Source organism: Chiloscyllium punctatum, chromosome 38, assembly GCF_047496795.1.
Source record: "Chiloscyllium punctatum isolate Juve2018m chromosome 38, sChiPun1.3, whole genome shotgun sequence".
Lineage (NCBI taxonomy): Eukaryota > Metazoa > Chordata > Chondrichthyes > Orectolobiformes > Hemiscylliidae > Chiloscyllium > Chiloscyllium punctatum.
In genome coordinates, this window is record NC_092776.1 from 28,084,369 (window position 1) to 28,328,161 (window position 243,793).

A 243,793-nucleotide genomic window follows, 5' to 3' on the forward strand; every position below is an offset into this window, starting at 1 on the left:
CAACACATAACACTTTTTAAGAAAATGTCGAGCATCTCTCCAAGATGAATATCTGTGAAGAATGGCATTAACAGATATACAAAATACTTTGAAATATTTGGGTAAAAAACAGAGAAATTATTTCCATAAACTTTGAATAATGATATTTTCATAGTTAAAAATCACACAACACAGGTTATAGTCCAACAGGTTTAATTGGAAGCACGCTAGCTTTCAGAGCGTCGCTCCTTCATCAGGTGATAGTGGAGGGCTCAATCCTAACGCACAGACAAAAAATTACAGTGTGATGTAACTGAAATTATACATTAAAAATTTGATTGTCTGTTAAGTCTTTCATGTTTGAATACCATGAAGTTTCACTTCTTTCCTAGTTGCATGAACGTAAAGCTTGCCATTAAGTCAGTGAAATTATACTCATTAAAGTATTAGTAGGGAGTAAATCTTTTAGGTTTTGTACAGACATGCACAAAACATTCACACTGTATTAATGCTCTTCCAGCAATGGTGTTATGTTTACTTTGGCAATTTGTTTTCAAAATTTGTGTCATCAGCACAAACTTGAACTATAAACCTCTGTGTTTGTCTGGGTTCAGGCTATTTCAAGAGAGACAAATCCTAGACACAACGTGGGACAAATTGTTAAACTTTGCCAAAATAACAAACCGTTTATGTGATATTGTGAAAGTTAGTATTTTAAAAATCTAAAATGAGAAAAGTCACAATCTAAAATTACTGTGAGGAAGTACAATTCTTCATAATCAATCAAAGCAATCAAAAATTGAGATAGCACTTTGATTTCACAACATCAACAAATAAATCCTCTGGGCGAGATGGTCATAACTAGGGCAACAGTTGGAGAGGATATCAGGCAAATTTTCTACTACTGATTATGATCCAGAATTGCTTGATAATCCCTGCTTGAAATAATACAGCTAGGGTGTTTTTTTTTCAGGGGGGGGAGGTACGGGCACACGATGGAGCATAATGGGAGATGGAATGACTGAAATTGGGTAGGATAAGAGAAGTAGCATGCCCATTGCATTCCTGCTGCTATTTTCCCAGCCATATAGAAGGTGATGGACAGCTCTTAAGGGACTAATAAAGGGCCAAATTTCCCTTCTATGGATGATATGGCACCAGCAGCACGTGGATACTTTATGACTCAAATGGGTTTTGGAGGGAGGAAGATCATCACATCCCCATACAAGTCCAAAATTTAAATGTCAGCAATGAGTAAAAAGTGAAGTACATCTGGCTGTAATACTTGTCATGTCAAATAGCCTGTTGATGTGTACTGTCTGCTGGTTATCACAGAAGAATGACAGGTTAATGAAAGTGATGACAAGTGTCAGCCAACTTGAAGTGCAAAAATGAAGAAAAGGTTTCTTGGCAAGCAGAGATGAACAAATACCAGGTTAACATGGGAACACTTGCTGGACGTTTGAAAGCTAGTTACTTGTTGTTTATTATATAAAGAATAGGAAATGCCATTGTAGTTGTCCATCAAAACACTTTCAGATGGACTGACAGTAGACAGTGTGAATGTTTTGAAAGACATACATGAAAGCTGTTAGAATCCACTGAACATTCTACTGTTTTAAAGCAAGAGGAATATTTGATGCCACAATCAGTTAAATATTTCGAAATGGATTTGATCCATTTTCACTTAACCACAAACATCAAAGAATTTCACTTCAAATGGATCTAACAGATACCCAGCAATTCATAAAAGTATTTAAACACACCAAAAAGAAAAAAATGTAGATGTGTGACATTAATACCCATTTATAATCAGAGAAACATTATGTCATTGCTAGGAAAGGTTTTGGAACTCAGAAATAAAGCTTAATCCTACTTGAAAACAGAAATACATTACAAGTTTCAAACAATTTTAAGAGGCAAACATTCATATTATTTGTTTATTTAGGTTATTTCCAAAATCTTTCCCCAATTTTAATAGAGAAGGATCAACATTTTGATCGCCTGTCATTGCTGCCATTTAGTTGCTGGAAGATACTTAGAAGTTTGCACATCCTCCAATTTTTCTTTTTTTTTATGCACTTCCATCTCTTCATTCAACTATGATTTCGACTCAACATGAGAAACTTATAGACATAATGCTCATATCACAATATATTAATAAATGCATTTAGCTACACTACCAGGCTGTCCATCTCATCCTATTGACCTGCATAATTGCTGCCTTACAATAGCTTTGAATATGTAATATGATGTTAATACAATTTCAGATAATGGTGATATTGATAAGTTCCCTGTCTGCTGCATCTTAGTAAAACAAAAGCACATAAATTGGAAGCAAAGATTTGCAACAAACTTTTCTTTCACATATCATTGTATCATATTGAACACTGCACAAATAAAATCTAATTTAAAATCAAGAATATTGGTGATTAAAGTGAGGGAAAATAATTACACAGGAAAAAATAATAGGAATTGCAAATATTTAAGAACCAGTCATAAATACTAAACTAATAAATATTCAGTTTAAAATAAATCCTTACATTTAGTAAAATAAAAAACCTTGAAACTAAATTAAAATGTAACTCTGAGTAATTACATCCTAAAACATGACTATTGTCTGCTCATAAGGTGGATCAATCTCATCAAAAAAGTAATTTAAAGTTCATTTTTGAGATGTACTTTAAATTGCCAAAGTTCAGGTAGGAAATCCTTGGAATTCAAAGTAAAAAGACAATTTGGAATTAAAATATTGTTGCTATGGAAACATATTTTGAAGGCTGAATATTGTGAATAGTTACATGTCTCTACATGTGAAGATCATCATGTAAGGAATCTCTCAGTTGAGTGTTGATGAAATAGGATTTGGAAGGCATTCAAACACAATCAACTGTGATAATAAAAATACAGATGTGTGTGTTTGACAATGTGAAAAGGCTGGGTGTTCGACTCAAATATATTGCACCAGAAAATGATAGCATGCTGGTTTGGGTGCACAGTTCTCTATTTGGTACATCCTAATCTTGGTATGAACCCCTATGCATTTCCAAATAAAGGGTTTCACACCTGTTGAGGTATATCTCATACCTATTGAGGCATCTCATATCTTGTTGCATAACTGCTGGAGTTAGGCTGGTTGCAATCTGGAAAATCAGGTTAATTTGCAGCTTAACAAACAGCTCTAAAAGAGAACTCTGCAGGTGTTAATAAACACTGAAAAGATAGCACATTGATAGCCCTCAGCCTAGTGACCCTGAACTAGTCAGAAGTTTGGCGCTTGATTTGGTATTTGAGAGTAGAAGGATGGTGCCACCAATCTTCTTTATTTTGACTATGTCTAAGGGCCCAATTAGTTTATACTGGTAGAGCATCAAACACTGGATTAAAGAGGTAAACACGTGGCTGAAGGATTGCTGTGGGAAAAATGAGTTCCAATTCATTGGACAATGGTATCAGGTCTGGGGTAGGCAAGAGCTGTTCCATTGGGAAGAGCTCCATCTGAGTCATGCTGAGATGAGAGTCCTGGTAAATTGAAGAACTGCATAACTAGGGCTGTAGATAGGACCTTAAACTGAATGGGGGTGGGGTGGGCAGTTATTTAAAGACGGGCCTGATTATTACCAGTAAATAAAAGGAAGGGATGGAATGTGTAAATGTATCAAGGAGCCAAAGAAATATATGAAAATGTGATAATAGAAAAAAACTTAGGTTTTGTATCTTAATGCAATTGGAGGTGTAGTGGACAGCAAAGAGGGTTACCTGAGATTACAACAGGATCTGGACCAGATGGGCCAATGGGCTGAGAAATGGCAGATGGAGTTTAATTCAGATAAATGTGAGGTGCTGCATTTTGGGAAAGCAAATCTTAGCAGGACTTATACACTTAACAGTAAGGTCCTAGGGTGTGTTGCTGAACAAAGAAATCTTGGAGTGCAGGTTCATAGCTTCTTGAAAGTGGAGTCGCAGGTAGATAGGATAGTGAAGAAGGCGTTTGGTATGCTTTCCTTTATTGGTCAGAGTATTGAGTACAGGAGTTGGGAGGTCATGTTGCGGCTGTACAGGACATTGGTTAGGCCACTGTTGGAATACTGCGTGCAATTCTGGTCTCCTTCTTATCGGAAAGATGTTGTGAAACTTGAAAGGGTTCAGAAAAGATTTACAAGGATGTTGCCAGGGTTGGAGGATCTGAGCTACAGGGTGGGGCTGTTTTCCCTGGAGCGTCAGAAGCTGAGGAGTGACCTTTTAGAGGTTTACAAAATTATGAGGGGCATGGATAGGATAAATAGACAAAGTCTTTTCCCTGGGATCGGGGAGTCCAGAACTAGAGGGCATAGGGTTAGGGTGAGAGGGGAAAGATATAAAAGAGACCTAAGGGGCAACTTTTTCACACAGAGGGTTGGACGTGTATGGAATAAGCTGCTGAGGATGTGGTGGAGGTTGGTACAATTGCAACATTTAAGAGGCATTTGGATGGGTATATGAATAGGAAGGGTTTGGAGGGATATGGGCCGGATGCTGGCAGGTGGGACTAGATTGGGTTGGGATATCTGACCGGCATGGACGGGTTGGACCGAAGGGTTTGTTTCCATGCTATACATCTCTATGACTCTAACAAGGTACACAAGCTGATGGTGCAAGTTGAAGTAAATAAATATTTGATTTGATTTATTATTGTAACATGGACAGTGAAAAGTTTTATTTCGAAATGTCCAGTCAGAAGTTTAATAACAGTGAGAAAGAAGCTGTTCTTGAACCTGTTAGTATGTGTATTTAAGCTTTTGATTCTTCTGCCTAGCAGAATAGGTTAGAGAATGTGAGGACGGCAGATGCTGGAGATAACAGTCAAAACGTGTGGTGCTGAAAAAGCACAGCCAGTCAGGCAGCATCCGAGAAGCAGGAGAGTTGACATTTTGAGCATAAGCTCTTCAGCAGGAATTCCTCAGATGCTGCCAGAATAGGCTGGAAGAGATTATAACCTTTGATGATGTTGGCTGCCTTTCCAAGGCATTGGGAGGTGCAGACAGAGTCAATGGATGGAAGGTGATGGTCTGGTCTGTGTTCTCATGTGATCTTATAGATATTATGGAAAGATGGTTACAAGGAGATATCATTCAGGAATATTTGACTTTTTGGAAAGACAGTAGAGATAGAAAAGTTGGGGGAATAGCACTGTTAATGAGGAAATGAGGACAAATGCAAGAGATGATTTGGCTCGGATGATATAGAGGCCATTTAGGGTGAGGTAGAAAACAGGGAAAGAAGTCTTTAATAGTAGTGAACAGACCCCCAAATAGTAGCATCTGTGTAGGAAAGGCTATAAATCAACAAATGACAAAATCATGTAAGAAGAATTCAGTGATAATCATAAGTGTCTTTAATCTTCATGTTGTTTGGGTTAATCAAATTGAAAAAGGTAGACAAACAATAAATTTATGGAGTGCAATTGGCACAGTTTCCTATAGCAAGATGTCATGGAGGTGACCAGGGTGCAGACTATCTTGCATCTGATAATGGGTAACAAGGCAGGTATATCAGACAGGTTTATCATTCTATCAGACATGATAGAATTTAACATTCATTTGAACCTAAGAAACTTGGGTTGGAAACAACTGTGGTTAACTTAAATAAGGAAACCTACAATGAAATGAATATAGAGTTTGTTAAAGTGAACTGGGCAGATGGAGTATTAGGAATGACAGTAAGCAAGTAATGTCAGACATTTAGGAAGAAATCTCAGCAAAAATACATCTCAGTAAGGAGGGAAGATTCCAACAGAGAAATAGACCAACCATGGCTAACAATAGGAAAAGAGTATTAAGTTGAAAGAAAACATATATAATGAGACCCAAAGTCAGTGATAGCCCTGAAGATTGAGAGGAGGACTAAAAAGATAAGGAAGACAGAGAAAATGCCATACAAAGGCAATATGAGTGAGGAATATAAAGGTTGACAATAAGACCTTCTTTAAATGTATAAAAATAGAGAGGCTGAAGTCAATATAGACCCCTTAGAAAATGGAGCTATGGAGCTAGTTATAGAGAACCAAGGAAATGACAGAGGAGTTAAACGGATATTTTGGGGGATCCAAGATGGCAGCGACCCAGCAAGTCTGAGTCTATAGTGCTCCTCCCAAGACTTGGGTAAAGTGGGTCACCCACCCCCACCACACACACCAAATCATTTATAATAGCTGTTTAATTTAATTAGTTGCTTAGTATTAAATTTAAACAATCTAATATTTAGTAAAAATGACCAAAGGGAAGGAAGCCCGCAGCTTTCAGCAAGCAGGAACCCCTCCCCCACCCTCTCCAGCTGCAGCTGAGGCATCCACAGCTGCCCCGGGGGACTTACCTACAGTGACAAGCCTTGTGGAAATGATCTCCAAACTGGATACGAAGATAGACGCTTTTATCGAAGAATCCCTAAATCGATGGGCTGCACTGCAGAAGCACGACCGAGACATCCAGAAAATTGAGCGCCGAGTTGGAGGGGCGCAGTTAAAGGCCGCGACCTCCGAAACTACAGCACAATCGGCCGTGAGTCCAGCGAGTCCAGACCTTAGAGAATTACATTGACGACCTCGATAATTGAGGTCATCGAAAAAATATTCGTTCGCTGGGCCTTCCCAAACAGGAAGAGGAAGGCTAGCTTACAGCATTCCTTAAGCAGTGGCTACCACAGCTTTTAAATTTGGAAGCTGGATCAGGCCAGGGAAGGGTAGAATGGGCCTACCGGGTCGCAATACGCGGGCCCAGCTCGAACCAGCGCCCACGCCCGATCCTGTTCCGGCTGCAGAGCTATAGGGAGAGGCAGATACTCCTAGAAGCTTCTAGAAATCTTGGAAAAGACCCCTAAGCTATGATCTATAAAGGATCCAAGATCACGTTAGTCCAGCACTTTTCCCCAGTTCTGGTCCAAAAGAGGAAGGCATTCGACGAGGCGAAGAAGCGTTTAAGGGACTTAAATATTCAGTACTCCTTATGCTACCCAGCGACGCTACGCTTTAACCATGCAGGATCCGTGTATAACTTCAGATCGCCAGAAAAGGCTAAGGAATCATTAGACTCTCTTAGATAAACTGTAAGAGATAATGGATGTTGGTTTGCCTTTCCCCCGCTTTGGTTTATATCCCCTCCCTTTGTTTTCTTTTTTCTTACCTTACTGTTTAATATTATCATGGGGGGGTGGGGAGAGGGATTTGATTTTCTCCCCCCCCTTGGGGTTGTTTTCTTTTATTATTTTATGCATATATGTGGGTATATACGTATGTATGTATATATATAAGCCGGGGGGTTTGGTTAATGTTGGTGGGGGGAATTGATTACCTTATTCTATTTTACCTCTGTCTTTAGGAGCGGGGTTGTTTTTCCCTTGTTATTTTGTATTATTGTATTTAATTATTATTTGTTGAGGTTGTAATTTTATAGTTATATGTTTATATATGGTGTTAACATTACCAAATATATCCAGGTGTTGGGGTATGTGGGGGTAGGGTGCTCACTGTTAACTCTAGCTTTGTATTATATCTGAATTCTCCTCATTTTATTGAGGAGCACCTGGGTTAAGGGTGGGGCATTGGTTGCGAGAGGATATGATGGACTTTTGGAAAGGAAGTGACACCCCCTGGGAACAAGGGGGAAAATCTCCACTTAAATACGTTTTTTTTAATTAGTTAGAAATAGTTTTTTATTATACTGTTGTTAGTATATTAGAGAGCCTTTATTTTTGTAAATTTTATATGCTCTATGCTCGGGATGTTCTGGATAGGGTTTCCCCTCGTGAGGGGTCTCGGATTTGCCCGGATGATTATGGTTGATCAGTCGGTTAAGTGCTGCACCTGGAATGTCAAGGGGAGTAATTCGCCAATCAAAAGGAAGAAAATATTATCAAAACTTAAGAAAGAAAGAGTTGATATAGCTCTCCTACAGGAGACACACCTGTCGGATAAAGAACACTTGAAACTACGACAGGGTGGATTTGATCAGGCCTTTTTTTCTTCTTTTAGCTCAAAAAGCAGGTGAGTTGTTATTCTTGTTTGGAAGAATTTCCCTTTCAAAATCCTAAATCAGATAAAAGACGATATATTTTGATTAAAGCCCTGATAAATGGAGAGGAATATGGGATTTTAAATTTGTACTGCCCCCTGGCACACCCCTTTAAATTTGTAACGGAAGCCCTTTCAAAGTTGATGATTTTTGGTGCCCATCATACAATTATAGGGGGAGACTTTAATTGTATTATGGATCCGGAAATAGATAGGATTCCCAAGAGTACTGCAGGAGTAGCTCCCAGATCTAGACAATTGGTGGATCTGAACAAAGAATTAGGATTAGCAGATGTATGGAGATGTCTTCATCCACAGGGCAGAGATTTTTCTTTCTACTCCAATCCACATAAATGTCATATGAGATTTTTTAAAATTCCATAACATCCTGTAAAATAGGTAGTATAGCAATTTCCGACCATGCTGCGGTATATATGGAAACTAAGGCGAGGAACAATGGGACATCCCCTCGGCATTGGTGTATGGACCCCTTCCTAATGAAAGATAGTAAATTTGTAAAGTACTTCTCTCAAGAATTTAAAACTTTTTTAGTAATTAATTCAGGTACGGCTAGCAACCCATCAATGATGTGGGAGACCATCAAAGCTTACACGCGAGGTTTGATCATCTCCTACTCAGCGACCCAGAAAAAATTGAAGGGAGAACAACAGCGTCTGCTTGAAGCTCGCTTAAAAGCAGCTGAAACAGCATACGCTGATAGACCTATTATTAAATTGCAAAGGATTACGGCTCTTAGGACAGCTCTAAACACTACGCTTACTCAAATGGCTAAGAGGGAAATACCGGGTAGATACTTAGCATTTCTTGCAAAGAACAAAAAGGCCCCTCAGATTATTACGTCTATCAAGGAAAGTACAGGTATTTTGAAACATGATCATAAAAAGATTAATGCGATCTTTAGAGAATTTTATTCCGAGTTAATTGCAGGATTGTGAAGATAGGACTAGGAGGATGCAGTCATTTTAAAAAAATTTGACCTTTCCGGGCTTAACTCCGGAACAGGTATCGGTCCTAAATGCTCCTCTAACAGTCCAAGAAATACTTGATGCAATTAGGCAACTTCAGAGTGGCAAGGCACCTGGCCCAGATAGTTTTCAAGCTGAATTCTAAAAAGAATTTACAGAAATATTGGCTGGTCCACTTATGGACATGTATAACTATGCATATAGTCAGGGCTGTCTCCCGCCTTCGCTGAAAGAGGCAAATATCTCTCTTATCCTTAAAAAAGGAAAGGATCCAGAAGATTGTACGCCATACAGACCAATATCCTTGCTAAATGTAGATTTTAAAATTCTTTCTAAAACGTTAGCATTGAGACTAGAAAGGGTACTGCCACATATTATAAAGGAGGATCAGAGGGGATTTATTAAGGGCCGTAGATCATCCAATAATATTAGAAGGGTTTTGAATACGATTCAAGCCTGTCATCAGGGAAAGATACCAGGAGTAGTAGTTTCATTAGACGCGGAAAAGGCATTTGATAGGGTTGAATGGTCATATTTGTTTTACACATTGGAAAGGTTTGGCGTTGGAAAGATGTTTACCAAATGGGTCTCAACATTGTATAGTGATCCCAAAACAGTTGTGGTTACCAATGGATTAGGTTCGGATAACTTCAGTGTGGGTAGGATCTGCCGTCAGGGATGTCCTCTCTCGCCATTGTTATTTACGCTAATAATTGAACCACTAGCAGAAGCCATACGGGCTGACCCTAATATAACGGCCCCAAGGATTGGTACAGGTAAACATAAAATTACCCTGTATGCAGATGATGTTCTTCTATTCCTCAGTAATCCTCTGATGTCCGTACTTCACCTAATCCAAGCTTTTAATACATTTAGTGCATTCTCAGGCTATAAATTAATTTTTCGAAATCGGAGGCTATGCCAATGGGTGGCCTTGCTATGATACCCCACTTAGTGGACGGATCCCTTTTTCCCTTTCGTTGGTCCCTGGAGGGCTTCTTATATTTAGGCATTTTCATTTCCCCAGTATTTGGTCAGTTGTATAAGGCTAATTTTGTGCATTTACTGGAGAAGATAAGGCAGGACCTCCAGCGATGGGGAGACCTTCCAATTTCCTGGCTGGGTAGAATAGCACTAATTAAAATGAATGGCCTGCCCCGTCTCCTATATCCATTGAGAATGCTTCCGGTGATGCTGCCGAGGATGACTCTATGTAAATTATATGGCTGGCTGGGTTCCTTTATCTGGAATCATAGACAGCCCCTCATTAAGCTGAAGAAGCTACAGCTTCCACAGGCAAAGAGAGGATTGGACTTCCCAGATTTTAGGAAATATCAGTTAAGTTCCCTATTAAGTTACATAGTTGATTGGGTCTTGTCTGATCCACAATCAATCTCAAGTAAAATGCCCACTTTTATTTTCAGGCAAGAGGAAAATCATTACAGATCACTGTAAAAACCCTATAATACTAAACACAATTAAGGCTTGGAATATAATGCGGCAAAATGAGGGTAATTCACATAAAACATCCCCCTATGCGCCGATAGTGGGAGCATGGGGATTCTAACCGGGGTTTACAGATGCCACTTTTAAACTCTGGAGATCCAGGGGTATCTCATGTCTAGGGGACCTATTTAAGGATGGGGTCCTGATGACTTTTGAACAGCTGCGTCAGAAATTCGGATTACCTAATGGAGACCTCTTTCAATACTTCCAAATTCGAGACTATATTCAGAAGAAGACTACGTTATTAGATAGTCTTTATAAATCAGATAGAGAATGTAGTGTCCTACGATCAGTGGGGGTATCTTCCGTCAGTACTATTTATCATTTACTACATGATGAAGTATCGGGAGACATGGATAATCTGCTTAAAACATGGGATCAGGATTTGGGACTAGAAATCTCTATAGAAACGTGGAATGATATTTGGGAAAACGCCAGAAGAATTACTATCTGTAACAGAACCCAGGCTATCCAGCTGAAGATACTTCATAGGGCCCATATAGCACCGGTTCGATTGGCAAAATTTAAGGCAGGAGCATCTCCAATATGTCCCAAATGTAAAATAGAGGTGGGCACTCTTGTACATTGCCTATGGACCTGTCATAAGATCCGTAGATATTGGACTAAAGTAGCAAGTACCCTGACAGAAATTTTAGGAAAGGAAATTAAAGTGGACCCTGTATCTCTCCTTTTGGGCTTTTCAAACTCACGGTAAGAGACTATTTTCTATTCTCTCTTTCTGTGCAAGGAAAAATATTTTGCTGAACTGGGTGGCTGAGGGCCCCCCTGGACTTTCAAATTGGCACAGATTAATTATAGAATGTATTCCCCTTGACTTCCTTACAAATATAGTGCACCGAAAGACCGAATTATTTTATAAAATATGGCAGCCCTTCTTGGATTACATATATACAGATATTTCGGCTTTCCTAACAAGGGCTTTTATTTAATTCAGATTACAAACCTGGCTGGTCCGGGGCCCCTTAGCAGAGGAATCCTGCACGAAACGGGTTTTACTACATTTGATGTTAACACATTCCGAGCATGTAAGAGACTTAAATATACACTCTGTTTAGTTGTAGGTTAGATTAGTAGACAGTTGAGTTTTTTTTTCTTTTTCGGTATTTTTTTTGTTAAATTTTGGCTATTGTATATTTGATTTAATTGTAGATCAATGTTTGTATTTGAGAGTTTTGTTTATTTTTGCAAACTTGTAAAAATGTTAAATTTCTAAAAAAAAATCTATTAAAAAAACGGATATTTTATATCGGTCCTTATGGTGGAAAATACTTTGAACATACCATTCATACTACAAAGTACAGGGGAGGAAGTAAGTATCATTACCATTAGTAGAAAAGCATCTTTAGATAAACTAATGGGGCTAAAGGCAGTTAAGTCCCCTGGCCATGATGGCTTGCATCCTAGGGTCCTGAAAGAGATGGCTACAGAGATAGTAGACGCATTGATTCGAATTTTCCAAACTTCCTTGGGTTCTGGAAAAGTAGCACAGGATTGAAAACTGCTAATGCGACACCCCTATTCAAAAAGGGAGGGAGACAAAAAGCAGGTAAATATAGTGCGATTAGCCCAACATTTTTGTTGAAAAAATCAATTGTTCAGAAAATAATAGCAGAACATTTGGATAATCATAATTTAATCAAGCAGAGCGAGCATGGCTTCATGGAAGAAAAATGTGTCTAATTTATTAATTTTTTGAGGAAGTCTCAACCAGAGTGGATAGAGGGGGAACCAGATGACGTGTTGGATTTCAACTTCCAGAAGGTACCTCACAAAAGGTTAAGTCATAAGAATCCACAGTGTTGGATGTAGCATTTTGGCATGGATAAAGGGTTAACTAATAGACAGGAAACAGTAAGTGGGGATAAGTGGGGGATTTTAATCTACATGTCAATTGGTCAAACCAGCTCAGTCAGGATAGCCTTGAGGAGGAGTTCATTGAGTGTATCAGCGACGGTTTTCTTGAACAGTATATAATGGAACCGACAAGGGAGCAAGCTTTCTGAGATCTGGTCCTGTGTAATGAGACAGGAATAATTAATGACCTCATAGTTAGGGATCTTCTTGGAAGGAGTGATCACACTATGGTTGAAATTAGATTACAGATGGAGAATGTGAAGATAAAATCCAATACCAGGGTTCTGTGCTTAAACAAACGAGAAACAATTAGATGAGGGAGGATTTGGCTAAAGTAGACTGAAAACAAAGATTTTATGCTCGGACAGTTGACGAGCAGTGGAGGACTTTCAAAGCATTTTTCAAAATGTTCAGTGAAAGTATATTCCAATGTAAAGAAAAGGGGTAATCTGCCATGGGTGTCTCAGGAAATAAGGGAGGCCATCAAATTGAAAGTGAAGGCATAGAAAGTGGCCAAGACCAGCAGGAAACTCGAAGATTGGGAAAACATTAAAAGGTCAACACAGCCACAAAATGGCATAAGGAAAGGTAAGATAGAACATAAGAAAAAAATAGCACAGAAGATATAAAGACAGATCATAAAAGTCCCTATAAATATATAAAACAAAAAAAGAGTGGTTAAAGTAAACATTGGCCCCTTAGAGGATGAGAAGAGGGATTTAGTTATAGGATATGATTAAATGGCCGAGGCATTGAATAGGTATTTAGTGTTGGTCTCCATAGTGGAAGACACTTATAACATGTCAGTGATTGACAGAGACGAAGGTAGATGAGAACCTAGGAACAATCATTATTATGGAAGAGGTAGTGTTGGGCAAGCTAATGGAGCTAATGGACAAGTCTCCTGGACCTGATGGAATGCATCCCAGGGTACTAAACAAGATGGCAGAAGAAATAGCAAGTGCACTTGTGGTAATTTTCCAAAATTCATTGGACTCTGGGGCAGTTCCAGCAGATTGGAAAACAGCAAATGTTACGCCACTTCTTAAAAAGGTAGGTAGACAAAAGATGGAGAATTATAGACTGATTAGGTTAACTTCTGTAGTGGGGAAATTGCTGGAGTCTATTATCAAGGGAGAAATAGCAAGGCCTCACGGATCAGTGTTGGGGCTGCAATTATTCACAATGTATAGAGATGATTTGGAGTTGGGAACCCTATGTAGGGTGTCAATGTTTGCAGATGACACTAAGATGAGTGGCAGAGCAAAATGTGCAGAGGACTGTGAAACTTTCCAGAGGAAAATAGATACTTTAAACGAGTGGGCAAAGGTCTGGCAGATGGAATACAATGTTAATAAATGTGAGTCATCCACTTTGAAGAAAGTAACAGTCAAAAGGATTATCACTTGAATGGTAAATAGTTGAAGCATGCTGTCATGGAGAGGGTCCTGGGTGTGCTTGTGCATGAATCACAGAGTGTTGGTCTGCAGGTACAACAAGTAATTAGGAAGGCAAATGGAATTTTGTCCTTCATTGCTGAAAGGGTTGAGTTTAAAAGCAGAGAGGTTATGTTATAGCTGTACAGAGTACTGGTAAGGCCACACCTGGAGTACTGCAAGCAGTTTTAGTCTCCTTACTTGAGAAAAGATGTACTGGCACTGGAGGGGGTGTAGAGGAGGTTCATTAGGTTGATTCCAGCATTGAGGAATTTGGTTTAGGAGGACAGACTGAGTAGACTCAGATTATATTCATTGGAATTTAGAAGAACGAGGGGGGATCTTACAGAAACATATGAAATTATGAAGGGAATAGATAAGATAGAAATTGAGAGAATGTTTCCACTGACAGGTGAAACTAGGACAAGAAGGCATAACCTCAAAATTAGGGGGAGCAGATTTAAGACCAAATTAAGAAGGAACTTCTTCACCCAGAGGGTTGCATATTTATGGAATTCCCTGTTCAGGGAAGTAGTTGACGCTATTTCAGTAAACATTTTGAAAGCTAAAATAGATTTTATTTGAATAATAAAGGAATTAAAAGATACGGTGAGAGCGCGGGTAATTAGAGTGGAGTCCACGAAAAGATCAGCCACGATCTTATTGAATGGCAGAGCAGGTTCGAAGGACCAAATGACCTACTCCTGCTCTTAATGTTCTAATTTTCTTTTTTCAGGTTGGCAACCTGTGACCACTGGGATTCTCCAGGGATCACAATGGTTTACAATGTATATTAACGTCTTGGAAGAAGGAACTGAATGTACAGTTGCCAAATTTGCACATGACACAAAAATAGGTGGCAAGGCAGATTGTGAGAGGGATACAAACAATTTAGAGAGATATTGATGGGTTAAGTAAGTGGCCAAAAAGTTGACAAATGGACTATAATGTGGAAAATGTGAAGTTGTTCATTTTGAAAGGGAGAACAAAGAACAAAATGCAGAAAAGCTGCAGAAAGCCACAATATAAAAGGGGCTTGGGAGTACATGTACACAAAACACAAAAGAAATTGCAGTCAGATGCAACAGATAATCGGGAAGGTTAATGGAATGTTACCCTTATTTCAAGGGGGTTGCTGTATAACAGTGAAGAAGTCTTCTGTAACTCTACAGGGTGCTGGTGAGACCACATCGAGAGTATTGTGAGCAATTTTGTTCCCTTTATTTAAGAAAATACTCTTTTATTGAAAGCTGTTCAGACAAGATTAAAACCTGCACTGTTCTCTCCGCAACTACCTGGTCAGGTCCACACCCCCTAACAAGCCATTTCTCTCTTCCTGGCACCTTCCCCTCCACCGCAGGAATTGCAAAACCTGCGCCCACACCTCTGTCTAAGGCCCCCAAAGGAGCCTTCCATATCCATCAAAGTTTCACCTGCACTTCCACACATCCTTTATTGTATCCGTTGTTCCCGATGCAGTCTTCTTTACATTGGGGAGACTGGATGCCTTCTCACAGAGTGCTTTCGAGAACATCAACCCCATTGCCCCGTGGCAGAACATTTCAACTTCCCCCTCCCACTCTGCTGAGGACCTCCTCCATCGCCACTCCCTCACCATCTGACGCCTGGAGAAAGAACGCCTTATCTTCCACCTTGTGACCCTTCAACCCCAGGGCATCAATGAGGACTTCACCAGTTTCCTCATGTCCCCTCACCCCACCTTACCCCAGTTCCAACCTTCCAGCTCAGCAACCCCCCAACGACCTGTCCCACCTGTCAATCTTCCTTTCACCTATCCGCTCCACCCTCTTCTCCAAGCTAGAACCTTTACCCCCACCTCCATCCACCTACTGAACTCTCAGCTACCTTCTCCCCAGTCCCACCCCCCCTCCCATTTATTTCTCCACCCCCAAGGCTCCAAGCCTCATTCCTGATGAAGGGCTCCAGCCCGAAATGTTGATTTTCCTGCTCCTCGGATGCTGCCTGACTGCTTTTCCAGCAACACACTCTCAACTCTGATCTCCAGCATTTGCAGACCTCACTGTCTCTAGTTCACTAGGATGATCCCTAATATGGAGGGATTGTCTTATGAGCAAAGGCTAAATAAGTTGGGACTCGACTCATCAGAATTTAGAAGAATGAGAGGTGACTTCATTGAAACATTAAGGGGCTTGATATGCTAAGTGCTGGGTGGATGCTTTCCCCTCATGAGAGAGTCTTGGACCAGTGATAATAAAGGGTCACCAATTGAAGACTGAGATGAGGAGGATTTTTTTCTTTCAGAGGGCTAAGTGTTTTTGGAACCTCTCACCACAGAAAGCTGTGGGAGCGAGTCATTGTGTATGTTTAAGGTTGAGATAGATAGGTGCTCGATCAATAGGGCAACCAAGGGTTACAGGGAAAAGGCAAGATAATGGACATGAGGCATGATGGATCAGCCATGATGGTTTTGAATGGCAATGTAGGTTTGAGGGGCTGAATGGCCTATTCCTGTTTCTTATGGTCTCACAATGGTCTTATCAAAAGGACACTCTTGACTTAACAGATACAGTTTATGTATAATAGCAATTAGGTACAAGTTACATTAGTTTCATAGTGCTCTTCTGATGCAATGGTAGTGCCCCTACCTCAGAGCCAGAAACCTGGGTTCAAGTTTCACTTGCTCCAGATATATGTACTAACATTGCTGAATAGGTTGATTAGGAAATATCTACATTAATTCATTAGATAGTTGTTCTAAGAGTAGGATGATACCTGGGCTGGGGTCTCATGGCAGTAGAAATAACCCTATGCTGGGATAGGCTAAAGTCCCACTTGCTCCAGATATTTGTCATAACAGTTTGAATAAAATATCTATGAGGAGACTAGGTCTGCAATCTGTGAGAACCTACAGGGTTCTATCTTATTGGCATTCGAACTTGCGTGACATCATCAAATTGGGTGAAGCTTAATGCAGTCTTCAACATTATTGTTTTTAGTGTCATTACTTTGTACAATACATAATTGTTATCCATGTCACTCACTAAAAACATACATACAGGACATTAAATAACCAATGGCCAGACCAGACTGTCATAAAGCACGGTTAAATATGCCAGAACATTCACTGCTCAAACTCACCATCTAGTTGAGTGAAGACTTCTCATTTAGGTGGTTATAAGACTGTAGGTGCCATAGGAAATCAAATGGCTTTTACCGTTTCTTTTTATGATTGTTGATGGCATACTTTCATATTCTATTTTTTCTTTGCCATGTTTTACTGAATTCTAAAATGATCCCAATCCTCATCCTAATCACATTTTTGGCACATTTATAAGTCTCTTCCTTCTATCTAATACATTCTTTAACTTCTCTTGTTAAAGTCAAAAGGTTTGGTGCTGGAAAAGCACAGCCAGTCAGACAGCATCTGAGGAGAAGGACAATAGATATTTCGAACATTAGCTCTTCATCAGCAATGTGGGGGAGGCCCAAGGGAGCTGAGAGATAAATGGGAAGTGGGGGTGGGGCTGGTAGCAAGGTAGCTGGTAATGCAATAGGTAGATTAAGTTGGAGGGTGCTGCTGAATGGTCAGAGCGGAGGGTGGAGCAGATAGGTGGGAAAGAAGATGGACAGGTAGGACATTAAAACAGGGTGGTGCTGAGTTGGAGGATTGGATCTAGGATGGTGCAGAGAAGGGAGATGATGAAACTGGTGAAATCAACATTGATCCTGCGTGGTTGGAGGGTTCCAAGGCAGAAGATGAGGTGTTCTTCCTCCAGGCATCAGGTGGCTAGAATCTGGTGGTGGAGAAGGCATAGGACTTGCATTTCCTTGGTGGAGTGGGAAAGGGAGTTAAGTGTTCGGCCACAGGTGATGGGGTTGTTTAGTGCATGTGTCCAAGAGATGTTCTCTGAAACATTCCGCAAGTTGGCATCCTGCCTGCCCACTGTAGAGAAGACCACAGCAGGAGCAATGGACACAGTATATGACATGGGTGGAGGTGCAGGAAAATCTCTGCCAGATGTGGAAGGATCATTTGGGGCTTTGGATGAAGGTGAGAGGGGAGGTGTGGGTGCAGGTTTTACATCTCTTGCAAGGGAAGTTGCTGGGAATGGAGGGTGAATTTGTGGGAGACACAGACCTAACAAGAGAGTCATGGAGGAAATGGTCTCTCTGGAACACAGATAGGGGTGGGGATGGAAATATTTCTCTAGTGCCGAGGTTTGTTTGTATGTGGCAGGAATGGCGGAGGATGATGTGTTGTATCTGGAGGTTGTTGGGAGTGGAAGGTGAGGACCGGGGGTGTCGACTCTCCTGGTCCTTGGATGCTGCCTGACTGGCTGTGCGTTTCCAGCACCACATGTTTTGACTCTGACCTTCAGCATCTGTAGTCCTCACTTTCTCTTAGTTGATTACTTCCCTTGGTAGCCGGGGTTGGATTTTTCCAGTAGTGAAGATTGATTGCTGGATGGAAGATTTGCGTTGCATAGTAATGCCAACAGTGTGAGTTTAATTTTTATACTGGCTGAGGTTACCATGAAGGACTCGTCTTCTCAACGTCTCCCCTTGCCTGAGATGTGGTGACCCTCAGGTTAAACCACCACCAGTTGTCCCTCTTTCTCCCCCATGGAGATCGTGAAGGGCACGAAATTAATTGGTGTCCACCTGGCGGAGAATCTCACCTGGACCCTCAACACCAGCTCCACAGCCAAGAAAGCCCAGCAGCCTCTCTACTTTCTGCATAGGTTGACGAAAGCCCACCTCCCACCCCCAATCCTTACCACATTCTACTGAGGATTCACTGAGAGTACTCTGAGCAGCTGCATCACTGCCTTGTTTGGGAATTGCACTGTCTTGGATTGTAAGATCCTACAAAGGATTGAGGACAGCTGAGAAGAGCATCGGCGTCTCTCTTCCCTCCATTAAGACATTTAAACAACACGTTGCATTTGTAAGGCTAACACCATTGTGTATGACCCCACACATCCTTTAGTCAAATTCTTCTCTCTCCTGCCATCTGGCAGAAGATACTGGAACATTTGATCTCTCACAGCCAGACTGTACAATTTTTCTCAGGCTCCTTAACACTGTATGATCACACTGTATTCCATTTGCAATTTTCAGATGACTTTTTGAATTGCTGTGAAAACAATGTTTTATTAATGATCATTCATTGTTACATTGTAATTTGTCCACCACTGTGCCTATTGTCTTGTCAGGAATTACTGCGCTGTCTTGCACATTTTTCTAAGCACTTTATGCTGCCCTGTGTATGACTGTACTCCCATGTAGTCTGTGTGTTCATATAGCACCTTGGTCCTGGAGAACGCTGTCTCTTTTTTTATTGCACCAGCTGTATATGTTAGAAACGACAAATAAAGTTACTCTACTCTACTGTAATGAGACAGTAGCCCTATGGTCTGGTAGGACTATGGGAACTCTATTTTTCCTGCTGGGTCTTTAAGCTTTAGGGAATGTAAACTTCTTGTAAATATGGAATCACACAACACCAGATTATAGTCCAACAGGCTTATTTTGAAGTATAGCTTTCAAAGTGCTGCTCTTCACAACCACCTGTTGAAGAAGCAGCGCTCTGAAAGCCTCGTGCTTCTAAATAAACCTGTTGGACTGTAACCTGGTTTTGTGTTATTTTTAACTTTCTTGTAAATGGGTAACACTATTGGTCCAATACTTCACCATTCGTGGCAAGGGGCACAAGGGGAACAAAAGGGAAAAGGGGCAACAAAAAATAAATCAACAAACTCAGGAGAATTGTTGTTATTGAAATTATGACCAATCTTTTACTGCGTGGTTTTGAGACTTCAACTTCAGTAGAAAATGGAGGAACTGAGCCCTTACATGCCTACATCAGGATCAGCTCAGCAATTTTACTGGAGGTGGCCTCCTAATAGATCACCTCCAGCCTTGACGTTCAATGAAGGAATGCAGGTGAGTTCCTGATATTGCCAGCATTACCCATTATCCATTCTTTGATGCATGGTGTTAGTAACTTTAGTACCCCCCTCTGCCACTCCCTCCTCCCCATTCAATGGTAGGAGAGATGCTATCACCATGAAGCTTATGGACTCCCCAGGTGCTGGTGGCAGGGGGTTGCTCTGCTGTCAATATAAAAGTAAATTTCATAGGATTCTTAACTACTTAAAATAGCTGCCTGCCTCCATTTGATAGACAGCCATCCTACTCCGGTACCACTGTTGGAAACCTTAATCATTGTCAGGATGAAGCAGTCTTGGTTTGGCTCCCAACTACTTCAATGGCTTCCTCACATACCCCCACAACCCCAACCCAACCCTATAGACCCAATATTTAACTGTTTTAAGACTCAGCAGATTATACACATCATTGCCAACCTTCTCATTTTAGATATGGTGAAGATTCAAATAAAGCTTGCTTAAAAGAAAACATTGGTCAGTGCTAAGTACTTTCATTTTATGGTAATCAATCATTTCTTTTCAAACTCCTTTCATTGAACAGCCGTTGGCAAACTACTCTTTAATAAGACTGAATGCTTTCAATTTATGTCAGTACTAAACTTCACTTAAATTTCTTTGAGAACAATTAAGTTTGGCATTTTTTTCTTGCAAATGCTAATCTGAGGTTAAGTTTTCACTGCAGAATAGATTAGTACACAGAAAATTTTGTGTGACAAAGATTTACTATACAAATAATGAACTCCATTGATCGAAGAAATTACATGTTGAGTGCTGAAGTTATATAGGCTATAAGTTAAAGTTTGCAAAGAAACAACAGAATTCTTGCCTGCTGGGTGATAAAGGACACAATAAGGAAATGAGGACATTAATCTTAAAGAATGTTTGACTGCAGTGGCCATCCAATAGCGTGTTCAGCAATAAACTTAAATTTTAAATTAGATTAGTGTTAGAATTCTTGGAACATCATCTAAAATCAGAATGAGAAATCGTTCTTTGTACTGGCATTATTCACAGGTCAAACAGACCAAAAAATGTACTTAAACACAACTGGTTTCAATGCAAGTTCAGTATTCAACAGGTTCAATCTAAAAGCCAACAATTCTGTGTTTACAATTGGCTCTGAAACGTTATACAGATTAACTCATTAATTCTAACAAACGTTCATTCTACATTTTAAGACTGGTCAGAAAGAGAAGACATGTCATGAACTAACTGCAAACATATGAAACCAGATGTTATAATTTTAAATCAAGTGAAAAACTGCCACAAAATGCTTCTTTCATTCAAATTTAATCCATTAGTATAGCTAACGTAGTGTTGGGTTTAAAAGCTAAGAGAAAATGTAGCTGTGAAAAGTTTACACACGCTAAATTTTAATATATAATGTAAAGTTAAATTTCATGTAGCAGCATTGAAAATGTTGCAATAGTATTGTTTCATGACTGATATCAAATGTATATGATTATTGTGAATTGTCAAAACTTTCTTTGTCATATATTTGTTCCACTGGGCTATGTTTCACAATAGTCCTGCATTTAGCTAGAATATACCAGCAGAACATAAATAATATGAAACTAGTACAAAATGCCAAGAGATAAAGCTGCAGCTTTATGAAAATTTTGACTGCAACAGGAGAAAAACTAAAATTTTTGTTGGCTTGAGCTAAGGTATATCTGTAAAATGGTCCCTTAGGTAATGAAAATGCAGTTGAAACTGTAGTTAAAAAAAACTTACTTCTTCGAACAAGGTTGGTTTCATTGAAACCATCTGGGTGAATACGCAATAAGCTTTTTTCAGAGGACCACGAGTTTAGGGAAGCTTTCGTACATAGCTCTCCAAAGTCCAAGTGCAGTTATTATATACCATTTATGACTTCATTAGGTTACTTAAGTCTCAGCCTATATCACATGCAAATATTATGTATTAAGTGGAACCTACCTGAGTTTGATCTTTTTCTGATTGGCTACCATGATAATTTAGGGAAGAAATCGTTATACTCCACAATGGAACAGCTAACTTTTCAGGGATTTGTATTTTCAAGCTTGGTTTATGATCAGATAATTTAATTAGTCATACCCAGATGCTGATGACCATGAGCATAAATTATGATGCATAATTAAGTATTTCCTATATAAAGCCCAGATCCAATTCATTGACCAAATTAAAGCAGAGAGTACGTTAATATGTCAAAAATGATTCTAAAGTAGGTCTCACTGATTTTTGGGATGAGTCATTTCTACACATTCTGATCAGTTAGATCACTCTAACTCAGATAAAGGTCAGATTCTTCTCATATTGCTTGAATCTTTGCACAGCATTACTGTCATGAAATGAACACTGGTTGGGCTTAGAATTTTCAAAAAAGAACATCTTTGTATATGCGGCAAACTTATCCAGTGCAATTTTAATATTTATTTGTCCATATTGCCTTTCTTACACTCAAACAGTAGACTTGAGCAACTTACGTTTGAACTGTTTGTGAAACTCTGAACCAATGGATTGTAATTCATGGGAAGACACTTGAAAAATCTGATAGCTATCAACTCGGAACCTGACATAATTCCTAAGAAAATACTCAAGACCCAGGCCTGAATAGACATTGCATCAGAGAAATTTTCTCAGCCACATAAAAAAAATGCAAACATGACTGGTATTATCAACATAAACGAACTGTATGCAGTGACTGTAATGAAGTCAGCCAAGGGAATATGAGTTCCCTGATTGGGTCTGTTAATCTGGTTGGTTTATGATCAGGGAGCCATGGTTGACAGATATAAACAGGAGTGTCAGAGGTTCTGTTGACTCTGACAGCGGTCTTTGAGGGAGCTGGATCAGTGTCAAGGACTCTCCATGTGTAAATAAAGGGTGGCTTGTTGATGGAATACTGGCCTCTATGGAGTTATTTCACTTTACAATGCACAGAGTAAAACTTCATTTGATCTTCCCTACATTCAAAGACCAACATGGTATTTAGGGGAACAGCAAAAAGGAAGCATTGGCAACACTGAGACAAGGTAACCTGAGAACCATGCCATTAATGTTTAATTTTTTAAAAAATCTGTCGACCTCTTTGAGCAAGCCTCAACAGAAGGGCTAGAGCTCCCACTCTAAATAGCCTTACTAAAGAACTCAGTTGCTACACTGGCATAACCAACAGAAATATCTCAGGTAAATGTAAGAGGTTCCCCAGGCCCAGCAAAATCTAACCTTCAGCTCGCAGTTATTTGATGTCATTTGAAACTTTTGGATTTCCAACTTGGCTAAGTGGAGGATCACTGATTCTTCAATTTCTTCCCACCATACACTATTGATAAACAGCATTCACTAAGCGCTGGGTGCTTGTCAAAATGATAGAGATGTGTAGATATGGCTTGCAGCTCTCACTATGAAATATAGGCAGGTAGTCTGGTTGCACTGGTGATTGCTAATATATTTGTTCAATTTGGAAACTTGCTCCACTGAACACAGAAGGTGTTCAAAGATTCTTTCATTTTCTTACTTGGCTACACTCACCATAGTATCCTGCCTCAGCCAGGAAGTTATCATTGTCTCGTTAACCAATGTTATCCACGTTCACTGCCAGTTTAGTTCTATAATCATCTATCACGAGGATGCAAACTTCACTGCCCATCAGACAGAACTCATTGTCTATGTTCAACATTTAAACAGATTTATCAGAACCCAGTAGATTTATCCAAATAACTAAATTCAAATGAAATAAAGAACTCTTTGTCACCAACAATTAGCCTTTATAATGATCACCTACTGCTCAGGCTGCTGTCAGAGAGTATAAGCTTTTAATAGTCAATTGCTACATGTCACATTTAATAAATAATTGAACTCAACAGTACTTTTAAAGTAATGACATCTCATCCAGTAACACAATCTCATCCAGTAACACACTTCCTGAACAATGCCAAATGATTAATGAAATGACTTGCATTAAATGTTTTAATTTAACATAAGAACATATTCAATTCATATCAATAAACTGAAACATAGCGGTTAATGAATATTTAACACTCATAATTATATGTACCCATAATAGTACTTGGTTTAGAATTATTATTCACAATAAAGTCATGTAATGTCAAAAATGCAGTGCATAAGTGAATCACCTGGATTTAAGGTGTTAGCAGGAATATATTTTATTTGAACCAGCGTGCTATATATCAATTTTAGGTATAAACACATTGCATATTTCCCCTTTCATGAGATAAATAATTTAAAAATAACCATTTGTAGAAGGCACTTGTAAAACAAACGTAAGGGAATAGAAGACACTTTTGTATGATATACAATCAATTCCTCGATCATGTATTCAAACATAATTCCAATATCTGAAAATGTAGCATAATGATCTAGAAAGGGGTAAACTCAGATGAAGGATTATGAATTGCTGATTTTTAGGCACAATATCAAGCCCCGATTGTATGAAGAATCATTCAAGAATGTACTCTCATCTGACCAACTGGTTATTAATGGAAAACCACCTCCAAACTGATGACCAGAGAGTTTGGAAACTACCAGTTAGTCTCTGAAAGAAACCACAACTTCTTATTATTCATTCCAAGAAGGGGAGAATGGTAATTACAGTTAAGTAAGGAATCAGATTGCTCGAGGCTGACTGTTTTAAACCTGAATTCTGGACTGAACAAGTAGAATGTCTGATATGCTTACAGAACCATGGAATAAAGTGGTAGCTTTAAACACAATTTTACCTTAAGATAATGCAACAATTTAAAAGTATTGGTACATCTCAGTATTTGGACAGATGTTTTTCATCCATTTATCACACACCATGTTAAATTTTCACATTCAGTTTGCTGCACCAGTTTTATGACAGGCAGCAATAAGTTAATGCATGGAGAGTTTTTTAAAAATAAATTGAAAACCCATACTGGAAGCAAACCTCAGAACTGTGCTTAACAAAATGTTGTATGAAGTCTCTTTACACCTTAATTATCTAATATCACAAAGGTCTCCTGCTTCACATTCCTGTCACCATGACTACAAGTCTTAGACTGCCAGACATGTACATCCATCATCTATATCACTGACAGAACCACCATTAACCCTGCTCTGTAGCAAATACAATGTTGGTTTGACATTGGCATTTACAAAGTCCTACAGGATTCTACTCCTCTCATATTTCTAATCAAAACAAATGAACTTTTTGTTCTTTACTGGCAACACTATTCTAGTGAAGTAATGTGCAAGCACACCACATTAGCACAGAAGACTTGTATCACTTTTGGTGATACCAATCTATTTAAAATCCAGGTTAAAAATTCTATCAGCCACAACCTCATTTCCCTCGCAAGCTAACCCAGTGGTCTGAATGAGTGTGGCAATGCAGGATCTAGGTTCAGAGTACCACATATCCTAAGACTTTTGCCCATTGGATTTGACCAGATTACATTTTACTCCTGGTTAAGTGGCTTTCAATGTCCTAATGCACAATTTCACACGTTCCCTTAACTGGATTATAAATACATATATGCGCTTCAAATTATTCGTACTTATGCCAATTTAGTCATTTTATTTGGTGCAATAACAGGTAAAATAAACAACTTGAAAATTATTTCTCTATTTCTATTTTCTTCGATCTAGACTGCCACAACGCAATTTAGATGGACATGCGTACCTATTTTTCCCATAATGAATTTGGGTACTTTGCAATATCATGCATTATGTATATCATGAGTGCACATAACCATTTTGAGAAATTTAGTTTGAACCATGCAGTCAAAAATTGCAAGGATCAACTGATAATCTGACACTTCAAAGCTAAATTAAATCTGTGTTATGCCTATTAAATGGTACTTTAAAACAGATTACTAAGCAACAGATTTAATATAACTCTCACTGGACAATATACCAGAATATATTTAATATAGATTTAGTCAGCTTGTACACAACCTCACACAGCACGTGAAGTCCCACATGCTCTTTAAAACAAAAAGGGCTATTGTAATACATAATCAGTTTTCAGCTTTGGCTCAGAGGTAATGTTCTTGCCCTTAAGTAAAATGCTACACTCTCCTGGATTTCATCACATTACAGCAGTGTGTACATTCAAGGTACTCTTTTCACCGTGAAGCTCTTTGAGATATCCTGAAGTGATCAAGATTTCATTACGACCAAAATATTGAACAAATGCAACACATGCAAATAATTACCATGACTGCAATTTTTTCTTCAAAATAAATAGGTGCTAACTCAAATGGGTACACACTCTTAAGTATATCCATCCTCTGATACCTACTTAAGTTGCAATTCCTCACATTTTGAGGCCAACAGGATATATTCTAGCTGTCTATTCTTCTATGGAAGGCTCCAAAATTGATTCAAACCTCTCAATGTCCAAAAATTTGCAATTTTTTGAATGGTTCATTGGAATTGATCAGGAGTGACAATTCTGATCAAAGTTTCCCCTTCCAAATGTACTATTACTAGTTGCTTATGGTTGCAAGGCTGTGTGCTCTTTCATCACCTAATTTTCTCTATTAGTCCAAAAATAATGATTTCATTTCTGAAGTTTTATGACCTATAAGGTCAAAAATGTAAAATTAAGCCACTGTCTAGGTCATATAATTACTGGCAGTTCTTCGACATTGCGATGGTTGCATTCTGAAAAATTGCGCTTTAGAAACAGTGCTTAAAGTGTTGGCAATGTAATTGTGTTACAGCCAACACCTGTTTCAAAAGTTTGGGCTTTAGAAACAGTGTCCCCTAGTCATCATTCACATTATAGCGAATTTGTGTTAACAAAACATGTGTTATAGAATGACCTGAACAGCATTTAAAAGACATTGGGATGGATACATGAATAGGAAAGGTTTGGAGGGATATGGGTCAGGAGCAGGCAGGTGTGAATAGTTTAGTTTGGGATTATGTTTGGCAAAAACTAGTTGGATCGAAGGGTCTGTTTCCATGCTGTATTACTCCATGAGTATGTAATTTTAGCTAGCACACAGTTGAAGGAAAAACTATATCGTTGGGAATGTCAATTTGGCAGTTAGATTTTAAGGATCATAGATCTATATAATTTTCCCAGGTATTTGATTTATATTCACAACCAACACAATATAAAATAGCGGTATCTCATTTATGGCCTGTTGTGTGATCAAAATGGCTACCACACTAGCTGGTTGACAGTCACTGGGCAGGTGAAGCGCTTCCAGTTTCAGGTGTCTTGAAAGATGTACCAGTAATGAGGTTTTATATCAATACAAGTTGGCACTTTTTCTCCATAGCTATCCAAAGTTATTCAATTTCTTCTTGGGGTCCATTAGTGGAAAGAGAATGAAAAGATATATGCTTTGCATGTTATGGAAAACAGTCATCTGTGTTCCATTGTTACACAGAAACAAATTGAAGTGCCAACCCCTACTGTTTCTATTTCATGCTATCAGTGAATTGCATAAACAGAACACATAAGTTGGACAACTTGATAGTCAGCTCATTCATTCTGCTCTTGGGAAAATTCTTCACAACCTGGTTGTGAAATAAAATAGAAAATCCATTTTTTCAGCTAAACTATTTCAACATAATCACTAACAGCTGCTTGGCTGCTCTTCATGATCATCAATCTACTCTCAGCCGAGCAATCAGATAAGTGAACAACAACACATTAATGACTAATACATTAGAATGATTTGGTTGAAATTGAACATGCGATTAAGTATCTATGTGCTGCGACTGTATATTTAACCAAGTCAAATTACATCCATTGTGACTGTGACAAAGACAGACTAGCCCTCCTCATCCTGCAGGACTAGTCAGCAACCTTCCACACTGTTGATTGCACCGTTCTCCTCCAATGTTTTTCCACTGTCATCTAACTGTCCTTGCATTTTAACATGCTTACCTAATTGCAATCATACAATTACCAACAATGGTTTGTGTTCCCATTCTCACAGAATAGTGATGTCTTCAAGATCTATCCTCTGTTTTCTCCTATCTCTTACCTACATGCTGCTGCTCATATGAAAAACAACAGGCTGACTTCATTTAGTGGTTCCCATGGTCCGTAATTTCTTGCCATTGGCTATCTGTAAGTGGCTGGCAGCTAACTAAAAGGCCCATGAAGACCACCCTCCATACAGTGCAATTTTCCAATTGGGGCGTATGGCCTGACAATCTGACTACTTTGATTCTTTTAAAATTTTGAGAGCGCTTTTCTGAGGGTCATCCTCTCATTCTGTTACTGACCTAGCAGCTTTCCACCTCAACTGATTTGACTGCTATGCTTTCTGGAAAGTCTCTTATTGATCTTCCAGCATCTGGTGACCACAGTCAGGAGTGGCAATATAGCATGGGCATGGGTTCCTGATCCACACTTCTCCAGATGGCAGAACTGTGGGGTCAACGAAATGAAAATCCCACTTAATATCCATTTCTACCTGTATGCTTATGACATCCAGCTTTACTTTAACACTTTTTTTCCACCCCCCCAAGGTCTTTGAATTGTCAGACTGCTTAGCTGAGACCCATTACTAGAAACCTTCTCCAATGAAGTATTGGGAAGAACTAAAGTCATTGGTTTTGATCACTGCCGCAAATGCATTCCACTCCTCTTCTTGGCAACTGTCTGTGGCTTAATCAGACTATTCAAAAACCCTGACTTATACCGAACTTGGAAATAAAATTCCAATCACATTCATACTGTCATTTCCACTATTGAATTTACCACCTACTCTGCCTGTGCTTTGTTGCCTCTAGACCTGAAAATTTAAACAAATTCCAGATCAACTGGTAATATTCTACCCTTCATAAACCTTTGAACATCCAAAGCCCCACTGTTTATGTTTTAATACACATCAAATTTCATTCACCCAATATCTTTATTCTTGCTGACCTGCAGAGGCCGCATGTTAAGCAATACATTGATTGTTAACATTCTCATTTTTGTTTTCAAAACCACCCATGGTCTGACTCTTTCTATCTCAGTAATCTCCTCCAACTCTACGATCTACTGCACTTCAATAATTCTGATTTCCTGAACACCCCAATTTTAATTGTTCACCTGTTGGTTGCATGCTTCGGTTGCTGAGACCGTAAGATTTGTTTCTTCTGATAAGGTTTTTAGTAATCTGCTCTATCCCCTAATGTGACTCAGGTGCATATTTTATTTAAATCACCTTTAGCATTTTATTACATCAAAGGTGCTATATTTATTTATTTTATTATTTAGGAAAGGATGTAAAATCATTGGAAGACGTTTAGAGACAGTTGACTAGAATAATATCTGGAATGGATGAATTGTTTTGTGAAGAATTGTTGGACAGGCTAATTTGTTGGAGTTCAGAACAGAAACAGGTGACTTGATTGAAACATACAACATCCTGAAGGACCTTTACAGGACAAAAATGGAAAGGAAGTTTCCTCTCATTAGAGAATTCAGGACCAGGGTTACCGTTTAATATTTAGGGGTTGCTCAGTTAAGACTCAGATGCCGAGAACGTTTTTCTAAGAGGTTCGGAAATATGTGGGACTGTCTTCTTTAAAAGATGGCGGAAGCAGAGTCTTTGAAAGCTTTAACATAGGGGTGGGCAGATTCTTGATAAGCAAGGCGGTGAAAAGGTACTGGGGACAGGTGGGAATGTGAAGTAATAAAATTAGCCAAAATCTTATTGAATGGCTCACAGGATCGAGGAGCCAAGTGGCCTAATTCTGCTCCTAACATGTATGTTCATATATAAAAACAAGTTGTTACCATAACAAAATTTCTTCAACAACCTTTTGGAATTGTGCAACTTCCCACTTTCTCCCCTTTTGTCCCCCTAATTCAAATACCTATGTCAATCTTAAAAGCACCATTCAAATAGTGTGTCACATGGTCTTGAGGGGAAATGTTTATTTTCCATTTGACATTGTTCTAAATATGTATCAGTCCAACATGTGCACCACCTCAAACAAATCTATATAGATATTTGGCAGGCTGAGAAATGTGCTGCACTCTGTCTAACAACATATGGTTTCTATCCATGCAGTTTCTGTCATCAGCTGTATACTCATGATCAATAGCTTCTCTTCTCAATGTACTTTGCGATCACTTGTTATGTCTATGTTGCAGCCAAGTGTGAAATGAGTTCACTGTGCCAGTGCAACCCTTCTAGATACGGAATTTTGGACCTGGATGCCACATCTGAATGGTTTATGGAGGTGAAAGATTTACACCGATAATGTGCCTAACTAAGGTGATAATCTATCAAATAGAATTCTATATAAGAAATCAAAATGAAAAGATTGATATTAACATTTACATTTATTTTAGAGTTATGTAAATACAGTATATGATGAAAGTTGTGTCAATTGTGTACATTGTGACAAATAATTGATTTTCTTCATCTTTATTGGTTCAGAATGTTTTTTTCTTTCCTAACTGCTCAATTTTAATATTATGCAAAATCTTTGCCCTAATTTTAATTTCCCTGAAATATTTGCTTGGCAGCAAAAAATCTGTCACAATATTTTCCCCCCTCCTGCACTATAGCTATTATACCTATTATGCATATCTCTTCTATTTAAAAAAACACAATTAGTTATCTTTTAGTATTCTTTGGCCTTTCCAGACAAGCATGGATCTATGTGCAGAATCATAAACTCAACCACAAACCTGGTTTTAATAACATTCCATCTCACCAGAATATCTTGGGGAGTCTGATAATTGTGGACTGTAGATATATGCATTTACCTCGTCTGAATTTAAACATTCTTACTCAATGAACTCACTCTTCCCCATCTTCAGAGTAAAGCCTGCGATATAAGCAAACAAAACATACATAGAAACAAAGACTACAACATCCAGCAATCAATATGTGCCAACCCTGTCTAGCACTCTAAGGTTGTTCAGCTGTTTACATACTGAAGATAAAAAGATCAAAAATGAAAATAAACTAAATCAAAGCAAATTTAAAGTAATATTAGGGAAAAGAACATCGATGGAAAAAATCAAAATTAAGAAAATTGAATGACAACATGGAAAGGATTATAGTAAAAGAAAAAAAAACTGAGCACTGTGGAAAGAGAAGGAAGAAAGAGAGAAACTAAAGCAAAAAAACAAGAGCACAGCTATCCTAACCTAGACGCTATGAGACTAAGACATTTTTGGTGAGATGTAGCCTAAAGAAAATTGAAATAAAATGGCATGGTTTGGAAAAAGTTCTATATTGGAAAGATTAAATGCTACAAAAAGAAAATGTTTACAACACACATATATTGAATGATTGGCTAGAGTTATTTAAAATTGGATTTTTGCATTGTGATATTGTTAAACAGCATAAATTTAGAAAACAGCATTTTCTTTTTTTATTCTCAACACATAAACCATGCTTTTAGCTTCGATAAAGCAGCATTCGCTCTGCACAGGTCTGTCCAACCAAGCTTGCATATTGCCTTACTGCTGCTTCATCATCGGCTCTTCCCTTCTTTCGTCTCTGATAGATGCTGTAAGGCATCACTGCATTTTTGTACAGTACAAGAACTCGACCAAGGTCTCGGAAGCTATTTTCATCTTCTGGAAAGATTAAAAACAATAGCTGCTCAATATTAATTGCAACACAGTAGGCATTCATTTTATTACTCAGTGAATAGCATTCTGCAGTCAATGACCAATTTCAAATAAAATTAATCAAAAATGCACAATTTTATACCTTAATTAACTTACATTACCAAAACCGTTTCTGTTAATCAGATTAATTTTTAAAAAATAGAATAACCACATGGAGATTTCAGGAAGTAAAGGATTAAACATTTGAAGTGTTCATCTTGATATTAATTTACATTAATTCACTTCATTCATATTTACAGGTATAAGATTTAGTAAACTCATCAGTTCTGAAGAGTTATAGTTTTTACCTAGAAGTTGAAGTTTTCTCTTTCTAGCCCTCCAATTCAGTCAGGTTTTTAAATAAATAATACACATTGGTCAACAGTAGTCTTGGGTAAACTGTGCACATGCCTTTGACCTAACAGTCTATTAATTTTGAATAAGCCTTTGTGAAACATTCTGGTATGTTTTTTTGTACCATAAATGATATACAAATGTTAGCTATAAGTAAGTATATCCCAATTTATACTTATGAAACTAACTTGGATGTGTAATTATTCAAACTGAGGGAGTGGAGGAAGACTTTTCTTAAAAACAAAACTGGAAGACAATATGGCCAATATATGGCTCTTATTAATGTGCATTGTTTTAATCTCAAATGAGTGAGGGTGAAGGCTACAACAGGCTAAAAACAGTTGTGGTTCTAACTCCCTTTTTGTAAATAAATAATAACTTTTAAAGAGTTTTTGCTTATTATTTAAGCAAAATATTGTTTTAACTTTCCAAAATTCAGAAAGGTTTTACCAGTATATTTAAAATGGATAAGTAACATATGTTCGTCATTCTAAAATGATGAAAGTTGAACCTAAATTTATATAACAATTCTCATGCCAGAACGAACTTTATAGCCAATAAATTACTTCTGAAATGATGTCATTTGTTTTATAGGTAAAAGTACTAGTCAATGATGTAGAACTTGTTGCTCATTCTAAAATGCCCAAAGGGCAGTTAAGAGTCTTCCACTCTGGAGTGACATCTAGGCCAGACAAGCTAAGCACAGCAGTTTCCTTCCCTAAAGGACATTCATGAACCAGATGGGCTTTTCTGACAATTAGCAATGCCTTCAAGGTCAACATTAGACTCTTAATTCCAGATTTTAAAAATTTAATTAAAATTCTACCATCTGTCTTGGTGTCATTCAAACCCAGGTTCCCAGAACATCATCCAGGTCTTTGGACTAGGTCACAACATTTGGAGAACTTTGGTTCTCTGGAACTTCATCGTAATTATTTGGCTAGTTACCCCTCATCCTTCACATTTTCTCCAACCCCTGTCCACTTCCCTATTCCAACCAAACCTAATGGCCCCTCACACCTTACATAATAGTTCCTTGTACTCTCCATGTCAACTCAGTCGACATCCTTTAACGCCATGACCCCTTGTAGATCCCAATGCCAACTCACCCATCATTCTGGGCACAGATCTTTCCTGTTAATTTTACTGCTCCACCAATTTGTTCCACAAATGGTATCTCATCCTTCATTTCACCAATATTTTGTAAAACTTGCTAGATTTGTTAGGGTAATGCAACGTATAAAATCATTCAAGGTTTGATCAACCAGACATAGAGAATTTTTCTACTTAAGGGAAAAACAAAAGTAGAGGTTCACAATACAAGATGGTCACCAAGAAGCCCAATAGAAAATCCAGTAAAATGCCTTTATCAAAAGGGGGTTGATAATCTGGAACTTGTTGTCACAGAGAATGCTTGAAGCAAGTGGTTCAGATGCATTTAAGCAGAAGCTTGATAAGTACAAAAGGGAGAAGGAAATGGGGGCTTATACTTATATATTTAGATAAGGAAGGATGGCTGAGAGGCATAAATATTAGCATGGATTCTCCAGGCCAGACTGCCTGTTTTAGTATACAGGTGTCCCCTGCTATCCGAAAGAAGAGCGTTTCTATGAAACAGTTCGTAAACCAAAATGGCATAAAGCAAAGCAGCAATTACAATCAATTTACATAGAAAATTTTTCAGCCTTGCCAGACCCAAAAAATAACCAACCAAATCACACCAAATAACACACAAAAACCTAAACCAACACTAACATCTAGTAAAGGCCGTCGGGGTTGGAGTGGTAGGAGGTACCGGAGATTGCGGTGTAAGAGAAAGAGGAAAAGGGTTATGCAAACAATATTCCTGGCTCAGCCCGTGTTGGGGACATGATCTAATGCAGTTTTAGCGATTTCCCAATATGGCAAGTGCTGCATTTTCACAAGGGAGTGAATCCAGGACCTCACACCGTCTGGGTGACTTCCACTCCAGCTAGTTGTGCGAGATTCGGTCTGGTCAATGTTAAAACGGTATTGTCTGTTGGGGCAGGCTGTGGATCGTGTTCTGACCTGGTTTCAGCCATTTCCCACAGTGGGAAGTGCTCCATTTTCTCAAGGGCGCGAATCTAGGACTTGACATCACCTGGGTGACTTCCATGCTGGCTAGTCTCACTAGATACAGTCAGGGTAGTGTACAAACGTTGTCCCCGGCTAGTCTGGAGTCTAGACTGTGTTCTGACCAGGCGTCAGCGATTTGCCACGGTGGGAAGTGACCAATTTGTACAAGGGGGTGATTCCGGGACCTCACACCGCCTGGGTGACTTCCAGGCTGGAATCAGTCCAGTCGATGTGCAAACAGTGTGCCTGGCTAGGCCAGGGTGCGGGCTGTGTTGTGACAGAGTTTCACCGATTTTCCACGGTGGTAAGTGCTTCATTTTCGCAAGGGTGCAAGAGTCTTAAGAGGTGAAGCTTAGGAAAAGTGCTCAATCATTTTCAAAATTGTCATGTCAGTAACCAAACAGACTTAGAATGATGTCATTATGCTAAGCATTGAACAGCCTTACAAGCTCTCTTTGGCTTTTCTGATACCTTAGGACACATCTTGATAACTGACGCACAAAATAAATCGAGATAAAGCACAGATGCTCACAAACACAGTTCAAAGCTATGGCGGCTTGATGCTGAGATGCTGAGTGTAGTTCCTGGGGAAGGTGCTTGGCGGCGCCACTCTCACTGCACACACTTTCTCGTAAAAGCGCAAATCCTCTTTCAGTTACTGAAAACAGGATGGAAGTATGTCCTTTGTAAAAGCAAATTGGTGTAAATTGAATGTTCAAAAAGTAGGGGGATACCTGTAGTTGCCAATAAATCGCCCTGGCCCAAAAAGGGAACAAGTTAAACTATTAAGTTTAATTTTGCATGCAATAAATTGTGATTATTAACAATTACATTTTTTAACATTCTTTCACTTTTCTTAGTCTGTTTTTTCACATTCAATCCAATCTTTTGTTAGTCATCTGTATTATACTTTGTGTCTCATTTGGCTCACAACCGCCCATGTTCCTTCTTCACAATTTGAGTATTTTTGTTAATCCTTAAATCTCATTGGTCAAGTAGATACAGTATTATCCCTGCAATTAGCTTATATTTGCATAACATTACCGCAGAAATAGTTTTTTAAAAAGTGCAGGAGAAAGTCTAACTAACTCCCTGCTCCAGCGGGATTAAGACCATGAGGCTTGAATTAGAATTAAATTTCACTAGAAATTGGTGGTGTTATTTTTGATAAGAGCCATAGAGAATTACTCTCTGTGACGCTTAGGGTGTTTTGTCATATTCTCTCTCTCCAAACTTGCCTCATTCACCACGCACTCAAGCTGTGCCACTTGTCTTATTCTTCCATTCACCACTGACAGAGGTACTGGCCAATACCAGGACCACCAGGGATTCCTGGTACTCGCACTATCTTTAAAGCTTAGACATACACCCAGTCAAGCGCTGGTGGTCTACAGCTTATCTGGATGGTTTGCTTAATTTGACCCAAACATTTTCAAAGACAGCAACTGGCCCTCTGCTTAGCCTACAGGGACCTGAAGGTGCTGCTGCATGCAAGGTGCTAGCAGTTGCTGCGCATGGACTGTGTGGGGGTGTCGAGAGTGTGGTGCTGGAAAAGCACAGCAGGCCAGGCATCATCCGAGGAGCAGAAGAATCGAAGTTTCGGGCATAAGCCCTTCATCAGGTACCTGACCTGCTGTGTTTTTCCAGCATCACACTCTCGACTCTGATTTCCAGCACCTGAGGCCTCACTTTCTGCTGTCTTGTAACTGATGGAGGTTTTGAGCAGCCAGCTGTGAGCCAGGTATTGTCTCTGTCTAGTTTGTATGCAGCAGCTGGAAGAATGGGAAACTGCATATTAATAAAACAAGATGGCATAATAATGAATATTTTAATACATGCTAATAGGCTTCTCACCACTCAGTACAAGAATCTTATATGCTGTCCAACAATTGGCTGGAAGATGGCATGCTTTGGGGCGATTGGCATGTTTTAGGAGGCTCATCACCTCCGAGCTCAAGCCATCTTGAGATCTCTGTCAACTTCCCCACCAATGCCCACATGTTCAGAGGCTAAGAGGATTCTGTCCACAGTATTTCTCTGCACATTATCTAAGGTAGCCCATACCTTACTGGAAATTGGTGGTGTTATTTTTGATAAGAGCCATAGAGAATTACTCTCTGTGACGCTTAGGGTGTTTTGTCATATTCTCTCTCTCCAAACTTGCCTCATTCACCACGCACTCAAGCTGTGCCACTTGTCTTATTCTTCCATTCACCACTGACAGAGGTACTGGCCAATACCAGGACCACCAGGGATTCCTGGTACTCGCACTATCTTTAAAGCTTAGACATACACCCAGTCAAGCGCTGGTGGTCTACAGCTTATCTGGATGGTTTGCTTAATTTGACCCAAACATTTTCAAAGACAGCAACTGGCCCTCTGCTTAGCCTACAGGGACCTGAAGGTGCTGCTGCATGCAAGGTGCTAGCAGTTGCTGCGCATGGACTGTGTGGGGGTGTCGAGAGTGTGGTGCTGGAAAAGCACAGCAGGCCAGGCATCATCCGAGGAGCAGAAGAATCGAAGTTTCGGGCATAAGCCCTTCATCAGGTACCTGACCTGCTGTGTTTTTCCAGCATCACACTCTCGACTCTGATTTCCAGCACCTGAGGCCTCACTTTCTGCTGTCTTGTAACTGATGGAGGTTTTGAGCAGCCAGCTGTGAGCCAGGTATTGTCTCTGTCTAGTTTGTATGCAGCAGCTGGAAGAATGGGAAACTGCATATTAATAAAACAAGATGGCATAATAATGAATATTTTAATACATGCTAATAGGCTTCTCACCACTCAGTACAAGAATCTTATATGCTGTCCAACAATTGGCTGGAAGATGGCATGCTTTGGGGCGATTGGCATGTTTTAGGAGGCTCATCACCTCCGAGCTCAAGCCATCTTGAGATCTCTGTCAACTTCCCCACCAATGCCCACATGTTCAGAGGCTAAGAGGATTCTGTCCACAGTATTTCTCTGCACATTATCTAAGGTAGCCCATACCTTACTGGAGTACGTTGCTTAAAAACTGATATGGGCAGGCACCGCAGGTACTGTACTGAAAGAAACTGTTCTATATCGTACTTAGTATGATGCTAAATTTGAACGGATATATCAGATACTTTTAGAAAATTTATGAAAATATTTTTGGAAAAGATTTGGACAAAAAAAACTTAAAAGATGCTCAAACATCATTGTTACACCAGACACTAAATTTACTAATATCATATGTATAGTGAATAAATGTTTTGCATAAATGCTTACACAATAGAAAAACAGTTCCTCTATATTTGAGATTTAGTATAACTCATACAGAGCATACTCTGTTCAAAATACAATAATGCAGGATTGTAGTTTATTTTGCTTAAACCATCTGTTTAATAGCTAGCATTATAACAAGATAATTAAATAGAAAAAGTATTTCATTCAGGTTTTCTTCAAATCAAAATGATCAACTCTTCGTTTCGACTTATTCAGAAAACATTATTCAATGCTGAACGCAGTTGCTCGAAAGTAATACAGCAAGTGCAGAGTATCACTATATATTATATTATATACTATAATTTAAAATGAAGAACTTGTTGAAACATGAAAGCAATTACACTGCATGAATACAGGTCACTTAATATTGTGAAACTAACAAATAATTAAAATAACTCACTCAAAGACAGATTCACTGTAGAACTTAGCACAGTTTCATGATTGCATAGCAACACATATATATAAATGAAATCAATTTCATTATTTTTAGCTCCCTTGCACATGTTCTTCTTTTCCTTGCATGATTTTTACAAGCTGCAGTACAGAATGGCTGCCATATCTGTCTATATAGTTGCTACCAAGTTCCAAGAAAAAAGAACAAGCAGTGAGATATTTCACCTTGATAAAGCAGGGTATAAATGTAAGGCAAATAGATAATATAAATCCAGATTATCTCATCGCAGTCTGTCAACAAAGACCAATTCTCAAAATAGAAATGAAAGTAAGCATATTTAGAATTCTTAAAGTAAACATTTCTTTATGGAGGATGACATTTTTGTTTATGTGCTCATGCGATGTGAGTGTTACTGGTAAGGCCAGCATTTAATGCCTGTCTTCAACTGCCCTTGATCTGAATGGTTTGCCTGGCCTTTTCAGAGGGAGGTTAAGAGTCATAGACATGAAAGGCCGAAGGGCCTGTTTCTATGCTGTATGTCTTTATGACATTACTGTGCACCTGGATTCATATGCAGGCCAGACCAGGTAAGGATGGTCAATTTCCTTCCCTACAGAACATTCAAAAAACTAGATTTTTTTTTAACAGCAATTGACAATAGTTACATGGTCACCATTAGGCCAGCTTTTAATTCGAAATTTCCGCTAATTTCAAATTTCACCCTCTCTCATGGTGGAACTTAGATCTATGCCCCTAAACATGAGCCTACATTTTGGGTTACTAGTCCAGTTACATTATCACCATGCCACTGCCTCCAGAAGAATGTGCCAGGCTAGGAAACAGGGAAAAACATTAAAACAAGTGTAATAATGGAAGAATTAAAGCAACTTTTTCCTTCCAGTGCTAAATTTTAGAAGGATAAGGGACACATTATAAAGGCAGACTGACATTCTCCACACATTGTGCTCCCTCCAATTTATCAGTGTGAGCTTTTTTTTGATGGGGTGTACTGGAGGAATCCATTTGCAAGTCAGGTTTGTACCCCATGTTCAAAATTGCATCTACAATAAAGTAATGACCTAGAACATCACTTGCCTTTTAAGGAAAATGGGTCTCCCTTGTCATAATACAGTCAACTGGGATCAAAACATAAATGAAAAATGCCATGAATGTAATTTTCTTTAATATAAAGAATGGGGTCAATTAGAAATTTCTACGAAGCTGACTTTTGTGCTGGTATGTATAGATTTGATTATGATACTATCACAAAGGCAGAGTTCTTCAGAAACTAGCATATGGCAACACACACCAAATTAATTTTTTGTACAATCAGAATCTGAAATTAACGGATTAAGCTTCTTCCTCTCTCCACTATATAAACATCTCAAAACCAATCTATTCAGTCAAGCTTCTGGTCATGCCTGTTGCCAGAGATCACTTTGCTTTCACTGAAGGCTTAATCAATTTAGTCAATTTCAGGGAGATTCATCAAGCCATACTCACCTTTCTTATGTAAATTTACGCTGCTTCCCTCAATTAAGTACAATGCTTGTATTGTGCCCTCTTATGCAATATTATGTACAGCAGCAACAGTTTGCTTGCTGGTGCCAGGACCTTAGAGTTCACACTGCACATTTCTAAACGTTAGCTGTAAACTATGCCAAGCCCTGCCAACATGCTCTGAAGTAGTCACCCAGGTCAATGTAATATCCATGACCCTTAGTAATGCACAGAAATGCTGTAAGATTAATAACCTTCTGTGCTCTGCTAGAGTAAATACTACCATCTTTTCCTTGCTACCTCACACCACTCTAAGTCTGCCACCGCAGCTACCTCCAATCAAGGCTCATGATTTATTACCCCTAAAATAGCATGCAAGGTCTACTTTCAAAGACTCTCAATCACCTCATCCCCCAAAACTACGAGCTACTCCTGTCCTCTGTGTTTCTTACACACTCACTTAGGATGCCTCATTACCTTTCCTGACTGATGAATTAGGCCCCTGATTGACCATAACCCTCCTGGACTGGATTGAGGACTGCTCGCCTTTGACTTTCAGGCATGGCCTTTGTGTGTTTGTCACTTAAGCTGCTGACACATGCTGAGGTATGACATTAATGTCCACCTTCTTGACTGCTCTTTGCTGGCACGCGTGAAAGCTGCCTGGTTTTCCGTCAGCACTAAAAGACAAGGTAGAGTTGTTGCGAGCATCCAAGGAAATGTAAAGTGAGTAAACACTAATAAAACAAGTTTAGAGCCTTAAGCTGCAGCCTGTTGCCATGAACGAGATTGGTGCTTGGCCCTGACCACAAAGCAGCCTGACAACAGTATTACAACGTAAGATGTCCATGAGCTCCAAAGTATTGTAAGATTGTATTATAAGTTAATTGGAGATACATGACGTGTTGAGGGTTGTGCTTTGTGAATGCCAATCTGCTTGTATGGAAAATGCAGGTGATTGTTGCCTATGGAGTGTGCCCTGAGATGATGGGGAATGCTTGCCAAGATGGATGCCCAGAGGAGATATTGGTGAATTCCGGCTAACAACTCAAGTTGGGAATTGGTAGCATCTAGTTTCTCTCTGGTACCCGAGAAGACAATAACGAGCAATAAGTGAGTCAAAATTAGCTAATAAGGAAATGTTAATGCATGCAAATAGGCCCCTCACCACTCACTGGTGAGATTCTCATTCAACTGCTGAAACATTAAGCAGACAATCAGGCATTTTCTTCTAGCCACTGAGAATCTCACATTGTCATTCTCACTGAATTTTCCCAATTGTTTCATCAGTGCTCATATCATTCAAAGGTTGGGAAAATTCCGCCCTTTAAAGGAATTTGGCAAAATCCTTCAAAATGATGCTAAAGATGCAACATGAAGGCAAACTACATACATTTTCCAGTAATCTTTCCTAAGTGTAATCAGTAACTGACATTACAACAAACATTCACAGAAAATCAACAGACTAAATAACATTGAATTGATTGCAATCCCCTAAACTGCTTCAATTCTAATAAATCCTAATGCAAATACCGTCTCTTCTGGGCACTGCGTGAATAAGAAAGCTTTCTGAATCAGAAAGTGGAAGCACTTATGTGGTAAACATCAATTTCAAGTAAATGGATTAACCATAATTAACATTAACGTTTTCGAATCACTCATCAATTGAGGCTAATTATAGGATTAGGAATGGACTAAAGTTGCATTCCTTTGGCAAATTACAGGTTTCGAAACAAAGGAGTTCAACCCTTTATATATAAAAAGGACAACCTCTTCCAGTTTCACCAAAGCGACCCATCAGCTATCACATTAATCTTGATTTTTAGTAAAGCATCACTATTAAAGATATTGAGAATGTTAATTGCTCAAAGTGGATTGTATTCTAGGAGCTTGGAAAGTATCATTACAAAAAGTAGGTAGGAAAGGATTAAGATCTTAATTGAGTTGATGTCAGAACATGTTTTCTATGTAATTCATTTAAAATAATACATGTTTACAAATAACTAAAAGACGACTAGAATTCTTGTCAATTGACTAATATGCTTCAAATATAGGAATTGCTGGAAACATTCTTGGGGAGAAAACAGAGTTAATGTTTCAAGTTAATTTAGTTATGATGAAGAGTCACCAGACATAAAACATTAAGATGGCTGATTTTCCAACCTCATCCTCTCCTTTGGTGGCAAGGCCCTTCAGCTTGCTTCAACCTTTAGTTCTGTAATAAATTCCCTTAGGTTCTAACACGGCCTCTCCTTGAACTCACTGCATTATTCTGTGTTATCAGAGGCATACTGACGATAACCAAGATTATCCTCTCCACCCTCTCAATATTGCACAGCTTCGATATTGTCAAACTGCTAGTCTGACATTCCATCTGTTGAACTGAACCTTCATCCAGCTAAGAAATGGAAATCTTGTTCTGGGCCCCACCAAAATCTTCATTACCCTCTCCACTTACTGCTCAGCAAAACTGTTTGTCAGCCTTTTATTTAACTTGAAATTGAGCTTCTGACAATTTTTTTCTCCATTGCTCCTATTTCCAACTTCCTAAGAACACCTTTGTCAGTACCTCAGACACTCTGCCAATGAAATCTTCATCGTACCCAGATTTAATTGTTCCAATGTTCTCCTGACGAGCCATCCATCGTCTCCACTCCATGAGGTCCAGCTCATTCGAAGTTCTGTTGCCTGTATCCTATTTTGCATCATGGTTTCTCACTTCTTACCATTCAATTTAACTGCTTATATTATCACATGAGCTCTCAACACCTCAAATTCAAAACTCACATCCTCATCTTTAATGGTGATATAATCTGAGCTCTATAACCTCCTTCAGATGACAAGTTCCTGTTCCACTGCCTCTTGTGCCTCCTTTTTCTCTAATATTAATGTGCAGTTGCCTAAGCTCCTATGCTCTGGAATATTGCACCATCAATCCTTTGTTTAAAGAAAAAAACACCTGTGAAAATCTTCAGTGCCCCCTCCTAACAGCATCCATTTCCTGGACAGTCTTTTTAAAATTTATTCTTTATGGATATTATTCGACAATGAAAACAAAAACATCTACTTTAAGGTTTTGTGAATTCTCCTCAATGCTTTGTTACAGTAAGGGTACGACTCAATGAAAGTTTTTGTGAAACACATTGGTGCAAGCTTGAAAGGCGTAATTAGGTGTTATATAAAAGTAAAATTTAGATCAAACATAAAAATTGGAATTCAGTGCTCAGACAAAACCTAATGTAGAGTATAACAGTTGGATAATCTGCTACTGGGGCCCCACCAGCATATAACAAGTAACTGATTTGTCCCTGCTAGAGTGTGCCTCAATCAAGTTAAATTCCATCCACAGTTGGTTGGGACCATGCTGTTCCCTGAAAGAACTTAATTTCTATTTCATGTCTGAGTTTCAACATAATTGCCGAATTTCTGATCATCCCCAAAACAATTCTCTACAAAAATGCAGTAACAATTTTCAAATTTGAAAACTAGTAACACTGGGTAGTCTCTGAACTGTGCACAAAGTACTTGCGTTCAATTATACAAAGTTGCTAAAACTGTCTGATGTAGTTTACATAAATTTAGTGCAGCACTTAGCAGGAATATCATCGAGAGCCAATCTGTCAAGATCAATCAGTTTAATTAATATTACTGGGTCAGTCAAGCTCAAATACTACCATTCTATCACACTACTGGACATCTATCCGATGATACCTTTGTCAAATTAGACTGAACTTGAACATGCATTTTTAACCCAGTATAATGGGTAAACTGTACAATTAAACATCTGTATTTTGTGAAATTGATCATTAGCTTTAAATGTTTAATCTGCTAAATGCTCCAAGGAGGACTGAAGTTTGTGATCTATTTTGACATTGATCAAGATTGTGAACAAGTGAACACCGCTTGTGACAAATAATCCATTTTTTCTCCTCCCACATTCCTTAAGATTATCTAGTCTTGACAGCACATTTTTCCAATATTTGTAACTATTTACAAGAGCTTTAACTTAAGCTCTGTATTTGGCCATTGTTTGCTATTTATGGCTCACCAAAACCTACTATGCATGGAGCAGTCTTTTAAAGAATATAGACATTCAAGAAATATCATTCATATTTAGGATTAATTGCCACCATGCTCATTTTTTATTCACTCATGGGTTGTGGGCATTGCTGGTTGGCTAGCATTTATTGCCCATCACTAGTTACCTTTGGGAAGGCGGCAGTAAACTGCCTTCTTGAATCGCTGCAGTCCACACAGAGTCATAGAGATGTACCCTTTGGTCCAACTTGTCCATGCTGACCAGATGTCCTAAATTAATCTAGGTCCATTTGCCAGCACTTGGTTCATATCCCTCGCTATTCATAAACCCCCCCAGATGTCTTTTAAATATTGTAATTGTACCAGCCTCCACCACTTCCTCTGGCATCTCATCCCACCACCCTTGGCATGAAAAATTTGCCCCACAGGTCCCTTTTACATCTTTCCCCTCTCACCCTAAACCTATGTTTTCTAGTTCTGCACTCCCCCAACTTAGGGAAAAGACCTTGTCTATTTAAGCTATTTGTGCCCCTCTCAATCTTATAAACCTCTCTAAGGTCACCTTTCAGCCTCTGATGCTCCAGGGAAAACATACCCAGACTATTCAGCCTCTCCCGATAGCTCAAACCCTCCAACCCATGTTGTAGGTTGAGAGTCCAGCTGAAGTAATTTTTCTCCCAGAATACTTGCAGCAGTATACAAGACAGTTGGGAACCTTACTCATATCTTGAGATATTGAAGAGCATTAATGTATGAACAAAAAAGAGCAAGGGTGTGACAAAGTTTACAAACTTCTGTACATTTTCTAGTTTCTGCCAATTAAAAACTTCAATATAAATATTAATGAATTTGGCAATATGCATTAATTTAAAGATGCAGCACACATCAGAAGATCTCTGCTCTTACTTTCTGACTGTGGTCACAATTTCCCTAAGAACAGATTCTCTCTCTGTTCATGTACTACAATTCCTAGCACATCACTATCTACAGCACAGAAGGAAGCCATTCTGCCTACATGTTTGTTCCAGCCAAGAAAGAACCGTGCAGCCTAACCTCACCTTATAGTTCTTGGTGTGTAGTCCACCACCCTTTCAAGATCACTAAGTGAAATTATTCTCCATTAAAGAGCTATTAATGATATCCTCTCCTCCAATATATGTCATTCTATATTAAAGGATCAGATAATACAAGTCGCTCTTGTTGAATTAACAGTCTGAATTTCTTTAGTAGACAAGATTCTCAAGAAGACAACAGCCAAAAACCTATCATGACTAGTGTAATAAAGCTACATAATTATCCAATTTACTATCTATTTTTAGAGTTTTTGACTAATGAATCTAATTATACCAAACTTATTGCCTCTTCATAGGCCTCTCATCGTTAATACATTGTTTAATGTCAATATTTGATCGCATTGTACCTAGGTCAGATACCATTCCAAGCCATTGATATTATTCCTGTTCCATTTAATTTTCACACTTGAATTTTTCATGTTTTGCTCCATGACAACCGTAAACCTAACGATATTGTATTCATTATTTCCTCAATGATACCTCACTGAAATATCTGTCATTTGTTCAAATTCATTCCCCAGAGAAAGGTCCAGCACTACCATTTTCCTGGTTGATTGCAAATATACTGAACAAGAATATTCTCATGTACACAGTTCAGAAATTCCTCTCAATTGTTGGGTGGAATTTTAAGGGAGCTAAGTGACATGGACTATACATACAAACAAGGAACAAGAGTAGGAGACACAGCTCTTTCAGCCTACTCCGCCATTCAATAAGATCATGGTTGATCTGATTTTAATCTCAAATCAATATTCCTGCTATGGTGAGATGTGTGGCAGAATTAGGCAACAAGTCCAGGAAGGCCCACATCAACATCAGGAACAACTCTCAACATTTCTATCTTTTATAAGCGGCATGGCAAATTTCACCCAAGACAATGGCCAGATGCCAACTGATAGGGATTGCTGTGGTTCTGTTTGCCGAGCTGGGAATTTGTGTTGCAGACGTTTCGTCCCCTGTCTAGGTGATATCCTCAGTGCTTGGGAACCTCCTGTGAAGCGCATCTGTGATCTTTCCTCCGGCGTTTGTAGTGGTTTTAATCTGCCGCTTCCGGTTGTCATAACCTCAACACCAAGGACAGGGAAGCACTGAAATCACGAAGAAACGATAAGAACATAATCATACTACCAGCAGACAAAGGCAGAATGACGGTCATCCTGGACAAAGCAGAGTACATGCAAAAAGCACAACAACTACTTGCAGATACCAACACCTACCAAAAGAGGGAGTTTGACCCCACCCCACAGCTCACCAATAGGATAAACAACACACTGAGGAATCTACAAAAAACCAGACAGATAATCAGGTTTGACCTACAAAGCATGAAACCTGAAAGCAACAACACCCCCAGATTCTATGGACTACCCAAAGTGCACAAACCAGACATCCCACTCAGACCTATAGTATCACTACCAGGGACACCATCACACAAACTGGCTAAAGGACTACAGCAGAAACTGAAACACCTGATCAGCAGATCCAGACACTCTATACAATCGACACAGGAATTCTTGGACATCATCAGAAATATACACATAGACAAGGAAGAAACCATCGTCTCATTCGATGTAACGGCACTGTTCACCTCTATCGACAAAACCCTAGCCACAGAAACAATAGCCAACCTGCTGGACATACAGAACAGACAACAGGACATTGAACCTATCAACAAAGACTGCATACTCAAACTACTGGACTTGTGCCTCACAACACACTTCACATTCAACAACCAAATATATGAACAAATCAAAGGAGCACCCATGGGTTCACCCATCTCTGGACTCATAGCAGAAGCGGTAATGCAAAGATTAGAACAAACACTCTTACCACAAATTCAACCCAAACTCTGGGTCAGATATGTGGATGACACCTTTGTAATCATTAAAAACACAGAAATAGAGAACACACACCAGATCATCAATGCCACACTCACAGGAATCTGATTCACTAGAGAGGAAGAAAAGAACAACCAACTCCCATTCCTAGACGTGATGGCACAAAGAACACCGAACGGAGAATTCATCACAAAGGTATACAGGAAAGCCACACACACAGACCAAGTCCTAAACTACGAAAGCAACCACCCCAACACACACAAAAGAAGTTGCATCGAGACACTATTCAAAAGGGCCACAACACAATGCAGTACACCAGAACTGCAAAAAGAGGAAGAAGAACACCTATACAATGTATTCGCCAAAAACAGATACCCCCGCAATTTCCATCAACAGATGCCTAAGGGAAAGACAACGGAACGAGGACATGCCGCAACCCAAAGGACTAGCCACACTACCATACATCAAGAGCATTTCCGAACTGACAACCAGACTACTGCGACCACTAGGACTCATAACAGCACAAAAACCAACAGCCACTCTCAGACAACAACTCACCAGAACGAAGGACCCAATACCCAGCATGAGCAAAACCAATGTAATATACAAAATCCCATGCAAGGACCGCACAAAACACTACATAGGACAAACAGGAAGACAGCTAACGATCCGCATCCATGAACACCAACTAGCCACGAAACGACACGACCAGCTATCCTTAGTAGCCACACACGCAGATGACAAGCAACATGAATTCAACTGGGACAACACTACTGTTATAGGACAAGCAAAACAGAGAACAGCCAGGGAAGTCCTAGAGATAAAAACAATGACTGCAGATGCTGGAAACCAGATTCTGGATTAGTGGTGCTAGAAGAGCACAGCAGTTCAGGCAGCATCCAAGGAGCTTCGAAATCGACGTTTCGGACAAAAGCCCTTCACGGAATTCCTAGAGGCATGGCACTCATCCACTGATTCAATCAATAAGCACATCGAGCTGGACCAATATGCTGACCACTGCAGCGGACAGCTGGAACTGACAACCGGAAGCGGCAGATTCAAGCCACTACAAATGCCGGAGGAAACATCACAGAAGCACTTCACAGGAGGCTCCCAAGCACTGAGGATGTCACCTAGACAGGGGACGAAACGTCTGCAACACAAATTCCCAGCTCGGTGAACAGAACCACAACAACGAGCACCCGAGCTACAAATCCTCTTAGAAACTTTGATAGGGATTATTGCTAGTTAAACGCCTTAATATCAGTCCAATTAATCGCATTATTATTCCATGTCCCATCTGCCCTCTGGTCCCTAGCCCTGGACCAGGAGGCCTGGGTTCAAGTCCCACCTATTCCAGAAATGTGATAACATTTCTGAACAGATTGATTACAAAAGAAAAGTTAATTAAAAGAAAAATCAACCACTCATCTTACCAAACTCGCTAAACATTTGAAAACTTAACAAGAAAACCAGCTTAAACACCTGGCATATTCAGCTTGTCACTTGCTCCAGATGGCCTCCACGTTGGAAACTGGGCACTAACATCTTGAAGCATACCACACAGGCGGCAGACACACACACACACACACCCCACATCCACAGACATTGGCATCAGCATGTGTCAGCCTCTGCAATGGTCATGGCACATCTATAATCCACTTACAGGATACTTCTGCACTTTAATGTTGAACCTCAGGCTCCAACAGCAACTATCATTGTAACACCTCAGCAAGGACAATATGCAGTTAGGGATAGGCAAACAGCTCTGGGAGTGGCAAAGCATGAGTCTTAGTGGGTGGTGTGTACAGTAGCAGAGATGTGAATGTAAGGTTTCAGACATAAGTTCTGTTGTGATTTTTAAGAATCCTTACAGTGTGGAAATGGGTCACTTGCCCCAAAGGATCCACACTGACTCCCGCACAGCATCCCACCTAGACTCATCCACCTACCCTATCTCTGTACCTGTACATTTACCATGGCTAATTCAACTAACCTATATATCCCTGGACATTATGGGACAATTTAGCATGGCCAATCCATCTAACTTGCACTATCTGGACTGTGGAAGGAAACCGGAGCACCCGGAAGAAACCCATGCAGGCACAAGAGAATGTGCAAACTCCATATAGACAGTCACCCAAGGCTGGAATTGAACCTAAATCCCTGGTGCTGTGAGGCAGCAGTGCTAAACACTGAACCACTGTGGAACTTACCCTGGCTTTGTGGAAAAGAATGACATTGACTTTCTTCCTACAGTACTGCGTATCCCTCCACATAAGTGAAAGTGCGTTCACCCAGGCAGGACCCTCAGACCCAGGTTGGCATGTTGGGAAAATGACTCAGTTCTAACACCTTGCTGCATTACATTCAAATTCATCCCTTTAAGAAAGCACATCTGCTTTTTTTTAAAACCTAGTTGTGCTTCTAAGACTCGGCTGCAGCAAATCACGACAATATCTTGGTCATATGGTCTGACTGCCATCAGTTCCAATCGTTTATGTTCCTGGCAGAGACCTAGATTTGATTGGTAGTTTGAAAATTTGATTTGTAATTTGAAATTTTTATGATGGGTTATCAGTCAAAGTTCAAGTAGCTGTTGAGTAAACCTGAGAAACCACACTTCCAGATATAGGTGCACATGGAAATGCTGAATACAGAGAAACACTGACTACAGAAGTACGTTGTGGAACCCCTGGTTGGTGAGAATAAGCTGATTACATTTTCCTTTGAAATCATATCTGACAATTAACATGTGGTATTCCTAATTGATGATATGGGGAAAAGTACAATTTAATCTCACAGCAGCAATTCAGTCCCATAGAAACACTGCTAACAAATCATGAACATTTTCAGAAAATGAAGTGAAATCTGTGGCATTACATAAACTATGAAATAATTTGGGGTTAATTGTCCATGTCCTCCAGCTGACAACCACAGAGTTTCATACAAGTTTCAGAAGGGTCACTGAGTCCAAAACATTAACTCTGTTGTCTTTCCATAGACGGTATCAGACCTGCTGAGTTTCTCCAGCAATTTCTGTTTTTATTTCAGGGTTCCACAGGTTTTGCTAATAAATTTTGGGAGTCATTAATGTGAGACCTCACTCGGCTAGATCTGAGGAAGAATCACTGATAGAAATATCTGAATATGAAAGCAAAATCTAAAGGAAAATTATCATGAACTTTGGACAGTGGCAAGAAAAGAAAATGAAAATAAATTAACAAAGGGAAAAGAAAATACAGATAATGAAAAACTATAACAATGTTCAGCCTTCAAAGGTTCACACATTTTGCAGTATTTTTAAATCGTTGTTGTTTACCGCTCACGTTTCTAACAACCTTTAAATATTTGCTATTTCATTAATTAACATAAGTGCACATACTACAAAATACAACCTCATGACATAACCACTTGTGATAGGTCGATCAATCCTTTGAGTGCTATCCCGATGTGAAAACAGAAAAGGATATTATGCAGTTTGTAGCAAAATATGATTTGCATTCAGAATGGATGACTGGATCTCATAATTAATTTTTCACTACCTGCTGTCTTCAACTTATAGATGCCAAAGGAAAAGTTTCAAGTTCTAGGAACAATAAATAATAATACATCCAATAAAGCTCTCTATTCAGTGTGTTTTTCCATTGTCTGGGGCTTTACTGCAGTTCATTATTTCAAGTCTATTTTCTCAGCTGAAATGCTCGTCTTCAGGTGGGGAAAACAAATAACGGTATCAGTTTGATGAATTGGAACCATACAGAGTAAATAAGAAGGACTTGATAGAAAGAAAAAGGCCATAGCTCAAGGGAGTCTGGACATGCGACTGTGAAAAACATTCAAGTTACAATATTTGCTTTGTTGAAAGAAATGATAAGTAAGAAGATCTACACCAACTGGATATTGAAACTACATCAAGTCATTCCACTACTGGTTAATATTTTATAAAATAGTTCAGGTGGTTTATATAGTCACTTCCATTCTCTGACTGTAGGCTATATTGATTATTTTAATGCTCATAAAACATATTTGATTGAATTAACTGATAAGAATCAGTTACTGACTGAGATTAACAGTTAATATGACTACCAATCTGGGATCAGCAAATCAGAAATAGCTTATGATCAGCAGCTCTTGAATTCAGAATTAAGTGTAGAGGCATGAGAACTCTATACCTGACCAATGCATTAGATGCTCTGAGAACCAGGCAGTTATTTTTGGAATCCCATTACACTATAAAAGTTCCACATACTTTTATACAATTTTCAAGAACTTAAATAGACCCATGAGTAACAGATGGCTTTCTCAAGAGGACCTCAATGTTTAAAACTAGCTGGGACCTGATTATATATTTCACCTTTATTTTTGCATGACTGCAATTTGTAATAAGTCCAGAAGTGTTTATGCAACTACATCTCTGGACTGTGCTTGGAGCTGGATATCACTGCAAAATTTTATTAGAACTGTGCTCAAAACGCAATATATATTTAATGGTCTCAGGTTTTCCTGTTAGTAATGAAAGAGCAGTGTTCATCATTCACCTTCATAACAGGTATTCACACAATTTTGACAGGTTTTAGATAGTATATTTTCCTGTCATCAAGTATTTGTTTCTGTATGGTGTCAACACTAGGGAATCTGTGAACAGCGTAAGGAACAGCAAGACTCTTCAAACAATCAGATTGAAGAACCTCCAATGAGGCACACAAAACATGAATCAGAATGCATAATAAATTGATCAGAAATTCCATGTACACCATGTAAAGAAGTGAAACAAACACTGGAGAACATAGCTACAATTATGAGATAATGGTAAAAGAGACTAAAAGATACAGTTAAAAAATTAAAACCTGCAAAGTTAATTTGCTTTCTAAAGGAATTAAACACCATGTTTAAAAGAAAGGTATTTTCAGTACCTAAAAGGTTGCTCAGAAATAACAACGTGGTTCAACAGTCAGAACTCTCTCACTTTTAGAAATAGCCAGCTCTATCAATATCTTAGTTTATACCATCACTGACATTGAATACTGCATTCAACAATGTACTCTGCGGAGGAGCAGCATATCTAACATATTTCATATGAATTTCTATATTTCATTCTAAATGCAGTTGCCAGAAATTGCTGACAGACTTCTAACAACAGCAAATGCTGTTAGGCTCATAGTTATTACTGCAACAAATTCTGGGCCTTTTGTCATTGCTTTTTGAAAGTAATGTGCAGAATTTGATTTCTAATTCAAACATTACTGCCAATGAAGTCAGTAACAATAAAGTAAATTAGAAAAATAGTGTTAGGCCACATAGTGTTACAGCATTTGGAAAACTGCATTCATTTTCTGTTAAAAACAGAAGCATTTGATTGTAAACTCAGAGTTTAATAATTACAAATCAAATTTCTTAATTCTTCTCACAAATCAAGTGAACAAATTGAAGGATATGAGGGGAACAAAATAAAAATTAATTCAACACACCTTTAACATCAAAGAATACAGAATGTTAAACTAGAGCCTATTCAGTCTAAAGTCTCTTTACTGCTTTTTAAGAGAGAGCCAATGATTTGGCTCTTTCAGAAAATTATGGTTTGGCACTTTTTTTGTAGGGCATTTCATGTTCGAACAATCCATTATAAAAGATGCTAAATTATTGTCCCATACAGTCTTGGTGATGGCATATTTATTGTAATTAATAATTACTCTCTAGTGAACATAGGCTTTTCATTATTGCATCTAATTCAAAATTTTAAATAGCTTCTATAGGTCCCTCTGGTTTTTGTTATTTTTGCACTAAGATTGCCAGGTCACGTGCATATGTGCATCTTAAGGGAACCATTTGTTCGCTGTGCTGTACATTACATTTGCTGAATTGAGCAATGATCGGGTATGCTCTTAATCTTCTCTATTCCAACAAAAGGCCATCAGCATGACAACTATCTAATTAGCTCCATGTAGCTGAACAGCTCGACGGTGTGAATAATACTGGCAGAAGCTTTTGGACTGCAGAGAGAGGTAAATGGTATGCCTTTCTCTACTCGAGAAGCCTGAAGAAAGCCAATTTCCGTTGCCTCACTAGTTGCTGTTACTGTGACCTTTAATCAGTAACTAAGAGACTTTACAGGGACTGTACCAATTGCTGGTGACTTGTAGGAATGAGTGTAGTGAACCTGAAGAGAGATTTAAAAACAGAATATCCTGGCAAGCAAAACAATCATCTCAACAAAACCTGTGGCCTGGGGCCATTGAATTACTTTGCCAGTTTTTACCCTTCCACGCTTAACATTGTGTGTCTGTGTGTGTGACTGAGTGAATGAGAGAGTATGCGTGAGTGTGAGAGTGTGTGTGTGCACGTGTTGCATGCATGGATATGCGTGTATCCGTGCGTTCCGGGGGATAGAGCTTTAACCAGTATGTTATATATTTTACCTCTGGTCAGAATATGTTTATTTGTAAAAATTGCAGTTCTTGTTAATTCCAGAAATGAGGTCCTTTTTCTTCTTGTTAGCCTGGGTCTACCTAACAGATAAATTGGGGAATGTATGTACTTTGATAACATTTTTAACTTTTATGACAACTCTGGGAATAGGACTTGATTTCCAACATGCCACCCCAGTGAAGTGTGACAGTTAAACAAAGCTTTTTGTTTAAAACACAATCTTATGCATAGTTCTTCCTGTAATTGCTGAGAGTTTCAATTTCTTCACACTGTTACTGGTCTCTCTAGAGGCAGACATAAAATAGTCCATGTCACTATTTCAAAGACGTGCAAGGGAATTATCCCTAGTGTACTGGACAATGTTTATCTTTCAATCAGAGTTGCATAAACAGATCACCTGGTCATCGCCACATGACTGTTTGGAGCAGTATGCAGTGAACAAATTGAGTGTCGTATTTTACATATCGAAATAGCAGTCATTTCAGAGTTACTTAATTGGCTATAGTGCTTTAGAATATCTTGAGGACACAAATTATACCAAATAAATATCCGTCTTTCTTTTATTTCTCCAGTTGTCTTTAGTAACACCATTTGTGGGGCTTTCTGCACCATGGTCAATTTGTTATGCACTGCTCATTTTCATCCACCCATCCAGCAAGTATCTTGTAACCGCCAGATGTTGCCTCCGTCCACTACATCTTGGAGTCTGTTATCGTCACACACTCCTGCCCCTAAACACTGGCCATGTCTCTTTTTAACTTGTCACACATTCCTGCTCCTAAACATTGGCCACCTATAAAATAGTAGTTTACCTAAGCTGAAGTTTATTGCAGGCTTTGGGACACCAAAGTCAGAACCAGATGGAGTCATCCCAGCATTCTTTACAAAGAAGTCTCGCAATTGGTTGCCTCGATGTTCACGATTCAAGTAAAGCCAGTGGAGGGGATGTAAATGCTACTGGTCTAATCAGAGGGCCAGCAACTCTAAAGATGTAATGAGCCCACTAGGAACAGTAGGCACTGCAGATTCAAGTAGGGCATCTCCATTTTGAGGCCTCAGAAAAGCAAGCAAAAAAAATTGAAATCATAAGGATAATGTAAGCAAACCCCAGTGGGCAATCTAGTGGGGCTAAGGAGGACAAACCGCGCCCTCATTTCCCTCTGTCTCTAATAACCTGCAAGGCAGTCTTCATGAAGGTGACAGTCACCCTAAGTAGCAGTGACCATGCCACTGTCAGCAAACAATGTGCACATAGGAAAATAATGAATTATAGGGCATTAATTATCTGAAATATCTGCTCACTTGTCCTTCTGGTCATTTCATGATGAAATTTCACAGTAGCATAACTTAGGGAGCTGTCTCAACATAGCTCACTGCTATTCTCCCTGCCTGGAGGACAGAAAGACTCCTGTTCAGTGCCCAGATAACTCTCCCCGTCTCTGATGACTCACAGTGCTGGAATGTCTGCATCTCGGACTCCAGCCAAACAGGTTTGAGCCAAAGGTCCTTGAGCTGCAGACACTTAATGTTGATAGAGTTGGCACTGAGATGGATGATCAGCCATAATCATATTGAATGGTGGAGTAGGTTCCCAGGGTTGAATGATCTATTCTGGCCTATAGTTTTTAAGTCATTTCTATGGTTGTCCAGGAATTCCCACATACTTAAGCTATGACACCCCACCTGTTCTGCCCTATTCATCTCAGATGAAATGACACTATGTTATTTGATAAAGTGTATGAACTGTTATTTTCCAATGGAATTGCTAGACTTAAAACTAGATGGATTGTGGATTAATGAATGAAGAATAAACTCTATTCAATAAAGGTTCAATGGTTAGCACTGCTGCTTCACAGCGCCAGGGACCCAGGTTCGATTCCGGTCTGAGTTGATTGGAGTTTGCACATTCCCATGTCTGTGTGGGCTTCCTCCAGGTGCTTTGGATTACATCCACAGTCCAAAGGTGTGCAGGTTACGTGAGTTGCCCATAGCGTTCAGGGATGTGTAGCTTAGGTACACTAGTCAGGAGAAATGTAGAGTAATAGGGTAGGGGAATGGGGCTGGGTGGGTTACTCTTCGGAGGGTCGGTGTGGACTTGTTGGGCCTGTTTCCACACTGTAGGGATTCTATGAAGACTTCATTGCTATATCAAAGTGGGTGTAAATAAATCCACTATAAAATTATTTACAAAAATATTTATATGCAGACAAACAAAACAGAGATTTAAATTCCTTCATAAGTATTAATATTGCACTATTCATTTATTTGGTATGAGAACAGTGAAGTTAGTAAGAAGATAATACTCCATAGTAGCTTGATTTACCAATGCCACTAGGCTGTAACCTACCTGCATTTATGTCTTCATTGAGACGACTGTATTTAGACTGGTCTAACTTTGTCCAACACTTTTCAATAGGTACCCAGGCATACGTTTCTGGACACAGCAAATCAGATGGATGGTATTGACCCTAAGAAACAAAAGCAAAAAAAAACACTGGCCATAAGTTACACAATATTAAGAAGAAAAATCGATTTATCCCACTGTATGGAAAACATGCCCTGGATGAAAAATTACACAAAAACCAAGTGATTTTGAAAAACAAAATACAGTGAAGTATTACAAATAACTGAGAAAAAAAGCACTAAAACATACAAAAGCTATAGGTTGTAATAACTTGTACACAAGAGGATGAAACTAAAGCATCTTTAAACTGTAGCATTTTTATTAGTGTGGTGTTATTGTACATGATACCTTAACTTAAAGAAAAGATACTTTCTTTTAAACTTAAAGCTGCAAATAATTTACATACAAAGTTCACGACATTCCAGGTTCCCAAAACAAGTGGAGCTTTACGTGGTCAGCTAGGTCTTGCAAGGAATAAAGGAAAACCTGAACAAAGTCTCACCAACTTCTCTCTCAAATCTTACAGCATACACGTGAACAGCTGGAGGAATAAATTATTAGAAGCCAGTTCTTTGCCTGCCATCTCTGCCAGGAATGAGCACACGGTTGATAAATGAGGAGAAAGGAATGGGAAAAATAAAAGATCCAACAACAACTTTTTTTATATATAAATTGTTAGAAAGTTTCTTCCTACAATAGCACTCCTTTCTGTTGTAGCTACAGACTCAGTGTCTCAAATCTGGCTATCTGAAAACTATGCTGTATTGTTTTAAAATCATAGTGAGAATCCCAATTATCCAAGCTAATAGAGATCTCTGTTCTCTTGGATGGAAATTGGCACATAATTTGGAATTCTCAAATGTTCGCTTTATGCATGTGTTATAGAAATATGTCACATACTGGAATACAAATATACATAACTGTCAATGGGCACAAGATGAAATGTCAACAAATTTGCAAAGATTCATTCTGCAAGAATCAGATTGTTGATAATGGATGTTTCATGTTGTACATGGTGTAGATTTTGCTGTTTCACTTTCTTTGTTCAAATTGCTTTCTAATATTTAAATCACTTACAAATTTTAAAGGGTAAAATGTTCTCCTATTTAATGAAGTTTCATGATATTATTCTTCAGATATTTGGGTTCTAATGTGAACAGAACCATGTATAGCTTTATGCTTGATTTCTACATTATCTATGTTCAGATGGACATGGTTTAAGTTTCATTGTTGCATTCTGGAAGTGGCATTGGAACTATGTTTACATGCACTTAACTGATGGCTTTGAAAGAAAAACCTTGCTTTTAAAGCACTGATTTATTCACCTCAAAGAGTAGAAGACAGAAAATAACTGGGCTGCTGCCAAACAACAAAGTTTCCAACAAGACAGGGAGACAGATTGCAATAGTCCTTTTTTAGAAAGACAGGATCATCCATAAGGTTAATGATTATATAGGTTTCTTGCAGCTGGAAACCGGACCGTTAGGAAGAATAAGCCTGTAAGTGCAGTGATGCAGTTTAGCAGACTCCACAACAGTAATGGCAGGAGAAAAGAAATCCTGAGTGGTTTAATGCTAGTAAGATAAAGATCCAGAAACAGAAGGCTGTCGAAAGGGAGTGTGAAACAATCTATGTTAAGAGCAGTGTTAGTACCTTACTTAGGGGTTTCAAGCAGAGACATTCACTAAAACATCAAGTGAATGTGTAAGTTTGCCAAAAATAAACCAGCTACAACACTGCCACCAGCCAGACAGGTCTACAAGATTTTAAAAGCAAGTACAATATAAAATGAACTTTGAACTTAAAATAAATTATTTGATTGCAATTGAAATAAAAATATATTGTAAATGTTATTTGTTTATATTCATGCAAGAAGGAAAACTTTGTAAACTTTAATAATCTTGCTATTATACAGAATCAATTATATAATTCATACTTAAACATCAGTAATCATACCAAATACTGCCCAAAAATGCATTACAAAAACAGTGGATACACAGAAATATCTTCAAAGCTGTAATTTCCTTGGCAGAAGGTCAGATATAGTGCTTTGTGCCATCTGATCATATTACTGGCCTCGTATTTATTGTTCTGTATATAATTAAGAACTCAACAGGTAAATTTTGCAGCTGAAAAGTTCAGAATTTGAATCCTGAATGAACTAATAAAGTGTCTGTTCCAAACATAGCACAATCAAATTATTCACTATATATTGATTTACAATTTAATTTGAAAGAATTATATTTCACTACAAATGAATAAACCTGTTTTCAGTTAGGAGGTATTTCATGTTTTGCATCCAGTTTCTATTTTAACAGAAAGCAATGCAACATTTGACTCATCAAAGACAATAAAACAGTTTTATCAAACTTCCTTTAAGGTCTGCTTTGATCTTGAAATTCTTTTCTATGGATCTGCAATTTAGGTTACTCGCATTTTGAGAGGGGGAGAAAAGGCCACTTTATCTCCTTGGCGCCTAAAAGTTTATAGTTAGAAGACAGTGGCACACTGCCTAAAACAGTTACAACAGAACCACAGTGTTCAGTTTTCAGGTTGAATAACTGTATTCATGCTTAAACTCTTCTACAGGAATTAGTGTAATCCTCTGAAAACAGAGCAGGGTTCAGTACAAAGGTGGCCCTTTAATGTTGGTTATTCCTCAACTGCTGTTAAAAATACATCTTGTATGAGAAAGCAATTTTATTTCACTTTCAATTTGTTTCATATGTTTTATCCCAACATGATTCAATTTTCCTCAGATACACCTCAAAACCAAATGACTTCATGATAAAACTGAGTTAAGAGAATTAAGTCAGTCATCGCATGCGATGGCATTTTGATAAAAACACCACACTTTATAGGGAATTGTAAGTGCATTTGCCTCTTTGGGCAGAAAAATGTGCATGCACATTAATTTAATAATGGCTAAGGTAAACAACATAAACTTACAGTCACTGTGGAGGAGATGAAACCAGCCAGAAGAAAATTGGAATAATCAAGATTTGAGATGACAACGGCATAAATATAAATTTTAACATCAGATTAGTCAGCGGTGGAGGTGACAAAGTTAGAGTCATGGAAGTACACTTTCTTAATAATAAAGAAGACATGGGTTGGGAACTCAGCTCAAAATGAGCAGTCTGGTTGAGCCCGAAACAGTGGGTGGGACAGAGAATGGAATCAGAGGCTGAAAACAACGGTTTTAATTTTATTGGGAGCTGAAGGCAATAGTTTTAATTTTACCATTGCTCATCTGGAGGAAACTATGGATCATTCAAGAATTGATTTTGGATAAGTACCTGACAACAATACAAAATATTTTAATATAGTTATGATTGAATTTTTAAAATTTGAAAACAATCAATTTCTCTAACAAACACTGAAAGTTTGCTCGAGATAATCATTAAACACAATTCATGTCAAGAACATTCCACCCGCACCTGTGTCAGCTACCCAGATCTGAGGAAAGCCAAAATATGCAAAAAAGTATTTTTAGATTCTAGTCTTAGCATGTTTCTTTTCCAGATAGTCAACAGTGAAAATACAGAGAAATGCAATTCTATGAACAGAAGTTTTCTAGTCAGCCTTAATAAATGAGAATTAATAATAAGGAATGGCAACTACTGATTCAAACAAAATAGAAACCTATTGGAAAAACAGGCCCATTACAAAAACAGAAATATGAATAAGTGTTGCAAAAACTGAATTACTGTAAGTGGATTACATTGTATCACAGTCTTGTCACCAGATAGATTCTACGTCAGTTATTCTTGAAGAAATTTTTTTATTAAACTTAAATATAATACTTTCTCAATATGGTTTCCATTGGCTTGAACACATTGCAATATAAAGCAGAAGAATTTCATTAAACTCCAGCTGAATTCATCTTGAAGCAAGGCAGTGCCTCAATTTATTAAAATTCAGTCTTTTCTGTGAAAGAGGACACCAGTAGATTCTTTTTGATAAATGTAGTCAAGGACTTTGTGGCCCCATTCACTTATTTCATTACACTAATATAGATTGACTCAATTATATTCTGGTTGAATGCTTTGCCTCTTATAGTAAGTAACCCAAACCTGTCTATTTTGACTAACGCTGTTGGGAGTCAGGAACTGGACACAATGGCAACACAGGGTGAACAGTATAGATCACTAAATCCAATCTGGGCTGAGGCTGCAAATGCTTTCTTTTAAAGTTAACCATTATAAAATCAAGAGAAAGAAGTCAATTCAATTTAAGTTCCAAACAGCATATTTAGGATAGTGTTCATTAAGTTTAAGTTGTTATTAGTCCAGGGTTGGTGCTTGTTTGTGATGATTTCTGCTAATTGCAATGGTTTATTCAGACTTGTACAGTCTCTAGGTAAATTTCTTTGGCATCCAAAAAATAACTCTGATGAATCAATTCCCAGCATAACATTGATCTTATGATGCTGGTTACAGATAAATAAAATGATTTCAATATATTATTCCTAAAATCAAAAAAACCTATAAAGGTTGTGTAATTTGTCTAATAATAAAGGGACTTGTATTGCTGAGTGGGCCATACTAATTTTATGGTTTTTGGATAATGTAGATGCTCACAAGACTCTTTTTGTTTACAACTTTTTTAAAGCTTTCTGTTTCATTCAACGTATCTCCATTATCTAACCAAATCTCCTCTGTCCTTTGCTTGTGCCCAGTACCACAGCAGAACATCTATTTTACTTCTGAGTGGCTTCCCTTAATTTCTGTATTCAGAATATTTATTCTTCCAATTGTAGTTACTTGTATTATTTTAATACATATTTCTGAAAGCTTCTATGTTTAAAATGTTTGTGCGTACATTTCAAATTCTATTCAACTGTGATTAAACCATTTTTTAAAAACAACCAAGATACCTGATGGACGTCTTTTTCAAAAAGATGGAGTAGAATGGAACAGATGTTTTGGTGACAACTAGGCTGCAGAAGGGGGCAGATCTGCAGGGATATTTAAGCAGACAGAGAAAATACAAGTTGAAGACAAGGAGGATGCCTGGAAGGATAGTAAGGAGGAATGAACTGAAAGGTCTAAATAATAAATGGAAGTCATTCATGACTTACATTCATCCATAGACTTGCTATAGGCTTTGTACATAGAAAGCCTGGAGGAGCAAGGCAAGTCAGATAGCATGTTTCCTGATTTTCATGCTGTGTGGCTTCCGCAAGTTGTGCTCAATTTAATCTTTAGTAATCATGAGCATTGACAGGATACTTCCAAAATGACTGCTGGGCAGTTTATCCCTGGGGAGTTCCTTACTTTGCATCTATATCTTTGGCTTTCCACTGTCATCCTTTACTCTTCCTGCCCAGTCTCCTCTCTTCTAACTTAAATTTCATCCGGTTCTGACAATTAACATTTTAGCCTGAGTTACGAGTTAACCGCTAACTTTACCCATCACTGCTCACTTCTAGATCGTGCCTGCTCCTTGCTTTCTTTGCAGATCTTTTTCTCAAACTTTGTTTCAAAATTTCTGGTCTTATCTGGAGATCAAGACTACACACCCCCTAGTCTGGGCTACAGCATAAGACTCAGCTGCAACTCATCTCTGATCTGTTTCCTAAATTTTAAAGTGACTTTGGTTGACATTTAGCTTGGTTCTCCACCACTATTTCCTGCTAAGCCTCTGATTAGCCAACTTGCCTTCAGCCTCACTGACAATCTGGTTCCTGGCCCAAGATTCATGATCCTTAGCATACATTCTTTTCTTTGCTGCTTCTGGATCTTATGACAATTGCCAATGTTTCTGAGGAGTAACTGATTCTGCCCAATTCTGGATCTTCACTCCTATGAAAATACCATCACCAGTGCATCGTTGATGTGCTGTCTTTTATGTAGCTTCTGCACTTCATTTATCTATCATGCCTGTCTCTGAACTGGGGCAGCAGTTCATCAATATTGCAGAAAGAGTGCAATCCCAACTTTATGGACTCCCGTTTATTTCTTACATACAAGCAAAATCTCTCTTCTAATAAATGCTGCATAACCAACTCTGTGAAACTTGAGTTTTCCTCAAGTTTCATTTTTTCATCCCCCTTTTCAAACTTTCCTTTTAACTCCTCTGAGCCTCTCTCTTTTGTCATTCTGATTCCTTTCATTTCTCTCTTCTCCCAAATCCGGACATTAACAACTTATATAGCAACTTTAAAAAAAACTTTACTGGAGCATTGTACAACAATATAATAATGATACTGAGCCACATATGGAGATAGTAGGTCAGAAGAGGTAAAGTTTAAGAAACGTCTTAAGGTGGAAAGTGAAACAACAGGTGGAGAGATGTAAACCACATATCCATTGGCTTAAGGGTGTAGAAATGAGGACCATTCCAGTGGATTAGCTGGGGTGAGAAAGAGTAATGGATTTATCCCAATCATAAAACATTCCTTAACCTTAAGACTCCCATATCAGACTTGACATATCTAGCAGTTTCCCGTTGTGCTTCTTATGTGATCCTCCAAATGGCCCATTAAGACTTTCAAAACTGCCTCCATAGGAACGGATACTTGAACTGCCCTCTTATATTTTCTTCCTTACCAGTGCAACCTCTGGGAGCGAATCTTGATAACCTCTGCCCTGTTCACTCACAGTGTTGAGCCTATGGACACTGCTAGCAAATTAGTTACCATCATCTCCCTCAGGAATATCTAATCATGCGTGTTCAAGACTTTTGAAATCTATGAAAATTTTATGGACTACAGGATCAGTATCAAGGCCTCCACTGAAATTCCACTATGAAGCCTTCAAGAAAATCTCAAGATCATCCAATGCAAATTAAATTATTTAAATCTCCATTGCTTGGTGTAATATTTCTGCATACACATGATGGGCTGAATGTCCACAGTGCCATCACTTCATGGTTTGAATAACACTCCTGTAAAATGTCTTGAGACAGTCTACCATGTTAAAGGTACTGTAAAAACACAACAGTCTTATTTTTACTGCAAAATATGGGCCAAGAATAGAGACAGTAGTACCATTCAGCATTGAAGGGGAACAATCTAGTTAGACCGTAAGAAATAGGAAGAAGAGGAGGCCATACAGCCCCGAAAGCTTGCTCCGCTATTCAATAGGATCATGGTTGATCTGACTTCCTCAAGTCCACTTTCCTGCCCTTTCCCTGTAACCCTTGATTTCCCAACTGATCAAACATCTCAGCCTTAAATATACATATATTCTGCCCAGTTGTGGATAATGAAATTGAACTATGGTTACAGAAGGGCACAATTTCAGCAATTAAAGCTTAAAAGTTTGAGAATTCATTTCCTGTATGAATAGATCAATAGTTGGTATCATTTTGTAACATCACACTGAACTATTGACACTCATTGTGTTTCACATACAATGGTTATAAATGCTTAAACATTACGAACAAGTTGAGGACAGACATATTTGAGGTGCATTCTCCAATTAATAATTTTTTTTTGAATTCAACAAAAGTATTGCTTCAAAGCAATGAAACAAAAAACTAATGAAACAGATAATAAAAATGTTAATACAAAAACAAACTATATGCTATTACCACTGACTGCTGAATCCTTCAGAGGTGTTCAAGTCAGGATAGTCTTTTATCAATGAGGTTAGAACCTCATTATTTAAATAGAGTTACTTATAAGAAGAAGAAATAAAATCACTATACAATCCCATTTTGCAACTGGAACTTGTGATTAATCTAGATGCTCCTCCAAAATGGAGGAATAGAGCAAAACAGGAATGAAGTACTTACATATCCATCTTAATCCTTTGTTTGCACAAACTTTTCCATGAAAACTTACCAAGTCCACATTTACAATGGAAACAGTTTATGGAAATTATATTTACACACTTCCCTCCCCAACTCCATTCTCAAGGGAAATCAATGCACTATTATCATTGACTGGACACCATAATTACATGACAAGTATACATAAGTTATTTTCATTATAAAATGACAAAGGAATTCATGATGGAACCAGAAATGCTTGATTTTAAAACTGAGACCATTACTTCTGCACTCCCAGGTCCAATTATTCTCTGACTGAAAGTTCACACCTTTTACAGACCTTAGTAAATGCATCTTTATAATAATATGTTTGTGTATTAAGTCATTTATTTCTGACTGTAAAAGGCTCTTTGAGACTTGTTCTGGTTGAGTTTTCTATTTAGATTTCTTTCCTCACAGCAGCTGATCGGCTGGTGAATTACTAGTTGGTCTTCAAGTTGTATTGATAATATCCTAAAAAAAAGTCTCTTTTTGAATTTTTCCCTACTCCAGATGATCTTGGGTCCATTTCTTGATCTTCACTGCTGTCATGATCTTCCAGGCACCATATTTTATAATGCAATTTGATGCCACAGTTTGAGACAGACTTAGCAAAGAGAAAGCAAATTCAAGTAACATCCACAAGCTTTGAATTCAGAATCACACTTCATTATAAAGTTCATTAATAATAAATTCTATTATACATGGTAATCATATAAAATAGTTCTGACTTATTGTTTCTTCAGATAAGGATTAATCTATCTTCAAAGATGTGTAGCTCTGTGATATCCTCAGAAGTTGCACCAGGGTTTGGAAGGCCTTATGCCACACTATCTAATTGGTGAACTGACTCAGCAAATTCAAAAGACTCCCAATGATAGTTAAATTACATTGGATTACGAGATTTATTCTCCTACTAACTCAGGAAGATCCTAAGTCATGCAAAAGAACTGACATTGCTTTCGTATTTAAAGCAATAGCATAACAACAGCTCGAGATGAATCCAGAAAACAGGTCAGACAACATCTGAGGAGAGAAGTATTTTGCTTTTTATGACCACTTAGGATCATTGGGTATTGTCCAGTCAGCATTTTCAGTTCCTGAATACATCCATTCTAGATTTCCTTTATGTACAGTTTGAAGTGCTTTAAATGTAGGTTGATCTTTTTTGAAGATGTGCAGATATTTTAGTTACAACTACAAAGTACACTTAACATACCCTGCATATATTTTAAATATACATAAATATATACATATATACACACAGACATTTATCCAGCGGAGTTGGTGACTATAGTTTTAGTTCCAGTGGGAAACCAAACAGTGCTAATGCAAGACCATAAGTAATAAATACATTTGGATTAAATGTGGTCATTATTCTTGACTTCTTGATTCTAATTTCTGCTGACCTTTTTATATTAGTCAGCATGGCCATTTTTTTATCCATAAAGAGATTGTGTTGCAAGTTAATTGTCAAACATTAAATTGGTACACAAAATGACATTTGAAAAAGTATAAAGCTGATCCAGGAAACAGCCACAGACTGAACAGATAGCATTTCAGAAACATAGCTGTCAAAGCAGTTTCTCCTACCCACTACATTATATAAATCATAAAGACTCAATTTATTATTCACTAAAAACTCAATTTCAATTTGTCATACAATTTTAAAAGCAAACTTCCTGTTTCTTTACTCCACCTTCAACTCCCAACTTAACAAAATACATGAGGAGTGTCCTAGTACTTCATGGACAAACTAGCAAACATGGAACCTAATACCAGAGTTAAATAATCTCAGATCTCTATGCATGACGCAGCCTGCATCCCTTTGTATGCTCAAAGAACTCAACTGCATTGTGAGGCATTATAAATCAGCTAACTAGACAACAAACTCTCAAAAGCAATTATGTGGCCATATCCACAATTATTCTATTATTACCTCAAAAATGACATGACTGCCTGTTCTTAAGCTCATTTTTCACATTTATGGTAATTTGTTAATATTCTTTCCATGCCTATTTAATTTCCAATTGCTGTCATTCTCCCTCCTGAGGCAAATGCTCACCTTATTCTCCTTTAAAATTCTGAAACCTACTTAGCTCAGTTCCTTTGGTGTTTGCTCTCATCCCTTGCTCCAACCACTGCACATATGTTCTTCTCCAATCATATTCTTTTCTCAAAATAAGTATGTCATTTTTCGATAACTAAACTCAAAATGCCCTGAAATCACACTATGCAATACTAGTGTACAATCTTATGACATTTATTTAAAATTCTATACAATTGAGTAGATAAAATATTTTGCTAAGAATAAACTATTCTATTAAAATAAGGAGAAAAATAATGAATAAGTTATGATACCACTTCCCTGCAATGCAACTCCAGAGTTAAAGATATTTAGTTAGAACATATTTGAGGTTTTTTAAAAACCGAAAGAAAGCAAAACAATTAATTGGAATGATTAATAATCAACCAATATTTTATGTTTGTAATATTTTGGATTTTAGACCAACTGCTGCAGATTAGATGTTATCAAAAAAGCATGGTGAAAAATATTTTATATTTTACTAACAGATTCTAAGTCAAACTAAAATTACTAACAATATTATGCATATCGTCACATATTAATACTTATGTCTACACAATGAGCACAAATGACACCATCTTTTCAGAAAAGTTATAAAGTGATTTAACTGACAAAAGTTGAGAGTAGAAAATCAAATCCAGCCCACATGGAATTATAAATAACACAATTATTTAGTCTACTTGCATTCCCAGTTATGTTTTAAGGCCTGCAATCCAGCCAAGTGATGAAAAGCAGTGACAGGTTTATAGGAGCTGAAATACATTAGATTTTACTATTTGTTTACACTGAAATTTAAAGAATAACAGGCAACAGACTGTAAGGTATGAAAGTCACCATTCTCCCAAGTCAGGGAAAAAGTACTCCGTGACATCAGTGGTTCGGCAGCATACCGGTTTGACTAGAAGATATGTGAAGCACAAAAAGTAGAAAGATGGACTGTTATTTCTACACAGAAAGTAGAGAAATGGACTGCTGTTTCCACACAAAAGGTAGAGAAATGGACTGCTATCTCTAGAGTTTTGCATCAGTACCAATATCCGAGGATTCTAGACAAAATTTTTTTAAAATGCTCAAAGTGTTACTTTATGCAGTAGTTTGATCACAGGGAATATTCATTTCCTTCTGGTTAGCTAACAATATTTCAGCATTGTTCAGAAGATAATAAATACATCATTGGCACTACACATTACACTCCTGATTTTTTTTTTTAACTAGGAAGAATCCTGGCTCTTTCACCCTCACTTTAAAAATGACGAACCACTCTCTCCATTTGCAATTTAGGGGTGCAGGACTGGAGGTCCGGCCAGGTGACCTAGGACAAACTGAGGAGGATACCTGTTATAGAGTCAAATTCGTACAGCAGGGACAAAAAAACACCCTTCGATCCAACTAGTCTATAATGACCACATACCCAAACTAAAGTAGTTTCACTTGCCTGCGTTTCACCCATATCTCTCTAAACCTTTCTTATTCCAGCCCTATCCAAATGCCTTTTAGATGTTGTACCTGCATGTGCTTCTACCACTTCCTCTAGCAGTTCATACCACACAAGAACCATCCACTGTGTGAAAATGCTGCCCCTCAGATCCCTTTTAATCTTTCTCCTCCCACCTTAAAATATGTCCCCTTGCTTTGAACTCACCCACCCTAAGGAAAAGATCTTTGCTATTTACCTTATCTGTGCCTATCATGATGTTATAAATAACTATAAGGTTATCCCCCAACTTCCTGTGCTCCAGTGAAAGAAGTCCCAGCCTATCCTTATAACTCAAATTCTCCAGTTCTGGCAACATCCTGGTCAATCTTTTTTAAACCCTCTCCGATTTAATAATATCCTTCCAATAGCAGAGCGAACAGAACTGTATACAGTACTCCAAAAGTGGCCTCACCAAAGTCCTGTACAACTTTTACATGACATCCTATACTCCTATACTCAACAGTTTGAGAGATGAAGGCAGCAACTTTCAAAGGACTGTCTACCTGAACCCCTAGGTCTCTCTGTTTGACAACATTACACAAGGCCCTACCATCAATTGTGTAAATCCTGCCCTTGGTCGTTTTACCAAAATGCCATACCTCACATTTATATAAATTTAACTCCATTTGCCATTCCTCAGCCCATTGGCCTAATGATCTGAGGTGGACAGTGTGGACATCCCAGCATTTATCACTGAAAATTCTATTTTGCAGACTACATTCTGTTGAGAAAAACACTCTCATTTGTTTTTAAAAAAGACCTTGTCACATCCAAGGGGTCTTTGCACCTTTTATGCACAATTTTCTCCACAGTAAATAATCCCAAGGGGTACATGATTCATTCTTTCCCACATAAAGGATCCCTGAAACCACCCCAGAGGTGTCCTGGGACATATCCAGAATGGTACCTCAGCTCTTCCAAAGGGTTACCTTGGCTATCCAAAAGAAATGCACCAAGAACAAATCTGTTCTTATCTGGTCTATTCTCCACACTCTGGGTTCCACAGAATCTAAAATCTGATAAATGGTCAGTTGTCTTCATGAAATGCTCTTGCAAGAACAATGGACTCATCCCATCCCACCAAGGTGAAAAAGAGATATTCAGCCATGTTTGCCACAGGTGTCATGACAAAAACTTGGGCTTGTATTTGATAACTGCCAGCAAACTTCACTAATTAAAAAGAAAACCTAGTGAAGAACAAGGGGTGGCACGTGGCTCAGTGGTTAGAACTGCTGCCTCACAGCACCAGGGACCCAGGCTCGATTCCAGCCTCGGACGACTGTCTGTGTGGAGTTTGCACATTCTTCCCATATCTGCGTAGGTTTCCGCCGGGTGCTCTGGTTTCCTTCCACAGTCCAAAGATGTGCAGGCCTGGTGAATTGGCCATGCTAAATTGCCCATAGCATTAAGTGCTTTAGTCAGAGGGAAATGTTGTCAGTGTGGACTTGTTGGGCCGAAGAGCCTGTTTCCACACTGTAGGGAATGTAATCTAAGCAACAAGCATCTACACTGCCAATAGTTCCTTACAATTTTCTCTCCTTGAATGACAACCAGAGATGGGTTTCAGTTTCTCAAATCTATACTAACATCCCCAGTTGATCATGCTGTCTATTAATTTGGACAATAAATGTTGTTGAAATATTTCATTGAGATACTCAATTACAGCATAATATGGATGAATGCATACGTCATTAGTGCCAAATAACTCAAGCCTGCTGAATTTCTTTCTCTTTTTCTGGAAGAACTGGCTTACAATGTGGGCCATCTCAAACATCAAACACGACTTTCCTCCTGAGATATCAGGACTTAGCAGTTAGGTGGATCATACAGTTTGATCTTGAGACATAGATTAGAAATAAAAATGAGCATTACAACCAAGTGAGGGGGGGTAAATCAACTTTACTCTTTTCAACCTCCCATGTCAGCAGAAAAGGAGATGTTTTAAATTCTTCATAACATAAGCTGTACTTCAGTTCCATCAAAATGCAACAAACTACTTCACCAGAAACAATAAAGACCCAATTATAAGGTTTACTCAAGGAAGAGCAACTTTATTACTTGCTAATTCTGAAAAAAAAATTCAAAAACTTGAACTGATAGAACTGCAGATGCTGTAAGTCAGAAACAAAAACAAGTTACTGGAAAAACTCAACGGGTCTGGCAGCATCTGTGAAGAGAAATCAAAATTAACATTTCGAGTCCAGTGACCCTTCCACAGAATCCTGAAATGTTAACTTTGATTTCTCTTCACAGATGCTGCCACAACTGCTGAGCTTTTCTAATAAAACTTAGACATTGAATATACCAACACAAGTACGAAGTTAAAAGGGCCTAGTGTTCAGTACAAAAAGATTTTAAAAATGCAGTTTAAAGTCCTTTTACAGAATATGTTAGGTGTTAGGTTTTAATCTGAGACCATGGTCAGTTAAGATGTCCTGGATGATGGGCAACCAGGAAAATTGTAGATATGTTTACATTCTTGGCATTCGGACATTTCTTCAATTTGCTTTGTCACTGGATTTTGTTTTTGCTGAGGGACCAGAGATAGGAGTTTCTCCAGTTCGATTTACCCTGCTCTGCCAAACACAGCTTCATAAAATGCAGATGGTTTGTGCATTCTGCCAGCAAGTTTCCCTTCAAGTCACTCACCACCGTGACTTGGAAATGTATTGCCATTCCTTCACTGTCATTGGGTCAAAGGCCTGGAACTCAAGGCACTGTAGGTCTACCTACAGGACATGAACCCCAGCAGTTCAAGAAAGCAGCTCATCACCACCTTCTCAAGAGTAACTAGGGACAGACAATAAATACTGGACAGCCAGCGATGCCCAAGTACCATGAATAAATTTCAAAAAACTGTGTTTATGGTTTCCAAACTGGATAATTACAGATGGTGTTTTTCATTTTTAACATGTGAAGCTGATCATATAGATGGAAATCAAAAGATGAGTCCTCTTATGGAGCAGTATTAGCGTCTCTACTCTTGGTTCAAGTCCCACCTGCTCTATAGGTGTGTAATAACATTGTCTGAACAGATTGAGAAGAAAAACAGATCAAAAGAAGAGATATACATTTCTTCATGCCTCTCTGCCTTCAGTCTCTTTTGATAAAAATATTTCAGTTCAGACAAGCTTTTATTTATTGATAGTTTCATGCAATTTGGCTTAAATTGTGGTCAGATGACTACTGTAGCCATTTTAAATTGGCATTTTTTTCCTTTTCAAACTATTTCAGTTCATGAATGTCCCACCCTAGAAGGCAAGAGCAGCAGATGCATGGAAAAATCATCCCCTGAAATTTCCTCTCCAAGTCAGGTTTGTGGCATCACTGCACTCTACAAGTGGCTTAGCTGCAACATATATGTAAAATGTCTTTGAGGCATACAACCTTTTGTATGAGATCGATACTGGCTCCCTCTGTGATGTGCATTGCTCAGATTAGGGCAGATTACTGTAGCCAGATTGTTAATGAAACTTATTCTGTGTATTACTTTCTGATGCTACTAATACTAGACAACTTGCTTGGATGGTGGACTAACAGCAAAACAGACATATCAATTATTTCTTTTGCCCAAGTTTGAAGTCCCATCTTGGATTCTTGGACTGAGCTGATAGGTTCACAAGGATCGACAAACACGAGGATCAGGATTTGTGGTCAGCAGCAAAGGAGCAGTGTTTGTCCCGTTTAAAAAAAAGCCCTCAAAGATTTAGCAGGTGCTAGTGTCAATTTCCTCAAATTTGATGTTAGTTTTGTCTTTTGTTTATCTGTACTGTCCAGAAAGTGAAGTCATTGGGAAACCAATCAGACTGAAATATTCTCTCAAAGAGAAAGCAAGGAACAAGAAATGTGGATTACAATCCATCTTCTAATCACTTTTTTAAAAAATGAAAATACTAATTGTAACAGATATGGGATTAAGGTTGAACTTGATATGTCAATGAGATTAAAAAATAAAATATATGGAATATGTAATTTCTATTATGAGTGAATGACACACATGCTATTTTGACCACCAAAACAAATAAATGCATGGATATTACACAGCATTGGTGGGAGGTATGTACTAACTGACAAGATCAACTTGTTTCAGATGATAATTTAGTTTGTCACATATTACCTTGGCAATTTTTGCTGTGGGCACAGCTCAAGAACATACTGTGCAAATGTTGTTTCCATATATGTCTTTGAATTTCACCATAATGCATCAACCAAGTATTTCACCTTTTTGCTTCATCATTTTTCAGTCCAAAATAAGTAAATGTTGAGAATATTGCTATAACTTAGTCCTCATTGAAGAGATGCAACAATCGCTATTACTCACATTATTAACCGTCACAAGTATAAATGCATACAACTTGTTTCTTAACAGATTTCTTCAGTAAGAAGCCAGCCACATTTAAATTAGCTTAGTTCTTTAATGATAAAATACCAAGTTCAATTTACTTATTTTCTGTTTTTGATTTATAATTCACAATTGCTTCAATTTAAATAAGATATTCAAGGATGGATTGCATAGGCACTGCTTTATTAAGCCATTTATAATTCCAATGGGACAGTCAGCTGTGATTTACATTTTCCATAACAATCTTTCTTATTTGCTGTTGCTAATATATTCAGTTAAGACAATCAATTTCCAACAAACTTTCAATAGTGTTCAGAAGCTTAAATAAGAATCAGTGTGATTGTCTTCATATACCTGAACTTACTCCTACAAACGCTGCAGGCTCAAAGAATTAAACACTCATCATGAATTTATGACTATGCCTGGACAGCTACTTAAAATTGACATGAGCCATGGTACATTGTACAATCACAACAATCTTAAATTTACAAGTGAGCACTTTGGATGGATTTTGTACATTTCATAACAAAACTGAGGTTTCAAGAATGGGGGCATATTTTTAAGGTGACAGGAGAAAGATTTTAAAAAGATGAGGGGCAATTTTCTTTTTAAAATAAAGAGCATGGCTCATGTGTGGAATGAACTTCCAGAGGAAGTGGTGGATGTGGGTACAAGTTACAACAGTTAGAAGACATTTAGATATGTACATGAATAAGAAATCTTTGGAGTGTTATGGGCCAAGTGCAGGCAAGTGGGACTAGATTAGTTTGGGATCATGGTCGGCATGGACTGGTTGGACTGAAGGGTGTGCTTCCATGCAGTATGACTCTACGACTACAACTCTAAAAATGAAAATACCCTTGCTTAGATTATGTGCATCTTGATATTTGGTTCTAAATTTTGTTTTAATTTTCTAAACACTTAACTGTAAACCTTCAATGTAACTCCTGTAACATCAGACTACCAACTGCTATAAAATATTGAGTTGCACTTTAACGATTTTGTACAGTAGAAGAAATGAACATCTTCACCACACATCTCCAAGCTAAATCCGAGTAAACTGATATTTGCACTTATTTAACAGAATTCTGAAACATCAGAGTTGCTGCTAAGAACAGAATTTTGCAACCTTGTTAAAAAAGCCAAATTACAAATGTTAAGCACTTCTACAAATCACATGTTCTTTGGAATAATGATTTATTTGATAATTTTTTATAAAGCATTTCAGTGAATGTCATTTCGATTTAAAATAAAAAGAAATTTTAAGTAATATCAAAGATAATGCTATCAAGTAACAAACAACAAGTGAAGATGGAATTTAATTTCAATGTACAAATAATTTTGTACTTTCAGTTATAGAAACAGATTTTATCAAAGAACAGATATTCATATCAAACTATGCCCTTAGCTTGCTCAGTTACAGTTGTTGTTTTCCTGCATATAAATCCCATATGATTTCTTTCTCCATATATCCTTTTTATATTATTCAATGAATCATTAAGTATTTTTTGAGTGCTATAACCAATTCAGCATTAATGGCGAGACATTCAAAGTGGCAAAACTCTAAAAAGGAGTTTCCACTTATTTCTTGTACTTATGTTTGATATAATCTCATCCTTATTTACCTACCAACAGGAATAAAGCTATGGATCCCTGTTATCAGTTTGAATGTATCTATCATATCACCAACCTTTTCAACAGACAGAACGTAATTCTGGAACTTTTTGATATAATTCAAGTCTACTTTCAGTAGTCACCATATATGCCCTGTATTGCTCTTCATCCAAAGGCACAATGCACTACCAAAGTGAACAACTCAAACCTGTGCAAAGTATCCAAATGTAGCCTTACTAATAATCTTGCACAAAGTCATTATAACCATTTTCCCTCTAGTTAATCCCTCTTAATACAATCTAAAACTATATAAACTTGTCCATCCACCTTTCAGATTGTAGTTATGAATATAGTCCAGCCACTTTCTATTCAGTGTCCTAAACCTCAAATGCTTGCAGTATTTGTCAGCAAGATCAAAGATTTTTGTGAACAAAAATAATCTGAAGAGAAATTCAATAAACTTAAGCTCAGCTAAGTCAGCCTTAAACAATGAACATTCACTGACAAAGACAAAAATAAAATTCTCATATAGCATGCATTTTCCTATTGCTGCATACTCATGATGAGACACACCTCATTCAAAGCTTTCATAGAATCTCAAGAAAAATACACTTATCTGCAGCTTAAAACTTTGAGAAACATTGGAAGTATCTATTCAAACAAAAGTTTAAAAAAAAAATCAATGAGTTATGGAAATCTTGAGCCAAAGTTTCAGTGACTTATCAACCAGAGTGCTGATAACAGCGTGAACGAACTGTTGTAAATTACAATACAATTTATTCCAAGTACCAATGCTGGTAGCCAAAGTTTCATGAGAGGTTATACCAGATATAAAATTAAAAATAAATGAAAAAAATAAAATGAAAAAAAAGTTCTATAGCATAGACAGACCTCACACTGAGAACACAAACAAAATCTGTGTCAACTAACTGACAAAAAATAGAATACTAACAGTCCTAAGCAGTTAAAACTTTAAAACATATCAGATTTATGTAATTAAAGTTCCTTTTGACTGCAGAATGTGTGACAGTGAACATTTCCTCCAAGAAATAGAATAGACGGATATTTCATGTTCATCCATATTCTGGTTTATCACACATTTTATCTGCTTTTAAATGGGAGTATCTAATTAGAAGCTCAAACATATTGGCAAGTCTTTGCAATTCTATGCTGTTTATTTTCCTCAACTTCTTACAGCAAAGGTAAATTGATACATTAACCAGGCAGAAGGAATTAACTATGTTTTTAGTCAGAATGAAATGAAGCAAAGCAATTCGATGTGACTATATTTTTATAAGAAATTTAAAACGATTTTCCATATAAATGCTGATATAAGGATGTAACAGCAGAGCATTACAAAACATATTAAATCAAGCAGATTCAGCATGCCTTCAAGAAAAGAAATCGTATTTGATGAATTTATTTAAATTCTTTAAAGAAGTTCACAAGCAGAACAAATAAAAGGGGAACCAATAGATGTAATGTGGATTTCCAAAGTTTTCAATAAGGTACCTCCATAGGTTATTTAAGAAGATATGAATCCATGATAGTGGTATAGTACATTAACATGAATAGTGGATTGACCAGCTAATAGAAGTCAGGGAGTTGGGATAAGGGGTCATTTCAAAATGATAATCTGTAACCAGTGGAGTGCCAGAATGCTGGGCCACAATTATTTATAAGAGATATTCATGACTTGCATGGGGGAAGGGAATACAATTGTCAAATTTGCAGTTGGCACAAAAATAGGTGGGAAAGCAAGTGGTGAGAATGACAGAGATTATCTCACAAAAGGATGTAGACAGGATAAATGAGTGCACAAAAACTTGGCAGCTAGAATATAACATGGGAAAATGTGAGGCGATGCACTTTTCCAGAAATACTGGAAGAGGTGAATATTATTTAAATGGAAAAAAGATTGCAGAAAGTTGTAGCACAGAGGGATTTTGGAGTAAACATACACAAAACCACAAAAAGCTAGCAGAACAGTTATGAAGAGGGGCAAATGCAATAGTAGTTTGTATTTCAGAAGAAGTTGGCCCTAAAAATAACAAGGCAATAGTTGCACAACTGGAACACTGAACTGTTTTGGTTCCTGGATCTAAGGAAAGATTTAAAGGCATTGGAAGCAGTCCAGATTAGGTTCACTAGGTTAATCCCAGGTATGCAGGGATTTTCTTATAAAGAGAGATTGAGCACATACTCGTTGGAGTTTAGAAGAATGACATGTGACCTCATTCAAGATTCTTGACATTTGAAATTATTGATGAGCTTGACAAGGTGGGTGCTGAGAGAGGCTGTTTTCCCCTGTATGACAGCATAATCTCAAACTAAGAGGTCACTTATTTAAGACAGAGATGAGGAAGAATCTCTCTCTCAGAGGGGCGTGTATCTGTGGCATACATTACCGCAAAGAGTGCAGAGGCTGGGTCTTTAAGTATACTAAAGGCTGAGATAGACAAATGTTCAATCTGTAAGGGAATCAACAGTTGTGGGTAAAAGGTGAGAAAGTGGAGTTAAGGGTTACCAGATCAGCAAAGTTTTCATTGAATGACAGAGCAGGCTCAATAGGCAAATGGTCTATTTCTAATCCTACATTTTATGGAGCTATTCTGAATTTTGGATGAGTATGGACAGATTAGCAAGAATACAAGGTCTAATGCAAAATGTATATTGGCAATTGCTTTCATCAACCCCTTTATAAATTTTAAGTAGAGTTTAATATATACCAAATATTTTGTATTTTTACCGAAAGAAAAAAAATACAATTAAAACATGTATTCAAGACTTCTAATAACTACAGCAGACAACAAAATGGAAAGCTAAGCATTTTGTGTTATATACACAACATAATTACATGAGAATCAATATCTAACTTAAATCAATCAAGTTTTTATTTGGAAAGTCAACTTTAAAGACTCAGAAGTTGGAAGTCTTAACAGGCGTATTTGGCATAAGACCAGTATATACCCCAAATAGACAGGGCACCACTTGAAATGCTGAACAATCATGGCCAACAATAAGGTAAGACACTGTATCAGGCTAAGAGGCTTAGATAAATATATTTTTAAAAACTGGAAATCTAGCAGAGAGTTGTAAAAAGCAACGATAGAGAATAACAATAGACACAAAAAGAACATGGAATTAAACCTACAAGGGGTCAAAACTAACAGGAAGCTTTTAACTATGAAATAGAGATTGGGAAAGGTGAATGAGGACTGATTAAATGCAGTAAACTTACGACTATAACAGATAGTAAGGAAATAGGTAACATCTGTTTCTATTCTGGAATAAATGAAATAGATTGACTTTTGATGGGTAACAATATTGAGATGGTGGAACAAAGATGAAGAAATAGAGTTGAAATGCTAATCAAATTGAGTCACAGAACAGGCTCAAGGGGCTGACTGCCTTAATCCTGTCTTTTTGTTCCTAAATACAGCTATCAAAAAGGTGAAAATTCCCTGCAGCTAACCCACGTCCATCCTCAAAATACAATTATTGTCTGTGAGCTAATGCTTTGAGTTAATTATTAAACAATTTAAAATTGTGATTCAATTGGTCAGCCTCAAATCTACTCAAGGAATTTACTTCCTTTCCTTCAATAACCCATCAACAGACCAAAATAATGATTAGCTCTCTCAAGTGAGACTATCAAATGCTATGAATCAGTCCAAGTACACGCTTCTAAGTTCTTTGGGATCTTTATTTTAAGATGATCAGACTGCACATAGAAAAATCAAAATAACTAATATAATCAATCTCAACTATTACGAATTTTTAACATATTAATACAAAATTTATTCATCAGATAATTTTCTGCATATGGTTCACTTTGGTAATTTGTTCAGAAAGTGGTTTACTGAAAGTTTATCAAATCTAGTCTAAACACTTGACAAGTAAATAGTTTTACTTGTTGGAGATCAAAGCCATTTATGTTTTAAAAGGTTTTGTGGAGGAAAAGCATCATCCCAGTCAGTTTGACGATAAAGTTCTTGCAATCCATTTTTTTTTTACATTTCAACATCAATTATCATTTTATAGCAATGGTTTTCAAATAGTTAGATATCTGTGTAAGACTGTCTGACATATAAATTCACCATGCAAACTCTGGTAAAATCTCCAGCTACACTTTACTGAATGTACTGTTTGTTCCAGCAGCAAAGCTGACAGCAACTTTAATACAGGCACCTACGTGTTTTAAATCAGATTGTTATAAAAGCAAACTTCAGGGTTGGCTGTTCTCACTCCAACCATGAAACCACTCGTCACCAATAGATAATATGCCAGCATAACAGAAATTCAAAACACTGTGACGCTCCTGCTTCAATGATAATGTGATAAGATGGGACTCTGGCCAGTAATTGAGGTCAATAAAAGATCAGATCTCTGGGCATTTCTCAAACTCAGTCATTTCTGGACAATGCTTAAATTTAGCTGAGAATGCAATTCTTTAGAAACTTGCATATTTGATTATGTATTAACAATCACTTAACAAGAAATTATTTATCTCGTACAGACTTGAGATTTGCATGATAAGCATCCTTTACATACGATTGAGGGTTTAGCTTAGTGTGATAAGCTTCAGAAAACTACGTACTGAGTATATACATGCCTTTTGCATTACAGACAAATGATTTCACAAATTCAACACCATGCAAAGCGTAAAAGCATCTTTGCAGCACTTGCTTGGCTTCAAGCTAAACTACAGGTAATTACTTAACACTTATATTCCAAAAGGGCTGCAAGCTTTGAATTACTTGTAAAAGATAAGGTAAATGGAAGAATAACACAAATAAATTTCAAGACCAAGAGGACCAGGTGAGGTGAGAACCCCAAGATATGCAGTCAGCATCACATGGAGGATTAGGCAAAGTGAGAATCCTGTAACAGGTGGGCAAGTTTGCTGCAGAGTAGTAACACTGAGTTTGGTGCAAGGAGACATAAGAGTTCTAAATTTTAAGGTTTAATTTTGTGTAAAACCCTTAAATTCAGTATTTTATTTCAAAATACTATTATAAAGCACTTACATTCTGGGGCATAAGGAGTCGGACATGAACACAGATCTTTCTGGAGTTGCTTAGTCGAGTGTGAAAAACAGGACAGATTGACATCACAAAAGAGAGATTTTTGGTTATTGAGAAGCTGCTTTTCAACCCGAGCAATCTTTGAAAAGTGTGAATTTTCAAATTCGCACAAAAATAAATGAATTTAGGGGCTGATTCGTCAATAAGGTAAAAGAATTTCCATTTTCTACTAAGCAACATTTTAGTATCAATAGTGCAAAAACCTAAAATAATTTTCCCACTGGGCTTATATTTTGGTTAAGAGTAATTTAACTTACAGTATCAGTTGACATGTAGCTAGTTCTTTTTTGTAAATATATTTATTGACTTTACAAAAATATAAAGTTATTGAAAATATAACAAATATCAGTATAATAGAAAAAAATGCAAATTACGATACAACTACTATCTACTAACTACTAACCTAACTTATAGTACAAAACAAAAACCAAACACTGTGCAAAATAGCACCAATAAATAAGTAAGTGACTAATAAAACAAAAAAAACCAAAAAAACACACAAGAACATAAAATAACAATGTTGTGGTTCTGTTCGCCGAGCTGGGGATTTGTCTTGCAAATGTTTCGTCCCCTGTCTAGGTGACATCCTCAGTGCTTGGGAGCCTCCTGTGAAGTGCTTCTGTGCTGTTTCCTCCGGCATTTATAGTGGTCTGTCTCTGCCGCTTCCGGTTGTCAGCTCGAGTTGTCCGCTGTCGTGGCCGGTATATTGGGTCCAGGTCGATGTGTTTGTTGATAGAGTCTGTGGATGAGTGCCATGCCTCTAGGAATTCCCTGGCTGTTCTCTGTTTGGCTTGTCCTATAATGGTAGTGTTGTCCCAGTCGAATTCATGTTGCTTATCGTCTGTGTGTGTGGCTACTAAGGATAGCTGGTCGTGTCGTTTCGTGGCTAGTTGGTGTTCATGTATACGGATCATTAGCTGTCTTCCTGTTTGTCCGGTGTAGTGTTTTGTGCAGTCCTTGCATGGGATTTTGTACACCACATTAGTTTTGCACATGTTGGGTATCGGGTCCTTCGTTCTGGTGAGTTGTTGTCTGAGAGTGGCTGTTGGTTTGTGTGCTGTTATGAGTCCTAGTGGTCGCAGTAGTCTGGCTGTCAGTTCAGAAATGCTCCTGATGTATGGTAGTGTGGCTAGTCCTTTGGGTTGCGGAATGTGCTCGTTTCGTTGCCTCTCTCTTAGGCATCTGTTGATGAAATTGCGAGGGTATCCGTTTTTGGCGAATACCTTGCATAGGTGTTCCTCTTCCTCTTTTTGCAGTTCTGGTGTGCTGCAGTGTGTTGTGGCCCTTTTGAATAGTGTCCTGGTGCAACTTTGTTTGTGTGTGTTGGGGTGGTTGCTTTCATAGTTTAGGACTTGGTCTGTGTGTGTGGCTTTCCTGTAAACCTTTGTGGTGAATTCTCCGTTCGGTGTTCTCTGTACCATCACGTCTAGGAATGGGAGTTGGTTGTCCTTTTCTTCCTCTCTAGTGAATCGGATTCCTGTGAGTGTGGCGTTGATGATCTGGTGTGTGTTCTCTATTTGTGTTTTTAATTATTACAAAGGTGTAATCCACGTATCTGACCCAGAGTTTGGGTTGAATTTGTGGTAAGACTGTTTGTTCTAACCTTTGCATTACTGCTTCTGCTAGGAGTCCAGAGATTGGTGAGCCCGTGGGTGCTCCGTTGATTTGTTCGTATATTTGGTTGTTGAATGCGAAGTGTGTTATGAGGCACAAGTCCAGTAGTTTAAGTATGCCGTCTTTGTTGATAGGTTCAACGTCCTGTTGTCTGTTATGTCTGTCCAGCAGGTTGGCTATTGTTTCTTTGGCTAGGGTTTTGTCGATGGAGGTGAACAGTGCCGTTACATTGAATGAGACCATAGTTTCTTCCTTGTCTATGTGTATATTTCTGATGATGTCCAAGAATTCCTGTGTCAATTGTATAGATTGTCTGGATCCGCTGATCAGGTGTTTCAGTTTCTGCTGTAGTTCTTTGGCCTGTTTGTGTGATGGTGTCCCTGGTAGTGATACTATGGGTCTGAGTGGGATGTCTGGTTTGTGCACTTTGGGTAGTCCATAGAATCTGGGGGTGTTGTTGCTTTCAGGGTTCATTCTTTGTAGGTCAGACCTGGTTACCTGTCCATTTTTTTGTCGATTCCTAAGTGTGTTGTTTATCCTATTGGTGAGCTGTGGGGTGGGGTCAAACTCCCTCTTTTGGTAGGTGTTGGTATCTGCAAGTAGTTGTTGTGCTTTTTGCATGTTCTCTGCTTTGTCCAGGATGACCATCATTCTGCCTTTGTCTGCTGGTCCCCTAGACAGGGGACAAAACGTTTGCAAGACAAATTCCCAGCTCGGCGAACAGAACCACAACAACGAGCACCCGAGCTACAAATCTTCTCCCAAACTTTGAACACCTACGGGCGAGAGCCGCTAAGACAAGCCAGGAAATGGGAATCCTGTGCCAACCGCCTAAGCACCACATACGAACAACTACGGTTCCTACACGAATGCCGAAAGAATCGAATCCTTCCACCATGTGTCAGATACAGACCACCAGTCAACAATCCACAATCCCTATCTCTCCCGCCACAGCGCTCCAGTAAGCACGGAGCTTGTGGCATATCCAGAAGCAATGGGTAAGAATACGGACACTTATTTTACATTTGGAGTACATTGGACATGCCCCTTTTTAAACTTCGCCAGATCGTCCAGTGCCAAATGAACCCTGTGCAGAACTTTAACTGCGTAGCACATGTCCTATTACAAACTGAGATCTTTCGCACATTCTCCCATATGTCCTCCCACATTTCAGAAAAGATCTCCACTCCTAGATCTTGCTCCCAAACCTCACATTACCGGTTAATATCTTGCCAGGCCCTACCACCCAGCAGGTGATGGAGGGCACTAATTACGAAGGATGCTTGCAGTACATAGCAACAACCTCTCTGTATTGGGCTCATAGGGCTTAGTGAGAAGCGTAATCTTCTTCTGGATGAAATCCCTAACCTGAAAACAAAACAGAAAAGATTTCTGCTGGGCAGCCCATGTTTACGGCTCTGTTGTTCGAAAGACATCATAACCTCCCCCTCAAACAAGTCTCCCAAACTGGAAACTCCTCTCGCTGCCCAAAATTTGTATCTTGAGTCCACAATCCCTGTTCGGAACCCCGGCATACCAACTATGGGAGAGAATGTTGAAGTCTTGGATAAGCAACCCTCACTCTGACTCTCCAAGCCTTGACTATACTAATACCAATGGGGTTCTGGCAATGATCCATAACTGTCCTCATCTTATCCATGAGCAACAGCTTAATGAGAGAGCAATTTCAAGGGTGGCCTTGATGTCCAGCCATATTGAGCCAGGATCGTTACCTGCCCAATTACACAGAAAAGACACCATGGAACTCAACTAATACCTCCTGATGTCTGGGAAATCAACTCCTCCCCATCCTTGAGGCAACTGCAATTTAGTAAATTTGATGAGGGGCCACCCACGACGCCAGACAAAGGAACCAAACCATCTCATAAGTTTCCGCAACGTTGACCTGGGAAACATTATAGGAATAAAGCAAATAAGGGTGGACATTCATCTTAATAAGGGCTATTCGATTCAACCATGAAATTGTAAGAGCCTCCCATCTCTGAGATCCTGTCAAATATTGTTGAATGGGTGAACAAAATTAGTCCGAAATAACTGATCAAACATGGGAGCAATAAAAATACCTAGGTATCGGAAACTCACCCGTGACCACTTAAAGGGAAACCTAGGGCCACCTTCAACCACTGGCACTTCCTTGAGATCCCCCAAAGGCATAGCCTCCACTTTTGTTAAGTTGATCTTATGTCCTGAAATAGCCCCAAATGAATTGATACATTGTATCAGATGGAGTACGGAAGTCATCGTGTCCAATAAAAACAGAAGGACGTCATCCGCATATAGTGTAATCTTGTGTGCCCTCAATCCCACCTCTGGAGCGGATTATGTGGGCTTTCTGACGAATGACCTCTGCCAGCGGCTCTATCACCAACATAAACAACAACGGTGAGAGGGGGCAGCCTTGATGACTACAGCCAGAGTATAGCAATCTAAACCTCCAACCCCCTAGCAAAGACCCCACCCAACCCAAACCGCTCTAAGACGTAAAAGAGATACGGCCATTCCAGCCGGTCAAATGCTTTCTCTGAATCTATGAAAATCACTAACCCTGGACTGATCGTTGCTGACATGCTTGGATCATATTCAGCAACCTTCTAATATTATTAGAATACCTACGGCCAGTTATAAAACCTGCCTGGTCTTCTTTCACAATATAGGGCAACACCTTCTCCAATCTCAGGGCCACCCCACCCAATAATGTGCCATGTTCCAAAGGCACTCAACTTAGAAAAGTCACCAATCAAAAATTTAAGGGGATGCACTAGAGCACAATAGACAGCTAAACTACTATATTCCTCCCCTTAAGTATCATGAACTGCCTTTGCTCACCTTTCACCTTCTCTAATAATGTGAACAGAAGATTCCAGCCACTCCTCTACTTTTAGTAGTAAAGGATGAAAAGAATACCCGATCATAACCGCCCTGTTGTAACTTCAGGTGTTCCCCATCATCAAGATGGGTTTCCTGCAACAGGGCGATATCAACCCTTTCCCTCTTAAGGCTAGAAAGCACTTTTTTTCCTTTTAACAGGTGAATGACTTCCCTTGATGTTCCAGGTGCACCATTTAACAAGACACTTAGCCATACACCTTTCAGAGACCCTTGAACCCCTGGGAGGGAGAACCCTGCTTACAGTGCATCAAGCACAAGTGAATGGAGACTCAGAGTCGCAGAATTGTGTATATAAAAACTACTCTATCATAGTTACGAACAACTATTGCTACCAAAAAACTACAAAGAAAACCAACTATAAAACCTTGAACGGGAGACTCTTCCCCCTGCCCATTGGGAGCACTCACCCTACCCATCACCTCCTGCACAACTCTTTCAGCCCCAGACGGTGCCCCAGCCTTAGACAAAAAAAAGTAAATAAACGAGGAGATGATCCTTAAGTCAACAAAAGACGATAAAGTCAGGATAAGCACTCCGCCCATTCCAGCTCCATGCCACTTCTACTTGTGACTAAAAGAGAAAAAGAACGTAAGAAAAGGGGAAAACAGAGTACCCACAAAATTCCCCGTTATAAAATCCAGTTATAAAAATATAATAGGCACAACATATTTTTGATTTTTAAAAAAACATATTAGGTAAAGAGAGAGGAAAAATGGGAAAACGGAAAACACAGGGAAAGAAGGAAAAAGAGGATAAACATTAACCATACTCTTCAGACCAATCGGTCTATTTTTAAAAGTGTCTACAAAGTTCTTGGCTTTATCTGCCTCGTCAAATGTATAAACTGCGTCCCCGTGGCTGAAATGAGTGGTTATTGCCCATTCCTAGGAGAAGCTGGTGGTGGGATGATGATTAGATTATCTCTTGTTGGAGATGGTCATCACTCAGTTTTTGTACAAAACACAAAGCTTACTTGCTACTTATCAACCTTGACATGGTTAACAGCCCCACTTCTGAGAAGGTCATCGATGAAGGAGCTCAAGCTATTCAGGCCTAGGACAATACTCCAAGGGGATATGACAAATGATGTCCTGAGAGCGAAATGATTTACCTCCTACAACCATGACCATCTTCCTTTGTTTTAGGTTTGATTCTAACCGGCCAAGAGCTTGCCCAGATTTTCATTGACTCTAGGTTTTCCAGGGAACCCTTCATTCTCATTCAAAAGCTGCCTTAATACTAATGATGTAGAGGAGCCTGTGTTGGACTGGGTGGACAAAGTTAAAAATCACACAACACCAGGTTATACTCAAACAAGTTTATTTGGAAGCACTAGCTTTCTGAGAGCTGCTCCTTCATCAGGTAGCTGTGGAACAGGACCATAAGACACAGAATTTATAGCAAAAGATTACAGTGTCACGTAAATGAAAGGATATACTGAACAAACCTAGATTGCCGTTAAGTCTTTCATCTTTTAGAATGGGTTGCAGGTTTTGGTTCATTAATATATAAATCCCAGAAGTAGTTTTAAGTCAAATTCTCGAGATAACTTAAGGTTTTATTTTTAAAAAAGGTGACATCTCTGCTCAGACAATGCATTAAAGGTGCGATGCTAGAGTGTGTCTGTATCCTAACCTTGAGTCAGACTGGTTCTATTTCCAAAGTAAGAATTTATAAAATATTACATGGATTGACTGCCTACATTGACTGCCTCCAGTCTGAGTGCTTTTTAAGCAAAATAGAATACATCTGCAAATATAATTCTGCAAATGCAAATTAATCCCATAGATTTACGTATGTGCATGCATAAGACTGTGTGTGTCTGCATGCTTGGTAAAGTGTACGTGTGTGAGTGCGATGGAGTATAAGCCTGTGAGAGGGTGTGTGTATGGGTGATAGTGTAAGGGGTGTATGCATGTGTATATGAGAAAGGGTCTGCCTGAGTGTGGAGTACGTAAGAGAGAAAGTGAGAGTGTGTGTGTGTGTGTGTGTGTGTGTGTGTGTGTGTGTGTGTGCGCGTGCGCATGCGTATGTGTGTGAGAGAGAGAGAGTGTATAGTGTAGTGGGGTCATCTGTAGTGTGACATGACCCCAAAGTCCCAGTTGGGGCCATCCCCACGGGTACCAAACTTGGCTATCAGCCTCTGCTCTGCCACTGTGTTGTTGGGTATCCCAAAGTCCGCCTTGGAGGATGATCACCCGAAAATGTTGGCATATTGGGGTACAAATTTGGTCCCATGGCTGTTCTGTGCGTCTGGTCAAGAACTGGTTGTCAAAGGTGAAAATGTTCTGGTCAAGGATGAAGCAGATGAGTTGTAGGATGGTGCTCGGAGATTGGCAGTTGTTGGTATTGAGTACTGAGGCTGTCACACCAATGAAATCAGTGAGGAGGATGCTGGTGTAGAGTGCCGAAACGTCCATTGTGACGAGGAATGTTCCCGGTTTGATTAGCCCGTGGGTGTTTCTGTAAGAAATCTTTAGTGTCGCAACACAAGCATCCCCCACAATAACAGCATCGCTGCGACAGCCTCAGTACTCAAGACCAACAATTGCTAATCTCCGAGCACCATCCTACAACTCATCCACTTCATCCTCAACCACAATGTTTTCACCCTTGACAACCAATTCTTCATCCAGACACACAGAACAGCCATGGGGACCAAATTTACACCCCAATATGCCAATATTTCCATGCACAAGCTCAAACAAGACTTCTTTGCTACATAGGATCTCCAACCAGTAAATACATCAGATACATTGACAACATTTTCATCCTCTGAACCTATGGCGAGGAGTCACTGAAAGAACTACACAGTGATATCAATAAGTTTCATCCCACCATCAGACATACCATGGACTACTCTTTCACATCTGTCTCAATCTTGGAAATACGCATCTCCATCAAGGACAGGCACCTCACTCTATAGCAAACCCACGGACAATCTCACAATGCTGCATTTTGCTAGATTCTACCTTAAACATATTAAAATAGCCATACCCTACGGACAAGCCCTATGCATACACACATTCTAAAAGATGAAAGACTTAACAGCAATCTAGGTTTGTTTCATTCACTTACATGACACTGTTATCCTTTGCCATAAAGTCTGTGACTTATGGTCCTGTTCCACAGCTACCTGATGAAGGAGCTTTGCTCCGAAAGCTCATGCTTCCAAATAAACCTGCTGGACTATAACCTGGTGTTGTGTGATTTTTAACTTTGATAAGAATGGACAGTCACACTTCTCTCACCTCACAACAGCAGTACTTCCGTCCACGTTTGGACCAAGGCTGCAATGAGGTCAAGAGCGAAATGGCTCTAACAGAAACCAAACTGAGTATTAGTGGACAATACTCCTTTACAAGAGTATAATAGCACTATTGGCAACCCATAACATCACTTTGATCGAAGGCAGACTGATAGGGTGCCAACTGGCCAGGGTACACTTGCTCTTCCTTTTGTGAACAAAATATAACTGGGCAATTTTCTATATTAGATTCCCTACAGTTTGGAACCAGGCCTTTCGGCCCAACTAGTCCACACCGACCCTCCAAAGAGTAACCCACACAGACCCATTCCCCTAACTAATGCACCTAACTCTACAGGCAATTTAGCATGATCAATTCACCTAACCTGCACATCTTTGGACTTGATGCCAGTGTTGTAACTGTTTTGGCATAACTTGTTGACAGGCATGGCTAACTCTAAAGAACGTCTTCAGGACTATTCTAGAATGTTGCTAGCCTTTGGGATATTGTCAAAAAAAAGGGTCATCTATATATCAGATGGCCTTATACACTGTGAAATATGTTCTTAATGTGAACAAAATCCACTACAGCTGAAATACAGGCCCAGGTTATTCAGGCAAAAGTTAAAGATCTCATGGAACTCTTTGTGGATTTTTATTGATATCATAATGTTATATAGTTCCCTCAAATATCAAAGAGGGACATATTAATAAAGCATCTCAATGTCATTGGCAGGGTCTTGCCAAAACAAATTAAACTACCAAAATAAACTGCCAAACCTACTGATAATTAGTCATAGCAATTCAAAGTTATTCTTTGTTTGCTAAGGACTTTGCAATCAACTTGACCAAACAAATGCTACACAAACAGAGAAGCAGAGGCAAAATAAAAAGACAATGACCCAAATTTGTGCAGCTTCCAAAATGTTTGATGGTATCCAACTTTTGTCACAGGAAGAAGTTGGGTGGGGGTGCTGAGATTCACATGAGGGGGGGAAGCTCAACAGGGCCATCAGAACACAATCCTGAGTTCAAGCAGAACTCATTTTGGCTGATGTAAGGGACTTACCAAAGCTCCTTCAACAGCACCTCCCAAACTAACAACCACTAGAAGGACAAGGGCAGCAGATGCATGAGAACTATACCAACTGCAAGCCACACATCATGCTGACTTGGAATTATATCACCATTCCTTCAATGCCACTGGGTCAAAATTCTGAAACTTACACCCAGAGGTGCTGTTAGGGATCATCTACACCCCAAGGGTTCAAGGCGGCAGGTGACTATTACATTCTCAATTAGGGATAGAGAATAAATGCTGGTTTAGTCAGAGATGTCCACATCCCATGAATGAATTTTTAAAAATATGGAAGTCACAGATTATTGGAATAGATGTGAAGGATCTTGAAGGGTAAGTAATTATATGATTATTATTTATTTAAATCCCTAACCCATTAAAACTGAAAGAAAAATTGCACATGCCAATTAGGGTTTAAAAAAATTCTGTTCTTACACATTGGAAATTTGTTCACTAACCTTTTCTCCCCAAGGACTCGATCAAAATTTGCCTGACTGTCAAAAATTAAAATGATCTCAGCACAGGTGTTCAGGGTTCAGTTTGACTTATAGCTTTGAGAAGTTATTAAACGATTCGGTCTCCTCGACATGGTTTGTTTTTATGAGATATTAAGCAGGGTGATGGTGGTACAGTTGTAATAATCATTGGACTGATAATCCAAAGGTCCTGATTGGGGGCATGGTAGCTGTTGAAATTTGAATTCAATTAGCAATATGGAATTAAAAACAGATGTCAGTAATGGTGACTATTATCATCGAATGTTGCAAAAATCTATCTGTTCAATGATGTACTTTTGCAAAGGAAGCCAGTTATCTTTATCTGGTCTAGCCTTCATGAATTCCAGATCCACACTAATGTGATGATTCTTAACTGCCCTCTTAAATGGCCTTATTCAGAGACCAAAAAAATCTGCAGATGCTGGAATCCAAAGTAGACAAGCAGGAGGGTGGAAGAACACAGCAAGCCAGGCAGCATGGGGAGGTGGAAAAGTCAACATTTTGGGTATAACCGTTCTTCGGGAATGGAGGTAGGGGATAGGGGGAGCAGCAGATAAAGAGGGGCTAGGCTTTTGGGTGGGAAGTGTAGCGGAATGGTGGCGTAGTGATAGGTGAACACAGGTGGTGGGTACGAGTTGGTGGTCGATGGGAAGAATGAATCCGATTGGTTCCTGGAAGGAAGAGTCAGTAGGTGGAATAGAAGGGAGGTGGTGGGGCTGGAAAGAGAGTCAGGGGATGGATGGGAAGGTTATTTGAGAACTCAATATTGAGTCCTCCGGGCTGTAGGTTGCCGAGGCAGAGGATATGGTGTTGTTCTCCGATATGCAGTCTGATTCACTGTGGCAATGAAGGAGGCCAAAGATGGACATGTCAGAGAGGAAGAGGGAAGGGAAATTGAAATGGATGGTGACCGGGAGGTCAGGATGGCCTTTACAGGTCCAGCTGAGATGCTCAACAAAATGTTCCTTAAGTTTCCCGAGCCAATCAATTTAACGCCAATTAGGATTGGGCAACAAATGTTGGCCTTTCTAGCAATGTCTCCATTCCATAAAAGAATAAAGAAAAATAAATGAAATGTTAAGAAAAACTATGGGTTTTTTATGAATAGGTTTTATTTTAAACATAAATGTCACTATACAGGCCTAATATTAGATTTTTAAATTTTGTTTAACTCCCACATGGCTTTTGAGGTCTTCAAAGAATGGATATATGAGATGGCATGGCGTATCAGAAACATGGGGGTGGTAAAAGGCAACAGTGGATATGTGAGAATCTGAGGCATGGGTGTGGAAGTCATGAGTTAGCATGGGGTACTGGAATCATTGGAGTGGGTGTGGGGTATCAATTTGCATGGGGACATGGGAGTGGGTATGTGGGCATAAACTGGGAAGCATAGAAAATTGTTGATTTAACACACTTACTTATACAGGTGTAAATCAAAATAGAAGAGGATGGACTAGTTTCAGTGTCCTTTTATAAAAATGTTACTTTTGATGCAGATAATACTGCAAGTTGCTTTAAGAAACCTGACCAAACAAATGCTGTGGTGATTTTAAGTCAGCATTTTTCCTTTTTAAAACAATTTCAGTTCATTAAGGTTCCAGGTATTAAAATCATCTGATGGAATATGAAACTCAATAGTTTAATTCTTAACAGTATCATGGAAGACTTCTCTATCAATCATTCAGTTAAATCATGTTCATCTTTGTCTTAACTCGATCTATGCACCTGCTCTTCTATGTAATCCTAAATCTCCTTGCGTAATTAAACCTCTCTAAATGTTATTGTTGAAAATTTCAAGTATAATTTTTGGGGAAACACTTTTCCAGCTTTCCAGTACTTTTTTGTGTGAGGAACTGCTTTCTTCCAATGCCCCTAAAATGCAGAGTTTTATTTTGAGTTTAACTACCATTGCTCTGAAAAATTCCAAGAAAAAAAGCTTCTCTCTACCCAAATATCAAATCTGTTAATTTTCTTATGTACACTGATTAGATCACTCTTAATCCTTTTTAGTGAAGGAATAAAAGGCTAGTACATGCAACCTCTTGTGTTAATTATACCCTTCTGGCATTATGTTGAATCTACACTTTCTTCCCAGCTTGTTTTTCTTCTCTGGTGTGCAGTGCCCAGAACTGAATGCCAGTGAGACCTAACTAGAACTTTAAATATAAATTTCCATCCCTTTTAATTCCAACCTCCTGAAATCAAGTCCAACATTCCTTTAAGCTTTGTCATTATGTTTTAATACCTGTCCATTATCTGCGAGTGATTCCCATGTTTGGACCCTTAAATCCCTTATGATGCACTGTTCCTAGCTTCTCATCATTACCTCTGATCTTTTTTTCCCTCAGGTCCAAAGTAGATAACTGCAAGTTTTGCAATACAAAAGTCCATTTGCTACAGATGTACCCAATCACTTAATCTACCAACTTTCCCTTTGCAGCTTTCTACATGATTGACTGAAAAATTTAACTTAATATCGGCAGCAAACTGAGACTATGGTTCTCCATTCTTTCATTCAAATCATTAATAAGCACAGTGAAGAAAATTTGGCCCCTGTTGTAATCCCTGGGCTCACCATTAATCACATGCTCCCAGCTTGAATACATACCTATCATCCCCACCCAGTCTCCTAATTCCTAACAAATTCCGTATCCAAGCCAACAAGTCCAATTCCATGCATTTTCATTTTTTGTTGCAGTATCTTGCACAGAATGCGATTAAACTTTACATGAGTAACATCTACAGACATTCCAGATTAATTCCCTCCTCAAAGGTTACAACCAAATTCATTAGACATGACCTACCCTTTACAAATCATGTTTTCTTTCTCTGAGCAGTTTATATTTATCCAATATGCAGTTACTTTGCCTCTAATGACTTTTCCAGTAACTTTCTGCAACTGACGTCTGACAACTCAACCTATAACTTCCTTTGCCCTTCTGGTTTAAAACGTAGCTGGATTTTGAAAGATTGGTAAAAGCCATGAGCTCCTCTCAAGATGGTGTGATAAGTTGAACTGATTTCCTCACCTGTAATTACCTTCCTGAATTTTATAGAGGGGGATATGAGGGTGTCAAGTGGGAATTGAGGCAAAACTCAATTCTACTAATTATTTAAATCATATCATCACATTTCATTGTTTGGTTCACATTTCTTGCACCAATTACTAATTCACAATGAATACATGAAGATATGTAATTTCTTCCAGCAAGCACTGAAATCCCAACTGATTTTGGGGATTCTCCAGTTAACACAACACTTAAGACATTTTATTAAAATTTCAATTAAAATCTGATAGCTAGTGATGTGCTTAGTTCTTAAATCACAAACAACCTTTGAATTCGAAAACCTATCACATCAGAAAAAGGGGAACCTCAATCATTACAAAAATTAATCTTTGTTTCTTCTTATTCTGCTTAAAAATACTGCAGAAGAAACCAAGTGATTACGTAGTATATAGACCAAAATACTTTCCAGAGTAGTTTGATAAAAATGTTGACAGTTATGGATAGATTTTAACCATTAGCTATTACTAATTAAGTTTAGAAAAAGTTTTTAACATTACACTATATAAAGAATGATTTAATTTACACACTTCATTTAAGATGGTTAAAGGACTTGGGCTTGTTTGAAAAGCTCTAGTTAGAACACAGAACAATATTTTATATGGAGGCATTGTCTGTATGAAAACTGCCACTCACTTATCTTTCAAAGGCGATAAATGTTTAGAAAGTGTGCAGAGGGGAGAGTGAATATGTGATCCAGACATGTCTATGCACAGGGCAATGAAAACTAACCTGTGGAGATGGAGACATTCTGTCTACAAATCTATGTGCCCAACATTCCATGAGCACTAGCCAAACAAATCGTTAAAATCTACAACACAGTCGAAACTACAAAATAGAAACTTACAAGCAATACATGAAGGTTATTAACTCCTATGGGTTTTCTGTGTCTGTAAACGGCTGTCAAAGAAAAAAAGAAGCCTCAGGCAATAGTTCTCAAAAAGTACACTTAAAATTTCTGTTAAGTCTCCATTGGGATATCTGCTTCAATGTCCTCCTCTTTTTTCAGGCAAGTGTGTGAAGCCCCAGTTAGAGTAGGTCTTGCGTAGACATCAAAGGCAGCATAGACTGCCCACAGGTTTATCTTTTGTCGAGCGGTCCAAACTTACTCCCAAACTCCACACAGCGTTCTCCTATACTCTAAATATTTATGCAACTTTTAAATAATTTGCAACGTCCTTTGCTTCCAACTGGTTCTAATACATGGATTTCTATGCTCCAATGATCTATTGGCTAACGTTCTGCTCTCGTAACTACTCACTCTCTTAATGACAATTTTAAATTGGTGATTAATCATTACCGACACCCTGAGCAAATAAAATATTCTTTTCTAATTCACTAACAAAACCCTCAACCTTCTCTGTCACAACGTTATGCTGATTTAAACACTGACTGCTGTTTTTTTTGCATACATGGCAGGTTACTTATTGTGAAACAACAGAAAAATGCTGGAAATACTCATCAGGTCTGGCAGCATCTGTGGAAAGAGAAACAATTAACAGAGAAACAAGCTCTGACCTCTGAGCCAGAGGTGATGACAGGGTGGTCTTCACTGACTGAAATTAGAGGGGGAACATTGTCAGCATTTTTGTGGTTTGAATACTGTTGTGGAGGGTGGGCAGTGATATGCATTGTCAGGGGGGAATAGATGGTGAATAACCTTCTGACATGAATCACTGCACTATGGGAGGGTGGATGAGATAAACTGTCTGGGTAGGTACAGGATCACTGCATTGTGGGAGGTGGATGAGGTAAATGTCTGTGTAGGTATAGCGCATCTAGCCCAATACTCTGACATAAAGGTCAGTGCTAGAATTTTTTCAAATATTTAACATCAGTGTTGATGAGTTGGAGTTTGATCTGGGGACACTATGACAAATAAAGAAGAAGGACAAGTGGCTGAACATGGTGTCTGGAGATAGGCTTAAATTACCCAACTACAGATTAATTACATTAAATTTGGTTCACTGTCAGAGACAGGAGGATGAACTTGAGGCAAATGTGGGGAGCCAGATTATACTTTAGGAACAAAGCCCTTTTCTAATAGATACAAGGACCTTGCTCCCAGTGTGGATGAGGGGACAGACTACAGGGAGGGTGACTGAACTGACCACCACCCTGTAGTCAAGATTGCCATTTAAATGGGAGGAGAAAAGAGAAATGTAGTGGAAATAGGGAATAGCAGAGTTTGGGGAATAAATACTGCGCTGTGCAGCAAACACAAAAAATGCCAAAGGCTGTGTTATGGACCTGATGCCAAGCTTCAAGATAACTCTTCTGGGTTGGACAGGAACTTGTGAGTAGCAGGGGAAGCATCAGTTGTCATCTTCCACATAGATACCAAGGACATAGGTAGGACTAGGAAAGAGGTTCAAGTTGCAGTCGTGGTTTGGAGGAGGAAAAATGCACGAAATCCTCGCTATCCACAAGTGATAGAGCCATGGAGACCAAAAACCCTGGGTACCGCAAAGTCTACTCCTCCATGCACCCAATACAAGCCAAATGAAACAGAAACATGCCCTAAAAGATTTTTTTTTAAATTAAAAGATTTAAATAAACATGTTTAAATACAATAAGTTACCACGGTGGCACAGTGGTTAGCACTGCTGCCTCACAGCGCAAGAGACCCGGGTTCAATTCCCGCCTCAGGCGACTGACTGTGTGGAGTTTGCACGTTCTCCCCGTGTCTGCGTGGGTTTCCTCCGGGTGCTCCGGTTTCCTCCCACAGTCCAAAGATGTGCAGGTCAGGTGAATTGGCCATGCTAAATTGCCCATAGTGTTAGGTAAGGGGTAGATGTAGGGGTATGGGTGGGTTGCGCTTCGGTGGGGCGGTGTGGACTTGTTGGGCCGAAGGGCCTGTTTCCACACTGTAAGTAATCTAATCTAACCTAATCTAATCTAATCTAAAATGTTAGGGTTCAGAAAAGGCTCGAAGTATAAGGATAGGCTAGACTTTTTTCACATGAGTATAGGGGGTGACGCTTAATAGAGATTTACAAAATCATGAGGGGCATACAGAAGGTGAATAGCAAAGTTCTTTTCCCTAGGATGGGTTGAGTTCAAAACTAGGGGGCATATTTTTAAACTGAGTGGAAAAGGATTTACAAGGGACATGAGGGGTAAGGTTTTCACACACAGGGTGGTTCGCATGTGGAATAATCTGCCCGAGGAAATGGTAGGTGCAGGTACATGTACAAAATTTAAAAGGCATTTGGATAGGTGCATAAATAGGAAAGGTTTACGATGGATATGTGAAAATGCAGGGAAGTGACATTAGTTTTAGTTTCGGAAATTTGGTCAGCATGGACGAGTTGGACCCAAGGGTCTGTTTCCATGCTGTTTGACTCTACAAGAACAATACAAAAGATATACTGCACAGTATACATTACAGAAAGTAATCATAAACATACACAGAACCTTTAATAGAGCACCTAGTACAATAAGTCAATGAGATGAAAAGCATCATGGATAATATTTAAGAAACTTGGACCTAATCATGACCTGACAAATGGATCTTGTCAGTTATGAGCATCCACTCTTCGGAGGCATTCCAGTTCTTTAGCGCTGACTTTTCAAATAGACATCACAAGTACACCTATCTGCTACCACTCTTTGGGCTGACCTTGTAACCTATCAAGAGGACTATCATGAGTAAATGGGTGCACTCATAATAATCCTTAAATTCTGGAAAAATTCCACAGGATTGAAAAACTACCAATGCAACACCATTATTCAAATAGGGAGGGAGACAAGAAACAGATAAGCAAAGGCCAGTTAACTTAGCGTCTGTCATTAGCAAGATAATGTTTTATAATAGATTTAACAGCATAGTATTTAGAAATATATGATATAACTAAGCAGAGTCAACATAGCTTCATGAAGGGAAAATTATGTCTGGCAAATTTATTACAGTTCTTTGAGCTGGAAACAATAAGAATCAATAAAAGGGAACCAGTAGATTAATATACTTAGATTTCCAAACTGTTTTTTGTAAGTAGCCGACATAAGGCTACTTAATAATTTAATACACGATGTGATATCGAACAATTCTTCCGTCGCCTCCGCCTCCGAGCTTACTTTCACAATCAGGACTCCCGCCCACCTTCCGAGGACCCCTTCGCCCACCTCCAACACACTGCATCCACCTGGACACCCCGCGCTGGCCTATTACCTGCCCTCGACCTCTTCATTTCCAACTGCCGCCGGGACATTAACCGCCTCAACCTGTCGCCCCCCCTCCCCCACTCCAACCTCTCACCCTCACAACGCGCAGCCCTCCAATCCCTCTGCTCCAATCCCAACCTCACCATCAAGCCAGCGGATAAAGGGGGCGCAGTGGTAGTCTGGCGCACTGACCTCTACACCGCTGAAGCCAAACGCCAACTCGAGGACACCTCTTCCTACTGCTCCCTCGACCATGATCCCACCCCCCATCACCAAACCATCATCTCCCAGACCATACAGAACCTCATCACCTCAGGAGATCTCCCACCCACAGCTTCCATCCTCATAGTCCGGGAACCCCGCACTGCCCGGTTCTACCTCCTTCCCAAGATCCACAAGCCTGACCACCCTGGCCGACCCATTGTCTCAGCATGCTCCTGCCCCACTGAACTCATCTCTACCTACCTTGACACTGTCCTATCCCCCCTAGTCCAGGAACTCCCCACATACGTTCGAGACACCACCCACGCCCTCCACCTCCTCCAAGACTTCCGCTTCCCTGGCCCCCAACGCCTTATCTTCACCATGGATATCCAATCCCTCTACACCTCCATTCGCCATGACCAGGGCCTCCAAGCCCTCTGTTTTTTCCTCTCCAGACGTCCCCAACAGTACCCTTCCACTGACACTCTCATTCGTTTGGCTGAACTGGTCCTCACCCTTAACAATTTCTCCTTTGAATCCTCCCACTTCCTCCAGACCAAAGGTGTAGCCATGGGCACACGTATGGGCCCCAGCTATGCCTGTCTCTTTGTTGGCTATGTAGAACAGTTGATCTTCCGTAATTACACCGGCACCACTCCCCACCTCTTCCTCCGCTACATTGATGACTGCATTGGCGCCACCTCGTGCTCCCGTGAGGAGGTTGAGCAATTCATCAACTTCACCAATACATTCCACCCGGATCTTAAATTTACCTGGACTATCTCTGACACCTCGCTCCCCTTCCTGGACCTCTCCATCTCCATTAGTTACGACCGACTTGACACTGACATTTTTTTTACAAACCCACTGACTCCCATAGCTACCTGGATTATACCTCTTCCCACCCTATCTCTTGCAAAAATGCCATCCCGTATTCCCAATTTCTCCGCCTCCGCCGTATCTGCTCCCAGGAGGACAAGTTCCACCATAGGACACACCAGATGGCCTCCTTCTTTAGAGACCGCAATTTCCCTTCCCACGTGGTTAAAGATGCCCTCCAACGCATCTCGTCCACATCCCGCACCTCCGCCCTCAGACCCCACCCCTCCAACCGTAACAAGGACAGAACGCCCCTGGTGCTCACCTTCCACCCTACAAACCTTCGCATCAACCAAATCATCCACCGACATTTCCGCCACCTCCAAAAAGACCTCACCACCAGGGATATATTTCCCTCCCCACCCCTTTCCGCCTTCCGCAAAGACCGTTCCCTCCGTGACTACCTGGTCAGGTCCACAACCCCCTACGACCCACCCTCCCATTCTGGCACTTTCCCCTGCCACCGCAGGAACTGTAAAACCTGTGCCCACACCTCCTCCCTCACCTCTATCCAAGGCCCTAAAGGAGCCTTCCACATCCATCAAAGTTTCACCTGCACATCCACCAATATCATTTATTGTATCCGTTGCTCCCGATGTGGTCTCCTCTACATTGGGGAGACTGGGCGCCTCCTAGCAGAGCGCTTTAGGGAACATCTCCGAGACACCCGCACCAATCAACCAAACCGCCCCGTGGCCCAACATTTCAACTCCCCCTCCCACTCTGCCAAGGACATGGAGGTCCTGGGCTTCCTTCACCGCCGCTCCCTCACCACCCGACGCCTGGAGGAAGAACGCCTCATCTTCCGCCTCGGAACACTTCAACCCCAGGGCATCAATGTGGACTTCAACAGCTTCCTCATTTCCCCTTCCCCCACCTCATCCTAGTTTCAAACTTCCAGCTCAGTTACTGTCTCCTTGACTTGTCCGACCTGCCTATCTTCTTTTCCACCTATCCACTCCACCCTCTCCTCCTTGACCTATCACCTTCATCTCCTCCCCCACTCACCCATTGTACTCTATGCTACTCTCTCCCCACCCCCACCCTCCTCTAGCTTATCTCTCCATGCTTCAGGCTCACTGCCTTTATTCCTGATGAAGGGCTTTTGCCCGAAACGTTGATTTCGCTGCTCGTTGGATGCTGCCTGAACTGCTGTGCTCTTCCAGCACCACTAATCCAGTATTTGATTTTCAGCATCTGCAGTCATTGTTTTTACCTTGATTGATTTTGAGTTTGAGAGATTCTCTTTTGAGACGAGGTTGAGTAGGTTGGCATTGTACTCATCGGAACTTAGTAAAATAAGAGGAGAATATAAGGACATAAGAAGTAGGAGCATGATTGGCAATTCAGACCCGGAGCCTAATGAGATATAATTGGCACGTAAGATTGAGAGGGTAGATGTTTCCTTTTCTGGGAGAATCTCAGACCACAGGGCATAATCTCAGAGTAAGGGATTGCCTATTTAAGACAAAGATTGAGGATTTAGTAATATGTAATAAGGTAGGATTAATAAGAGAAGTGTAGTTAAGGATCATCTATGTTAAGGGATCACAAAATGTGCTAGTGTCATTGGAAGATCCAGGCCAACATTTCAATTAATGACCATTTAATCACAAGGGATAAAAGAAAGATAAAGATCTGAAATAATAATTCTCCATAGCTATTACCAGACCTGATCAGCATCATCTGCTTTTATTTCACATTTACGACACCCATAGTATTTTGCTTAAGGCTGATTATTGGGTATAATTCAAGTGTTTCAAAATTCTAATACATTTACACAAATGTAAAACATTAAAATGTATTTTATTATTACAATTGTTCAAAAGATACAAAATCAATTACATGCTAATTTTATGAGGAAACATGTTAAATCTTCCATAATTTAACTGGGCATTGTTTACTTATTTTTCATAAACTGTAAAAACCTTGGATTAAATTCCAGCATTGGTTTTTTTCAACATGAACCTGCTCAAAATTAATTCCCTTATAAAAAGTTATAAATTCACACATTTGTAAAGTGAAACAACTTGAGAATTTGATTGACAAAAAAAGTACAAATAAAATTTGTTCATGGAGGGTCACCATTTGCATTATGTATATCAAATGCATGAGGATATGCAATGGAAAAATAAACCCATTGTAGAAGGGATAATTAGTAGGCACTATATATTTATCCTTTGGCAAACTCTTTAACAACGTCATATAACTTATTAGCCCAAACGGCTTGAAGGCACTGAACTTATTGGTAGGGGGCAGACTTCTGGAGTGAATCAAAAGTTGGCTCAGTCAGAAGAAACAAAAAGAACTTTTATTGCATCAGACTGTAAGAAAATGATTAGTAGAGTATCATCATAAGTTACATTGTGTACAAATGATTTGAAATGGAAAAACAAAACTATAAACAATAACACAGCAGGAGTACAGCAAATTTCAGGAATAAACGTAATGGAGTAAATAGAGGGGATCAGAATCACTTAGCGAATGAACAGAAGGTCAGAAGAGGCTGTGCAAGGATATTGAGTAAGGCAATGAAGATTTTGTTCGGGGAACATAAGATGAGAATGATCAGAAACAATTTACAATCCTGTAAATTCCGATACAATCTCTTATAACACCAATCATAATAAATAAACAAATTGAGATCATCAACATTCTCAGGTTCACCACCAATCAGAAACTTAACTGTACCACCATCTAGAAATTTGCCGCAAAGTCAGATGAGTGTTGCAGAGCCAAAATCCTGGAATATTCTCCCTAACAGCATTTTCTAATAGGCATTCAAATTACTAATAGGAGTATTTTCAGCATATGGACAGAAATGGTTCAAATTATCAGCTCACTATCACCTTTTCAACAGTAGTTCGATATGGGCAAAAAACATTGCCCTTGCCAGTGACGCCGACTTTGTGAATGAAAGTCCAACTTCAGGTAAACACAGTATCTTAACTTCGCTTAATTGTGGCAAGGTAACACAAACTTCAACCCACAAAGGCAATTCTTTTGAATTTATCATAAGTCTGATAAATTACTAGCTTTTTATCTGAGCTATCTATACCTCTAAGAAAGGGCAATCAAATTTAATGTTCTTTTAATGCAAACATCTCTTTGCTCCTTCTGAATAACGTATCCTGTGTCTTGTTGCAATCAGAATGTCAATATTGAAGTTAAGTGTGCACCATCTTAGTTTCTCATTATTTTATGTAAAGTTGATTTAACATAATCATCTGTATGCTAGAATACTTCACTGAAGAACTTTTGTATTATTATTTTTTGTCAACTGTGACAAATGGAGACCACAAAAATGAATTTGCTGAATTTGAAGTGATCTACTTTTGCACCAATTCCATTGTTTCACAAAAAAAACCTAAATATTCCAGAAATCAATTGAAATAATATTATTGGGAACAAGGCAAAATCATGGTATGTTACATTATTTGACCCATTTAACTCGAAAGATCTGCACAATTCTACCTTCTATTTAGTGGGAGGTCGTCAAGCTAAAGCTTTAAAGTCTGTTTCTCACAACGTATCACTCCACATTTGCTGCCTGGCCTGTTGAGTGTTTACAGTATTTTTTTCTTTCTGTACCATTTCATTTAGAACTGCTCCATTATCAACACTAATCTAAGCAGTAAATCTAGAACGCAAAACCTCAAGATGATACTTCTTTTTGCTTCAAATTGTGATCAAAATATGTTTCAAAGACAAATCATTCTGAACACTGCAGCTTTTATGGATTTTACACAAACATTGCCTGCATCAGCTAAACAATGGAAAATATTGACCCCAGTTCTCCTGTTAAGTCATTTCACTGCAGTCCAAGCGACATTCTGCTTGGCTGCACTATCTGGAAAGTACATTGAGACATTGTTTCTTTTTGCCATAGATGACATTTCACCATATCAGACCTCACTGATTTTACAGTGCTAGTCTGTAAGCAATCACCTTATTAAAATAAAAGAGACTGTTTTGTTAGGTTTGATGTCAGTAGAAACTGCTCTTTTTTTTTATTATTCCCAAAGTTAATAGCCTTTTGGGCAGAGATTATTGCTTTTGTGTAGAGCCCTTAAAACAGTTCAAGGAACATTTCAGCTCTGTTATGTTTCCTCATGAAAGAGATACAAAGTAGATTTTTTTATAACATGGGTGAAAATAAATCTCATGCCTGACATTGTGCCAGCACATTAGTTTCTTCAGTGATAACATGCTTTTACAAACTTTTAAATTCGAGGCATATCCAAAGCAAACTGTGACTCATGACTTGATAGAACCACAATTTACAAATGATTAGTCTCTCTTGTGTAGAATTCATGGACTTGTTCCTCCTTAATAGAATCATTGAACAGCAAGAGCTGCAAAAGCAATAGGTCCCATTATCCTGTTGTATCCCAACAACCCTGCAATTATTTTCTCTTCATGTGCTTTTCCATTTATCTTTTGAAAACCATGACTGAAATTATCTCCACCATACGCAGGAAGCCCATTCCATATCCTGTGCAAAAAAAAATTTCTTCATGCCTCAGTTGGTTCTTCTGCCAAGTATTTTACATTGGTGTCAGAAATAACTCCACAAATCTGGTCGCCAAGTCATCCTTTATTTACATGAGTATATTATTTGACAGTGGTCTGGCTTCCTCAGAGCCAGCTCTCAGAGTGAACAGAATCCCTGACACTCCTGTTTCTATCCATTAGCCAGGGCTCCCTGATTGGACCAGGTTATCAGCCCCAATCAGGGAACTCCTATTCCACGAGGTCCACTACAAAAGGTGACAGGAGAAAGTTTAAAAAGGACATGACAGGCAACATTATTTTACACAGAGATTGGTTTGTATGTGGAATGAACTGTCAGAGAAAGTGGTGGATGCAGGTACAGTTACAATGTTTAAAGGACATTTGGATAGTTTCATGAATAGGAAAGATCTGGAGGAATATGGGCCAAACTGGTGACACTAAATGAATTTGGGAACATGGTCAGTGTGGACAGGTTCGACTGAAGGGTCTGTTTCCATACTGTGTTATTCTACTACACAACACAATGGTGGGAGACTTACATTGACATTCAGAGTAGGCAATTAATGCAAAAAAAAAGGCAAAAATGGATATTGAAAGTATCATGATAAAAGGAGACATATTGCAGAGGGTGGATATCTTTGGGAAAGGCATTCTTGAAATAATTGGATGGACTTCAAATACTTCTTGATGATTAAAGTCGATGAAACTTTCTTTCAAATGATTTGGTAATATTACATTATTTTTAACTGCAATTAGATCACGTGGGGAATAAGTGTTTGGAAGAATATCGTAATTTCATTATATTTACATGTGTCTGTTGTGGGTTGAGCAATTTAGTTCATGTCTTCCAGCATCTTAAAATCTAGATCTGAAGATCATAGTTTACCAAGAGCTACAATTGCAAATGGTATATCTCTGTATAGTCTAAAGGATTTTGGCGTTATTTTACATAATTTTGAAACAAGCCGTAGAATTAATTTTTATTTAAAATTTCAGATCATCACTGTTAGCTGTAACTTAGAAAGAACTGATGAATTCAAACTTGACTTTGAACTTTGATTAAAGTTTCACTTTGAATTCAGAAAGAGGTTAAAAGGTAGCGTCTACTTTTCTATAAGGCATTTTTAATCCAAATACTTCAACTGAGGGTAAAGTGGAAATTGTTATATGCAATTGTCAACAATAAACACTGACATATCCAGTATTAAGGTAGTAATGAGAGGTAGTAGACATTACTAAGAAGAATATCGAGGCCACATACTCCTCGTAAAGAGTGACATACATTCATAAATATAGGTTAGCGATATTTAAGATTTGTAGCTCAGTTTAATGATATGAATGTGAGTTAGCTCACTGAGCTGGAAGGTTTGGTTTTCAGACGTTTCACCATCATGACGAGGTAACATCATCAGTGAGAGCCTCCAATGAAGCACTTCACCAGAGGCTCTCACTGATGATGTTACCTTGTCAAGGTGACAAAACATCTGAAAACAAACCTTCCAGCTCAGTAAGCTAATCTAGATCCATAAGTATAGATTGTCCTACTATAACACATGTTTTGTTAATGTGAATTTGCTAAAACACAATTGGCGAATTAAGGACACTGTTTCTACAGCACAAACTTTTAAAGCATGTATTGGTTATATCACAATTCTGGCCCCATTAGTTTAAATAAGTGCTGCTATTATGCGATTTTCTTATAACATGGGTTTGCACAAGAATGGAATCATTGTGTTATAGCAGAACCAACTGTAATGAAAAGTATCAATGTAAGTTGGTCAGAGTATTGAGTACAGGAGTTGGGAGGTCATATTGCGGCTGTACAGGACATTGGTTCAGCCATTGTTGGAATATTGCATGCAACTCTGGTCTCCTTCCTATCGGAAAGATGTTGTGAAACTTGAAAGGGTTCAGAAAAGATTTATAAGGATGTTGCCAGGGTTGGAGGATCTGAGCTACAGGGAGAGGCTGAACAGTCTCGGGCTGTTTTCCCTGGAGCGTCAGAGGCTGAGGGGTGATCTTATAGAGGTTTACAAAATCATGAGGGGCTTGGATAGGATAAATAGGCAAAGTATTTTCCCTGGGGTTGGGGAGTCCAGAACTAGAGGGCATAGGTTTAGGGTGAGAGGGGAAAGATATAAAAGAGACCTAAGGGGTAACTTTTCCACGCAGAGGGTGGTAAGTGTATGGAATGAGCTGCCAGAGGATGTGGTGGAGGCTGGTACAATTGCAACATTTAAGAGGCATTTGGATGGGTATATGAATAGGAAGGGTTTGGAGGGATATGGGCCGGGTGCTGGCAGGTGGGACTAGATTGGGTTGGGATATCTGACCGGCATGGACGGGTTGGACCGAAAGGTCTGTCTCCATGCTGTACATCTCTATGACTCTAAGTTAGCAACAATGAGGAATACAACCAAATCGCTGGAGTTCATCTCCACCAGCACAGAATTGAAACATGAAGAAGTTATGGAAAACCTGTACAGAACATTGCTCAAGTCAACACAATGAATAATTAGTACTGGTTCCTAAATTTCAAAAAGCTACATGGACACTGTGAAAAATGCAAGGTTGAAAAAAGGACCAGGTACTTATTCTGATCAGGAAGAGGCTCAACAAGTTGAAGCAACTTTACAGAAGTTTTTAAATTCCAAATGGGTTGAAAAGAGTAGATGTTTCTATTTGTTTGGGAGGCAGACCCAAAACTAAGAGTCCTAATTACACAATGGTCATTAAAGAATTCAGGATAAATTTCTTTTTCTCGTCACTGGTTAGAAGGTGGAACTTGCCACATCATAGAGTAACTGAGAGAAGTGACATTGTTAAATCATGTGATAAATGCATAAAAAGAATATACCAGATAGGATAACACGTAAGGTGGAGGAGTTAGAGTGCTGTAAATCCTATATGACTCAAAGTAATATTTGTGAACAGGAAACACATCACCACAAAAAAAGGGTTAAAAACAGGATATTGAGAAGATTATTAGAACTAAAGCTGATAAGTCTCCAGGACCTGATGGACATTGTATTAGGGTTAAATGGTTGCTGAGGTAGATGCAATGGACTTTATTTTCCAAACTTTTGTAGAGTCTGGAAAGGTCCCCAAACAAAGCTGAAAATGTAACTCTTCTATTAATCACTTGGATGAAGTGCCTGAATGAATCATTGCCAAATTTGCTGATGGCACAAAAATAGGTAAGCAGCAGCGTAAGAATTTTACAAGGGATATAGATAGGTTAAGTGAGTGGACAACAAATTGGCTGACAGACAGACTAGACATGGGCAAATATGAACTTGTCCAATTTGGCATAGAGTAGAAAAAAAACATATTATTAAATGGAGCAAGACTGGAAATCTGTAGTAAAGAGAATTTGAAGTTTCCTAGCACACAAATACACTATGTCCAACAAGCCGGAATCTAACCATCATGTTCAGGAACATTACCATCTTGGAGTCCCCTATTATCAACATCCTGGAGACTACCATTGATCAAAAGCTTAACTGGATTAAACTGTGGCTACATTGGACACGTTCCTGAAAATAGCCACAGGAAAAGCTCTAGCATTTACCCTTTTCCTGGTCTCTTTCAACACATCATCCTGAGTTGGAGCTGCGTTGCCATTCTTGCACTGTCATTGTAGGGGTATTTGCACCAAGAAGTTCAAGAAGATGGTTCTCCACCATCTTTTTCAGGACAATTAGGGCGAAGCAACAAATGCTAATCTTACCGATGACATTCATGTCACAAATTATTTTTTTAAAAGTGTCTCTCTCAACCCCTACCCTCAAATGAACTATGGAGCTGATAATAACTTTCCTAGCTCCTGTTAAAATAATCAATTAAAATGGCATAATTTAAATTATTTTCACCTTTAAATCTGCCACTTGCTACTGGAAGTGGAAAATTTAGAATGGAACTATTGCCTCTTAAATGCATCAATATGCTACAATATCTGCCCATCTAATTCCCCAGTTTCCAGAACCATGAAGAGCAGATAGCAGCATTGGTCACTCGTAAGACACTCTCAAGTTGCTATATAAACACAGTTTAAAACACATGACTCCTTTCAGCATTAATGCTATTATTGTGCAATATGGTATTCAGAATATTAAAATTCAATTTTGGAAGAGTTCAGATTTTTACTTAAAGCATATAATTATTCAATGGTGCATCTCAACTGGTGTGTGTTTTCACTGTTTTTGTTTGCAACTCAAAACAATTGAAAAAATTTCCATGTTTGCTGGCTATATATTATTACATTCTCTAGAATGCATTTATGTCCTGAATAAAAGCTCAAGTCATAATGCCAATGCAGATGACACTACATATGGTACTGGAAGTCTGACAAAATATTGAAATATAACTTGATATGCCATTAGGTGTTTTCTTCTACAAGAAAAATCTGCAAAAGTAGAGGATAAAACATCCACTATGATACATAAATACTTTGGTACATACCATGTAATTAATATTTTAGAAATAAATAGCAAATGTTTAATTCAAGCCAAAGCAAGACTTAATTACTTAATGCATCTCATACCATACTGTACTATATGCATACAGCTAAGTGAATAAAATGTAAAACTGACTTTGTTCACATTGGATTAAAAAGTCTGAAAATAGACAAATTATCACCTCACATTTCTGTAATGGGATGGCACCTGGAAATGAGGTATAAAGTCTACTGAGTCAGTATGGGTGGAATTCAGACACAGGAAAGAAGCGATCACTTTGTTGGGAGTTTTCTATAGGCTTTCCCACTAGCAACAGAGATACGAAGGAGCAGATTGGGAGGTAGATTTTGGAAAGGTGCAGAAGTAACAGAGTTGTCACGGTTGACTTTAACTTCCCTAATATTGATTGGAAACTCCTTAGTTCAAACAATTTGGATACAGCAGCTTTTGTCAGGTGTGTCCAGGAAAGATTTCTGACGCAATGTGTAGATAGGCCAACTAGAAGGGAGGCCATATTGGATTTTGTGCTTGGCAACAAACCATGCCAAGTGTCAGATCTCTCGGTGATAGTGATCACAACTCCTGACCTTTACTATACTCATGAAGAGGGATAGGAGCAGACTGTATGGGAAAGTATTTAATTGGGGGAGGGTGAAATTACAATGCTATTAGGCAGAAACTGGGGCACCTAAATTGGGAACAGATGTTCTCAGTGAAATGCACGACACAAATGTGGAGGTTATTTAGGAAGCACTTGCTGATAGTGCTGGACAGGTTTGTCCCATTGAGGCAAGGAAGGAATGGTAGGTTGAAAAAACTTTGGGTGAATAGGGGTGTGGAACATCTAGTCAAGAGGAAGAAGGAAGGTTACATAAGGTTGAGAAGGCAAGGATCAGACAGGACTTTAGAGGGTTACAAGGTAGCCTGGATGGAACTGAAGAATGAACTTAGGACAACTAGAAGGGGGCATAAAAAAACTTTAGTGGGTAACATTAAGGAAAATCCTAAGGCGTTCTACACTTATGTGAGGAACAAGAGGATGGCCAGTGTGAGGATAGGGCTAATCAAGGATAGTGGAGGGAACTTGCGCCTGGTGTCGGAGGAAGTAGAGGAAGTCCTTAATGAATACTTTGCTTCAGTATTCATTACTGAGAGTGACCGTTACATTTCTTAGGACGATGTGAAATAGACTGATATGCTGGAACAGATTGATGTTAGGAAGGGGGATGTGCTGAAAATTTTGAAAAACATATGCATAGAGAAATCCCCTGGGCCAGATGGGATATACTCTAGGTCACTACAGGAAGCAAGGGAAGAAATTGCTGTGCATTTGACGATGACCTTCACGTCCTCATCGTCCACTGCAGTAGTTCCAGATGATTGGAGGGTGGAGAATCTTATCCCCTTGTTCAAGCAAAGAAATAGGAAGTAACCCTGGGGATTAGAGGCCAGTCAGGCAAAGCATCAGAGAGGATTCTGACAGACAGAATTTATGATTCCTCAGAAAAGCATAGCTTGATTCGGGATAGTCAGCATGGCTTTGTGAGAGGCAGGTCATGCCTCACAAAACCTTACTGAATTCTTTGAGGATGTGACAAAATACATTGAAGGTAGAGCAGTGGATATGGTGTACGTGGATTTTAGCAAGGCATTTGATAAGGCTGCCCTTGGTAGTCTCATTCAGCAAGTAAGGAGGCATGGGATACAAGGAAATCTGGCTGTCTGGATAGAGAATTGGCCAACCCATAGAAGACAGAGGGTGGTGGTAGATGGAAAGTATTCAGCCCGGAGCTCAGTGATCAGTGATATTCCACAGGGATCAGTTCTGGAACATCTGCACTTTGTGATCTTTATAAATGACTTGGATGAGGAAGGGGAAAGTTGGGTTAGTAAGTTTGCCGATGACATGAATGTTGGTGCAGTTGTGGATAGTGTGGAGGGTGTTGTAGGTTGCAACAGGACATTGACAAGATGCTTATAAGTGGCAAATAGAGTCCAACCTGGAAAAATATGAAATGATTTACTTTAGAAAGTCGAATTTGAATGTAGTTTACAGGATTAAAGGCAGGATTCTTGGCAGTGTGAAAAGAACATAGGGATCTTGGGGTCCATGTTACCACCCAAGTTGATAGGGTTGGTAAGAAGGCGTATGGTGTGTTTTCAATTAGCAGGGGGATTGGGTTTAAGAGCCAGAGGTTATGCTGCAGCTCTACAGAACCCTGGTTAGACCACACTTGGAATACTATGTTCGGTTCTGGTCGCCTCATTATAGGAAAGGTGTGTAAGCTTTAGAGAGGGTGCAGAGGAGATTTACCAGGATGCTGCCTGAACTGGAGGGCATGTCTTATGAAGAAAGATTAAGCGAGGTAGAGCTTTTCTCATTGGAGCAAAGGAGGATGAGAGGTGACTTAATAGAAGTACACAAGATGTTGACAGGCTTAGATAAAATGAATAGCTAGAGGCTTTCCCTAAGGGCAGAAATGGCTATCATGAGAGGGCATAACTTTAAGGTGATTGAAGAAAGGTTTAGCGGAGATATCAGAGGTAGGTTCTTTACACAGAGTGGTGGGTGTGTGGAATGCACTGCCACCAGTGGTAGTAGAGTCAGATACATTAGGGACATTTAAGTGACCCTTAGATAGGCAAATGGAAGATAGCACAATGGAGGGTATAAAGGTTAGTTTGACTTTAGAGTAGGATAAAAGGCCTGCACAATATTGAGGACCAAAGGACTGTATTGTGCTGTACTGTTCTATGTTTTAAAGTGCCTTCAGAGGCACTGAAAGGACACATTCTCAACCAGTGAATGAAAGAAAGCATTGTGTGCAAACAACCTTGTGTCAACAGCAAATAATTAAAAAGAAAATGAAAGGAAGAGAAATAAAGCAATTTGTTGAATCCTGTGGTTGACTGGTAGTATTGAACTGTGCTTCCCGACCTTTGTTTTTCTTTGTTTACTCTTAATATCCATGCCTTAAATTATTTTGCGTTTTTGTTTATTTGAAAAGGGGGAATTTAAGAGATAGAATTAAGTTTAAATTAGCAATACATCCTTCCTAATTGCCACTGGTTAATTTGATTGTAATAAATAATTATTTTCTTCTCACATTTACGATAAATCTAGGAATACTGGGATTTGATTTCTACAGCACTACCCAGTGCTAAGATGAAACAAACATCATTGCGTTAAGCAAAGTGTCTTTTCTACTATACCTATTTGTGAATTAACATTTATCACAACTCTCAGCGATGACTTACACCAAACATTCATTTATTTCACTTCACATAATTAGCAGCATAAAAAGTCCAACAACCTAATCTCTCACTTGGCACATTTGCCAGGTCTTCAACTAGGACAGCCACACAAACAAACATATTTCATAACATGCAATGGCTAACTTTCATATCTATTACAGAAAATGGTATACAATTGAATGCAACACGAGTCATCTGGAGAGAAAAGGCATACCTTCATGTTCTATTGCCCAAGGGAAAGATGGTGTAAACTGTATGATAGTTCTTTTGGGTTCAGGTAGGAAAATGCTTCCAGATTCATCATCCTATAAAAGTACTGTGGATGATGGTGGTTTGATATAAAAGTAATGCCCTGAGGAAACTCAGCAGATCTGCCAACATCTTTGGAGAGAAAACCCAAGTGAACATTTTGATTCCAATGCAACACTTGGAGGGGGACGTAGAACATTATAGTTTTATGCTGTTGACAAAGGGGGAAAAGGAGCAAGTAAAACAGATGGGGAGGTGCCCAGAGCAAAAATAAATGAAATTTTAGTGGTAGTTAGGAAGGAGGGACAGATTGAGATTAAGTGTTAATGGCGGGTGTGAATAAAAGATGGGTCATCACTACTGAGATCAAACCCACGTAAACAATTCATAGTAGGTGAGTGGGGAAGCAAATGGAAGACAATGTTCAGCTCCAAAGTTGCTGAACTCAATGTCAAGTACTGATGCCTGTAAAGTCCATAAGCAGAAAATTATGTGCCATTCCTCCAGCTTACATTGCGCTTCACTAGAACACCGCAGCAAATCTCAGACAGAAACATTAAAATGACAGTAAGTTGAAAGGGCAAGCAAGCAGAAAAGGCTGACATCATTCTCACAGACAGAGCAGAGGTCTTACACAACACTACCCTTTCTACCCTTGGCTCACTGGAGGACCAGCACATCATTCATCACTTAGAAAATTTATGGCCTTCAGGACTCAAGGTTGAGTTTCGCAGTTTCAGAACACGAGTACTGCCCTCCATTGTGATTACATTCCTTTCCTACCCAGTGTCTGCTTTGCATAGGTTTACTCTCAGCAGAGTTGACCTCTTTTCCACAAAATCATATCTACCTTTAACACCTATTCTGCATCAAAATTCTCTCCTACTGTCACTTACAGTCCTGTTGTCTTTTGATCTGCCACCTGTTCCACTCATTTTTCCTCCCCTTTTATTAACAGTATAAGGAACATAATTTCTCAGCCATTTCAACACTATAACGACCATAATCAATTCAAAGTTTTGTCTCTGGTTCTGCTTCCACAGATACTGCCAAACCTGCTGAATTTCCCACATTTTGTTTTTATTTCAGATCCATCCCCCAGATGATAATTTTCCTCTCCTCTTCTAGTAACTATTCTCTGGAAGTCTCTGCTTGTTCTTCTAGTCACGCTGATTCTAAAAGGAAAGCCTGTAAGGGCACCGTTGTCGACAGTCAGCAAAAGCTTGTTCAGAATGTGCTATACTGTGTCCTTATTAAATACCAAAACTATGGAAAGCAGAAAAATATTTGCTGAAGTAACCAGAAGAAATAATCAGCTCAGTTTGTAGCACTCTTGCCTCTGACTCAAAGTGCTGGGTCTTGTCCCATGCCAGGAATTAAGCACAAAAATCAATGCCACCACTCCAGCGCAGTACTGAGGGAGAATTGTAATATTGAACATAAGAGATTCCAAGAAAAACAGCATAGATATCCCGAAGGGCCCTGCCCAGTATTTATCAATGAATCATTATTACAAAAAAGATTAACAGGCCATTGTCACTGTACTATTACAAGAAGGTGGGTTGGCTGGACAGCAAGTTTACAACTTAAGAGTGATTGCATCAGCGCGGGTTCAATTCCTTCACCAGCTGAAGGACTCTCCTTCGCAACCTCTCCCTTGACCAGATATGCCTCTCTACCTAATGAGAATAGCACTACGGTCCTCTGGGACTACGGCGAATTCATCTAACTTTATGAGGTTGCTGTGTGCAAACTAGCTGCTTTCCAATTTTGCTTGAATTTCCAATATTACAGCTGCAGTTACACTTCAAAATATTTTGTTCATTGTTTTAATGAATCCAGCATTCATGAAAAGTGCTGGTCAGAACATGTAGTTCCAAAATGGTGCAGCAAATTAGTATTGCATGCTGTCTGACATCATGATCTACATAATCTACATGCCTACAGTTGATGCCAAATTGGCATGAGCAGTCTTTTACCAAGGTGGCATCTAATATGCTTAGCATCAAAAGTGTGCGTCCAGCAGATGCTACCACAAGACCCTAATACCACTGTGAACCCAAAATAGTGAGCACAGTCCAACTGCAGCTTACCTCATCCTCTAGATCACATAAGCATTTTCCTTCAAAATATCAGAAAGCCTTGGTTGAAATTGTAATTAATATTCTTAACCAGTATTTAGTGACTTACTGTTTTTGTATAGCTGGAGTATTGCCTGCCACATATCATGAAATACATGTTGCTGCAAAATATACTCCTATCTGTATAGTGTTGAATTCAAATAAAATATGCTTATTTATTTCTGAATAACAAGAATGAAATGACAAAACTTTAATTACCTTATACTTCATCTTAGGACATGAGTGGATGTAGAAGCCCATGTAGTAATAACGGATATTGGGAGCTGTTTTCTGTAGCTGGGTCGTAAAAGCAATTTCCCTAGAACAAACAACATGCAATACTAAAATTAAAATCACTAAAAACAGCATTACAGATATCTTTGGACATATTTCTTTGAGGCTCATCATTTTAAATCTCACCCATCCTCACAGTACAAGAAGAATGGCAAATAACAAGAATGTGCTAATTTAGAAAGGGCACAGCATTCAGAAAATCATGTCCAGCTAACACTTGAAGCCCCTATTCTGTCACCATCTCCTCTCTTCAAATGCCTGATCTGAAATTCAAACAGCCTGTGATTAAAGGCTCTATTTAGCAGTTTCTGGTTAATATTCATGTAAACTATTTTAAATAAAAAGAGAGATCAGTGCCTGCCATCATTACCAGCTGGGCAAAAGACAACAAAAAAAACAAGAATGAGAGCATTTTTCTCCTTTGGTTTCTAACAAGCAAACAAAGTAGTTTCTCAGACTGCAGAGGCAATTCATATGCAAATACACAACCTTCACAAGTAAAAGTACAAAGTTTCTTCTTTTAGCCAAGTCTTTGAATGCAGATTATGTACACAATTATACTGGGGGGCGGGGGGATGGGAAGAATGAAAAACAGTATTAATCAAGAATAATTAAGGTACAGGTAGAAAAAGACAAGGAGAATGCCAATGTCCTAAAACTTAATTTTGAACTGCTGCAATCTGTTTTTGAAGTTCATTCATGACACTATATTTTACGATAAACTAAAGGAAAACAATGCTCTCATAATACTTCAAAGTTGCCACGTCCTAAAAGCATTGAATAAAAGCATTGAGAATTTGAGTTAGAAAGGGTTAGTTCACAAGAGGTTTGGAGGGCCCAGGGAACTTCAGTATTTTCAAAACATTCAAATACATATTATGCTGTAATTCCTCTGGACAATCAGCTATGTAGAGTTTACAGAGCTATGACTTGGTTGATGAATTACACAAAGCTAAGTTTAATACCAAAAATCCTTATTTTTTTTTACACTTTCTATAACAATTACTAGGTGGAAAAGAATTGGAATGGAATCAGTCCTTCCATCAACATAACATTTATGTAAATGTGTTGAGTATTTCTCATAGTTTGGCTACCAGCTATTTCAAAAGGCCACTCTTGAGGAGGAGATCCAACACTAGATGAGCTGTGCCAACCCAGCCACTACAAACCAACGCAGCAAGTGTTTGACAACAAAGAGCTCTGCAAATCAATGAAAGGCCTCCCGTTTTGCACTGAGACCTCAACTGTGTAATAGCAGCTCATAAATGTGCTAGAGAAATTCCATTAGTGTGCCTACTTAATAAATCTCAGTTTCCATGAGAGGACAGTTGAATCCACACTAGCGTCTTTCTTCAAGGCAACTCTACAATACTAAGGCAAAATACTTGAAACATTAACTTTGAAGATCTGGACACAGTGTCGGGATGACTGAAAAGTATCTTCCTGTCTGGTCCTGTTTCATCAACTCTCAAATGATCCAGAGAGGACAGGGAGGAGAAAGAAAGCATGACAAAGACCCTCAAACTTTCCTTGAACAGAGACAGCATTGACATTGCTGATTGGGAGAAGCTTGCTTCCCAATCATTTAAAATGGCAACAATTTGTCCATCAAGCTGTTTGATACTTATGAGTTACAATGTCTAAATGATGGATGCAGAATGGTAGCAGTGAAGGAAAGTAAAGGAAACAAGTCCTACGTTCGAGATTCAACAACTTCATGTCCCTTGTGTCCAAGGATCTAGAAACCTGCAAATCCTGAGATGTCATCCTTTATAGAGGAGCGGTTGATGAGGACAATGTCATTTTTAAAATCTTTAAGAGACCCTATAGCACAGAAACAAATGATTCCGATCAACTGGTCTATGTGTGCATTTAGGCTCCACATGAGATTCCTTCTATTTCCCTTCCTTTAACCTCATCAGCATTATTCAATTCTCTTCCTCATATTTTCATTGAGTTTCACCTTAAATGATGTTGTGAAACTTAAAAGGGTTCAGAAAAGATTCACAGGAATGTTGCCAGGGTTGGCGGATTTGAGCTATAGGGAGAGGCTGAATAGTCTGGGGCTGTTTTCACTGAAGCATTGGAGACTGAGAGTGACCTTTTAGAGGTTTATAAAATCGTGAGGGGCATAGACAGGGTAAATAGACAAAGTCTTTTCCCCGTTGTGGGGGAGTCCAAAACTAGAGGGCATATGTTTAAGGTGAGAGGGGCGAAAATTTAAAAGGGACCTGAGGGGCAACTTTTTCACACAGAGGGTGGTGCATGCATGGAATGAGTTGCCAGAGAGAGTAGTAGAGGCTAATACAACTACAACATTTAAAAGGCATTTGGACGAGTATATGAATAGGAAGGGTTTAGGGGATTTGGGACAAATGGGACTTGGTTAATTTAAGATATTTGGTCAGCATGTATGAGTTGAACTGAAGAGTCTGTTTCCGTGTTGTACATCTCTATGACTCTAACTTCCACATTCTAATCAATATTTGAATAAAACTATTCCTGAATTCCCCACTGGATTTATTTGTCACTACTTTATATTTATGACCCCTAACTTTTTAACTCTCCTAAAGCTGAAGTCTTTTCTCTATATCTACAAACCCTTGACATTTTAAAAGGCCTTTATTGAGTGACCCTTCAGCTATCTCCTTTCTAGAAAAAAGACCATTTTCTTTTTCTCTGTTCCAAGCAAATCTGTTTTTCCCTCTTGTTCAAACTAGTCATGGGTTTAGTATCAGTACCTCTCATACAGTAGTTCTCAAACTGTAATGTGTAAACACTCTGAGGGTTCACAAGACCACATGAAAATACCAGCTGCCTTAACAGCAGTGTGACAGCTGTCTTAACTAGGACAGCAAGTCTAAAAGAATGTTCTCAGAACAGAGCAACAATAAAAGCCTACGTTTTATATACATTGCTAAGTGCTCTTTCTACACGTAACATGCACTCTGGAATATTACAGTATAGTCAGGGGAGTAGTATGACTATTAAATCATATGATAAGCTGTCCTTCAACCGAATAAGTTGTAGAATTAAAATACAAATGGCTGGAAAAGCTCAGCAGATCAGGCAGCATCTGTGGAGAGAAATCAGAGTTAACGTTTAGAGTCGAGTGACCCTTCCTCAGGACTATTTAAGTTTGAGACTTGCTGTACTCAAGCACATTCACCCTAACAAATAAATCATAACCATGACTAATAAAAAACTCAAAATTACATCATGCAATGCATGAAATATTAATGCTGAGAAATAGTTTCTTTTACTGGCAGATATCAAATTCTCAAAATAAAGAAGAAAAAGATGAACATAATAAGTGACAGTGAGTAAATATCTGCCTTCTAAACACAGAAATAAATTAGCTAGAAAATTAACTTGATTCCATAATGACAAGACTGTGATTGTCTCCAGGTTTGGAATTCTAAAGGTCAGGAATACAGAACGAATGGCACCAATAACAATTACTGCAACAGCTTCCAATCCAGTGAAATACTATTGCATATAAAGTATGGTAATAACATTGTTAATTTTCAACTGATACATAGAGTAAAATGTGTATCTGATCAAATTTCCTATCCAAGTAATGTTTAAGGCTGGTGAGCTTATAAACGATCAACTGTTTACTATTACAAAGATTAGACAGTGTTCAGTGAAACAAGGAATTCCTTTTAACCATTGGTTGATTGAGTTCAGGCCGCCTCCTTAAATTCTACGTAAAACATGTGTTAACACAACAAACTTTCTTGAGTTTAGTATCTAATTTAAGTTTTAGTCCTGCAAGGCCATATGGAGAAACTATAAAAATTGAGCAAATTGGCATTGCTCCCCAGTAGTGGTTTATTAATTCAAATCATTTAACGCAAGATAGCCTTTTTTCTTCAGGAAAGATTAGGCAGTGAAAAATTCCCAAGTGAGGAAAGTAGTTTGAATGTAGTTTCTGACAGTAACAATAGCACAAAGTCCACCACAAATAAAATAAATAGTGAAAGCAAGGACGTATATCAAACCTTCAAATAATATCAAATTCCAAATTAATTTTTGCAAACTAAAACATATTGAAGACTTTGAGAAAAACAGATAGCTTCTCGCAGCCTAATGTGCAAAAAGATAAATGCAACTAGAACATTTATAGGCTATTTCAAGAGGATTCTATGTTCTCCACAAAAAGTAATATTTAATCTTAACAAAATATCAAACTCAAATAGTATTTGTAATTTCATAATCTGCATTTGTTTTGGCATGCAGAGATTATGCATTTTACTAAACTGGAACGAACAAGATACTTATTTCATTGTGTTAATTTCAAAATACAAATATTCATTAGTCATACAGCAAAGAAACAGGCCCTTCAGCTCATCATAGCTGTGCTGACCAACAAACACCAAACTTCACTAATCTCACTTACCTACATTTGATCCACAGCCAACTATGTCCCAGCATTTCAAGTCCTTGATCAGAGGCTCTGAAATGTTGCGAGGTGACCTGCTTCAATCAACCTCTCAGGTAGCATGTTCCATATATCCATCATTCTATGGGTGAAAAATCTTTTTCTCTGATTTCCTCTGAGCCATTTACTCCTCACCTTAAACCTAAGCCCTCTGCTCTTAGACACATCAGCCATGGGGAAAGAGTTTTGTAAACCTCAATCAGAACTCCCCTCCCCTGCTCTGTGACAAGAAAAACCAACTCTATCCAGTCTCTCCTCATAACCGAGGCAATTCACCACTGCACCCTCTCCAGTGCTATCACGTCTTTCTGACAGTATGGTGGCCAAAACTGTACACCGTATTCTATCTGTGGCCTGACCAATGTTTTATAAAGTTGTAACAAAACTTCCTTGCTTTTATATTCTAAGCCCTGGCTAATGAGGCAATCGAAGGCTAATAAATAGTGCAAATCGAAAGGCACTACATTTTTAACAATAGAATTCTTGGCAGTATTTTTCAGTTTGGACTTTTCTGCATACTGGAAGAAATCAGTGAACAAAAGAAAGTGTACAGAAACTTATCTAAGTGGAAAAAGGAACAGAAGACGAACTGTTTCTCTACTATATAATAATCAATTGCAAAAATTATATCCAACAAGCATATGCAAAGGAATTGCATTATTTGGACAAACTTGCTAATTAAGGTGCAACATTTTTCTCAGGTTATATTATCTCTATTTATGTTCTCTTCAAGTTCATTTTGTCCATAAGATCTATCCCTGATCTTGACATTACTCCCATTAGATTACGAGTTAACTGACTTCACTTCCTGGCTGCCATGCTACTTACATTATAATATGGTTATTTAGTCTCCTTTCCTTTCAAATCTGTTGTCCTATTCCTTAAAAAAAAATCATTGACCTCTTCTTGTGACCCCTTCTTCATCTTTGCAAATATCCAATAGATCTTCAACATTAATTTCTATTCCAAACTCCATGAATACTTTAATCACCTCCCAAATCTGCACCCATCTTTCTGCCAGTTTCTTTTTCAAATCTTTTACATAAGATTCCAAAACACCTTCATCAAAATGGCAAACAGCATTCTATGTGACTATGATTATGTTGCATTATAAACTCTTTCTCAATCTACATTCCTTGATAGGTTAAGTAAGTGGGCAAAAAGTTGGCAGATGGAGTATAATGTATGAAAAAGTGAAGTTGTTCATTGTGGAAGGGAAAACCAAAAACAGAATATTATTTTAATGGATAAAAACTGCAGAAATCTGAAACTCAAAAGGACTATTGGTTAGGCTACTGTTGGAATATTTCGTGCAATTCTGGTCTCCTTCCAATTGGAAAGATGTTGTGAAACTTGAAAGGGTTCAGAAAAGAGTAACAAGGATGTTGCCAGGGTTGGTGGATCTGAGCTACAGGGAGAGGCTGAACAGGCTGGGGCTGTTTTCCCTGAGCATCAGAGGCTGAGGGGTGACCTTATAGAGGTTTACAAAATTATGAGGGGCATGGATAGGATAAATAGGCAAAGTCTTTTCCCTGGGGTTGGGGAGTCCAGAACTAGAGGGTCTAGATTTCGGGTGAGAGGGGAAAGATATAAAAGAGACCTAAGGGGCAACTTTTTCATGCAGAGGGTGGTACGTGTATGGAATGAGCTGCCAGAGGAAGTGGTGGAGGCTGGTACAATTGCAACATTTAAGAGGCATTTGGATAGGTATATGAATAGGAAGGGTCTGGAGGGATATGGGCTGGGTGCTGGCAGGTGGAACTAGATTGGGTTGGGATATCTGGTCGGCATGGACGGGTTGGACCGAAGGATCTGTTTCCATGCTGTACATCTCTATGACTGGGGTACTGTACAATGCAAAAAGCCAGCACACGCACACAGGTGCAGCAGGTAATCAGGAAGGCTAATGGAATATTGGCCCTTATTGCCAGGAAGTTAGCTTATAAGAGGAGGGAAGTCTTACTGCAACTGAGCTGGTGAGACCAAGTCTGGAGTACGACGAGCAGTTTTGGTTCCCTTATTTAAGGAAGCATATCATTTCGTTGGAAGCAGTTCAGAGAATGTTCACTAGGATCACCAGTCTAGAGGGATTGTCTTAAGAGCTAAGGCGAAACAGGTTGGGACTCTACTCACTGGAGTTGAGAAGATTGAGAGGTAATCTCATTGAAACATATAGGATTCTGAAAGGGCTTGACAGGTCAAATGCTGAGATGATGTTTTCTCTCAAGGGAGAGTTGAGGACCAGACGGCATAGTCTCAAAATAAAGAGGCCCTGATTCAAGACAGAGATTAAAAGGAATTTTTTTTCTCAGATGGTGGAGTGTCTATGCCAATCCTTGCCATAGAGAGATGTGAGTATAGTTAAAGCTGAGATAGACAGATCTTTGATCAGTCGGGGAATCAAGGGTTACAGGGAAAAGGGAGGAAAGTGATGTGAGAATGTCAGATCAAGCATGACCCTATTGAATAGGGGACAGGCTCGAGGGGCCAAACAGCTTGTTATGGTCTTACATGCAATTTTTGACAAAGTTGATCAGGTCACCCTTCTGTATTACCCATCTAAATAGGACTGCAGTTGACTGAGGCCAGTCATAGTCTGAGAATCGACTGCAAGTTTTTCTTCTCATTGCTTTACCCTAAGACTTGATCCTCTGCTTTCTGTATTTTGCATCTACGTGCTGGCTCTTAATAAAATAAATATGTATCATCATGTTCCATTGTATGGTGATAATAGCTAGCTGAAACTCACTACAAACTTGTTTTGACCGTTCAGCTGTGTTTAGTTGGTAGCATTGAGTTAGAAAGTTGGGGTTCAAGTCCTACCTCTGGATATTGCTCATCTTCAACTCAGTATAAACACTGCTGAAACTTCAACTTACATTTTTGTTTCCTCCAAACTTACTATTTAATGCTCCCTTGGCCAGTTTCCATAAACTAGAGCTCTTCCAATGCTTTGTTACTTGCATTCTAACTGCAACCAATGGATGATTATTAACGGACATTGGTTCCTGACCCAACAACACCTTTGATTTTTATTCTTCTTTAGAGAGATTTGAACACAAGAAAGTTTTGCTTCTCCCTATTTGAGTAAACTACTCAATCTTATAACAGATAGAAAAAAGGATGATATCAGGATTATGGATACATAAAGTCCAAGATGGTAAAATGTCAGTATATACAGGTATTTGATTAGAGTTGAAAAGCTGCAGAGTTCTCTTTTATAGGGAAAAGTGAAAAGACACCAGTGAAAATGGAGATAGCAGGCAAAAGTGAAACTGGTTGACCTAGGCATAATTGGATGATAGCTATTAAAGGAGGAGTGATTTCAGACAATCTACAGTGAATGTAAAACGACAGTGCAAATTATGTGACACATATGACAACAGATCTCCCGATAGAACAGCTACAGGCAGGAATAGCGAATTTCTCTCAACTGTCTAGCTCTCATGCTATTTGAATGTCTTTCTTCTAGTTTCTAGTAATAGTGAAAGTAGTCTGTGTCGATCAGCAAATTCCTGTATCATTCTAAACTGCTGGATTAAAATCACCTCTCAACCTCTGATTGTAAGGGACTAAACCTAAATTTTTCTAACCTGTGCTCATAATTTAAACTCCTAGCTTTACTTCACCGGAACCTTAATCTCTATCTCAATATTTAATCTGCAAACTTGGATTTACATTTTTCTATCTGTGATGAAAAGTGATGGTCCCAGTACAGATCTCCAAGGAACACAACTTGTCACATTTTGCAAATCAGAAAACAAATCCTTTATTCCTGCAAGATATGGACAACATCCAATAGCCACATCCATGATATAAGTGGTCACCATAAAAAAAAATTCTTCTAGATTGGTCAGACTTGACTTAGCCTTCACAAATTCACAAAGACTCTGTTTGGTCAGTTGATTCTCAACCAAGTGCAGAGACACGGTCTCTGATGATAGGTCCCAGTACATTTACACAAATGATATTAAATAGACTTATTATCTGTTTCATCCATTTTAAATAATAGTGTAGCATTTGCAATTTCCCGACTGAACAGTATACTTTCCAAACCTAGAAAACTTTGAAACATCATGAACTAGATTATCATATCAGCAAATGGGTGTGCACAATATTAGGGACACCATAATGTATTCTTGTTCATCTTAAATGTAAAACAATTGGTAAATTAACCAAAAACACAAATTACCATCATTTTACCTCTAAACAAATACACTAATTTCTCCAGTCCAGAAATCTCAGACTCAGACATTTACAGCACAGGAGGCCATTTAGTCTGCCATGTCAGCACCAGTCTTCAAAGATCTGTCTGCATTAATCCCAATCCTGCAGTCCTTTGGCACATCACCTGTGGCTAGTGGATTTGAAAATTACTGCCAGGGGTCTTAATATATATTTTTCCCTTGACTCCCCCAATATCCCTGCCTGGCATACATCTCTTCCTGGCCTGTCGTGTTATTCACTTTTAAGGCTGTTAACCCTGCTCGTATCTTCTCTGTGTAAATTTCTTCTAATATTTCAAAAAATATTGTCTTTACCTGCAATGACTTTTTCCATTGTGAAGACGATGCAAGCATTCATTGAGGACTGTGCCCAAGTCATTCAGGTTCACACACAGTTTATTTCTATGATCCCTAATGGGCTCTAACTCTACCCTGACTATCATCTTACTCTATATATCTAAAATCCTTTTGGACTGTCTTTTATTTTACCCACAAATACTTTCTCATGCAATCTCTTTGTTTTCCTAATTTCAAATTTTAAGCCCCCTCTCCACTAAACTGTAGAGATTCTGCCACATTGAGCACTCTAAATCTGCAATAAGCTTCACTTTTTAAAATTCAAACCTTTATATCCCTTGACAACCATGGTTCACCAGTCTTGGACCAAGACCTTTGCCTTAACGGGAATTTATTTCCCCTGTACTCTCGATTTTTCCTCCTCTAAGGCCTCCCACTGATCTGATCCTGTTTTATCTGCAAGTAGCTACCCCTGTTGTCTTAAGCCACATTATATCTTATCTTAGTAAAATAAGTCTTTCACCAGTTTAGAACTTTTATTCACGGCCCATTCTTAACTTTTTCCACAACCGAGTTACGATCACAATCTCCAAATTGTTCCCTTACTGATATACCTTCTGCCCGCCTGGACTAATTTCCAAATATTAAGTTCAGAACAGCCCCCCTCTCTTGTTGGGCTAAAAACTGGCCAAAAAAAGCTTCACAATTCCAATTTAAGATTTTTTTCCATCCTTACCTTGCACACTACAACTATTCCACTTAACATCAACGTAGTGAAAAGTCACCTATCAACTGCAAACATCAGGTGTCTGAACCCTTTCGTTTGAGCAGATCGAAGCATTTCTTTAACACCAGGGAATTATTTTAGTGCAACACTTTAGCAGCAGAAACCTGGATGATAAAGTATTTGGATAAGCAAAACAATTTATTTTTACACCGTTATAATGTTTTACATTAGAAGTAAATATTTAAATTTACAATCTCTTCGATTTCATGCATCGCAGTTAGGCATTCTAACATCATGCTATAATGAACAGAATTAGCTTGGTCTCGAGCATTCTGGACTGGAGATGTTACAGTATATTTGACCTGAGGAAGTCATACAAACTAATAAGATTAAGTGTACAAATGAAATGATATGAAAAAGCAAAATAAAAGCTCACTATACCTGAGTGCAGAATACACACCCAATGACAAGAATGCATAACCAGGATCGTAATAAAGGTACACAGAGGAGATGCAATGAGGAAGAATGTCAATTACTCCGACTGCAATAATCTTTCCATCTAACCAGTATTGCTGGTGAAATGATCCATAACCTGAAGGAGGCCCATCGGTTGGATTCTCTGCCTAAAAAAGGAAGAATAAATCATACTATAAGGCATCCCAGCAATTTGACCAAGTCAATGATAGAGAAATTAAACAGACTGAAGTTGAAAGTCTGATATCTTTTTAATTATATTTTTGTAATATCTCTAAGCTTAAAATTAAATTTTATGCGATCATGAATTGCAATTACATTACCAAGTATGCACCACTGTTATGATACACTGGAGTAGAGAGATGAAAATCAAGCCCTGCTGTCCCAGAAGCACCACAAAAGTTAAAGATTTTATCAAAGTACTCAAAATACCCCAATTCACTTGACATTTTAAACCAAAGTTGACAGAAAACACAGACCAGGTTTTTGTACAAGAATCACTATTTATTACAAATAAATGAATTTTAGCTACAGGTACACTATTATGAACAGTCAGTATAAAACTCTACTAGTTAATGCTCTTATTCCTGTAATAAAACTCCCCTTTTACACACACATACAAACCGACACAGGAGGTGAGACAAAAAACACTAAAGAACTGTGGATGTTGGAAATCACTAGGAAATCTCAGCAGGTGTGGCAACATTTGTGGAAAGAAGTCAGAATTAACATTTTGGGTCCAGTAACCCTTTAGAACAGAAACAGCATTGGTGTTATGGGTGGAGGGATGAACTGGGAAGGGCAGTTCAATGGCCCCAGTTCATAGGGTTTGCTGAGCTGCTGCATTTGGCTGGTCAGGACTTGCTTTTGTTGATCATTCTCTCTTCTCCATGTATTTACCAATTCCTTTGAGGAGAGACAGGCACAGCCCAACTAGTTCACGAATTATATCCTATATCCTACTGTCCATACCAAAAAGCTGTTCAGCTACCTTAGTGCAAATCACAACTGTGGACAGACAGAAGGCCTTTGTCATTGGTAACTGGTCAACACTCTCTAGACTAGCTGCTTGTTGTTGGCCAAATCTCCCTTTCACACACGTGTAGTTCCAAATCGTCTGCAGTAAACCTACCCCACTAGAGAACAAACAACAGTCTAAACTGCACTTACAATATGTGTTGTTAACTTCCTTTCACAAAGTGCAGCATGAAAAGAAGTCCTTCCCATTTCAGTCCACAAAAGCAGAAAACTAAAAAAGGTACATTGTTTACACAACTACTTATTATATTTAAAATTAGCATCATTGAGAAACAAGCACATGGAATTTCAAAAAGAAGAAGCACATAAGAACTAAGAGCAGTAGTCAATTCAGCCCCTTGAACTTGCTCTGCCATTTAATATGATCATAGCTGATCTCATCTCAGTCTCAACTCAACTTTCCTGCCCGCTGTCCATAACATTTCAACCCCTTACTAATTAAATGTGTGTCTATCTCCTCCTTAAATTTACTCAATATCCCAAAATTCACTGCATGCGAGGATAGTGAATTCCACAGATTCACAGCCCTTTGAAAGAAGTAATTTCTGGAATAGTGTGTGCAATTTTTTGGCCTCAATTTTGAAGGAAGAACACCTTTGCAATGGAAACACTGTAGTGAAGGATCATTTGATAAGAAAACCCTCTTACATATCACCAATGAGGAGAGGCTGCGCAAACTATATAAGCTAGAGTTAAGAAGAATGACAAGTGATCTCATTGAACCATCCAAAAGTCTATGGATTTACATGATTGATGGTGGTTGGAGAAGCTCGAAAAAGGAGCACAGTTTCAAGATAATAAGTTGATCATTTAGGACTGAGATGAAGAGCAAGTTGTGAATTCTTGGAATTCTCTACCCACAGGACTGTGGAATGCAACATCATTGAATATAATTTAGGCTGAGGTGACAGGTGTTCAGTCACTCAGGGAATTGAGGGGTATGGGGAATGGACAGGCAAGTTTAAGGAGTTGAAGTCCACGTTCATCACCATGCTGAATGGCACACTATTTCTTGTGTTCTTATTTTGTCTAGATATTTCTTGTTTCTGTACTTGCTCAATTACAATTCCCTGTGTGTTACATCTCTACATCATTCAATTTCTTATGCTTTACAGCCGAATAAAACTCTTCCTTTTATCTTCATTGTTTAAAATCTGTTATATCTCTAACTTTTCCCAATTCTGATGCAAGTTCATTGACCTGAAATACTAACTCATTTTCTCACCATGGATGCTACCTGACTCACTGAGTAATTCAGGTATTTTCTGCATTTATTCCAGATTTTCCAAGCAGTTTTGTTCAAAATCATATACTGCCTAATTTTTCAATTGTCTTGGTGAATCCTGATTAATTTTACAGGAACCTGTAGAAGGCCATAAAGCTACACAAATTGATAACGTGCTTTTCATGTGCAAAATCCCAGTCATAGGAAGTTATCCAAGGTTGACAAAGTTTCAGTCAGCAAAAATCATGTCTTTAATGCACAAACAACTCTTGCAATGGCTAGATTGCTACAGTCATTTTCAAGTAGATATATTCCATTTATCTGACAGCTGTCTTCAACCATTTTGAACAGATATCAGCACTTTATCATTATGTTATGTCTGACTGCCAGGATTATAAATTAGAATGAATAGCATGCAGGGTAAATGATGGGATAGAAGAAAACAATGAAGGACAGAACTGTAATAAAATGAGAATATTGGATACAAACAAATATGGTTAAAGAAACAGAGAACCTATTTATATTTTTGAATTTCACAATGGAGTGGCACATTAGCGATAAATAGAAAAGCTAAAATATTGTGCTAAAATAGTTTATGACAACTCTATATGAATGGTGCTTTGTATACATAATTTATGAATCATGCAGTCCTATGCACTTTCCTTAGATTAGTATTTTTGAATCACGTTTATTATTCGTTCAAGATGCACTTTCAAAATAATGTATACGGTTTTGAGGATTGAACTTTAATGCAGCAAACTGAATTTTTCAAGGATTCACTTCTTTTTGTCAAATACTTTCAAGCAACAGTTGAGAAGATTTATAGATGCAAGTTAAAATGTAAAGAGCATATACTAAATTAGAGTAAATTAATAAAACTTTCCAACTGCAATGCTCGAATTAACAATCACCAGTTAGTTACAAAGATGGTTTTGTGCCATCAGTCGAAACATTATCTTCCAGAGGTCTATCAAGAAGGAAGTAGCATTCACATAATACCCACTTTTCACTTACAAAGAAAAACTGATGGAATTGCAAATTGATCACCCTGAATTTTGAATCAGATAGCAGAGTTTCAGAAATTTTGCAACAGCAAGACCCAAAGATTTTGTCTTCAGCTGTAATTTCTTCTATAAAACCAAAATTATAACATTGACTGAATACTGATTGATAAGTAAATCTTGCATAACAGTTCCTGCTCCAGAGAGATTTCTATGTTTCAGGAATCATAATTAGAGTCCATGATTTTGCTTCTCTGCCTCCACTGAGTGCTTCAATCACTTTTTCTGCCCAATTACTCTTAGGGCAAATATTACTCAACTTAAAATATTTATTTATGCTACAGCTCTTTCTATTGCCAGAAGTCTTCTGCGTTGTTATTTATCAATGCTTTTGGAATGTTACAATGTCATGGGGTCTAGTGCCTATGACTATCTTAAGAAAATTAGAATATTGTTTCTAGTTATGTGGGTACTTGTGGTCTGTTTGGTAGTCTTCTGTGGACAATATACTTTTTTCCAACTTGTTCCAAACCACCATTTTTTCAACATCGTCTCTTTCTCAATGTTGCAGGACTTTTTGAACATTAAACAAACAGACTACAGTAACAAGGAATAGCTCAAAAATTGTCCTTAACTATACAGCATTCATTTTTAAGAGTCTCTTTTGCTCTGCAGTAGAAGCAAGGAAACAAACCCTGGAATAGCTGGCGCATATGTTAGAATCTAAAGCAGAACCTGATTTACTTATTCACATATTCAGAAGTGGGCATGACCATTCGGAATTAGCTTATTCAGAAAGTTGTGTACTTCTGGATGTAGGTTTGCTCACTGAGTTGGAAGGTTCAGTTTCAGACATTCCGTCACCGTACTAGGTAACATCTTCAGTGAACCTCCGGACGAAGCACTGCTGTTTCTTGCTTTCTATTTACATGCTTGGGTTTCCTTGGGTCAGTGATATAATTTCCTGCCATGTCATTTCCTGTCCTTTCTTTTCCAGGGGGTGGTAGATGGAGTCCAAGTCAATGTGTTTGTTGATAGAGTTCTGGTTGGAATGCTATGCTTCTAGGAATTCTCGAGCGTGTCTCTGTTTGGCTTGTCCTAGGATGGATGTGTTGTCCCAGTCGAAGTGGTGTCCTTCCTTATTTGTACGTAAGGTCACTAGTGAGAGAGGGTCATGTTCATGTTTCCTAGTGGCTGGTTTTCTGCCCATTTGTCCAATGTAGTGTTTGTTTTAGTTCTTGCAAGGTATGAACAGGAAATGACACCACTGACCCAAGGAAACCCAAACATGTAAACAAAAAGCAGGAAACATCAGCAGTGCTTCATCCGGAGGCTCACTGAAGATGTTACCTAGTATGGTGGTGAAACATCTAAAAATGAACCTTTCAGCTCAGCGAGCAAACCTACATCTAGAACCTCAACGTGAGCTACAAACATTTTCAGTGGTGTACTTCTTACAAGTTTTAAAAAAAGCTATCCTACCTAACAGGAAATGTGGCACAATAATCTTAGCAACTGTTTTCCATAGTAATTTTAATAACACTATTGAAAAATAATGAATACAGTAATCAGTTCAAACCCTACACAGTGAGTTGGGACTTCTGTTAAACATTAACATATGTACTTAAACTCAAGGGGCATTTGTACCATAATTACGAACTGGCTACCTTTCCTGTTAAATGTAAGAAAAGTACAAAACAAACCGTTTTCTCCAACGTTACTTCTTTTCAATTGGAATAGGATTTCATCGAAATGCTCCTCAATTCACCCGCTAACTTATAAAATGTGTTTCAGGACCAACACATCAAAGTTCACACATTACCAAACCCAAGGTACTTCAACCCTCTGAGATTGATCAAACTGAAGCTGTTACAGACAGAAGTATGGCATCTATCCATTGGACATTTATCAAAGCAGTGCAGAAAGCAAACTCATATTAAGGAGGCAAGTGACCTCTGAAATTGAAAATCAAGAAAAAGTGATGAAACTTCACAGAAATAATAACTTATGAAGCATGAAAAATACTAGTGTTTTTTATTGACCATTGATCACAAAGAAAAAAAAAATCCAATTACCTCATTTGTGCTCCACTATTCTGTCATTCCCTGTCTTGGTTAGCTGAAACAATTACATTTCACACATTTGATCTACACGATTCTCCCCAGATTGCCCTACCAGGAAGTATGGTTAAGCAAGGTAAGAAAAGGTTGTATTTGAATGGGGACCAAAAAGAAAACTACTCCTTTTAGGGAACACCAAATATAGCATAAATTCCCTTGTTATGTAAATGGATATATTTTGGGTGCATATCAAAGGCAAATCTGTGGCAAAGCTGCAGACTTGGGTTACTATTTAACTTCTGAACATACAATGCAACATCACGCAAGACACCGGCAGGACACTCTCAGAATAGACTAAGTTCACACTTGTGTGCCATACAACACCAGCTCCATTCCCTGTAACTTTTTTAATGATCTTTTTAATATTAATTTAATATTGATAGAAAATGGACATTTCTATCAGTTTCACAGCAAAAATAATTATCCACTAATGATGATGATGGACTTCTGTAATTGCATACAAACATATGCATGTAACACTTACATCGAGTTCCTGGGTACTGTCTCAAGTTAAATTGGGAAGCACAGACAACTTAACATGCAACTTATCCCCAAGCTAAGCTCCCTCTTTAATATCCAAATCATTAACAATATTACTTTCTGTAGTTTCAAGCCACTAACTGAACCTCTCCCCCACAATTCTCATCCTCCAACCTCTGCCATAGGGAAACAAAAATATTAGTCCCAAAAGAGATTCAACGTGCTTAATGTCATTTTTACAGCTCTCCACTCTTTGCAAATTAAGATTAATCTTGAACGGTGCTGCCCCTGTTCTCATTTAACACTCTTTGCCAAAATTTCTCCTAATCTTGCATTCAAATCTCTGCAAATCTTGTTTAACTCTTTCCTTACTTTCATTTTAACAACATTCTTTCCTTCAACTGTGTGTCCCCGTACTTGATTTGATTTATTATTCTGATATGTACCAAGATATTGTGAAAAGTATTGTTTTGTGTGTTACCTAGACAAATCATACCTTATGTAAGTACATCAGGCTAATAGAACACAAAGCAGAATATTGTATTACAGCCACAGATAAGGCGCAGAGAAAGATTATTTTTGATATATCAGAGGTCTGTTCCTTCATTGTTGTATTAAAATCCAGGAACTCCTAAAGAAACCTCTGAACAGCACTGTAAGTGCACTTACATGACTAGGATTGCAGCGTCTCAACACCAATTAAATGTGGAATGAATGCTGGTCTCAACAAAACGCCTGCGTAGGAATAAAGTTAAAAAACAGATAGACCAAACATCCTCATCCTTTGTTATAAATTTTCTACTGTTATATCACTGATATTTCTCTGGCCTATAAAGCATCCAAGCTAATTCCAGTACCTGAGGAATGCTAAACAATTCTTGGCTGTTGTTGATTTTGCTATGATCTACTTCTTGCACCATCAACCTGGCCTGCCTTTTGTGTACTACTCTCTTCAGATACTGTAAGAACAAAAGTCATTGAATAAAAGATGAGACTGTCGGTGGACTTACAGAATATTATGCCTCAAATACTGTAGGTTGCTCGATAGGCTCTTGACTTCATATTTTTAAGACTGTCCCCTTTAAAATGCTGTCTTTTATAAATATTCTGGGAAATACACAATTATTTTATTTTTACCCATTTGCATTTACTTCCTTTCCTCAAAAGGTTATCTCCATGTTAGGGCAGGGCTTCTGGATACTAAATCCATTCCTGATGAAGGGCTTTTGCCCAAAACGTCAATTTCGAAGCTACTTGGATGCTGCCTGAACTGCTGTGCTCTTCCAGCACCACTAATCCAGAATCTGGTTTCCAGCATCTGCAGTCATTGTTTTTACCTTCTGGATACTAAGCATGTTCTGATGCATGTATAATAACTATATGGAACAAAATAAGAGAGTCTTACCAAAGAATGTTGACTATGGCAACCATATCATCTTAGTCAGAGCTTAACAAACATCCATCCTTTTCGTATGAAGCTAATTATAGCCTCCTAATTGTTGCCCAGGTTGCAAACAACTCAAAATAATTTAAAAGTCAGAGACAGTCCTGGTCTATATGGCTACTGGATAATGGTCTACATTCTACAGAAGGATTCAGATCAGTACCTTGATAGAAAAATTCATTTTCATTATGGCAGTACTTTCAATCACACAATGATTGAATGCCATTAATGTTCTTTTGCTGTGCACCTACATGTTATCTCACTTTGAAATGATTATTTACAAATATACAGAGGGTTAAGTGTAAACTTGCTAAATTTCTCAATTAGATTTTGTTGTGGATACAAAACTATTGTGTAGTTGTTTTAAATAATATTAAAGCTGGGGACAAAGGGAATCAGAACGAGGGCAGTATTTCGTTAGCAAGATTAACAAGATTTATATGTCAAATGCATAAATTATCGAAGTTTAGAGACTTCATGTTTTGAAAATTTAAGTTGGCTTTAAAACACACTGATGCAATGGATTGTCCTGCTACATAGTTTAAATTACAGTCCATCTGGCTTTTCCATTCAATTACCCAGTGTTTGTAAAAAAGCATTAAGATGCTTGGCACATCAGGTGGACAAACCTGCCATTCTGGTACTCACGTTAGTGAACCTTTGGTGCACTCCCTTATGGCAAACATAACTTTTCTCAGGTAAGGAGACCAAAATTGCACACAATACTCCACGTATGGTCTCACCAGAGCACTGTTTGATGGGGTTGGAGGTGGGGGTGGTGTTGGTCGAGGGGGCGCGCGATATTGCACGGGTCTGGGGGTGGGGGTGCGGTGTGCAAGGAGTTTGGCGTTCGCTGTGTGCTGCTAGTCTCCGAAGCGAGGAGCAGACTTTAATAACTCTGAGCCCCAGAGGAAAGACATTTACTCGATTAACTGAATAATTGATTATCCGAACGAAATAGTGCCAGTCCATCAGGTTCGGATAATCAAGGTTCTCCTGTATCCCAACCTAATCTAGTCCCATTTGCCAGCATTCACCCCATATCCTTCCAAACCCTTCCTATTCATAGACCCATCCAGATGCCTTTTAAATGCTGTAATTATACCAGCCTCCACCACTTCCTCTGGCAGCTCATTCCATACACATACCACCCTCCGCATGAATATGTTGCCCCTTGGGTCTCTTTTATATCTTTCCCCTCTCACCCTAAAACTATGACCTCTAGTTCTGGACTCCCACACCTCAGCAAAAAAACCTTATCTATTTATTCCAACCATGCCCCTCATGATTTTATAAACCACTGTAAGGTCACCTCTCAGCCTCCGACACTCCAGGGAAAACAGCTCCAGCCTATTCAGTGTCTTCCTATAGCTCAAATCCTCCAGACCTGGCAACATCCTTGTAAATCTTTTCTGAACCCTTTCAAGTTTCACAACATGCTTCCAATAGGAAGGAGACCAGAATTGCACACAATATTCCAAAAGTGGCCTCACCAATGTCCTGTACAGCTGCAACAAGACCTCCCAACACCTATATTCAATGCTCTGACCAATAAAGGAAAGCACACCAACACTTTCTTCATTATCCTATCAACCTGCAACTCTCTACTTTCAAGGAAGTCCATATCGATCATGTCTACTGTTCTATCCTCATCAATCCTCTTTGTCACTTCTTCAAAAATCTCAATCGAGTTTGTGAGACATGATTTCCTATGCACAAAGCCATGTTGACTATCCCGAATCAGTCCTAGCCTTTCCAAATACATGTAAATCCTGTCCAATGCTGATGTCAGGCTCACTGGTCTATAGTTCCCTAACTTCTCCATACTACCTTTCTTAAATAGTGGCACCACATTAGCCACCCTCCAGTCTTCTGTTACCTCACGTGTGACTATCAAAGATACAAATACCTCAGCAAGGTGTTCAGCAATCACTTCCTTGCTTCCCACAGAGCTCGAGGGTACACCCGATTAGCTGTTGGGGATTTATCCACTTTTATGTTTTTCAAGACATCCAGCACCACCTCCTCTGTAACATGGACATTTTTCAAGATGTCACCATTTATTTCCCCACATTCTATATCTTCTATGTCCTTCTCCACAGTAAACACTGATGCAAAATACTCGTTTCGTATCTCCTTCATCTCCTGTGGCTCCACAGTAGTAGGCTGCCTTGCCGATATTTGAGGGGCCATATTCTCTCCCTAGTTACCTTTTTGTCCTTAATGTATTTATAAAATTCCTTCAGATTTTCCTTAACCCTATTTGCCAAAGCTATGTCCCCTTTTTGCCCTCCGGATGTCCCTCTTCAGTATTCTAAAGTCGTTCAATCATATCACAGTTGACTTGTATGCATTTTGAATTCCACATTCAAAATACTGTGTGAATCATGTTTGCATTAAGTGCTAAATTCAAACAGACCTCATTCATTGTAAGTAACTTAACAGACGTTGCACAGAATAGACGTAAACTTTGTTGGGGGCAGGAGAGGGAAGATGTCAACTGTATATACACTCGAGTATTAATTGATCTCATGTAAAAGCTGATCCCCTATTTTTGGAGAAAAAGTTTGGAATTTTCCATATATCTCGTGTACAGGTTGACCCTCATTCTTCACAGATAACAGATCAACATTTATGAGTCAGTCTGTCGGTTGTCCCACTCCACTCCGGGTCTTCCAGTCCACCAGCTATTGCGTTTCGCTCTGAGGTTTCAGAATCACCATAATTCACTGTGATTTTTTTCTTTATTCGTTTCTCTATCAATCGGGCTTCTGCTAATGATACGGTATGAATTTTGACATGTATGAAATTCAGCCCCATAAAAGTAGAATCCATGTAATAGTCGAGCCCACAAATTTAACCTTTAATAGTGGTCAAAAAAATTTGACTATTACTCGAAATATATACAGTATTTAAATATCATGGCCTTAAAGTTTTTAAAATTCGCAGCACTTTAAATGTGGATAAAGCGACAGGCTTAAGTTGTCAATAAGAGTTAAAAAGAAACCATCCTCTGCTGGGCAGCTTTGATTGACAGACCATCCAATGGCAAGTTGAAAAAAAACTACCTGTTCTACCTTTCTAACAGGAATCTTTATGGACATTTATAAAGGCTATTATTATGGTATTATGAATAATTTGCTTAGTTGCAAAAGCCACAAAGTATTACTTCAGTGATAAGTTCAGAGTTCAAAATTTGATTGACAGTTTGAAGAAGCCATTGAAGGATTAGCTGTTAGGTGTGCCTTTTGAATAAAAATTTGTTGACTTTTTTTGCTACAACAAATTAACAGCCTATGGAAAATTAGAAAAATTTAGCTATATCCAATTATTAAAGGGCCTTTCCTCCATCTCCACACTTACATTCTCTTTTATTTTTTTCTGCTGCTGTGGGAGTCTTCGAAATCTATGAGTGACAGCAGGTGGCTTTCAGGACTGGAGATTGATGGGTGAGTGTGGAACCTCTGAGCAACTGAACATCTATGCAATTTAGATGGAACGTTGCTCTATATTGCTCCCCTCTTCTGTTCGTGATGGAAAGTAGACGATGGATGAGGTATTAGGGGTCAGGGGGTGAGTTCCAAACCCTAAAGAATCGAAAGATTTCTGAAACAATTGAGAAGAGAACTGAGGAGATCACAGACTTGCTGAGCCCAACTCTATCCCAGCTACTCCCAACTCCAAGAGAAGTTTTGGGACTAACAAGATCTCTTAAACTGATAAGGCTTAAGAAATCAGAGACTTCTGTTGACAAGGGAGTTAGTAAAAACAGATACAATAGCAATGTTTAAAAGCTGTTTCAACAGACACTTAAACAGGCAGGGATTAGAGGGCCATAGACCATGTGCAGGCAGATGGGATTAATTTGGAATGGCGTCATAGTCAGCCAAAGGGTCGTTTACTGTGCTGTAATGGTAGCAAACGTATGGCCTTGCATTCGGAGGAGAGCCCAACAGCACCCTCTGGAGGAGCGTATCACCTACAGCATCTTCTGCTAATCTGCACATGTGCACACTCCCAAAGTTACCCATAAATTTGATGAAGTAAACAGCCATGATATTTTATTTTATCTGAATAACAAAAACAAGGTTAAGAATTTTTTTAAAATAGTTGAAATGAAAATATAAAATATAGCACAAAAAACATTGAACAAAATCCAAATCCACTCTTCAAGATTTCTTAAGCCAGAAAATACGTATGCTCTGTTAAAGGCTACTTAGAAGTTATTTTTTCATTCAATGACTAATGACAGACGAAGCATGGTAATAAACTGTGGCAATTAATACCATCCTCTCTTTTTATTTCAAGAAAAAAAAATGTGGATTCGAAGCCCTGCAAGTTATTTTTTCACATGATATCAAGGATGCTATTTTGCTCGAACTATTATGCCCACATCATTCACTGAGTGACTGTCAAATCTTAATTACTCACTGACAAACCGTGTGTGGTTTATTGCATTTATCTGAAACCATTAGAGTTAATATTACTCCAAAATCTCCTAGTTGATTATATGTTGATAAAATATTTTTTCTCTTAAGTTTATAAAAGTAGACATTGTGCAACATTACTTGTTGGAGTGGAATATTTCAGCTGCTTTGTTACAATGGAGGTGTTATGCAATGCACAAAGTACTATTAAAGTTATTCATTTACCAGGAGGCAAATTTTCCACTTTCAGCCAGTAACATTTTCACATTTTTGCTGGTGTTTTTAGAATAGCAGTTAATATAAAAATAATAAATTTCTTTAGTAACAATGAGCTAGAGAGAGTTTGCTGGAACAGCACATCTTCCAGCAAGCCTCATCACAGCTGTTTAAGATGTTGAATGCTTTGTTCAGTTACTGGAAGCCAATATTGTGCTATGAGGACAACAGAGTGACCTCAAACCATAGGTGAACTGCAAAGGAAACACTTGTGCTTCCGTGTCAGAGGTGGATCTGCTACACTCCTGTCTCCGTATCTCAGTTCCAGGTTCAACTCCCACTCCAGAGTTTGTGTGGGGATAAAAGACTGACACTAGGGTAGTACAATCCAGCTAAACACTTTTTTCCAAAGTAGCTTCAGTTGGGTTGTTTCGTTCTTAAGTAGTCATTACCCACTACTACCCATTTATTTGTGTGAAATAATTCTTACCTCATTAGAAAGTAATTAGGATCAGTGCAAAATGTTTTTTTGTCACCACTTGCACAGTTACTCGCCAGGCAAATTAATGAAAAGGATATTTATTTATACGCTGGAACTTTTAATTCTGACTTTTACATCTACTTATCCCCTATCTTGGAACTTGCTATCTGTGTGGGTTTTGGTTTGGGGCTCCTCCAAGTCAAGAAACCATTCTTCTGGATCTGTGCTGACCTTTTCAAATTCTACAACAGCAACAGTGCCAGATGAGGAGTTGTCCATCACCACTCTCACTCTTACTCACTCAATGAGGTTGACAAGGAAGATGGCGTCAAACATGCCACCACCATGCAGAATAGGATTGTAGACAAGATCAGGAGTCTGTCTGGTAATGTGATAAGCGTTCTCAACCAGGAAGTGCTTTCCACATAGGCAAGCTTGACATTTTAAAGGATGAAACAAATTAATAGGAGTGAGGAGGGAAAATATTAAGGATGGAGACACAGGGTGGAGCGTGGGGTCAGTGGGAGGCACAGAGACGGGGATCAAATAGGGGAAAATGCTGCCTTCATGACAATCTCACAGGACTAGTAATTCGAGAACCTGGCTAAGATTTGACGTAACTCTCATCACAGCAGCTGGTAGAATTTAAAATTCAAAGAGTAAAACTGCTTAAAATAATTTTTTAAAGTAAATAAACATTGATTTTGCAAAAATATACTGATTAGATCTTGGAAATGTATCTTGTAACGTTACTTTAGAACAATCTGAAAAAGAAAACTTGTTCTGTTTCTCACATATCTTGTGAACAAAGAACATTCATTTACATGGCATTTAATGTTTATATCATATATCAGGGTTGAAATTTTTGCATTCCAAACACATTTTCTGATATTACACAAGTTTAAATAAGAAAATCTGTTTCAATATAAGTAGTTTCCATTGAAAGTGATATCCAAGAGCACGTACTGTTTAAAATGAGGCATTTCCTGCGGTACCTAGGGACCACTACATTGTTGGAGATGCCACCTTGTGGATGAGACATTAAATCAAGATGTCATCTGCCCCCTTGGGTGGAGAAAAACATCTTGTGGCACTATTTTAAAGAACAGCATGATAGCTTTCCCCATGCTTTGGCCAATATTTATTCCTTAAATCAACAGATTAATCAGTTATTATCATGCTGCTGTTTGTGGGAGTTTGGTGAACACAAGTATGTAGTTCATTATCTGCACAATGTCTCATCCTCACTGGAAGCTGCTGAGTATCTGCACAACATTAACAGTGTGTACGCCATTTAGATGCCATTAATTTTATAGCAAATTTGGCCCAAAATATAATCTTGGCATATGCATATGAGGGAGTTGTGATTGCTCATTGTATATCAACTGGGGGAGGTGATTGGGACACATCATCATGGGAAGGGCTGTTAATAATTGCACAATCATTGCAGGCATGCTGGATCACAGCCACATTGTGGAGATGGGTTAATTTACAGGTTGACTTGGGAGCTCTTGTAGAATCTTACGTCTGAGCCAGGAAACCCTGGTTCAAGTCCCACCTGCTCCTGACAGATTGATTGAAATATCTACAGGCTAACTTTTTGGACCAGATAGAAGTATTGCTACTGATGCAGTCCAACATGGAGTCCTGTAAATGTATTTACGGATTGTTTCAACTTCATCTCACTTCGTTCTATCTGCTGGTCTACTTAAAGCCCAAGTGAGTTAAAATTGGATCTGCTAAAATAACACTAGTCAAGTCTCAAAAACGAACCTGCCCCTTGTTCCAATTTCATTAAAACTGGAAGTGTATTGGATTCTTACAAACAGCAATGTGACAAGGATCAGAAACTGGTTGTGTGTAATAATTAAGGAACAAATTGGGCTCCCATTTCAAATTTTTAACTTTTCAGTCATCTCAAACAGTATCCCTTTCCACAGTTTTCAGGGATTTAAAATATCACTATAGAGTTTAGAAACAAATAGAGAGCAGAATGGAGTTGTGCCTGATACTTGAGGAAAGAGGATGTGCTTTTTGGCACCTGGGACTATGAGAGCATTAGTCTTTAAAACACAACAAAATGTCATTTAGCAGAAGTGGCAATGGTTGAAACATGGGATTTTGCAGATCACATTATTCTCAAAGTCTGTAAGTATAGGAGTGAGATAAGGTTTTCTATAATTTCATAACCTGAAATGTTTTCAATAAGTTCCTGGAAAATCAACATAGTTTTCCTTCGATAGCAATTATAGGGACAGGTACAGAGAGAGGAAAAGAAAGAACTAAAAGATCAAATTTCCAACTGGCCTCTCTGAATCAGCAAAATGTAGCCATTTTGACAAACGTTTTGGTTCAAAATTAGTGGAATTCAGTCAATGATACGTGCTTGACTCGAAATATAGAGATGCAACATAAATATTTCTAAAATTTATTCTGGAAAATATGATTCAAGATAAATTCCCATTTACATTTTGTACCAATTTTCTACTGGATTGCTGTGCTCTGCTTCTCTCTATGACAATCTAAGACTTTTCTCCACTTAGCATATCTACCCCTTTCCGATTGAACATATAGTTGAATGATGATACTTGTAAAAACAAAAACTTGTAATGACAGGCTTTATGTTTGTATAGCTAAAGATTTTAACCTACAATTGAGTCAGTAGCTACAATCATGTTTTTGACCTCTTACCAGTTCATAACTAATAGTAGTTTCCATTAGATTATGCTATGCTTTATGGTGTAATTTCCTTGATACCAGACTAACTGGCACAAAACCAAAATCACAAAGAAAAGCTCAAATTTCATGCAGTGCATCTAGAGTTTCCATTATATTTTTGTGCTCATTTTAAAAATTACACCATAAGCAGGCTCCACCCACAAACCTTGCTATAATCTCCAAGAGGAGTAAATCACTTGAGAATGCCTGCTAATACTGCTCACATGCAAGCCTTTTAGGTGGTTTCTAAAATTATGCTGGATCTTGGATACCAGCAGGTATGTTTTCAACGATCTAAAGTTGTCTTTTTATATATAAGGAACTACTTATTATATTCTACCCTAGTTAGAAAATATGTTTGTATACTGTCAAAAAGTTATTTTTAGTCATTTAAATTCATGTTTCTCTTGAGTAGTGGATTAGTATGCAACTATGACAATGATATTTTATGAAGATATCACTCAAATATATGTAAAGCAATGAAAAAAAATGTTTTATGGCAGTACCCAGATTGTGCTGGTGCATGACAGTTGTTGCATTTGGTGAGATAAAAATAGACTTTGAGGAGAAACCCTGCAACACAATGAGGGGGAGAAGAGGTTTAAGCAAAAAAAAAACTGGCATAATTTTGGATGCAAAGTGTGCTGCAATCAACGATCATATCCAAAGTGAAAATTCTATCTGAATGCATTTGTCTCATGATGTAAAATGTACTGAGCTCCTGCAAGTGCCATAATACTCTCCAATCTTCTTGAAACATGTACATATATGGAATTTTAATTGGCAAGTGCCTTCAAAAACATGTAGCATACATGTATGTTCAAGGAAACTATTTAGATAGAGGGAAATTAGAAAAACCTGACAGTACTGGAGATATGCCAGTTCGGTATGCAGGTAAAATAGTGAAGCCGGAAGGCACAGAACCAAGAAAAATTCAAATGCAATTACAATTTAGTACACGCTAATGAAGAAATGATGATGCAGCAAAAGAATCTGACTCCAAAATCCATTAAAAGAAAATACGCAAGTCACTTTAATTTGAACAGATGATGGCAATATAACCATTGTTTTACAGTATTAAAAGAATGCACTCTGCCTTCTACAACAACACATTCTATCGTACTTAACAGACAATAAATTATTTATGAAACTCAATCAGTGAAAACAGCAATGAGCTAAATGACCTGATAGGTGGGATAGGTTGCGACAAGAATTAGGAAGAACTCCCTTAATTTGTTTTGCAGACATATCAAGAGATCTTGCAAGCTTATGGGATCCTGGTACCTTAGCCATAAGTTAACATCCCCAACAGTGCAGCACTGCACTCAAGTGGTGGCTAAATAATATTGTGTATCAAGTTACATAGTGCAAAGCATTCTCAAAGCGTGCAAAAATAGATGGTATATCCAGAATTTCATAAAAATGAAGTTCATTTAGGTCAAAATATATCCAACATAGAGAACAAAACTGGTTTCTTGGTAAGTCGTGGTAAGATGATCTGTGACCTCAACAAAAGTGACAATAGTTTGGGGGTTGGTGGGGGAAGAGAGAGAAATTGCTATTATTTATGGGATGCACGGTTCTGTGCCTTCAGACTTCACTCAGGTTGGTTGGTTAGTCTGAAAATTCACCAGGTGCCGAAAGTAAAATGTAATTAACGTAATAATTAGTTCTTTCAACAATATTGGTTGGTAAAGCGTTGAAGGCTTCTCATTAATAAATGGAATATTCATGAAATGCTCAGCACAATCACCGAGACATTGATGTTCAGAAATGCCGGTATGTAATATTTTCTTTGGTTTTGAAATACAAATGTTGTCATAGTTACATCTCCCAATGACTTTACAGGTAAATATAGATGTATTTTTGCACTAGACCATGAAGACCAAGTTTGATGAATTGTTGAGCTAACATGGGCATCATTACTGGAGATGCTGAACTAGCTCAGGATTAAAAAGAAAGAAACCCATAAAAGGAATTCAACAATTCTTTTGATTGTGTTAATTATGTTAATCATTACTGGAGATGCTGAACTAGCTCAGGATTAAAAAGAAAGAAACCCATAAAAGGAATTCAACAATTCTTTTGATTGTGTTAATTATGTTTTCAATGAGAAATTCACCGTTGAGCGCAAAACCCAAACAGGGATGACCTTTTACACTTGATTTGAAAATTTATCCCTTCCATGTTTGTTAAACTCTGAAAACAAAATTGACCAAAGCAAGATAGCCTGAATTAAGGTTTTTCAGGAATCCAAAACGGTTTATTCCTCTTTTTGTCTGCATCAATCACCTATGTTATTTCATCTCAAGGACGGTGGTTCGTACACAAAATTACATAAACTACAGCTTAAATAATTTTAAAAACAATGACCGTTTTTAGTTATTCCACTTCAAAGACTTCCGTTGATTCAATTTACTCATTTTTCATTGCCTTCCAAAAATACTGCTCAGATATTCTGGAGCATTTGGTCGGAAAGATTAACTGTCACAAACCATGGGTTTTATTAGCAAGTGACTATGTTGAATTAGTGGTTTCAACAACTGCATCAGTTCTTAATTCATCATTCTGAAATGCAGTACGAGCTAAGGACAAAACATTACTTGAATGACACTGAATTTCAAAGCAGCTGATATTTGTAGGTTATCATCCATGAAGCTTTATACTGAAGTAATGCTTTGCTAACTTAATTCCTGAATGGCTCTGATTTCAAAGTTGACCCATTTTCCTAGGTTGCTAGCACAAAAGGTTGTCACTACTCACTCCATCAATTCATCTTAATCAGACAAGAAACATTCTGACATCAACTGAAAATTCCATGTGAGACATGTTCGGGGACGACAGGATTAGGCTTGTCTAACTCCTCTCTGGAATACTTTTATTTTGAGCAAGTCTAATCATATATTGCTTTAGTAAAATTACTGAAACCATTACTATATTTAACCTGCAGAGCACATAGTAACCTTCAGAAACCAAACTGCAGATCCTGGATTGCCCTGTACCAATACAGCTGGAGATCTACTATTGTTTTTAAAAACAACATGAAGTCAGCCATTGAACAAGTCCAAGAGTAGCTCTCAGGCAAGCCACTGGTCAGAATTGCAACCTAAAAGTAACCAGTGGAAATCTTGCTGTAAAAGTCATTCAAGTTTGATCTCCTGAAGAGTTTGTACACATGTAATTCTGAAAGCAATTTAGGCATCGCCCATTATATTAACTTGCACTTCTTGTGTTTGTGATACATGAATTGGTAAAGTCATTTGGCAATGAAGAAAGAAAATGTGAGGTAAAATATGTGAGCCTCACTCAAACTATTCAATGCATTCTCAAACAAGTGAGGAGGGCTCTCAGAGGAACACATACATCTGACACACGCTATTAACTCTACATTATTATAATTATGAAGTCTGCCTCAGACTGTTCCCTGTCTGAATGATGATTTGTAACAGTACAGTATACTTTACGGCAAACTGAACAGGTTATAGGGCACTCCAAGTGCAAGAACCTGCTCTGAAAACTCTGGTTAAATTTTAGAGATGTGACAAACAGTTGAGACAAAGCCACAACATTCTAAAACAATCAAAATTTAAAGGATGCAAAAATTCAAAATCCATGCCCATCTCTCCATGTTAATGATCCTTCAAAATATCCAAGATTTAAATCTACTTCTTTGCCAAAAGCTAATCAGTCTTTCCTTAGGCAATACTCTATCTGTGCACTAAGTTTTGTTGATACTTATTAGTTCTTAAGCTATTTGTTTACAGAAAGACTAATGAGAGTGAAAACACTGAAGATAAGTAGGTCAGACCAGGACAAAATTGTATAAATTAAACTGGTAGATAATTATATATTAAATGAAGATAGCACTGAAAAACAAACATATTCAGCTCTGAAACAGCCAGCAAGTCCAAATTATGTACTTAAAAATGTATACAGTGTCATGACCTCAAATGTCAGTGTTAACTTTGAAAAATAAGTATGGACTTTCAGTTCACAGCTGAAAGAGTGACATTTAACTTTTTAAGGCTCTTACTGCAACAACCAGATTAAATGCATTGTTGACAAAACATGTTTTGTAGGGAACTTATATTTTAAGCTGCAGAATAGGAATTCCTCCTTTTCTTTTTAATATAACTTTTAAAAAACCTAGCTCCCAGGTATATGTTTCATGACCCTGTAAGCTGTCATTCAACTTGCCAGGACCCAGACCATAGGGATTTTTCACTTCTCAGGGTTCATTTCTGCACGGTGAGCCACAGAGAGATTAAGATACAGTTGTCTTGTTCTATCTTTCTCTTACCCCAATGCCATCAAATGCCATTACACCAGAAAAGTCATCCCCTCTCAAGCCCTTCTCAAATGGCAAAATGTATCATATACACTTTTGTATTCAGGTAGAAATGCTGATAAGCCAGCCTTAAATTATCAAATCTGTTATCTTGGAAGTAAATGGGCAATTTAAAACTTAACTGTTTACAATCTGGCATTATCACTATTTTTTTGGACTCCAGAGGTTTGCAATCTGTCCACTGTTGCCATTGCCTCCAGGTGTAAAGACCTTGCATCTTCTCCCAACAAGAGAGCTGATGGCCGAACGATATTGATTGCTAGACTATTAATCCAGAAACTCTGGGGTGCTTGGTTCAAATCCTGTCAGAGCAGATGCTGGAATTTTAATTGAATAAGAAACATCTGGAATTAAGAACCTACTGATAGCCATAAAACCACTGAAAATTTTCAGAAAAACTCATCTCGCTCACTAATGCTTTTCAGGAAAGGAATTATGCTATTCTCACCTGGTCTGACTGATATGTGGCTCCAGACCCATTGTGCTCTCTGAAACAGCCTACCAAGTCACTCAGTTATAAATGTATCAATCAATACGAAGTCTCAACAGAAAAATGAAATTAGACAGACCAAATGGCATTGAGTTAGATGCCATAAAAGACAACAGCAAAAACAACCCTGTCAACCCTGCGAAGTTTTCTTTACTAATATCTGGGCTAGTGTTAAAATTGAGAGAGCTGTCTTACAGAATAGTCAAGTGGCAGTCATACTCAAGGAACCATTCCTTGCAGTCAGTCAATGTCCTAGACACCATTATCACGATCTCTGGATATGTTCTATCCCACTAACATGTAGACCCAGTAGAGGTGGTTGCACAGTGGTATACAGTCAAAGGGGAGTTTCACTGGGAGTCCACAACATTGACTCCGGACCCAGTGACTTCAGATTAAACAAGGAAATCAATGATCCAGGATAGCGTACTGGGACCAACCATATTCACCTTCCTTCCAACATAAATGTCAGAAATTTGGATGTTCGGCAATGATCGGACAACAGTTCAGCACCACTTGCAAGTCTTCAGACACTGAAGGAGTCTATGTTCAAATGCTAGTTCTCCCTGTATTCCATGAGATTTAACCTTGCTAATCAGTCTCCCATGGGGAATCTTGTCGAACGCCTTACTGAAGTTCATATAGATCACATCTACTGCTCTGCCCTCATCAATCTTCTTTGTTACTTCTTCAAAAATCTCAATCAAGTTTGTGAGACATGATTTCCCACGCACAAAACCATGCTGACGATCCCAAATCAGTCCTTGCCTTTCCAAATGCATGTACATCCTGGCCCTCAGGATTCCCTCCAACAACATTCCCACCACCGAGGTCAGGCTCATAGGTCTATAGTTCCCTGGGTTGTCTTTACCGCCCTTCTTAGACAGTGGCACCACGTTTGCCAACCTCCAGTCTTCCGGCACCTGAACTGTGACTATCGATGATACAAATATCTCAGCAAGAGGCCCAGCAATCACTTCTCTAGCTTCCCACAGAGTTCTCGGGTATACCTGATCAGGTCCTGGGGATTTATCCACTTTTAACCGTTTCAAGACATCCAGCACTTCCTCTTCTGTAATCTGGACATTTTGCAAGATGTCACCATCTATTTCCCTACAGTCTATATCTTCCATATTCTTTTCCACAGTAAATACTGATGCAAAATATTCATTTAGTATCTCCCCCATTTTCTGTGGCTCCACAAAAAGGCCCCTTGCTGATCTTTGAGGGGCCCTATTCTCTCCCTAGTTACCCTTTTGTCCTTAATATATTTGTAAAAACCCTTTGGATTCTTCTTACTTCTATTTGCCAAAGCTATCTCATGTCCCCATTTTGCCCTCCTGATTTCCCTCTTAAGTATACTCCTACGTTCTTTATATTTTTCTAAGGAGTCACTCGATCTATCAAGTCTATACCTGACATATCCTTCCTTTTTTTTCTTAACCAAACCCTCAATTTCTTTTGTCATCCAGCATTCCCTATACCTACCAGCCTTCCCTTTCACCCTGACAGGAATATACTTTCTCTGGATTCTCGTTATCTCATTTATGAAGGCTTCCCATTTTCCAGCCGTCCCTTTACCTGTGAACATCTGCCTCCTATCAGCTTTCGTAAGTTCTTGCCTAATACCGTCAAAATTGACCTTTCTCCAATTTAGGGCTTCAACCTTTAGATCTGGTCTATCCTTTTTCATCACTATTTTAAAATGAATAGAATTATGGTCGCTGGCCCCAAAGTGCTTCACCACTGACATCTCAGTCACCTGCCCTGCCTTATTTCCCAAGAGTAAGTCAAGTTTTGCACCTCTTCTAGTAGGTGCATCCACATACAGAATCAGAAAATTGTCTTGTACACACTTAACAAATTCCTCTCCATCTAAACCTTTAACACTATGGCCGTCCCAGTCTAGGTTTGGAAAGTTAAAATCCCCTACCATAACTACCCTATTATTCTTACAGATAGCTGAGATCTCCTTACAAGTTTGTTTCTCAATTTCCCTCTGACTATTGGGGGGTTTATAATACAATCCCAATAAGGTGATCATCCCGTTTTTATTCCTCAGTTCCACCCAAATAATTTCCCTGCATATATTTCTGGGAATATCATCCTTCAGCACAGCTGTAATGTTACCCCTTATCAAAAATGCCACTCCCCCTCCTCTCTTGCCTCCCTTTCTATCCATCCTGTAGCATTTGTATCCTGGAACATTAAACTGCCAGTCCTGCCCATCCCTGAGACATGTTTCTGTAATTGTTATGATATCCCAGTCCCATGTTCCTAACCATGCCCTGAGTTCATCTGCCTTCCCTGTTAGGCCCCTTGTGTTGAAATAAATGCAGTTTAAATTTATTAGTCCTACCTTGTCCTGCCCTGACTGTTTGACTCACTTCTGTTCTCAGCTGTACCCGTCTCAGGTCGATTTCTTTCCTCACTATCTCCCTGGGTCCCACCACCCCCCCACCCCACCCACCCACCCCCACCCAAGACAAATTCCCAGCTCGGTGAACAGAACCACAACAACGAGCACCCGAGCTACAAATCTTCTCCCAAACTTTGAACATGCTTTCATCTGCTTTATCCTCCTATTACTGCCTTCACAGCTCATAGCACTGCGAGTAATCCAGATATTACTACCCTTGAGGACCTCCTTTTTAAATTTCTGCCTAACTCTCTGTAATCTCCCTTCAGAGTCTCAACCTTTCCCCTTCCAATGTGGACAATGACCTCCTGCTGGCCCCTCTCCCAGACATCCTTGATCCTGGCACCATGGAAACAACACACCATTCTGCTTTTTCTCTGCTGGCCACAGAAACGTCTGTACCTCTGACTCCAGAATCCCCTAACACAATTGATCCCTTGGAAGCCGATGTACCCCTCGTTGCATTAGAGCCAGTCTCAATACCAGAAACTTGGGTGTTCATGCTACGTTCCCCTGAGAATCAATCACCCCCTACATTTTCCAAAACAGCATACCTGTTTGAAATGGGTGTATCCACAAAAGACTCCTGCCCTAGGTGCCGACCGCGCTCTCACCCTTCCTGGAGTTAACCCATCTATGTGACTGTATGAGACTTTCCCCTTTCCTATAACTGCCATCCATCACATACTGTTGCTGTTGCAAATGGTGATGAAATACTCTCCGCTTGCCTAGATGGATGAAGTTCCAACAAGACTCAACAAACATGTTAGCATGGAGGAAAAAGCAGCCTGTATGATTGACATCATATCCACACACCCCATCAATACTCAATATCAGAGATGGGAACTATCTCCAAGATGCAATGCAGAAATTCACAGAAGATCCTGAGATAGTATCATCCAAATTCACAAACACTTCCATCCAGAAGGACAAGGACAGCAGATACATGGAAACACCACCATCTGCAAGTTCCCCTCCAAACCACTCACTATTGTGACTTGGAAATATATTGCCATTCCTTCACTGTCGCTGGGTCAAAATTCTGGAATTCCCTTTCTAAGAGTATTGTGGGTCAACCTAAAACACACAGACTGTAAGAAGGTTCAAGAAGGCAGCTCACCACCACTTTCTGAAGGGCAACTAGGGACGGGCAATAAATGATACACTGGCCAGCCAGCGAGACCCATGTTCCATGAGTGAATATTTTAAAAAGTTAAAGAATCTTCATTTGAATGACCCAATAGTAATTGCTTCCATCAACCTTCTGATAAAAGCCGTTTGCACTTCTTTATTTCCTTCCCCACTGCCCCAATTCATTTGTGGGACGTGGGAGTTCCCAGCAGGGCTTGAATCTTTTGTCCTTAACTAGATGCCCTGACCAGAGTAGTTTGCTAGACAATTTCAGAAGGGCTGGGAAGAGTAAGATGCATTTCTGTGCATTCGGTGTCATATTTAAGCCAAGACAGGCAAGGATGGCAGATTTACTTCTCTGAAGGACACTGGCAAATCAGACAGATTTTCACTAAGACAAGCTTTAATTCCAGATTTATTGATTGAATAGAATTTTCATCTGCTGTTGTGATGGGATTGTGGGCCTCTAAATTACTAGTCCCGTGATGTAACCACTAAAGCTATGCCTTTCCCATTGAGGGAAATAGAAAATAACTCCAAGAACTGAATGCACCACTGAAGCATTAATCCTGTGCTTGAACAATTAGAAGCAAGTTTTTTTGTGAATAAAAAGATTAAAGTTAATCCCAAGGAACAAGAATGAGCAACTAACTGTTATTTTATTTCTAACTTTTAAAAAAAAATATTCTTGGGATGTTGGCATCACTGGCTGGTCTGCATTTGGTGCTTCTGGAACTGGCGAGTTTGCTCAGGATACTTCAGAGGCCAGTTATGAGTCAACCACATTAAGTTTGGAACCAGAAGTAGGCCAGGCCAGCTAAACGGACAGATTTCCTTCCCTCAAAAGACAGTAGTGAATCAGATGGACTTTTATGACCATTGATAGGGTCGCCATTTTTATTTCAGTTATCCTTTCAGATTTAAATTTCACCATCTGCAAATATAAGCCTATGCCTCCACAGCATTAGCCTGCATCTCTGGATTACTAGTCCAGTGGCAATACCATTATGCCACCAACTCCCCAATCTTTAACTTTTAAAATTAATCTGAAAGTCAGTAAAAACAAAAAACTACAATCAGATCTCCATAGAAGAAACCTCACAGCTTGCTAAACTACATAACACCATCTCTGAATTCACAAAAGTACAGGATAATTGAGAAAAAAATTGGACTTTAAACTCCTTCAAACTGTCATTAAAAAACCTATCAAAATATGAGAACATTTCTCATGTTTCAACAAGCGCTGTAACTATTATTTGCAAACTGAAAAGGTTGAAATAAGACCTTTGTAGAATATGGGAAATGAGCACACTTGCACATCTTCATCCAGGATTTTGGCATCCCAAATCAAATCTTCGATATCAAGCGTACAAGCAGTTTTTCCAGTCAATCTCATCATTCAGCTACAAACTAAGAACTGCTGGTTTTGTCACCCATGATTTACAAAACAGCTTGTCTCTAATCCACCTTTGTCATCTGTTATGTATTGACAAGCTTTATTTGCATTTGGCATTCTTAGTATGAAATTAATTTGTTTTGAAACAAATGAACAACTTCCCAACAGGAGATAAAATGGTTATGAACTATCTGTCCCCCAAAATCTTTTCCACACAAATGTATATTACCGTCATTACTGTATCCCATTAAAGAATTAAAAATCAATAGATTTGATTTTTATTGGTACCTTATTTATTTATTCTTTCATGGGATCCACAGCTCACTGGTTAGACTAGCATTTATTGTCAATCACTATCTGCCTTGACAAAATGGTGAAGAGCTGCCTTTGAACCACTGAAGTCAATGGGCAATAGGTACACCCACTACACTGTTGAGAAGGAAGTTCCATGATTCTCAACCAGAAAGAGCGAAGGAATGGTGATATTATTCTAAGTCAGGATTGTAGATAGCTTGAAGGAACTTGCAGATGGTGGTGGTGTCATGCCTCTGCTGCCCTTGTCTTTTTTAGAGGTAGAAGGTGTGGGTTTGAAAGGTGTTATCAAAGAAGCCTTGGTGCATTGCTATATGCCTCTTGTGAATGTGATACACTGTTGCTACTGTGTTGGTGTTGGTGTTGGAGAGTGTGCTGATTAAGCAGATTGTTTTGCTATAATTGGTATTGATCTTCTTGACTTTTGTTGCAACTGCACACATCCACGCAAGTGCAGAGTATCATATTTCCCTCCTGATTTGTGCCATGTGATTGGTGGACAGGCTTTCAGGCATCAGGAGAGTACTTGCTTCAGAACTCCTAACCTCTGACCTGTTCTTGTAGCCACAACTGCAAAAACATATATGAAACTAACCAGAGATTTTATCGTTTGAAGCAAGAAAGGGCTCTGCTTCCAGTATGCTCCTCCAAAAAGATTAGATTAGATTACTTACAGTGTGGAAACAGACCCTTCGGCCCAACAAGTCCATACCGACCCGCTGAAGCGCAACCGACCCAGACCCATTCCCCTACATTTACCCCTTCACCTAACACTACAGGCAACTTAACATGGCCAATTCACCTAGCCTGCACATTTTTTTTGGATTGTGGGAGGAAACCGGAGCACCCAGAGGAAACCCACGCAGACACAGGAAGAATGTGCAAACTCCACACAGAGAGTCGTCCGAGGCTGGAAATGAACCCAGGTCTCTGGCGCTATGAGGCAGCATGCTAACACTGTGCCACCGTGTCGCCCTTAGTTTAATTTTTTTTTTGAGTTGATTAATAAGACATATTTCACTTTCATATATAGTTGCAGTATTTGCTTAATTGAAGAACATTATTTATTCTTCCCTCCTCTATCTCAAGTCATTTGCATAGCAACATTACAAGTTCTTCCCTCCACCAGTCTTATCTTCAATGCCCAACATCTTGATCAAGGGTTTAAATGTCTGAATTCAAAGTACTCAAACATTCCTCTCTATGATGATGCAATTATTAAATTTCATTTGTAAAGTGAAAATGAGCTTGTTCCAAACAATCACATTTTTCAATTTAAATAAAGATTATGAACCAACAGCTGAAGACATTGTAATCAGCAATCAATAAGTAGTGAACAACAGCCTTTCTTTTTAAATTGAGTCAGTAAAATAGCTGTGATATATTTCTTTATGGTCAAAAATGACATGCAACAAAATAACTTTACATCAATACAACCACCTTTTCCAAGCATGTAAATTTTGAAATTAGTTTAAACTTCCCAAATTTCATTTGAACCGTTAAACACAATGTCATTGAACTCAAAAACGAGTCTCCACCTCTTAACAAACCTCTGCATTACATAAGTAAGCAGATGACTCTACTTTTGCTTCACTCAGAATCAACACCAGTCATAAATAGGTTGATACACTTCCCAGTTAATTTGGGGTGATTCAGGAGTGGAATTCCTCCTGATACCAAGAGTTTAAATTTCAATCCAGATTGAAATTTCCACTTGATTTTTCTCCAGGACACCACATTTGGTCATAGTCATGTCCAGAAGTGAGCAAAGGCAAGGTTTCACCCTTCGGGACTCTTCAACACCCCAACTAACAGAGAAAAACTGAAAGGAAAATACATTGAGAAGCGTAAATATAAATCCTAACTCTGTGTCTGGTTATCTGACTCACCCACAAGTGTTTTTAAATTTCGGAACTTTTCGGATCCTGGACCAGATCGCCAAATGTGTGTCACAATCTGGCTAGGGCCTAGTATTTTATTGAAATTAGTCAAATGGAGAGATCCAGGGGACTAAGGTAGAGAATAACGCGACACAATTCTATAGTTTTGACCAAACTTTATCATACAGAAAATCAGAAGTGATTTATTATAGATTTTATGTACAACTTATTTCTAATACCCTGAATTAAGACGTGGTAAATATGGGTAATAGACTAGTGATCAAACACGTCACATAAACAAGTAAAACATCATGGGCAATTCCATGGATTTCTGAGTAATTACTCCAAATATTAACAACATGATGGGCTATAAAATCTCATTAAACTTCACAAGGAACCATAACTCTTCATTTTTGCCAACCTATCCTTCTCAAGGTCATCAAAAGCTACACCAATTCTAGTTGATCATCCTCCTTTCTGGGTTTATGACCCCTGGAATTACCTGTTATCCCTGAGCTGTGAACTTGTTCAGTTGTATCAAATAAGTATTGCTTGAGAGCTGTTCAGCTCCCCCCTCTTAGCTGTACTGAACTGTGACTGGCACATGGTTTCTTATGAGCTCCCAGAGTTCCCTGCATCCTCCTGATAAAGTTATTCAATAGTTTGAGAACTTCTGAGCCCTCACTACACAAAATCTGATTAGTCCAGCTGCCTTTTGCAGCATAGTTAATAGCAGCACTATTTTAAAAGTCTCCATCCTCACTAACTGTAATCTTTGAACTCCTCTTCACTGGTCCCCAAACAGTCCTGAGTAATTGATCAAAAACCCTGCAATAAGCCTCTGTTTCCCTGAACAGAACTGAATGGTGCCTCCCAAGTCAGTGATCGGTTGCTGAATTGCTCGGTCCAAAAATATGGGTACGAAGATTACAAATAGGAGATATTGTGTGTAATATCTATTTTCATGTTCACCTGTAAGCAGCTTCATCATTATTCAGTACTATTGGGTGTGAGGGAAAATACCTTAAGATATCAACAGGAGCTGAAAGAAATGAAAGTAATACTTACTGTCGAAATCTTCTCCACAGCACACCAACTAGGACAATGATCTCATGAGTCAATTAATAAAGGAAGTCACAAGAAATATATATACAGAATAAATGGAACAAAATACTTGAAATGATCCCCAATATGAAGTGTGTCTTACATAACTTCTTGTTATTAAAGGCATATCTAAATGGTGCCATACAAAATTTCAACTTAAAAATGCCAATAAAAAACATCTTTAAAAATCTACCCTGGCATACCCCCAGCAGGAAAGCTTCCATGAACATTAATAAACCCACACACAGAATTTGGTAAATATAAACCTGCAGCCTGCATTGATGAGGTGATAAAAGCCCATTTCCCATAAATTATAATGAGTTCTATTAGCCTTCAACTGTAGCAACCTAAAAAGGTTTCCATTTTACTGCAGAAAGTAATAACTCTTCAGATGGTTTCATTGAAATAACGTGCACTATCATATTTCTAATACAAATATTCAGTTCTTTTGCTGTCTGATCTACTGCGTATATCCAAAGTTTTCTTTTTTTATTTCAGATTGCTGGTACCCACAGTATTTTACTTGCCTGTAAGCTCCACTTCAACTCGTCACGATTTCAAAAATTCACCTTCAGTATTCTTGGTAAATAGTCTAGAAAAATGAAGAGGCTCCAATCCAGAAAGATACTCATCCGTAAGGGATTTAAACTGAATTAGTCTTCTAAATGTATCACTGAAGCCATTCATTCAAGAAATCAACCATCAACGGCAATATCCAGCAGAACCTAAAAGTTCAACTCTTCATGACACAAGTATTAAAAACATTACTTTATAAGTGATGGCCATGCAAGCCCTCTATAGAATAGATCATTAAGAAGTTCAGAGATGTGCAATGGAAAGCAAGAGTATTCTGGCCAAAATAAATCTTACAAAATCGAAACCCCAAAATATGGTGGGCAAGTATTGTAGCTTTGGCATAATCTGCTAATGATCACAAGGCAGCATGGATAACAGCCACACAGAAAATCAGGGTGCTGTTCTCACCTTGGAAAGTACAAGATTAGGAGAACAGGAGCCAGAAAATGGCAAAACTGGAGCAAATAGTAAAACATGAGCCATAATGAAAAGCATTTCATAAAGTGAACCTCAGAAGCCTGCTACTTTACAGCAATGTGGAGGGACAGTGGAGGAGAAACAGTGTTTGACATTAAACCATATACATGTCTGTTCATTTAAATGTATAAAGAAGCCAATAGAGGGAAAAAGGGCATTCTTTCCAACTTGTCCCAGTCAACACCACAATTAGTTACTTCTGCATTCAAAATCAAGAAATTAAACACAGAGGTGTGAATCACTCCAAGAAACCATCCTAATCCAGTCAGATGCAGATTGATTGGATTTGAGTGCCAAATATATGATCGTGTATTCAACCCATGTAACTAAAGACACACACACTAAGCAAGAACTGATATATTATAATTCTTAGAATTTAGAATTAGACAAATTTTTGGGTGATCACTTGTAATCCCCAAATTCTTTTCTCTCATTATTTAGCCACAAATGTTGGTTTCCCAGCAGCTAGGAACACGAGCAGGCAGGTATGCAGAAAAAGCTGCAGATCAACATTCCAACTGATCTCAGAAAGGAATCAATGGGAATACAACCTCATAATGGTCAAAATACAACATTTGACAGGTTCTAATTCTATTTAGCAAGGGTTGGACATTTTAAGCTTCAACTGTCGATTTGGAAGGATATCAATGTAACTGATTCTCACCATCTCTTCTGGCAGTCCTTCCGCATTGAAAACCTTCTTCCACTTCAAGGGGCTGAGATGATTGTATCTTATGCTTTGCATTTACAGACTCCGTTTCATGTCAGGCACATGATGTTTGAAAGAATCAGAAGTTCATCTCTATCTCCTGAGTCTTGGCTTCCTCGTTGCATGCACTTAAAGTTTGTGTTGTGTGTCTCTTGCCTTCCTAAATTAACCTATTTATTTGAGTCAGTCATAAGGCAAGAACTCCGAAGAGTCAGAGCTGAAAATGTGTTGCTGGAAAAGCACAGGACACACTTTCCTCATTCCTGAAGAAGGGCTTATGCCCGAAACGTCGATTCTCCTGTTCCTTGGATGCTGCCTGACCTGCTGCGCTTTTCCAGCAACACATTTTCAGCTCTGATCTCCAGCATCTGCAGTCCTCACATTCTCTCTGAAGAGTCAGCAAAGATGTTTGTTCTTTTCATGGATGCTTTGATGAGATCCCCAAAACATTTCCATTGTCTACTTGGAAGTTTTCTAGTGCAACCAAGTTCTGAGTAGAACTACTTCGGGAGTCTGGTATAAGGCATATGAAAGATACATCCCAGTTAGCCAAGCTGCTATTGAGTAATTAGCGCCTCAATGTGGGTACTTTGGCTTTAGACAGAACGTCGTGTTGGGACTTCCTTTCCAAATCTACCACAGTTGGAGGATCATTCAAAGGCACCTCTGATGATTCTACTCCAGTGCTCCAAGGTGCCAGCTGGAAGCTGTCATGGTCTCTGAATAAGAGTGTAGGGAATATTACTGCCGAGAAAACAAAGACCTTATTCTTGGTATGAAATCCTGCTCTCAAATATCCTTTTCCTTTGTCAGTCAAAGGCTGAGATGACAACTTGCAGGCAATAATGAATTTTATCGTCTACAATGATGGAAAATGGTTCACATTTGTCAGGTTCTTCCCATTGAACTTAATTGTCTAGAAATGAGGGGTTTTGCTGTGCGAATTGGTTGGAATAGGTTCACAGTTTCCCAAGTGTTTAGCAAAAGTCCCATTCTCTCAAATGTTTCAAAGATCCGATTCCTCAGAATGTGTTAGAAGCAATGTCCAATGACTTGCAATCTTGTCTTAACTGGGAACCCCTTATTTTTAAAATGGTGACCCCCCCCCCACCCAGTTCTAGATTCTCCAAGAAGAATAAATAAACCTTTCCACATTCACCCTGTCAAGCCTTCTCAAGATCTTGAACATTTAAACCAAGTTATCACTTACTACATTATTGGCGATACAAGTGTTGCTTGTCCAACCATAAGTCTTTTCTTTACCAACCATTCCAGTCTATAGTTCTAGCAAAGACAGGCATGGATTTGGGATATCAAAACAAATGAAAGCTCTGTGTATTAGGGCAATATACTCGCAAAGAGGGAAAAATAATAGCATAATCAAGATTTCTCTTGATGGGTGTGGGAGAAGAAAAGGGAAAGCAAATCACCTCTCTTTTTCAAATTATTTCTTCTAAAACATACCAATTCCCAAAGATATGTAGTCCAAGACAAAATACAATCTCCCACTGCTGTCCTGTTTTCAAAGCAAACATGATTAAGGTAAATGCTTTTGAAACTCCCACCAGTAATTAAAAGGTAAGAGTACTTGAAATTACTAATTACATCAAAATATACAAGCAATTCAGGAGCGTTTTTTGGAAATAGCACAAATGAGTTGGATTGCATCATGAAAAGGCTAAAGTCAAATGACTCTAAAGAAAAGTTACTGTCAAAGTGAAGAACATTCAAGAACTCCTGATCATATCAGGCATGAAAAAACTTGAGACAGAGAAGGACAACAGCAACACAAACTGAGTAACATTTCAATGAGCACATCCCTTGTTTAATTGGACAAAATGTGGCTTAGAGCCAAACGGGGACACAAGAACAATTCACTTGAATAATGACCAAAGAAGCAAGTCCTTAATGTGGGTCTTAAAAGAGATTGGGCAGGAGACAAAGTGGCTGAGGGATGGAATTTCAGGGGTTAGAGCCTTGTCACCAAAGGTAGACTCAAGGAATTAGCAAATGGACTGAGGCTGGAGTTCACATTGGCTGCAAGGTTGGAGGTGGTTATATAACACAAAGGGATTTGAATGATGAGAACTTTTAAAAACAAAACAGGTTTTTGGGCAATATAAGTCAGCAAGCACAAGCTAATAGATGAATGGAACTTAGTCTAAGTTAAAATATGAGCAGTAACATTTTGGATGAACAATTTATTAAGGATAGAAGAAGGAGGTTGTCTATTTTTAGTGCTCTTTTAGACAAGTCAAGAAGTAATTAAAGCATGGCAGCAGATAGGCTGAGGTGGAGGCAGACATAATAATCCTTGGAAGTAGGTGGTCTGAGTGACAAGAAAGAATATGGGAGTCAGTTTAGCAAGGTTGTGAATAATCTAGTTTAGTTTCATACAGTGGTGGGGCAGGTGTGGAAATCAATTTCTAAAGAATTGTGCTTGTGGCAAAAGGCAAAGACAATGATTTTGCTTTTCCTAAATTTTGCTTGATGTCAGATAAGCAAAGTAAAATTATAGGCAGTAGAGGAATTGAAAGAGTTGGTGATAGAAAGTTAAACTGAGTATTGTTAGCAAGCATTCAGAACTTGAATTAATTTGAGAACAGCGTGTAGATGAGAATGAAGGGTTGGTTGAATGTATATCTTTGAGAACTCCAGGGGTCATAGTGCAGTGGCAAAAAGAGAAACCATTGCAAGAAATTCTGAATATTGAGTGGATAGATTAAAAAAACTACGAAACAACTGTGAAAGGTAGTGATGACAATCACAGCTCATGACTTTTTAAAAATGGAAATGGGAGAAAGTTACCCAAAAATATGATTTATGATTGCATGCTTTTGACAGAAAATGTTTTAAACATTTTTGTGACAATAAGTTACTATTCTACTAAAATATTTCCACTGGCACTGGAAATGGCGTATTATATATTTGATTTATTTACCTGACATCCAGATTTTCCTGTCTCCCCCTGGTGATGTTAATTCCTTCTTCAGATGGCATTCAGCATTTCGCTTGAATGTAAAGGACACCACAATCAAATCTGCCCTCAAATCAATCCACAAACAGGTTGCTGGATAAAAGCAGGAGAGCTTGGTGCACATCATCATCTTTGAATGTTTCTTCCTTCAACATATGTTCCTTCCACCCTAAACATATTAAAACAGCCATCCCCTATGGACAAGCCCTACGCATACACAGGATCTGTTCAGATGAGGAGGAATGTGACGGACACCTGAAGGTGCTCAAGGATGCCCTCATAAGAACAGGGTACAGTACTCAACTCATTGATCACCAGTGCCACAATGAGAAACTATAATGACCACCTTGGGAGACAGATACAGGTTGCAACCAATATGATACCCTTCATTGCCCAGTACCTCCCAGGGCCCGAGAAACTGTGCCATTTTCTTAGCAGCCTGCAACACATTATTGATGAAGATGAGCATCTCACCAAGACCTTCCTTATGCCTCCACTTCTTGCCTTTAAACAACCACCAAACCTTAAACAGATCATTGTTCACAGCAAACTGACCAGCCTTCAGGACATCATCAACCGCAACTCCATACAACCCTGTCACGACAACCACTAGAAGACGTGTCAGTGTTGATATGGATACCACCATTTTACGTGCGAACACAACCCACCATGTACACAGCAGGTACTCATGAGACTTGGCCAACGTTATCTATCTCATATGCTGCAGGCAAGGATACCCTGAGGCATGGTACATTGATGAGACCCAGCAGACGCTATGACAATGGATGAATGGACACTGCACAACAATCACTAGGCATGGGTGTTCCCACCCAGTTGGGGAACACTTCAGCCATCAGGGACATTCGGCCTCGGACCTTCGGGTGACCATCCTCCAAGGTGGACTTCGGTACAGGCAACAACGCAAAGTGACCGAGCAGATGCTTATAGCCAAGTTCGATACCCATGAGAATGGCCTCAAGTGGGACCTTGGGTTCATGTCATACTACAGCTGACCCCATTGCACAAACTCTCACACAAACACACACACACATTCTCTTACATACTTACACTCACGCAGACCCTCTCTCACATACGCACATATACCCATCACACCCCAAGCATGCACCCCCTCATAGAATTATACCCCATCACACCCACTTCACCAAGCTTGCACACACATAAACACACACTCTCACACGCGTATACACACACACACACAAAGTGTATGGGGTGAATTTATATTTGCATATACATCCCATTTTGCTCAAAAAATACATAACCTACAGGCAGTCAATCCATGTAATATCGTGTAAATTTCACATTAGAAATAGAACCACACTGACTCAAGATTGGGATATAGACAGGCTTTAACCTCACACCTTTAATGCATTGTCTGAGCTAAGATAGCACCTTTTGTTATAGAACTTTAAGTTATCTTGAGAATGTGACTTTAAAGTTGTCCTGGGATTTACATTATAAAGAAACGAAACTAACAAACACATTTTAAAAGAATTAACAGCAGTCTAGGTTTGTTCAATATATCATTTCAGCTGCATGACACTGTGATCTTTTGCTATAAATTCTGTTTCTTATGACCCTGCTTCACAATCACCTGATGAAGAAGAAATGATTTGAAAGCTTCAAATAAACCTGGTGGACTATAAACTTGGTGTTGTGTGATTTTTAACTTGGTCGATCCCAGTCCAACAGTAGCTCCTCCAAATCATGCAATGAATGATTGCCTTGCCAGCAACATTCATGTGTCATGAATCAAAAGGAAATTTTTAAAAAAATGATTATTTATCACAATTTTATAAAATTCCTATCTGAATTCTGCTTTTAGAATTCTTAAATCATACCTCATGTGTCTTTTTAAACTAAAATTTGTTTGCATGTTAATGACCAGATTATCAACAGGATCATTTAATTGCTGCACCTGAATAATTCAAGGACTATTTTATTTCATATTACAGATTCTCACTTTTGGTTATGAAATGTCATTTTCCAAATGTCCAATTTTCTGAGAGTGCTGCAATTTAGTAGCATGGGAATTACAGTCAGCTCAACGTTCCAGAGTTTAGATGTTTTAGGTGTGATAGAGAGAGGGATGTATAGGTCAATCTGCTATAATTCGCTGTAACCTAATTGGTGAATTGGGAACACTGTTTCTAAAGCATGAAGTTTTAAAGCGCGTATCGGCTAGAACACGATTCTGGCCCCATTAGTTTAAATGGTGCTGCTATTATGTGATTTTCTTATAACACAGAATTGCACAAGAACGGAACTATCGTGTTATAGCAGAACCCAGTGCCAAAGTATTGGGGGAGTTGCAAGACTGATTAAAAGGAGAATGTCACAGCTGGACTAAGTAAGCACATCTTGGAGGGCTCATCTTGTGAGCCAATATGGAAGCACTTAGGAATAAAAATAGCAATCACTATAGGCCTCTAAATAGCCAGTAGGAATTAGAGGAACAGAAATGTAAGCAGGCCATGGCAAGATGTAACAACAGGGTTGTGGCAGATGATGATTTTCATTCCCCCAGTATTCACTAGGACTCCCTCATGCCAGCAGCTTAGATGGGGCAGACGTTTTTGGGTACATCTGGTGAGGATCATTGAAACAATATGTTGATAGTCCAACTAGGGAGGGACCAAATTAAACATTGTATTAGGAAATGAGTCTGGTCCGGTAATTGAAGTTTCAATGGGGGAGCATTTTGGGAACAATAATCATAATATTTTAAATTTTAAGATACTTATGGAAAAGGATAAGACTGGTCCTCAGATAAAAGTGCTAATTACAACAGTATTAAGCAGGAACGGGAAAATTGGACTGGGGGTAGCTGTTTGAAGGTAAATCCACATCTGACATGTAGGAGTCTTTTAAAAGCCAGTTGATGAGTTCAAGACCAGCATGCTCCTGTGAGGATGCAAGAGAAGGATGGTAAAATTCAGTAATTCTGGATGATAATAGATGTTCTAAGTTTAGTTAAAAAGAGAAAGGATGCATATGTAAGAGTTAGAAAACAGAAATCAAACAAGGTCCTTGGAGTATAAAGGAAGTAGGAAAGAAAGTTAAAAAAAGGAAGGCTAGAAGGAGCCATAAATTAGGAATAAGAAGAATCCCAAGGAATTTTATACACATTTTAGGAGCAAAGGGTAACTAGAGCAGGGGTAGGTCCACTCAAGGACAAAGGAGAGAATGTGTGTGTGTGTGTGTAGCTAGAAGAAGTGGGCCAGAAGAAGTCTTTAATAAGTACTTCACATTGGTATTCAGCAAGGACAAAGACATGAATGGTGTTAAGTTTAGAGGGTGGTTTGTTGATACTCTTGACGAGTTGATATTGAGGAGGAGATGGAGTTGGGTGTCTTGAAAAACACTAAGGTAGATAAGTCCTCAGGGACTGATGGCTTCTAGCACAGGAGGCAAGGGAAGAGATTGCTGAGGCCTTGGCAGAGATCTTGCATCCTCTTTGTCCACAGACAAAGTCCCAAGGACTGGAGAATAGCTAATGTTGTTCCTTTGTTCAAGAAGCACAACAGGGATAATCCAGGAAATTATAGATAGGCCAGTCTTATGTCAGTGGCAGGGAAATTATTGGAGAAGGTTCTTAGGGACAGGATTTAATTGCATTTGGAGAAAAATGGACTCATTCGGGATAGTAAAAATGGCTTTATGCAAGGGAGAACTTGTTTCAAAAATGAGCTTTTTTTGACAAAGTGACAAAGATGGCGGAGGAGGATAGAGCAATGGGCGTTGCCTACATGGACTTTACTAAAGCATTTGACAAGGGCCCTCATGGGAGATTGGTCCAGAAGACCAAATTGTATGGAATCCATAGTGATGGCAAGTTGAATACAAAATTGGCTTGGCCATAGAGAGTAATGTGGAGGGGTGTACCTGACTGGAGGTCAGTGACCATTCTGAGTATAAAAGTTGGCCAGTCATGCAACTGCATAAGCCTTTGGTCAGGTCATATTTGAAGTACTGTGCACATTTCTGCTCACCACACAATAGGAATTATGTGGAGGCTTTGGAGAGAGTGCAGAAGAGGTTTACCAGGATGTTGCTTGGAGTGGAGTGGAGTGGATAAACTTAGATGGTTTTCTCTAGCGCATCAGAGACTGAGGGAGCGACCTGAGAAGTATATGAAATTATGAGGGGTATGGATAGGTCGGATACTCTGAGTCCCCTTCCAGGGTGGAAATGTCAAATGTTAAGGGGCATAGGTATAAAGTGAGAGGGGGAAAGTTTAAAGGAAATGTGCAAGGAAAGTTTTTTTTTAAATACACAGATTGGTAAGTGCCTGGAATACACTGCCAAGGAAAGTGGTAGAAGCAGATACAAATTGCAAAGTCTGAGGCACTTAGACACATGATCAGGCAGAGAATGGAGAGATATGAAGCAGGTGCAGGCTGATGGGATTAGTTTAGAATAACATCATGGTTGGCACAGGACATGGTGGTCTAAAAGGGCTTTCACTGTGCTGTACTGTTCTATGTTCTACAGTTAATATGAACATTAAAGCTTTACCATACTGTGGTCATGACAGCATTTCTTTCTTGGGCAGTCTCTAAGGATTGAAGATGATTTTCTTCCATGCTGGTGTTGTGTGTTCTGATGTGGCTCAAATCATTCACTGCTGCATTTGCGCACTCTGCTCCAGTGGATCAGATGGCATTTGAAGTAGGTGATGTAGGAGGCTCAGGCTTTCATACATTCCTTCCACTGTTTGTGCCTGATAAACATCTGGGCCTAAGAAAAATGCTCAAAGTGATTGGTACCTTTGCAGCTTCATCTTCTCTAGTTTGAGCAGTCTTGAGCTAGATATTCTCACAGGTTAGTGGGAATATTGAAATTTATCAGGAACACTTTCAAGGAGTAGTGAAGTGTTTCCTTTGCTACTGACAGCTTGTCAAGACAAAGTCCAATGCAGAGAGCTTGATTTGGACGTCTTTAGTCAGGGATGCAAACAATGTGATCCACTCAAGACAGCTGGCTGAGTGTAACCAGTGCCTCAACACTAGGGATGCTAGCCTGAGAATGAAGCACTAAATTTGCTTGGATTTGCAGGATTTTGAAAAGATATCACTGGTGATATTTATCGAAGGAGTTGAGGTGTCTGCTGTAAGAGCAGCCCATCTAATATAATTGTTTAATAGAATTTTTTTTTCAAATTTGAAACATAACTGTCATAATCAAGTTCATGCAGAATCATTAATAGAACCATCCTGAAAGTCATGCACCTCCACAAAAGGGAGGCACATTGGGGGAAGCTATTACAAGGCGTAGTCAAAACTAATAAAACTCAAAACATACAAGACAATTTAAATTCTGAACTTGAGACCGGGCGCTGGATTGCTTACAATACCAACATTTCTCTAGTGCACAGTTTCAAAGCTATTAAAAAATTGTTCTGAGCTTAGTGCATTTTTGTCATGATTTGCACAGTAAAAGGAAATATAAATGGTTGAAGCTTGAATGTTCACAAAATATCAAAACATTTCCATTGGATTTCTTCACTGGGACAAAGCTTGATATTCAAACAGACTAATCAAGGCATAAAACCAAACAAGAGTACCAGCTGTATAGAATTCAGTTGGGGCATGTTTGGAATATTGTGTATAGTTCTGGTCGCTATGCAACCAGAAGGATGTGGAGGCTTATACAGCTAGTACAAAAATGGTTTACCAGGATGTTGCCTGGTTTGGAAAGTGTCAGTATGAGGAGAGATTGGACAAACTTGTTTTGTTTTCACTTGAAAGTCAAAGGCTGAGGGGTGAATTGATAGAAGTTTACAAAATTATGAGGGGTATGGATAGAATGGATGGTCAGAGTCTTTTTTTAAAGAGTGGAAATGTCAATTACTAGGGAACATTGGCTTAAGGTAAGTTTAAAGGTGATGGGAGAGGCAAGTTTTTTAAAAAAAAACACAGAGGGTGGTGAGTGCCTGGAATGTGCCGTCAGAGTAGTGGCTGAAGCAGATACCACAGGAACAGAGAGAGATATAGAATAGCGAGGCAAAAGGCTTTTAGTTTTAGTCAGCGCATCTTGGTGGGTCAAAGGGCCTGTTCCTGTACTGTACTGTTCTTAGTTCTTAATTAATAAAAAGCCAAAAAGCACACAACACCAGGTTATAATCCTATAGGTTTATCTGAAACCACAAGCTTTTAGAGTGCTGCTCCTTTTATTTTGTCCACCCAAGTCCAAGACTGGCACCTCCACATCTTAATTAGGAAAGCTAGGGTGAAAGAAAGTAACAGAGGCTGAGAGAGAGTTAATGAAAAATAGATTGAGAAAGAGATAGAGAAATAGAAAAGGAAAGAAGACATAGGATAAGTTAAAGATATTGGAGTTTTCAAACTCTGACAAGTCACTGGTTATCTTTTTAATCTGATGTTAATAGTGTTCACTAGGAGTAAAGATATGTTCTCATATTGATGCGGAACGTTATCTACTACAGCAGTATCATCAAGCTGACATCTTTTATATTGTTGTCACCTCAAGGGTGAGAAATGGATCATGTTGAGAGAGGACAAAAAACTGGATGATGCCAAAAATGCAGCCATACATGTCAAGATTAAAAGCTATATCAAGGGGCACGATCTCACACAGAATCAACATTAAAATTCTCAAAGAACAGATATTGATTCAGCTTTGTATTATACAGTATTGCAATAACATTGATATAACCTTCCAGGCTAATTTGTCTACCTTAAGGTTTTGATCCACATGCCAATCCTGCTACATGACCAGCAACTCACAAATTAAGAGGTCAATAATAAAACATCTTTATACCTTGAACCAGTGTATTAAAATTAGATTTGAGTGTTCAAAACAGATGATTTTATGTGTTTGGCTTTGGTCCTGTATCTCATATTCCAGCAAAGAATATAAAAACATACCAGTGAATGCAATGTTGGACTTACCTGAAGTGGAGAATCACAAAGGAATCTTGTATACTGCATTTATTAAATCGCCATCAGTAGAATAGGGAACAAAAGAAAAGGAAATGTTAGTTCTTAAAGAATGAAGTTGCACTTAGTTCCGATCATTGAACTATTGTTACTTCTAACAATTCTATTCAACTCTAACAGGCATAATTTAATTCCCATTTTTTATAATTTATGGCAAAATCAAACACATTGTTAAAAGAAGCACAGCTGTGTATTATGATGAATATTATGCTAAAAATCTGAGTTTATATTTTACACTGGTTATTAACAATTCACATTAATGGCTCAATTACGCAGGATTCCACTTCCTTCCTCACCAAAGCACTACAGCCCCATCCCCATGGCCACCCCTCAAAAACAAAATTTCATACACTAGTTTTACAAGAGCAACATAACAGAATAATTAGTTTGTGAAGAAGATGTAACATTCCATTGCAAGACAATTAACACAGTAAGATCATGTCTTCAACCACACTTTAAAACAAATATTTGCTTAAGAAATAATATTCCTCATTAAAAACTAATAATCTAAATCGAACACAATCTGTTTTGACAAGCAATGAAGCATAGAACCAGAAAGGATTACTTTTTTAAAAGAACAGTGAGACATTATAACCATAAAACTGATTAAAGGAGTCAGTAGATTTTATAAAAGCACAGCAAAGTTAAATGCTATATTATTGATATTTTTAACTTTACTCTTGGGCCTATATCAATGTGTTACATCTATGAGAGATAAAAGAAACTGAGGAAACATTCATTTCGGTTGGGTGTCTTTATTTCATGAACATTTGGTGGTGGCTACAAAAGTCATTCAAGGCAGATTCTGCCTCGAGCACAGCACATGAAGCAGAGTAATATTGCAACCTCTTGCTTTCAGCACTACTGCCTGTTGCCAAGCTACTGGTCATTATAGTAATGTATGCAGCCCAGAGAAGATACCACTACTTCCTCCTTCTGACAGCTAGTAACTCCAAAGTGTGATAGTCAACATCTCAGGTCTTCAAGTCATACTCAGCACTATGTATGAAATGTAATCAAAAAATGTGGTGCTGGAAAATCCGGTCAGGCAACATTTAAGAAGCAGCAGAGACTATGTTTCAAACATAAGCTCATCATTAGGAATGAGGGGGTCGCCCAAGGGGGCTGAGAGATAACTGGGAAAGGGTGCTGCTGGTGGAGGGAGGGGGATAAAGATAGTTGGGAATGTGATAGGTAGATGATGTGGGGAGGTGATGGTGATAGCTCAGAAAGGAGGGTGGAGCAGATCGTTGGGAAGGAAGATGTACAGGTCGGACAGTTCAAGAGGGTGGTGCTGAGTTGGAAGGTTGGATCTAGGATAAGGTGTGGGAGGGGAATGGGGAAACTGGTGAAATTGACATTGACCTCATGTGGTCATCCTTCGCCTCGGGACCCTCCAACCACACAGGGTCAATGTCGAATTCATCAGTTTCTTCAGCCCTCCCATCTCCATCTCAATGATCTGCTTCAGCCTCCTTTCTGAGCTATCACCATCATCATCCATTGCCATCTAACTATTGCATTCCCAGCTACTTTTCCCCCAGCCCACCCCTCTCCCATTTATGTCTCAACCCCATTAGGCCACCCCCTCATTCAAGGGCTTCTGCTCGAAATGTCACCTCCCCTGCTTCTTGGATGCTGCCTGACCACTGTGCTTTTCCAGCACCATACTTTTTGACTCAAATCTCCAGCATCTGCAGTCCTCATTTTCTCCTTGTATGAAATGGAGCTTTTGTTGGTCATCTGGCTTCAGCCATCTTACCATGCAGAAAATGTGAGCAAGCCTGTTCAACCAAAGCACTGTCTGATTAGTTTTAAAACCCTCCAAACTTCTTCCTTTGTGAGGATTGCCACATTTGTGATTTTGTCCTGTTAGCGTGTACCCATAAGTGTGTATATTACCCATAGAGATCCAGGAAGTCATATTGTAGGAGCGTTGGCCTTTGACCTTATCTAACAAGTTTGAGATTATTGACCTCTGTGTGAATGAGAGCAGGGCTGAATGAAGGATGAGCAAACTGACCACAGCACTATGGCCCAGAAAGCCATTGCAAAGGGGCGAGGAAACAAATGTACTCTAAGATCATACAATCAGGGGAAGAGATACTGTTTTCTGTGGCCAGGAAAAAAAAAGAGTGCCTAGTGCCCGGGTTCAGGATACCTCATCTGGGTTGCAAAGGAATTTGGAATGGGAGGGGAAAGACCTCGTTGTCATGTCCATGTAGGTACCAAATATTGGCAGAAAGAGGAGAAAGGTTCTGGAGGGAATGAGAGCAGCTAGGGGCTAAATTTAAATTCCTAATGGAGGGCTTAACCCCAAAACATTAACTCCCCTGCTGCGCTTTTCCATTGCCACAGTTTTCAATCCTGATCTACAGCATTTGCAGTCCTCACTTTCTCTCAGTTGCTAAATTGAAAAGCAGAGCCAAAAAAGGTAATAACCTCTAGATTATTACTTTAGCCAATAGCAAATTGGCACAGGGACTACAAAATTAACGAGGTAAATGGATGGCACAAACAATGATGTGGGAGAAATGGTCTGAATTCATGGGACATTGGCACCAGTACTGGGAAAGGAGGGTGGTGCTCTTATGGGAGGGGCTCCACCTGAATCATACTGGGACCAGAGTCCAGGTGAATTGCACAGATAGGGCTTTAAACTAAATAGTGGGGGAGAGGGTTCAGTTGCATGAAAAATTATGGAAAAAGTTAAAAAGGGAAAGGACTCAGATTATTGAAGTTTCTAGAACAAGTAATAGGACAGAGAGAATGTGGAAAGAGGCAGGAATCAAACTTCAGGCACAGCAGAGAAGGGTAAAATGGGTACTAAAACGTCTGCAGCATATGAAACAAGGTAAATGAGCTAGTCACAGATTCACATTAGCAGGTACGACATTGTGGTTGTTACAGAGATGTGGCTGCAAGGGGATCAGAGCTGAGAAATAAATATCTAAGGATACACGTCCTGTTGAACGATCGGCAGATGGGCAGAGAGCTGGGTGCCTGGTTAGTAAGAAATGAAATTAAATCTATAGCAAGAATTGATATAAAGTTGGAAGACAAAGAACCTTTATGGGTAGAGCTGAGGAACAGCAAGGAAAAAAGACCCTTGTGGAAGTTATGTACAGGCCCCCTAGTAGTAGTCAGGATGTGGGAAAGAAAATAAATCACGACATAGAGAAGGCAACACTGAGAACAATCACATGGAACTTCAATGTGCAGGCGGACTGGGAAGATTATGTTGGTAGCAGATCTCAAGAAAAGGAATTTGTGAAATGTCTCCAAGATTATTTTATTTGGAGGAGCTTGTGGTACAGCCTATTAGACAACAGGCAATTCAAGACTTGATTAGGGAGCTTAAGGTAAAGGAACAGCTAGGGGGAAGTGACCATAGCACGAGAGAATTCATCCTGCAGTTTGAAAAGGAGAAGCTGTAATCAGATGTCACAGTATTACAGTTGCAAAAAGGTAACTACAAAGACATAAGGCAGGAGCTGGTCAGAGTTGATTGGAAGGGGAGCCTGCCAGGCAAGATGGTACAGCAGCAACTGCAGAGGTTTCTGGGGATAATTGCTGGGGACACAGCAGAAATAAAACCCAAGAAGAAAGAAACACACTAAGGGGAGGAAGAAATAACAAAGCAAAGGGGACAGGGCAACCATGGCTGACAAGAGAAGTCAGGGATAGTGCAAAAGCAAAAGAGAAAGCATACAAATGTGGTGAAGATGAGTGGAAAGCCAATGGATTAGGAAGCCATTAAAAACGAACATAGAACAACTAAAAACACAATAAGGGGGGTGGGGGTGAAGATGAAATATGAGAATGATCTAGCTAATAGTTTAAAAGAAGATGGCAAGAATCTTTTTTAGATTTATGATAGTTAAGAGTGAGGCAACTTTGGACATTAGAATGGTGGAAAATGAGGCTGGAGAAGCAATCACAAGTAACAAAGAAATGGTAGAGAAAGTCAATAGGTATTTTGCATTTGTCTTCACAGTGGAAGATACCAATAGCATAACAAAACTTCAAGAGAATCAGAGGGCACAGATGAGAATAGTGGCCATCACTAAGGAGACATTTTGGGCTCCGTATCGAAGGATGGATATGCTGGTGTTCAAGGGGATCCAGAGGCAGTTTAGAAGAATGATGCAGGAATGAAGGACTTAGCATATGACGAGTGGCTGAGGACTGTGGATATGTACTCAAAGTCTAAAAGGATGAGGGGGGCTCTCATTGAAATATACTGAATACTGAGAGGCCTGGATAGCATCGACATGAAATGTTTCCACCAGCAGGAGAGACTATGACCAGAGGGCACAGCCTCAGACTGAAAGGATGACCTTTTGGAACTGAGATAAGGACAAACTTCTTTGGCGACAGGATGTGAATCTGTGGAACTCATTGCTGCAGAAGGCTACAAAGGCCAAGTCATTGAATGTATTTAAGACTGAGATAGCTAGTTTCTTGATTAGTAAGGGGATTATGGTTTACAGTGGGAAGGCAAGACAGTGAACTTGAGAAACATATCAGCAATAATTGAATAATGAAGCAAACTCGAAAGGGCCAAATTACCTTATGCTCTTCCTATATCTTATAGTTTTAGGAGTTTAAAACAAAATTGAGAAAATATACCCTGTTGCAATACGGTGGCACAGTGGTTAGCACTGCTGCCTCACAGCGCCAGAGACCCGGGTTCAGTTCCCACCTCGGGTGACTGTGTGCAGTTTGCACATTCTCACCGTGTCTGCGTGGGTTTCCTCAGAGTGCTCCGGTTTCCTTCCACAATCCAAAGATGTGCAGGTTAGGTGAATTGGCCATGCTAAATTGCCCATAGTGTTAGGTGAAGGGGTAAATGTAAGGGAATGGGTCTTGGTGGGTTGCACTTCGGCGGGTCGGTGTGGACTTGTTGGGCCGAAGGGCCTGTTTCCACACTGTAAGTAATCTAATCTAATATTTGGTATGTATCACTGATACTAGTGGTGAAGTCAAATGACTTGCTTATACAGTAAACAGGAGAAATTACATTTAAAAACTACAATACTGGACTAATTTTAGACAGAAACGGCAAGATTGATGTACTATGCAGACATGACTACATCCAAGTGGACACAGAATCAAGAGAATAATATTGTAGCCCTAAATCCAACTTTTATTAGTACATACTAAGGTTTGCACCAGTACTGAAACCTTACAGATTTCTGCCCAATTATTCCATCATCTAAAGATATGACTTGAGTCCAGAATCAGGTTTTTTTTTTAAAAGAAAAGGGTACAGGGTGAGAAACGGCTTCACTTACTCAAACAAAAATAACCCTCCACTTGTCTGAAAACACATCTTTTCAACAGCATCTGCTTAAACAATGGCCTTGAATATCCACATTTCCATCAACTCCCTAACCTTTCACAAACAAACGTTGGTTTCAATTGAGGGAAGCAGCAATACATTTCTTTAAATGACTGTGGCACTTCCTTACACTTCTGTTTTCTGAAGAATGAACAAAATCTTTTTTTTCAGTGTACCAAACCTATAAACTGAAAAAGTTCTCGAAATGTGTGACACGATACATAATCTGTGAGACGACACTGCAAAATTACAACAATGGGCAATCTAAATTTCTCAAACTAAAAAAAAAGTGCCTGCCATGATTTATGGAAGTATCAGAAATTTTAATTCTCACTTAATGTTGTGTATAACAGTTCACGAAAGAGTCTTCTATTTAACCCTTTTAATATGGACAGTACATTTTGTTTAACACTTCAGCCATTGAAGGCTTTGGAAAATGGCACTAGGTCAATTAGAGTAAAAAAAAGTTTAGTTCTGAAAAACCTTCTGTTTTATCCTGTTGAGGTTTTAGAGCAATAGCAGTTTCAGTTGTATGCTACAAGAATGGATGAGTATCAAAAATGAAGTGTCAGGGTGAATTGTATGAAGCAAATGACGAAAAAGACATTGTCCAGCACTAATTAGTTAAGAAATAATTCTCAATTGTAGTTTCATCCTCATTATTAAACAATTTTAATTTTCCACCACCAGAGTCCTCAGTTACTAGGTTAGACGATCAAAATTTCACTTCATATTAAGAAATGTTTTGTTGAAATAACATGAATCAGCATAATCAAATGAATTTCTTTTCTGTACAGAGTTAATGATATTGGAAAATAATTACAAAAGAAAATTGTGCCTTTACTATGCAAGGACGCAGAAAGGTTCTATTTATTCAATCAAATTGACTGGGACATTGTAGTTCCAAACCTGAATACAAAAGGAACAGTAGCAATAGGAATACAAATTTGGCTGAGGGATAGGTAATTGGTTAATGGATTTTTTTCAGATTGGAAGGTTTGTGGTGTAGTTCCTCAGGAGTAAGTATTAGGATCCTTGCTTTTCCTGGTTATTGGCATGCAGGGCAGAATATCCGAGTTTTCAGGTGACATCAGACTTGGGAGAATTATGAACTGCACGAAGAACAATGTCAAACTCAAAAGGACATTAATAGTTTAGTGGAGTGGGCAGATAGGTGCAGATGGAGGCAATGTGGAAAAATGAGAAGTGATGCACTTTGGTACAAAGGATAAGTGAAGCCAGCGTCAAAATCAAATAAATTATTCCAATGTGAAGGAGTGGCAGGACAGGTAAAGACAGCAGGTGAAGTGTAAAAGAGTATTCTAGGTTTCATCAATACAGGTAGAGATTATAAATGTGGGGAGGTTAGAATGCGTCTGACCAGTCACCCTCAGCTAGAATATCCTGGAAGGACCTGGAATATCAGGGTGCCATATTATAACATGTGAATGCATGGCAGAAAGTACAGAAGAGTTTACAAAAATGGTCCCAAGGATGAGACAACAGTTAAGAGGAAAAAATGGAGAAGGCTGAGGAGAGATTTGAAAGAAGTTTTCAAAATCATGAGGGGTTTAGACAGACTGGATAGGGAGGAAAAACTGTTCCCACTTGTAAATGGAACAGGAATGCAGTTTGCAAAAGCAGGAAATACAGATGTGAAAAACTTGTTTTTAACACAAGGTGCATAGGTAGGGTACAGAATGCACTATGGAGTTGTTGTGGACTCTGGTTCAATTGGGGCATTTAAGAGCACACAATGATTTTAAATAGAAATACTGTTCAAGGTAACAGGAGAAAGAAAAGACGATTAGAACCATTTTAAAATGCTCAGCATTGATAGAGATACACAGACCAAATGGCTTCCTGCTGTACTTGAACAATTCAGTGATTCTGCGAAAAATAGTGAGCACCAACAGAAAATAAGCTCCTATAATTGAACACAAAACAACTGAACACTGCACTGTAGAGTCTGCTTCACTTAAAAGGTTCATCTGACATATGGAACTTAATAACTGGCAAGTTACTAATCAAAAAGGGTGATGATATTGACCTAATAGTTACAATGAGCAAAAATAATTGCCATCCAAAAATCTATTCTGTATTGAATCAGTAGGCTACAATATCAATGTCAAAATAAAAGTAAAAATTAAGCTGAAATTATCCATAGTCATTAATATGCTTCAAAAAGGGTACATCAATTATATCCAATTACTGTAGAGTACAAACTGTTAACAATGCAAATGTTCTAAACCAGTGGAAATCCATCACCACCACAAAAATTTCATTCCATCGCCAACACAAAAAATGAGCTAACAAAGTATCGGTCTAATTTATGTGCAACATTTGAACAAAATGACTGATTTATTTAGAGACTTTCATAGAAAAAAAGACTTTTCAATCAAAATGTTGAAGAGAGAAATTTTACATTATTTCCCATTATTTCTTTGGTTGTTGAACTGGACTTAAATTATACATACAAAATGCATTCTCAGGATTAATAATTCCTTCTTTGGCTTTATCATAACATTTTGTTTAAAAATAAAACACTGAACCTCTGATCACTTTTACTCTTTCAAATGCAGCAAAATCAAACAACATTATACATCAATTATGATACTATTGTTAAATCACTGGGAGCTTTGCAGTATGAATTTGGGGTCTGTATGAGATATTCAATGGTGCTGCTTACTATTACTCTTAGGAATTTACCCAAAATGTGAATAGATTTAGCTTGTGTACAACGCTAGGACACCCTTGTGATCCAAATTGGATGCTGCGTTCTTTGCATAAGATCACTTGCGCTTTCCAACTTCTGGCAGACAAAATTGATGAGCCCTCTATTGATACAAGGTCAATGCAAAAATCAAGAAGTTGTACTATTTTGCATATTACTTGCCCGAGCAGGATAGTTCTTGCAGAGCTTAACGTTTTCTATAATTCTGTAATAAATAACAGAAAAAAAAGCATTCCTCCCACGAAGGCTCATTTGTGTTTCCTTAATTACTGGTCAGTTGCTACCTGGACTAACCAGCTGCACATCTCAATTTCAACCAATTTTCTCCTGGGCCTTTTTTTTGGTACCGAGTTGTACATTTTTGCTGTTTCTTGATTACAGAAAATGGAGTTTGGTTCCTGATCCTTCTCGGTTCAAGGATAAACCAGTAGAATAGCCAATTAAGTTTATCACCTCTTCTGAAGAGTATGCTCCATCTTTTCCTAAGATTAGGGCTCTCTTCAAATTAAAGCTTTGGAACCGAACACTGCAAACTCACACAAGAATGATCAATCAATAATAAGTGTGAATCTTTACCTGGAGCTCTGAAATAACACCCAATCCCCATCACCAAGATCATAAGTGCGTTGCATTAATGATTCTGAACCATGGCTCAGCTACTTTTTCCAAACATAGCTCCAAGCTCAACTTCCATGCTTTTGGATTCAGTTAAATATGAATCACTCTGGAGGTTTTCTCCAGATTTGGAAGAATGGGGTACAATTTACTGAGTCCACTCGTGACAGCACTACAAGAACCACTGCTGCTGCTGAATGTGATTTGAAGTTTCAACCAATTCGTTTCAAAAAAATCATATTTAAGATGTTTCATCTTCATAATTCTTATCCTTATTTACTTTAAATCCTTGCGGATTAGTTTAACTGACAATTTATCACTTTTACTCAGCAATATTTATGTTAGTAAGTTTCAGCAATACTTGTGCAATAAGCTAACCTTTTTATTTGGTTTAAAACAAAGCTGTGCAAATGGCTATTTTTAAACAAACATTCAAAAATTACAAGGGGGCTACGTACAAGCTTATACAAATTCTCAGTCCACAGCTTGAAGGAAATGCCTGGTCTGTGGTTGTGATGTTGAAAAATGAGGTTGTCCATTTCAGTGGAAAGAATTGAAAGGTAGAAAATTATTGAAATGAAGATATTGCAGAATGCTGCGGTACAGAAAGATCTGAATGACTTGTATAAAATCATAATAAGATTGCACGCTGGCGTAGCAAATAATTAGGAAGGCAAATGAAATGTTGACCTTTATTGCAGGAGAGGGAGAATATAAAAATAGGGAAATTTTGCTCCAACTCATCAGCTTTAGAACTCTTCAAATCGACACCACATCTAAAAGTACTGCACTGAGTTCTGGTCTCCTTTTTAAAGGATGGATAGAATTGCATTGGAGTCCGTACAGAGAAGGTTTAGTAGTTTATTCATTGGTCACCTCATGAGGCTAGAATGATCTACCCAGAGAACAGTGGAGGCTGGGTCATTGAATATTTTCAAGGCTTAGTTTGACAGATTGCGGATTAACAAGGGAGTCAATGGTTATGGCAAAGAGGTAAGAAAATAGAGTTGACCCCTGATCAGATTAACGAACGGAAAATGGCAAAGCAGATTCAAACAAACAAATTGACTACTTCCTCTTGTATTTTTTTTAAATGAACCTGCATTGCTTGCACCTTAACATTGGTGTTTTATTGCATTTTTTAATGTTTTATGATGAACTTTGGTGGATCATTATAGTATTTTACAGCAATTGGGTTCCACTAGCTCAAACAACAACGTAAGCATATAAAAAGGCAACAGTTGATTGCAGAGTTTTTTTAAGCCACTATAGCACTCTAATGTCCTGAAATGTTCGGGTTTTACACAAAATAAGCAGTAATGTTGTTTCTCCTACAACATATTGAGGTCAATAACATGGCCAAGAAAGCAATGGCATACCATACAGCTGTAGAAATAACCGGCAATAGATAACATAATGCAAAGCGATGCATAAATTTCTGACATTAACCTACTTAGCTTTTAAGAAAATACATTATAGTTTAACAAATCTTTAAAGACTATAACAGGTCATCTCTACCATCTGTATACATCTTAATCTACAGAATATGGAAAGATATGAAGCTTGCGCTTTCCTCCAAACAGTACATAAATCAATTTCTAGTTGAAGTCTCAAAGTCAGTTTTTCTCTGACAGTTTACTGCTTCATGTTTTAATCTTTATATTCACTGATCTTACTTATTGTCTGCTATTTCAATGCTGTATTTCACAAAAGATTAATTGTTTGCTTAGATCAGGCCTGTCCTTCTTTGTACTCATCTCACACAGCTGATCATTCCACAGAAATCTTTCTCCATACACCCGATGTATGTGTAGTCTACTGGTGAAACTTGGGTTTGTGATGCAGATGGGAGGAAGGGTCGTAGATTCAGTTGGCGATTCAGGCCTTTTGTCATTGGCAACACGCGTTTCTCCAAGAGACCACAATCTATGGATCCAGCATCATCCAGTTACAAAGACATTTGTTAAATTAAAGGCATTTGCTTCTTGCATGCCACTTGCTTCAAAATCATGCATTTTGTAGCAGACCACTACAATCCTTGCCACTTTTATTAGTGGCATACTGTAGAACATTCCCCAATCTGTCCAAGCTTTAAGCAGTCCAAACATTAGATCATCAAATGTGCAAGATATCATTCCAGTATTAGGTTGTTTTTGATAAGAAGTTGTGTAATACTGAAGCCATTGTTTCAGTAAGTCGACCCTGCCTTCAACATTCATCTACCTCCTTATCCTTTCTTGCTGAATAAGTCATCTATGTTAAATAAGGAAAGGTCAAAACCATTTTTAATGCCAGATATATGGAATCTTAAGTAATTACTATGTCGCTCACATAGTTGTTTTTCAGTCTGGTCAGTTGTGGCACAAATAATGGCATAAGTGCAACATCGAAGACATATACATGCTCTCAAGATAAAAACTATCATCAAGTTTGCAAAGGTCAATGGCAACAGATGTGCTAAGAAGCTAACTTTGGTGTAACACAGTTTATAGTGTAAATCACTCATTCCAATTTTACCTGAAGTTTTACTAATAATATTGTCTCTTGATAAAGCAATATTATCATGTCACAAGTTTGAAGAAAGTTCAAGCCCATTACTCAGAGTAAAGAATCTGTCTAAATCAGCTCACATAGTGGAACCTAGCTGGAATATTCAGCGTTAAGAATTAAACGGACATCGCTTCCAGCTGCTCACTGTAAAGCCTCTAACAAACCTGTAAGCAAACAGTAGGCATTCCATAAAGGTCTGATTCAAGATGGAGAGATGACTAGTTAAGTACCAGATTCTAATATAACTATTGCTGAAATTAGCAAGTTTTTTTTCTTTAGAAATGATCCACCAATGGTTGCAATCTTTCAGTTTAGTGACTTATCCTTTAAACAAGTTACCTTTACCTAATGTAAGCAAAGAACTTTATACTAAATCTAAACTCTTAAAGACTGTCACCTTTAACATTTTAAAATCTATAATTTACTCAATAATCTATTTAAGCAAATCCTGGCGCCAGTGGAGTTCAAGTCTGTCATTAAATCTGACGTCAACATACACCCAAAAGTTTACAATCTGTACTCTTTACAAGGCAGTCAGTGTAAATAACCTTTTATGTCACTGACTGTGCCAAAGGTACTTCTTTAAAAAAATTCCCAAGACAGCCTGATTTGATTTCTATGAATTGTGGTTATGTTTGTATGAAGAAAAGCCTGCTTTTTTCTAAAAGACACAGGAGTTACAAACACATTCTGTCAAAGATGGGAGTATAACTCAACATCTGTTGCAAATAATTGCACTAATGACACAAGGTTACTGACCCATTTACTGTAGAGGGACAGAAAGATTACAGCATCACCATAAAATATGCCCCAGCTCACATTTCATGAATAATTTACTGCACCTCCTGCACATTGGTTTTGTACAGTAATTTCAAAGGAATCTTTGTATAGCTAGTTTCTATAAAGGCATCATTACTGGAGTGTGATGCATGACTTAGCATATTCTTTGCCAACTACCTGCTCGACTTTGGAAAGTCTTGAAAAACCAGACCCAACATTGATACATTTGCAAGTCAGCAGCTCATGTGGTTTGGAATCTGCTTCTTTCCATTATGGCAGGTACTCTTGCAGATGGCCCACCCGGGACTTAGCTCATTTTGTTTTTTGGCTGGTTTGCTTCACCACCATTTACAACTGCTGTTCATTTACAATAGGTTTTCATAAAATGTTTCAAAGTATACAGAAAACATGATACAGTATGTCAGTTGGCATACATTTAAAAGTAGGTTGGCATAACTTCAGCAGCTAGCTCTAATAAAAAGGAGGAGCTTTAGTTGGGCATTTGTTTTGTAATCAGCTAGGTTATTGTATTAAGGCCATTTGTAACACTGGCCCATCATAACTGGCTTTCCCCAAGTTAGGTGTCCATATATTCAAAGCTGGGGGCCCTGATAAATGTTAGGGTCATTTTAATGAGTTTAAACTCCAACCAGCAACACACAGGATCCATTATTTGAATAGAATATCAACAAGCAACATCACCAAGCTGATATCAGCACACAAAACTAAAGGTAGTAAAATTGGACTATTGTTGGAATAGTCAAACTTTGTTCTCGTGTGCCAGGTAAAAAAATTCAGCTTGGGGACATAGATTAAGTAACAACTTTGAGTAAGTATGTTCTCAATACATAAAAATGTGAATAGAAGTATATTCATGAAACAGCTGTCTTAACCTGCAGCAAATTAAAATTTGTACCAACTCCTGTCTACACAGAGACCTCAACTTACATCAGAATGCATACCACTGCATATTCTAAATTTCTGAAGGAGCTATCCAATTTGTCCCAACCTCATGCGCTTTCACCATAGTGTGTAAAAATCTTCCTTAAACATGTACTGCAGGGGCTCTATGATTCTATAAGCATGGGTCTGCACTAATTCGGTAATGGTGCCTCTTATAAATTGGCATCTGGTTCAACACCATTATAAACACATGCACAATCTACAACATTCAGTTGATGACCATTTGCTAACTGATTTTGATATTGAAAAACTTCAAACATTTGACAGAATGTGAAAGTTCCAATGAATAACATCTCATGGAATCATACAGCATCACAAGCAGTCAGTCAGTCTGCGTGGTTCCTCTTTCAAAGAGCCAAAAGAAAGTCCCATTTCCCTGGTTTTAACTGCGGTTTTGCATTGTTTTCCTTTGAATGCTTACAAAGAAGAGAAATTTTAAAAGAACTAAAATGGAGGAAAACAGTAAAAGAAAGTTTTTCTACTCTTGATAATTGAATACTAGCTTATTTTGAATTTCACAAACAAATTTACTTCACCAACCACTATGTTATAATGATACCCATAATTAAGTTGGAAGAAAGATTATGGCATCTGATCACTAAGTTTGTGCTTTTGCAGGGAATGCATAAACACAGACCAATGTTAATTCACCAGCTGTTGATAAAACACTTGTAAAAATGAAACCAATCAAATGTAATATCTTTTAGTTTAAATGCCAGTTTGATAAAGCAAACAGCACCATCATCTTTTTTCAGCAATAGCTCACAACGTAATTTGAAAATCTTGCATTTACAAAGATTCAAGAAATAAAAATAGCAAGTCAGTAAAGGCTCCCAGACCAAAATAACAAAACACAAATTCTTTGGTTTGACAGCCAGAAACAAAAATACAAGTTATGCTTATATAATGCTATATAATACAGGCTATTCAGCTATTATGCATGTTTCATTAACAGGAATTCGCTGTAACGCATTAGACGAATTGGGGACACTGTTTCAAATGTCCGAACTTTTAAAACATGTACAGCTGTAACACAATCCATCACCAACACTTTAAGCCCCGTTTATAAAGCGTGATTGTTCTATAATGAGGGGTTACAGAAGAACATAAGCATCACACCATAGAAGAACTACCTTTAATGACTGAAAGGACCTCACAATGAATGTCTATAAACTATGAATTTTAAAAATAGCAGTAATTTATCACACAGCAAAATTCTACAAAAAAAACGATGAAAACATTTATCAGCTAAACTTATTTTGCTGATCTTGGGTAAGAGGAGATTTTTATGTGAAGATTTACATCTCTTAAAGTGAAGTGCTTGGGTGGTTTATTCACGTAAAAGGAACAACTAAAATACAACTTGTTATTGTTGTAGCGCTACAGAACCATGTGCATTATGCTGAATCAATAGAACAGGCAGTCAAGGATAAAAGCAAAATACTGTGGGTGCTGTAAATTTGAAACAAACATAGAATATTGGCGAAACTCAGCATGTCTGCCAGCACCTGCGGAGTGAGAAACAGAGTTAATGCTTCAAGTCTGGAATGACTCTTCTGAATATCTACAGCCAACGTTATCTGCTCTGCTTCTTACCTCCTCAAAGAATTCAAAAATATGTCAGGCATGATTTCTCCTTCATGAAGACATGCTGGCTCTGCTACAGCTGCGATGGTCAACAAAGTGGAGAAGGTGAATGGCCCTCTGCAAGCTATCAGCCAGAATGCAGGAGGGAAGAGAGTTTCTACTCAAAGAGACACATCCCCTGATAATCTAAAGACCCTGGAAAATCTATCCTAGCTACTTTCACAGAAGAAATTGCTGGAGTGGGCAAAACTACTGGATAACAGTTCAGAAATTCATGAAACAGAGGGAAATTTCTTTTGGCAAATTTAGAGTATCCTGCGCAGACTCACCCCCTACCCTATCCCTGTACCCTGTATTTCCCATGGCTAATCCACCTAACCTGCACATCCCTAGACACTATGGACAATTTAGCATAGCCACTCCACCCTAATCTGCACATCTTTTTGGCTGTGGGAGGAAACCAGAGCACCCGGAGGAAACCCAAGAAGACAGAGGAGAATGACTGTGTGGAGTTTGCACAGGCACTCAAGGGTCGAATTGAACCCGGGTCCCTGGTACTGTGAGGCAGCAGTGTTAACCACTGAACCACTGTGCCGCCCAAGTACAATTTCATCAATTTTGCTTTTAGTTGGTTTGTTGCACTGAAGGTCTTCAAACTTGATATCTTGTCAATTTCTTAAATTTGGATATGGCATTCAGATCAGGTTAAAGTTGTCAATCTCTACAGGAAACATAACACTTGTTCGCACTGAGTGGATGACTTTTAAAACAGAAAAAAATTTAAACCTTAACTCGTTTCTTAGCTAGAAGTTGAAATATTTTTAAATTAAACAAAAGATTAATTCAAAGCAAACCTTTCAACATCTTCACACAGATTGTGTTATAATTATTAAATTTCATTCAAGTACAGGCTGTTCTGCTATAATGCACATTTCGTTAGTGCAAGTTCACTGTAACGTGATTGACGAATTAGGGACACCTTTACTGAAGTGCGAACTTTTAAAGTGTGCATTGGATACAACACAATTCCAGCCCCATTAGTTTAAATGGTGCTGCTATTACGTGATTTTCTTATAATACAGGATTGCATAAGAACAGAACTACCGTGTTATAGCAGAAGCCATTATAAATTGTATAGATTCTGCACAATCTACTAACTTTTACATAAAGATGTAACACATTTTCAGTAGTTTATAGAGATCCACTGATTTGATTTTTACAAATTTATTCCAGTTTTCACATTTTACTGTTAATGTTTTGAAACAAACCTGTTGCATGTTGGACCTAGTCAATTCTATTATTATTTACCTTTCTGTTAAAGTTAAAATGTTGAACTAAAATTGGAAGAAAAACTGTAACTGTTATAAATCAAACAGAAGTACAAACATCTGGAAAGAGAAAAAGGTACTTACTTCAAATAGCTGAAGTTTTAGATTGGAAAACGGAAAGATTATCAAGGATTTATAGTCGTGTTGGAAAAATAAAGATTGGGTGAATAAGGATTCAAATGGCAGTTACTCCATAGGAGGTCATGAATGGGTTGAATGGCCTCAAGCGCACTCAAAAAGAAAGCAGTAAATTATTTGATGATATACAAGACTGTCTCAGTAAAGAAATAAAAGGAAGTTAATCAAAACATTGCAGTGAGAGGCCAAACAAAGCAAAAAGACAAAGAAAAAGAGAAAGTGTAAAATGAAAAAGAAACCAACCAATTTACAAGGACTGAAACTGAATAATGAAAATGTCAGAAATAAAGTTCTAAAAAGTCTAAGAGAAAAGAACAATGCAACACCAAAGACATATTTCTCCCCAAGAGAACACAGTGATGAGAGGTTTCCATTTGAAACACTAGATTACCATCCCATCTCTGACAGAGTCACCTCATCAACATAATCCATAAAATAAATGGAACATATAACTATGGTGTTTTGTAATGAAAGTTAAGCTCACTCAAGCATGTCAAAGTAGAAATAGTGACCCCCCTACTCAAATCTCCTAGGACTTCTCCACTCCCTCCATGGCTCATGATAGGCAGGAGTGGAGGAAACTCGACAATTAAAAAAAGTGTCAAGGCTGCACTGGGAAATAATACAGATTATCAGTAAAACAAATGCATATCTTCCTCAGTCTTTAGCCTTAAAATAAGGCATAGAATACAGACAGAAGATAGATAATTGAGAGTGCAATTTTAAATTAAAATTAAATCAAAAGCGTAGGTTCTGTTGTATCATACTTACAAAACAGTAAAAATGCTAAGCCCAGAAGGTAGCACTTGTTTAGGCAAGAATGATTGAGACTTGGAATGGTCTTCTGGACAAGGTAATAAAGGTAAATGGCCCAGCATTATAACAGGAGTTTAGATATACAATGTGGAATCCGCAGATTTCAAAAGAAGAGGGCTTTGCAAAGTGAGAGCCAGAATACCAAGTAGGGTTGCAAACTGAGATCTGAGGTCTTGCATGCCAAAGTAGAAATAGTGACCCCCTACTCAAATCTCCTAGGACTTCTCCACTCCCTCCATGGCTCATGATAATTTTCAAGTCTCAAAATCAAGTCACAGTGTGAAAAGGTTTGGGAAGCACTGCTACAGAAAATGGACTAGATTCAAGTTTCATATCTTTCCTGAGTTTGTGATTTTGCAGTCGTCAAGGTTTTGCCTAAAGAATACAACATGTTCAGCATATCCATATATTCCTATCCATTTGCTGCTAGAATATATTTGAACTGAAAGCTGAAATTATAACCAAAAATAAAACCAGTATGATTCAAATGGCATCCAAAATATCATGAGCTCTTGGGATTCTTCTGCTAAATGGACAGGCCATGTACTGGAGGTACAACTGTGTACCTTGCTAGGTTGTAAAATCCTAAATAAACAATTATTAGGTTGCAAAAGCAATGCTGAAAATGGTTTTAAAATAAACCATCATGCCCACAGACTAGCAGAGTGTCTGAGTGGTTAGCACTGCTGCCTTACATCACCAGGGACCTGGATTGGATTTCCAATCTTGGGTAACTTTCTCCCTTGGTCTGCATAGGTTTCTGTCAAGTGGTCCAGTTTCCTCCCAAAGATGTGCAGATTAGGTGGATTGGCCATGCTAAATCGTCCATAACGATTAAGAATGTGCAGGCTAGATGATTTAGCCTTGGGAGCTGTGGAGCTACAGGGATGGGGTAGTAGGCTAGTTCGGAGGGCTGGTCTAAACTCAATGGGCTTGTCTAAACTTAATGGGCTGAATGACCTCTTTTCACACTGTAGAGATTCAAGGATTCTGGATATTTGCAAATAACATCCAAAAAACCCTGTTACTCTCAATTTAAAATCGAAACTTAAAAGTGAATGATAATAAAATTACATAACAATCAGTCAATACCACAAGTGGCCAACTTTCTAAATTATACCATTTGCTCAGTCTTGTTCAGTTCCAAAGTTTCTTCTAAATGTGCATGCTGCACTTCCTTGGAGGATCAACAAATTGGACTCTTAAGATGCAATATTGCAATACCTTTAAAATCATCAATCACCTCAAATCAGTCTGAGCAAATACATTTGAGATTGCTGAATGATTTGATTGCATTACGCGGTCTGCTCTGCCTCAGTAGTTGTGGCTCAAATATCATGCACTGTGATTACACCAATCTGTGCATACTGGTGTCCTGACATGCTGAACCATCAATTTCTACCAGGATGATTATTTTGGGAAGCCAAGGTAAATTGCATTTTGGCACTGCAGTGAGTCTGCCAATATATAGAATCAATATTGCATTATACAATAACAGAGACAGTTAGAGTCAGTTGTACAATGGAGTGCCACTTGCTGAGGTGTGCCTTTTTCAGGCTACATATTAGTAATATTTTGGCACTGGCTCCTGTATCAATTTTAGCATGTCTAAACTGGTGTCATCCAGTTTTTTAAAGTGAATAGTTATAAAAGCTTCGGATTGTGTAATACCGTGCAGATGGTGTTGGAGTTGAACAAGTTGGAAAACTTGCTCATCTTTGAATTCTGTTTTTTGCCTAGTTCACAGCGCAATTCTAGCCCGTTTTAACATTTTTGTTTATTACTAGTGCTGCACTGTTTTGTTGGTGACTTGTACTTTGTTCTGGACTTTGAAACCATATTTTCTTGAACACCTCTACCCAATGTCCCTTGGTGCACATTCTTCACAGATAAAAGAAAACTTCTGGGGAGGTACAAAAAAAAAAGCAAGTGATACAGATTTTGTCCTGTGAGCTTTGTTGATACACACATTGCAATTGTGTTAGTTGTATCTAAAGCATGCAACCATCGTTGCTCTAGCAGTGTGGTTTTATATGTACATAATCCTCAAGTAATATGTCAATGGTATGATCCTTTTACATACCCAAAAGATCCTTCCTAAAGGCTTTAAATTGTTGTAGAGATGAGCCTAACTCAAATAAACCTCTGACATTACCCTTTTTAAAAAGCTGCACTCATGGTCTTTGCTGCAGCATCTCCTGACAAACTGGTAAATTGATTATTGGGTTTGTCTGCAATGATAAGAGTTGGAACCTATGAATCCTGAAGTCAATTTTTACCTTAAGCAGACCTTCAAGAACTTTACAGATGGATTCAAATCATTATGTTACTAATGAAAAGACCATATATTAAGCTTGCAAAATATCTTTTTGCCAGTGAAAAGCAAGATTTTCAGCTCTTTTCATGGGATTACCTACCACCTGATCTGTAAAATATAAGTGTGTATTGTTTGCATAGCTATAAATCAGTAAAAAAGTGCAGTCTAGTAGTGCTTGCTTTCCATTTCTATTTGCAGGTCTGCATTATTTGTTTTGAATTAGAGCATGGTCTGCAGTATTTGTCTATTTATTTGCTGTTTTACTTCATTCTCTAATCACTTTTACTGTTGTTGTTCCTTTAATGGGCTTAGTCCCTTTAAAAAATGACTGCGAATGAGCTACCGGCTTGTAGTTTGAGAATTACAGGCTTTACTGTCTTGGCAGCATTTTCACCACATAAGGAGTGATATCATCATACAGGCTTCAGTATAATTTTGCATCAGCTCGAGAAATAAAATGGTATAATCAACAGATCTCTGACCACAGGCAAGCCCTCCTAAAGGTGTTTTTACTGCTCTTGAAGAGATACTTTCTTCTTAGAGCACTTTAGAACAGTGCTGTCAGGACAGAGATGCAGACTGTTTAGATCCATGAGAGATGTGTCTGCCTTTGTGCGCGAAGTGGCTTAGCAACAGAATTGTAATGTAAAGGTGTCGGTGAACTCCAAAAGGCAGTATTGAAGAGCTGAGCTGTATTATAATTGAGTTGAATCTGTGCCTCAATCTGATACTTAGCTGATGCCAGATTCCATAAATGCCCACAGATAGTGCCCTGAGGTGGAGAATGCTGACCAAGATAAATGCTTGGGAGAAGATGCCAGCAAATTGCAGTTGCCAGGTTCCCAATGACTCATGTCAGGAATTTCCCCGTCTCATTTCTCTATTTCTCTGCACTACCTGGGAATGTAGAACCTGGAAATAAATTAGGTGTGATTAGATGATCATGAAATATTAATGCATGCAGATCAACCCATGGCCGCTTACTGATGAGATTTTCATCACCAGCTTTTGAAACCTAATGAGCAATAATCAGACATTTTCTTCTTCAAAGTCAAAATCTAACTTTTTCATTTCTGCTGTACATTCCAATCCAACTCACGATTGTCTACATCATTCAGGGCTTGGAAAAATTCAGCCCAGAGTATCTGCAACAGCTTAATATTCATCCAAAGAGCTATGTATTTCTTACAGCATGCCATGTTTCGAACAATTCCAGGTAAGATGGAATAAGGTCACGTGCTGCATTGCAGTGGTAATATTATAAGCATTTCTTTTAAAGATATACTGACTGAGACATAACAGGTTCAATCTCTTGTCGGCATTCAGATAACTAACGTCAGCAGAGAACTAATTAAGAGGTAACATGGCTAACATCACCAATGAATTTGTTCAGAATCAAAGTGGGGGAAGAACCAAGCTCAGCTGCCCATGTTAAGGAAAAAAAAGGAATAACGTTACAAAGAGAAAAAGGGTTGCAAGAAACATGGGCAGAAAAAAAAAGACACTTATAATGTTCTTACTAAAAATGTACTGGCTCAATTCCCTTGTTCCTCCTCCCACCCCTATGCGTTTAAATTATTTTAGGATCATATTGAAGGAAAATTGAATGATTAGATTATCTTCACTGCCATTTTAGAATGCTTTCATGGTGATATTTCTGTGTCCAGTTCATGCTCCTCTATTGTTGTAGCATGATACAACACTATTATGTATTTTTCCCTCAGCACAAAACTATTTGAAAGTTCATCATGTGGACAGTTTTGTATTTGATCACTGCTTGGGGAGTATCACATTACTGTTAAAGGTCACTGACAGCTTGGACTCAAATGTTCTCATTTACTGCCACATGTCCCAATATCCTCAATTAAACTGGTGTGCCTGACCACATTTCAAAACATTCATATATTTCTCAATGCTACTATTTATTACTATATTAACATGTATTTCTATTTTAACTTCATAGCCAAATGATCTGTTTTCCTCCAGGATTAATAAGTGCCAAAGCCAATATTTAGTCAGGCACAGGTCAGAAGGTTCTATAGCTACCTTTACATTAGAGGCTGTGGGAGACTATTACGTTTGATGAAGCTGTCAATAGGAATAGAAAGCCAGTCACAAACTTTCTATTGCATTCTGTTAAAATAAATCATGGTTACAGTTGTTTATCTAATATCTATTAAATGAAATGCGTTTTCTATTAAACATTTGTTTCAAACATAAACACTTTTCCATTTTGAACAAAGAGCAAATAGGAACATAAACACAATTGTGGAATGATCAGTTTTAGTGGCATTATCGTTGATTATATGTTTAGAACTGACTATGTCATAACACAATATCATTCAAAGAATATTTTAATAAACGCATAGTATGAATACAAAGATTAATAATAGCTACTAAATTACTGAAATATTAAGTAAAACATTAAAAAAACAACTTCACTGGCTCCAAATTTTAAGCTTTCTTTTTTGGTATCAGTTAATTCAATTTATCTGTGAGTTCACAATGTCAAAAGGCAACAGGTTATCACAAGCTGCAGGTCAAAAATGTTGGACAAAATTTTTTAAAAGGCCCATTACTTCAAATACTTTGCAGAGCTATGCTTCTTTCCAGGAAGTTGTTTAACTAAACTGAACATTTGGCAGTGGAAATAATTTTCCAGACGTCCAACTACCTGAATATAAAAAGAGTATACATTTGATCTAAATTGTCAGCAACTGAATTTGTTCACATATCAATCAAGATCAAAAAGATTTCTATAGTTTAGCCTAAGAGTCCTAGCTTTATCAACCTGGATTCAACCACAGCTGAATGCTTTACTGACTCGAACCATTTTATTGTTTAGTAATTCTCTGTCTCAAGTAAAGATCCAATAAATTGGATCTATCGAATGCTCAGTCAATGGTAGCTCATAAAACTATGCTTTATGCATCAAGATCACAAACCATCATTGCAACAAACAATTATAAAAATTAAACTTGCTTTTTCCTACTTCAGTTAATGGTCAGAAAACAATCAATTCCTAATCCATGCTAAAACATTAGTATTTAATTCCTTGAGCCCAATCATGAGCAACACCTTACTGAATGCTTTCTGAAAATCCAAATGTACTGCTTCCACAGTTTCCCAAAACATTATAACTAAACCACTCAGACTTTACAAGTAATTGCCTTATTGACAATTATCTCCTAGTGCAGGATGTGCCAAACTGAACAACCTCAAACCAAACACAAACATTGTTATAGGAGATCGTCTGATACTAAGGTAGAGATCAACAATTTTAAGAACAAATTGCCAACAACCACTTCCTCCTGGCTTTATGTATTCAGACAAATTCTCAATGTGTGTTTCTGCAATGCATATTATCATCCTAGCAGCTTGCAAATGCTCAAAATCGGACGCTGATAACATAAATACCTAATTCCTTCATGTAATAAATGTTTAAATCCTGAAAATAAATGCTCCATTATCTGGACACCATTCCAATTAATAGCTCTAACATTGCTTGTTGGATCAGCTACTGCTTAAAAAAATGTAAAGTTTCCCATTTCAATTTACTTGCATAACTGAGCAAGTAGTGGATTGCATTTAGAAATTACTCTGGTTTATGGGAAGAATAGCTTCAATCTAGTTCAAAAACATGCAGGCATTAAACTGGAAAACAATATGAAAAAGAGGAAAACAATCAATTTTAGAAGTGCTATCAATAGTAACACTAAATTAACAAAATGCGACTTCCACTTAACAATGAATTTTCCCTCCTCATATAAATCACCTCTAGACAGGCTCATATACTGTTACACAAGACACTTGGGTCACATACACTGCTTGAGTCGGCAATGTTTGCACAGATGTCTCCTGTGACCTTAAACTCTAACGTAAAACACTGATCTTAAGACCAATAAAACATTCCAGACTAAGTAATTAGATGCATCCCTAAATTTTCAATGGCACATATTTAAAAACATTTTTTATTAGTCAAGTGAAATGAATTTGACTGTAGTTTTTACCAAATCAACCATTAACTCTAAAATGTAATAGTCAGTTTTTCTATAATGCAATGGTAGTGTTTTTGTGCAACCCCGCATTATAGAAAAATTGCATTTAGAAACAGTGCTTAAAGTGTTGCCGATGTAATTGCATTACAGCCAACATATGATTTAAAAGCTCATGCTTTACAAACAGTGTCCCCAATTTGTCAATCGCGTTACAGCAAATCCACGTTTACAAAACATACGTTACAACAGAATGGCTGCAGTTTGGAAAAGCAAATCAGGGTAGGACTTATACACTAAATGGTAAGGCTCTGGGGCGTGTTGCTGAACAAACAGACCTTGGGTACAGCTTAATAGTTCCTTGAAAGTGGAGCCTCAGGTGGGCTGGATTGTGAAGGAGTGTAGTATGCTACTTTCCTTTATTGGTCAGAGCATTGAGTATAGGAGTTGGGAGGTCATGGTGTGGCTGCATTAGTTGGGCCATGTTTGAATAGTGTGTGCAATTCTGCACTCTCTCCTATGGGAAGGATGTTGTGAAACTTGAAAGAGTTCAGAAAAGATTTACAAGGATATTGCCAAGGTTGGAGGGTTTGAGCTACAGCGAGAGGCTAGGGCTGTTTTTCCTGGAGAGTCATCGCTGAAGGGGTGACCTTATAGAGGTTTATAAAATCATGAGGGGAATGGATAGGGCAAATAGACAAGATCTTTTCCCTGAGTTGGGGGAGTCCAGAACTAGAAGGCATTAGTTTAGGTTGAGGGGGAGGGGGGGAGAAAGAGATTTAAAAGGGACCTAAGGGGGAACTTCTTCCACAGAGTGTGGTGTGTGTATTGAATGAGCTGCCAAAAGGAGTGGAGGAGATTGGTACAATTACAACATTTAAAAGGCATCTGGACACGTACATGAATAGGAAGAGTTCAGAGGGCTCTGGGCCAGGTGCTGGCAAATGAGACTAGATAAGTTTCGGATACCTGGTTGGCATGGACGAGTTGGACCGAAGGGTCTATTTCCATGCTGTACACCTCTATGACCTGTACATGAAAATATCTGCTGGTAAGTAACCCAATATTGAAATAACTTGCTAACAAATTAAAAAGGTCATTAAATCATAAGGCCTGCATTTTCTGCAGAATTGCTATCGACTCTGTCTGCAATTCACCATAAGTCATAAAATCACAAGGTAACAATGTAAACTAATTTTGGGTTGACAGACATACTTATGACAGCATGGATGATTTAAAAATAATTCTTTCTTGCATTTTTAAAAAAATTTGTTAAAAACAAATTGTGAACAGCTGAGGAATAATAAGTTTTAGAATTAGAATTAGCTTTATTGTCACATATACTGACATAAGTACACAGTAAAAAGTTTACAGGTTGCCATTTACAGTGCCATCTTGGGTACTAAGGTACCCAGGTACAAATTCTTAAATTAGAAAAATTATAAAAAGAAATTAAAAAGTCCAACATTAGGTACAAAAATACAAAGACATAGGAATAAATTAGAAAATAACTTAAAGAAATAAAAAGTTCAGAATTACAGTCCTTGTACCCCAGTCCACACTAGCACCTGGCTGGCCTTGTTTCCAGACTACGTCAAGGACTCGCTATCCAAGCTAAGCTGAAAAGGAAAACAAGAAGAAAAGAATAACAAAAATTCGAGCATACAAGCTCTGGCACAGAAGCCATAGTCCGCCACCATTTTGGACTACTTAGTCCTAGTGAACATAATATTACAGTTAAACTGGATGATCACTGACTGTTTGCATGAACTAGCCTTCCTTCAAGGATATACAGTTAAACATTAAAATAGATACTTTTGTATAGTTTACAATTTTATTGGAGTGAATTAAACAGTATGAAAATAAAATTTAGTATACACACAGTCCTGCTTTTGTCAAACAATGAAAATCTGATCACTTCAGGTGCTGATATATATCTGGGTTATGCGTGAATCTGAACAACAGCGAATCCATATGGTTAGTCAAAAAAAAAACAGGTAAGCTGGGGAGTTGTTTTGTTCATAAAATATTGCACTTTTGAAATCTAATAAACATTTCAGTAATTTTCATCAACACATTTGTGGAGCCAATCATGATTCAATTTCTGATAGCACAAGTAGGATCCAACCAATACCTGAATAATTCAGTGAAAGCTTAGACTGCAGTCATGCAGTCTCAGTTTGCTACTATCATACTTCTGCATAGTATTTTGCAAAGACACTTCCAGGTTGCCACAGCATTCCTGCAAGCTGTTCTCCAAAAAATATTTGCTTGTTGAAGTCCCTTTATGGAGACCAGCTCATGATGATACCACTTCCTCAACCCCAAACTAAATCAAAACTGCAGATCCTATGAATCTGAAACAAAAACAGAAATAGCTGGAGAAATTCAGCAAGATTAGCAGCATCTGTGGAATGAAAGTACAGTCAACTTTTCAAGTCCAGTGACTCTTCAGAAAGTTCTGAAGAGGAATCACTGGACCCAAACACTGACTCTGGTTTCTCTCCACAGATGCTGCCAAACCTGCTGAGTTTCTCTAGCTATTAGGGTTGAGGAAAGAAAAACTATCTCCTTTTTCTTCTGGAAGCTTATCTTGTGTGGCCTAATCTCATTCTGCTAGTCCTGCTTAATAAAGCACCCTTGGGTGAAAGATGCTCATTTATGTTCAAATGTAATCCACCAGAAGGAAACTCCACCACCAGCTAGGCAATTTACTAAACAATGAAGCTTTAAAAAAAATGAAAAAATTCTCAAATGTCTAGAATTGCAGCAACAGTCAGAAAAGAAGATCATCCAGCAACTAATGGGTATTGGATAATCCTTTAAACAATGCTTATGGGGAGGGTCTTTCAGCCATAGGAGGTTAATACAGGGGTTTGGGCTGAAGCATGGAGCTTCGAATTGGCAATAATGACATCATATCAGTTGATGTCAAGTTTTGCCTCCTCAGTGTGCTGTTGGTCTTAGTGAGGAGTGTATGCACAAATCTTGCATGATTTGCAATAGAAATGTGCACATGTACCACAGAAATATTTTGGAATCTCTTTCAAAAAACAAGCCAGCAAGCCCAAAACAAAGAGAAATAGGAAATATATGTAAATTACAAGATGCAGTCCTCATACAACTAATTCAAGAGGACAAGGTAATAGATTTGTCCTTCATGGTAAAAGCTGTTAACTTGCCATTGATAAAAGGGACCGAACAATAAACCAACCTCTGTCCCTTATTTTTAAAGAAAAATCAGTGATGCACTGTTTATTTCCTACAATCAATATTCCATGGGCTTTCCTGCCTTTAAACCTTAACTTAAAACTCCTTGACCGATGGACAACTTTCTCTTTCAAAGTTCTTTTGACAGAAAAAAAACTGCAGAGTACTGGAGCAAGCTGCATCAAAGGATGGTGTAGTTCGCATGTAGTGCAATACAGAAAATACAAACTTAAAAACATCATCCTCAGTCATGATTAGTCAGATCCATGTGGATTGCTGCTTCATTTGCTGATTTTCAAGTGTTCAATAACTAAGACTGAAATCTGTGAATAATTAATAAATGCTCATTTAATTACTTCACGCCTTTTGTCACACAGTTCACCAAGTAAAATTATAGGAGGATAGGCACTTCATGATCAAACTGCACTGCCATTTATCGAACTGAAAGGGTTCACATTAAAAATTTGTAAAACAAACTCGAATCACTTCACAACACATCATTGTCAAGCATTAGTTTGCACATGTTAGGTGTCAATTCTATAATAAAGGGTTTATTTTACATTCAGATGTTGGCAGAAATTGCTAACTCAGCTAAATGTTAACAAGCTGTGCATCAATGATGTATGATGATGTTCAAAAATTCGTACCAATGGATGTAACTTCAGATGCTTATATGTAGCAAGTATAAAGACATAAAATTCAAACCTCAGTGTCAGATGACCACGTCAATTTGTTAATCCAACACATTAATCAATCCTTCAAGTTAATGACTTAGTCTTTTGAAACATGAAGAAAATACAGCCCCAACGGCATTTCCTTCACTTTTCAAAAGTCCAACCACAAACTGTATTAACGATGGTTCTCTTTCTTGAGGTTTTATTTGCTAGAAGTAGGCTATAGTCATACAGCATAGAAACAGACCCTTTACCCCAACACTGACCATGTTCCCAAACTAAACTAGTTCTACTTGCCTGCACTTGGTCCATATCCCTCCAAATTTTTCAAATTCATGTACTTATCCAAATGTCTTTTAAAATGTTGTAAATGTACCCACATCTATCACTTCCTCTGGAAGTTCATTCTACACAGTCACACATGAACCACTAAAAAAACTGCCCCTTGTCATTTTTAATTCATTCTCCTCTCACCTTATAAATACGCCCTCCAGTTCTGAGCTCTTCCACCCAAGGGAAAAGACACCTGCCATTCATTTTATTGAAACCCCTTATGATTTTATAAACCTCTATAAGGTCACCCCTTAAAGACCTCCACTGAAGAAAAATAGTCCTAGCCTATCCAGCCTCTCCTTATAACTCAAACCCTGCATTTGTGGCAACATTCTGGTAAAACTTTTCTGAACCCTCCCCAGCTTGATATCTTCCCTATAATAGGGCGGCCAGAACTGCACACAGTACTCCAGAAGAGGCCTCACCAACATCCTGTACAACCTCAACATGATGTCCCAATTCCTTTTCTCAAAAGGTCTGAACAATGAAGGCAAGTGTGCTAAACTCTTTAACTACCCTATCTACCTATGGCACAAACTTCAAAGAATTACATACCTGAACTCCTGGGTCTCTCTGTTCTATAACACTACTGCGAGTCCTACCATTAATTATATAAGCCTGGTTTATTTTATCAAAATACAAAGTCTCGCATTTATTCAAATTAAACTTCACCTGCCACTCCTCAGCCCATTGATCCAATTGATCACAATCTCTTTGTAATCTTAGATAACCTTCTTCACTGTCCATTATACCAACAACTTTGATGTCATCCATAAACTTACTAATCATTTCTCATATATTCACATCCAAGTCATTTATGTAACTGATGAAAAGCTGTGCACTCAGTACAGATTCTTGTGGCACACCACTGGTCACAGGCCTCCAATCCGAAAAAAAAACTCCTATATGACCATGTCTCCTATCGTGAAGCAAATTGTGCATCCAGTTGGCAAGCTCTCCCTGAATCCCATGTGATCTAACTTTACTAATTGGTCTACTATGCCAAACATTGTCAAAGGTTTACTGAAGTTCAAGTAAACAACGTCTATTGCTTTGTCTTCAATCCTTTTGCTTATTTCCTCAAAAAAAAACTCAATCAAGTTTGAGACACACAATTTCCATCGCAAAATCATCTTACTATCCCCAATCATTCCTTGCCTCTCCAAATTCTACCTTTCAGAATCACCTCCAACAACTAATACGTGCTTGCATAACTGATTAACCATTAGCTATACTGAAACTGTAAATATCAGGAGCTGATTAATTGGAAATAATGGGTTAAATTTTCTGAGGATTGGCAATCACGCAGATTGCAATTGAGTCCCTTTTTTAACCAAAGAAAGGAAGCCTGCATTTCTGAGAGGAGATTCAAAACAGAACTCCTTCAGGAATACAGAACCATACTTCCAATCTGAAATTCTTTAGTAAAGACGTGTTGGGAGAAGGCTAAATATGCCTTTTTCCACATCATTCAGCTATCATATTCTAAAGTTTGAAGGCTCCAACAGCCATTTTGATAGCTGCTCTCAAATAGTAAATACGTAAGGTAAGCGTGAAGTTAGGGTACTGGGGTATCAACAAAGTAAAGTGCCAAATAGGTAGTGAGCTGGCTGGAGAGGATAGGATCCAAGGTGAGTAGGGAGTAAATGCCAAGTGAATAGTACGCTACAGAAGACGGCAAGGAGGTCTCGTAAGCGATGCAATGATTAGGGAGTGGGTGGCAGAAATATCCAGTGGGGACATAAAGAAGTGGGTGTCAGGGAAAAAATACAGCCTGGAGGAGGTTAGTGTATGCATCTATCAAACAGCTACTCAGGAATTAACCTATTAAATGCAATGTCTAACTTTTCCTGAGTAGCTATTTTACTTAATAGTCTTCAGAATCATCCAAACTTGCTGATTTAAATGGAGGCTCATGGAGAGTGGGATCTTCGATTTCTTGGGCAATTCCCTCAAAATCTATTACAATGGAGATTCCACAGGTCCATATACACAACTCCAGCTACGCTAGAATAAGGATTCCCTGGTCAACAGAAAATCAGTGCCAATGTATATCAGAGCTTCAATCAATGCTACAGATCAGTTAATAAATCTGACAGTCTTTAAAGATATTACCAAAATCAGTAGAAGCAGTAGATATTATACACCTGTTTTGAAAGTGGAAGTAACAGCTCTTGGGATACATAACTGTACAGCAAATTAGTTAACATATCAGTCAAATAATGGGAAAGTTGTAATAATCTGGTTATTGAAAAAAAGTGTTCAAATGTCTTGACAATTATAAGTAAAATGTTTACATTAACAGATAGAACCATGCTTCACCAAAACCAGCTTGTTTGAAGGGATGAAATCTAGTGGTTTCTGAGACATTTAGCAAATCGGCAAAATAATTTTAAGACTGATAAATTTGAGGAAATGCAAACTGATATGAAAATACAACACAAGATTCTGCATTTTGAAGGCTACATCACATTAAGTAAAAAGATTAAAAGGCTGAACAGAACACTAATAGTTTTGTGATTTCAAAAGTAATTTCATACCAGTCAACCTGTACCTTTGAGCTAAACATTAATACTCTAGTGTTATACGGGGGACATGAAATAAACATTACACGATTATATAAAAACTGAACATCCAAGTTGTAACTTTGGCGGTGCATGATCTGTCCAAAATAAATACAAAATACCACTTATTGGCATTAATATCACAAATGCAATTCTATGCTTACTATTCCCTCTAATAGAAGCTGTAACTTTCAATGTTGCAAAGTTTGAAATGAAACAGAGCACACTAAATCCAGTTTTAGAAGAAACACTAACTGAAAACACACTAAAGTTATAGATTTCATCTGGTCAATAACAAAATATATGGTTGATCTTAACACAGGAGGGAGAAACCAACATTTTCTCAAGGCCTAATTAAGAAATTTTAAAAAGTGGAGGGCAGTGGGGAAGAAATGGTTCTGTCTGAAAGGAAAAGAAACTGAATTATTTTTCTCTCAAAGAAAAATATAGTATTCTGACCAAAGGTAATCCCTATAAAATTTAGCCTTCAAGAGTGTGTATATAGAGGCAACAGTTTTCGCAATGTACCTCAATTAGGAAACAATGTAAATTGTTTCTTTATATTAGTTTCCAAAAGTGCCTGTATTTCCCAAAATGCATAACAGATTTTGATCATTACATCATAAAAACATTTTTGTGACAGCTACTACATTTTGTTTCCGAGCCTGAAAAGAGAGGCAGGGATTGGGACAATTTCAAATACAAGTGGCTGTCAGTGTATATTAGAATTACAATCGCCGAATCAAGAAAGCATTGTTATTTTTGCAACCGTGATGCTCAGAACAGGATTCGAGATACATATAAATTTGAAGTATACATAACATTTCATTGCATTGGAAAGTTGGTTCACCGGTAAATGATACAGTGGAATGTGATCAGTCACCACTGTAATAAGAGCTCCAGATGTGCCTTTTCCTAATAATGTAACTGCTGCTCTAGAAGAATATATACATACAGTATAGAGAAACATACGACCATAATGTAGATATATCAACAGAGATGGCTTTAATGAAAATAGATAATGGTCACATATCTATTTTGTATGTGGATATATATAGAGAAAATATTCTACCTTCATAATCTTTCTTTGCCTAGATAGCACTATTATATCGACAATGATGTCCAGCTTATCAAAGATTACTTAAGTGGCAAAAACCTGGCACAGTTTTCATGATGTGACACAGGCATGAACACTATGATGAATAAAATACAAGCAGAAAATGAAGCTGGTGAACTGGCTTTGTAATGACATATCTCCAGTAGGTTTTGAACCCCCTCAAACAGCACTATTTAAATACAGCACCTTTTAATAACAATCAGTAAAACGACAATTGCAAAAAAAACGTTTTACCTGTGATTCATTACATTCATCGGATGAATCATGGTGCACAGCCATCTGATACTTGGCATACAAAGCTGCTGATTGGTTAAAGGATTCAATGAAATCTGGGTCATCGAAGGAAACTGGCACTAGTTTCACCTTCAGGGCATGTAAATTGCGAAGTAAACAAATCATTGGAAATACTTTGACAATAGAAACTAAAATAAACTTGAAAAATTACCACAAGTTTTACCACTGAAGGTAAGATTAGTGCAGATTCTCCTCCAAATCCAGTTCAAAAACCAATTATCTATCCCATCCCAATATAATGTGTCAAAGTATTCTCAACAAATTGATAAGTATTAATAAAACTGTTTATTCTATGCTTAGTTTTGCTAATTAGCACTTTTAACTGCATCCGATTTATAACTTGAAACCCAATATAGGCCAAGTTTCCAAGCTGTTAACAATGCATGTGTTTGCCTTTCAAATTGGCTTCAAATCAGGTTGTTCGATAGGGCACTTTAATCTGCTTAGCTCTTTTGTGTGCAACAAACTGCTCATTTGACAAAGAAGTAAAACAAAACTGAATAAGAGATAAAAATGAGAGATTTTCTGTTTTGAAAATACCCATTTGTGGCCATATCTGTTTAGCTTTATCAGTATACTAACTGTTTATAAATCAGACTTAGAAGAAAAGCAGGTGGTGATTTCTTTTAAATTAAGTGGTTCTTTTAAATTAATCACTCAACAAAAGTAGCCACCTTTCCCAATTCAGCCTATCAAAACCTCCATGACTCTCCTCTTGTTCTTTTGTGGGGCAGTGGAAATAGTTACAGTATTGTACAATATACATTATTTTAATGTCTTTTCTACAATAGAAATTCCAAAAGGCTGCCCAAGGACTCAAAAATAATTCATATACATTGTTAGGTCAATATCAAGTTAGAGTGTAAATCTATTGAGAGATCAGTAGCATTTATTCTACTCAGTGGAAATTGATTTATGTTAATTTAATGTTTAGAGCATATACTGTACCTCAAAGCCCAAAGCAATTAAATTCCAGCTGGTGATTGAGACTAGCACATTTGAGCAGAGCTCCTCCTCAGGACAATCAAAGTTTCAGGTTGAGAATGGCATTATGTTACATCACCTTCATATTATTCATAATATTAATTTAACAAAAGAAAATTAGAACATCTCTGCTTTTAAGTCTTGTTGTTTCGATCAGATCACGAAACAGTTTTTCAAGGAAGTGCACTATTTATGGATATACACATATTTTCTACATTGTCTTTTTGGAGTATTCATTCTCACTGGTTTAATCTTACTTTTAATTTTGCATTGCCTTAATTTAGATATTACAGGGTACTCACTGAAATGGTAAAAAGACATAAATATTAACTATCTTTTATTTATTTTCCTACATGAATCTAAGTGATCATACTTTCACTACACTAGTTGCTTTACCTCTTAAATTTTATGAATTATACATATCTTATTCTGACCTGGTATTCAGTTGCTTTATCGGGGGGGTCCTTGTGAATGGTCATCTGGTACCGTTTATAGATCTGGTAAGATTCCTGAAAAGTTGCTTTGAACTGGGGGTTTGGTGGAGATGATCTCACTAGTCTCACCTTCAGGCAGCAAAAAAAAAGCATTTTATTAAAGCAAGATATGTGAAAACTATAGAAAATTATTTCAAATTCCTAATAATTAAGTAAAAAGATCTCATTTATAGGATGGTTATTTTCACTAGGATTACAAAGTGTAGCAGCTTCATCTAGTATTGTATTGCATTATCACAATTAACTATTTACTATTAATAAGTTAATTACATTTTTAGATTATTATAAAATTAAAAATCTATTTTTGTTGAGTTTTTTCATATATATGATACAATTCTGACATCTACCCATTTCAGAAAGCCATTATTCTAATGCCCTGAGCCATTACCAATGCCCAACAGTCATTCAATAGCAGAAGTTCAACTCAATACATAAGCAAAGTTTTTCACGGCTCTTTTAAACTTTAGCTTCCAGATAGATAGTGGAAATTGATTTCATTCCAAAATCACTAAATTAAGATATGGAATAAATGAACAAAGGACTTATTAAGCAAATTAGAAATGAAAAACCAGCTGTCATTCTTAATAGTTCTGCTTTTAAAAAATATTTTGCATGTCAGGTCCTTTGGGAATTACAGATGAAAAAAATACCTTTAATGTAATGTAACAAAAATATGCTATGAATATCATGTATATTAAAGAATCAAACATTTGCATCCAATATTCTCAGTTATGTTGAATATAATTACTGATGCAGTGATACATTGAATAGACTAATGCTTAATATAAAGTTTCTTGGGTAGACAAGAAAGTTTGCAAGGAGGCCCACTGAATTTCCAATTCTGCATTTATGAGCTGGCACATTAACGCTCCCATTGAATGATTTATTTGGGGATTTTAGGCCATTTATTTATAACTGCATGATTGTTAATTTATTTTTTTCTGATTTTTGGCCCATACCAAAATCTACCAATGACCAACTACCTTCACCAACATGCAAGCTTGACACTTTGTTTATTATCATCTGAGGAAATCTCACTGAAGACACAATTATGTGATAAAATGGCTTGGGAAATCATTTGAAAATAGCCAAAAAAGAATTACCAAACATGTACAAATACCAACAAATAAAACCTTTAAAATTCTATCATCATCAGAGTCTAGCTTGGTTTGTTCATGGTATTTTAAAACAGGTGTTAGATAGAATCATAGAAATCTAAATTTAACAAAAAGGTCTGGATGCAGTTATCACTTAAAAAGTCTGCAAAGAAAGTTAATAGGTGAAAGGTCATATCAATTATGCTAGTATTGTATTTGGCATACAACGGGATGGCGAAGAAAATAATAAGTTTTTTTTCCTTGTTAGTGTTTTGATCAAGAAGAACATATAACTCCCTCTAACACATTTGATGCTTTTCTTCTGTAGTATGGACATTCTTGAAAAGTTACAAATGTTAGATACAAGATTTTTAATTAAAGAGGGACAACTTTAGCCATTTTAGATAAGCACCTTTTAGGGGTTTTAGTGCTATATTTTCTCCAGTTTGTCATGAAATACTATTGAAATGCTATCAAGAATAACTTTCTATATTTCAGAAAGCTTTTGACAGCAAAATACTTGAAAAATATAGCATGATGAACATTGATATGTGAGATTATCAAAAACAAAGACTTGTGTGTCTCTTAATTTCAAAGAAAGTATCGATGAAAAGTAGGATAAGCATACAGAAGCAAAATCTTGAACAATGCATGGCATTTACACTGATATTTTGCAGTAAAATGAATTGTAAATGTATGAAATTTGTTGCAAAATGCTGCTATCATTGCAATTTAAGTATTTGAACACTAATATCCAATTCAACATTAATTAAATTTGACATCAAAAGGAAAATGTTTGAAAAGTCATAAATATATGGTAAATTAAACAATTTGACTGTGGCTCCTAAACCACATGGGATTGTGGTAAAAACCAATTTGATAGTAATACAGGTAGCTCTGGAATAATGTGAGTTTCAGTGGCGTGGTTTGACTGTAATGAAGCTGAAGAATTAGGGAACGGTATTTTGGAGAATGCATAACTCTGTTGGCAATAGCACGATTTCAGTAGGGATGGGCTTGCAGGCTTTGTTCTGTGCATGCCAAAATCTCCATGCCATTCTGCATCCCATGCATACGCCATGTCCCTGCAGGTCTTCATGCTGTTCTGCGCATGCACAACGGGAGCTCCGGGTTTCATGCTGTTCTGCACATGTGCTGATGCCAGCTGCTGACAGAGCAGCTCTTAGAGGTACTTCCACTTTTTAAATGTATTGTGTTAAAATTACTTTTGTTTCAATTTTCATTGAGGTAATGCTATACTTTGCATTAGTCTTTTGGATGATTTCTGAGTGATCGTGAGTGATTTTACATTTGCCGGTCTGCCCCTAACCCCACTTTTCCCATAGGTCCCATTATTTCTATTAAGCAAGTTTTTTTTGCTGGAAAGCAACTGTGTTATAGGAGAAGATTAGATTACTTACAGTGTGGAAACAGGCCCTTCGGCCCAACAAGTACACACCGCCCCACCGAAGCGCAACCCACCCATACCCCTAACCTAACACTACGGGCAATTTAGCATGGCCAATTCAACTGACCTGCACATCTTTGGACTGTGGGAGGAAACCGGAGCACTCGGGGGAAACCCACGCAGACACGGGGAGGACGTGCAAACTCCACACAGTTAGTCACCTGAGGCAGGAAATGAACCCGGGTCTCTGGCGCTGTGAGGCAGCAGTGCTAACCACTGTGCCACCATGCCGCCCACCAAAGTAATACCAAAGTCAAGGTAGCTGAAACATGCTTGCCTGAAATTAATACGGCAAGATTAAAAAGGACAAAACCACCAGCAAGATAAAACGTACTAAAATTTAAGAATTACCTCAAGCTTATGGGCTGCATCTGGAGTTAAAGACTCAGAAATAAACTCCTCCAATGATTTTGGCTTATTTGCTTGGGTGGCATGATGCTGCAGCGGGTGTGGATGAGGGTTGGAAGAAGAGGGTTCTTGGTACTGGGATATATCTGCCATTTCTTTCTGCTGCTGTTTCTGAAGCAGTTTCGTCAGTTTCATCTCCCTCCGAATAACTTTTGCTTTGCGACAAGGTGGTTTATTTGGATCTGCTCCTCTGCCTTTTACAAAGGAAAAAAATTGGTTAAGTCCTAAAATGGGACAAAATTTGACATAATACAAAAGGCAGCAAGTGCAAAAGGAAAATACTGCATATGGTGGAACGCTGAAATAAAAACATATGCTGGAAACATTTAACCAAGGTCTATAACTCTTTCTCTGTCCATAAATTTTAGCATTTCAGGTTATGTTCTATCAGAACAACTGGAAAAAGTTGATGCAATTGGTTTTAAACCAGTCCAGAGACAGGATAGGAAGGATGGGGGTTAATCAATGACTTTTATTTATATAATTCTTTTAACTTAATTAAAATGTGGCAAGAACCTGAAACCAACCCAAGGTAACGCCACAATGTTTGCTAGCAAATTCAGGGATGGGTTGGTGATGCAAGTTAACATACAGGCAGCATAGGTTTGAATTGCTTCACATTTTTAAAAAGGACAGAAAAATGGGGTATCACCCATATATTCATTGAAATAGTCAAATGCAAATGCGAAAAAGACAAGTTTCAAACGAGATGGATTCAGGCAAAGATAGATATAGTCGATTTTAAATGATGCAGTCAAATTACGATTGGAAGCATACCTCAGGGTCAATTAAGACACAAAAGTCGCCTACAGTTCAAACACAGACAAAATGGAAGGCAGAAATAGTTAAATGGCAAAAAGGGAAGGTGCTACAAAGCTAAAAGAAATAATAACCAGGCAAGAACAAAGGTGAGTCAAATGGTCAGGGCACGCAGGGACAAAGCAGAGAACAAGGTAGGACTGACGAATTAAACTGCATTTATTTCAAAGTAAGAGGCCTAAAAGGGAAGGCAGATGAACTCAGGGCATGGTTAGGAACATGGGACTGGGATATCACAGCAATTACAGAAACATGGCTCAGGATGAACAAGACTGGCAGTTTAATGTTCCAGGATACAAATGCTACAGGAAGGATAAAAAGGGAGGCGAGAGAGGAGGGGGAGTGGAGTTTTTGATAAGGGATAGCATTACAGATGTACTGAGGGAGGATATTCTCAGAAATACTTCCAGAGACGTTATTTGGGTGGAACTGAGAAATAAGCAAGGGATGATTACCTGATTGGGATTGTATTATATACACCCTAATTGTCAGAGGGAAATTGAGAAACAAACTTGTAAGGAGATCTCAGTTATCTGTAAGAATAATAGGGTGGTTATGGTAGGAGATTTTAACTTTCCAAACATAGACAGACTGGGACTGCCATACTGTTAAAGGTTTAGATGAAGAGCAATTTGTTAAGTGTGTACAAGAAAATCTTCTGATTCAGTATGTGGGTGGACCTACTAGAGAAGGTAGGAGAAAGTGAGGACTGCAGATGCTGGAGATTAGAGCTGAAAAATGTGTTGCTGGAAAAGCGCAGCAGGTCAGGCAGCATTATGCCCGAAACGTCGATTCTCCTGCTCCTTTGATGCTGCCTGACCTGCTGCGCTTTTCCAGCAACACATTTTTCAGCTACTAGAGAAGGTGCAAAACCTGAACCTGCTCTTGGGAAATAAGGCAGGGCAGGTGACTGAGGTGTCAGTGGGGGAAGCACTTTGGCACCAGCAACTATAATTCTATTAGTTTTAAAATAGTGATGGAAAAGGATAGACCAGATCTAGAAGTTAAAGTTCTAAATTGGAGAAAGGCCAATTTTGATGGTATTAGGCAAGAACTTTCAAAAGCTGACTGGGTGAAGACTTCCGCAGATAAAGGGGCGGCTGGAAAATGGGAAGCCTTCAGAAATGAGATGACAAGAGTCCAGAGAAAGTATATTCCTGTCAGGGTGAAAGGGAAGGCTGGTCAGTATAGGGATTGCTGGCTGACTAACGAAATTGAGGGCTTGGTTAAAAAAAAAAGGAAGCATATGTCAGGTATAGACAGGATAGATCAAGTGAATCCTTAGAAGAGTATAAAGGTGTTAAGAGTATACTTAAGAGAGAAATCAGGAGGACAAAAATGGGGACATGAGATAGCTTTGGCAAATAGAGTTAGGGAGAATCCAAAGGGTTCGATACAAATATCTCAGCAAGAGGCCCAGCAATCATTTCTCTAGCTTCCCACAAAGTTCTAGGGTACACCTGATCAGGTCCTGGGGATTTATGCGTTTCACAACATCCAGAACTTCCTCCTCTGTAATATGGACATTTTCCAAGATGCCACCTTCTATTTCCCTACATTCACAGCGCCAGAGACCCGGTTTCAATTCCCACCTCAGGAGACTCTCTGTGTGGAGTTTGCACATTCTCCCAGTGTCTGCGTGGGTTTCCTCCGGGTGCTCTGGTTTCCTCCCACAGTCCAAAGATGTGCAGGTCAGGTGAATTGGCCATGCTAAATTGCCCGTAGTGTTAGGTAAGGGGTAGATGTAGGGGTATGAGTGGGTTGCGCTTCAGCGGGGCGGTGTGGACTTGTTGGGCCGAAGGGCCTGTTTCCACACTGTAAGTAATCTAATCTAATTTTAAAAAAAAGTTATCTAATCTAATTTTTAAAAAATACATTAAGGACAAAAGGGTAACTAGGGAGAGAATAGGTTAACTAGGGCCCCTAAAAGATCGGCAAGGCAGCCTTTGTGCGGAGCCGCAGGAGATGGGGGAAGATATTAAATGGGTATTTTGCATCAATATTTACTGTGGAAAAGGACACGAAAGATACAGAATGTCGGGAAATAGAGGGTGGCATCTTGAAAAATGTCCATATTACAGAGGAGGAAGTTCTGGATGTTTTGAAATACATAAATCCCCAGGACCTGATCAGGTGTACCCTAGAACTTTGTGGGAAGCTAGAGAAATGATTGCTGGGCCTCTTGCTGAGATATTTGTATCGAAAGTGACAGTGAAGTGCTGGAGGTTGGCTAACGTGGTGCCACTCTTTAAGAAAGGTGATAAGGGTAGCCAGGGAACTATAGACCGGTGAGCCTGATGTCGGTGGTGGGCAAGTTGTTGGAGGGAATCCAGAGGTACAGGATGTATATGTATTTATAAAGACAAGGACTGATTAGGGCTAGTCAACATGGCTTTGTGCGTGGGAAATCATGTCTCACAAACTTGATTGTGTTTTTTGAAGAAGTAACAAAGAAGATTGATGAGGACAGATCACTGGACATTATCTATACGGACTTCAGTAAGGCATTCAACAAGGTTCCCCATTGGAGATAGGTTGGCAAGGTTAGATCTCATGGAATACAGGGAGAGAACTAGCTATTTGGATACAGAACTGGCTCAAAGGTAGAAGACAGAGGGTGGTGGTGGTTATTTTTCAGACTGATGGCCTGTGACCAGTGGAGTGCCACAAGGATCGGTGCTGGGTCCACTACTTTTCATCATTTATACAAATTATTTGGATGTGAGCATAAGAGGTATAGTTAGTAAGTTTGCAGATGACACCAAAATTGGAGGTGTAGTGGACAGCGAAAAAAGGTTATCTCACATTACAACGGAATCTTGATCAGACAGGCCAATCGGCTGAGAAGTGACAGATGGAGTTTAATTCAGATAAATGGGAGGTGCTGCATTATGGGAAAGCAAATCTTAGCAGGACTTATATACTTAATGGTCAGGTCCTCGGGAGTGTTGCTGAACAAAGAGGCCTTGGAGTGCAGGTTCATTGCTCCTTGAAAGTGGAGTCGCAGGTAGATAGAATGGCGAAGGCGGCATTTGGCATGCTTTCCTTTATTGGTCATAGTATTTGAGTACAGAAGTTGGGAGATCATGTTGGGGCTGTACAGGACATTGGTTAGGCCACTATTGGAATATTGCGTGCAATTCTGGTCTCCTCCCTGTCGGAAAGATGTGAAACTTGAAAGGGTTCAGAAAACATTTACAAGGATGTTGCCAGGGTTGGAGGATTTGAGCTAAAGGGAGAGGCTGAACAGGCTGGGTCGGTTTTCCCTGGAGTGTCGGAGGCTGAGGGATGACCTTATAGAGGTTTACAAAATTATGAGGGGCATGAATAGGATAAATAGACAAAGTCTTTTCCATGGTTGGGGGAGCCCAAAACTAGAGGGCATAGGTTTAGGGCGAGAGGGGAAAGATATAAAATAGATCTATGGGGCAACTGTTTCACACAGAAGATGGTACGTCTATGGAATGAGCTGCCAGAGGAAGTGGTGGAGGCTGGTACAAGTGCAACATTTAAAATGCATCTGGATGGGTATATGAATAGGAGGAGTTTGGAGGGATATGGGCCGGGTGTTGGCAGGTGGAACTAGATTGGGTTGAGATATCTGGTTGGCATGGATGAGTTGGACCGAAGGGTCTGTTTCCATGCTGTACATCTCTCTGACTCTAAGTGACTAAATAAATATGGGCCTCAAGGAAATATAAAGGGGCATCATGGTGGCTGAGGCAGTACAGTAGCTTAATGATTAGCACTGCTGCCTCACAGTGCCAGGGACCTGGGTTCGATTCCAACTTTGGGCGACTATGTGTGGAGTGTGCACTTTCTCCCAGTGTCTGCATGGGTTTCCTCAGGGTGCTCCAGGGTCTTCCCACAATAGGGTAGGTGAATTGGCCATGCTAAATTGCCCATAGTGTTCAATGATGTGTAAGTTAGGTTCGTTAGTCAGGGGCAAATATCAGATAATAGGGTAGAGGAATGGATTTGGGTGCGTTCAGAGGGTCGGAATGGACTTGTTGGGCTGAAGGGCCTGTTTCCATGCTGTTGGGATTCTATTCTATTGTATAAATGTGAAAAGGGTTGCCTTCCAAAAAGAAAAAAGGAAGTCAAAAATTATGATCTGAAATTATTGAGCCCAATTTAGATTCTGAAACTGAAAACTCTATGATGGAAAAAGACAAGGTGCTGCTTCTTAAATTTAATCTGAACTCCAGTGGAACAATGCAGCAGGCTGACATCACAGTGATAGTGGGACGAAGAACTGAAGAAGTGATGCAGCTCCAAGTTATACTTGCAGACTGAATTAAAGGCGTTGTTTCAGGACGTGGCAAATCTGTGATTAGTCTTCCAAAATAGAGAAGACTGCATCAAGAGCGCAAATAGAGCATACTAAACTGAATGTAGTACAAGGGAATTTTATTTATTCATTTGCAGAATGAGGACATCACTTGCTAGTTACACTTGAAAAGACCAAAGAGAGTAATTGAGGAGTGGATCAGGGAGATAGAACGTGAACAATCCCTTTGTACGCTTGAAAGAGAACAGAGCCAAATATGTAATTGAAGAGGCAAAAACAGATAACCAATTAAATATGAACAACCGGTGAGTTGGAAAGTGAAGATAAGAAAAAATACACCAAGGTCTTGGCCAGGAGGTGAAGGGGTGACAAATGTAGAAAATGAAACGCACAGGATCAAGGACCCTGTCATTGGGAGAAGCTGTAGAATCATCAGTCAAAGAAAAAAAGACATTATGGAGGCACTGGTATCGAAAGTGGAATTGTCAGAATAGGTGCAACTGCAGATTGAGAAACTGAGAGAATGTATTGATGGCCATACAGGAAGTGGGGTAGGAGAAAATATAGTTAAGGTAGCTTCAGAGTCAAGAGGCATGTAATGCATATTTGCTCATTGTTTCAATTTCTGGGGAATGGGAATGGGAAGTGAAAAGTTGAAGATAAGCTGGCTCTGTTAAGAAGACAAGGAAGGATTCCAAATAGGACTAGAATGCACAATGTGCTATATAGCCTATAAAAATTCAGGCAAAAATCTCAGATCCGCAAGTTTTCACAGCGTCATCTATTTGGAATTAGTGGGTGGAGTCAAAGAAGACATCATTCAAAATGGGAACAGGTTCAGGCCAGGCACAGGAGGGTGACAGTGGATGAAGACTCATGATGAGTCTATAATGCAGTACCCATTCCTCAGAAATTGAAACAATGTGCAAATATGCATTACAAGCCTCTTGACTCTGAAGCTACCTTAACTATATTTTCTCCTACCCCACTTCCTTTACGGCCATCAACGCATTCTCTCAGTTTCTCAATATACAGTTGCACCTATTCTGACAATTCCACTTTTCATCAAAAGTCCAAATGTATTGGCTACATGTTAACTCTAACTGAAAGACTTGACATGCACTTAAACATGCTATCACTCTCCTAACTCAAATAGCATCAGATAACTTATCTTTCTGGGCTCTTTGTTTGATTTAACTCTATAGCCACTGCCACTAGAGATTTCTTAATATACTTGTCACCACTAGCTCCAAAGCTTTGACATAAGCATGACCCAATGTTGAAGTATAACACAGTCTGTTTGAATTGCACTCTTGTTAAAATTAATTTGAGTTTTACGAATGTCACAACACTATCAAAAGTCACTAAGTTCCAGAAACATTCTTTTACTCTCTCTGAATAGAGAGATTTGGGCATAGAATCAAGAATGATGTATTTAACTGTTTCACAAAATAAAAGGATTTACATGAATAAGCAGAAGTTTAAACATTTATAAGTGTTGTAAAAATAATTGCTGTAAAAGAGCAATGACCTATTTATTTAAAGTAGCTCTCTTCTTGAAATGCAACTTGGAAGTTCTTGTTTAAATAGCTTATTCACAGCAAAGTCAAATTCCTCCAACCTATCTAAACATCTTTTACCTCAATGCTGTTAAACTAAAATTGACCCCCAAAAGATTGGAACAATGCCTTAATCTTCAAGGCAGAAGGTTTTAAGAAGCTTAACAAATATTTAATTTAATGCTATTGGAACAAACTAAAACAAAATTACAAACTTAAAAGATTACAAAGGTCCCTTTGCATTGGCAATGTAAAAAATGCACCTCGTGAGGTAAAGTAAGCTAAGCTGTCACAGGAGATAGTACCTGTGACTGAGAATAAAATTCAGATGGGGAAATCTTTCAAACAACAGCCAGGGTAGTACTGTGGCTCAGTGGGTAGCACTGCTGCCTCACACCATCAGGAACCTGGGTTTGATTCCAGCCTTGGGCGACTGTGCGCGGAGTTTGCACACTTTCCCTGCATCTACATGGGTTTCCTCCCACAGTCCAAGTTAGTGGACTGGCCATGCTAAATTAACCAGTGTCCAGGAATGTGCAGTCTCGGTGGGTGAGCATTGGGGAATGCAGGGTTACAGGAGTAACAGGTAGGTCCGGGTGGGATGCTTTTTGGAGAATCGGTGTGACTCAGTGGGCTGGATGGCTTGCTCCCACACTATAGGGTCTCTATTTATGATCAATGGACATTTGCAGTGATCATTCACATCGATTCTTGATACTTTGGCAAACAACCATTTCACGACTCATGTATTTTAGTATGATATGATTAGAAAATTAAATCTAATTGTACAAAATGACAAATGTAAATGCAAATCTAATACACTTAAAAAGTTGAGGTCACGGTACTTTAAGAGGCTATCCATGTTTGTTTAATGGTATTAGAATAAGAGATTGTCTGTTTTGGAAGTTAAGATAAATTAGTGTAAAAGCAGTGAGCTTTGAAATAAAATTGATTTTAAAATAAAACTGGTTCAGAGCAGGCTATGTTGTTAATGAGATGGACAGAGCCCAAGGTGGCTCGCTGGTGTCAACTTGTATGTATTTGCTGGGAGAAGGCAGCAGCAGTTGAGTGCTTAAGAAAGTGCTAAAGAGCTACTGATAGAAAATTCACAGTGGTTGGGACATAAGACATTCCTGGAAGCCATTGATGGCTCAGGGCAGCTGAGAACGAAGATAAAGAAAGACGACAAGCAGTATACACTGGGTGAAGTTGATAAATATTGAAACTCAGGAATCCCAGTGAGGACAAGGGGCTTGCTGGGAAGGTAAATTTAAATTATAAAAAAAAACTTAGCTCGTGTGTTCAGCTGTCTCCATTTTTCTAGCAGCGGTAGCAGTGGGATGGTTCAGGGCAACTGAGAATGAAGATGAAGAAAGGCTATAAGCAGTATATGCTGGGTGAAGTTGATAAATATTGAAACTCTGAAATCCCAGCAAGGACAAGGGGCCTGCTGGGAAGGTATTTTTAAATTATAAAAACTTAACTTTGTCTATGGGTGGAGTGCACACGGGACTGCTGAGTAAGTTCAGTAATATATTTCAGCAGCTGCTTTACCCAAAACACTACTTGAGTAATGTCTCCCACTCCTCTTTCTCTAACCAAAAAAAAAGGATGTATGCTAGATGGGTGAGGTAATTAATTTTCTTTAATGTTTCAATAGTCTATTTGGGAATTTAAAATAGTGGGAATGGAGGTTAGGGCAGTTGAATGTTTCTCCTGCAGAATGTGGGAGGTAAGGGTCACCACTCGTGTCGCTGCTGACTCCATCTGCGGGAAGTGCATCCAACTCCAGCTCCTTGGAAACCGTGCAAGGGAACTGCAGCTGGATGAACTTCGGATCATTCAGGAGGCTGAGGGGGTGATTGAGAGGAATTACAGGGAGGTAGTCACACCTCACGTACAAGAAAAAGATAGGTTACAGTAAGGGGACGGAAAGGGAATGGGAAGACGGTGCAGGGATCCCATGTGCCCATTCCTCTCCATAACAAGTAAACAATTTTGGATACTGCTAGGGGAGATGACTTACCAGGGGTAAGCCATGGGGTACAGGTTGCTGGAACAGAGTCTGTACTGTTGCGAAGAAGGGAAGGGGTGGAGAGGAGCAGAGCATTAGTCATTAGGGACTCCATAGTTAGGGGGACAGACAGGAGATTCTGTGAGAATGAGGCAGACCCGTGGTTGATGTATTCCCTCCCAGGCGCCAGGGGTCATGATGTCGCAGATCATGTTTTCGGGATCCTTAAAGAGGAGGAGGAAAGGGAGTTGTGGTCCATATAGGTACCAATTACATAGATAGGAAAAGGGATGGGCATTTAAGGCAGAAATTCAGGTAGATTGGGTGGAAGCTTAGAGCTAGAACAACAGTTGTTATCTCTGGTTTGTTACCCATGCCATGTGCTAGTGAGGCGAGGAATAGGGAGAGAGAGGAGTTGAACATGTGGCTACAGGGATGGTGTAGGAGGGAGGGATTCAGATACCTGGATAATTGGAGCTTATTGTGGGTAGGTGGGACCTCCACAAATAGGATGGTCTACACATGAACCAGAGGAGTACCAATACCCTGGGTGGGGGGATATGCTAATGCTCTTCGAGAGGGTTTAAAACAAATTCAGCAGGGGGATGGTAACCTAAAATTGTGGCTTCAGCATCCAGGAGGTTGAGAGTTATGAGGTTAGAAATAAGGTTTCAAGGTTGCAAGAGTACACTGGCAGGCAGGAAGATGGTGTGTTTACTTCGATGCCAGAAACATCCGGAATAAGAGGAGTGAATTTACAGCATGGGTTGGTACCTAGGATTTTGATGTTGTGGCCATTTTGGAGACAAGAATGGTTATTACAGCTTCTGGGGGTTAGGTGTTTCAGTAAGACCAGGGAAGGTGGTTTAAAAAAAAAGGGGGAGATGAGGCATTGTTAGTCAAGGGTTGTATTACAGTGGCAGAAAGGATGTTTGAGGACTCGTCTACTGAGGTAGTATGGGCTGAGGTTACAAACAGGAGAGATCACCCTGTTAGGAGTTTTCTATATGCTTCTGAATAGTTCCAGAAACAGAGGAAAAGATAGCAAAGAGGATTCTGGATAGGAGCGAGAATAATTGGATAGTTATTATGGGGGACTTTAACTTTCCAAACATTGACTGGAAACACTATAGATTGAGGACTTTAGATGAGCCACTTTTTGTCCAATGTGTGAAGGAGGGTTTCCTAACCCAGTATGTAGACAGGCCAACAAGGAGCAAAGCCACATTGGAATTGGGTAATGAACCTGGCCAGGTGTTACAGATTTGGAGGTAGGAGAGCACTTTGGTGACAGTGACAACAATTCGGTTATGTTTACTTTAGCGATGGAAAGGGATAAGTACGTATTGCAAGGCAAGAGTTATAGTTGGGAGAACGGCAATTATGACGCAATTAGGCAAGATTTAGGATGCATAGGATGGGGAAGGAAAATGCAGGGGATGGGCACAATTGAAATGTGGAGCTTATCCAAGGAACAGCTGCTGCGTTGACAAGTATGTACCTGTCAGGCAGGGAGAAAGTGATCAAACAAGGAAGCCGTTGTTGTTGACTAAAGAAGTTGAATCTCTTGTCAAGAGGAAGAAAAAGAGGCTTATGTAAGGATGAGATGTGAAGGCTCAGTTAGGGTGCTTGAGAGTTACAACTAAGCCAGGGAAGACCTAAAGAGAGAGCTAAGAAATGCCAAGAGGAGACATGAGAAGTCATTGGCAGGTAGGATCAAGGAAAACCCTTAAGCTTTCTATAGGTATGCCAGGAATAAAAGAATGACCAGAGTAAGAATACGGCCAAACTAGGGCAGTAGTGAGAAATTATGTGTGGAGTCAGAGGAGTAGAAGAGGCACGAAGTGAATACTTTTCATTTGTATTCACACTGAAAAAAGACAATACTGTTGAGGAGAATACGGAGATACAGATTTTAGCAATTCTGGAAAGTGTGAAAATAGACAAGCCCCTGGGCCAGATGGGATTTATCCTAGGATTCTCTCGGAAGCCATGGAGGAGATTGCAGGGCCTTTGGCATTGATCTTTATGACGTCATTGTCTACAGGAACAGTGCCAGAAGACGAGAATAGTAAATGTTGTTCCATTGTTCAAAAAGGGGAGTAGAGACAACCCTACTAATTATAGACCAGTGAGCTTTACTTCAGTTGTGGGTCAAGTATTGGAAAACATTATAAGATCGGATTCATCATCAGCTAGAAAGGAATAATTTGATTCGCAACAGTCAACATGGTTTTGTGAAGATTAGGTCGTGCCTCACAAATCTTATTAAGTTCTTTGAGAAGGTAACCAAACAGATGGAAGAGGGTAAGACTGTTGATGTGTATTTGGATTTTAGTAAGGTGTTTGTTAAGGTTGCCCACGGTAGGCTATTGCACAAAATATGAAGACATGGGATTGGGGGTGATTTGGCTGTTTGGATCAGAAATTGGCCATCTGAAAGAAGACAGAGGGTGGTGGTTGATGGGAAATGTTCATCCTGGAGTTCAGTTACTAGTGGTATACCGCAAGGATCTATTTTGGGGTCACTGCTGTTTGTCATTTTTATAAATCACCTAGATGAGGATGTAGAAGGATGGATTAGTAAATTTGCAGTCGACACTAAGGTCGGTGGAGTTGTGAGTAGTACTGAAGGATGTTACAGGCTACAGAGGGACATAGATAAGCTGCAGAGCTGGGCTGAGAGATGGTAAATGGAGTTTAGTTAGGAAAAGTGTGACGTGATTCACTTTGGAAGGAGCAACAGGAATAGAGTGTACTGGGCTAATGGTAAGAATTTTGGTAGTGTAGATGAGCAGAGATCTTGGTGTCCATGTACACAGATACCTGAAAGTTGCCACCCAGGTTGATAGGGTTGTTAAGAAGGCACACAGTATGTTAGCTTTTATTGATACAGAGTTGAGCTTTGGAGCCATGAGGTTATGTTACAGCTGAACAAAACTCTGGTGCAGCCACACTTGGGAGTATTTTGTACAGTTCAGGTCACCACATTATAGGATGTAGAAGCTTTGGCAAGGATGCAGAGGACATTTACGAGGATGTTGCCTGGTATGGAGGGAAATCTTGTGAGGAAACGCTGAGGGATTTGAGGCTGTTTTCAATAGACAGAAGAAGGTTGAGATGTGACTATAAATGATCAGTGGATTAGATAGAATGGATAGAGAGCCATTTTCCTCAGATGGTGATGGCGAGCACAAGGGACATAGCTTTAAATTGAGGGGTGATAGATACAGGACTGATGTCAGAGGTAGTTTCTTCACTCAGAGTAATAGGGGCATAGAACGCCCTGCCTGCAACAGTAGTAGACTTGCCAACTTTAAGGGCATTTTAATGGTCATTGGATAAACATATGGATACAAATGGAACAGTGTAGGTTAGATGGGCTTCAGATTGGTTTTACATGTTGGCACAACATCAAGGGCCGAAAGGCCTGTACTGCACTGCAATGTTCCATGTTCTAGCCGTGTGCCCATAAACAAATGCTGGAACGCAGTCGGAAGAGATCAAATTTCCTGAATGTGAGCAGTTGTTAACGCAGTGTGACTGAACAAGTTGACTGTGTTGTCTAAAGTGGATCTTTGAGAGAAAGGAATTGGAACCTCTTCTAGAGAAAACAACATTTTAGCGAGATTTGGCAAACCATTGTATCATTAACATCTGAAGATTGCTGCGAAATCTTGACTACATTTACTATTTGATGTTCGGTGAGGTGTTTCACTAGTTTGCTACAACTTATATTCCAACATCCAGAATTATAGGAGGCAAGTATGGGCAACGGACAAACTATGGTGGAGCACCTCTCAGAGCACATCAAATAATACATGTGGTCAAAACTTCTTTCAACAACCCAGGAATGCTAATGACTATCTGGATTGGTATACTGTCTTAATTTTGTTAAACACTTAGTTTGTTTGTTCAGAACAGTTGCATCAAGTTGATTTATTCTCTTAGTAAATACCACATCTCTAAGTTTTGGTCTGGCTTGAAATAAAATACTGGCTCCTAGCCAGACAGCATATGAATTTTAGAGTTTCATCTGGGATTATAACAACATTTGACCTCAGGGTCATTGCTTGGGTTGTCTGATAAAATCGATTGCTGAGGTACAATTAACAAAAAAAAGGGAAAGGAAGATCTACATTCAGTAGCAGTCAAGCCTAACAACAAAAAACGCCTAATAAAGGCTGCCAAAAAACAGACCTTGCCCAGAAGTGTCAAAGTATATTTTGGTCAGCTTTAGTAGCTACAAAGAATTTGGCAAAAGAATAGAATTAAGTATTCCATGCATTATTGGGGATAACTCAACATGAACATGTAGTGCTAAGAGTAATTGGAAAATGTCTAGAATTGTTACTTTAGTCATTATTTGGCTTTGCAAACTGTGCCACTTCAGTGCAATAAGTAATTTATTTGACAAGGATACACAATATTACATCCCATTGTCACACTGTTTTATCATCAATTTGGGGTGAAGTTCTACTTACAGAAATGTTCAGAGCAAAATCTAAGATCCATATTTTGTTTGTATATATTGTTTTTTTTTAAAAAAAGGGCAGTTGATACAACATTCAGGAGCACTGTATGGGCGGTTCAGTGGTTAGCACTGCTGCCTCACAGCACCAGGGTCCCAGGTTCAATTCCAGCCTTGGACGACTACCTGTGTGGAGCTTGCACATTCTCCCAGTGTCTGCGTGGGTTTCCTCCATGTGCTCCGGTTTCCTCCCACGATACAAAGATGTGCAGGTCAGGTCAATTGGCCATGCTAAATTGCCCATAGTGTTCGGTGCATTAGTCAGAGGGAGATGGGTCTGGGTAGGTTACTCTTTGGAGGGTCGGTGTGGACTTGTTGGGCCGAAGGGCCTGTTTCCAAACTGTAGAGAATCTAATCTACGACAGATGAGCTACATTTCACATATTCGAATTTCAGGCAAAATTCCTGTACTGTGCTGCCACCTGCTGTTAATTTTAATAAAGTCGTAAATCTTGAACTGAACACAATAATGAGCATTTCAAATACTTACCTAGGAAATATTGTCCAGCTGGCTATGTTGGTGATTGAAGTGTAATATTCAATTCTGTACTAGCATTCAAATTAAAAGAAGGTTATGCATTTTTATTAACAGCTTTCGGCTCCCAAAGATGCAGGAGCATTCAGAGCCAAGATGACCAACAAAACAGTACCACTCTCTCTCAGCTCAATTTCTCATATTTCAACTACTGAAATTTGCTCAAGTTATTACAAGTTTCAACATTGTATGTGCATCAAAAGAAAATCAATTTCAAAAACTATCCTCAGATTTTCTTTCTTTCTCTCTCTACATCTCTAGTTTTGGAGCAACGTTTTCAGAAAAGTGAAGAGGGGCGTGTTCTGTACTGTCTTTTAATAGCTGTACTTCACAATAGGTTCCACACAGGTAATTAGGCAAGAACTTGAGTTGGGTCATACACTCATTCTCAACCACAATTCATTTTTTGGCAAGTAAACTATTTAATAAAAGAGCAATTTTAAATAAATGAAAAATTCTGCATCAAAAATCAATTTCCTTGGTACACCAGGTTAGAAAGATAACCAAAGGCAAGAAAGGGGATTTTTTTTAAAAAAAAAGAGAACATTTGTCATTGAATTAAATTTTGTGGAGTATTTACCTTATATGACCAAGGGTCACTGATTCAAGATTTACAGAATCACAGAATGCAATTCATGAAATACACATGAAAGCTCTGATCAGCTCAATCATGGGTAATTAAAAGAATCATTTGACTTTGCTCAGTTACCATGAATCTGCCAGCCGTAATTGCAAATGGCCAGAAAAGCAAAGTACAATTCCTGAAATAACTACAAATCCCAGAAACCTGTGTAATAAAATTAGGATGCGACAAATTAACACACTTCCCTATTGACCAAGCTTATGGCCTAGTGTTAAGGCTGGCTTGAACGAACAAAGATATCACAACTAAAAGCAAAATGCAGCTATGTGACCACTTTCATACATTATCAAAAATATCCTGGATATATTAGGCAGTGGCAAGAGAATTGAAAGGACTGGTTTCTACTTTCTTCATAGTTCCGAACCAGCAAGGGAACAAACAAAGAGGGACTTCAAACAATTCAATTCATCAGACTCCATTTTAGTTATAGAAATGCGATACAGATCAAAATGTTGAACATTCACAAATATTGGCAGCTAATAGTTTGCTTCAAGAATCTTGCATGATAATTTTGACAATGTCATTCAAATTCTTAAAACCTACCTGGTTTTGGAGTACATTTAAGTGAACCAGTGGAAACATTTGTCTCCGAGGATGCATGTTTTTGTCCTGGTTCCCCTTTCTCACTAGCAGCATCTGGTTGAGGATTTTCCTGTATTTCAGCAGACTCTGGTAATTCCTCGAGGCTCACAATCTTCAAAGGTTTCTCTATATCTACATTGACTTCTGAGTTACATGGTACAGCCCGATGATCAATTCCAGCATCTTCACTGTGAGAATCCATGGGTTCAACTTTAACACATGAAGAGGCATAATTACATGATGGATTTCAACAGCTTGGAAGATGGTGCATCCATTGCATTTCCAAGTTATATTTTCCATTAAAGTATATCTGAATATTTTTCATTCCAAATAATTCAATCTTCTCACTAAACAAAGAACAATCTTCCTTAGAAGTATATTTAATTGTACTAGCAAATTCGGTGGTAATATTACAATCTATGAAGGGAATTGTTTCACCTTTACTACAGTACACACAAAACAATTTTGCCTGGTGGGCTGTTACCAACTTGCATAATACACTGGTCAAAATGCTGACACAGTTTATTCAACTTCCCTTATGTGAATAAATACTAAGGGATGTATCTTTTTTAAGCTACATTAAAGGAGCATGGCACAGCACAAGTGTTACTTTGACCAGCAAACTGTATCTAAGTGATGAATCTGTGAAGGCAGATTATATCTGAACAACCTCACAGAGTTTATTTTTAAGAAGGTCGCTAGCACAGCGAACAGAGAACAGCCTATGGCAGTTTTCTCGATAAACACCAGAAAATATTTAATAAAACTGTGCTCAAGAGAATAGCAAAGGGACTCAGATACAAATTTGTGATGTGGTAAATAATTAATTAGGAAGAGACAAATGAGAGAGTGAATGTACCCTAACTTAATCGTCTCTTAGCTTATCAGATACTAAGAAGTATCCTATGGAGGAGCAGGAAGTTATGAAGGAACTTGGGCAAACTAAATGAGTCAACAGATAGATGATGTGAAACAACCATGAATCGTGGCTGTTCAGGTACCATCACTAAAAGCTAATACACAGATACAAAAGAAAAATCAATGAAGGCAAATGGGATGCCAGTCTTTGACTCAAGGTAGCTGGAACATATGGGGAAGATGGTGTTTCAATTGTAAAGAGCTTTTGTCAGACTCCATCTGGAGTACTGCGATCAACTTTGGGGTACCCCTTGGAAAGGATATGGTGCTCTCCACACACTAGATTCATTGGAATGTTTAAAGACATAAGTGATGAGAACAAGCACTTAAACTGATTAAAGGATTTGAAGAAGTAAATGCACAGAGACAAATGACCACTGGTATGAGAGTTCAAGAGAAGATGACATAACCTTAAGATTTTAAACTTGACGATTCAGAAACTATATCAGAAGCACTTCATCATGCTGAAGTGATCTGGATCACTCTCCCTGAAAGTTCACTGAACCGAAGTCAATTGAAAATTTCAAAATTGACAGGATACCAAGGATTACAAAATCCAAAATAAAAGTAGGATTAAAATCTGTCATGATCCAAGTAGAATACGGTTCAAGGTCTAAATACTCAACGTTGGAGGTGTTTGAGGGGGGTGGGGTGGGGGGTAAGGTCAGGTCCTGCGTTGCTGGAACACTAGATGATTGCCAAGGATGCATTCACAGACAGTAAGTTAACTTTGATTTCAATTAAATGGTGGTCTAGGATTTTCACTGTTGCTTTGCCAACTGGATTACAAAACAATTAATTTATTAATCTGCAAAAAACTGCACAAGATTATCTACAAGAACTCAGTAAAACTAAGCCTGGAATAGTAACTCAGCAAATAGCTTTAATTTGTATTTGTTAAAAAAAAATCAGGATATTCTTGCTGGGGCAACCAAACTAAATTAACAATATAAACATAGCTTGCTTCATTTTATTAATGAGGAACATCATTTTGAAATGTGCAACTGTAGCAATATCCTGGATTTATCACTTAGGTATAAAAGAAATATTAGTTCTAACCATACACTGAAAATAATTGCATCTTACTTTATAAATTACAGCACATGTGGTGTACTGAACGACATGGCATGGTATTAGTCAAATAGAAATCAAGATTCTCTCAGTTTCACTCTATCGTCTGAGCAGAGACAACAATCTCAACAAAGACAGCATTGTGGTACAACAACTGGCCTAATTTTCCTGGACGTGGTGGTAGCAGGACACACAGAAAGACCAGGAAAACTCAGCCAGGATTCCACTGGTGACAACAGATGATCGCTGCTGGAAAATAACTTGCCTTCTCTGAATGCCATGCAGTGTGAGACCTAATGTTATCTCCTCACTGAATAGCATGATTCATACAAGAGTGGCCAATCACACAAATACAAATATCTCAAATACCCATGATTTTAATTGTGCCTCAATTCAACACACTATTTCCTAGGGGAGGGGTGGTGGGAAATAAAATAAAATTTCTGCCACAGTAAATGGATAACGTAATAGTATCAGACCGAATTTATTAGAATCACAACTGGCAGTAAACAGTACTTACCATCAGTTCCTTTTGCTACCTCTCCCTTGGAAAGGAACCGTGCCATTTTCTTCAATACTTTCTTTGATGATTTAGAAAGTTTGAAGTCCAAAGCATGACACCTGGAAAGATAACAGCACACTCTTAATTTAATAAAATTTACATTGAACTACAAATCAAAACTAAGAAATTTGTTACTAATGTTGCATTTGTTCTTTTGATATTTCACAGTCTTGGGATGATTTCATCAAGATCATTATGGTTACGACCAAGAATATAAGTTGGGACAGTACTGTTGCATGCTCCAGTGGAGAGGTGAGGCCAACTGTTTTTGCTTTGCACATACTCATTAGTGCAGCAATGATATTTGCCCAATTGCAGAAGGAGGCCTTCAGCATCATTTTTGGCAAGGATGAAATTTTACCACTGCTTATACGACTACCCCTTTGTTCTGCCGACAGATCATTGCTCCCTCACATCAATCTTCAGCTCGATTTCCTCCATAGGAGCCAGTCAGTTTCAGAGGTGGGCTCTAACGTGTTGCAGCACACTCGCACAATGTGAAATATAGGCAACGTAATGAGATGCATCGTGCAGACTGCCTCTTCGTTCAAGTTAAGGACAACACAGTAATGAATGAAAGATTCCCTTCTTCTCCCAAACAGAAAGCATGCTGGTGCCAGTGGCACAAGTGAAAATCCTTGAGGGTAGTGATATCTGGACTATTAGTGGGCTAGTGAGAGTAGGAATAGGAGGATACAGCAGATGAATTCATGGCTGAAGAGCAGGTGCAGGGGGCAAGGAGTCACATTTTTGGACCACAGATCTCTTCAGGGGGTAGAAATGACCTGTTTAAGACAATCAGGTTTCATCTGAATTGGAAGAGGACCAATATCCTTGCAGGCAAATTTGCGAGTACTATTAGGGAAGCTTTAAACCATAAGACTCATGGAGTGGGAACCAAAGCGAAAGTGAGAAAACAGAAAAGGCTGAGACTGGTACAGGATATAAGTGGAGCAAGTCTATTAGTCACAACAGACAAGAGCTTGGCAGAGAATGAGGTAAGACTAATAAATTAAACTGCATTTACTCCAATGCAAGAGATCTGACAGGTAAGGCAAATGAACTCAGGGCATGCTTGAAAACATAGTAATTACAGAAACGTGGTCAGGGATGGACAGGACTGGTAGCTTAATATTCCAGGGTACAGATGCCATAGGAAAGAAAGAAAAGGAGACAAGAGAGGAGGAGGAGTGCCATTTTCAGTGAGGCAGAACATTACAGCCATACTTAAGGAGGTTATTCCTGGAAGATCATCCAATGAAGTTATACAGGTGGAACCAAGAAAGACGAAAGGGATGATCACCTTTCTGGGATTGTATTATAGGCCCCTCAACAGTCAGCAGGAAATAGAGGAGCAAATATGTAAGGAGATCTCAGATATCCATTAAGAAAAATAGGGTTGATATGGTAGGGGATTTTTAACTTTCCAAAGATGGACTGGGATTGTCATAGTGTTAAGGACTTGAATAGAGACAAATTTACTAAGTTGGTTCAAGAAAACTTTCCTATTCAATATGTGGATGTACCTACTAGAGAAGGAGCAATATTTGACCTTCTGTTGGGAATAAAGCAGGGCAAACAACAGAGGTGTCAGTTGGTGGGGGGGAGACACTTTGGGACCAGTGATCATAATTCTATTAGCTTTAAAATGGGAAAGAACTGATCAAAAATTTAAAGTCCTAAACTGAAATAAAGATAATTTTGACAGGAACTTCCAAAAGTTTATTTGGGGAGCTTATTCGCAGGTAAAGGGATTGTTGGGAGGTGGGAAGCTTTTAAGGAAGAGGTAACAAGAGGTCAGAGACAGTATGTTCCAGTTAGTGTGAAGAGGAAGGCTGATAAATGCAGGGAATGCTGGATGACTAGAGAAAGTGAGGCTCTGATCAAGAAAGAGGAGGAAGCATATATAACATGTACATAGCTGGGTTCAAGAGAATGCCTAGAAGAGTATAACAGTAATAGAAGTATACTTGAAAAGGAAATCAGGAGGGCAAAAAGGGGACATGAGACAGCTATGGCAAATAGACTTAAGGAGAATCGGAAGAGATTCTATAAATACATTAAGAGCAAAAGACTAACTGGGGAGACAATAGAGTTATGGACCAGACCCCCTCAAAATATTTATAGAATGCTAACTTTTTCTTATTTTAAAGACAAATGTGAAGTGCCATGTTAGAAATGCAAAGTGATTGGTCAAACTACTCAATATTAAGCAAAAATATTTAATTAAATATAGTTGTTAAAATACAACTAAAGAAACACAAATTTAGAATAAGTTAACAGAATAAGAGATACAGTAACATTACTAAATAACCAATCCAATGTAGGTAACATCCCATCAACACACTCCTTGGCAAAAAGGAGAATTCAGAAAAATATATTTGTCTCACAGGTGACCCAGCAGAGAGCTATCCCAGCTTTTAGGTGTCACCCAGTGGAGGAAAATGATAGCTTTCACTTCTTCAAGTGCACAACAACTTAAAGCTAAACCTAGAAACTAAAGAAAAACTAGAAATCCTGATCTGAGAGAGCTGGCCATACATATCCAGGGTGCCTCCATTGTTACAACTTTTTAAAAAACCCCAAGGACTCAAGCGGTTTACTCTTGTGGTTTTGGTAGACTGCTTGATATCTCTGTCTTACAACCACTCTTCTAAAAAAAACCTCACAGCATTGAAGTTAGAGCGGTGATCATATTTATAGAGGTTTATAAAACCACGAGGGGCATGGATAGGGTGAATAGCTGGCAGAGGGTCCAACACTAGAGGGCATACATTTAAGGGGAGAGGGAAAAAACCTAACAAAGGATCTCCAGGGTAACTTCTTCATGCAGGGAGTGATTTGTGTATGGGTTGAACTGCCAAAGAAGATGGAATCAAGTACACTTACAACATTTAAATGGAATCTGGATGGGTACATGAATAAAAAGGTTTAGTATGATATGGGCCAAATGCTGGCAAAATGAGACTGGGTCAGATTGGGATTTCTGGTCGCCATATGAGTTGGACCAAAGGATATGACCAAGTGAAGATCAATACCAGAAACAACACTGTTTTAAGCCAAGTGATGGATCTAGTACTTTCAAAAAAAAAGAGGTCCAACTGTATCTATCAAGCACTTAAGTCATACATGTTAGGGGAGATGGGAGTTCATGGTTTGGAACAGCTATGTTCAATGGGGAATGAGGGTGACCATCTCTCTGAACATATGAGGTGCTGGAGCAGTTGCACCAGAATGATCCAGGAGTGGTGAGCTTTGAAGGAACTCGCCAGGAACTATTCAAATCGAAGGGACAGCTAATTTGTGCAAGATTTGTGTAAAAAACAGCAATGCACCATCATTGTTGCCATGACAGCTCTGGGAATACTGTGGTAATGTGTACATTAATTTTGCCAGCCACTGAGGGTCAATTGCTGCTGATGGCAGTTGATGCTCATTCTAAGTGGCTACAGGTAGCAGTAATGAAGTCCACTTCTGCAGACTTGAGCACCGAGAAACTGGACAAAGTATCTGCAAAGTTCAGTAACCATGAGCAGGATGTCAGTGGTAATAGTTCTCATTTCCTCATGGAGGAATTTACTGACTGCATGAAACGTAATGTTATTTGCCACATTAAGTCAGGACCTATTATCTCTCAAACACTAGTTGTGAAAAGTTTTGTGCAACTGTTAAAGCATCAAAGGGTGATCCCTGATCATTAGTCAGTTATCAATCATGAAATGTGTTTGGGTATAGTCACATATCAAAACAGGTCTCATGCCACTACAGAGAACTCATCAGCATACATGCTTTTTAAAAGAAAGTTATGAACATATTTGATCTGTTGCTACCTGAAGAAATGCACAAAATTGTTAAGGATCTGTAAGCCCAGATGTCCAGAAAGAAAACTAACACCAAGAGATTCTTTCTTCACTAGGCTGATCAAGTACTGGTCGGGAGCTAAAATACGACTGACAAGTGGGTATCCGACACAGTCCTGGTGCAGACAGATCTCGTATCCTACAGAGTCCAGATCACAAGGCGAGGGGATGCTGATCAGCCATTGGTAGCATACCCCTAAGTATTAGAACCATCTAGCACCACAGGTCCTCAGCTTTGCTTCCTGAAGGCAGCACACTATCCCTGAAGTAACCCACAGTAGACTGAAGATACCTTCCCCTGTGGAAGAACCTGTTTGTAGGCTCCGGGACTAGCCCTGATTACCAGAGGGTCCCAGGATCTGCCAGGATGAATCGAGCACCAGAGTAAAAAAGACAGCTAACCCAAAACAGGTACCATCCAAACAAACCCTTATGAAATGGTCCTCCTGTTTGTTGTATCCAGCAGAACTGTGCATCATGTTCCTGCAAATACCTTTGCTGCTTCTACATTTTCACTGTGTTCAGAACCATGTAAATACTGTACTGGGATTGCTTGTTTAAGGGGACGTTTTAAAGTAACTGTGAAGAGGTGTTTGGTATTATGATTGGTGTATATTATGTTAGGACAGTGTCCCTTTAAAAGTTGAGTCACATGACACAGGCAAGCATTCAGCAAGTACTTGTGGACTTGTTCAGACTTGATTGAGTTTTGTCAGTGTGTACAGCTTTAGAATAAAAACTTCCTTGCTGGGTTGCAGCAAACAACAAATTCATACGTTCTTAGTTCTGACTGGAGCCTGTTAAGGGCTCAATACAGAAAGAGGAGGAACTACCACCCATGGTTAACTAAAATTAAGTAAAGCATCAGACTCAGGGAAACACCATATAATTAGTCAATGACGATCTACTGTTCTTTATATTCCGTCTAGTCATCTGACTTGCAAAACATAATTATAAGGTCGATCAGTAAAAAGCAGCTAGCTGTAAGAGAAGCTAGCAAGAAAAGTAAAAACGGATAAGGAAGTTTCTACAGGTATTTAAAAAGGAAGATTAAATGAAGTGTCAGTCTCCCAGAGAGAAAAAAAAGAGTGGATAATAAGGAAATTGTGGGTGAAAAGGAACAAATATTTTGCTTCTGCCTTCATCATAGAGGATCAAAAGTCAGGTGATGGAAGTGAAGGAGAACCTGATTGCAATTTTAATCACTGGCTGTCATGTCTCTAGGTTCCGAAAGACATCATCCTAGGCTTTTAAAAGAGGCTATGAAGGAAATAAAAGATATATTGGTGCAAACATTTTCCAAAAATCAGTAGAATTAGGAATGGTTCCACAAGACCAGAAAGTAGCAAATAACTTCTCTAACCAAGGAAAGAAGACACAGAACATGAAACTATGGGGCACTAGGTGGACGTCTGCCATGGGGAAGATGTTCAAATTAATCAAAGAGATTATAACTGGATAGTTTATAAATCTGAAAGTAACTGGGATAAATCATTACGGTTTTATGAAAGAAAAACCATGTTTAACCTATTAATTGGGATTCTTTGGAGGAGTAACATGCAATGAAACTAAAGGGAAGCCTGTAGATTTCTGGTCTTGGTTTCTCAAGTGCATTTGACAAGATGGCACATAAAAAAAAGGTTTTGTGCAAAATAGGAGTTCATGGCATACTGCTTAAGAAATGAGCATTAGAGAAGATTGGCTGGTTGGCAGTGAACACAGCATGCATAAATAAGTCTTTTTCTGATTTCTGAATGTGATGAGCAACATCCCAAAGGGGCTTTTGCTTGAGTTCCAATTCTTTATAACTATATCAACTCGTTAGATAAGGAGAGTGAAGGCATAGGAACTAAATTTGCAGATGACACAAAGATAGGTGTGAATAGGACATAGAGTTGATGATGATACAGATGCGTTCATAGATGGAGTATAAATTAGAAAAAGGAAGTTGTTCACTTTGGTAAGCAGATCATAAAAAAGCAGAGGATTAATCAAATGAAAAAAGATGACAAACTTCCAAAATACGCAGGATCTAGGCATTTCAGTGCATGAGTCACAAAACGTTTAGTATGCAGATACAGCAATTAAACAGGTTAATGGAAAGCTATCCTCTATTATGAGAGGAATTGACCATGAAAGGAAGGATGCTGTGCTTTGGTTATACAGGGAGTTGTTCAGACCCCATCTCAAATAATGTGCAGTTTTGGTTGCCTTATTTAAAGAAAGGATGTAAATGCACAAGTGGTGGATTCAGGGAATGTATTCCAAATTAATACTTGTAATGAGCAGGTAGTCTTGAGGAAAGGTTCAACAGATAGGGCTTCTTTCTCTGGGAATTCAGAAGTGAATTCATTGTGGCATACAAGATCCTAAAAAGTCTTGGCAATGTGGAGGAGTCCAAAACTAGAGGACATTGTTTCAAAAGTCAGGGTTTGCCTTTTAGGACAGAGGAGAAGATTTTTTTTCCCCTCAGAGAGAACTTTGCCTCAGAGACATTTGAGATGGGGTCATGGATATTTTTAAGATGTAAATTTTTTCCCCTTTGCCTGACAAGAACCTAAGGTTATCAGTGGTATATTAGAATTCGAAACATAAACAGATAAACCATAACGTTATGGTTTGAGTAGGCTTGAGGGACTGAATGGCCTACTTCTGACCCCACTTAATATGTTCGAATAGGAACAAATGCCAGTTAGCAAGAACAAGCGTGATAAAAGAACAGAGTTTGGCACAGATAATGGCATGGGCAATAAGAATGTGGAAGACTAAGAGTGCAGTTAAATACTCAAAACAAAGATAACATATGTAATACAGTTTCAGCAGCAGAAGGTAGGTCATCAAGCAATGTTATGGAACTAAAAAGAGATGGCCTCAGTAGTGGTGCAGATATATGTCCATTAAGTGGTTAATTTTGGATCAAAAATAAGATTACAAACAGCCTCGTTCAGGCTCAAAATGTTGTTTTTCAGGAATCACTGAACTGAAATCACTAGGGTGGTCTCCCCAAAGGCTTTTCCAAAGTCACGTCTCTCTAAGCAGCAGATAGATCACAGCACACATTAAGCTGATGATTTAATTTTCCAAGAAACCACATGGTTAAAAGCCCTTTTCAAATCTAGAAAGTATCCAAACAGTTCTGTATCCTAGTCCACAAATATATATTTCCAATAATGCGGTGCCTTATACACCATATAGAAAAACTAGCAAATAGGAAATGCAGATGGCTATGTGTAGACATAATTCTTACCTTATTGTATACTGAGGGCAACATGTTCGATTCATTGTAGGTTTATAAACATACATACCACTCCTGAAATTGATTAAACAATTTAGGTTAGAATATTACACAGTTATAATGTAAACGAATTTCACACATCACTGAACAAACTAGATTTCCAGCAGCATACACTAACCGATAGGTGAGTGATCAATTGCTTGGCTTCTGTTCAAGTCAGTTAGGAGTAGCACAATGTCACAATAAATTAATACAATATTTTCCTTTTATGATGAATTCACTTTACTTACTCTCCCTTCACTAGCTGTAGTACTTTTGGAAACTCTATCCAAACAATCTCAAGCTAGCCCAATGGCTCTTTTGCCAGATGGGATGATGTCTGTTTGGATAGTCATCACTCAGTACCATTCAAACTCTTTCCTTTCCTGTGCTTCATGAACACCACAATGGGAGAGGTGCTGGTGTTCAACTGAAGTGGACAAAGTCAGAAGTCCCACTACACTAGATTATAGTCCACAGGATTACTTGAAATCATAAGCTTTCGGAGAGCAGCGCTTGGACTTCATTAACACCATTTCAGTGCTCACCATTACATGTTGCTGGAAATGCTACTTTCCCTTTTAAAAGAAAAGGGAATCAATTCGCTCAGTTGACTTGGTGCTGATTTGCAATACTTGTGACTTCCTTGACTTTGCATAAGAATATATAGCTTGTGATTATTTTTCTTTGGTAATGTGATGTGGAATTACAATCTAGTGCTCCATAGAATCTCAATCAGCTTATCATGGTTTAAATTTTACAGACAAAACCACTGTAATTAAATAGGATGGGATCCAGTTGTTGCCAAAATTAGCTTGTAAATAAAAACAGTTAAGAATCATAAATGGAGCATCCTATACCTCAATAGTGTATCATAATTTTAGAAACACATAACAAGAACTTGAAACTTTCAGTACTAAACTTTGAAGGATTGTCAGGGGAAAAAAAAACAGAAAAAGAGCAATGTAACTAAAACATACAACTAATCCTTAATTGATAATGTCATCATGATAAGTTAAACATCCTTGGTCACATGCATTCAATATAAAATACAGTGAAAAGTGTTTGCTATCACTCATACATAAGCACCATTCACAGAATAAAATGTTTAAAAGATAACAGAGTCCAACTTTTCCTTCTCCATTACTACAGCATACTGCCACCAGAGTTCTGCTCTGGGCTACACCAGCCCACGTGATGCCATAGAGATTGTCCCATTCTGGGCTACACCAGCCTAGACCATGCTGTCATCAGGGGCCTACTCTGTGCAAAAGCGAGAGTTTCACTCCAGGTTTCACAGGCCGACCAACCATCTCTGCAGCCATGCAACCTCTGAAAACGCCACCATTGCTCTGGAAGCCATCAAAGCTGCCTCCTCCACAGAGCTCTCTTTATCAGGTAAGTTTGACGGAAAAACAAAGGGGGTAAAGGGAAAAGAAAAATGTAGATAAGAAGGACAAACCCGAGCACAGATGCATTAACACTCCATCGCCCCATCTCGTAGTTGCTTTGTTCAGCAGCAGAAACCGAGCCAGTTCTGCGCTGTATTGTTCTATGTCCTATGATTTTATAAACCTCTAAGGTCACACCTCAGCCTCTGACACTCCAGGGAAAACAGCCACAGCCTATTCAACCTTTCCCTGTAGCTCAAATCCTCCAACCCTGGCAACATCCTTGTAAATCGTTTCTGAACCCTTTCAAGTTTCAAAACATCTTTTCGATAGGAGTGGGATCAGAATTGCACACAATAATCTAAAAGCAGCCTCACCAATGTCCTGTAGAGCCGCAACATGACCGCCCAACTCCTGTATGCAGTACTCTGACCAATAAAGAAAAGCATACCAAATGCCTCCTTCACTATCCTATCTAACTACGATTCCACTTTCAAGGAGCTATGAACCTGCACTCCAAGGTCTCTTTGTTCAGCAACACTCCCGAGGACCTTACCATTAAGGTGTATAAATCCTGCTAAGATTTGCTTTCCCAAAATGCAGCACCTCACATTTATCAAAATTAAACTCCATCTGTCACTCCTCAGCCCATTGGCCCATCTGATCAAGATCCAGTTGCAACTTGAGGTGACCTTCTTCACTGTCCACTACATCTCCAATTTTGGTGTCTGCTGCAAACTTACTAACTTTCCTTTTATGCTCGCATCCAAATCATTTATGTAAAAATGGTGAAAAGCAGTGGACCCAGCACCGATCCTTGTGGCACTCCACTGGTCACAGGCCTCCAGTCTGAAAAGCAACTCTCCACCACCACCCTCTGTCTTCTACCTTCGAGCCAATTCTGTACCCAAATGGCTACTTCTCCTTGCACCCCATGAGATCGAACCTTGCTAACCAGTCTCCCATGGGGAATCTTGTCGAGCGTCTTACTGAAATCCATATAGATCACATTTACCGCTCTGTCCTCATCAATCCTCTTTGTTACTGTGTTTCCAACAGGTGGAATTGTTCTGGAGATCACTGAAATTCCTTTCTCCGGTTCCTTCCCCTTACTTCCTCTTGTGTTCTCAAAGAATTGTGTCCCTTCATACAGGGGTTTCCTCAAAGTCCATTTCTTCTGAATAAGGATCTCCAATGTTGCCTTTCTTGAGGGAAGCCTTCAGGAGTCTTTAAAAACACTTCTCCTCCTCTTGTTCGAGTGACTTCCTTGAGCTAGGTAAAGATGATTTGCTTTGGTGGTCGCAACTCACGAATATGAAAAATGTGGCTGACCCAGAGGAAGTGGCTTTGGATGATCATGGCTTCAATACTGATTTTGTTAACTGCTTCAAGGATGTTAATGTTAGAATGCCTGTCTTCTCAGCTGATGTGGAGAATCTGTCCCAAACAACATTCATGGTATTTCCAAAGTCTTGAGGTCTGTATGTACTGTAGTCTATGTTATGGAGCCATACAGAAGATTCACAAGATGACTGCCTCATACACAAGGATCTTGGTGTCAGCACGAATGTCACTAGTCAAAGACTCTCGTCCAAAGATGGCATTCATTGACTGGATGCGATGCTGGAATATCTACATTATTGCCAGCCTTAGATAAGAGATAGCTTCCCAGGTAAGGGAAATATTCCACATTTGGGAGGATTTCTCCATTTATCTTAATGAAGGGATGAACCAGATTTTGACCTGGGACAGGTTAGTAAGGGATTTGAGACTTCTTTTAGTTGAGGCGGAGACCAATTCTTCTGTATGCTTCCGTGATAGCATTAAGTGAGGCTTGAAGATAGTCTTTCAAAAAGGTTAGAGATGACGTTATCACCTATACTCAAGTTCCACAAATGATGCTGGTATCATTCACTTTTTGGATTTCAGATGGTTGAAGTTGAAACGTTTTCTGTCCATCCTGTAGACAATGTGTGCACCACTGCAAAGCTTCTTCTTGTGAAGAAGAATGATGACGACAAAAATGGATAAGAGAGTTTCGGATGATGCTACATCCCCGCTTTACCCCTATTTTGACCCGAAAAAGGATTCTACCGTATTACCACCAGTGGGAACCATCACCAACATCTTATCAAGGAGGAGACAGAGGATGTTGATAAACGTCACTGGACATTTAGGGGAGTAGTCACACCATGTTAAGAGTATACAAACAATCAGAGAAGAAATGTGCAACTACTAGGCTGTCTAACAGGATCAGGCAAGAAGGACAGAAATTCAATTTTACTTGCCAATCGGCTTACATGTTGGTTAATTGAGGACGGTAATGGAGTTCCTCAGGGGACTGCAGCCAAAACCAATTTGTTGGAACCACAGGAGGAAAAAAAAATGAAAGAGCAATTGTAATAGGAGATGCCATTGTCATGGTATTAGTGAGCCTTTTCTACAACAATTAATGTGACTTTCGGATTGTTTGTTGCCTCCCCGGCCCCCAGAAACACTGCAATGAGTAATTCACCTCCAAACTCCCCAGACTCTGTCCGCCATCTACAAGAACACATCAGGGGTGTGATGGAATACCCCTCACTTGCCTGAATGAGCACAGTCAAGAAGCTTGACATTGTTGTCCCATTCCTACCTCAGTTGAAGCAAAACACTCAGACACAGTATAGTTTTACCTCCTTAATCTTTATTCTGGGCCCTGGAGGGAGAGAACACGATCGCCCATGAACACAGGGCCATGAGTTCTCGGTCTTCTCTCGAACAGCAGTTTCTTAATGAATTATATAGTTGTTTACAGGCAGGAGCATCCAGATAAGGCAACATACATATTGAAAGGGTGACCGTTACAATCAGCAAGTGTCAACAATAAAGATTAAGCCATCTGCTGTTACACAAGGAATGTTCGTAACCTTGTTAACTGGCATCACATAATGAATACTTTCTATCTTGTTAACTGACTTTACATACTGAATGCTTCTTCATCTTGTTAAATGGCTTTACATAATGAATGCTTTTCCACCTTGTTAACCCAATACCCTTGCCTCCAGCACTCCATTGTTTACTGCCAGTTCTTATCTGATCTGAGTCATGCTAGTTGAACCTTTTGTTTCCCAAAAACTCAAAACTTAATCTCTTTCCCTACCTGCTCTTCCCTATACACTTTCTCAACACTACTAAGGACAAAGCATCCCACTTGATCAGCAACACATCCACTCATCCTCCACCACCAAATGCTCAGTTGCAACAGTGTGTACTATCTACAAGATGCACTACAACAATTTGACAAAGATCCTAGGACAGCACCTTCCAAACCCACGACAAATTCTAAGTAGAAAGCCAACAGCAGCAGATACATGGGAACACTAATACCCGCTCGTTCCCCTCCAAGCCACTCACCATCCTATCTTAGAAACAAAACACCATTCCTTCACTGTCACTGGGTCAGATTCCTGGAATTCCCTTCTTAGCAATATTGTGGGTCGACCTACTGCACGTGGACTGCAGCAGTCCAAGGCAGCAGCTCACCACCACCTTCTCACAGGAAACTAGAGATGGCCAATAGTGCTGGCCAGCCAGTGATGCCTATGTCCCATAATAGAATAAAAAAAAGTTGAAGAGACACAGATTAATTACTGAAAGTCAATATAGACAATAGACAATAGACAATAGATGCAGGAGTAGGCCATTCTGCCCTTCGAGCCTGCACCGCCATTCAATATGATCATGGCTGATCATTCCTAATCAGTATCCTGTTCCAGCCTTATCTCCATACCCCTTGACTCCACTATCTTTAAGAGCTCTATCCAATTCTTTCTTAAAAGAATCCAGAGACTGGGCCTCCACTGCCCTCTGGGGCAGAGCATTCCACACAGCCACCACTCTCTGGGTGAAGTAGTTTCTCCTCATCTCTGTCCTAAATGGTCTACCCCGTATTTTTAAGTTGTGTCCTCTGGTTCGGCACTCCCCCATCAACGGAAATATGTTCCCTCCTGCCAGAGTGTCCAGTCCTTTCATAAGCCTATACGTTTCAATCAGATCCCCTCTCAGCCTTCTAAACTCAAGGGTATACAAGCCCAGTCGCTTCAGTCTTTCCGTGTAAGGCAATCCTGCCATTCCAGGAATTGACCTCGTGAACCTACGCTGCACTCCCTCAATAGCCAGAATGTCTTTCCTCAAATTTGGAGACCAGAACTGTACACAGTACTCCAGGTGTGGTCTCACCAGGGCCCTGTACAGCTGCAGAAGCACCTCTTTGCTTCTATACTCAATCCCTCTTGTTATGAAGGCCAGCATGCTATTAGCCTTCTTCACGACCTGCTGTACCTGCATGCTTGCCTTCATTGACTGGTGGACAAGAACACCCAGATCTCTCTGAACAGCCCCTTTACCTAATTTGATACCATTGAGGTAGTAATCTGCCTTCCTGTTCTTGCCACCAAAGTGGATAACCAGACATTTATCCACATTAAACTGCATCTGCCATGCATCTGCCCACTCACCTAACTTGTCCAGGTCACCCTGTAATCCCCTAACATCCTCATCACATTTCACCCTACCACCTAGCTTTGTGTCATCAGCAAATTTGCTAATGTTATTGCTGATACCATCTTCTATATCATTTACATATATTGTAAAAAGCTGCGGTCCCAGCACGGATCCCTGCGGTACCCCACTGGTCACTGCCTGCCATTTCGAAATGGAGCCGTTAATCACTACCCTTTGTTTCCTGTTAGCCAACCAATTCTCTATCCAATCTAGTACTTTGCCCCCAATCCCGTGCGCCCTAATTTTACTCACTAACCTCTTGTGTGGGACTTTATCAAAAGCTTTCTGAAAGTCCAGGTACACTACATCCACTGGATCTCCCTCGTCCATCTTCCGAGTTACATCCTCAAAAAATTCAAGAAGATTAGTCAAGCATGATTTCCCCTTCATAAATCCATGCTGACTCTGTCCTATCCTGTTACTATTATCCAGATGTGCCGTAATTTCATCCTTTATAATAGACTCCAGCATCTTTCCCACCACTGAGGTCAGACTAACTGGTCTATAATTTCCTGCTTTCTCCCGCCCACCCTTCTTAAAAAGTGGCACAACATTAGCCGCCCTCCAATCCTCAGGAACCAACCCCGATTCTATTGAACTCTGGAAAATAATAATATAGTCAATATATACGAGAAAGTCACATTTGACAAATTTGATTTATTTTAAAAAGGGGAGATAACCAGGAGTATTATTGAGGGCAATGCATGTGATGTGGTCTACATGAACTTCACAAGGTTTTTGATAAAGTCTTGCATGGCACACTGGTCAAGAAAATAAGACCCTATGGGATCAAAGGGAAAAATGAAATGTTGGATCCAAGAATAGCTGAGAGACAAGAAGTATAAATTTTTTAGCAGAGACATAAAATACATGTGCAGGGAGATTATGTGGAAGCTGTATAAAACACAAGTTTTTTTGATCAGAGTGGTGCTGGGAAAGTACAGCAGATCAGGCAGCATCCGAGGAGCAGGAAAATCGACGTTTCGGGCAAAAGCCCTTCATTAGGAATAGAGCAGGAAGCCTCAGGGTGGGGAGGTAAACTGGGGAGGGGGTGAAAGAAGGTAGCAAAGATTACAATATGTGAATGGGGGTGGGGATGGAGGTGATAGGTCAGAGAGGAGGGTGGGGGAGGTAGCAGAAATATCGACGGATGATATGGTTAATGTGAAGGTTGGTAGGGTGGAAAGGGAGGACCAGGAGGGTTCTGTGCTTGTTACAGTTGGAGGGGTAGGGTTTGAGGGCGGAGGTGCGGGATTTGAGGGCGGAGGTGCGGGATGTGGATGAGATGCGTTGGAGGGCATCTTCAACCACGTGAGAAGGGAAATTGCGAACTCTAATGAAGGAGGCCAACTGGTGTGTTCTGTGGTGGACTGGTCCTTCTGGGTGCAGATACGGCGGAGGCTGAGGAGTTGAGAATACGGGATGGCATTTTTGCAGGAAGTGGGGTGGGAAGAGGTGTCATCCAGGTAGCTGTGGGAGTCGGTGGGTTTGTGAAAAATGTCAGTGTCAAGTCGGTCATCATTAATGGAGATGGAGAGGTCCAAGAAGGGGAGGGAGATGTCAGAGATGGTCCAGGCGAATTTAAGGTCAGGGTGGAATGTGTTGGTAAGTTGATGAACTGCTCAACCTCATCAACACAAGGTAGCGCCAATGCAGTCATCAATGTAGCAGAGAAAGAGGTGGAAAATGGTGCCGGTGTAACTACAGAAGATGGACTGTTCTACGAAGCCGACAAAGAGACAGGCATAGCTGGGGCCCATAAGGGTGCCCCTGGCTACCCCTTTGGTCTGGAGGAAGTGGGAGGATTCGAAGGAGAAATTGTTATGGGTGAGGACCAGTTCAGCCAAACAAATGAGAGTGTCAGGTGAACGGTACTGTTGGAGACGTCGGGAGAGGAAGAAACGGAGGGCTTGGAGGTCCTAGTCACGGGGGATGGAGGAGTAGAGGGATGGCCATGGTGAAGATAAGGCGTTAGGAGCCGGGGAAACGGAAGTCTTGGAGGAGGCGGAGGTCGTGGGTGGTGTCTCGAATGTATGTGGGGAGTTCCTGGCGAGGGGGGAATAGGCCAGTATAGAGGTAGGTGGAGATGAGTTCGGTGGGGCAGGAGCAGGCTGAGACAATGGATCGGCTGGGGTGGTCAGGCTTGTGGATCTTGGGAAGGAGGTAGAATCGGGCAGTGCGGGGCTTCCGGACTACGAGGTTAGAACCTGTGAGTGGGAGATCTCCTGAGGTGAGGTTCTGTATGGTCTGGGAGATGATGGTTTGGTGATGGGAGGGGTGGGGTCATGGTCGAGGGGGCGATAGAAGGAGGTGTCTTCAAGTTGTTTTCTGGCTTCAGTGCTGTAGAGGTCAGTGCGCCAAACTACCACTGCACCCCCTTTATCTGCTGGTTTGATGGTGAGGTTGGGATTGGAACAGAGGGAGTGGAGGGCTGCGCGTTGTGAGGGTGAGATGTTGGAGTGGGGAAGGGGTGTAGACAGTTTGAGGTGGTTAATGTCTCGGCAGCAGTTGGAAATGAAGAGGTCGAGGGTGGGTAATAGGCCAGCGCAGAGTGTCCAGGTGGATGGAATGTGTTGGAGGCAAGTGAAGGGGTCCTCAGAAGATGGCGGGAGTCCTGATTGTAAAAGTAAGCTCGGAGGTGAAGACGGAGGAAGAAGTGTTTGACGTCACAATGCGTATTAAGTTCATTGATGTGTGGACGGAGGGGGATAAAGGTATAAAACACAAGTTAGGCCTGAACTGGAGGTACTGCATGCCTTTCTGGTCACCACATTATAGGAAGGATGTGATTGCACTAGAGGGGGTGCAGAGGAGAATTACCATGATGCTGTCTGGGCTGGACAGTCTGAGCCATGAGGAAAGATTGCATGGGCTCTGGCTGTTTTCCTTGGAGCAAAGAAGGCTGAGAGGGGAGCTGATAGAGACATATAAAATTGAGGGCCATAGATAGATTGGATAGGAAGGCACTTTTCCATTAGAAGAGGGAACAACAGCCAGGGGGCATAGATTTAAGCTAAGAAGTAGATATCTACGAGGAGAGTCAAGGAGAATCTTTTTCCAACCAGAGGTTGGGGGGAGGGTGTGGAGAGAGAATCTGGAACTCTGTCTAAAAGGGTGCTTCAGTCATAACATTTTAGTAGTGTTTAGATATTCATTTGCATTTTCATAGAATCCTGGACTAAGACCTGAAAACATGATCAGTGTGGTTATCTTTCTTGACTAGTGCAAACTCAATGAGCGGAATGGCTTCGTCCTGTGCTGTAAACACCTAGGAGTCTAATGAGTCTTTATCATAAGATTATTTGCTACCATAGGGTAGCAAAGTCTGGCTTCAACTGTACAGGACCTTAGTTAGATTGCAGTCGGCATTTCTATACCATTACCAAAATGAATATACTTGGCATAAACAGGGTGCAATGAAGTTTCACCAAACTTGTTCCTGGAATGATGGGACTATCATTTGAAGAGAGACTGAGGAAAATGGACATGTGTTCTCTGACTTTTTAACGAATGAAAGCTGATCTCACTGATGCCTAGACAATACTTAAACCATAAACTGGGTAGATGCAGGCAAGATGTTGCCTTGGTTTGGGAGTCTAGAACCAGGGAATACAAAACAACAAAGATGCCACTGAGGACCAACAGAAGGAGAAATCTTTTTACTTAATGGGCAGAATATCCTACCTCTGTTGTTATGTTCCTAATCAAGACAGAAAGGTATACATTGGCCTTCATAAGAAGGGGACTTGAATATGATTAAGAAATGTCTTGTTGCAGTTGTACTGAGCCTTAAGACCATAAGACCAGAAGAGTGGAAGTAAGGCCATTTGACCCATTGAGTCCACCCCGCCATTCAATCATGGCTGATGGGCATTTCAACTCCACTGACCCACATACTCCCCGGTGTAAGATCTTACCTGGCCTGTGGTCTCCTTATCTAAGAAGGGATATACTTTGGTGACAATGCAATAGCAGTTCTCTAGATTAATTCCTGGGGTAGCAAGATTGTCTTTGATATTATATTAAGGTGACTGGGTCTGTATTTTCTTGAGTTTTGAAGAATGAGGGGGTGACCTCATTGAAACTTACAAGATGGTACGACAGGGTAATAGAGGCAAGATGTTTCCCCTGTTTACTGGAGTCTAAAACCAGGTTACATAATCTCAGGATAAAAAAAACTATTCAAAACTGAGATAAGGAAGAATTTCTTTACTTCAAAGTTGAGAATCGGTGGAAATGTTTAGATTAGATTAGATTAGATTAGATTAGATTAGATTAGATTACTTACAGTGTGGAAACAGGCCCTTCGGCCCAACAAGTCCACACCGCCCCGCCGAAGTGTAACCCACCCATACCCCTACACCTACATCTACCCCTTACCTAACACTACGGGCAATTTAGCATGGCCAATTCACCTGACCTGCACATCTTTGGATGATGGGAGGAAACCGGAGCACCCGGAGGAAACCCACGCAGACACAGGGAGAACGTGCAAACTCCACACAGTCAGTCGCCTGAGGCGGGAATTGAACCCGGGTCTCCGGCGCTGTGAGGCAGCAGTGCTAACCACTGTGCCACCCTGTGTATTCCAAGGGCTGAAAGCTTAATCATTGAGCATGTTCAAGACAGAAACATATAGATTTCTGGAGAGTAATGATATCAAAGATTATGGAATCAGACAGTACAGAAAAGGCCTTTCGGCCCAGAGTTGGCACCAACAAAAACTAAAATCTACACTAGTCCCACTCTCCAGCACCCGGCTCACAGCCTTAAATGTTCTGAGACAATTCAAGTGTTTATCCACATAATTTTTTTTAAAAGATTCAGAGTTTTCACTTCTCAACAACCTTCCCAGGCAATGCATTTCAGATTCCCACTATTCTCCGGTGAAAAAGGTTTCCCGCAAATCCAGTTTAAATGTTCAGTCTTTTACCTTAAAAGGTATGTTCCCTTCAACTATCCACCCTGTCCATGTCCCTTAGACATTTCAAATCAGGTGCCCTCTCAGCTCTTAAAACAAACACATCCAGATCTTATCCAGCCTCTCTCCTCAGAAAAACCACTCCACCCCATCATCCTGGCACACCTGCTCTGCAATTGTTACATCGCAATCATATCCTTTCTCTGGTGTGGTGACCAGAACACTCAGCTGTGGTCTAACCAAAGCTTTGTACAGCAGATAATGATGATGAGTGTGGAATGTGGCATTGAGATAGATGACCAGCTGTGAATTAATTGAATGGGAGCATAGACTTGATGGGCTGAACGCCTACACCTACATACATTCCGATGATGACCCAATGGTACTGTTATGACACTACTGATCCAGAGAGAGACAGGTAATGTCCTGAGGACCCAGGTTCAATCCCACCATGGCACATGGTGGGATTATGAATCTAATTATGACCATGAAACCATTGCCAATTGTCAGAAAAACCCATCTTGTTAACTAACATCTTTTAGGGAAGGAAATCTGCCATCCTTATCTAGTCTGGCCTATGGGACTCCAGACCCACAGTAAATGGTTGACTCTCAACTGCCCTCTGGCCTGACCAGCAATGACCACATCTCTTGAATGAAAAGAAAAAAAATAAGTTGGGTCAGCAATGGCAGTCTTGCCTCAGAATTACACAGTTTATGCATTCAATCTGTACTCCAAAAATATGGCCACATAATTCATTCAAATGTATCTGTGGGAATTGAGACAGCACTGTACCACTTGAGGCCTGATCTGATCTCTCAAGTAAACAAAGGATTCCATGGCATTGCTCAAAACAAAAAGACATGCAATTATATATAACGTATTCCCCTCATCCAATGTCACCAAAACAGATTATTTGATCATTTGCTCTGTTATTGTTTATAGAATCAACACAATCATAGAGGCCCTATAGTGTGGAAGCACGCCATTCGGCCCATTGAGTCCACACCAAACCTCCGAAGAGCACCCCACTCTATCCATGTAACTCTGCATTTCCCATGGTTAATCCACTTAGCTTGCACATTCTTGAACACTATGGGCAATTTAGCATGGCCATTTCACCTAACCTGCACATCTTTGGATGATGGGAGGAAACTGGACCACCCAGAGCAAACCCATGCAGACAGGGAGAGAACACGCAAACTCCACACAGGCAGTCAACAGAGGCTGCAGTCGAACCTGGGGCCCTAGCGCTGTGAGGCAGCAGTACGAAACACTGAGCCACCGGCCTGCCCTTTTACAGGAACTTGTTATATGTAAACTGCTGCCATGACCTAACAACAATTCAAAAGTATCTCATGTCATTTTCAGATTCCTGAAGAAGTTCAAGATCAATTTGATGAAAATACAAATTTTTCAATACTGAATCACAATACATTAATATACAATATCATTCAAGAATGCTACTTGCCTCCTCCACCCTCGGTCAATTAGATCTTCATAGTCCTGGACTGACATGGTATGAGCCCACATGCCTATAATATAAAAGCATTTAAAATGTTTTAATACCAAAATAACAAATAGTCACAAATTTAAGGAACCTCAGCAATGCAAATTTGTCATAGTTATAAAGAAGTCACAACATAAACACAAGCCGTCAGTTTTTTTTAAACCTTGCTGAACTGACAATCTAAACAAAATTTTCATTTTGTACTTGCCCTGCACAACTTATCGGGTAGTTACTTTCTGCCCCTCACTTTCTGCCAAAAGAACATATCAGCGCTTGTTTTAATCATGAGTGACATTGTGCTCTAGTGAGCTATGCTGGACAGTTTACATTTGTACTGCATCAAAAAAGCCAGAAAATCAAAACTATATTGCACAAACTGCAAGCGAGCCAACAGATTTAAACAGGTTATGTGACAGGAATAGATGGGTACATGTGGAGGAGATTGATGAAGATGTTGCGAATACATTCACTATCAGAATAGCACCTCTATTGTAATGGGGGTGGGGGTTACTGAATCTATATTTGACCCCTTCAAATAAGACAACCTTCTGGCATGTAGGTTATTTACCAGTTATGGGAGACACATTCAAAATCATCAGAAAAACTCTAGAGGGAGGATAAGAAATTTTTTCATTCAGAGTTTTCAGGATTTAAAATATTACCAAATAACATGGTTGAAGTCGATACCCATAAACAAATTTGGATGGCATTGAACAGATATTAAAGGATGAGGACATAAAGAAAAGGACATGATGCTGAAAACAAATGCTTTTTCAAAGACCCAGAAAAGTTAATGCAGCCAAATGATCTCTTTTGTGATGCAAGTTTCTAGGATTTTTTTCATATAATAACCGATTCTTAAATCAATACTGCAACTCTCTTCCTTCCCTAATTTTCCTGACCAACGTCTCAATCTTCACTTTCTTCGATCCATGTCTCTGTTGTTGCTGCTTTTTCATAGATCCATATGTTGTGCCTACATGCTGTACATTTACATATGCACTTTCCATGGTCATATACAAACTTATGCCTAAACTACAATGCTGTACAATGCACTCCAAACCCATCTCAGACTGTTTTGCACTTGCTCAGTTTGACCTTTCTACTTTCAGCTATTCTTTGCTTCTCCTTCCTAATTTTTTGTACCTTGTTTCTCCTTGCCACTTTTTCATGATGGTTGTCATTCCCTCTGCCAAATTAGTCCAAACCATCCTTTACAAAACAAGATAATTTCCCCAAGGTAACAATGGCCCCTGTTTGGTTGGGTGCAATATCTCCCTAATAAGGTGTCTGAAAACCTCCTTTCTACACTACCTCTCCAGCCGTACTGGTCATTTGAAGTAATCCAGAAATGACTTATCTGTTTTTTAAAAATCCTTACGAGCTTATGAAATTCTGACTAGTGAATACTTTTCCTTAGGTCAATAAAATGCTGCACAAAACAAGTAAGAACTAATTAAAACAAATGCTGGAGATCACAATGGGTGAGACAGCATCCATGAACAGCAAGTTAACATCAAGACCAGAAGAGTCATCTAGACTCAAAATATTAGCTTGCTCTTTGCCTATGGATGCTGTCTCACCCACTGCGATCTCCAGCATTTCAGTATAGATTCCAGCATCTGCAGTAATTTGCATCTCCCTTATAGTTAATTAATCCAAGCAGAATGTTTTAGCAAGGTTTCACAATACTTTACGATCTTGTCATTGAGTCGTTCAGCAGGGAAACAGACCCTTTGATCCAATTTGTCTGTGCCATCCAGACACCCCAATCTGACCTCGTCCCATTTGCCAGCATTTGGCCCATGTCCTTCTAAATGCTTCCTATGCATATACAAATCCAGATGCTTTTTAAATGTTGTAATTGTACGACACTCCACCACTTCCACTAGCAACTCATTCCATACAAGCAACATCCTGTGTGAAAACGTTACCTCTAAGGTCCTTTTTAAATCTTTTCCCTCTCACCTAACCCTTTGCCCTCTAGTTTAAACTTCCCAAACACTAGGAAAAAGACCTTTGTTATTCAATTTATCCATGCTCGTCATGATTTTATAGACCTCTATGAGGTCACATCTCAGCCTCTGATGTTCCAGGGAAAAATACTCTTCTTCACCACTCTGTCAACCTGAAATTCCAAAAAGTAATCCAAATCCAGGGCAAAAGGCAGGGAGGAACTTGCATTTAGCAAAGAACAGGAGTAGGCCATTTAGCCCACAAGATCACTATCATTTAAGAACATCATGGTGATCTGATTAAAACTTCAAGTCAACATTCTGCCCATCTGCAAACATTTCACTTCTTGCTTAGTGATAATCTATACACCTCTGCCTTCAAAATATTAAAAGTCTGCTTCCACGACCTTTTTAGGGAGAGAGTTCAAAAGATTCACAAACCTCTAAGAGGAAAATGTTTGCCTCATTTCAGTTTTAAATGGGTGCCTCTTATTTTTAATACAGTGACTCCATTCCATGAAATTTCTCTTGGGAATATATCTTTGTGCATTTAGTGATATCCCTTTAAAAGCCTGCCACTACATCTCTACAGTGTGGAGTTTGCACATTCTCCCAGTGTCTGCGTGGGTTTCCTCCCACAATCCAAAGATGTGCAGGTTGGGTGATTTGGCCATGCTAAATTGTCCATAGCATTTGGTGCACTAGTCAGAGAGAAATGGGTCTGGGTGGGCTACTCTTCGGGGGGTTGGTGTGGCCTTGTTGGGCCAAAGGGCCTGTTTCCACACCGTAGGGAATCTAATCTAATCTAATCTAATCTTACCTATCTTTAACCTAATTTCACAATTCAGTTTAGCCTGGTCTGCTTCTGTACCCACATAATTTCCATCATAATCTTTCTTTTTACAATTGTCTTGCACCCATTCCTAACTCCCTCAACCTGAATACAAAATTCTATCATATTAGGTCCCTGCTACATGGGGACATTTTCACTTAGAGACCATTAATCAAATAAATGTTGTTGCACAATAACCTTCCCTAATGTAGTCTGTGCTCAATGTCTTTGGACCACATGTTCTGCAGCCAACCTATCATAAAAACACATTCTCTAAACGCATCATTTGGGCACCCTTGCTTTTCTAACTTTTCCAGATATGAATCAATCCAACTGAGTGTTTAAAATAATTTTGTTTACAGAAACACATTTGGTAATATTTACATGCATAAAAATGTTTACAAAATCTACAACAAAACAACCATTTTGAAGAGGAAATACAGCTTCCCACACAAGGTTCTCCAGACTTTATTCTTTTAATACAAGGAAAAGGATAAGGTCACCACAATTTTACCACACCATACGGCTGCTCTCCCATTAGAGACACAATAGTAACAGATTAACCTGAGGATCATCATGCCTCAGGCAAGGGGAAAGGTTGAGAAACATCCTTCAGCTAGTGTGGGGATTGAACCCAAGCTGTTGGCATGACTCTGCATTGCAAACTAACTGTCCAGTCAACTGAGCTAACCAACACCCAATAAGCTCTTAATTTTACACAGAATCCATTCATTACTAGCAAAACCAGTGTTCAGATACCTACCCTCATAAATGTTATTAAGGCCTAGTTATGCATTTTCAATGCATCAGGGGCCAAGGAATCAATGCATAAAATTCGAGAGTGTGCTGCTGGAAAAACACAGCAGGTCTGGCTGCATCCAAGAAGCAGGAGAATCGACATTTCAGGCATAAGCCCTTCATCATGAATGAGGCTCATTCCTGGTGAAGGGCTTATTCCCAAAACGTTATTTCTCCTGCTCCTCGGATGCTGCCTGACCCACTGTATTTTTCCAGCACCACACTCGACTCTGATACTCCAGCATCTGCCATCCTCACTTTCTCCTAATCAATGCATAAAACCTGCCAATCAGCTTTTCCCAGGAAGAGAGGAAAACATAGAAGATTGAAAGAATGTAAGTAGGCGCTAAACCAGTGAAGAAATAATTTCAAGAAAAAGGCAGCAACAAAAAGTCAATGGAGAAATAAGGTGTTGTCTAAATATAGCAGAAGTTGTGCTGAAGCATTCGGAAAAAGTCAACAGTCAAGTAAAGGGAATAATGGACAAAGCAGCATAGCTGAAATTCCATGATCTCCCCTTTATAAAAGTTATCATAGTCTCAGAGAAAAATAGGGCATCTCTCCCATGAGAGACATGACAGGTGGTCATCATGCTTCAGTTGGTCAGCTCAGTTGGCTGGATGACTGGCTTTTAATGCAGAATGATGCCAACAGCATAAATTCAATGTTTGCACCAGCTGATCTTGCCACAAAGATCCTACCTTCTCAACTTCACCCCTTACCTGAGGCATGGTGATCCACAAGTGAAACCCACCACCACTGGTCTCTCTCTCTAGTGACAATTATTGAAAGTTCATGAAAAACAGAAATTTTAATGAAAATGGACACTAGAATTGTGGGTTAATGAAGAAGTCTGTCATTCATACAGCTATCTTTAGTTAGCAAGTGGAAAACTAAGGCAGTAGATCTCAAAATGGAATCCATGCAAACTGGCAACTCTCCAGGGGTCATGTAGAATAATGTCACTAAATCCTGTTCCTAGCAAGACATGTGGAAACAATCACTAAACAGACACTGGGTCAAAATAGTGCTGAAAATATCAAACTGGATTAATGAGGTTCTGACTGTCAGAGAAGCCTGAATGAGGAGACTGTCACATTAACAACATTAAAGCAGGGCTGGGGACTGGGCAGCTTCGAACAGCAATCAAACTAAGATTCAATGCCTCAATTCTGACAGAAACCCAATGGCACTAATGCTACATACACAAACAGGCCAGTACACAGCATCTTTCAGCTAATGAAAATTCCTATTACCAGCCACATCAATATTCACTGTATCAAGTCACCCTGTAAAACATTTATGGGAACCACTTTGAGAGGTCAGCGACCTTACATTCAGAAATATAATAGTACAAGGAGTGTATTATAATTTACATTGGTGTAGAACATGATTATGAATCCTTTTGAAAAGGATCCTTCACCTAAAAATGTTGGAGAAACATTGAGCTAAGACATGAACTTTGCTAGCAATGTGGAAGGGAAAGGAGTCTCAAAAGCAAGAGTTTGTGTGGTCAATGACAGCTTCAGTAGAACACTTCAATCTCCATATAACTGCACATACAGCTAGCCTGACCATGTAGGACCGAGGGCTCAAGTGAAAAGTAATGTGGAGGTAGAGCAAAGTTGAGTCCAACTGAATTTGTGAACAAACATGGTTCAGTGAAAATATTTTCTCATAAAACCTAGTGCCTTGTTTAACTAATCACTTCAGACATTTATTGGGTCAGAGTCACACAACACGGAAACAGACCCTTCGATCCAACCAGCCCATGCCGAAAATAATTCCAAACTAAACTAATCCCAACTGTCTGCCCCTGGCCCATATCTCTCCAAACCTTTCCTATTCATGTATCCATCCAAATGTGTTTTCTACATTATAATTATACTCATATCCACCATTTCCTCAGGAAGTTCATTCCACACGCAATCCACTTCCTGTGAAAAATGTGCCCCTCATCTTTTCTGAATCTCTCTCCTTTCACTGTAAATTGTGTCCCCGCGTCTTGAATTCTTCCATCCTAGGGAAAAGACAACTACAATTAACTCTATCTGTAACAACCTCCTACGCACCAGTGCAAAAAGTCCCCGCCTTTCTTTATAACTCAAACCTTCCCTATCCAGTCACATCCATACATAATAATTTGTGCCAATGCTTTATTTCTTACATCTCTGCATTCTTTTCAAAAATTTTTTGTTATTTTCAAAAGAAGATCTGTGTGCAATTAGGGAAATAGTCATTCTACTGCTTTCAAAATGCTTAGTACAACAGCAGCCATGAACATTAGACTTAATTACAAAATGAATGTTTCCATTTTAATAGCTTGTTTATTTATTCAGCTAAAATTGCAGCAATGTCCAGACCCAAACAGCTCAGCAACTGTTCAATTAAAATGAAAAATCAGCAACTCATCTGATCATCTCTAATTTTCACAGATATGTCACTTTCAGCTTTTCACCTGAATGCACATGTACCCAAAACAATCACAAATATAAAAGGCATTTCCCTGCCAGTATGAATAGTAGGAAAAGAATTACCCATTCTATAACAACTACTTCAGCATTTTATACAGATGTACATGTACATTCATGTACATTTTATACTTTATGTACATGAATGATTTTTTTGACATAAATAATTTTCTTTTAAAATTGATTAAAGCGTGGAAGTTCTAAAGACTGCTAAACAACTTGTGCTTATTGAAGTGATATAGCATCTATTAGGTCAATAGTCCTATGGAGATATTTTGTGGAGAAATTACGACATAGTGGTTTTGTCACTAGACTCGTAATCAAGAAGCACGGGTGATCCTCTGGGGACATGGGATCAAATACAACATGGTAGTTGATGAATTTAAATTAAAAGTTTAAAATCTGGAAAATAAAAAATATATTTGATTGTTCTAAAATTCCATCTGGACCTCTGATGTCCTTTAGAGAAGGAAGTCGGCCATTATTGTCTGGTCTGATGTACATATGATTATTTCACAATTGTTTTTCTGCACTCTTAACTGCCCTTTGAAGCAACTTATAAATCCACTCAACTAAAGGAGGGATGAGCGACAAACTTTGCAGCTACACCCACATTCTATGAGAGAAAGAAGGAAAAAATTGCAAGTTGTTTGATGAATGGTGCTGACAACATTGCGTCTTCTAACTCCTTGTGGAGGATTTGAGCTATAGGGAAGAGACTGAGCGGGCTGGGGCTGTTTTCCCTGGAGTGTCGGAGGCTGAGGGGTGACCTTATAGAGATTTATAAAATTATGAGGGGCATGGATCGGGTAAATAGGCAAAGTCTTTTCCCTGGGGTCGGGGAGTCCAGAACTAGAGGGCATAGGTTTAGGGTAAGATGGGAAAGATATAAAAGAGACCTACGGGGCAACATTTTCACACAGAGGGTGGTACGTGTATGGAATGAGCTGCCAGAGAACGTGGTGGAGGCTGGTACAATTGCAACATTTAAGAGGCATTTGGATGGGTATATGAGTAGGAAGGGCTTGGAGGGATATGGGCCGGGTGCTGGCAGATAGGACTAGATTGGGTTGGGATATCTGGTCAGCATGGACGAGTTGGACCGAGGGGTCTGTTTCCATGCTGTATATCTCTATGACTGTATGACTCTATAATGCAGCATAATTTGGAGAAATTACCAGCTCATTTTGCGTGTCCTCGCAGCTGCATCCATAACAGTACAAAGATGCAACTTGAATGAAATATTGTAAAGGTAAAGTCACCATTGTCTTGTCTTACCAGACCACAGCCTGCTTTGTCATTAAAAAGAGAAATGAATGGTGGTGACTTAACGTGTGGATCACCACACCTCAGATGATGGGAGAGCTTGAATAGGGGAATCCTTCATGGTAACCTTCATCAGTGCAGGAATTGAACCCACATTGTTGGCATCACATACCTGGCATATACCCAAATGAGCTAACCAACCTCCAACAACAAGGATTTTGTCCTTGGACAGTGTGCATATGTTATCAACAGAAGAATAAAAATTAATAAGAACAGATATTACCAATTTAAACTTCATCTTGAGTTCTGCATTCACTGAAACTATAAATTACTGAAGTAACAAACATAGATTACATTTATTTCAACTGAGTGACCATGATTTTGCAAATACAAATTGGTCTGGAGTTCAATGGACATTCACATGAATGTTTAAGTTGCAAAGATCCAAACAGTACTCAAGGATTTCAGAATTACATTGTGCAGCACAGAATGCTTTGGACAGAATTCTGAAATTTATTTGCAATTTTTAAAAAACTAAATATCTTTGAATTTTGCAGTTAATGCAAAAGTACATTTATATTTGCTTTGATTTCATTACATTCACAATCATGATTGGATATGATGTAATTACAGTACAGGGACTGTCAGTGGTTTGTGACAGTGCACCTACTTGCAAAGCCACCACAAGATAATTCACTACATCTGACCTAATAGTTACAGGGTCTGAATAATCAACATCCTTTCTCTCCCAGCACTCCAACTCCTCCCCCTCCCCTATTCATTTCCTAAATGCTGCCCCTCTACACTTCATTCTGGATTAGTGGTGCTGCAAGAGCACAGCAGTTCAGGCAGCATCCAAGGAGCTTCAAAATCGATTTCAAAGCTCCTTGGATGCTGCCTGAACTGCTGTGCTCTTCCAGCACCACTAATCCAGAATCTGGTTTCCAGCATCTGCAGTCATTGTTTTTACCTCTCCACTTCATGTCAGCTCTGAAGAAGTGTCATCTAGACTCGAAACATTAGCTTGCTTTCTCTCCTTGGGTGCTATCTGATCTACTGTGAGCGCCAGGATTTTTTGTTTCCAGTACACATTCCAGCAACTGCTATAATTTGTTCCTACTTTGAGTATAGGAGTTGAGAAGTCATGTTGAGATTGTACAGGATGTTGGTGAGGCCTCTTCTGGAATAGTGTGTGCAGTTCTGGTTCTCCTGTTAGAGGAAGTATATTATTAAACTTGAGAGAGTTCAGAAAAGATTTACCAAGATTTTGCTGGGAATGGAGGGTTTGAATTATAAAAATAGGCTGGATCTTTTCTGATGAAGGGCTTTTGCCCAAAACGTCAATTCTCCTGCTCCTCAGATGCCCCTGACCTGCTGTGCTTGACCAGCACCACACATTCAACTCTAATGTCCAGCATCTGCAGTCCTCACTTTCACCCTAGATCTTTTCTTCTCCCCACTCCCCCATCCCACAGGAGTAGGAGCTTGAGGTGTGCCCTATGGAAATTTATAAGAGTCTGAGAGGCATAGATAAGGTGAAAAGCAAAAGGTCCTTTCCTGGGATTGGGTGAGTTCAAAACTAGGGGGCACATTTTTTTAAAGGTTAGAGTATAAAGTTTTAAAAAGGACAGAATGAGCAATTTTTAAAATTAAAAACAGAGTGGTTCATGGGTGGAATGAACTGCCAGAGGCAGGTACAGTGACAACATTTAAAAGACAGTTGGATAAGTACTCGAATAGGAAAAGTTTCGAGGGATATGGGCCAATCGCAGGCATGTGGGACCAGTTTAGTTTGGGAACATGGTTGGTGTGAACTAGTTGGACTGAGGATCTGTTTTCATGCAATATGGTTCTATGACCCCACGATTGTTTTAACCTCAAAAGTACACAAATGATTCAACTTTGACTGCATTAGGACAACAGATCCACTAGCAATTCGACAATTATTTTGTTTGAGCATTTGTTTGAGTCTCATAATATAATTTGAAAAAAAAGTGCAAACATAGTCAACTTTCTTTCCTTCATGATATTTTATGTTGCATATACAAGGAGATTTCTAGTACAAACATGTCTGCTAAAAGCAGTGGAAACTGCATATACACACTGATCAAATGGTAGGTAATCAGGCATCACATACTCAAACTTGCAGGCTTATTTTCAGAGCTGTCAAGTCTATCTACTGAACTCAAACAACAACGCAGGCAACATCCTCAAACAGTAAACTCAATTTAACTAGCGTAACTAAGCATACTAAAGTGCAACATTTCAGTCACGATAATAAACATGATGCATGCTTGAGCCATGTTGAAATCAGAGTCCTCTCCTCAGATTTTACAGGACAGGAAGGAAGGTTCAAAATATTTGAATATCTGCGCACGTATGTAAAGATCTTATACATAAAATATATTTTTGCAATTTACAAAAACCTGTAACCACAGCAATTCTGAGACCTCACAGCTGGTTATGCGGCCTCGAAAATAAGGAAGCCTGGTTCATTCTTTCTGCATAAACACCCTCCGCTCCTGTTTCACTGAATATTTATGCAGAGTATTTTATTCCCATCCAAAGACAGGGATAACCTCTCACCATTGGAGTAACTGCTGGAAGACCCCTTACAGTAACCACATTTATAACCGTCATCCTCGGTGAAATACTCGAGGATACTGTGCACTCTGCCACCGGCCATCATCGTCCAACTGTCGTTAAGGCCAAGGCGCGCGCCCAGGCCGGTCCAACCAATCAATGACCACATGCGGGGCCGCGCACGTTCAGTTTGTGCACCCGCGCGATAGGCGGGAGAATCGCGCGCACGTTCAGTTTGTGCACCCGCGCGATAGGCGGGAGAATCGCGCGCACGTTCTGTTTGTGCACCTGCGCGATAGGCGGGAGAATCGCGCGCACGTTCTGTTTTGCACCGGCGGGCGGTGCTCGCTGGCGAAAGGCGCTCCCCTGTAGAAAGGGCAGCGTGATTTTACACACATCAGAGTATTTATTTATTTAAATGGAGCACCTAACAACCATCAGTTACACACTTTCCGTGATTGGTTTGAAATCTATAGGCGTCTTTAATAAAATTGAAGAGGTTTTGAGTTTTAAAAAAATAGTTAACAATCAAAACCCTCCATTCGTGAAGGCTGATTAAAGAATGAAAATACTACCTCGCTTGTGCACCAGGTTGTCATAAAATGCTGGATCTTGTGAAAAGTGGAGAGCGACAGAGGCCTGTACTCAGGGCCGAAGCCTCGGTCTCAAAGCTTCACGTTTAAATACACGCTCCTGCTGCGAGGCTTCTCCGACTTACCCGTGGACACTTTTCCATTGTCCGAGTTACAATATCCACAATGATAACCGGATTTTAAACCTTTGTATTCCACGATGGAATACATCCCACGGTCGTGTGTTTTCGTCCCGGTCAATCCACTGCCTACACGTTTGACATTTCCAATAGAAGCTTTACCGGATAGAGAGGAAAAAAAACACGATAATACAAATCACATGTCAACTCCGAGAAGAGATGTTCAGTTGTAAAGCCGACGTGCTTCTGTAGGATCTTCAAAACACTGAAAAAACCTAGCAACCAGATACGTTATTTAACAACGAGAAAGAGGGTGACGCGTTTTTAGTTACAACATTTGTAAATTGGTTGTTAACTCATTTTTACCCATTATTTCAAGGTACAGGTAGGTTTAATTCTCTTCTTGTATGTTGCTAACACCTAAACTCAGTCTACAAAAATATTCAAACTTGACAATTGTGCTGTCTCATATATTCTAGCTAGCCATTTCAATGAGGTTAATAATGAGTCACTACAGACCTGTACAACTTTTTAATTCCTTCCACCGCTTCGGTCTGTAGCAAGGGATGGTGATATTAATCTGTCGGCAAGGGTTTAAGATAAAAGTTTAGACGTGGGCA

General features: G+C 38.9%; 1 protein-coding gene across 11 annotated transcripts; it reads right to left on the reverse strand.

The window, feature by feature from the left end:
- Positions 1–23,524: 23,524 nt before the first annotated feature.
- Positions 23,525–243,413, reverse strand: LOC140463477 (arginyl-tRNA--protein transferase 1). Of its 11 annotated transcripts, XM_072557481.1 has the most exons (14): positions 243,180–243,251; positions 232,518–232,581; positions 226,382–226,470; positions 220,163–220,225; positions 213,014–213,114; positions 210,466–210,714; positions 195,474–195,724; positions 192,498–192,626; positions 191,020–191,148; positions 159,673–159,705; positions 119,739–119,920; positions 109,529–109,628; positions 54,632–54,752; positions 23,525–31,283 (listed from the first exon to the last, which is right to left on the reverse strand). In XM_072557481.1, the coding sequence occupies exons 3-14, from the start codon at positions 226,453–226,455 to the stop codon at positions 31,102–31,104; spliced, it is 1,614 nt and encodes a 537-aa protein (XP_072413582.1). In that variant the 5' UTR covers positions 226,456–226,470; positions 232,518–232,581; positions 243,180–243,251; the 3' UTR covers positions 23,525–31,101. The 11 variants fall into 11 exon arrangements, with proteins under 11 accessions (XP_072413582.1, XP_072413580.1, XP_072413588.1 ...); XM_072557479.1 differs by lacking the exon at positions 226,382–226,470 and having other exon boundaries at positions 23,526–31,283; positions 243,180–243,413; XM_072557478.1 differs by lacking the exons at positions 226,382–226,470; positions 243,180–243,251 and adding an exon at positions 242,465–242,602 and having other exon boundaries at positions 23,528–31,283.
- Between the last annotated feature and the right edge of the window lie 380 nt (positions 243,414–243,793).

Coding starts and splice junctions, on each gene's coding strand:
- LOC140463477 (XM_072557478.1), bottom strand. CDS start 242,567: ATGATGGCCGGTGGCAGAGTGCACAGTATCCTCGAGTATTTCACCGAG. Junction 192,627..195,473: donor ATGCAGCCCATAAGCTTGAG/GTAATTCTTAAA, acceptor TGCTGCCTGAAG/GTGAGACTAGTGAGATCATC. Junction 159,706..191,019: donor ATGAATGTAATGAATCACAG/GTAAAACGTTTT, acceptor TAATAAATGCAG/TATACAAGATTCCTTTGTGA.